The sequence below is a fragment of the Desmodus rotundus genome, chromosome 9 (assembly GCF_022682495.2).
Source record: "Desmodus rotundus isolate HL8 chromosome 9, HLdesRot8A.1, whole genome shotgun sequence".
Taxonomy (NCBI): Eukaryota; Metazoa; Chordata; class Mammalia; order Chiroptera; family Phyllostomidae; genus Desmodus; species Desmodus rotundus.
The window spans coordinates 103226756-103505764 of NC_071395.1; the positions used below are offsets into that span (position 1 = coordinate 103226756).

A 279009-nucleotide genomic window follows, 5' to 3' on the forward strand; every position below is an offset into this window, starting at 1 on the left:
AGCTGTCCCAAGAGATGCTCACAGCTCAGTGGCGGCTGGAAAGAGGACTACGCTGCAATTTATTCATTTTTTTATTGATGAGCATTTATGTTATTTCCAGTTTCGGGTAACTTAGGCTATCCATGAGAATTCTTGTGCAATTTTATGGATATATGTCTTCATTTCTCTTTGGACATACTTAAGAATGGAATTGCTGGATCATAGGCTAAATTGATTTGTAACCTTGCTAAAAACTGCCAAACACTTCTCCAACATGGTCCTACCACTTGACACTCCCACCAGCAGCATATGAGAGTCCCGTTTTTTTCCCACCTTCACCAACGCTTGGTATTGTTAGTCCTTTTTAGCCCTTCCAGTGGATGTGAAATAGCATCTCCTTGTGGTTTCATTTATTTATTTCTTACCCTCACCTGAGGACATTTTTTCATTGCTTTTAGAGAGAGAGGAAGGGAAAGAGGGAGAGAGAGGAACATTGACCCGAGAAAGAAACATCGACTGATTGCCTTCTGTATGCACCCGGACGGGGGATGGAAACCGCAACCTAAGTATTTGCCTAAACTGGGAATTCATCCAGCAATCCTTCAGTTATGGGACTAGATACGGTTCTTTATGGTTTTAATTTGCATTTCCCTGATGATTACAGATGTTGAGCATTGTCACAGGTTGGGTTCCTTTGGAAGCCAACTCCGAGAAGGAGATTAGTTGGCAGGAGGTTTTCTAGTGAGTGAGCTTTGGCTCTACACCTGTAAAAGCAGAGAGACCGAACCACATTGGGCACAGGCAGAAGTTAAATTATGATACAGTCTCAAAGGCCTCAGCTCACTCTACAAAGAGCACTGAAACTGGGATGGTCATTTAAAGAAAAAGGAAATCTGCCCTGGCTGGTGTGGCTCAGTGGATTGAGCGCCGGCTTGCAAACTGGAGGGTCTGTAGGTTCGATTCCCCGTCAAAGCACATACCTGGGTTGTAGGTTAGGTCCCTAGTTGGGGTTGTGTGAGAGGCAACTGACTGATGTTTCTTTCCCTCTCTTTCTCCTTCCCTTTCCCTCTTTCTCAAAATAAATACAATCTTTTTTAAATAATAAATTTTGTTAAAAAGGAAATCTTCACTCTCTCAAGATGAAACCAAAGGATGATTACATTAATAAGATAGCGAATCTGCTCAAAACACTCTCTTCTCCTTTCTCAATAGTCAATGCTTCACACACAGGACAATTATTTGAAGCTTCTCTCCCAACTAGCCCCCTTTCTCCTGTTTCCTCCCTTCCTTCCTTTGCCCATCATCTCTTCTTCCCCCCGCCAAATATTCTGATAAAATTCTCACATTCCTGTAAATATCTGTCTTTTTCCATGCAAATTAAATCAAAGCTGCATTTCATTTTCTCCAGGACCCAGTGCCCTCATTTTATTGATTTAGCAGCAAAACATTCTTCTTGCTTGTGGAAGAGAGAAACATTGTGAAAACTCATACTTACTCTATTTCCTCCCATCATATCAAGAACTAACTTTAGACAGATAGATAGCTCTTTCCCACCCCCTACATTTGACTGTTTCCATAGGTTGAATATCTAAAAGTAAAATTCTGGATCAAAGCTGGACATTTTCAAAGGTTCTTAATACATATTGACAAACTGACCTCCAGAAATGTACCAATTTACAATTTACACCCATTTTAGTGATATATGAAGATACCTGCTTTCACACCCTCCAGCATTACTAGTTTCGTTTTCTTTTCATCTTGATTTGGTAGGTAAAAGTGTTACCTCCTTGCTATTTATTTTCCATTTCTTTGATTTCTCATTAGGAAGAATTTTTTTTTCACTGTGGCCATATTTATTGCTTTGGTGAACTGGTGTACACTTTACACTAAGCATTCTTTCCCTTATTCCCCCAAGTACTACATGGAATAGATGTATTATTTTCACTTTGGAAAACTGAGAAATGCGTGGGTTAAATGACCCTGAGGTCATTTAACCCTGGGTTCTGGATCTCAGCGCCAGAACCCAGGTCGGTCTGACTCAGAACAGGCACTCTCTCCCTGTTCAACACTTGGTCTTCCCAAGATCTTGTTCTGTGAACTCCGGGGCTGATGTAATGTAACCCAAAGAATGGAACAAGACAAGGAGGAATAGAGCTTGAGTTTCTGTTTAGCTCATCCCTAACAGGTGGTGCTTAACATGGCCCACTAAAGAGCAGATGACTTTCCATCTCCTGTTTCATTTAAATATTAAGAACTATTAAAAGACATTTTCTCTTGATGATCCTCAGAATTTCCTGACTTTCCAATAGTGCCACCCAAATCCTTTATCTATCTCTAGAAACTTTAGGTGTTGGAGTAAAGTATATAAATGTCAAATTACTATGACATATACCTGAAGCTAAAGTAATATTGTATGTCTACTATAATAGAAAAATACATTTTAAAGGGAAAAATAGATGTATTAGATAATCTTTTTAAAATAATTTTAAAAATATTTTATTTTATTTATTTCTCCAGAGATGGAAAGGGATGGAGAAAGAGAGGGAAACATCAATGTGTGGTTGCCTCTCGCATGCCCCCCACTGGGGACCTGGACTGCAACCCAGGCATGTGCCCTGACTGGGTATTGAACTAGTGACCCTTTGGGTTGCAGGCTAGTGCTCAATCCACTGAACCACACCAGCCAGGGCTGTTTTCAGATTTTATGGCTACTTATAGTTCATCAGTGGATTTTTGTCCTTGCTTTTTCTTTCTCTTCATGTTATATGTATTCCTTATTTTTCATTTTTTGTTTCTTTTTAAAAAATATATATTATTGATTATGATATTACAGTTGTCCTATTTTACCCCCTTTATTCCCCTACACCCTGCACACCCCCTCCCACCTGCATTCCCCTCCTTTAGTTCATGTCCATAGGTCATACATGTAAGTTCTTTGGCTTCTACATTTCCTATGCTATTCTCAACCTCCCCCTATTTTCTACCTACCATTTACGCTACTTATTCTACCTTTTCTCCCTCCTTTCCCCTCCCACTCCCCCAGTGATAACCCTCCATGTGATCTCCATTTCCGTAGTTCTGTTCCTGTTCTAGTTGTTTGCTTAGTTTGTTTTTGTTTTTGTTTTAGGTGTGGTTGTTAATAACTGTGAGTTTGTTGTCATTTTACTGTTCATATTTTTTATCTTCTTTTTCTTAGATAAGTTCCTTTAACATTTCATACGATAAGGGCTTGGTGATCCTGAGCTCCATTAACTTGACCTTATCTGAGAAGCACTTTATCTGCCCTTCCATTCTAAATGATAGCTTTACTGGATAGATTCATCCTGGATGGAGGTCCTTGCCTTTCATGACTTTGAATACTTCTTTCTAGCCCCTTCTTGCCTGCAAGGTTTCTTTTGAGAAATCAGCTGATAGTCTTAAGGGAACTCCTTTGTGGGTAACTGTCTCCTTTTCTCTTGCTGTTTTTAGGATTCTCTCCTTATCTTTAATCTTGGCTAATGTAATTATGATGTGCCTTTGTGTGTTCTTTCTTGGGTCCAACTATTTTGGGACTCTCTGGGCGTCCCAGACTTCGTGGAAGTCTATTTCCTTTGCCAGATTAAGGAAGTTCTCCTTCATTATATTTTCAAAGAAGTTTTCAATTTCTTCCTCTTCTTCTCCTTCTGGCACCCCTATGATTTGAATGTTGGAACACTTAAAGATGTCCTGGAGGTTCCTAAGCCTCTCCTCATTTTTTTGAATTCTTGTTTCTTCATTCTGTTCTGGTTGAGTGTTTCTTTCTTCTTTCTGGTCCAAACCGTTGATTTGAGTCCCGGTTTCCTTCCCATCACTGTTGGTTCCCTATACATTTTCCTTTATTTCACTTAGCATAGCCTTCATTTTTTCCTCTAATTTGTGACCATATTCAACCAATTCTGTGAGCTTCCTGATTACCAGTGTTTTGAACTCTGCATTTGATAGGATGGCTATCTCTTCATCACTTAGTTGTATTTTTTCTGGAGCTTTGATCTGTTCTTTCATTTGGGCCATTTTTTTGTGTGTCTCAGCATGCCAGTTACACAGTAAGGGGCGGAGCCTTAGGTTTTCACCAGGGCGGGGCAACCCACATCTTTGCTGCGTTGTGACGCTGTCTGTGGGGGAGGGTCTGAGAGGGAACAATGGTGTTTGCTCCACTCTCTGCCAGCTTTTAGTCACTCCCTCTGCTACCCACAAGCAAATTGGGCACTTCTGGTGCTGATTCCCGGGTGGGTGGGCTTGTGTACATTCTAGGACCCTCTGGGTCTCTTCAGCGACCTCTCTGGTAAGGCTGGGAGTTTCTCCTGCCACCACCTCAACCCCCACAGATGTTTTCAGTCAGAAGTTTGGAGGCTTTATTTCCCCACGCTGGAACTCTGGGGGGTGTGATCTGTCTTGCTCCCCAGTTGTTCCTCCTGGTTTATCCGCATGCGAATATGGGACCGCCAGTCCTCCAGCCACCTCCTTGCCGTGAGTCCTCTCCACCTGGCTGCCCGTCTCTGCCCCTCCTACCGGTCTGGATGAAATGTTCCTTCTTTATCTCCTTGGTTGTAGGACTTCCATACAGTTTGATTTTCTGTCAGCTCTGGTTGTTTTTTGTTTTTAAATTTGTTGTTGTCCTTCTTTTGGTTGTGCAAGGAGGCACAGTGAGTCTACCTACACCTCCATCTTGGCCGGAAGTGTGTATTTCTTATTAAGCATGCTCCTCATTAGAACTGGCCCATGTTTTAATGATTTAGCTTTTTTTAAATTATATTTGTCCCAATTTTTACCCCTTTGCCACCTTCCACCCAGCACCCCCCACTCCCTCAGAAAATTCCCACAGCATTGTTCATGTACATGGGTCATGGTATAAGTTCTTTGGCTATTCCATTTCATCTACTGTACTTTACATACCCATGGCTATTTTGTAACTACCCATTTGTACTTCTTAATCTCCCCACCTCTTTATCTATTCTCTTACAAAGTAGAACCAAATGTTTAAGTGGAATCTATTGAGGACCAGAAGTTGTAGAACAGTTAAGTTCTATTTTTGGCCCTTCTATGTTTGTCAATGTCCAGAATTTCTGTCCCCATTAAGAGGAGGAAGTTACTGAAGAGAGGCCCTGGCCCTGACTGCATAGCTCAGTTAGATAGAGCATAGTCCCACTACACCAAATTTGCAGGTTCAATCCCTGGTCAGGCACATACAAGAATCAACCAATGAATGCATAAATAAGTAGAACAACAAACTGATGTTTCTCCCTTTTCTCCTTCTCCTTCTTTTTCTCTTTTTCCTTCTCCTCTTTCTCCTCCTCCTCCTCCTCCTCTCTCTCTCCCTCTCACTCTAAAAAAAGTAAAATAAAATAAAAGAGAGAGGCCCCTTAGTGACCCTTCGCATCCAGTCTAAAACGTGTATCAGCCATGGCCTTTTTACTTTTCCGGAACAGTCTGAGAAATTATTAAAGACAATAAAATACATCTCTACAAAGCACTATTTCCTGAGCCATTAAATGTATATATTCCTTTCTTTTCTTTCTCACAATATTGAGAGATAAGAATTTATGATTCCCAGAGCACAAATGAAGAAGTGGATGTACAGATAGGTTGTGAATTTCCAAAGCTCACAGTAAGTCGAACCAGATCTGAAGCCAGAAACTGGGTCTCTCTGCTGGCCAAGTCTGTTGTCCATGGCTTTTTATCCTGTAAGAAGCTGTCTGGTTAATGTAGAGGATGTGGCTTGCTTACTCATTGCTCTTGGAAAATGAACATCTATCTTCCTCTTTTCCTTCCTCCCTACCTCCTACCTCCAAAACACATACACACACACACACTAATAACCTCACTTTATTAAACCAGCAAGAGAAAAAAGAAACCCGTAACAGCTGCCATCTGGAATGGCTCAGGTGATAGCCAGCCACCTAGAAGCAGGGAAAAATGGCTGTGGTCACTGGTGATTTCAGTGATTTCTTTCCCACCACCAGCTGTCATCACAATTTCCAGAAAAGCTGCCAAGAAAAAGCAGTAATTAGCATTTCACAGAACCCTCTCCTCACGCATTGCTATGAATCTTGGGACATTTTCTGACTGCTTTTGGCCCACATACCCTCCTCCCTCCACCATTTTAGATAAGGAGGCAAGGTATTTGACCTCACCTGCATGCAGTTGAAGAACTCAGTACTCCTGAAGGTGCATCGCTTCTGCCAGAAACCCTTACTAAGACTGAGTTATTACTCCTTTCCCTAATCTGGGTTGTTTCCTTCAAATCCTAACCCCTAGGAATAAACGTCTTATTCCTACTCTCCTTTCCCCCTTTTCCCTCTTCAGCTCTCTCATTCGGAACAGTACACTCAGACCTCTAGCTCCTGAGGCACTTATCACACTGTAGGTAACTGGCCATTGAAGTGCTTATCTTCACTTCTCAGGAATGTGACTTCTGTGTGTTCTACTCTAACCCAGCACGAAGCCTGGTCCATTGTTGAGTCTCAGTAAACCTTTGTTGAATAGAACTCGCCTAAATTGGCCTCAGGCACCTTCTAAATTTCAGTGTACTGAGTTCCAGGGAAAGTAAGACTGAATAAACCAACTGCTCCCTTCCTGTCTGGGGAGACCCACTCAAAGACCAGAACAGGGAGGCCACAGCTCTGCAGATGCTCCCCTCTGCCTATGATCCTGCCCCACACTTTCTCCTCTGCTACAGACTAAGGAAGGCAGTCCTCAAACTTGTTCCCTCCGACACTTTTGTAGAGGCACAGCTGCTAATAGAACAGGCTGTGGACTAGGTAGGGATCAGGGTAGAGGCCAGAGCCTGAATTATATTGTAGAAATCACTAAGAAAGTGAGGTTAGAATTTGGTAGGGACCGAGCTATTGTACTAGACTCATCTCCCAAGAGAGGCCTCTGTCTGTAGGAGGGGCTTAAAAGTGAAGTCTCTACCTGCTCTCTAGGTTCAAATAGTATTTGTACAATTTTTAAACTGTGTAACCTTGGACAAGCTACTTAATCTATACTTCAATTTCCTCACCCATGAAGTAAGGATAATAATGGTACCTGTGTCATAAGGTTGTTGAAGGGTGAAGTAGGTTATTACACATCAGTGCTCAGTGTTGTTATTACTAAGGAGAATGGCTCTGGATGGCAGAAAGTTTACTATGTTGAGGTTTCTATGTTTAAATGCAAGGCTGAGGCAGAATTAAGGAGTAGGGTCTGGAGAGAGCAGAATTTCTTTCTGCTCGTATAAACGAGTGCAAAGAATTTGGAGTTTACAATGGGGGAACAATCAGAGAAGAGAGTAAAGAAGAGAAATAGGGAAAAGGGAAGAAATTAAAAGTAATTTCAAATTTACGATAGTATAATAGCAAGATATCTTTTAAGAGCAGGTATATTTAGCCCTGGCTGGTGTGGCTCAGTGGATTGAGCGCCGGCCTGTGAACCAAAGTGTCGCTGGTTCAATTCCCATTCAGGGCACATGCCTGTGTTGCAGGCCAGGCCCTCAGTATGGGGTGTGGGAGAGGCAACCACACATTGCTGTTTCTCTCCCTCTCTTTCTCCCTCCCTTCCCCTCTCTAAAAAAATTTAAAAAATAAAAAAATAAAATAAAACACACTTGAAAAAAAAAGAGCAGGTATATTTAATTTGAAATTGTTTGTGTTGCTGAGATCTAAACCACCACAAAGGTAAACTACCTTTGAGAGCAATTTGGCACTATCAAAGTTAAAATGCACATATTTTTGACCCTTCAATTCTATTTCCAGGAATTTATCCTACCTCAGTACTTGCAAACTGACTCATGGGCTCTTTGTAAAACCAGAAGTTTGGGAACCACCTAAATGTCCATCCGCATAGTACGTCTATGCAGTGGAATACTATGTGATCATTAAAAAAATTTGAGGCAAGGTTCTACATATCATAGCCCAGCTAAAAGAAAGAGTTGTATCTTATGCCCAGGGGGAGCACCAAGAGCCAATAGGAGACGCTATGTCAAAGTCCAAGCCAGAGTCTAAACACCTGGAAGAATTTAGAGACATCATATTTGGAGTGGCTGGTGGGGGTAAGGGGGGATGGGAATCACAAAGCCTCTCACGGGGTTGCTTGGAGGGAAGATCAGCGCCATAGCAGGTGAGGAAATAGCAAGGGAGAGAGGTTTTGATAATTCCTTTAAAAACAGCTGGTATTTGTAGGTCCTATACAGAAATCTGCAGTTGTGTGGTCCCTGGGTGGGTCTGGTTTGCTTATTGGGCCAGGGGCAGATTGGAGAAAGGTAGTAATGGAGCAGGTCTATGGGACTAGGAAAATGGGGCTGGGAGCTGTGGGAGGGTATTCACAGTAATGTAGATTTTTAACTAGCTTTTCAACTGAGCTCAAAGAATATTGATTATCAGACTAATATCGACAAAGAAAGGGGCCTTGCTGTTTTACTAAATATTTTTTAATCAATAACTTAGATCAGTGATTTTTAACCTTTTTTACCTCATGGCACACATAAACTAATTACTAAAATTTTGTGGCACACTAAAAAAATATTATTTTTTTGCTGAGCTGACAAAAGAGTACATATAATTTTGATTTATTCACACTGGACAGCTATTGTTGTGTTGGCTCTTGTCATTTTTTTATTTGACAAGCTATGGGAAAAGAGGCCAGTGCTCGTGACTAAACAGACAGGTATTACATGTTTTAAAAATTCTACAGCACACCAGTTGAAAATTGCTGACTTAGATGATGATCTAGCTGGGAAAGATAATTAATAGAATGGATGATAGAAGCAAGATTTAAAATCATCTTGACAGATTAGAACACAGTGCCAAAATCAACAAGAAATTTGACAGGGATAAGGTAAAGACCTACATTTAGGTTTTAAAACATCAGTTGTACAGGAAGGAGTGGGACTGGCTTGACAGCACTTGACGTGAAAAAGGCTTTGGTCTCACTAAATCCAGTGCAGTCGCAGTTTCGTGACAACACACAATGTCAGATCGGGAGAGAGAATAGCCTCGCCGCATTGTGAACTGACCAGTTCTGGCCGCCCCATGTGACAGAAGACATTGATGAACTAGTGTACACCCAGCGAGAGATCAGGTTGGAAAAACATCCAGGTGTGGAAGAATGGGTCAAGTTTAGAGATGTTAAATATGGGGATGAGAAGACTAAGGTGGATAAATAATAGCTGTCCTCAAATAGCTGGTTTTGACAAGCATGAGGCTAACACTATGAAATTGCCAATATTCAACCATTTTGATCTCTAAAATGGCAATTTTATTTGGTTTAGCCTAGTAGAAGAGGATATAGACTCTTGTAATGCTGCAGAAGACAACCGAGAATCATTGGGTGAAAGAGGGAAGCGAAGATTACATCAGTATAGGAAGGAGTTTGTCATAATCGGATGCTCTAGAGCAGACTGGGCTGCCTTACGAAGTTCTAGGTTCCTTGTCACTGAGAGAGCCGAGGCAGAGCTGGGTGACAGTCTGTTGAGGATATTTAGAATTTTCCGCATTCAGTGGGAGACTGTTTATGATCCAGCCTGAGTCCCCAACCTCTCCAGCCGAACCCCACAATACAGAGACAACACATTAGAATTCTGCAAATGCGTTGACTTCCTGTGCTGCTTACATTGCTGAGTGTTTGTGCACATCAACCCTAGAATTTCACGTCTCCTTACTATGCACCCTGCAAATTCCTACTCATCTCTCCAGTATAGGCCCATCTGAATTCCCCAAATGGTCTGTCATACTCTCCTTTGCACCTTGTACCTCGTGCTTACTTCTGTAGCAGCACTTAATATTCTTTTGTAATTTTTTGTGGACTCATCTCTTTCCCACTAAATGCAAGCTGCTTGTGGGTCATAAATACATCTTTTCCATCTTTAAAATGTATTACATATGCATTTAAATCAAATACCAATGAATTAATCAAAACTAATGACCTTACTATGTGTGATACACATTGATATTTTCTGTTCTATTTTGTTCACTTTAAAAAACGTAAGTCATACCCTGGCCGGATAGCTCAGTTGGTTGGAGCATCATCCCAATATGCCAAGGTTGCTAGTTTGATCCCTGGTCAGGGCACATACAAGAATCAACCAATGCATGCATAGGTTGGTGGAACAACGGACCTATGTTTCCCTCTCTCTCTCTCTCACATCAGTCAATTTAAAAAATATAATAGAAGTTATGATCTGGGTTCCAAAATTAATGTAGGTTTCCAGCCTTATTCTTGGGGGAAAAAAACACCAACACTGAACTGCATGGTGAAGAGCAGGGATTTGAATGGAACGTATAAGAACCTGATGGAAGCTGTGGGACCTCTTGCCAGAAATAGGCATGTGTGCACTAAATCGACATTCAATTTCAGAGGCTCCCTGTACCCACTGAAGTCCTTCTGTACATCATGGCTATGAGAAAGTTCCTGCTAACTCCTGTTTTTCTGAGAAGCGTTTTGCAGTAGTATAGGAACCACTAAGAGCCATCCGTAGAGAAAACACAAAATTGGAAGGGAGGTACGTAAAGAACAAAGAATAGAGGGAAAATCCTGAGGTGTGGCAGGAAGGACAGTGAAGCACTTGCAAAAGACAAAGGAATGGGGAGCAAAGTAAATCCTGGCTAAGGGTTAGGAGGAAGGAAAGGTGTAGGGCTCCTGGGCCAGGATATTAGGATTGCTCGTCTGATATTCTTTTCAAATTATGGAGCTTGGTGTTCCAGTCCTGTAGCTTTCATCTCTCCTCCCTACGGCTCACTTTCCCTTCCTCCCCTTTAGGCAGCTTTTATGGAAACTCTGAAACTCTTTTTCTCTTTTCTTCCAGATGGGGAGCTCTGGCAGGAAAAAAAAAAAAAAAAAAGTTCTGGCCTGTGTGCAATGACGCGGTTCTCTCTGCCAAGGGATAAAGTTAAAATCTGCTTTCCTGGAAACCAGCTAATGTCTTTAGGAAGCATGACCCTAATTAGGGAGAGATTGGGGCCTTTGAATAGAGGAGGGATAGGAACATAATTTTTAGCATCCACTGGTATAGTAACTCACAAGGATAGAATATGAACACCAACAAATGATTTAAAAATGCAATCTCCTGTTTCTGAAATCTAACCTCAGGATCGCACACTACTACATAGGTCTTCCTCGAATCTCAGATAACTCCAAAGTCTTTTCAACAACATGTCAAGGAGGCAATAAACACATACCTTACATTTCCACAGGACACAGAGTGAAAGGGACATAAGCATAATACAATTGGCTTCCTATTGACCCTCAGGAATTTAGGGGTTTTAAGAATTGTATAAAGTCCAGAAAGCCCAGAACATTATTATAGTCCATAATTAACATGGCCGAGCGAAAGAGAATGGAATTTGGGGTGGGGTTGGAAACCTGAGTTATGTGCCTGGATAGGCCCTGACTCACTGTGTGATAATGGCCAGTCACTTCCTGGCTCAGCGTTCCAGTCCCAGACCCCCTCTCCCCAGCCCCTTCCTCTGCCCGAGTAAAAGAATATAATTTTTTTTCTTTCTTGACAAAGTTAACCCTGATTGTTTCTATAAATCACTGTGGAAAATAGCCAGTCTCCTGAGTGTAGCAATGTGAGATGATTTCGTTCATTTTATAACCAATGTCCTGGGTGGTACCTAAAACCATGAGGACTATATAAACATATTCGTTGTTGGAAGCCTCAGACAGGGAGGAAATACATAGGTGGTCCACTTTTCTCTTCTCTTTTGTCTCTTCCTTCTGGGATGACACTGTCGTGTTGCTACCAAAGGTAACACCCAACTAGGTCAGGGAATGAATCAGGGCTCAAGGACTCGATACCAACCTCTCCCACTCCTGCCAGGAAACCTCTTGGGGTGAGACAAGATGAGAACGAGCGAGTGGAGGGGCGGGCCTCACAGCTGCTTGCCTGGGGCCTCTGGCTTGCAGTTTCACCCTCGTTTGCCCTGCAGCTGTACTGCGTCCGTCCGCTGACAAGCAAGCCCTGACACGCTCTCCCTCTCCCCTGCTGAACTTCTGCTCAGTCCCAAAACAGATGGCACATTCCACCCCAGAAGTGACTGTAGGAAAGATGAGAGGAAAAGGGAAGAATTGAACCAGGTGGAGAAGTGTCGCTTCAGAAAACACAGGGCAAAATACAGAGATGTTTTGTCTAGGAGGCGAGTAGGAAGTAGAAACTAAATTCCCTTCTGAGTAACCAGGGTAAGTAAAGAACAGAAAAGCACCGTGACCGAGCTGACACAGATGACAGAACAGGGTTGAGGGCTAAGGGTGAGGAGGACCAAAGCACTAGCTGGAAACCTGAAAGACCAAAGGACGAAATGGCAAAAGTCACCTTTCTTGTTTGGAGGTCCTCAGCTCTTCCAAATCCATCCCTCTCTCATCAACACCATTCCCAGTTTGTGGCAATTCTTAGAACTCCCTTTCAGGGGAAGACAGACAGACAGACAAACAAACAAACAGCTTTAGGCACCTGAAGTCTTTCAGAAAGCCTCCCAGAAACATGTTTCCATATATGATTTCACTAGGTGTTCTTCCCCACAGCCCTATGAGGTAAGTTTTATTATCCCCATTTCACAGAGGGGTTCACTGACACTTAGAGGATTTAAGTGATTTGTTCATAGAGTTTGGAAGTAGTGGGGTCTGTATTAATTGCCAGAGTCTCCATAGGTTTCACTCTATCAAGCTGCCTTGGATTTGAAGTCAAATCAAATCAAAATGATGTCAAAACAATAGAGATTTCTTAAGCCATCCAGGGAGCAGTAAGGAGCAGGCCAAGTAAAGAGCAATGAACAGCAATCTCTAAATCTCTAAAGGCAGGTATTTAAAAATGCTGGAATTGTCGGGTTTGCATAGGCCTCCCTGCATTTTGAGATCCCAGTGCAGCCTTGGTACCCTCTAGTGGAAGTTTTCTGCATTCACACAGCTTCCCTTCCACCCCAAAGAGCTCCGGGGCATCCCGAAAGAATGGTCAGCTGGAAGGTACCTGTTTCTGTGTCAGGGTCCACAGCAGGTAGACAAAAGAATACAGACTAGAGTGAAGGTGTGCTCAACGCTTGATTCACAAGGGCCCCCAAAGGGAGTCCTTTTCAGTGTATTATAAATGGGCTCAGGCCTTTGTGCATTATTAATAAGAGCTCAATACACGCTGCAGGGGACTGTGGGCTTTTAGGGCTCTAGAGAGTGACTTTTTTTTTTCAAGGAGAAAATTAGTGATCAGGGATGTGAAGTGACTTATCTTAAGGCAGGATAAGCCAACGTCAGCAATGGTGGTACTAGAACCCCTGTCTCCTGCCTTCAAACCCAGAGCCCTTTCCACTGTATTTTAGTTTTCTATTGGTTGGTAGATTGAATTTAGACAAAATGCACAGTGGTGCGCATATAAGGACATGAGGTTGTAGTGTATAATTGGGAAGTTGTTTTTGCCTTCATCTGCCCAGAATTTATACACTTTTCAATCTTTCATTCAACACATTTATAGAGTCCCTCATTCCCAAACATTACTCTAAAAATTGCTTTTACATATGAGAACAGGCCCCCAGGCTCCTGAACCTCCAGTCTACAGCCCTCCTCGCATTCCTGGAGCTTCTTCCCCATTCCCCAGTGCTAGGGTGTCAGATTTCTGTGTCTCCCTCCCCCTGCAGAAGTAATCTCCTGGAACGGAAGTGGGTTAGAAACAGATTACTCTGATCTAGGGGCTTTGCTCTCTCCTCTGTAAATTTGGTGCTTGTGGGAGGGGGTGGGGGGGCTGGCAGGGAGTCACAAATAGCCTGAAATTCCCTTTTAGGATTATCGCTTGGTTTAGCCATCTGGGGTGAAAGTGGAGGAAGAAGAGGCGAAGGATTAATTCTAGACTCAGTTTGAAGGGTGGGTGGCACAGACTTCTTTTCTGGCTGAGCTGGAATGAGCAATATCTCTTCCTAAACATACCTTTAGAGATAAGGAGTCTAAGGGAGGCAGAAAATGGTAAAGGAAGAGGTCTTTGTCCTCAGCAGCAGGAATGAGTGGGAGGACAGATGAGAAAGAGGAGACAGCCATGCCCTACAGAAATAAGAAATCACTTTTGGGTTTGAAAACAAACCTGCCTTTAGGTGGTCTTAGTTTTCACGGAGGTGAGAACTTCTCCCAATGGGGAGGACAGCTAACATACAGGGCTTCCTGTGGATTTCTAGTTCATATCTGGGTTAGGAGCTCTCTTGCTTTAGGGACACTGCACTGGGGTGGACTCTGGGGGCAGGAATGTTATCTCTGTGCAGCACCTAGAGCAGTTACCCTAATCAGGACTCTGTTAGGCTCTGTATATGATCTCCAGGGTCATGGAAAGCAGTGGCCACAGCTGACCAGAGAGGGAACACGTATTAATTCATTTAATGAGTTAATAACAATTCTTTGAGTTAGATACTTATTTACCCCTTTGTATAGGTGAGGAAAAGAGGTGGAGCTAAGATATAAACTTAGGCACTATAGCATTCTTAACCATTATGTGAGAGTCATAGATAGCCAACTCTTGAAGTGACAAAAAAGCTCTGCTAACATTGTTAACTAACACTGTCTTGGGAACATTTCTTGGAAGTCAGAATTGTTGGTTTCTTCTATGTCACCTTATCTGGGGAAATTCACTTCTGCTCTTCATGTTCTCAAGGGAAGGAAGTACGACATAAATACATGGCAAAACTATTACTTGCATTGTAATCAGATTTTTTCAATCCTGCAGAAGGAGTTTCCTTCTTTAAATCAACTGTGCTTATCCTAGAATGTAGGTTACCAGGCAGAACTTCAGGAATTTCTATCTTAGATTCTGTCACCTGCCACTGGGAGGAAGAATAAATGCAAGTACATGCTCCCGCTGCTCACGGGATATCCCATTCTCTTCAGCTCCGTTTAGAAATTTCAATAGGGCAACAGGGGTTTTTAGGAATTCCCTGCATTCAGAGAAATAAGAAGTCAACTTTGCCCTCTGCTTCATCATATTTTATCTGGGATCCTATTCGTCTTTTAAAAAATTTTAGAAAGATTTCAGTCTTATTTATTTTTAGAAAGAGGGGAAGGGCCCTGGCCCTGGCTGGTGTGGCTCAGTGGATTGAGCACCGGCCTGTGAACCGAAGGGTCGCTGGTTCGATTCCCAGTCTAGGGCACATGCCTGTGTTGCGGGCCAGGTCCCCAGTGTGGGGAGCTTGAGAGGCAGCCACACATTGATGGTTTTCTCCCTCTTCCTTCCTTCCCCTCTCTAAAAATAAATAAAATTTAAAAAAAAAAGAGAGAGGAGAAGAGGAGAAGGGAGGGAGAAAGAGAAACATCAATTGGATGTCCCCAACTGGGGACCTGGCCCACAACCTAGACATGTGCATTCACCAGAAATCAAACCAGTGACCTTTGGACCTTTTGATTCACAGGCCGGCGCTCAGTCCACTGAGCCACATCAGCCAGGACTGGGATTCTATGCATTTATTGAATAAATAAATACTTATCATCTACTATGTGCAAGACTGTCCTTTGTGAGGCTAAGGGCCTAATCACTTTATTCCTACCTCTAATTGCGCAATGAGTTCCCTTCTCTTGCTTTTCCTGAAATGTAAATTACTAGGGTTGTAGAATTAAGAAACATCCTGTGGTGTCACTTTCCCAGAAGACAGCTCCCAATTTTCCACGGAGTTAGTGAGGTAGGAAGATAATATGAATTTTCCAAAAGAGCAACTAATAAAAAAGAGCCCATTTATAACTCATCTCAGAACGAATTACATGAGGCACTGGCTGGGTAGGTCAGTTAGGGCATCATCCTGATACTCTTAACGTTATAGGTTTGATCCCCAGTCAGGGCACCTACAAGAATCAACAATGAATGCATAAATAAGTGCATTCATTTTCTCCTCTCTTTTTTTCCTCCCCGCCCCCGTCTAAAATAAAGTCTATTTAAAAAAAATAATGGATTAAATGATATTGATACCCTTTATTATTTCATCTAGGCTAATATGAAACAAAATTTCACTCCCCGAGAATCTTATCAGAGGGCAGGCAAAGGATGACCTGGGATGTGTTGGCTACCATGTATGGCCAACATTAAACTCAACAGTGGACAATCCCAGATAGACTACATCAATGTTCTGTATTAATCAATAACCACTCAGTGGAGTGGGTTTTTTTCACTTTGGTAGGGAGACTAGTAAAAAAAAAAAAAATCATGGTTCATTTCCTGGGGACAGGAGTCTGTTAAGAAGTAACTACATAATTCTCATTGAAATACTTAGTAATATATATTCTTTAATTAACGCATACAATGGCACCTAATTTCATGTCACTATTCCCGTGCAATGCCATAGGTTTCATGCTGTATCTAGGACTGGTAGGGGAATTCTTACCCCTGAAGAATTTGCAGTATAGTTGAGACGCCAAGAATTAAGACAATGCATGTGATCCCCAGACCCAAAAGTAATCTCTTTCCTTTGATAGTCCCTAGCATTTTACCTGGTACTTTGCAGCAATTCTTTTCCAACCGGTAAGCTCTTATATGTACGTACCATAGCTCCTAACTCATTGCAGAATACTGTAGGTAAGTGCTCAATAAATTCTAATCATCAGAATAAGATAAGAACCTATGGGTAAGTGTGGAAAGTGTGTGCCATTTGGGAATGATTTGCAGCACTGGATTTTCCAGGATAATCTCAATCATGTATCTTTTAACAACTGAATACGCAGCAGTGCAGCGTAGTAGTTAGCGCGCATGGGTTCTGGAATTAGACTGCTGGGACATGAATTCCAATTCTGCCAGGTATCAGCCATCTGACCGTAACTAAAATTTGTAATTTCTCTGCAACCTAACCCAAATGTAAAAGGAGAATATTACTCTTGTTTGTGGTGAGAAGCAATTTAATTAATATACGCAAATGCTTTGAAAATTGCCTGGAACCCGGTAAACATTCCTTAGTGTAAAATATTGTTTGTTAATACTAGTCCTGTGCTTCTTTCCCAATTGACAAATAATGACTAATAAATGTAGTAGTTATCATGTTTGTTCAATAAACATAGTACTCATTAATTCCCTTTATTTGAAATTAAGAAAAAATTTTCTTCACAGTACAGACTGGGAAAACTAGGAATCAAGTTTAAAGTGACAGAGCAAATTAAGGTCAGACATAGAAGGAGACACTATTCGTTATCGCCCTTTCTGGGATCAAAGTAGTCATTGAAAAAAAAAAACCACTTGTCTCAGAAGAGCCGCACCTTTTCTTGACTCTCCGGAAAAAGGTGCAGCAACGCCCCAATCAGAGAAGTGCAGCAACTCCTGGGCGCCTGAAAGCAGTATGCGCAGGCGTAGCTCCGCGCTCCAGCGTTCGGTTGGCGCGTGACAGCCGTGTGTTCCACCCTACCCCCAACACCGTTTTAGTGCGCACGCGCAACGGTACTCCCCCCCCCCCCCCCCCCCGCGCACGTGCGCGTTCCCGCTTCGCCGGAGGGCGCGCGCCCTGGAAAATTCTGCACGGAGCAAGCCCCACCCTATGTGCTTTCTTGCATTCCCCAGGCTCTTCATGCTTAGTCCCTGTCCCAGCAGCCTTTGAGTGAACAAAATGGCAGCCCCCATGCCGCGGGGGTTATTTTGCTTATCCAGGGTTTTAGGATGGTGGTCTCAGCAGGTGGGTAGGAACCAGGCGAGTAGGACTGTAGGGGCTAGAGGGAGACAGAGTAAAGGGAAACAGTCCCTTTGCAGTTGGTGTTGGTGAGCTTGGATGATACAAGTCATACCAAAGCTAGGGGAGAGTTTAAGGTAAATGGGATCCAGCTACTGAACAAACTGGCCGAGTAGTGAAAGCCTGGGTAGGACCGTGAGGGCGAGCAAGTTCCCGGGGACTAAGTTTGTCCTGTTTCGTCTGGGTGTGTTGGGCAGGAAGGTTTTAAAGGGGAAAGACGTAATGGTTTGGAAGATGGGCTCGCTTCCCATTGATTGTAAATAATCCTAAATGAAACAGTGGCTGGAAAGGAGGGAATCTAGTACTGACATTGTAGCTGCGTGAGCAAACCTCGTCGTCAGAGAGAAAAGAGACCTGGCGTTTAGAGAGCTTATTAATCAGTTGGGAGCTAGAACGAGTGAAGTTTACAGTGAAGATGCCAATAGAATGAGCGGAATGTAATCTCAGTAAAAACAGATGCCAAGAAGGCTTTTCTTAGGCTTTAATAAGAGCATTCTCCTCATTTCAGTATTGGGTTGGAGTTTTATGTTCCCCATTACACTGACGGTTCTTTTGAAAGCAGAAGCCTTGTTTTAATCAGTATCCCTAGAAGTTGCCCAGTACTATGGGTAGTACTAAAGGAAAGCCTTTAGCGAATGTTCAGTGGAGTTAGTAAATGTTGCTTACTAGCTTCTACTAAGAAACACCCGTAAGTGTTAAGGTAGTGGTGCATTTCCCACCCCTCCACCCCACCCCCGCCTTTTGTGGTTTTATAATTGTTCCTAAGTCATTCTCTGGATGTGCTTTTTCTACCTTTGTTTAGAGTTTGTTCCAGACCTCATTTTTTCCAGGTTACCTATATCGTAATATTTCCTGCCTTCCAGCCACTTCTGGTGACTCAGTCCATAGCTGTAGTTCCAGTGAGAACTAAAAGACGTTTCACACCTCCTGCTTATGAACCGAAATACAAATCAGAAAAGGAGTTTATACAGCATGCGCGGAGAGCAGGAGTGGTCATTCCTCCGGAACGTTTGGAGCGTCCCATACATTTGGCCTGTACAGGTGAGGCATGGTATTTCTGAGACCTTAATTCAGTCTCCTGTCAGAGATACTCTGGAAAGGGGAATGACTGGAAAACGATTGACAGTATTTAACTACAAAAATCAGTTGACTCTCTATAATGATTTACTTTGTATACATTGTATTTCATGAGGTCATCTTTGATCTTGTTTTCACACTATTCCTTAAAGGCAAAAGTGAAATTTCCCCATTTTGTACAAGAAGAAACTGAGGCTCTGAGAGAAGTCTTAAATTATCTTACTCTATTTTTTTCCCATGTAACACGATTCCCTCTACATGGAAGTTTAATCATTAACCTACTTTATCTAGGATCCTTCCCAATTTTACATGACCTCAAGATGACTTTTTCTCAGTCTTGCAATGCTTTCATAGTTTTCTCCTTTTCTCATTACAGCTGGTATCTTTGACGCCTATGTTCCTCCAGAGGGTGATGCTCGTATGTCATCTATTTCAAAGGAAGGACTGGCACAGAAAACTGAGCGACTGAAGAAGAATGTGGCATCACAATTGTCGTAGGTGTCTGAGACAACTGGGAGTCAATATTAGGATAAAAATTTCTTGTTACTATTTTATTCCAGAGAGACCATCTTGGGTTAATTGGATTGGATATAACTCTCTTGACAACTTGACAGTATTTTCTTTGTCTGTAATGAAGTCTGTAGTAAATGTGGAATGATATGGGCATTCTGATTCTTAGCATCTCAGCATTTATTGGTTGGTAGTTGACCCTGAAGTTTGTAGGACTTTTTGATCACCTATTTTAAAATTTAAAGTAATGTTAAAAGAAAGCATATGTAAGAAGCATATATTAGAATTTAAATTTCAGAGAGTCAGAAAAGCCAGAAAAGAACAAGAATACAGACCTGTTCTTGGGAGCTAACTGGGCCTTAGGTAAGGAGCAAAAGCAAAAACCTGAGGCCCTCTTTTAGTTGAAAGGACAGAAATGTGTAGTATTTGTCATTCTAAGGTTCTTTAGGGTCATTTATAGATTTCTTTGCACAAGTATATTGAGTTGGTGTTAATTCTTCATGTGGCCATAATTTATTTCTCTAAACACAGATCTTACCACATTTCCTGCTTAAAATTCTTCTCTGCTTCCTTATTGAAGAATAAAGTCCAAATTTCTTCAGTGGTGTTCCAGGCTTGTTATAACCTGCCTCTTGTCTTCTCTCCATCATCATCTCCTCATTCCATTTTTTTCGTCCTAAACTTCAGCATGTTCAAACTAATTGCCAATTCCTTGATAGTATTGTGGTATGCCTCTGTGTCTTTGCATCTCTTTTTTGATATTTAAAAAAACTATTGATTTTTTTTTTTTAGAGAGAGGAAGGGGGAGAGACTGTGAGAAAGAGAGAGAGAGAAACATCAATTTGCTGTTCCACTTATTTATGCACTCATTGGTTGATTCTTGTATGCGCCCTGACCACAGGTTAATGTAAGCTGTGAGTTACAGAATTGAATGAAGTCTTTAAAAATTATTCTTTTGCTTAATTTTACAGAATACGGAAAATAAAAGCATATGACGCTAATTTTAAAGTAAAGGACTTCCCTGAAAAAGCTAAGGATATCTTCATTGAAGCTCACCTTTGTCTAAACAAGTAAGTGCACTCACTCCCTGTCTTAAACCCATTATGTTCGCATTTGGTAGTAGAACTTCCTATGTGGGAAATAATTGGGCCCTGTAGCTGTCTTTGACCGCTTAAATATCTGTAGCTTAAATATCTCCCTGCTCCTGGGGGTTTTCACTATTTGGTCTGGTTCATCTCCACCTACAAGTGTTGGGAGACCCTGCTGAACAGCTGCTGTTTTCACCCCACCTGATCCCTAATTCTTCCTGACCCTTTTTGTGTGTTTGTATTGTGTATGTACATTTCCCTTTCCTTAGTTATTTGGTATAAGTTTCTTTCGAAAATTTTAAAGAAGATTTTATCTGCTTTTAGAGAGAGGGGAAGGGAGGGAGAAAGAGAAGGAAACATCTATCAGCTGCCTTTCCACACCCCCAGCCAGAGACCTTGTTCGCAACCCAGTCATGTACCCTGACCAGAAATTGAACCAGCGACCTTTTGGTTTGCAGGCTGGTGCTGAAGCCACTGAGCCGCACAAGTCAGGGCTCTTTTGAAAATTTTTAACGCTTTCTTGATTCAACTAAGGAAAAGTCAAGGCTGTTAGGGAGAAGAAAACCACTCAAGGGCCTGGAATAATTTTAAGTACCAGTCCTTGGACTATTGCTGACATTCTTGAGCTCTGGTTGCTATGGCTAGGCTTCAGGTAGGACCCCAAATCTGTACTCTACAATCCATTAATTGTTTGAATTGCTTTATGAATTATGAAATAGTTCAAACATATAAAAAAAGTAGCATTCATGTTAATAGATGTTTACATTTTATTATATTTGCTTCAGAATCTCTAGTTGGGAGAGGGGGCAGGGATAAAACATTATAGATATAGCTGAAGTCTCATCTCCTCATTCTTTTTCTTCTAGGTAACCAATATTTTATGCATAATTCCATGTATATTTTATTTTTATACTTTTCACTAAGTGTACATGTGTAAATAATGAAAATTTTACATGAATGATATCATTGTATATATCTTTTTGAAACCTACTATTTTATTGTTCAACATTGTTTTTTATATATTTGATATTTTTCTACCACATTATTTTGTGTGTTCTATTTGCCACGATTTTTCTTTACTGCTTTTTCTCTTTTCATTTATTAGATTGATATAATTTCCTTCTTCCTTTTTTATTCCTCCCCCTCCACTTGTTTGGAAGTATTACATTCTATTTCTATTCTTTTAGAAGTTATTGTTAAAACGTTTAATGTGTATTCTTCTTTTATTTTTATTTTTTTAATTGATTTTACAGAGGGAGAGAAACATTGATTTGTTGTTCCACTTATTTATGCATTCATTGGCTGATTCTTGTGTGTGCCCTGACTAGGGAATCCAGCCTGCAACTTTGGCATATTGGCATAAAGCTCCAACCAACTGAGCTACCTGCTCTGGGCATGTATTCTTGACTTAATATTATAAGAACCTTAGAGCCCTGGCTGGTGTAGCTCAGTGGATTGAACACGGGCTGCAAACCCAAGAGTGGACAGTTCGATTCCCACTCAGGGCACATGCCTGGGTTGTGGGCCAGGTTCCCAGTAGGGGGCGCGTGAGAGGCAACCACACATTGATGTTTCCTCTCCCTCTCTTTCTCCTTCCCCTCTCTTTAAAAATAAATAAATAAAGTCTTGGGGGCGGGGGGAAAGAACCTTAGAACACTTTAATTCCAATTACCACCTCATTCATCTTCTATGTTATTGTCATCTAGCTTTTTAGTTCTGCATTTAAAAAATTTCATCTTTATTTGTTTTGGGTTTTTTTTTTTTTTCATTTCATTTTTAAAGGATGCTTTCTTTGGGTCAAGAGTCCCAGGTTGGTAGTTGTTTTCTGTCAGCATTTTGAAGATGTCATTTTTTGGCTTCTGTTGTTACTATTGAAAAGTTAGCTATTTTTTCTTGTTGCTTTTTTGAAGTTAAAGTTTCTTTTTTTCTCTGTCTTTTAAGTTTTTTTTCTCTGCCTTTAGTATTCAGCAGTTTACTGTGATGTACCTGTGTATGTATTTATGTGGGTGTTTTTATCCTGCTCTGGGTTTCTGTTGCTTCTTAAATCTTTGGTGCATTTTTTGTTAGCGTTGGAAAATACTTAGAACATCTTTTCAAATGTTGCCTCTGTTCGACTTTCTTGTCTCCTTTTGTGCCTCTGAATACATATCTGTTAGATCTTTTCACTGTGTGCCAAATGTGTCTTAGGCGTTTTTCTGTATTTCCCAATCTCCATGCCATCCTCCCCCTTCAGTCTGGATATTTTCTGATCTTCCTATCCCCTTTTCAGTCATATCTAATACTCTGTTAAACCTAGCTATTGAATTTCTTAGTTTTATACTTGCTTTCGGTTTTCACTTTAAGGGGTTTTTTAAAGTGTATTTTATTGATTAAGCTGTTACAGTTGTCCCAATTTTTTTTCTTTTTGCCCCCCTCTGCCCAGTATCCCCCTTCCCTCCAGCAATCCAGACCCTTAGTTCATGTCCATGGGTCATGCATATAAGTTCTTTGACTTCTCCATTTCCTATATTATTCTTAACATCTGCCTGTCTATTTTGCTTCTTAATCCCTGTATCTTTTCCCCCCATTCTTCCCCTTTCCCTTCCCCACTGATAGCCCTCCATGTTTGTTGTCATTTTACTGTTCATAGTTTTGATCTTCTTTTTCTTAAATAAGTCCCCTTAACATTTCATATAATAAGGGCTTGGTGCTGATGAACTCTTTTAGCTTTACCTGGTCTGGGAAGCACTTTATCTGTCCTTCCATTCTAAATGATAGCTTTGCTGGACAGAGTAATCTAGGTTGTAGGTCCCTGCTTTTCATCACTTTGAGTATTTCTTGCCAGTCCCTTCTTGCCTGCAAAGTTTCTTTTGAGAAATCAGCTGATAGTCTTATTGGAAGTCCTTTGTAGATAACTCTCTTCTTTTCTCTTACTTCTTTTAAGATTCTCTCTATCTTTAACTTTTGGCATTTTAATTATGATGTGTTTTGGTGTGGTCCTCTTTGGGTCAACTTCTTTGCGACTGTCTGTGCTTCCTGGACTTGTATGTCTATTTGCTTCACCAAATTAAAGAGGTTTTCTTTCATTATTTTTTCAGATAAGTTTTTAATTTATCTTGCTTTTCCTCTCCTCCTTCTGGCATCCCTATGATTTGAATGTTGGCACATTTGGAGATGTCCCAGAGTCTTCTTATTGTGTCCTCATTTTTTTGAATTCTTGTTTCTTCATTCTGTACTGGTTGGCTGTTTATTTCTTCCTTGTGTTCCAAATTGATGATTTGAACCCTGGCTTCCTTCCCTTCACTGTTGGTTCCCTGTGGATTTTTCTTAATATCACTAAGTGTAGCCTTCATTTCTTCCCTTATGCATTTGCCACACTCAGTGAGTTCTCTGAGCATCCTTATCACCAGTGTTTTGAACTCTGCATCTGATAGATGGCTATCTCTGTTTGGTTTAGTTTTTTTTCTGGAGTTTTGTTCTGTTCTTTCATTTGGGCCATATTCCTTTGTCCCCTCAATTTGGCAGCCTCCTGTGTTTGTTTCTGTGTATTAGGTAGAGCTGCTTTGACTCCCGGTCTTGGCGTACCTGTTATGTTGTAAGGGACAGAGCCTTACGTATTTGCAGGGTGGGGCAACCCGCTTCACTGCTTTGTGGTGCTGTATATGGGGGGAGGGGTCAGAGAGGGAACAATGCCATTTACTGGCATCTCAACCCATTTCCAGTCACTTCCCCCACTTCCCAAGTGCCAGTGGAGCGCTTCTAGCTGCTGCCCTGGTGCTGAATCCCAGAGTGGGTGAGTTTGTATATTTTAGGACCATGCAGGTCCTTTAAACGGACTCTCCTGAGAGACCAGCAGTTTCTTCTGCTGCCCTAACCCCCACTGGTTTTTACAGACAAAAGTTATGAGGCTTTATTTACCTGGCACTGGAACCCTGGGCTGTGAGGTGTGGCCCGGGGCTGAGATGACTCGCTCCCTAGGTGTCCCTCCTGGTTTTTATCTGCCACACATGAATGTAGGACCGCCCATTCTGGGACATCGCCACCACCACACTGTGTCCTCTCTGCCCTGGCTCCCTGTCTCTGCCCCTCCTACTGTTCTGGATGACTATTTCTTCTTTAAATCCTTAGTTGTCAGACTTGCATACAGTTTGATTTTCTGGCAGTTCTGGTTGTTTTTTGTTTTGAGGTTACTTGTGATCCTTCTTATGGTTGTGTGAGGAGGTGAAGCATGTCTACCTACTCCTCCATCTTGGCTGGAAGTCCACTTTTAGAATTTTATTTTTGTGTGTGTGTCAGGTTCTTTGCTAAATTCTCCATTCTGTCATCTGATTACTTGGACATACTAATTACACTTATTTTAAAGTCTGTGTCTGGTCTGGCCCAGTGTCTCAGTTGGTTGGAGCATCATCTCAATACCCTAAGGTTGCAGGTTTGATCCCCTGTCAATCAACCAATGAATGTATAAATAAGTGGGACAGCAAAAATCAGCACCTCTCCCTCTCTCTCTGTCCTCTCTCCCTCTCCCCACCTCCTTCTCTCTCCCCCTCCTCTCTCTTTCTAAAAATCAGTTAAAATATTTTTTAAAGTTAAAAATTTTTTAATCCAAAATTTTAGTTTATTGGAATGGTTCTCTATTCATCATTCTTCCAGACAAGTTTTGTGTGTGTATCTGCCAGATACCCAGGGATATCATTGGCTAGGTATCAGTTTTATGTTAATTTCTTAGCTTAGGAATTCTCTCATCATACTGGTACCATAAATTCTGTATCCACATTTGCGTATAATGTGGGCTCAGGGCTCTAATTTTTCAGTTTTCTTTTGTTGTTTTATTTTATTTTTCTCACTTAGAGCCCCAGTCAGAGAGAAGCTTTATCTCTAGATTAGTGGGCTGTTTTTCTAGTCTCCCTTTCCTGCAGGTGCAGGACCTTTTGTGGTCATAGCTTTATTCTGCGATTTGAGTTCCAACTCTCAGAGGGTTCAAGGTCTTAGGAAGAGCCCAGCTCCTGGACATCAGATCCTATTTCTGGATCCCTTTGTCATCCCTCATGCTTGTTGTTGTAGCAGGTTTTAGTTTCCTCCCCGTTTCTGGCATCTAGGGATTTACCTTTCTTTCTGGTGAACTAGGATAGCATATTTCAAAGTGTGTGTGTGTGTGTCTGTGTATATTACATTCTATCCAATATTTCTAGATATGTGTAGTGGGAGTAGTTTTGCATTAGCTCTGTCCATTGCGTTGCCAAAAGTAGATGTCTTCTTTTTATTTTTCAGTGTAAATTATATTGCAGAATAGTAAGAGAGCTCATAGGAAAGGGATTTTATTTCTCCTGAGGATTTCAGGCCAGCAGAGTGAGGAGAAAAAGTGCATTTAGAGGTGCCAGGCATGGTGGCCATGGCGGCAGTCCCCACGACTCATCTAGTCTAGGCCAGAGCTACAGTGGAAGAAGTGAGTCGGGATCTTTTCTGTTAGGAACACAGGTGAAAGGGAAGCAGATAGAACTAACCCCTTACCTGTTCTAGGATTAGAGATAAGAATTTTGAAAGGGACAAAGACTTCAACTGCCTAGGAATTATTAAACTGTGGGGAAAAGTCATGAATGTGTGATGCGGACACCGGCCCACAGTGTCCGCAGTGCTGTGGCTGAGACGACACAAATTTACACGGACTGCCGAGTCCTGTGGAGGAAAAGGGACTGCATAGCCACTCTCTTAAGAGGAGAGCACACTGGCCCTTGCCTTGACAGGCTTTTATTGGCTTAATTTGCATAGGAATACAGGGCATGCGTGGAAAGCTCATCAATCATTGTCAGGCAGAAATGACCAAATAATAGATAACATTCAAAATATGAGGGCTTATTTAGAGTCAGGGTCAGATGGCTAAAGGACCATAAAACTTTGGGGAAACAAGCTCATTTCAGGCTTGGACCCTTATCATTTAAATTGAGGTTATTAGCAAAGTAGGTTTCGTAGGAATTTATGCATTCTTTCTTAGGCCTGATCACCCTCTGGAACCCACCCTTTCCAGCACAGGACCACACCTACCTCTGGCATTGCTTCAGGCTTAAGTCAGGGAGGGGAAGTAAGGCAGCCAAGAGATTAGGAGACTCCTTGCAGACAGAATGAGGACTCAGGCTATGTCAAAGCCGAGGGGTGAGGGTCCATCACCCCCTTTTTTCTATAGCCCCTCAAGTCCTTCCCCGAAGGCCCCTTGTCGACAATGCCTGTCTTAGGTTGTCCCTCCTTTGAGGAATCTTACCCGTCATTGGCTAACCAGTCATCCGTCCGGGGCCAAGCAGGGTGAAGTGAAAGGGGGCAGAGGCAGTGCCCCTACCAGGAAGACAAGCTTTGTCTCCTAAATAGCTTAGGGTCCCAAGCCACAAGGGGACACTTAGGTCAGCCTTAGCCACAGGGGATTACAGTCTCTGAAACCAGGCAGGGCGGTTCCCAACAAATGTGTGTGTGCTCTTAGGGTAATTTGAAATTCCTCAGGTAGGAATCTCCTAAAACCATGTGTATAGAGGGGCTGGGGCTTATTCATCTGTTTTCTCACTCTTACTGCCTGGGATCAGCATGACTGGCTCACTGTGGCGGTAACAAAGATGGGCAGCGGGGAGGGGAGGACAGAAAAGACAGGTGATTATCTTGATTAGGTTCAAAGATGACAGTGTTGCCCAGGCTGGTGTGGTTTAGTGGACTGAGTGCCGGCCTGCAAACCAAAGGGCCACAGGTTCGATTCCCAGTCAGGGCACATGCCTGGGTTGTGGGCCAGGTCCCTGGTAGGGGACATGCAAGAGGCAATCACATACTGTTGTTTCTCTCCCTCTCTTTCTCCCTCTCTCCCCTCTGTCTAAACATAATTAAATAAAATCTTAAAAGAAAAAAAAAAGATGATAGTGTAGGTAAGATACAAGGCCAAGCCAGTTGATACTGGTGATGTGTTTGAGGTAAGGAGAAAAGATGAGCTTTTGATTGTTCTTTATGTTGGATTTTTTTTTCCCTGTTGCATCTTAGAGCAAAAACCAGTCTCTATGTCCCAGTAAGGGTCTCTTGCCCATCTTTAGGATGTATAATAATTTTAGAGAAATTTCTTTCTGCTCCTGAGATTCAAACCTAACTTTGCTCTGCTATGAAGCTCATGATTTTCTGGTAAATCATGTTATTCATCTTTGTGTCAGCATATTACTTGGCTTATGTCGATAGTAGTAGTGAAGCCCTGGCCGGTGTGCCTCAGTGGTTTGAGTGCTGGCCTGCGAACCAAAGGGTCACTGGTTTGATTCCCCACTGGGGCACATGCCTGGGTTGCGGGGTCAGGTCCCTGATTGGGGGTGTGTGAGAAGCAACTGTTTCTCTCTCACACAATATTTCCCTCCCTCTCAGTCTCCTTCCCTTCCCCCGTCTCTAAAAATAAATAACATCTTTTAAATTAAAAAAAAAATAGTAGGAGTGAAAAAAATACTTGTAAAAATGAATTATTTTCCATTTTCCAAATCATTTTCAATTTTCATACAGGGCATCTTTAAAAACAGGAGTCAATTATATATATATCTTTCTTTTTCAGCTCAAACTATGACCGACTTCATACCTTGGCAACTGAAAACTGTTTTCCGGTAGGTTCTCACCCTTAGAATTGTGGGATGCTGAATGGGCATATTGTAGACATCTCCTTTGGTTTTCTTAAGAAGGATCAGTTTTGAAAGTGTAGGAAGTTTAAAGCAAAAGCTGAAGTTCCATGGTTTTTGCCTGAATGATAATGACTTGGCATGGATGCTGCCAAGGGCCATGCAGATGAGGAAAGAGGAGGTCCCTCAGCAAGCAGTGCTGTGACCTCAGGTACGGACCCTGAAGTCAGGGCATGGGCCCCACTGGGCCAGCCCGCACTTGCCTGCACTGTAATAGAGGATTTAACAAGAACTCCCGAGCCTCACATTGTATGGTAACAGGTGCTGGGGACTTTGGGAGACCCTCCAGGAGGGGGACTTTGTGATTTAAGAATAAGAATTTCAGTTTCTGTCAGTTCAGCCTTTATCTCCATAGCGGTGGGGATAGCTAACCTTGTCTTAGTAGTTTAGCCTTTATATCCCTATAAAATCCCAACCTTCCCTGCTAAAAGGTTGGGGAGGGGGCAACATATATGTGGTCGGCAAAAATACATGTAATAATTACCAGGGTATGAAGATGTATGGGAGGGGTAGGGGGGTGTATTATTAGGTAAGTTGGCGGTTTAGGGCGTGATTTTCATTGGTTTGGAGAAGAGTTCCTGAGGAGGTAGGTTGGTCTTGGGTTGTGATTTAAATGAAAGAGAGTTGTCGTGAGGTGGGCTGGAGCAATAGCTTAATCAAAACTTAGGACGGTGAAAAAGTTGTCACAAGAAAGCGTTTGGTGGGAAATACTGCATTTTGGCTTTAGTACTGTAAGGAGTGAGCAGGTGTGGAAGGAAGCACCAGCTTCTCTAAAGGGAAGAAACTCAGTAGAACTTGTTTTCTTCTACTCTCAGGACATGGTCTGGGACCTCCAATATAAGACCGTCCGCTGGAGCTTCGTAGAATCTTTAGAGCCACCCCAGGTGGTTCAGGTTCGCTGTTCAAGTATACTGAACCAGGGCAACGTGTACGGCCAGGTCACCGTCCGCATGCACACCCGTCAGGTAGAGGCACCGGTCTGCTTTCCTCCCAGCTTTTCGTCACTCTCAGCTTGGGCACCTATCTCTGGAATTCTGGCTACAGCTGCCCAGGACTGTGGGTCCACCGTGGTCCTCCTTCCCCTGTGACTACTCCCTTCCCCACTGCTAGAAGTCAGCTCTACTAAGACGGGTGCAAGCATGTTCTTTCGCACCCTTCCTGGTATTGACTTCCTCCTTCCTCCTGTCCCTAATTACGTCCCCCCCCCCCCCCCCCCCCCGCAAAAAAACACCTCTAAGAGTAAAGTATCAGTAGTTGATCAGTTAGTCTAGATTCGGAATTCAGAGATGATTTGTTTCTACCCATTAAAATGTTTGTTATGGTTATTTTAAAAATGTTTGTGTGCAAAAAAACAAAAAGTGGCCCTGGCTCCGTTGATTGGAGCGTCATCCTGTACAACAACAAAAAGGTTGCGGGTTTGATCCCCGGTCAGCGCACATACCTAGGTCACAGGTTCAGTCCCCAGATGGGGCGTGTACAGGAAGCAACTGAGCGATGATTCTCTTTCTCTCCCTCCCTCCCTCTCCTTCCTCTCTCTCTAAAATCAGTAAACCTGTCCTTGGGTGCAGATTAAAAAAACAAAACACACAGAAACAAACCTCTGTGAACTAACAGGCCAGACACGCTCTCATCCTTGCAGACTTTGGCCATCTATGACCGGTTTGGCAGACTGATGTATGGGCAAGAAGATGTGCCCAAGGATGTCCTGGAGTATGTTGTTTTTGAAAAGCACCTGACAAACCCCTATGGGAGCTGGAGAATGCATGGCAAGGTCGTCCCTCCATGGGCACCCCCTAAACAGCCCATCCTCAAGGTAAGGCAGCTTGTCCGGTTTAAGAGAGCTGAGGCCCACCCTGGCTGGTGTGGCTCAATGGGTTGGGCATTACCCTGCAAACTGAGAGGTCCCCAGTTTGATTCCTGGTCAGGGCACATGCCTGGGTTACAGGCCAGGTCCCAGGTTGGGTTGTGGGCCTGCGAGAGGCAACTGATCGATGTTTCTCTCATTCATTGACATTTCTCTGCCTCTCTTCCTTCCTTCCCCTCTCTCTAAAATATAAATAAATAAAATCTAAAAAAGAGAAAGCTGTGGCCCTATTAGTGGCATCTGAAGCCAGTCCTGTTGGGAGCCACCTAGTGGAGAGAGGTGGTGGTGCAGCATCAGGGAAGGGGAATCCTCCTGTTAGGGTTGGGCATGAAGGCCAGGGTGGTCTTTTCTGCCTGAGCCATGGGCCTGGATGAAAGGTAACTCAGCTTCCTGTTCTTTCAGACGGTGATGATCCCTGGCCCCCAGCTGAAACCGGGGGAAGACTATGAAGAGCTGCAAGGCGAGGCCCATAAGCCTCTGCTAGCCTGATGGCATGTGATTCCTGGGGTGAAGTGTGTGTGATGAGGGGCTGGGATCTGTGAAGTCACACATCTCCATCATGCTCTAGAAAGAACTACCTTTGTTCTCTCTCTTGCTTAGGTCTTTCCAGCAGTCTCATTCTCGATAACCAGCTGAGGGCGAGGCCCAGGTGGGTGGCTGCTATGCACAGCCTTGGACCCACTTACTCTTTTTTAAGTTTTATATCTACCTTCTGGGTCTAGATGAAAGACACTTTGTTTCAGAGAATGTCTGACACCTGTCTTTCCCGTAGCAGGGACTGTCAGGAACAACTAGTCGAATTTTCTTATCACAGGACAGACATCAGAGTTTGAAATAAAACAGTCTCAGTGTTTGGGATCAGTTGTGGTGGGTTCTGTCCATATTCCCCAGTTCAAGTTAGAAGTAGACCAGCCTTCAAATGGCGGAAATGGAAGACAGGCTTAACTGTGAGCGATGTGACTTCCAGGAAATGCAGACTTGGGAAAAATAGTATTTATGAGAGATGGTATAATTTAAGGGGGTCTTTTGTCATACACTGACTTACTGAATCGTCATTTGTATTTCATAGAAGACTGTAAATACAAAGAAACAATTTATCCCCCAGCCTTTGGATTGTGTTCTTAATTATCAGCTGCATCCCAGGGTGATCCTAGGAAGCGTGGGGGAAGGAAGGGGCCGTGGAAAAGTTCATACATTTGGGTGATCCATCTGTAAGACTTGATTCCCTGACTTCTAGCACCTTTTAGAGATGGCGGCCATTCAGCCCAACACTGGAAAGGCAAAGGTTCCAGAATATGGACCTGTGTAGAGTGATATAGCCCAGCCCCTCTTTGTTCTTTGGGTCCAGCTAGGCTAACAGGAGGAGGAAGTGGAACCTCACAGGCCCATATGGCCTGGGTCGTCGGAGGTAATGACAAGGGAAATCACTCTACCCTGGCAGCAAGCTTGGCTTATAGTACTGTTGCTTTTGTAAGCCCAGTGTGGCCTTCCCTTAGAAAATAGGACCTTAATTCTCATACTTTCTACTTTTCAAGCCTGGAATTTCGTTTAAGGAGTCTGTAAGTCTGTAAGTTAAGTGAAAGATTAATCTGTTCTGACCCTGTGCTGAACGAAGAGTCCGAAGAAACTGGCATCAGGTGGAGACTAAGCTGACTCCTCAGTCTCTCTAAAGCTGCCATCCCAGCAAAGCAGCGAGCAGACCGGCCTCTCTGGGAAAATGGCTGTATTTACAGCGGCTGCTGAGCGCTGACTGTGGAAACGAGGGGTGTATGCTCAGGAGAGAGGCAGCACTGGTGGGCCATCCAAAGCAGCCACTCTCATCATGCTGCTTAGTTTCAACCCCTTTGGCTTAAAATGTACCTCATTTACAGCCCAAGTGAAGTTGGGTCATACCTTATTTCAGTGAGTGCTGGATTAAGGCAAAATAAGATGGGACGAGCTTCGAGTAGGACCCACAGCCGTAAAGAGGGAAGGTGGGTAATCCAGGCTGGGCGGGGAAGCAGAGAAAGAAAGTGCACTTACTGGACAAGTGATACATTGATTTCTCTGAGTATGTGGACACAGTGCTTTAAATAAGCTGTTTGGCCCCACTCCCTCAGATCTGTCTCCTGGTTCTCTAGATAGTCCTAAATAGCAGCTAAGCAATAGCTGCTGCCAGGGAGCCAGAGGATAAGTGCAGTTTTCGTTTCTCCGGGGGGTCAAATCCAGCTGAGTGGAAGGCCCACACATAAAGGACAGGCTAGAAGGCCCAGGCAAGAGATCATCTGCAGTGCCAGCCACCCAGCCGAGGTCCTGAAGGCCACAGTGCTTTACCTTGGGCTTTAGAGCAGGCATTGCTTTTCTTCCTGTTCATGTTTAAAAGCATTGAAAGAAAGAAAATCACCATAATGAATGTGCTAGAACCAACTGCAAAGAGAAAGCATTCTTTATCCCCCGCCCCACCAAGGTTTATTTCACAGCACTGGGTATAGGGACAACATTTTTGTTCTCAGCTAGACCAGACCCGATGGGATTGTTCCAAGGTGCCAGTTAGCAAAATTTGCATTGGCTCGGAAGCTGTGGGGTTAACCAGCCAGCGCCCAGGGCAACAACACACTTCAGGCACTTCTCTGAAAGGCCAGGGCGAGGGACCTAGGTAAGTGGACAGGCCTAAGTATGGAACAAGGGTATCTAGTCCCTGAAAAAGCAGGTTACTGCATTCCTTTTCCTCCTTTTTGGGAATGGAACACGCACTACTTTTTCTGTGATGTGCTGAATCTGCCCGCAGTGTTCACCCACAGACTCATTTCTTCCCCACTGGGTGTTTGGTCTGGTTTGGCCTTTTCCTCCTCAAATGGCATCAGCGGCTGTCCGGTTAGCAGGTGGGTTTACTGCTATCTTTAGTGCCCCTGCCCAGGTGTGCCATGTTTAGCCTGCTTGTCCCCACCCCCACTTACCCCCGCCAGTCCTGGGACTTCTTTGCCCAGTGTTTTTCTCCTTCATTTCCCTCTGGTGGTATCGTCTAATTTCAGCGCTCTGTTATCTAGGATTGCTGAAGTAGGGGTAGCCTGGACTGAACAGAATAGAGCCAAGCTAAGACCAAGAGAGAGCTCCCTAAGAAAGAGGCTTTGTGTTTCCGTGATGCCCTTTCCCCAGACCTCAGGCCTCTGCCCTACCCTGCAGCCTGCTCTTTCTGAGGGCGGTTACAGTGCTGGCTGTGAACGGGGCCTCCTTTCTTTCTCAGGCTTCTCCGGAAGGAGACCGATGTGGGCCTCTTGTTACTGAGCAGGTGATCTGGACCAGTTCTCGCACCAGGACCAGAGATTCCTACTGGCTCCAGTTGCATTGACAGCAGAGTGGGGTCTCTTTAATGATAGCACTGAAAGACTAGGAGGGGGAGAGTGAGCCAGTGAGATGAACTCCGGAGACTGGCAAAGACGGGGGCAGGAAGAAGGGGAGGTCATCTGAAAAAGCTAGCAAGAGGCAGGCTACTTAACCTGGGAGACGGGTGTCTGGAAGGGAGAGCTCGACCTTGGCCAGCATGGCAGGGCCTGGAGTGATTGCCTTTCCTTCTCTGCTCTGTCGCTGATACTGCTTTGGATGCCAGATGGTGGGGATGTGAGAGTGTGTGGTCGGCTCTGCTTCAGTAGTCAAGCAAGGCAGGTGGGGATCAATTAAGCAAAAACTGGAGATCCAAAGTCAAAATGACAAGATCTTTAAGGTGTTTCAGATACGACTTTTGAGCTATTTATTTTTTAAAGATTTTACTTATTTTTAGAGAGGGAAGAAATGAGGGAGAAAGAGGGAGAGAAACATCAGTCAGTTGCCTCACACACACCCCCAACAGGGGACCTGGCCCAAAACCCAGGCACATGCCCTGACTAGGAATTGAACTACCGACCTTTCAGTTCCCAGGCCAGCACTCAATCCACTGAGTCACCCCAGCCACACCTTTTGAGCCATTTATGTTTTTCCTTTTATTTATCTTTGAACTTGAATTAAGTGGCATAAGTCACATAAGCTTCCTCTGGTGACTATAACCTTCTGTTACCCTCAGTTCTTATGTAGCCATTGCCTTGCGTGATTTCATTTCTTAAAAAAAAAAAAGTTCTTTGTAGGTTGCAGGGAAAATAGGGTCTCCCTATAAGAAAATGTGGTCAGGGCACTGCTGAGCTCTCTTTGTCCCTAACTTGGCTTTTCAAGTGAGTGTCTAGACCCGGATGACTTGTGTTGAGTGCTCCAGCTGGACAGGAGGGCTCGTTAGAAGCAGAGGGCCTACGCTTTGTGCCCTACAGAAGGAAGGACTGGAAAGTGAAGAGAGCAGCTTCCTGTCGGGGATCGAACTGCACACTTCTTGTGTAATTTGTCTCTGTGTAAATTGACTGTTGGTCTTCCTGGAGACTGGAAGTGGCCAGGTGTCTTTGTTTCTAGGACTTGGAAAAGGCCTTGGCTGTTGAAAGCCAGCCACCTGATGTATGACCTCACCCCAGTTTAAACTGGGAATTGTTATTCCCAGTCCCAAGGATAGACAGTTGGAGGGGTGAGTTCTTCGTGTGGAGCTTTGGAAGCCACTTTTCCTTGGTCTTCAGTTAGGGAGGAAGAATTCTGAGCCTCAGCTTCTTGGAGACTTGGCCCTGGGGTTAAGCTGGTCCTTGGCCCAAGTCCTAAAGGTCCTTGGAATTCTTTGAAATCTTCCGGAGTAAAAGAACTGGTCGGCTTGCTCACCTTGGGGCAGGGGCTTTTGCTTTCTGGAAGGAAGCAACCCAGAGGTCTTTGGACCGAAAGGCATGGCGGGTTCTCAGGGTCACCAGGGAAAAATATTTTAGTCTGCGTTGCTGTCAAAGCCAGAAGGCCGGATTCCTCAGATGGGGCTCCAGTTCCCTCCCAAGGACAGATGTCTGCCATGGTGCCCTTTATTCTATTTCCTTCTGGATCTGTGACTTCCCACTGGCACAGCTCTGCTATCCTGCTCCCCGTACCACTCGCCCCATGGGGATTGACTGTGGCTTGGTCAGTATCCAGAGCATCTGGCTGGGGGAAGAGCCCCCCCAGACCCGTGTCTTCCTGGGGGCAGACGGTCCCCTGCTCCCCGCTGCCCTTTCCCGCTGCTTTTGAGAAGTGTTCTTCAGTTCCTCCACACCCAGCCTTTTGAAGGAGCAGCTCTCCCTGCCCTTGGGGCTTTCTCTCCACCTGTTCTGGGCCGCCTTCCTCCGCTCCTGCTTTACTCATCTCCCCAGGACAGATTTCCGCTCTCACGGCTGAGGGCACCTCTACTGCTTCCCACGGACACACTTCTGCTGCTCTGGCTTCCACATTGCCTGCTGCCTCCGAAGTGCCTTTGCGTCTGCCCAGAGCTTGTAGGCCTGGTTGTGGAGACAGACCCCCACTGTCCTGACCCTCCCAGGGACACACAGCCTCCTGTTTCCTGTCTACCCTCTCTGGCTTTTTTCGAACTGCCCCAACTTTGGGCTCTGGTTTGTCTGAGGCTTTCCCCTCGTCCCCTTTCCCGTTCTGTATTGACACTCCTTCAGAGATTCTTTCCGTCACCTCCCAGGGACAGACCTCCGCTTTGGCGCTGCTGTCAGGCTGATGGGCATCCCATGGGCACACCTCAGCGTGCCCGCCCCCAACGCTGACCAGTCTCTGAGAGCCAGCTTGCGGTTGGCTACGGCAGTGACTTCCGGGGTGGGAGGAAGAGACTGCCAGGGCCATGCTCTCCCATGGACAGGTAGACTGTAGCTCATTTTCTGCTTTTCCCCCATCTGCAGTAGGGCCTTCTGCTTCTGAAGATGGAGCTCTTTCTTGGGTTATTTGTTCTTGGAGGGAACCCATTTTGGGGTCTTGTATCAGGTCCCCTTTCCTTGCCACCTCATCATTGGCTTCCGAGGAATGCACCTCCACCACTTTGCTCCTCATGCTGCCGGACAAGCCTGAGATCTCGGAGGCCCGAGCACAGGGTCCCCTCAAGTCTTCTTCCCAAGGACAAACAGCTTCCTGCTGTTGACTCGGTTTTGTCTCTCCTTTTGATATGCCTTCTTCCAGGGAGGTGAGGCTCCCCCTTTCTGGAGTTTGCTCCCTCTTCCCTGCTGACTTGTGCCCCATCTCTTGTTCCAGTCCCTTCCCAGGAGCTCCTTCATTCACCTCCCAGGGACAGATCTTGGCCCTTTCACTAGCAGACACTTCCTCCACTTCCCAGGGACACACCTCAGCTGGCCTGCACCCCACGAGGTCCAGTTCCTGGAATCCAGCCTTTGGTCTGTCAGCATCCACAGTATCTGAGTGCTGAGCGTTGTCCCCTGGACCCACGTTCTCCCCAGGACAGGCCACCTCCCGCTCCCAGGCCGGCCTCCCTGGCTGCTTCAGAGCAGTAACAGCTATCCAGCCAGGTCCAGGGTCTGCAGAACCCTTTTCTGTAATGTTGGTCAATTTCCTAATGGCCTCACGTCCCCAAGCTCGTTCCTCCCCTGCTCCAGCACTCACCTCCCAGGGGCAGATCTCTGCCTTCTCAGCAGACAGTCTGTCCTCCACGTCCCATGGACAGATGGCAGCGATTTTGCTTCCCACCCCGCCTGGCACCTGGAGACTGGCCTTGGGTCTATCTGTGTCTAGAGGTTGCGGGGGGAAGCCACCAGGGTCCACACTCTCCCAAGAACAGACTACTTCCTGCTTTTGGAGCTGTCCCTCAGGCTTTTCCCAAGCTGCAACATCTTGGATTCCTGATGTTTCAGGCATTTCCTCCTTGTCCTTTTGAGGTTCTTCCCCTTTGGGCGCCTGTCGCAATATCCAGTCCTCTGTTCTTTCGTTTACCTCCCAGGGACTGATTTCTGCTTCAGCAGGTGTGGCTGCCTTTAACTCTGGCCTGAGGTCTTCCTGGGGACATTCCTGCGTGGCTCTGCTTCCTCCATTGCTGAGGAGTCGGCCACCAGCTCTGGGTGAGGAACTGTCCACACACAGGCTAGAGGGCCCATGGGCTGTGCCCTCCCAGGGACACACTGACACCTGCTGTGTGCTGGATGTCTGTACTGCTTTCCCAGTTTGCTCCCCCATCTCTCCGAAGAGCCCTTTCCTGGAGGCTTGCCCCTCTCCTTGGAGCGATTCTCCCCCTGTCCCCTGATGCAGCATTTCCTTCCTGACTACCTCAGCACCCAGCTCCCAGGGACAAACCTCTGCTTTCCTGAGGACGGGAGCCGCCTCTGCCCCCCACTGACACACCTCTGCAGGGCTCCCTGAGCCCTCGGGGGGTCCTGGGGCCTCAGTAGAGATTGCTAAGGGGCCACGGAAATCAGTGCTCTCCCATGAACACAGAGACTCCAAGTCTCTGCCAGGTTTCTGTTCTTTCCAGAAGGTTGCTTTCTCGGGGGTTTTCTGCTTTTCCTGGGGGAGTTTCTTCACTCCCTCCTGGGACAGTGTCTCATTCTCTCCTTCACTTGCCTCCCAGAGACAGAGCTCTGCCTTGGCGAAGTCAGGTGTACATGCTTCCAGGCTGGTGACTTTCTGCTGAGACTTCTCCACCTCTCTGACCTCCATACTGCCCCCTGCCTCCGACCTGCCCTTGGGTCGCTCACAGTCCTGAGGGGCTGACTGAGAGGACAGACCCCTGGGATCGGCATTTTCCCAGGGAGACACTACCTCCTGCCCCCTGACCAGCCTCTCTGGCTTTTTCTGAGCAATGGCAACCGCATATTTGGGCTCTGATTCTTCTGGGGCTTTCCCTCTCTCTCCTTGGGAGTCACCTGGATCTTGTTTTAATGCCCCCCTCCCGGGGCCTCCTTCACTCACCTCCCAGGGGCAGATTTCAGCCTTGTTACTGCCAGGCAGACACGCTTCTGATGTGGCAGCTTCCCAGGGGCGCACCTCTGCCACCCTGCAGTCAGCACTGCCCACAGGCTGGAGGCCAGCTTTGAGCCGTTCCTGCCTCCCTCCGGGGGCTTCTTTTGCTCGCTCAGCATTTTTGTCCCCAACTGTGCCCTGCCTAACTTGCCTCAGTGTGGCAGGCCCTGTTTTACCTGCCCTCTCAACATTCCCTTCCCCGTGACCCTGGGATGTCCTCCTGCCTCCGTCATCTTGTTCCCTGCTGCCCTCCTGGTGACAGGCACGGAGCATTCTGCTGGTGTGAGCGTTCTGCTGGTTCTGGAGGGACTCCTCATCTTCACAGGGGGCTAGGGCTGCCTGCTTACTCATCACCTTGCGCCCACCTGGCCTGGGAGATCTGGGGCGTGCACCCACTCCCTCTCCTGCAGCTCTGCCCTTCCCCTCAGGGCTCCCCTCCCCGCTCTCCTTTTCTCTGTGTGTGCTCCGAGAACGGGTCAAAGCTTTGATAGCCAGGCCCAGGCTGCGCACAGAGCCCTGCTGGACAGGGGTCTTGAGGCTGTGCGATTTAGAAAAGATCTTGGACCTGTCCTCATCCGCGTCCTCAGTTTCCCCCTGGAGACGCCTGTCCTCGGTGTCCATCCCTTCCTCCCCAGCATGCTTTTTCTCTACCGCCACAGAGAGGGCCCTCCAGAGCCTGGCTCGAGCCGGGGCAGGGGAGTGGCTGCCTCGCTCTGGCCCCGACGAGCCTTCTTGCGCCACATTTTCTTTCTTGACTGGCAGTTCTGCATTCTCCCAGGGGCAGATGAAGGTGAGAAAGCTGGGGCTTTGGGGGGTTACTGGGACTTGTGCTAGGGCAGGGACTGGGGCCAGAACCGGGGCCAAAGCTGGTATCGGAGTGGGAGACAGCATCCTTGGGTCCCCCAGGCAAGCCCCGGACAGGGCTTTGCTGGGTGTGGAGACCTGGTGCTGGATGGGTGGGTGAGGCAGCCTTCTCCCAGCCACCTCCTGAAGCCACCCAGAGGCACAGGAGCTATCTGAGCTGCTGCTCTTGGCAGGGGAAGGTGGGGCTGACAGAGGCGCTCCTCGTGCTCGCTCCAGCCTCCTGGCCGATGGCCTCTGAGCTGGGCTTGCCAAGGTTGCCTCTGCCTTCCTTCTCTCCTCTTGCTCCTTTGCCTGCCGATAGGTCTCCTCCAAGTAGGCCTGGCCGGCCACAAGCAGGGCCTTTTCACTGGAGCCAGCCATGACGCTGAGCGACTTCTGCAGGGACGCTGGCCGGGCGGTGGGGAGCCTCTCCCCCACTGTCAGGTTGTGGGCGCTGGCTGACCTAAAGCTCAGGGCAGGGGGCCCCTCCACTGACTCCCGGCTCTCTGCCCGGGAGACCCTCTTGGCCAGCTTCCTCCTCACTAGTGAGTCGAGGAGAGGGGGGTCCTGCTCCCTGCGGTGGCTGCGGTCATAGGTGCTGTGGGACTTGCGCAGAGCTGGCGGCCCCTCGGGCTCCTGGTGGCTGGAGCTAAGGAGCCTGCGGCGGGAGGAGCTGGGCAGGCTGCTGCGGCCGGGGCAGCCCGAGTCCCGGGAGTGCTGCCGGGCCAGGGCCTCCGGGAACTCAGCCAGGTACCTCACCAAGGAGCGGCCCAGGCCCTGGCGCCAGCTGCCCCGCTTCTTGGGCAGGTGGGGGTTGTTAGCAGCCATTTCCTTGGTCTTGTGGACCTCTAGCTGGGCATAGAGTTTCTTCAACTCATCCTGGGGGCCGGAAGGAGCAAGGAGAGCAGAGCTGACATTGGGATGAATGGGCTAGTCGCCACCCCCTGGCTGCACCATTTTCCCCTCAGCCCTTATTAAGGACATTTTCTCTGGGGGGGATCTATTTGCCACCAAACAGGGCCCCTTCCTTGCCTTTAACCCTCTCAGAATTCACCTGGTTCCCCCCTGGACCCACTCAGGGGGACACAGCATGTACTCCCCTCTCAGGCACTGTGGTCTGGTGGGCAGTCACCACCTTGGGGGACGGGAGACCTGAGTTCAAGGCCTCTGACCCATCGGGCCTCGAGGCTATTTTCTTCGCCTCCCTGAGCCTCTGCTTCTATAAAATAGCAGTGACTGGCTGCCTGGTGTTAGCTTTGTGAAGGGGATTGGATGAGATTGATGGGACTCGTAGGCATGACAAGTGCCACGTTCAAGTGTGACAGTGGGGCTTTGAAAGCCTTTCACACTTTGGATTTCTCCCAAGGGCCAGCACAGAGAGAGTGGACTGGGGTGGCGTGGCAGTGGGCTGCACACTCCCGGGGTCCCTGATGGACTGGGGTTTCGGTTCAGCCTACACCAGGGGCAGGAGGCAAGGCAGGCAGAGCTCAGAGGGTGTGGAGGGCACAGTGGAAATGAGAGGTGGGGGCCGTTGGGCACGGAAGGAACTGGGAGATGTAAACAAGTCAGATGTGGAGGTGGCGGGGAGGGGGAAAATGGCTTCCTGGGGTTTTCCCATGCCATGTGGTTGATAAAACAACAGGCTCAGACCGCCAGGGCCCCTTATTCCTGTCCACTGAGTCCTGAGCCCCTCATTAGGGTTCCCTTGACTGTAATGACTTCCCCGAGCAGAAAAATGAAGAGTACGGACACTCTCCTGGTGTAAGACTCAGGAAGGACTTTCTCTAAGACAGCCAGGTCCAGGGAAAGGGGGTCCTGGTATGGAAACCCTTGGCAGCCACTCAGTGCCTGCACTGCCCAGCCCCAACTGACACTAGAGTCTCCAACTGCCCCACGTGCTGGGCACTCGGGCTTCTTAGTCTGCCCCTTGTGATGCCCCTGCCTCATGGAGTAGGGGACACAGGGGATTAGAGCTCCACCTTTGGGGTCTTTTCACTTAGGTTATGTGTGGCCTTCTTTAACTAGAGGCAGGGAAGCAGCTCCGGGTGATAGAGATTGGAGGGAGGCCCGTCTCAGAGAGAGGGAAAGCTCGGAGCAGGGCAGCCTCAGGGCAGGGCAGCTGGGTTCCCAGTGAGTCCCTGAAAGCAGACACCAAAAGGAGGCAGAGGGCGGTACATACCCGGATGTCTCCGGGGTCCAGGCTGCGCTCGCTCCAAGCTGAGGCAGTGCTGCTGTCGAAGTAGGAGCCTGGGCGCTGCAGGTCCAGCTCATCCTCATACACCTCGTCCACCATCTCCTCTCGGGGAGGCACCCCCGTCTTCCAGAACTGGCCGTGGAAATGGGCATGATTGGGAAAAAGATTCTCCTTGCCTCCCTGTTCACGCTGCCTCCACCCGCCCCGTGGAATACATCGTTCCTTCATGAATCTTCATCCCCTCTCGGATTCAGAATTCCGGGGTCTAGAGACTTTCGCTCCCTCTCATCTTTCCTGATCTCTAGCTTAGAGACCAAGGGATCTCAGCCTCCTGCCCCTGCAACCCGTAGTCATGTTCTCAGCTCTCCACCGCTCTGTAACTGCTTCTGTGTTGATTTTCAGAGTCTGCCAATTTTAAAGCTGTAACAGGGACCCCTCCAGTCCTAGCTCTTACTTCACTTGCCCAGGGATTGGAGGCTTCCTCCCCCATCCTCCCCGAAGTGAGCTCTTTGCTAGGACCCCTGTGGATCAGAGCCTTCACACCTGCAGGGTGTCATCCTCACCCTGACCTGGAGAGGGCGCTGCTGTCGCAGCAGATCCACGGTGCCCCTGACGGGCTGGGCTTCTGCCTTACATCCAGCAGGGGGAAGACCTCACCTTAGGGATGAAGATCAGGGCCAGGGTGGCAGTGACTGTGCTGTGGGTGTGGAAGAAGAAGAGGAGGAGGGTCCAGTCTGGGTGCAGGGAGGGAACCAGCACAAACCTGAGAGTATGAGGGAGGGAGATTCTTATCTGTGGGTAGGAGTGGCCTCTTGCTCCCCACCAGTCTCACTTGTCCCAGCCCCAGCCCTGACCTCGGTGGAGGTGCCGGTGGGGTGGGGAGGACACTCTTCTTCTTTCCCTCTCTGGGATGTGGGTCCTACCTCAAGGCTCACATTAACACCCACCTCTGAGAAGCCCTCCCAGAATACTCCAGCTGGCCGCCTCTGGCTGCCTGTAGTACAGACTGGTGCCCCACAACTCTGTTACCAACCAAACTGGATGGATTCTGCCTCCACCACAGGGCCCACAGCAGGCAGGCTGCTGGGACAGCTGTGGTGTGAGGAGGGAGAAGGCAGAAAGCTGAGCAAGTGTGGGAGGGCGCTTCCTCTGCTTGGGTGTTGGGTGAGACATGGGGTGCAGGAAGGGTATGTAGGGTAGGGAGAGAGTGCAGGTCAGGGGCCTTCCTCACCTAGCAGTGTTGTAACGATGGCCCTGGGGAGGGGGTACCCTTGTCAGGGAGAAGCGAGGAGTTGTGGGTAGGTGGGCCTGTCCTCACCTGGCTGCATGGAAGGCAGCAGAGAGCATCAGCTCGTTGTGCAGGGCGATGCCCATATAGCGTGGTTCGTGGAAAGCTGAGGGCACAGCCCGGGTGGCATAGCAGAGGAAGCTGCCCCAGCACAGGAGCAGCATCTCGGCTGTGGGGAAGCAGGGAGGGGCACCACCTTAGCAGCCAGGCCCTCCCTTTCTCTCTGCAGCTGGGGGGAACCTGAGCCAGGGGTCCAGATCCAAGGTGGGAGGAGCAGGACCAGAGGACCCACAGAGGTGCAGGATCAGGGGCCAGAGTGAGACTAGGCTCAGTGAAAGCAACTCACCCACAACCATGATGTAGTCCCAGTGGTCATGGTGGCAGAGGTAGAAGTGGCGGCCCGTGGGAGTGTGGCCTCGGGTTACCAGGGGCGTGTGCAGGATGCCTCGCTCCAGGACCCCCACTGTCCACATGGCCAGGAAGCTCAGTACTAGCAGCAGAAGCAGCCCCAGACGCCGAAGCAGCTGCCCACTACTTAGGAGGGGGCCCCTCTGGGCCGTTCGAGACAGAAAGAGCTGGAGCACTCTACAAGGGTGTAGAAGGGGTGGGTGGAGAGAGAGGACCAAGGAGAGGGGGCCAGGGCCCTGTCCTCTGGCCATTGCTCCCCTAACCCCTACATACACCTGCCTTCCCACCCCTTCCATGCCTTGCTGCCTCCTTATGCCCAGGAAAGTGATGTGGAAGGAGGACTATTGTGATTATGGTGATGCGAGCAGGCTTTGGGGACACAGGAGTGGAACTGGTAAGAGTCTCACTGTGAAGAACTCCATTCCACCAATGAGCTGGGGTGGCCGGGAATGAGCAGCCCGAGAGCAAGGTCTGCTCCAGCCCTACCTATACAGCTTGAGTATAATGGTGCCGTAGACAATGGCAAAACCCAGCAGCCGAACCCAGCGGAGAGCAATGCAGCGGAATACACCGGGCTTGAAGTATAGGATGAAGACCTGGTGAGGAGAGGGGGAAATGGCTGTTTTCCACTGCACTCCCACTGCGTGCCAGGCCTATGCTCAGCACGTGGTTGATCCTCCTAACAGCCTTGCAATAGAAGCAGCATCACCTCCATTCCGCATAGCTTAAGCAGCTCAAGAATCAGGGAGACTAGGTACCCTGTCCCAAGTCACACAGCAGGTCACAGAGCCCTTTTAAGCCTGGACTCTGCTTCCAGAGCTCACTAGGCCAGCCTGCTACTCGTGGGTCTGAGTAGGGGCATCTGGAGGTCTCTGAATCCTCCCAAGAGGGCAGAGAGGAGAGAGCATTCTGGGGTTTGGAGGGTACCACGCTGGGACTGTGGGGACCCTGGGAGGTGGAGGTCAGCCTCTTGCCACAAACTCACAGGGAAGTAAAGCAGTAGGGATCCAAAAAGAATGGTTTCCAGCAGGACAATTCCAGATGCCCGGATCCTCTGCGAACCCAGGAACAAGAGGCAAGTAAGCAGGGCAGTCAGTGGGAGGACAGAGCCTGGACAGTGGTGTGGGAGGGTCTTAGGCCTGTTTTAGGGGTCACTCAGTGGCCCTGGGCTAAGACTTTACCCCATAACATTAGCTCCACCTTCCATCCATAGCCACGCCCTTATTCCCATCACAAGCTCTTAGTTTCCCTGGCACTAAGCCTGGCGAAGGCCCAGGTTTCAGACCCCAGCAGCCCCACCCCATTCTCCCCACAACCCTAGCCTGGGCCTTGCTGCAGACCTAGGCTCAGATCAGAAGCTGCTGGAGCCAGAAGGTACCTCACGCATTCCTCCAAGCTTTGGTTCAGACTGCTCCCTGTCTAGATACCCCCTTCTCTGCCCGATAACCATCCGGTTGTCCTTCAAGTCTGGTTCAAATGTCCCTCTCTCCAGAAAGTCTTCCCCATGCCAGCTCAGGCAGGACAACCGGGTCCTTTCTCTGAGCTGCCAAGGAAACTGACACATAACTCCATTAACTCCATCCAGCTGTCTTGCTGTGCTGTTACTTACATGTCTGCTTCCTCCATTCACCTGGGAGCTCCAGATTTGAATCAACATCCAATGCCTTCATTTTCCAGGTGAGGAAACAGGCCTAAGATGGTGAGGTCACTTGCCAAATGTCACATAGCATGTTAGATTAATAATCAAGGCCAGAACCCATTTCTCCCAAATTCTAGTCTTAGGGAGCCTCTGGTCTCCAGCTGATGCTAGGGATGCAGGCTGGGTAGGATGTGTGTGCAGAGAGAGATGTGGAGCCTTCCTTACCTTGCTCCGGCGGCAGTGGTAGGAAACCAGCATGCTCAGGAAGACGGACAACATGCAGCAGGCCTGGCCGGCCAACACTGCTGCCCTCAGCGCCAAGGCCTCCTCCACCAGGCACGGTGTGGCATCCCTACAGCTGGTGCAGCTCTCAGCACATGGCTGGCACCGGAGCAGCCGCCCAGAGCTGCCTTGTGGTGACACGAATTGCCCAGGAGGCTGGGTGGCACTGTCCTCTGACTCTATATAAAGAACAAGATGGGTGCCAGGAGAGGGGCATGGCTGGGGCACCCTGAGATGCTAGACTTGTCTCCCAGCAAGCAACTCACCCTCTCCCTGCCCTCTTTTGGTGGCTTCCTTTGGTCAGGAGGGGAGGGATGAAGACATGGGTACTCCCAAGGGGTGGCAGGGTAACGGGAATAGGTGACGCCAAGTCATCTCAAGGCTCATCACAAGGTCATCTTGCAGCAGACTGGCATGTCGTGGGCTCATCCTCAAACTAGATCCTGCCTGCCTCTTCTGCTTCTCTCAGCCTGGGAGGAAACTACCCAGTGTCTTGCCCCAGCCTGCCTTGCCCAGATACCCTCCTCCAACAAGCCCAGCCTATAAAACGCCTGCCTGGCCCTCACCGCAGTTACATACCCCCGGAGTGGCTTGCCCCATAGAAGCCTGGTCGGCAGCGGCAGAGGTAGCGGCCAAGGACAAAGCCCTGACTCTCTAGAGGTATGCACTGTGGGAACGACAAAAAACGGTGGATGTTTGTATGGGGCTTTCCCTCCCGGTAAGAGATGGAGGATCCATCTATCTACCTTTCTATCCATCACACCTGGGCCCACACTAGGGAACCTCACCAGAAACCCTCTCTGGTCCCTAGGGAAGCCTTTCCTCTATGGAAACCGCACTCTACCCCACACCCACACTGCCTCTCTTCTCAAAGAGACAGCCAAGCAAAGAGTATGGGGCTAGATCACCCTTTTGTTCAGACCAGCAGGGACAGGAGCCTCAGAGGTCCCATTTCCCAGTGCCCGGCTGTTGCTGGAACGAGGTACTGTGGGAGGTGCAAGTAGGAAGAGCTCTGAGCCCAACCACACCTGTGTACCTACATATTGCTTCAAAGGGTCCCGTCAGCCTCCCTCTCTGGCACACAGATTGAAAAGGCTCCCATAGAGGAGCAGCTTCCTCCGTCAGAGGCCATCTGGCTTTGGCACAGGACTGCTTTCCGCAGCCCTGATGCCAGGCTGATGCCAGGCTGGTAGAATGCAAAGGCCAGCTCTTTATTCCACCTCCGCCCATTAATGTTTACCCAGCAGGGGACAGAGCAGACCTCAGAGTCAGGTGAGGAAGATGAGCCCATGGATGAGGCCAGATCTGCTGTAGGGAGTGGCCAGGAATAGGCAGCATTAGGCAAAGGAAGGGGTAAACACTCAGAGATTCTGTATCCAGCTCGACTTTCACCAAGAAAGATTAAAGGGTGCTGCCTCTGGAATCATGGCCCAGCTTCCCCTCTTGCCCTGACCACTGGAACATGGTCTGCTCCTGCCACAGTCTGCACAACCAGACAAAAGCCTGCCCAGAGATGTGACTGTGGTTTGGGTTTAAAAGGAACTGGACACCGGGGTCCCTTCTCGGTCCCTGGGCTTAGAGCTCCAAACACATGTGCCCCGAAGCGCAGTAGATGCTCAAACTGGCCCCACCCCCCAGCAGGCTGCAGGGCGAGTCTTGGCCTCAGTTCAGCTCAGGAACAAGCAGCCAGTGTAACTGTGGAGCAGATTAGTGCACCGGCCTCCCAGTTCCCCAGTACTGGGCTTGCAGGATTACCAGCCATTGCTTCCATTATCCAGATTCTTCTGCATCCATGGCTTTGATTCCACTGGCATCTGGCCTAGGTTGCATCATCTATACCAGTCCCAGAGCTCTTCGAGCTCCAGCTTAGGTTAGATTCCTCCCACACCCCAACCAGCAATTCCACTTATTTTAGCAAACACCAACTGAGCATCTTTTGTGGGCCAGAAGGAGCCTGGAGCTCTGTTGACATGATATGACAATGTGGTCCAGGAGAAGGGAAGGAGATGATTAATAGAGGCTCAGGGGATGGTCCTGGAAAGGGATTTTGGAGCCCCCAGTACCAGGAGGGAAAGCAGACGGCGAGGCACACTGTTTCAAAGACATGAAAGTGGTTGTCTCAGGTGAAGGGTAGGGGGGGCGCACTGTAAGTATCCTCCCTTTTTAAAAGCCTGGAAGCACATTTTTATCTCATCACTAGAAACTCCCCTGAAGCCCTGAGAGGCTGGTGTGCCTTTGTCAACTGCTTCTGGGAGCTGGGCGGTGGCAGTGGTGGGAAAGGCGGAGTGAGGGAGGACCTACACGCTGCCCCCACCCCTCCCCTCATCCTTACCTGGGTGCTGTTGAGATCACACAGGTGCGTGTTAGCATACCAGCCTGGGCCGCTGGCACATTGATTGATGTCCACACTCTGAATGTCTACGTCCATCCGCACCTGCCCCCTAGGGCAGTGAATCAGCAGTTAGGGACACAGAGAAGGATGTCAAGGTGGACATGTGTCCTTGGGCCCCAGACTACAGACAATGCAAGCTCTGCAGACATTAGCACAGCAGCTGCAGTGTGTAGAGAGAGGGCACACGGGCATTCCATTTCTCCAGTGCTATTATCCCCCACTGTCTGTAGGCAACAATCCCTCTCCCTACAGGTTGTCCCCCGTCCTCCCGTCCCTCAGCTTTTCGACATCCTAGCATTTCCTGGAGTCTATAAATTGGTAGAGGAAGGGGACATGTCAAGACATGTGGGAGTGGGACTTTGATGATCTGTGTGAAGTGGATTTTCACACTTCCCCACTGCATGTATACACACTCACACTCACACATACACACACGGAGCTCAACTATTTAACTGCCCCTCACTCTGCCCAAACCAGGTCTGAATTTATTATAGCAAAGCAGATATGGAAGGGAGAAGCCCAGAGTTAGAGCTGCCTGGCCCAAGGGTTCCCAACCCCTGCTCTCAATGAGTGGGGAGAGAGCTGGCAGGGAGCCAGACTCCCTGCCAGCTAGCAGGGGACCCTGCTAGGGACAGTGAAGGGGGACACAGAGCTGGTAAAACAATGTTGATGGTTGAATGACTTGAAGTACCGTGCCCATGGGCTCCCTCCTTCCCACCAGGGTTCCCAATCACCTCTTCACTCTGACTGAGGGGGGTCAATTATTTGAGGGGTGTCACAGACTCCTGGGTCGGGATAGGCAAGACAGTGGAATCTACTTGATATAAGAATATAGCCATTGGGAGTGACCCTGGGGACCTGGCCAACTCCTGGACAGAAGGGGTAATGGTTTCAACCTTCCCCCCAAGAACTTCCCTTCTCTTGGAAAAGCCTCCTTTTACAGCTCCGCGTTGCTAGAAAGCAGCAGGTTTAGTTCCTGAAGTGCCCGCCTGGCTCCTCTAAGACGCCTGCTGTGAGGACTGTTTTTCATCCACACGAAGAAGCCCTCTCTCATGCCTCTTACACTCACTGGCCACCTAGGCTCAGGCCTAGGGGCCAACACCTACCCCCAGCTATACCCACACATTAGTGCACACACATGTGTGTACGACTGTGTGCGAATACATTGACATATACAGTCTGTAACTCACACCTGTCTGTGTCAACACATAGTTACAAATTCCCAGAGGTGACTACAAATACACACCCATGAAGGCAAATACATACATCTGGGTCCCCCAAACACACACGTGCATGCCAAATGGCCCATGCACAGCTGGGTGGACTTGGGCTCCCCACCCCAGTGAACCTACAAATGCACCAAATCCTGCACAAACCCACTTACCTGATCTCTGGGCTGAGGTCCGGCTTGAGTCCATAGAAGGTGGCCGAAAGTGTGATAAGCCAGCCGGGACGAAGCTGGCCCTCCTGACATTCCAGGAAGGGAGGAGACAGCCTCACATTCTGCATGTCCCCCAGATATCCATCTCCCCGTGGCCACTTGGGGCTTCCAAGGGTCCCTAGGTCATTGGTCAGCACCCGTTTCTGCAGGGTAGGAGTGTCCAGGGTCCCAGTTAGGCTCTCTTCCAACACCCTGTTTCCAGACAAGTCCTGAAGGATGGTCTCCTCCCCCATTCGGGTGGCCTGCAGGGCCAGCTGCAGGTGGCTGGCCCCTGGTGGAGGGTTAAAAGTCAGCAAAGCCCGGTATGCCCTTGGGTCCCCCTCGGCCACGCTGCGGACCAGAGCCTGGTACCACTCCACATCCTCCTCCACACTCGACTCACGGATGTCATTGGCTTGTAGCAGCATGTTGAGGAAATTGGCGGCCTGGGCAATGGCGCCTGCTGCCCTCCCTAGGATCAGGGGGACCCCTGGACTGGCTTCTGCCCCCTGAGCTTCATAGCGCGCACTGCAATTAGTCCCCAACAGATGTTGGGCATCTCCAGAGTAGAGAAAAGCCAGGGCTGCTTCAGCACCCTCTGGGGGCACCCATATGGGTACATATCCTGGCTTGACTTGGGAGGAAAGTGAGGGCAGAGGGTGGAAGGACCGAAGAGTCCCCAGAGCCCAGCCACAGAGGAGACAGCAGCCGAGCAGCCCCAACACTGGAGGGGACATAACCACTTTCCTGGTGCCTATCCTTGGGGCAGTTCTCAGGGAGCCTGGGATCCAGGCTGCCTGGGGATTTGGTGGCTCAGGAGAGCCCAGGTAGAGGCTGGCTGCAGCCTGGGACTGCCTGCCTGCCCAACTCCTTTCCTCGTGTCCTCTCTTCCTCTCTCCCTCTCTCTGCTTGTGCTGTGTCGCCTGTTTTTTCTTCTTTCTAAAATCATCAGCTGCCTTCTGGATGTAGGCATGAGGGCTCTCCCTCCTCTTCTCTCGGTGTGGCCCCCACCAAAAACCCTCTTAATCCCAGCACACCACTCTTTCCTCCCCCTATTATCCAGTATCTAGGCTCCCTCCTCCCCTTTTCCACCCTACATCTGTTCCAGAGAAAGAGATAGATGGGAGGGGAGAGAAAGGGCCCAGTCGTTCACTCTCTCCCTTCCTCTCTTTCTGCCTCCCTCTGCCCTTTGCTCCATTAGGAGAGATGGGCAAATCCAGGATGGGGCGTCATAGCAACCGCAGATGAGCCCCTGCTCCTCTCTCCACCCCTCTGCTCCACTCAGCCTCCTGGCAGCAATTGCAACGGGCATGAGAAAGGGCCAAGCTGCATCTCCTGGCAATCTGCTCTGGCTGCCTATAGCCCTGACACTATGCTGCTGAGCTGGGATTTGAGATTGGGGATGGTGAAGGTGGGAAGAGAGCTTCATTTAACCACAATCAGTCATTGTACAGACTGTGGCGGTTTATAAAGTGTTTCTCATGTGCATTATCTCCATACATCTTCCCCACAGCCACATATGGTGAATATCATCCCCATTTCACAAAAGCAGAGAGGCTCAGAGATTCACCCAAGGTCACCTAGGGGCTCACTTTGAGTTGAGACGCAAACTCAGAGCTCTGACTCCCCTACAGTGCTCCATCAAACCACGACTACCACCTGGTTATTCGTCCTCAGGGACCTTAATCAAGCCCATTAGAGAGGAGTGAGTCAAGCTCAGAGGTGAAGGGACTTCCCTAGGACCACACCAAGGCTTGCGACAATGCAAGCCTCCACCAGGTCTCCATCTCCAGGGGTCCCCCCTACTGCATCACAGAGTTGACAACCACAGCCAGTGTGGTGGGGGCAAAAGGGGGCAGGGAGGAGAGAGTGAACAAAGTTTTGCTTCCACTTCTTCCACCTTCATTTTGTCATTCTAAGTCCTGTCTTCTTCCTTTCTTCTTGAAAACCGTGCCTAACTTTTCTTGGTCTTCCTGGTTTTCTTATTGCTCACGCCATTCCCTTCATTGGACACAATAACTAAAGAGCTTAGAGTTACTCTGAGGCAGATTCCCTGGATCAGAAGGACATGGATTCTTGCAGGTAGCCACAGAGCAAAGCCTTCCTCTCCCTCCTTTTCCATCCCCTTTCCATCGCTGATGCACTCCGCACTCGGTCATCTGGCCCCAAATGCACATTTCCTTCTCTCTCTGCTCCCCGCAACCTCTGATGTCCCAGATCACTGAGTGTATGTAGGAAGGGACAGGTGGAGGTTGCTAAAAACTTCCTTTACTTTACAGGTGGCCTCGGCAAACAATTACGCTTTAGAACCCCAGGTGGGAGTGTAAGGGGTGGGAGAAAGAGATGAGCCTAAAGGACAAGCCTCCAGCAGACTCCCTAAGGTGTCAGAACTAGAAGTGCCTACAGCCCAGACCTTTTTCTAATAGAGAAGGAAACTGAAACTGAATGTCATCAGCAAAGGGACCTTCTCAAGGCCACAAGTCAGTGAGTGGGTACTGGGGTCGGACCTGCATCACAGCTCCATCGCTCTGTCCTTGGCCACTCTGACTCTGTGCTAACTAACCGAGAGAGGGACAGAGGGAGCAAGTGACCCATTCCTGGTTCCTGGTGTTATTAGTTACCATTAGTTCAGACCAACAAAACGCACTGGGTGAAGACGTAACAGTAAGTTGTTTGTTTTCCCCTCAAGAAGCTTTTCACACTAATGACAACTAACATTCGTATAATGTTTTAGCATTTACATGTAATCCCCACAACAGCCCGGTCAAGGGGGATTACTATTGACCTACTTTTTTTTTTTTTTTTTTTTTTACAAATGAAACACAGGTTCAAAGATGTTTAACGGTTTGATCTTGGTCATACCTCCAGGAATTGGCCTGATTAGCACTCAAATGAGAGAGCGAGCCCCAGTGGGACGGGGACTGAACCTGTCTCACTCATCGCTGCACCCCCGAAGCCTGGCCCACTGCCGAGTGACTTCAGTGACTGCGGGACTTGTTTAGATGACCCGAATTGTTCTTCACAAACTTTAAGAACTAGGATCCTACCACTGCAGGGACCACTTATACACTCTTCAGTGAAAAGGGTACGTGTACACACAAAACCTGCTCAACACACACCAATCCAACTCATACGAAGTTCTCTTTCCTTTGCCTGGATCTTAATTTTCAATGTTTTTTTTTCCAGGACCTGAGCCACAGGCATGGACATTTAAGGATGTGGAGAAAGGCAGCATTCCTTGCCCTGCCTCAGAAAGAGCCTGTGTGCATTCCCTTGTGCCTCTGTGTACTCTGGGCAGGTAGAGATACCCCCAAAGAGGGCAGGCATAGCCTCTCTCTCTGGGGCTAAGAAAATAGGTGGACAGCAGAGGGCGCTGCAGAACTACAGACCTTGCGTTACCCCTCCCTGTAATCTGTTCTGGAGCCAGTTTTTCTGACACAGCCAGAGATCTTAGGTGGTCTTCTTAGGCCTCAGGGGTTCTGTGGTCCCACAGAAATTTCTCCTTTTCTCCAGAAACCTCAGTGGCACCTGAGAGGTAGCTGAGGGAGAGAGGCTAAAGAATAAAATGTGTGATATCAGACAGAGCTGGTTTTGAATACCACTGCAACTTTTTGAACTGTGTGATGTTAGGTGAATAACTGAGCTTAATTAAGTTTCTTCACGGGCAACAAAGGATATTAATTCTGTTGTGCTGAATGAGATGAATTTGTATCAGGAGACTCTTAGAAGGTGTGAGGTTATTATCAAGAGCCTACTCTGTGCCCAGAAACAGTCCTGGGCCCTGGAGAGTCCATGATGGGCAGATGTGGCCCCTACCTTCATGGAGCTGACAGCTTAGTAATGAAGACAGACTTTAATCAAATAACCCCACAGATAGCTGACAAATAATATCTGTGCAATTAAGTGCAGCAAAGGAGTGGTCCTGGACCTCAGTGAGGAGGAAGTGCCCTGCCAGGGAGATCTATTTCCCTGAGGTAGTGAAGAATTCAATCTGAAGAGTGAGTAAGACTTTACTAAGAAAAAAAAAAAAAAAAAAAAAAAAAAAAAAAAGGTGGGGGGTGATGACGGGGGCGGGGAAGCCTTTGAGAAAAGGGAATAGCTCATGCAATGGCCATATATATGCAGGCTCGACACACGGCTAGTGGAACTGCAGGGGAGAGAGAACAAGAGGGCGTTGGGTGGGAGATGAGGTCAGAGAGAGGCAGGGTCAGATCACCAAAGACCCCAAAAGCCTCCTTAAGGAGTTTTATCTTTAGCCTAAGAGCAATGGGAAAAACAATGGGAAACCAAGAAGCATTGTAATCACTGGCCATGGACACATTTCCATATTAGAAAGGTCTTTCTGGCTGCAGAAGTCACAGCAGACCCTCAACCCTCTTAGCCTCAATGCAGCCTTGGGTACCAAAGTTGTAAGTTCTGCTGACTGCTCCTTCCTCCTTGTCTCTTGTATCCCTCACCACCTCACATGGGACCATTGCAAGGGTTTCCTAATTGGTATCCCTGCCTCCAGACCAACCTCCTCTACACAGCAAACTTGATCTTCTTTGATCTTCGCAACATGCCTGCAAGTAAGCAAAGCAGTAATCTTATCCCTATTTTGCCGATGAGAAAACTGTGGTGCTATGGAGCTGGCTCATACAGGCTTACGAGAGCCAATTATTAAACTTTCAAGAATTTTGCAAACTAGTTGTTAAATCATAGTCACTGCTAAAATTAAATTTTACAAATTTATAATGAAATAAATGATGTTAAAAACAAAGGTAATATTAAATAAATTCTGAAAACTCATCACTTCCTAATAATTTCACTATAATATTAGTTATCTATGCTCTTGGGGTCATTTATATTGTTGTATCTGCATGATAAACAACTACATAATGTATGCTACTGTTCATCTCTTTTTACCTCTGTGTTCAGTTTTAAAGCCAGGTTGGTAGAGTGAAATCAGCCATGATGGCAACATTTACACCATGGAAATCGGCAAACCATATAAACTTAGTGTTTTGTTGATTACCTAGACTTAAGAAAATGATGGAGAAAATGTTAATAATTCAGATTTAATTTTTTTTAGCTGACACAAAGGTAATTTATTAACAGAAAATAAGAATTTGAGGATTCCTGTTCACAGAGGGTGACCACGTGACGCCGCTTCCTGCTGGTGCTGCCGGAGGGGTGGGAGTGACATCCTCAATCCATCTGCTCTTCATTCCCGAGCTGGCAAGGGCTCTGAGAGCTGACTGGGCCCCCCGTCCAGGGGTCTTGGTCCTATTTCCTCCTGTGGCCCGAGTTTGATGTGGAGAGCGGTGGTGCCCAGCTCCTTGCACCTCTGGGCCATATCCCGGGCAGCCAACATGGCAGCGCATAGAAAGGACTCATCTCAGTCAGCCTTTACCTTCATCCCACCTGTCACACAGCAGATGGTTTCCTTGACAGAAAGGTGCCGTTTCTGCGCATCAACTCCAGACTCTGCCACCAGAAAGCTCGATTTAAATTTAATGTGTTATGTCTGTAGCCATTAGATTGTGAATAGAACAAACATTGCAGACATTTTCACTGTTTGAAAACTGTTTTTCAATTCAGCAAAGAAGTCACTCCCATAATTGACAGTTAAGACTTTTTTTAAAACTTCCCTCCTATATTGACATAGAGGGAAATATTAACCAACATTCATGTCACAATTACACTCCTTGGTCAACTGAAACCACAGGGTACCCATTCAAGAGCTTGGCAACAATCAATGAAAGCATTCTGTGAGAATGGATTGGTTACATGGAATTTGCCATAGTACATATTATCTTTTTTTCCGGTAAATTGTGTGCTATACATCTTTTACACTAGTAAATGTATTGTTATATTTATGCACCTGTATATACATACAGCCCCCCCTCTCCCCCCCCAGAGGGTCAGTTGTTCAACATTTATCAGCACACCTCTGAGCCTTAGAACACATTATTCATTATTCATGTGTCATTACATAAATATTTACTGGATGCTAGGGGTGATACAGGTTGTCAATGAAGAAATAACTCCCCCTCGGTCACACATCGCAAGCGGCATAGGCGGGACGAGAACCAGTTTCTCGCAAGATTAGCTGTTCTCTTCCAGGAGCAAACCTGGAGTCCCAGAGCTGCTCCACTTTACCGGGAGGGGTGGCTTCGGCCTGAGCACCCGGGAAGTGAAAAGCAAGGGTCAAGGCAGGGGACCAACCGCCAGGCGAGAAGCAGCTTCTGGCCAATAGCGCACCAAGCTGGCGCTACGTCACGCTCCTTGGAGGCCGGCTCAAGAACGCCCTGGGGAAGGGGGCGTGGCCTCAGCTTCCCGGAAGTGATGCCATCCGGGGGGCGGTCCTCCGCGGCGGCGGCGCGCGGCCTGCGCTCGCGCTGGGCTCCGCGCGCCCCCCGCCCCCTCTAGGAGGTAGAGGCCGCCGTGGCCGTTAGCGCTGTCGCTCCGGCGCCCGCGGCGGGCGGGGCTCCGGCGGGGCCCGGCTTAGTCCCCACCCCAGCCCGGCTCCCTGCCGCCCGCCCTCCCTCCCTCTCCCCGATGCAGGGGGCCGAGCTCCGGGATGGTGAGGCGGCAGCAGCGGCCGCTTCGTACCGCGTCTTGAGCCGCCTGCTCGGCTATGGAGAGGCGGCCCCCGAGCCAGGCCCGCCGCCACCGCCCCCGGGCCATGGCCCCCCGCCGCCACCCTTCCTTGCACGGCCCTGTACGCGGGGCTCCCGGCCACCGCAGCTGATGGTGTTCCGCAACGTGGGTCGGCCGCCGGAGGAGGAGGACGCGGAGGCGGCCCCGGAGCCGGGACCCTCGGAACTGCTATGTCCCCGGCACCGCTGTGCCCTGGACCCCAAGGCCCTGCCCCCGGGGTTGGCGCTTGATCGGACTTGGGGCCCGGCTGCTGGACTAGAGGCGCAGTTGGCAGCTCTAGGGCTCGGGCAGCCGGCGGGGCCGGGAGTCAAGACCGTTGGTGGGGGTTGCTGCCCGTGCCCCCCGCAGGCGCCCCCTCCGCAGCCTCAGCCGCCTGCTGCAGCCCCGCAGGCCGGGGAGGACCCCACGGAAACGAGCGACGCGCTGCTGGTCTTGGAGGGCTTGGAGTCGGAGGCCGAGAGCTTGGAGACTAACAGCTGCTCGGAAGAGGAGCTCAGCAGCCCGGGCCGCGGAGGAGGAGGCGGCCGGCTTCTGTTGCAGCCCCCAGGCCCTGAATTACCCCCGGTGCCCTTCCCGCTGCAGGACTTGGTCCCTCCAGGGCGCTTGAGTAGAGGGGAGCAGCAGCAGCCGCCGCCGCCCCCTCCCCCCCCTCCTCCTGGGCCCCTCCGGCCACTCGCGGGCCCTTCTCTGAAGGGCTCTCTCAAAATCCGCCTCAGTCGCCTCTTTCGCACGAAGAGCTCCAGCGGTGGTGGTTCCGGTGGCGGGTATGGGGCAGGCAAGAGGCCTTCCGGAGAGCTGGCTGCTTCAGCCGCGAGCCTGACCGCCGTGGGAGGCTCTGCCGGCCGGGAGCTGGACGCAGGGAGGTGAGACCCGCTGGGGGGCTGACGGACAAACTTCCCTTTTTTGCTTCACTTCCCTTTTATTCTAACAAGATCCTGACAATTCTGATGACATGGCCTTCATAAGGAGGCAAAGAATTGGGGCTAAAAGTGGTGACATCGTTCGTTAGGCCAGAGCTAATTATGGGAAACAGCTTTCACTCAGAGTTCATTCCCCTCGACACTTCTCGGCTGGTTAGCATCTCTCTAGTGCCGAGATGATTTGAAACCGTGACCCCACCCCTACCCTGGCCCAGCTCTTAAAGTTTTCCCAAGGTGTCTGTATACTGTTAACCTCCCCTTTGGCCTTTGGGACATTTGGGATCGAACGTCGGTGTTGCATTTTGACCACCTTGCTTATTACTCTTTCCGTGTGCCAGCACCCCACCCCCTTCACACTCATGCATACAAATGATGTGAGGAGTTGGAGGCCCACAGTCAACTGGGCATCTATCTCTATTGCAAGTTTTCGTGTTTCCCTGGTTGGTCTCCTAGATGTACTTGGTATCTCAAGCCTGTGGGCTGACTGCTGTCAGTGAGAATAGAAAATGGCTTTGCTATCAAGCCCATGTGAGAATTCTAAGTATGAGGTATAGGCATTGGTGCATGAGTTCTAGGCCAACCGATGAAACTTCCCAACTTAGACATTGAATTTTCTCCTGAACTTCTGAAGGGTGGACTGCTCGCTGACATCCAGTGTGAGATCTGTCTGTTGGTTTAGAAAGCTGTCAACTTTGGTGTCCGTGAAATGAGACTCACCTTGTGGTAACTGCCATCGTGGTTTGTGCCCTGAAGGGGTTAGGCGAGTAAACTGAGAACTTTGTGCACCAGAATCACTGGGCGAGCTCTGGGAAAAGGTCAGTGTGTCTTAGGGCCCAAGAATTTGAATTTTTAAAAAGCTCCCCGGTTGATCCTGAGGTATCAGCTGGACTGGGAACCACTCATCTCTCTGTGGGAACTTGGGCAGTCCAAAAGGACAGTGTGGGCCAGTTTGACTTTGCTGTCCTTTCTGAACAGCTGTGCCAGGGTCTCATCTTGGGGACCGCACCACAGCCGAACTCCCTAAAGAAGTCAGTAGGTTGGTGCATGTTACCCCCTTCGGGTAGACTTATGTTTCCGCACTTCCCTCCCAGAGAACTCATGCGAAGGTCTTGGAAAGTGTGCGGCTGCTGAAACAGCTTTTTTGTAGTAGGCTCTGCATTTGATGCTCCACTTAACCAGTATAGGTAAAATTTTCCTCATATGGGGGGCGGGCAAGATTGAAGCTGTGGGTAATGACATAGGATAGAGTGCTGATTTTCTTGTGGTTTGTCTTGCCTTTTTGTTCCATATTGACCAGGACCTGGTCTAAGATTTCAGACACGCCAAATATGAGGTGTGGCGTGAAATTAGCTGTTCCGTCTAATAGATTAGGAAGTAGAAAAGGCATATATAACGTTATACGGTTTTTTGCCTTTGGAAGCAGAATTTAATGGTCATTGGCTGCTCTGTCACCCACCTTCACACTAAGCACAATACAGATTTCTGCTGCAGAGCAAATTGGGCTGTAGCTCTGAAAAGCTTAGTTCAGGGCACTGGAGAATTACATTTTTTGGTCCAAGGGCTTTCTGTGATGGATTGGGGAAGAGCTAGGTATTTGCGTACGAACGTTCGGTTGACTGCTGTTAGGAGGCAGCATGTGGGACAGACTGAACATCTAATTCCATTTAGAACCCTAGCATCAGCTGTGGGATGCTGGCCAGTTCTGCCTTCTTCATGCTTCTCCCTTTTTATTCATCAGTAAAATGGGAGCGATTCTTGTCTTTTTCCTGACCTTGTAGGAATAGAGTGAAGACAAGAGAAACAGAGATGGAATATTTTGTGCTTTTGGAGAAGTAAAAAGATTGAACTGGTGATTTTTTTTATACTTAGGATTTGGTGCTGTTAGATTGGCTCGTTAGCTTTTACACAGCTTCCTATGTGCCAGTCTTGCTGGCAGCCTTGCAGCTGTGAGAAACTTGGTGAGTCTGGCCAGGGTGGTTGTGGTTTCTGTGGGTCTGCACTCGCTAAGTGTAGGCCCGCCCGGTTGGAAAGAAGGATGAGTTTGGAATTTTAGCTTGTTCCGTTGTTTTAATTAGCAGGACCTGGAAGCTGTGAGAAACCTTAGTCTCTTGCCAGAAGGTCTGTATGCCTTCCTCTTTATTGTTGGTTGGCGTCCCTGTACTCTTTGCTATCTAGTGCGGGGCTTTTACAGAAACCTCCGGGCATGATACTCTTCGCTCTTCTTAACATCTTTCCTGCAGCTATTGCTAGAAAGTTCCTCCTGCAATCATTTTATAAGACTTGACAGTTTCCATATTTTAACATTAAATAAAACTTTAGTTCCTTTCAGATGCTTTAGAGTGTGCTAAATGGATCTACCTGGATATTCTGAGTCTTAATTCTAGAATGAGTTGACTTACAGAACTCTTTTGAAGGGAAGGAAGAAATGGGCCCACCAGCTAATCAGGTTTCTGCTGTGAAGAACTGGGCTAGGCCTTTAACACATATGTTGGAATTCACAGAGCTGGGCTTGATGCCTGTGGGCTTCAGTGTAATATAGAATTGCTATTTCAGGAAAACCAGTAAAGTTCCCTTTTCTGTTTCACATATGTTGAGCTGATTGTCTTCCTTTATATTTGGTAAGAAATGGCATTTGATCTGACTTTTTTTGAATCATCACATAATACACACTTGGTTGGAAATGGGTACCTTGTTCATTTTTTAAGTTTTTATTTTTCCTGAGTTAACGTTTGAGGCTGTTACCTTGGATCTTCATAGTTGTGATGTGGAAAAATGGAGGTTAATTCTGTGGTGGTTTTCTATCTATTTGTTTGGGGGAAAAAAGATACAGTTCTGGAAAGAGGCAGCTGCCTTGGCATCAGTTTGAGATCCTGCTGTCATGGACAGACTTGGCAGAAATGAGAAACTCTTTTCTCTGTTTCCTTGGGTTTTCAGGTCCAAAGGGGTATTTTTAAGAAACAGTACGACATGCTGAGAGCAAAATGCTTTATGGTGCGGGGAGGAAGTCCTGACTGTACGTTTGAGCGTAAGGTCCGCACTCCGTTGATCTTTGCAACTGTTTTTCACGGGGTGGCTGCGCTTGGCAGCTCTCGTTTGGAATGAGCAGCCTGGTTTCAGAAATCTCCATCCATTTGAGCCTTGTGTCTTTGCTCCTGGATATTTTCCCTGCTAACATCATTCCTAACGCTTTAGACCTTGGACTGTACTGCTTGGCTTTTCCCTGGAAGTTTCCCTCATAGGTTCTTTAGTTGGTGTATGATGCAGTTTTGGATTTGACCTTGCTGCACAGATGTCTGTGTGTTGGAACTGAAATGAACACATGGTTTTTGTGCCTGTAGCACATGAGCAGACACTGGCTTATGACGTGTTGAAAATGGCACAGGCTGGCTGACTTGGCACTGTGTGCTTAGCAGGGGCAGAGGTAAAGTGTGGCTGTAAAGTCTGATAATTGGACATTCTTGTTTGGGAGTCACTTTTGAAAAGAGCATGTGTAAGTCTTCGGACACTAGTAGAAGAGATTAATGGACAAGAAAGGGAGGGCCTTACTATTTCATTGTTTATATTTTGGGTTTCAAGGAATTTGCAAAGTGGCTAATGATTAGATGAGTGTGTCCTCAGCCTATCTAGTCTAATGCTTTTAACTTTTACCCCACAGATCTGTTGCCATACAATTAGCAATTTGCAGAGTGGAAATGGACAGAGGCATTCTGTCTCTTTGTTACCGACAAGCAATGCACAGCTGACACAAAGGACTGCTTACCCTTCCGTGAAGACCTTTGCCTACGGTCTTCTGCCACCCCTGTCCTGTTCTGCCACCTGAGGCATAGCCTGCCAAATCCTACTCCACCCTATACCCTCTAAGTCTTTCTGCTTCCTAGCTTTTACGCAGCTTCCTAGGATGAACATGGCTTAACTTTGCACTCTAATGCTCATCGAAGTGACCTGGGGAGGAATAAAATAAGTGGGAGTGTGGTATAGAAAGGTTAGTTAAAAATGTTATCCATATTTTTCATGATGCTCTCCAAAAAACAGCACTTCCAGCTGAGAATGGGCTTCTGTCACTTTCACTGCTTCATACATACAAAAGGATGTGTACATAGTGTGTGCAACATAATAATAATCAGATGCGTACCCAGGTACACATCTCTGAGCTTAGCAAATAGAATGTTATGAGTTACCTTTGAAGACCCCTGTGTGTTGCTTCCTGATTACGTCTCCACAGCTACCATAACCACCATCCTCAATGTTATGTTAATCATTCCCTTGCTTTGTTTTTTACAGGCGGCTAGATTAGATTGGTCTTTTCGAGTGACTGCCATTAGAATGCTCTCAGGATCCTTGAGACAGAAACTGCTTTGGATTTTCAGTTAGCATCTCCCCAAAGAGAGGAGGAAGCACTCATTTATTATTAGCCTTTCAGCCTCTTAGACCTTCTCCCTCTCCAAGCTTCCTGCTCCGAGGCTCCCTTATTTGCCAGGGAAAAAATCCCAGGGCTCTTAAATGGCTCTGCCTGGATTTAGATTCGTATGTATTTCTTTTTCCAGATCCTAGAAACTATGATTTTCTTCTTCAAAATGCTGGGGGCGGGGGAGAAGATGAGGTGGAGTGAGAAGGCCTCTGCAAGCTGTGTGCGTTTGGGTACTGCCGTTCTTCAGTGCTTGGCACTGAAGAGATCCGTCCCCGGCATGGGCAGATGGCAGAGTAATGCAGCTTCCTTTGAAAAGCGGCAAACGGCCAAGTGGCTGAGGTGTGAACCCTCTGAAAGGCCAATGCTTTAGGTTTCTACTTGCTGAGTTTAATGTTGTACCCACAGTTATCAAATAAAAATTGGTTTGGAAGTTCTTCAGTCTTAAAGTTCATGTCCAGGGGAATTAACTTTCCATTTCAGCCCCCTGGAGTGTTGGAACTAGGCTGCAGACTGTCGTGAGCAACTTCCACAGAGGGACCATGCGTGCTTGTGTCTTGTCGTGATGCAGTGCCTCTCCCGTGGCTGCCGTCATTAGACTTCTTAAGCCTCAGCGTGCGGGAGGTTGCGGACGGAGAGTGAGACAGGCCAGGAGAGCAAACCCAGTATCTTGGCTCTTTCTAAGATCTTTACATAATGGTTTTGAAAATTTGTTTGAAGTGAGTTCTGAGAGTCTCAGATACATGTGTTAAAACATAAATGCAAAAAGATCTTCTAAAATCCAGTGATTCTAAACAGGATTTTCTTTGCTTCCCTCTCCCCCTCCACTGGTGCAGCTGAAGTTGCACTCAGTCCTTTGGGTGAGAGTAATTTGGGAAGGAGAGCCAGCTACAAGGCCCAGGGTCAGGCACTCACATCGGTTTATTGAGGAATGATTTATATACCACCTAAAACCCCCTTGTTTAAGGTGTCTAGGTCTATAAATTTTGATAAACATACATAATCATCATGACCTCTACCACAACCAGGATTCAGCACGTTTCTGCCTCCTCCGCAAGTCTTTCCCTTGTAGTCAATTCAGTCATCTTGAGATGGAATTTTTGAGCTCAGCACATTTTTAGCCTGAAAGTCTTCGTCACAGTCTTTAGATTTCTTTTATTTCTCTCTGAAAAGACATTTGAAATTGGTACAAAGCAAAGTTACCTTTTGTGTGTCTTTTCACAGGAGACCTGAGTTTTCTAGCTGGTTGCCTGGAGCAGCATCGAGGAGAAGCCATGGGGAGAGCTGTGTGACTGGCAGTTCAGAGAGGGGAAGGGGCCATCTTGTTCCCGTAGCAGGCGGAGGAGCCCCTGACCTGAGCGGGCACCTCGTTAGCTGATGGTTTAACCCACGGCTTGGGGACGTTTGTGCAGAAATCAGAGGTCTTAGTGGTTGAAGATTACATGTGTATCCTGTAGTGCTGGTCTCGAGTCCAAATATGTCCCCTTGGTTCCCTTTGGGACCTCCTCTTCCGAGGGGCAGGCCCAGAGGGAAAGCTGTTGCTCTGACATGTGGAAATCACTGTGCAGCTGACTTCCTTCCTCTAGAAATGGGCTTGCCGATTGCCACTCAAGGTGTTTTGCTCTTTGAACGTGCTGGGTGTGGAGCGATCCAGAGGGACTTCTCCTTGCTTTGCAGACTGGTGAATTCTGTAACCAGGCTTATTTAAGGAATTGCCTTAATTATTTTATTCTCCCCCTTTAAGTTTTAGGTTTTATCACCAAACTGTTGCTGACAGGGACTCAGGTTTGCCTCGTTTTTCAGTGCATCTGGAATTAAGTATTGTAGTGATTTAAACGCGTGCTTTCTCACCCCCTAGGAAACCCAGGTTGACAAGAACTCAAAGTGCCTTTTCTCCGGTCTCCTTCAGCCCCCTGTTCACAGGTAAGGGTGATCTCTCTCTTCTGATGTGTAAGAGCAGCAGTGTTCTGAGACTTGCCAGGGGGCACTCACAGGTGCACCTCAGAGGGAGCTCCGGGCACGTCTGCAGTTACTCTCTTCGCTCCATGCCTGCCGGGTTTGGGGGGAGGCTATTTTTATGGTGTGGAATGTGTTCTTGACTTCGGATGCTTTATAGTTTTGAGTAGTGACGGCGTGCTGGTAATTAGGTGGCCCTGGCAGTTATGCAGTGCTTAGTTCAGGGTCATCATGTATAAATTAAAAGGAGGAATTACAAATTTATAGGCTCACAGTGCATAGAGGACGTTCAGTTCCTGTCCCTGCTTCCTCGGGAGTTGATGCGTTATCTAATAAACATGACCCATGGTTGTCCGGTCTATTTTTAAAGACTTTGGGCAAAGGGGATTACATGAACTCTTGTCTTACCCATTTTAGGGGCTAGCAGTTCTTGCAGCTGTTTGAGTTCTTCATTGTATCTAATTTAAGTCTGTCTTGCAGCAAGGAGGAACACAAGTTACTAAAGTAGGACAGTGGTTGAATGTCGATGGGCTACTGCCTCCTCTTTAATGAGGAACTCTTTCAGAGACGAGATCTTTGGTTACGTCAGTCAGACGTGAAGCTCCCTTGTGAACGAGCTGTCTAAAAGAAGGTCATTAGCTCACAGCCCAAGTCTCAAAACTGGGTGGGTACTCGTTGGTTGTGGCTGAGAAGCCTCTAAAAAAAAAAATCCCAATTTCAAACTCTTTTGGTATTGTTTCCCTCAAAAAGATGGTTGCAAGAATTTTGATTAGGAAATAGACATTTCCAGAAGGTGTGAAGTGGGCTGGTGGGGCCCCGTTACTGCATAGGTGGCCCTGAGCCGTTGGAACCAGTGAGGCAGTGCCGGGGATGGGCAGGGCCTCCTTTCCACAGGTGGAGAAGGAGGTCTCTGTTCTTGGCCCAAGCCCAGAATTAAAGAATCTTATCCTCTAGCAGTATGTCTTTCTAGTTAATAATTGTTTCCTTTCTGAGGTAAGGAGCACCCGAATTTGTAGTGCTGGGCGTGGTGGTACCGTTTCAGACAGCCCTAGCCCTTTTGAATTGAGGGTTTTACGGGGGGGCTGCACCTACAGTCCAGGCCTCACTGGCCCTTCAGGAACCACACTCGTCTGGGTTCGTGGCGTCGGTCTGGGCTGCTGGGCTCTCAGTTACGAAACTGCCTGATGAGTCCAGTACATACCAGCTTTCTAGAACTTCCACTGATGACTTTGAGAAGAGCTTTTCTGCTTATCTTAATGAGTGTTCAAGAACTTTGTTAAAAAAAAAAAAAAAGTGTATTACATTCTGAAAGCCCAGCTCCTGACCTTTTAGAGACATTGGTTTCTATTTATAATAATAATAAAGTCTAGCTGAGGGGCTAATTCAGCCTCCTGAATAAAAGGTGTTGGAAATAACACCCTCCAATTAGAGAAATCCTGAGTTTTCACCTGTGGATCAGACCTTCCAAAACAAATCTATTTTAGGCTGTCAACTTTAATTAATAAAATTCCCTTCAACCTCAGGTGACTCGGTGGGGAGGGGGTAGATGAGGCTGGGTGGCAAGAAGGAGCGCCTGTGGCAGAGAACAGAACTGTGCCACAGGCTGGGAAGTAAAGAGAAGCCACTCGCCATTCCCCCCCCCCATCAAGTTCCCACGGAGAAGCTTCCTCTAAGCTCACCTGCCTTGGCTGACTGTGCAGGTAGTTAATTGTTAGGGTTGTGAATGCACCAAGGCAACCTCTGTAGCCTTAGCTATTAGGAGCTGGTTGATATCTGAAATGGGTTCTCTTGTGATTGAATGTTCTGAAAACTCGAGACGTTTAGGAAGAAGTTGGGCCTAACACTGGGACCTTTAGTTGCACTCAGTGTACCATGCAGTTCTTACATTTTTCTGGCACTTTTTGTTTTCCCTGTGTCCATGTGGGCTTGTCACAAGCTGCTTGCCTTGCCCCCTAAGGCAGAAACTGGTATACAAGTCTGGTTTCCATTTGAATGAAGAAGACCCCTTGGTCAAGGTTATATATTGTCAGTGGCAAAACCACAATTAGTTGACCTTTCCACTGTCAAGCCGTGTTTTCGTCCTAAAGAATCCTTGATCATTAACCGGGCAAAGAAATGGTAGAGTTTAAAATTGACTTCCTAGGTGTTTGAGGGTGATTCCAGCCCTGGGAGCATTAGATTTTGAGTGTTTTGAGAGCCATGGACCTCTAACTTGCTTTGCTTGCCTTTTGCTTCTCTTTGATCTGGCCTCCGCTTTGGGCAAGGTGCTCTATAACATGCTTGCTCCATGAATCCCTCAGGTGAAACAGTGTCGCTTGTGGATGTGGACATCTCTCAGCGGGGCCTGACCTCTCCACACCCTCCAACTCCCCCTCCTCCTCCAAGAAGAAGCCTCAGCCTCCTAGGTATAGTCTCCTCCCCTCTGCCTCCTTGCACTAGTGGGAGGGGGAGCTCTATGGACCTGTTGTTCTTTGCTAGGAGCCAGACACGCTCCTGGGTTTCTGATGGTGAACCTACTATTTCCTCCCCTTTCTCAGTACTCCCGTCACCTCCCTAAGCGGTTGAATAGGTCTCTGACCTGCATGCAGTTACAGCCTTTACTATCCGAGTGTTCATTAGATCTGTATTTATCTTGCCCTTAATCTACAGCTAGTGGGCTACTTTAGGAATATCCTTACTTCCCTGCTTTCAAGCAGAGGAAAGCAGATTGAGATGATTGTTGCCCTCTGTGCAAAAAGACAGGGTGAAGGTCAGGCCATCTTGCCCCAGAGGGCAGCCTGATGTCCCTTCTCCCTCTCCTCTGCTCCACCTTGCTCATTCTGTGCTCATATTTCTGAACCTCTTGCTTTTGTTCTCTCTTCTAGATGATATCAGTGGGACGCTGCCTACATCTGTCCTTGTGGCTCCGATGGGGTCTTCCCTGCAGTCTTTCCCCCTACCTCCGCCTCCTCCGCCCCATGCCCCAGGTTAGCTTAGCTTAGAGGCAAGACTCGCAAGAGTTGGGAGCACAAAGTAATAAACTTTTGAAGGATGGGAGAAATCTATTTATGGAAATAACAGAACTTAGGAGAAAGCTTAAATTTTATCCCCTTGGCTGGACCAGAACTCCTTGGAAATGAGGCCAAGAACTGATTTTTCTAACCCGTTTTATTTATGGAGTTGAATCTGATTTTTGTTAGAAGTAAAAGACTATTGAATTTTTTCGTCTTTTTGCAGCTGAGACTTTTTTAATCCTTGAGTAGACATCACTGAGGAAACTGCCTTAATTTCAGGATAGTGAGGAGGTTTAATGTGTTGCTGGTTTTCAAAGTTCTGTGGTTTTTCTAAACTTTTAGTACTGACTGCAGCCTTGTAAATAAGTACCAAGCATTTAGTAGCCCATACCTGCTTTGCCGGCCTCCAGTACCCAAGGAATAAAATGAATGAAATCGGCATTCTTTTCTACTTGCTTGGCAAAATCGTTACACTTCCTGGGCAAGTAAGCGAGTCACTATTTCCAAGGCTGCTTTACCGGCACTTCACCTCGAGGTGGGAGAAGTTGGAATCGCTCTAGGCTGGTGAAGGCCCTGAAGTAGTCACCTTAGTCAGGTTAGTGAGCAGCTCCCCACCCCTTCCTGGGGTTCAGTGCCCCCACCCATCCTTCACAGCTTACACAAGCCCACACAGCTTTTTGTTCCAGCCCATCCAGCTTTTCCCCACTGCTTTGGCTTCACCCTTTCCAGCTTAGCTTCTAATGCCTTGCCCCTCTTCAGTTAGCATCTTTGTTTTGCGGGGAGGGTGTGCTTGTGGTTGGGAGCATTGAGGGTAAACAAGTGACCACCACTCTCGCTCTGCAGATGCATTTCCCCGGATTGCCCCCATCCGAGCAGCTGAATCCCTGCACAGCCAGCCCCCCCAACACCTCCAGTGTCCCCTCTACCGGCCTGATGCCAGCAGCTTCGCAGCCAGCCTTCGAGAGTTAGAGAAGGTAGGTGGCACCTGAGCGCTGGAGGCTCACCTTCTCTCCCACCCCCTAGTTCTGTACCTGGCTCCCCTTTTATTAATTTTAGAGGAAGAATAGTTTCCTTGTCTCTGCATTTATAATGACAAAACAATATTCTACTGTTATCAGTCCCATAAATGATATTATAAAATTGAATCTTGGGTGGGGAGGGATTGAATGTGATAAGGAAGGGCTGTGGGGAAATGTTTGCACAGTCCAAGCTGATTGTGGCAGATGAACTGACCTAGGTCCCTCTTCTCTTCTTTGTAGGGCCTTGGCAATGGAATTGTAGACTTATTCTTCTGTAACTTTGGAGGGCTAAAGTGTAATGAACCTGATGTTTATTGCTGGTGGTTAAGACACTCTGACAGCTTTTCCCCATTGAAATGTTTTGGTGGTGAGGGGTTTTCCTGTGGTAAGATGGATTGTGTTGAACATTGACATTTCTGTTCTGTTAACCACTTGACCACTGTTTATCTTTGATAGTGTGGTTGGTATTGGGGACCAATGAACTGGGAAGATGCAGAGATGAAGCTGAAAGGGAAGCCAGACGGTTCTTTCCTGGTACGAGACAGCTCTGATCCTCGTTATATCCTGAGCCTGAGTTTTCGATCACAGGGAATCACCCACCATACTAGAATGGAGCACTACAGAGGTGAGAGGTGCTGGTGTTGGAAGGAAGCCTTTCTCTACCGTTGCTATTTGACTTTTTCGTAGGAAGACTTCGTAGGAATGGAAATGTGAATAAGGGGAAAAAGTCTCAGACTTAGTTGAATGCTAACATGAGCACTGGTCTCAGTCACTAGGAGAAAAGTTGGCAGAGGTAGGGAAGAGAGTGAGGGTTCCATTTAAAAGTTATTCTCAGCATCTTATTTCCCATATAGGAAGGCCTGAACAAGACTGCTGAAGAACAGAACAAAGCCAGTAAAACTCTGTAGAAGGAAGAAATAACCTAGACAAATTCTCCCAAGCTTTATTCATAATTAGCATCTAGAGATACTTTCTATTAAGTCATATACATGAAGAGGAGAAATTAGTGTTGATTCTGGACTGTTTTGTTCTGAGTTTCTTTGCCTGACAGTCACATTAGCTTTTCTGCCAGTCAGAAGGGTGATGATAATTCCTCTCTCGGTCAGCTTTGTCGTCTCTTAGGAAAACATTCATTAGAACTCAGAGGGTTTGTGGAATCGACGTGCTTCAGACTGTCTGCTGGCCCCGCAGGTGGTACCCCCTCCTCTGTGGTCACGTTGTGCTCAGTGCTGCCATGGTGTCTAGGACACGGCTAGTTAAACACACACTGCTGTCTGGGTTGACTTTGCAGCGGGGCATCCTCTACGTGACGTTACGTGACGTGGGCCAGACACTTGTGATGGTCCTTGGCGGTGGGGCTGGGTAATATATCATTTGTTGAAATACCTGCACATGCTATAAATTCTAAAAGTGTAGAGAACTTCGGGGAGTTTTGGGGACTTGCCTCTCCCATCTTCTCCACTCTTCTCACACGTGATCACCTTAAATGTGCTGTATTGGACATTCATCTCAAATGCTGTCCTGAGGCACCGTGTCTTTCCTGCTCTCAGCCATGCTCCGCTGAATGTATTCGGTTTGCTTCTCTCGTGAGGCAGGAAGTAGCTGTTAAGGTCAGTATAGCTTTGTCCATGGTTTCCTCTGCCCCCTCTTCCACCTTAGAGATCCATGAAGAGAAAGGAAATTCAGTCCAAAGACCTGGGAGTTAAATAACCGTAGGGTAGACTACTGCGTGTTTTCCTGCTGTTCCTAAGAGCAGAAATCAAACAAACAAACAATGGAAAGCAAAGCATTTCAGAGTGAAGTATTTTTATAAACCTATTAAAATGATAAATGACTAGGCGATGGGAATGATGAATAAGTGCTTGATCTCTAGGTTCTTGATAGGTGAGATGCCAGGAATGAGAGAGAGCTTTCAAATGGTTCTCCAGTTACTTTTTGTTCAAAGGGACTTTTCTTCCTTGAATAAGTGGAATTTTTAGTAGGAGCCTTGTGGGCCTTTCAGTTGCCCGTTTGCAATGGAGCATTTGTCTTCATCTCTTTAAGTGATACTGTAAGAGTAGCCGAGAGACCTGCAGTTCTCTTGAGTGATTCAGTATCCCCTTTGTGGGTGATTCTTTGGATTGAGACCTTTAGCTTGGGGAGTTTTTGAAGTCATGGGAATTCAGATTCCCTTTCACCTTTGGGATTCTGAAGTTTGGAGTGTGATCTTTGTAACATGTTGGGGTGTGGAATTTTAGAAGTTAAAGAAAAGACTTAGGGTTTTTTTTTTTTTGTGCCCAACATATACATGAATGGGTAATACCCACAAAACTCCTTGTTTTCCTTTGACTGTCCCATGAGTACTTGAAGACCTAGATCTTCTTGAAGGGGATGCTGTTTAAGCTTGCTTTGCTCCGTCAGTCTTTTAAAGATATTTTTCAGTTACAGAGGACATTCAGTATCAGTTTCAGGTGGATAGCATACTGATCACACATTTACATAACTTACCAAGTGACCCCGCATGTAAGTCTAGTCCCCACCTGCCACCATACATAGTATTACAGTATCTTTTACTGTATTCTCTGGACGGGACTGGACATCCCCGTGACTGCTGTGTTAACCACCAGTCTGTACTTCGTAATCCCTTTACCTTTTTCACCCAGCCTCCCCTCTGGTGACCAGCAGTCTGTTCTCTGTGTCTGTGAGTGTGTTTCTGTTTTGTTTATCTTGTTCTTTAGATTCCACGTATAAGTAAAATCATATGGGACTTGTCTTTGAGTTACTTCATTTGGCATAAAACGCTCTTGGTCCCTCTGTGTCATCACAGATGGTGACGTTTCCTTTTTGTGGCCGAGTAACATTCCATTGTGGACACGTGTCACACATGTTCATCCGCTTGTCTATTGAGGGGCACTTGGGCTGCTTCCATGTCTTGACTGTTGCAAATAACGCTGCAGTGAACATAAGGGTGCGTATACTCTTTCAAAATAGCGGTTTTGGTTTTTTGGGTATATAGCCAGAAGTAAAATCACTGGATCATAGGCAGTTCTAGTTTTAATTTTTTGAAGAGCCTCCGTACCATTTTCCATAGCGTCTGCACCAATCTGTATTTCCACCAACAGTGCGCAAGGGTTCCCTTTTCTCCGCATCCTTGCCCACACTTGTCGTTTGTTGATTTATTGATGATGGCCATTCTCACAGGTGTGAGGTGGTATCTCAGTGTGGTTTTAATTTGCATTTCCCTGATGATTGCTTACGTTGAGCATCTTTTCATATGTCTTTTGACCATCTATATTTCCTCTTTGGAGAAGTGTCTATTCAGGTCCTCTGTCCCCTTTTAATTGGATTGTTTGTTTTTTTGGTGTCGAGGTATATGAGTTCATCAATTTTGGATATTACTCCTTTATTAGATATATCATTGGTGGATATCTTCTCCCATTCAGTAGGTTGTCTTTGCATTTTGTTGGTTTCCTTTGCTGTGCCAAAACTTTTTAGCTTGAGGTAGTCCCATTTGTTTGTTTTTTCTTCTGTTTTCCTTGCCTGAGGAGATATATCAGAAAAAATATTGCTAAAGGAAATTCAGCAAAGTATTTTTATATCTTTTTTCTGATTTGAATTTATCATTTACTTTAACAAAAGCCTTGTAAGACCTAATTTATGTCCTATCAAAGGCAGTGTCTTTCTTTTCACTAATTATAAGACCAGCAGTAGCAGGTGAACCAGGAGGCCTCAGGGACCTTTGTCTGACCCACCTTCCCCTTGAAATCTTGCCATCCGAAAAGTGGGAATCATAAAAATGTGCAAACCAGCCTCTCAGATCATTTAAAAACGTTTTACAGTTTCACCTCTTCTCAATTTTCCGTGGCAGGAACGTTCAGCCTGTGGTGCCATCCCAAGTTCGAGGACCGCTGTCAGTCCGTGGTGGAGTTCATTAAGAGAGCCATCATGCATTCTAAGAATGGGAAATTTCTCTATTTCTTGAGATCCAGGGTTCCAGGTAAGGCTGTAGTTATTATAAAATTATTTAACTTACTTGGGTATGGCCCAGTCTAGTATCAAAATGCACCCCCCCTCGCCCCCCCAAAAAGGGCCACACTTACTTAAAGCCTTTTATCCTGGCTTTTATAGCAATCACTCTTTCTAGATAGAGCCCCGTGGCTAATCCCCTGCCCTTGTACATTAATCCCTGAACAAACTGAGAAGGGATCTCCACTTCTCTGACCACGAGAATGGGAACACTGATCCCTCCTCTGACGTCCAGGCATCATGTGAATATTTTTCACCCAGAGATGTCTCCTTGTCCCTGATCCAGGCGTCTTACACCTCCATGGGAGACAGAGGTGAGAATAATTATGTCATTTCCACAGAACCAGGGAAGGTGAAGAGAGTGTTCACTAGAAAGGCACTGGTAGGGTCAGGGACGCTGAAGTCATTGGCAGTGTGCTCTAGGTTTTGTCTGTGTCTTACCAGACTTTTTGTAAAGAGTAGACTGTATCCCTACCAGGGTTGAATACAAAACTTTTCTCCATGTGGGAGCACTGGGCAGGTCCCATCCTGGCTGTTGTGTTATACACAGTCTTCCTGCCTGCTGAGCAGGGAGGTATCTGTATAATAGCTACTGAAGGGGGCGTAGGGGTGGTTTGGAGGACCCTGCTTTAAAGTATAGGGAAAAGTAAAATGGAAAGCATATTATTTGAGGCATTTGTAAAATACAAATAGAACTTAAAATGAGAATGTCATGCTTTCCCATTGAATCAAATTAACATTTTTAAACAAACAAGGTGCCAAGAAATTGCTCTAAAAAGAAGTTGCAGGGAGCCTCAGGCAGAACATCAGTAACAGGATTGAGCCAGGTTATAGGAATATGTTTTATAATCTCGGTGATTTAAATAAGGCTTGACGGGTGCGAACTGTATTAATTCTCACCTCATTTAGTATTTGCCACAGTGCTGTCAACACAGCTGGGTCTAATGCAGTTGACTTGGTTAGAGGGAAAAGTTAGAACTCCTTTCTTACAGGAATTGACTCTGCTTAGCAATTTTTAAAGTTTGTAGCTTTGGGGGGTATTTATTTAACAAACATTTACTTTGTATCTCAGTATTGAAAATAAGCCACATTTCTGCCTTCAGAAAGCTCATAGCCTCAAAGGCAAAATAGGTAGGAAGATAAAGGTAATAGCACAGGTTAAGTCAGTACAAGGCATGGCAGCGACCAACAAGGGCAGCTAATGACCATGGGCGAGCCAGGGAAATCCTCTCAGAGGATCGTGGAGTCTGGGGCATGGATCTCCTTGTAGAGTATTGATTCATGGAGTCTTGGACCCCTCAAGTATATATAGCTCATTTCATTCCACAAATGTGCCCTGTCTGCAGAAATTTTAACTAAGATTCTTAACACTGTTAATGGCTAGAGATTGTAATAATCACTACTGTTTATTGAGTGCCTGCCATGTGCCAGCTACTTTGTCAGTTTCTTCATTTACATCTCTCTAGGTTCTTTAGCTAATAGGTTGGTCTATTGTTTATGGATAAGACTATTTCCATATTGCCAGTGAGTAAACTGAGGCTGATGCTGAAAAGTGAAGTTACTGTAATAGTCACTTAGCTGATGGTGCTGAAGCCGGGGTTCAGACCCAGGCCCAGCTGACTGCAGATCCTGTGCTTTGTTTACCACCAGTCTGTTGTGGGAGGAAGTAGCAGTAAGCAAATGGGAGCACTAGGGTTGGCAGAGACCGCATAAAGAAGACAGGGTTGTGTGTGTTAGTGGAAGGTGTCTTTCTGTGGTGAAGGCTGCAAGTAGGATATCTGTTTGCACTTAAAAGTGTAATCAAGTTGAGAAGGCAGGACAGTATTTGCCCTGGACCCTAAGTGACCTGTCTTTGAAGGAATGGGACAGAGAAGGCAAAGCCAGTGTTCTCCTTTACCATTGCTGGCCGCCATCCTTTGCTGGTCATACAGGTCTAGGCATTCCATGAGGGTGACTTACGAGAGGCAAGAATTGGTGTGGGGAGAGGTAGCATTTAGGTTGAGCTCTGCCATCCTGCATGAGGGATTTTAACTTAGTTGATTTGAAAAGGAGACTCTGTTTAGACTGGGATGATGATAACCGAATGCCCACACGGGGCCAGGTATTACTTCATTTATCCCATACAAAATCCTTGAAAGCATATCACAGCCTCGCTCTCTCTCTTAAGAAATTGGAAGACTGAGGTGCAGTTTGTTGCAGAGCTAGGAGTCAAAGTCAGGTTTTCTCTGGCTCAAATCTAGAGTTGGATACACTAGCAGGGCATCCAGACTCGTGTTAAAGGGACACCGGGGATGATAGGAATCCTAAAGCTAGGCCTACTGGGAAAGTTCTGGATGGTGACAAATAAGGAACAAAAGGAATTAATTAGAACAAATGGAATAATTAGCATCTGGGGGAGGGACCCTTGGTAAAAATGGCAGCACCCGAAGCTGGTTTCCCTTTACCTCTTGTTACCATAGTGTTGGAATATGGTCATAACACATTTGAGGTCACTGATTACATCTCATTCTGGCCCATTTCACAGTCCTCAACTGAGCCCCTAACATCAGGCAGTGGTCTCAAAAAGAGAATGTGATCGGCTTAGCAGTTAGTGAGCGTGTCCTTAGTTGGGAGAATCTTTACCGTCTGTGAAGTGCATGAAGATAAAATGCTTTGGTTTTTAATCACACTTCGAATTAACTCGGAGGAAACCAGTCACCTCCTTTTTTGTCGTCATTATTGAGATCACACTTGTTTGCGCAGTGATACGCCTTCCCTGTGCCCCAGGGTTTCTCAGTTGAGCACCATTGCCATTTTGGGCTGGATAATCCTGGTCTTCAGGGAATAGTTGGTGTGGCAGAAAGACCTATGTGTTCCTGTCTTCGACCTGGAAGAAATTTGTCACCTCTGCCCTGGTCCAAGTTGGGGGAAGGAAAAATAATGAAGTAGCTGGTAACTGGATTTGTGCCCAGCACCCCTGGCACGAGGACCAGAGGAAAGTTCCCGATGATCCCTGTTCACCTCCCCCTTTCCTTTTTAGCTATGCTGGTGTCTTGCCTTGGCTTTATTTCCATTTTAACCTCTTCTGTTAACAGGCTCTGGATGGGAGAGCTCCAGTTGTTTGCTGTATTTGGGGGCAAACAGTAAATGGTCAGGCTGACACCAGGGGACATCAGAGAATTAACAGGTTTCAAATTGCTATTTTTGAACCTGAGGCTGAAAGTAACACAGGAAAAGAGGCAACAATATATAGTCATTAAAATTCAAGTAGGCAAACAATCAGATAATTGTATGCTGCTTATTCTGACCTCTTTAGGCACAAGTCCTATAGTACTGCATCTTTGAGAATAAATAATTAGGTGCATAAATTACTTTTATCTCTGAAGCATCATGTTGAATTTAGCAATATTACAACCAATCCCCAAAAGCTTTCTGTTGGCCATAAGTTAACTCACTAAAGAATATTTTTAAAACATATGAGAGGGTAAATTCAAAGAGGCATTTGAACCCAAAATCATTTTTAAAGCCACTTGAGTTTTAAAAATGTGTATGTGTGTGTGTGTGTGTGTAAGTATGTAATGAAATTTTATGTGTGTGTGTATATATATATGTATGTATATTAGATTTTTTAAATTTATTTTCAGAAAGAGGGGAAGGGAGGGAGAAAGAGAGGGAGAGAAACATCAATGTATGGTTGCCTCTCATGTGTCCCCAACTGGGGACCTGGCCTGCAACCCAGGCGTGTGCCCTGACTGGGAATCGAACCGGTGACCCTTGGTGTTGCAGACTCTGCAGGACAGAGTCTGTGTGGTTTGTGGCTGCCGACGAGAACAAAGGCACAGACTACAGCGGTCCTATGGAGGAAAAGGGACGTTACAGATACTCTCTCAAGATGAGAGTCCTACGGCCGCTTCTGTCAAGGGGAGAGCGCCCCGACCCTTGCCTGGACAGGCTTTTATTGTTTCTCTCGGGTCTTACATCAAAGAAGGATTTATTATCTATTACATAGAATGTTGTTGTCTACGTTTTAGGTACAATCAAGGAAACGAAAATAACAATTGTAGAAGGGAAAGGTGGCGAGCTGATTACGCTCTCTGTCCTTGGGAAAGTTTATACAGGCTTTGGAAATTACCTTGAAGACAGGCAATAAACATCTACTGTTTCAGACCAGGGCCAGGGAGTTTTAGCAAGAGCAAGCCAAAACAGTCTGGTTGCATTTTCTGGGCCTGGTTCCCACGGGAAAACCGGTCCGAGGGTCTGGCTCCTGCCCGCCACTTCGCTCCTGTCGGTTTTCCGATGCAGGGCTGAGCCATTGTCGCCATTGCCAAACAGACCGGTTCCCTACACTTTGGTTCACAGGCCGACACTCAATCCACTGAGCCATACCAGCCAGGGCAGTTTAAATATATTTAAGAGAGAAATCCATGTTTGAATTCTTGTTTTTTTAATGATGTGTAAGGAGAGGGCTGATTACACAGGTGGAGTGAGACTGCAGTGCCCTTTTAGGCTTGAAAGGGCAGGAGCGGGCAGGAGAGGACTAGAGGATGGGAGAGCCGGCCAGGAGTCGAGGTGCGGTGAGTGTCCTGGAGGAGACCCCTGCGAGGTTCCCCGGGCTAAACTCTTCCTCAGACAGCCAGTGTTGGAGGCAGGACAGCCTTGCTGGGTCTGCGCCGTGAGCACGTTCTCTGAGCCCGGTGGGCCTCAGTTTCCTCATCTGTGAAATGGAGAATGGTAGTGGTATTTGTCTCAAAAGTATAGTTTTGAAGACTAAATGAACTAAATGTTTTTTAAGGTAAGCAAGCCTGTTTGCTTAGTAACATTATGATATGTATTTCGATTTTTTTTTTTAGATAGTCAGTTGTCAACCATCATAAAAAGGCTTTGGGAGGTACTCTGCAAGCTCTAGTTTTTTCTTCTCATGCCTTGAAACAAAATTTTAAAACTTTGAAATTAAACTTCAAAAATAATAGGTATTTTACTTTTCAGCAAATTGTGTCTCCAGGATTTCTTTTGCTAGGACAATGGCTGAGGAAAAAAAATTTTCAAAGATTTTGCAACTCAGATTCTTTCTGAGAGCAGTTTGCTTATTTACTTTCCATAGCCCCTTTGTGTACTGAAACCAGGGTACTCTTTGTTCCTTTGAACCTGTGTCAGGGTCCCTGCCATTCTGTGGGGGTTGGAATTTCCCAGCCCAGAGCCTGCTGCTGCTATCGATGAACCGGCGGGGCGTGGGGCTCCCACTGGGCCCGGCTGGCGTCGGCCCGCAGGCTCCTGTGCACTGAGCAGCCCTAATTCTGGCTTGCCACGCTACTGTAGTTGCTTCGCTTTCACTAGCATCATCCTCTTCTCTGTTCCTGTACCCAGTCTAAAATTTCAGAAGCAGGAAGGGTGGTTGGGGGTAAGAAGTAAGTGGCTAAACCTGATTGTCCTGGCTTCAAGTAAATGACAGGACTGTTAGGCCTGGAAACTTTGATCCCAACTGTTGCCTTCTCCTTACCAGCCTCTCAGTTGGAAGTTGGTGAGAACCCCTCCGAACAGCCTTTCCGCGTCCTCGCCTTCACCGTACTTCTACATGTGCTGAACAAGTATTCCCATTCTCAGCAGGGATGCCTTCTATTCTTACCCTTCCCTGAGGGCCCCAGGCCTGGGATTGGCTTCTAGACTCCCAGCTAAGTCTGTAGCTTGGCATTTTTCTTTGGACTGTTCTGAATAGCAAGGTTCTCAGCTGTTAAGAGTGATGTTAGACCCTGACTGGTGTGGCTCAGTGGGTTGGGTGTCCTGCAAACCTGACAACATTGCCAGTTTGATTCCCAGTTAGGGCACATGCCTGGGTTGCAGGCCAGATCCCCAGTTTGGGGTGGGGTGTGCAGAAAGGAAGCAGCCGACTTACGTTTCTCTCACACATCGAAGTTTCTCTCCCTGTCTTTCTCCCTCTCTGTCCCTCTTTCTAAAAAGAAATAAAATCTTTTTTTTTTTTTAAAGCGCAATGCCAGGGAGGCCCTTGGCCGGGAAGAATAGGTTCCCTTGAGTGAACTGCGGTAGTGCTGCATCTGCAGTTGGAAATCAGCAGTCCTTTGGGGAAAAGAGCTTTTGCACAGATCATGTGGATGAACTATAAAGAGGCCCCTTTCCTTTCCCTGGACTCTTCCTAAGGGAAATTGTAGTTAGCTACATTGTTCCCTCTGAATGTTTCTCTTGGTTTTCATTCTTGAAGGACTGCCACCAACTCCAGTCCAGCTGCTCTATCCAGTGTCCCGATTCAGCAACGTCAAATCCCTCCAGCACCTTTGCAGATTCCGAATCCGACAGCTCGTCCGGATAGACCACATCCCGGATCTCCCACTGCCTAAGTACGATGTGGTCTTTAAGGGGGGGGCAGGCAGGAGGGTTAGTTACAGGTGTCAGTGAGGCTTTCAAGCCAGTTGCACAGGCAGAGCCTGGCAGTGTTCACAGGCATCCGCCCTCCTTTCCCTTTTCCTGTGTCTTGGCACCTAACTCTACAGCTGTCACATTGCAGCCAGAAGGGAAGAAGGTGTGTGTGTGTCAGCCTCCCCTCTGCAGCCTCTATGAAGGATGGAGGGGAGGAGACAGACTATATAACAAGTGGGAAAATGGGAATTCTGTTAGGGTAGCAGAGTCTTTGGTGTAGTCTCAATTACATAGGGATTGAGAAGAAGGAAGATTGAACAGAGATGGTCTTTTATAATCTATGTAAATGACACTGTGTGTGTATCCCTCTTGCGTTTTTTACAGACCTCTGATCTCCTATATTCGAAAGTTCTACTACTATGATCCTCAGGAAGAGGTATACCTGTCTCTAAAGGAAGCGCAGCTCATTTCCAAACAGAAGCAAGAGGTGGAACCATCCACGTAGCGAGGGGCCCCTGCTGGTCACCACCAAGGGTATGAACTTTCTGCCTCTCTGTTCAGCCACGCCTCTTCCTGGGCAGCGTCATCATTCATGGGCCTTGTCCCCCCACCCCCGCCACCCCATGTGTATGCCCCTGACCCAAGCATCTGTCTATAGTTACCACATCTGATAATGGAGTCCCCAAGGGGCACCCCAGTTGGAGAAGAGCAGAGAGACAAGGGAGGCTTAAAGAATGTTTGTCAAGCAACGTGCAGGCTGACCCCTGAATATGACGATGGAGGAGGACGCGCTCATACAGTAGCTAAGTGTGCAGCCTCCTCTCATACTTCGGCTGATCCCTTGCTATTGCGCAAATGACATGCAAAGCCGGAAACCGAAGTGGAAGGAAACTTCATCAAAGGAAGCACAAACAGGCCTTAATTACAATAGGCTGGCACTTCAGTGAGAGCTCCACTGTGCCCTGTGGCTTGGAATGGGGGATGCGGAAAACAGCTCACTCTTCCCTGTAGAGTCCCATTTGGGCCGCTCTGAAGTCAGTTCAACAGAATACGTGAATTAACTAAGGAATTCATTTATCTAAGAGGCTATCCTCCCATTGCCACACTGAGTTCTACTTATATATTTTCCCATAAAATCTTGTGGAATACTGATTTGTGCAGGTGGATTTTAATTAGTCTTTTAAATTTCATTAATGTGAACACTGGAAAGTAGAGGCGAGTAAGGAACGGAATTGCCACAGAGTAGTGACTGGGAGTGTGGGTTGACGTGCAAGAGCTCACATTCTAGTGTGCGGGTGCAGTGGCGCCTGCCCCCATCCTTCCTTAGTGTGGAGTTTCCTTGTTAAGCCCTGGGTACTTCTCTTCTAACTTCTGTCCCCTAGTCCCAATCCCCATAAAAAACAGGGGAAAAAACCACAAGTGCAACCACCTTAGAGACGCTTCAGTGTCTCCACACTCTCTGCTCTCTCCCCGATGACAGTGACAGTTGGTGTATGTGTCCTGTGGGCGGCCTTGAGCCATGGCTAAGGTGAACCTACTGTGTGTCCCCCCTTGGCTCTGGAAGCCTTCAACCCTGTGTTGGGAGAAAGTACAGGAGGGGAGTGCGCTAATAAGGGTTAACTAAGGGAGAAGGAATGGAAAGGAGAGATCAGCAAATGGTAACTCTGGCAGGCTGCCGAGTTTTAATTTAAAGGATCCCGGCTTGGATGTACAGTATCTTAGATTTTCAATTATATGCAAGTTACATGCCCTCAGAAATGTCTCTTAAAACATCTAAAAGCCTGAATGTTTAGTAGCATTTCTCTGCTTGGTGGCTTTGTGGTTGAGATGAGGATGGGAAGGAGAAGAGAACGCAGGAGGCCCACCTACCTGACCACACCCTTGAGGAGTAATTAGGGCCCTTTGGTTAGAGCGCTGTTCCTGTGGGTGCTTGCCCTGGGGGGCAGGGGGGTGCACGTGGCCAGCCGTACATTCAGAGAAAGGCCCAGGATGGTGGAGGGTTCCAGACTTCCTCACGTGGGAATAAATGATTGACGTGAGCAGGGAAGTCTGAGGGTGGGAGGGGCTCGATGGCTCAGAGACAAATGTGACGGGTTTTCTGAGGAGGAGTGTGAACATATTCTGTGTGGGCCTGGGGGGTGGAACAGGGCCCACGGTGGGTGTGAGTTACAAGGGTTTAGATTTTAGTTCAGCTTTAGAAGAACCTTTCTAACAGAGAGGTCCAACAGCAGAATGGGTTTTCCACAGGAAGTGGTGAGTTCGCCATTCAGCAGATCATTTTAAGTTCATTCAGCAGATACGTGCCTATGTGTAGAGTATCGGCGTGAGCTGGGAACAGAGTGCTGAGTAGGTGGTCAAAGGCCCCGGTCCCACTGAGCCGGTCCCACAGGGAGAGGCAGACGGCGAACCCGTGAATAGGGCATAGGTTAGTTTCAGTTGCCTGTACGTGCTATGAGGGAAGTAAAACCAAGTGAGGTTTAGTGATCAGTGGTGGGATGCTTCTCAAGTTTAGATGGTCAGGAAAGGCTCCTGTGAGGAGGTGGTGACATTTCAGCCATCCAAGTAACAAGGAGTCAGCCATGAAAGAACCTGGGAGGAGAGCATTCTGGGTAAAGCTCCTCCAAGTGTAGAGGCCATGAGGTGGGAAGGAGCATGTTGTGGTCAGGGATAGGCCGGGCTTAGCCTCGTGTTGGCGAAGGATCACACTGAACTCCCAGGGCCTCTTCTTACTGTGGCACTGGCCTTGTTGCCTGTGTCAAAGAAGGAGCATCGTGCTGTGCTCACCCTCGCTCCTGGTGTAGACCCTAGGACCTGTTGGAAAAGGGAGGTAACACTTCTCAAGGGAAAGATCTTTAAAGGGAAAATTTGGTCGTTAAGACTTCTCGTTGATCAGACAGATTTTAACTTGGGAGTTCTGAGTGGACCACTTGGTCTGTTAGGGAATTTTGTGCCAGGGTGTTTGGGGTATAACAGCTTCAATCAGAAGGTAGAAGCTGCACAGGCCTTTGTGATTACGTGTCAACCCTCTTCAATAGCCAGAAGCTGCGGAGACCTACAGCTCCTTCTAGCCATGTTCTCAAGGGGTCACTCCAGGGGCTCAGCCCCTTTTTTAATCCCTAGAGCAGGTGGGCCTCAGGGAGGAGTGGGGCGGGGAGAATAGGTGGGAAGTTCAGGGCTAAGGGAAATGGAAAGAGAGGTGTTAGGCAGTGTGGCAGGGTACAGTTATTTTAGAACCTGTTTTTGGCATCCAGGTTGTAGGCTGCTGAGGCTTCCCGACAAAGGCTGTTGCTACAGTGTTTGTGGACGTGATTGGCCGCCAGACTCCATTCTCCTTTTGAGCTACACCCTAGAGGCTAGGCTGTCCTTTCACTCTATTCGGTTCCACTCTGTTGAGCCACTCTAATTTTTTTTCCCCTAGGCATTTGGTTGCCAAGCTCCGGTTTTAAAGAACCAGATGAAGGTACCATGAAAAGAGGAGTGAGAAAAAACAAGAGGAAATGGGAAGGGTTGGGGCCCTCTGCGCAAAGACTTGGGTTCCCCTGGCCACCCCGGGCTGGGAAGAAGCACACACCATCCTCTCTGAGTGGGGGCCCCACCTTTCCAACCCAGCACCTCTGGTGTCCTGAAACTGGGCGAGCTCCCAGAAAACTGGAAGAAGTCTCAACACTGTTCCTTTTTCACAAGCTTTGTTTTGAATATTTACATTTCTCGATGTGGAAAACTCGCAAAGGCAGCTGGGGTTTATGCCCACTGGATTGGAAGTGGTGCGAAGGGTGAGCAGGTCCAAAGGAGGTGATGGGCTGGGGAGTCGGGGGGGCGGGTGGGGCATCGCCAGTGCCGCGCTGGTCCAGCAGCTGGTGCCAAAGGCAGGGTGCAAGTTTCACCGTTGACCTTGAAGAAGGGAAGAGAAGGAGTCAGAAGTGCAAATCAAGTGAGAAGTTTCCGAGGGAGGAGAATCTGCTTCTCTTTAAGCATGGGTAGCTTCAGTAGGAGCAAGAAGGAAAGGAGGTGGGTGGCCTCAGATTGCTGGACAAAAACCGGCAGATGGCCTCTGCTGGGGGAAGCAGTGACTCCTCGCATCCTTTCCTTGTAAGACTTAGGAATCTGATTTCAGAATCACCTCTCCTAGAAGCTGGACTTACTTTGTTTTATTTAATTTTTAAGCTGTGTGACCTCAAGTTAGCCCCATTCTTTCCCCACCCTCAGCCTGTTACCCAGGGTAACTGTATGCTTCACTCTGGCCGTGGTGGCGTCATTCCTGTTGCTTCTGCCTGCTGTCAGGGCAGCTGTTTTTCCTGTCACCTGAGTAGTACAGGTCCTGTCGTGGGCTAGCGAAGTCAATGGCGTGTGCCCCCAGATTCTTAATGGCACACCGCACCTGTGACGTAGGAGTCAGTGTTACTTACCCCTGCGCGTGTGTCAGCTAGTGAGTGGGGGTGGGGCGGAAGGTGTGAAAGGAAGCTGCTGTGGCTGTGCTCCTCCCACAGAAAAGAAAGCTCTCTGGTGTCTCCGCCTTAACGGGGTGTCCCTAGATCGGAGAGGAGGAGAATTCCATCTTCTCCTTTTAAATTTGTCGCTGTCATCCCACTGTCGGAATGGCAGGCAGCAAGGGCTTCTTACTTTTCTTGTATGCTCTCTGGCAGCCCGGACATTTTCCTGAGTCGGGCCCTGTTTGCCCTCCTTTCACTGGCATTGTGTCGGATGCTGATTTCAGAGGCGCCTGTCTTGCAGATGGAAGTGAGGAGGAGGAAGGAAAACCCCAGTGCTTTTCAGTGGTCTTTAATTTTTTCTGAAGGAGGCCATTGTCAAATCATATAAGATTATGAGTTTGCTTTTCTGTAGAATTACTCTGGGGAAAGGTTTGCTATTAAGATGTGAAAATTGAGCTGTTTGGTCTTTATTACTCTTTTGCAGTAAGTGTCCCACTAGACCGCCTCTGCCCCTATGTTTATATCTGCCTCGTCTCGTAAGATAAATAATTCTGTCAGGCTGCGGTTTCCTGATGGTTTGGGGTGAGGCCTCGGTGTCTTGTTAATTTATAGGACAGTCTCATCAGGAAGCACTGGCCTTCTGCCTCGCGACCTGCATGGAGTGGCCAGTCTCCCTCCTTGCAGCTGAGCAGGGAGGACACTGGCGTTGTTGCTTGCCTCTGAAGAGATGGTCCACCAAGTGAGCTGTACACCATAAACGCAGCCCGCCCTGACGTGTCAGGAGGTACCTCTTCTGTTTTTGGCTTCCATGGAATGACAACCATTTCAGATTTTGATCCCAGAAATTGGCTTAACCTGTGAATCTTGCCTCTTGAGGGTGCAGATTGACTTGCCTCGTTGCTGAAAGCACCACCCCCACCCCGCCCCGCTGCAGTAGAGCCTGCAGCCTGGAATCCAGTGGGATCCTTGAGTGGCTGATGTGCTGCTACCTGGCATTTTTATTTTTTAACCATTTTTGCTACCCATATTTAAAAATATTTTTAGTGTATGTTTGCCTGGCTCTGGGGTAGATACCGTGGAAACACTAGAAGCAGAGGACATAGTGTCTGGCCTTCAGAAGCTTTTAGGTGACTGCCACACGTGAAGCAACTGGAGAAGGACTCAGTGTGGCAGAGAGCCGGGCCGTCTGTACAGAAATGCAGAGTGGGTGAGATCAGGGTGGACCAGATGGTGCAGGAAAGCTCTGAGGCGGGGAGGCTTTGGGTTGTAGCAGCGAGGGCAGAGCCATGAGTTGAGAAACACATGAACTAAAAGCTTGGAAGCAGGAATCTGCACGGTGTATACTTACAGCGCACACCCCCAAGTTAGAGCAGAAGCACTTAAGAATCCATTTTCAGTGCCGTGGCCTAGACTGAAACTTCTTAGTCAGTGGGCACATCTGAATGCTGAGGGCTTATGATGGTAAAGTGGAGTCCAAAGCCAAAAGTCAGCTTGGTTCTGCCCATGGCTGAGGACCTCACTCCTCTCAGTGCAGCCTGGGTGAGCGAGGCAGAGCCCCTGGGCCCCTGTGGCACCAGGTTTCCATGGGAAAAGTCCTACACTAGGGCACTAATCCGAACCCACTGAGGTGGCCCAGTTGCACCACTGTCCTCCTTGCATCTCCTGGGAAGGGTGGTGGCTACCTGTGTCCGTGATTTCTCTGTGCTTCAGTCATAGCCCAGGCAACAACCTAGTTTTCCTCAGCAGCGTGGGCTACAGGACAGAGTTGTGCAAGGGGAGACAGGCCCCTTAGGACATGTAGGGGAAGGGGCAGGGCGGAGGTGCCAGCCTGCTCACAGAAGAAGCGGAGCAAGAGCAGCTGGCCTGTGGTCAGCACTTCCTTCATCTCTCCTGGCTGGGCCCACCCTCTCCGTTGCCAGTTCTGTGCTGTGCTCATTGAGATGCAGTCTACATAGGGTACTTAGTCCTTTTGGATTGTGCTTTAAAGTCACACACTGGAAGGGGTTCTCACCCCTCACTGATTTCTGAGTTGTGGGCAGATGATGTCGGTGCGCTCAGTCCTTGCCTGTGTGCCCTCACTTGGTTATGGGTGATCTGCTGTAACCTCCTCCCGCAGGACGGCGTGAGCCACTGTGAGCTAGTGACAACTACTGCTACAGCTCGCCATTACTTGAAACTTGTGTAGGAGCACAGGAGTGAGGAGGGGAGGAGCTTCGGTATAGGGACTAGGTAAATAGGTGACAGCTGGGAGTTTGGGACCATTGGCGATGACCTTGGCTCCGTGGACAGCCTGTGCCTCGTTATAGTGAATGTACACTCACTGGAATGCGAGCCGAGTGTACCGCAGCCACCAGCCTCCCATGAAGACTAGCGTGCCGGGGAGCTTTCCGCCCGGTTGATAACGCCTCCGTCTCCTTTCCTCCTTTTCACTCAGTGGGTTGTGTAGGCCCCTTCTTAAAGTTGGAGATGATGTTGCGATTGCTGCAAGCCCCGCTACAGTGCACACCCACGGAGAACTGGGGAACAGGGAAGGTGGTTAGTGGTCCCAGATCTGGGTGTGAGACTGGAGTGCAGCTGGATGCCCTGGGGGGCCAGCCCATTCAGGCCTCAACCCAGAGCCCCAAGAAAAGCCTGTCCTGCTAAGGAGTCCTCAGGGCCCAGCAGCGTGTGGGGATGGGAGGAACTTTCACCGTAGGTTCCATCTGTCCTGGCCCTGCTGCTCCTGTGGCCGTGAGCCCTGGGGCAGGTGGGAGGCCCGGGTGCGGGATAGAGCGCTGTGGCTGCTGGAGGGCAGGTGGGAGTTGTGTGCGCTCTGTGCGTGTGTCTGCGTTTGCAGCAGTCTAGCGCCGGTTGGGGTGTTGAGAGCATCTGCACTGGGGGATACTTGCCATTTGTTTTCCACTTTTAAAAGAATGATATGCCCCCTGTCCCTAAGGGAGGAGCTGTTGAGTTAGACATTTTCCCTATGGGAATCCTCTTGGTTGTGTCTGTGGGAAAGGGGGGCGGATAAATGATTCTTATCTCTTTAATTGTCAACACAGCTGTTCTCACACCGAATTTGTGCTATTGCATACATGTAGCCATCTTTCTTTTCACTGCAGCAGTGTTTATCAGTAGTTCAAAATGATTTACTTACTCCTGGGGAGTAAAACCTTTTTTATTAAAAAAGAAAAAGAAAAAAAAAGAGAAGTGTGACCCCCCCCTTCCCCCCATGATCGCGATAGGATTATTGGGCCCCAAAGCTCAAGAAGGCAAAGTCAAGTCTGCCAGTCTCCATGTCTGTCCTGTTTTGACGCTGGAGCCTTCTTGCTCAGCACACAACGGCAGGAGGCCTTGAGGAGGTGCAGAGCAGAGCCTGGGAGGAGTGCGGTGGGCTGGACAGAGGAGACAGAGATGCTGGGGACTCAGGTGCTGCAGTTAGGAGAATAGGATAATTAATTGTATTTCAAATATTGGCTCTAATCTGCCAGGGAAAGATCTTTCTTTACATGCAGATTCACGTTGTCTTTGCCCTTTTCACCCCTTCCTGACCTTCCTGGTAGGTGCTGTCCAGTTTCTTCCTGTTTCCCTTCCTGTCCTTGCTGCCTCTTCTCCCATATCCCTTCACAGTCCCATCTACCTCCCGGAAAGCCAGTCCTGCATGCTGAGTCTGTGACATGCCTTCACACCCATTTCATCTCACTTAGAGGGTACCTGGAACTGCTCCCCCCGCCCCCATGCCAAGAGGCATCAAGAGGCAGGCGACCGTGGTGGGAAGACACGAATGTCTGGTTGCAGCTGGACTGCGATCGTAGTTGCTCCTGGTGACAGAGTGCAAGGCGAGCTTAGGACACTCTTGATTGGAACCCAGGATAATCGCAAACCGCACAGCTCTGCTCAGAACTGCGTCCTAAGCCCCCTGCCCAGCTCAGGTGGAGTGGGAAGGCTGGTCTGACTGTCCCTGGTGCTCCCTTGAACAGGGACCTGCCCCTCACAGTTAGGCCCAGAACCTCTTCCAAGGGACAGGCATAACCCAGGCGCCACTCTGGGCAGGCCGGGCACTGGAGCGCCCACGCTGGTGCTGCCTGTGGCACAGCCTCTGCTGTACATTTCTTGGTTGTTTTTAAGGAACACAAGGGGGGTGTCGCTCTGGGCTCGGGTGGTTGCCCAGAGGGGAGCCACACCCCCTGCAACCACTTATGCCCTTCAGGGGCCCCCGCCCCACCACCCCCAAGCCAAAGCGTGGCCTGGCTTTTATCTTCCCCATTTAGTTTTCCTCCTTTCCCCTCCCTTTTTGTGCTTAATTTATTAAAATAGTTACTGTATAATTTATTTTCATAAACTATAAGAAATTACTAAATGGTTAAAATAGACTTGCAGGCCAATCTTAAATGGGGTGGGAGGGCCGGAGGGTGGGGTGGGGAAAGATGTTTTGATATAAGCAAAACAAATGCACTTTGGGTGTGTTTTGGTATTTTTCTGGGGCTAGCGGGGTGGGTGTTGGGCTGTCCCTGTAGATTAGTTCCCGAGCGGGTGTCTGTATATATTGTACTAATAGGCATGTTCGACTCGTGCAAGGGGGCACTCGTAGCTGCCGCAGGTCCTGTTCGGAACCTACGTGCCATTCCCGGTTTTTGTAAGTGTCCGTGCGGGAGACCTTGGGCCCTTGTGTTTGTATCTCCTTTTTATGATCACCGTACTGACTCATGTCTTTTTGGGGAGGGGTGAAAAGAGATTTGAAATAAAAATGTTTAGAAATTAGTTCATGTTACCTAGTGTGTGTTTTCTGGTCCCCTCCCCCCATTTCGTATGACTCCTCACACCACACTCCCTAGGGTCAGGTGACCCACTCCTAGGCACTGGGGAACCCCTGTGTCCTGTGTTGTCAGCTAACCAGAGCACAGCCAGAGTCTGCTGGCTGTTGCCCAAAGCTGCCTTCCCCTTCTTTAGGAAGTGCGGGAGAATCCCAGAGAGCTTTCTGGGACCAAACTCCTGCACCTGTTTGCCTTGGTGAGCGGTGCTGTGGGGGTCTGCTTAGGGAGAGCTTATCTTGGAACATAGTCATCCGTGGTATTTGCCAAAGCTGGCAGTCCCGGCTTTCGTAAGTTCAACCTGCATCCCTCCGCCTTTCTAGCCCATTCCCTCTTGAGCTGTACTTTTGGAGAGAAAAAGGCCAAGTGTGTCTCTCTGACAACTGTGTGTACTTGGAGCCACTCACATACCCCCTCTTCACCTTGCCACCCAGTCCTTTACCATGTTCCCCGCTAAGAGGGCCAGTACACCACACTGGCACATTTTGGGGTTTTTTATTTTCACATTCTCTGCATCCTCAGTGTGGGGAGCATGCCGGGTAAAGTAAAACCAGAGTCCTCATGATGCAGGTACCGGCCTGCAGTGTCCGAGGCCTTGTGGCTGTGATGAGACAAATTCACACGGACTACTGAGTCCTGTGGAGGAAAAGGGACGGCACACCCACTCTCAAGAGGAGAGCGCCTGACCCTGGCCTTCACAGGCTTTTACTGCTTTTCTGGGCACATTACATTGAGGAAGGTCCTCATTTACTATGCACAGGTTCGCTTTAGGTGGTTACCTTTTACAGAAGACAAAGGAAAGGATGTTGCTAATTACATAAAAAAGGAAGGATACTTGCAAATGTAAAGAGAAAAGTGGTTGAACTGGTTACACTCCTTTGGAAGGTTTAGCATAGATTTTAGGAAGTTAAAGATACGCAGTAAACATTCGCTTCCTCAATTCAGGGTGAGGGAGTTTAGCAAAGAGCAAGTCTCAAAGCGGCCTAGGTACAATGCAGGCCTGATTCTCCACGGGAGAACCCATCCGTGGGCGTGGGCCCTGTGTGCCGGACCTCGCTTTCCACTGGCCTCTCTGAGTGGGAGCTGGGCCCATGCCATGCAGAAAGGTCTCCTGTATCCCCAGGAGTTCCATTTCCCGGGGACCCACTGGAAGTGCCTCCCGGAGGGAGTCTGGGAGTCCCCAGTCCCCAGTCAGCTCATTCACAAGTCCCAGGCCCTCCACAGGATGAAGCAGTTGTTTATCCGTATGACAGCATTAACTCCTGATTAAAGTTTTCTTCCCTTTTGCAAGCAAAGGTGCTCCAAGCTATACATTGTGAACAACATTACAAGGGAAAATGCTTAGCTCAGAATCAGCGATCGAAATGCTGTAATGACCACCAAGTGGCCTCAGTCTGTCAGCCGCAGGGGCACTCTGCTCAGGCTGGCAGTCACAAGGGTCAGCGTGCATCTCTTTGAAAGTAGGGCCCGAGGGTTTCATTACTTCAGACTGGCATCATGTTAGTGAGGGTTGGTTTGTGTGGAAAGATTGGTACTAGTCCCCTCTGACTTGGGTCATAAAGCCATGGAAGGAAAGGCATTCTTTTGGAGACAGTGAGCCCCAAATTAAACTACCACCTACCCGCCTCTTTACTTCCAAAACCTGAAACCACCCATGTCATCTCCTGTGTTCCCCGTTCAACCACCACTGTAATTCTCACAGAGGCTGCTCCATCTCTGCTCTTATCATGCACATACCTCACTTTCTTGAATTCTAGTATAAACACATGGCAGACAGCCCTGGCCAGGTGGCTCAGTTGGTTAGAGTTGTTCCCATACACCGACGTTGTGGGTTCAATCCCCAGTCAGGGAACATACAAGAATCAACCAATAAACACATAAATAGGTGGAACGGCAAATTGATATTTCTTCCTCTCTCTAAAAAAATAACATTTTAAAAAGCACTTGGCAGATAGTAATAATGCAAGGGATTCCCTTCCCCATTCCTTTGTGTGCCCCCCTGATGGAGGAGGAGATGAGACGGGGGAAGTGAATTTTGTCTCTCTTGGTTCCCTCCAGCCCCTCCTGGTGTGAGCATCTCGTGTATAAGGGTGTTCCAGTACTATTTGTGCTGCAGGGGATCTGAAGGCCAGCCACTCACCCGGTGCTCCGCCAAAGGCACGGAATTGATTCTAGTGCTGAAGAGGCGCTAGTGGGTTGCTCTCTCATGAGGCCCCTTCCCAAGAGACTTTCAGGAGGGATTTGGACTGCCATGTTCCACGCGCTGATTGCCACTGAAGCTGCGGTTTCACCGCGCACCTCTCCCCGATGGCCACGTCCTAGTTTAGGCAGTCCCCTTTCTTCATCTGGACAGCTTCCCAGCTGGTCTTCCTGTTTCCCCTCCAGTCCTTCCCAAGTAAAGATGTGCTCAGATCACTTCCTTAGCTTAGTATCTTCAGTGCCTTTCAACCTAGAACAGAAAATCTCGACTCTTCAGCTTGGCATTCAAGGCTGTTTCTCCTCCCCAGCCACACAAGCTGCACTCCGGCACGACGCCTGACCCCGAGTACTCAGATCACAACACCCCCTTCTCCTGCCACTCCACCGTCGTTAACGCCAGCCCCTCCGCCCGTCACCCTCTTTACTTGAGAATCTCCCACCCGTTTTTCAAGGTTCTGCTCCCAGGTCACCTCTGGAATCTTCACCTGTCACTCCCAGCCCAGCAGATGCCCTTTCCTCCACTAAGACATGTTAACGTGCCCGCCTGCTGGCTTGACTGCGGGGGACAGTGCCCACGTCCTGGTCAGCTCTCTCCCGGCCCCCAGGCCTGGCATAGTTGAACGGATGCACCAAGATGGTGGGTGAAGAAATGTGAGATCACCCCCTTTCCTGGGAGTGCTGCTTGGTTTCCTTGGTCTCTGATCAGCCAGCCTTGAACCTGGATTTTCACCTTTCACCCAGGACAACGTGATTGTATGCAGCAAGGGGTGGCCACTAGATGTCAGTCTGCAGAGTTTTTTCAAGGGATTGACGTCTTGGTGGTTGGATGGACCACGGACCACTTTCTCTTGGTGCCAGTGGCATCAGGGAGAATGGCAGCGCTGTCATTGTCCTTTGGGTGGAAGGTGCTGCTGGTATAGGACCAGGAAGCTCTGTCCAGTGACCAGAGGTTGCACCCAAACGCCACCCTTCTTCACATTCTGAGCTTCTCATCTCTTCTCATCCCTAGAGGGGGACCAAGGCCTGGCTTTCCCCCTGCCTGAGAAACTTGGCTTTGTTTCTGGGCCTTTTTTCTGTAGATCAAGGGGTGATGGGATAGGCAGGAGAATGGGAGAGGCCAGCGGGGTTTGTACCGGGAGAGAAAACTACGGGTGGGAAGGTAATGACTGTGCTTGGGGCGGGTTTGGAAGGCTTGGAGTGGGACAGGAGGTTCTAGCAGCAGCTGTCCTGTGTGAGGAATTGGTAGTTAATGAAGATTTTAGGGCCCTGGCCGCGTGGCTCAGTTGGTTGGAACCACGTATGAGAGGCAGCCAGTCGACATTTGTGTTTTACACTGATGTTTCTCTCCCTTTGTCTCTCAAAAAAAGAAAAGAAAAAGAAAGAAAGAAAGAAAAAAGAAAAGAAAAAGGAAAGAAAAACCAATGAAAACATGTCCTCAGGTGTGGATTAAAAAAAAATTTCTGGGACTTCCTCTGTGCATTGGGTGTTACCTCCTGGCACCCCTTCCCTGCAGCTGCCACCCTCCTCCTTGCCCTGGTGTTAGAGGAGAAAACTGCAACAGAGATTGATATCTTTTTTCTTCTGGATATGGGCATATGTCTTTTTTTCTTCAATTAACTAACTTTTTAATCCTCACTTGCCCTGACTGGGGACCAAACTCACAACCTAGGCATGTGCCCTGATGGGGAATCAAACCTGCATCCTTTCCGTTTATGGGATGACGCTCCAACCAACTGAGCCACACTGGCCAGGGCAGACATATGTCTTTGAATGGGGCACTATATGTAGAAGAGACTGCAGGCCCAGCTTTGGACAGTTAAACTCTTATTGCACCTGGAGAGTGGGCTCTGGGTCTCGTTCCTCTTCTGCTCTGGCCCCATCCCACAACCCAGCACTGGGCCAAACACCAAGAGATGTGCCCTTGTTTGCTGGATACAGTGAGGTAGGTCAAAGACAGAGGGTGGGGCGGGGAGTGCAGGGGAGGAAGGCCGTGGTAGGGGAGAGTCCCGTGGGTGGAATCACCTTTGGTCCTGAACTGGGGGGCAACCATTGGAATAGGAATCTGAAGTAGTACTGGTGAGGGGATGCCATGTAGAGTCTGGAAGAGAGGTAGCAGGGAGGGGTGCAGTGGTCTCAGCCAGGACAGGGGTTTTGTGAGCCTGAAGCACCTGAACAATCTTTTCAAACCTCGCACTCACCCCTAGACTAAGACACCCTCCTAGACTCTCAAGGACTGGGGTAAGGGTGGGAGTGGGAAGGATGGTGGACAAAACTCAGATGCATCTGATGCGTCCTTTGCTTCCTGCCCACCCTATACACACTGTTAACACTCCGAGGGAAGAAGACCCCACCCAGCATTTGCAGATTCAGGTTTGAGTGCTGGCTCCACCCCTTGCAAGTGGCGTGATCTTGGGCAATCTATTAATATTAATGCTTTCTCAGGTTGTCTCCTCTTGAAAGGAGGGAGAGCATTTTTATTTACCTCGTGTGTGAGTAAAACACCTGGCACCTGTTCCGCACTCATATTATCAGCCACGGGCACTTACTACTATTATCAGCAGCATTTTGAGGCAAAGAGCTGGGAGCTTTTTGCCTTCCCAGAGGCAGAGGAAAAATGAAAAGACTTCAAGCCTTTTCAGGCTGCAGATGGGTGGGCTGGAGGGAAGAGGGAGGGAGAAAGGAAGGGGAAAAAGGGAGGTGGCACGGGGCAGGGCTGCCGGTGACTGCGAACGGGTGGGGCTGGGTGAATTGTTGGGCTTTTCCTGCCACCTAGTGGTCTCCTCTGGATTAGGCCACCCCACTGTCCCCTCTGGTCTGGTGGTGATGGGGAGAGGCTGGTCTTAAAGGTTCCACAGTATTTCCAGTCCTCGTCTGCTGCCCCCATTCAATGCCCTATCCCTTTGGGGACCCTGGCCCATGATACATCCTCCACATGACCCTGGCATAGAGGGCAAGTCCCCTTTCTCCTGGTGGAGGGAAGCCTTTTTTCTCTTGGCTCCTAGGCAGACTGGGGAACTAAGGCAGACGCCCCAAGAGCTATTGGAGGCTACCTCAGGTCTACCCTCAACCCCAGTGGTTTGATGACTACTAATGGTATTCTTTTTTATTTTTAATCCTCATCGGAAGACATGCTTAATGATTTTAGAGAGAGGAGAAGGCAGGGAGATAGAAAGGGAGAGAAACATCAATGTGAGAGAGAAACATTGATCAGTGGCCTCTCATACGTAACCCACCTGGGGACTGAACCTACAACCTAGGCATGTGCCCTGCCTGGGAATCGAACCTGCAATTTCCGTTTAAGGGACGACACTTCAAGCAACTGAGCCACATCAACCAGCGCTTCTAATGATATTCTTGCCCCAGAGAGATGCCAGGGTCTCCTGGCACTGGGAGCCCAGACCTGCCTCAATGTCTGCCCTGGGTTTTATGTAATTCCATAAATACTTAATATCTTGCACAGGCGCTGGGTTAAGGTTGTCCTGAGCCTTCCCTTCGCATCTTCCCCAGAGGATTTTGTTCTTCATCTTCGGGATGAGAGGACAGAGAACTGCAGCCCAAGGTCTGGGGCTGAAGGGCCCAACTGGGGCCTCTGAGTCAACTCGGCGTCTGGGTCTCTCATTGTCTCCCTCCCCCGTGGGGTGTTGCCCTTCCCCCTGGGGCGCTGCCTGGAGTGATGTCCTGGTTGCATCATGTCTGACTCCAGCTGCGACTTTTCTTTTCGGGGAGGGGGTCTGGCCCCGGTCCTTCAGGAGTAGGCCAGGAGCCACATAAAGGAGCCACACTGGGGCTGGGAATTCAGGGTCAGGCATCCACAGGTCCCCAGTGTCTGCCACGCTGCCCACCACCCTCCCCACCCTGGGTGCCCACGTTTCCTCTAGGCCCCCAGCCGCACCAGACCAGGATTGCATCATTCTTGGCTTCGTGTGCAGAGCAGCAGGTGGAGGAGTGGGGCCTGCTGCCTGCCACCCTCCTTCCCCCTCCTCTCCTTCCACTCCCTCCTGGCTCATCCCCCTCCTTCCTCCTCTCTCAAGCCCATGGCACCCCAGGAATTGTCTGTCTTACCTCGAGGCTGTCAGCTCCCTTTCCACCTTCTCCTGCTCCCCAGGGAGCCCCAGAGGCTACAGGTTACAGAGGCAAAGGGAAGGAAGCCAGGGACTGGGATCAGCACCGGGCTAGAAACTGCCCTTCATCACCTCTGCTCCCCACTCAGCTGAAGGCAGGTGCCACCCTCAAAAGGGACGCCTGATTGTAGCCAGGGTATGGCCTCCATAATTGGGGGACAAGATCAGAAATTGTCACCCGCTAAACTAAAGATAATAATAATCGACACAAGATGTATTAATTCAGCTCTCTGTGGGAAGTACGTCTATTGAGTATGTACGTGTTTGGTCTGAGGACCAAGCACTTATTTCACACTCACACCTCATTCAATCTTTCATCAGCCCTGGCAGCCGGTGCCAGCATCTCCTCTGGTTATAGATGAGGAAGCTGGGGCTCAGAGAAGGGAGCACACCACACAGCTACTAGGTGGCAGACCTGCGATTTGAATCTTGGCTTGTCTCCCTCCGGCGTGACTCGAAGTTTCTCAAAGAGATGGTGGGAAATACAATGTTGACCAGACCTGGACATTTTTTTTTTACCCCCTAAAAGAAGGTTTTTGCCCAAAGATACTCCTCAAGAGACAAGACTGTCCGCCCTGGCTGGGTGGCTCAGTTGGATGGAATGTTGTCCCTGTGCACCGGGGGTTTGTGGGTTCCATCCCCCAGTGGGCACATACCTGGGTTTTGGGTTCGATCCCCAGTTGGGGCACATACTGGAGGGAGGCAACTAATTCCATCTATCCAATCGATGTTTCCCTCTCCCTCTCTCCTTGCCTCTCTCTCTCTCTCAAATCAGTCAAAACATATCCTCGGGTGAAGAAAAGAAATTTAAAGAGAGACAGAGAGCAAGAGAGACAAGACTGTCCTCTTTTAATCTTATGAAGGAAATAAGATACATATCACATGGCCTGGGCTGAGCCCTGCCTCCACCCCCTACTGCTGCCCCTCTGAGGTAATGCTGTTGCTGAAGGGTCTGGCCTCTGTGGGTGCAGAAAAGGAAAACAAAGAACAGGAGCTTGCGGGGGGTCCAGGCTGCCAGGGAAGGCCGGTGGGCTGCACGCGTAGACCCCACAGGCTGGGGCAGAGGCGGTGGGCAGTGCCGTCCCTTCCTCTCACAGGGGACGTTCCTGCCGTGCAGGGTGTGCTGAAAAAAAATAGCTCTGGGCTTTAGCAGTCCAGCCACCGTGACTTTGGCTGGCAGGAGTCTAGTCCTCGGGGCCAGCTCAACATCTTTGGGGACTGACCATTTTCAGCCTTGCGAAGCCCAGCTCCAGGCCTGAGGCCTGGCCAAGCAGCAGCTGCTTCAGAAGCCCAGCATGGGCAGCTGCTGCCACCTAGGCCACCTCCTTCTCCTTGTTTTCATTTCCCAGTGGCTGCTTCAGCTCCAAAAGAAAACCAGAGGGAAACCAACTGGGAAGAATGGAGCCTGCCTTCCACAACCACCATGGTCTGAGAGACATGCTTGCTGGCTGGCACTCTTCTGTCTCCTGTCTCTTTAGCCCAAGACAGACTCCGTCTGAAGGGACAAAGGGCCTCATTGACCCCATAGCCTTGTGACCCCACCCAAGTCTGCCCTCCCCTCCCCAGGCAGCCAGCAGGGCACTCACTCGGGTAGCAGACAGGGGCCATGAGGCCGCAGAGAGGGCATGGCGGGAAAGCCAAGAGAGGCTGCAGCCAGCTGGGCTGGGAAGACGGGGAGTGCAGGGGCAGCGCCCACCAGATCCCTGAGAGGAGGGGCAGCCAGGGGAGCAAGGCTGCCAGTCCTCCTGGCTGCAGTCCCAGGAGCAAAGCAGCAAATAAGGCGCAGGGCCTGAGCATGGGAGGGCTGGGAGAGTCCAACCTCAGCCCTAAATGGGGTTGCCCGGGAGCTCAGGGCCTCTCTGGCCTGCATTCCTGCCTTCCTGCCCCCAGCATGTCCCCCACACCCAGCCTATAAAGCCCCCTTTGTCCAGGCCCACTGAGGATCTTAACTCTCCCATCTCAGCTTCCTGCCCCCTGCCCCCTCACCCTCTGGTGCCTAACGAAGAGGCCAGGGTACAGCAAGTAGTGGCGAAACCCCCTTCATGCCAGCCTGGGCACTGACCTGGGGGGTTGGGCGGTCAGCCCCTGAACACTGATGCCCCCACCCCACTACCTGTCTCAGGGCAGAGTAATTCCCACCCCTGTCCACTTGGGACTCCACCCTCCAGCCCTGGGCAGCAGCCGGCCTCTCACATGCCTGCTCATGTGATGCCCCCCCCCACCCCAGTTTGGCCCTGCCCTGTCAGGGGCAGGGCAGAGGAGCAGTGGGCAGTCAGGAGCCAGGCCTGATGGGGGTGGGGGGTGAGCGGAGGAGACAGTCTTTTGCTACCTCCCTGGTCTTCAGTAGAGTGGGTGGCCCCATGGCCCACAAGTCAGCCTCTCAGATGGTATCTGGGGCTTCAGATGACCCTTCCCTAGTGGTGGACAGTCCAGCCATCCTCCTGCTTGGCACGTGCCTGGGGCATGCACACAGTGGGCGGCAGGAATCTCCACGCTGTTCCCCACACCCGGCCCAGAGCCTCACAACACATTTGAATAGAGGCTGGACCTTGGCCACAGAGAGTGGCCCGTCCCCACCAGGTCCTGTCTTTGCAGGGTCACAAAGTCTAGGCCCCTGCTCACCCAGGCGGAGGCCAAGCAGTGTTTTCTTGTGTGCCAGGCTCTGTGGGCATCTCCGGCCGGCTTGCAGGCAACCCCTGAGGTGGGGCATCAGCCTGGGAGACAGTGTTCTGGACCATGGGGTCAGCTCTGTCATCAAGCTGCTGTGTGACCTTGGGCAAGCCCCTCTGTGGCCCCTGTAAAATGAGGGTGGGGCCATCTAATGCTAATAAACCTCCAGAACGAGGAGAGGGGCTTCCCTTGGAAGGGGTCTTCTCTGGATTAACAGTGCCCACCAGGACAGACAGAAGAGAGGGTGCTGGCAGGGGGGAGCCCTTGAATGCGTGAGGAGTGTGTGTGCATTGTGTGTGCGTGATGGAGAGAGTGTATGTGCGCGTGTGTGCGCGCGGTGCCTCCACCCGCGTGTGTAGAGAACAGGGGAGGGAAGGGGGCGGGGCCTGCGGGGCTGGGCGGGGCGGGGGTCTGGGCTGCTGACACCAGGCGCTGCTTGGGCACGGTGGTGCTGCACGACTGTGGCGCATGGAGGGGCCACCCCCCCCAGCGCCCCCCGGGGCTGGCGTGGCGAAAACGGCATAGCTGGCAGTAGTATGGAGCAGGTCAGTGGGCGCGGGTGCGTGTCTGGGAGGGGAGGGCAGGGATTGGGGGCGTAGGAACAAGGTGCGGGTGGGTGCACAGCGAGAGACCGGGCGGGTCACCGCGGGAGGGGTTGGATCCCTGCGCGGGCGGGGCCGAGGCTCTGGAGGAGGAGTGGGGCTGGTTCAGTGTGTATACACACACGCACACACGCACACACGCGAGTATCTCCTACCACCGACACACAGGGAGATGTGTACGGAGGGAGCACACGCTGCCTCTCTCCTCACCCTACCCCCCTCCAGAAGGAGAGCACCCGCATTTAGAAGCCCCCCTCCCCACTCGATAAGGTCCCAAGCTCTGCTAGGATCCTAGGCCTAAGGGGGCTGCAGACTGTGCCGAGTGAAAGAGTGACGGACGGTGGGGGTGGCTCTCCCAGGCTATACAGTCACCAGGCTGACGGGACCACCCTAGTGGGACCCTAGGACACAACTGTCCCCTTTGCCCCCTACACATCAAGGGTTTCTCCCAGCCGGGCTCCCCCTCCTCTCCCAGTTTCAGCCGCAGCTGCTGACACCTTTACATGGCAATGAAAAGATGGGGTGGGCTGGGCAGCCTCTCCATACACCCCTCCAAATAGAGACTCGCACCCCAGCCAGGCTGAGGGGGGCTGTCTTCTTCACACAGGCTCCATCCGAACGGGCCAGGGGCAAGTGCTCCCTGAGGTCAGAGCTCTGCACCCTCTCCACAGAGCTCAGCAAATCCTGGGTGAGCGGGGCCAGTTTCCCTAGGTGTGGGAAGGGCTCTATCCTGACTTGCACCCCCCTTACTTGGAGAGGGGCAGCATCCTGGCCCCAGCCAGAGTGCGAGGCTGCTTCTGGGGCTGCCTGGCTCCCTTCCTCATCCTGACTTCATGCGAGGTCTTGGGGTGGGGCTGGAGTGGTGGGGTTTTCTCTTCCTGGGGGAACCTTTGAGTGCTGGGCTTGGCACACTCCCAGTTGCCTTGGGGCTGCTTTACCTGAAGCAGTGGCTTGGGGCTCTGAGCTCTGAAACCCCCTCCTCCAGATGGAGCCAGCACCCTGGGTTCCTGGGCTGCCTGTGATGGTGGTGAGGGGGGGTGGAGGGTGAGGAGTCAGGGCGGGCTCGGTGGAGTCGGGGGATGGGCTGATCCTTAGTTCTGGGGTCGGAGAGGGCCACTGGGAGGGTGGAGTGCTTGGGCATCTACTCTGTGCTCCGCGTGATGTTTGGGGAGGGACTGTGGGCTGGTCGTCTCCAGGCCTGTTTGGCATCTTGGTTGTTAATTTAAATGGCCAGTGGCAGCTCCCTGGAGCACCAGGCCTGGCAGGGGGAAGGGGACTCAATTCATCATTATCTGCTGTTGTTGTCATTACTGACTTTATCCTCAACTCCACTCTGAGAAAAAAAAAAAGAAGAAGAAGAAGAAGGGGAAGTACTAAATGCTGCTGAATTGCTCAATTTAAAATAGCTAATTTTATGCTATGTGAATTTCACCTCAATAAAATACAAAGAAGGGGCAGGGCTAAGGGCCCCCCACTACTGTCTGCCTACATCACCCTAAATGCGTCTTACTGGATGTGCAGCTTGGCCTGAGTTGCTCCCCCCAGCAGCCCCATGGTTGCCTCCATCAGCCCTCTGTGCTTCCAGGGGGTCAGCTGCTTCCTCTTTTCCAGAGGACAGAGCTTGTCTCCCGTTCTGGCATTATGGAAGGGAGGAGAGAGCAGGACGAAGGTTTAGGACATGGGCTCCTGCCCTGACCCCATTGAAGAGACACTTGGTGGCCGTGGACTTCTGTCCTCTCTCTGGGCTGCTGTGATCCCTGCCAGCTGTGATGCGTGGTGGCTTCCCAGGTCCTGTCTAGGTGTCCTAGGATACCTCTGCAGAGGAGCACAGCAGCCAGCCTGTCCCCTGGACTGTGAACACCTCCGCCCTGTGGGGACTCGTGATCAGCAGCACAAAGCACAAACGTGGGCCGTGGAGGTGCCCGGGCTGATGTCAGTGCCTTCAGGCAGCCCCAGCCCTGCCAGCCCCTTGGGTATCGCCAGCTTTCTGGATGCGCCGGAAGCATAGTGTGTGGGGGTGCTTCTGAAATCAGAGCTTCTTTCACGGCACCAGGGGAAGCTCCTATTTTAAGTTTCCCATGTGCTGAGCCCTCTCGTAAAGCAAAGAATCCTTTTATAGTGCAAGAACCACCCTGATGTGTCTGTTTGGTATGTGTGGATTTTGGCATGTGGGGTTTCCTTAAAGGGGAGCATGCCTGGAATCTCTCACAGGGGCTGGAATTGCCCGGTGGTGTGTGGGGTGGATGCGGGCTTGCCCCACTGTGGTCAGTGTCCTGCCCCTCTTTCCTCTCCATCTAACGCCCCTCACTCTGGCCCAGGGCTGGCGAAGGGCCAGACAGAGGCGAGGGGAGCAGCTGCGGGGGATTTCCAGAGCTTCCAGGGGGAGGTGGGAGCCACCCTTCCCCTCCTCCTTTCGCCCCTCCCCTCCGTCCCTGTCCCTTCTCTTCCCTTCCTCTACATCCCCCTCCTCTCTCTCCTCCTCGCTTCTTCCCTCCTTCCCCACTGGAGACAAGGAAGAGAGTGGAGCAGGTCAGTCTTGTGTGCAGGGCCTAGGTGTGGCTAGGCAGGGCCTGGGGGCCTGTGTAGAAAGCAGGCTTGCAGGTCAGTTGCTAGAAGAATGACAAAGACCTCACAAAGAACAATGGAATTTAGCATCTGGGAGCTGGAAGGGGCCACCTGGCCTGGCCTCTCCCAGGAGGGGTCATGCTTTGTAGAAAGAACAAGAGCTTAACATAGGCCTTCAGTAAGTAACTCCCGTCCCTGAGCCTGTTCTCTCCCTTATATGGTGGTGCCAACGATGCCTACCTGACAGTGTTGTCATGGGCGGTACCTGAAAGCGGGTCTGTAAAGAACATGGTGCATATTAGGAGCTCAACACATTTCAGTTCCTTTCCTCTCTATCATGGTTTTCTCAAGTGCTGGCTAGGCCATGTCACGCCCAAACAGCTCAGGCCACTGGGTCTTCAGCTGCCATAAAGCTGAAAGGCTGCAGGGCTGAGACCCCAGCCCAAAGCCATTTCTTCTCCCACAGGTCCCCCAAACATGGTTTCCCCGAGGGGCTGCCAGCTGGCAGTGGCAGCGCTGGGGCATCGGTCATCCACCCTCTGCCTTGATACCAGGCTTCTCTAGGCGTGGCTGGCTTGCCCTGCTGCCAGTCCAGAGAAGCCAAGGTCTCTCATGCCCTCCCCACGCCAGCTGTCCAGAGGTTGCTGAGCTGGGACCCCACCTGTTTGGCTGGTTTCCAGTGTCTCTCAGCCCCAACCTGGCCAGGGGTCTGTCTGAGGGATGTTCGAGTGGGAGCCGTCTTACCCAGATTCCTCAGGGGCCTGGAAACAAGGATGAGGGAGACTGGCATCATCCTGAGCGGGCTGTCGCCTCACCCTATGCCATTACAGATGCTCAGTGAGGTTTGCTCTGTGGGCTGCCTCGATCCTCTGCCAGAGCGTGGGCCCCACCCGCTGCCCGGCTCTCAGGCTTCAGGCCTCCTTCCTCTGCCACTTGCCAGTTGAGAGCCTTCATGGTCTAGGTCTAAGATGGTCTCCCACACCCCCACCTTCCTTCCCTCATTCCGGAGGCCCCTGCTTGCTTTGCTCGGCTTTTTGCTCGCACCACCATCGCCACCCTGCCCCAGCCAGCCTTTCCTGAGTGTGTTGCCCTTCCTGGAACAGGAGCTCGTTGCAGGCAGGCACATCCAGTGGTTCATCGAACTGTCCCCGCCACCCCACACAGCAGTTTGCATGTAGCTGGTGCTCAATAAATGTCTTTTGACTTGAATGAACTGGGCACTCACCTGCTTAGGAGATGAGAATTTGAGGGAGGGTGGGTTGTGTTGGGGGGACAAGCAGAGGACTTGGAGGCTGAGAGCCAGAGGCACAAGAAGTCAGATCTCTCCTCAGCATTCCCCTCCAGCCCTGTCCTCTTGCCCTCCTCCACCAGGGGGTGCTCTTTTACCTTCGGTGGAAGAGCCAAAGCAGTGGCCAGGTTTACGGCCACCTGTCCTACAACCAGTCTTCCCCCCATTGTTTTTCTTTCCAGCTCACAGCATGCTTTGAATACATGATCAAATCTGAGGCAGGCAGAAAAGGCCTTATTGTTCTCAGCTTACAGAGGGTGAAACTGAGGCTCTGAGAATGTTCTTTTCCTCAAAGACATTCAGCTACCAGGTGGGCAGGACGGGAACCAGAACCCAGGTCTTGGGACTCTCGGTTCAGTGCTCCCTGATGACACCAAACAACACCTTGCTGGCCTCTGGGCCAGGCTTGATCCTGACCCTGGATGGTCTGGTCTGAGGGCCCCTGGACCTTCCCCTAGGCCCCCTCCTGGCCTGACCTGGCCCTGGGAAAACAGGTCCTGTTTCTTCTACTCCACTCATCACTCCCTCAGGCTGTCTCTCCCTGTGCGCCTCCTCCTCAACCAAAAGGCCTGCTCACGTCTCCCCCACCCAGATGGAACCGTGCCTCACCCATGGCTCACCTGTGTGCCACCTCCTCGCTGTCCTTTCCTGCTAATTCTCTCCGCAGCTAGGATTTCACGACCTCACCCCCATGCTCTTCCTTGAAGCCCAGTCTGGACTCTGCCCCCACCCCACCCTGGGAGTGCCCTCCCTACCCAGTACGGTGCCACTTCCTCTGGCCACCAGCTTCCTCTCAGTCTTCCTGGCTCCCTCATCTGCCACTAATAGTGGGTGCTCCTTGGGTCCTGTCCCACATCTGGTCTCCTCTCTGCATTGTCTCTGGAGAATCTGAATCACACTCCTGGCCACCAATGACTCCAAAGCCATGTCTCTACCTCAGGCCTCCCTTCAGGGAAATGGACCCGGGGCTTAAGCTGATGATCACTACTCCACACAGCCTGAGAGTTAAGTCTGTGGACTCTGGGTTCAAGTCCTGAGTGGCCTTGGGTAAGATATTCAAGCTCTCTGGGCCTCAGTTTCCTTATCCACAAAATGAGGAGTGTACAATCTTATAGCCCTTTTGTAGGGCTGAATCGGACTGACACATACAAAACACTTAGCATGAGGTTATGTCCCCTCTCCCTGAGAACACTTGAGACAGAAACCTTGCAGTTGTTCGAGACTCTTCTATGTCCTTCCCCCAACACTCAGTTGGTCACCAAGTCCCAGGGACTGATATTTGTTGCTCCAAGCTTGGTTCAATGCCCCGCCCCCTGGAAGGCCCCGCCCCACCCCGCCCACTGCAGCATCGAACCGAACCACGGTGGTCATGGTACATCTCCTCTTACATCCCTGCTCCAAACCAGGGTAAACTCCAAGTGCCTCAGTTCCAGTCACTCCAGGGTCACATCTCCACCCGCGTTTCCTTCCTCATCCCTCCACGCTTCCTGTGCACATACACTCCGCCTGGCTCCAGCTGCTCCCACACCCCTAGTCTGCTCTCTCCGGCCGCTCTGCCTTTGTCCATGGTAGTCCTCCGCGGGGTGCTTTTTCTCCCCATTCCCCATCCTGCCCCATCCCATCCATGAAGCCCCCCAAATCTCAAGGCCACCTCCTTCTGGAAGCCTTCCTCTGCTTCTCCAGCCTTGTATAGCTCTTTTTCTGGAACCTCACACTAGAGTCAGGATTGGTGAGACCCCAGACCCTCCCAAGGGAAGGAGCTAGGCCTTATCTCTAGATCCCCAGGGGCCACCTCCACTTCCCCACCCCCTCACATATCAGGGTTCCCAATAAGCATTTGTGAATGAAGAAAGGTGACTGGGCTGGGAGGGGAGTTTAGATTCTCACCCTCTCCACCCTGTGTTGGGCTTTACTGCCTGAAACCCCAGAGAGAGAGTGTGCCAGGAAGGGAATAGATTCGGGGGTGGGTGGTGGGATGCAGGGCGTGAGATGAAGGGAGGCAGGAGATGGGGAGCCAGGATGGAGAGGAAGGACAGGAAGCAGAGGTTCTAGAGAAGATGGATGAGGGAGGGCAGGGACAGGATGGGGGTGCGGGTCAAGGTGCAGGAAGAGGTGGGAAGGGCAGGAGGGTGGGGGCAGAGCTCACTTTCTGGGAAGTGGGGGAGGTGAGTGCAGTGCATTGTGGAGGGAGGAATGGCCTGCCGGCCAGTGTGAGCTCATTTCCTCTCACCGCCTCCCGCAGTATCTGAGGGCATCAGGCTCTGGAAAAAGTGAGCCAGGGGTCCCCCAGGGGCCACCACCCTCCCTCCCTTCCCCGAGCCCCAGTTCAGTCTGGATCTCAGATGCTATGGCTTCCCCCTTACAGGGACAACCCATTTGAGCGGACGGGACCCCTGAGGCAGGGTGGCCACAAGCTTTGGGCCACTGGAGCTACAGGGCAGAGAGTGTCAGAAACAGGAACCTGGTTGAAGACTAAGCAAGAAAATGCAGCGTGACAGATAACAGTTAGACAGCAGGAAGGACTTCTCAGGAATGGGGTAATTTGGGTTGTGCAGGACCTTCATGAGGAGAGGTGGGGAAGGAAGAGGAGTCACTCACTGCCTATCATTATAAAAGTGTCGACTCCCATTGACTTCCAGGGGACTTAAAATAAATTAAATTAAGGTAAGATTTAAAAACAAGTCAGTATGTTCTTCCTCTGGTTCACAGGAGTAGGGATGGCCTAGTTGGTGTCTAAACCGCGCCCCCCCCACCCCTGCCCCCGCCCCGGGCCTGATTCCCTGTTTGTGACCTGAGGGGAAGGGGTGGAGGGCTTGGGCTCACCTGTTCTCAGGAGGCAGGGTGCTGATTGACAGGCCTCCTGGCCCCAGAGGGCATAGGTGATTCCTGAGTAGACAGAGTCAGCCTTCCTGCCTTCCTTGCCTGCCTTATCCAAATCACATTCCTATTTATCTGTGGCCTCTGCCTTCCTTTCTTCATAATCTATGAAACTTCAAGAAGGCATGAGAAAGAGGTAAGCATAGGCTGTAGGAAAGAGGAGGTAGGAAGGATATTAGTTAGATAGCAGAAAGAACTGCCCATCAGAAACGAAGGACTGAGGGACTGTCCCTTCCTGGATTGGCCGGAGGGGTCCTGCTTGGGGGCAGGAAATTGAGGAACTGGCTCGGGACCCCAGTAGCTCTTTTGGCCCAACTCCAAGTGAAGCAGGGAAGAGAGGTTATGGGCCGTCTGTGGCTGGGAGGCCTGAGGGGTCTCTGCTCCCTCTGCTGCCCACTGGGAAGAAGGTCTGTTCTGAGGCCTGTGGCAAGGGCTAGCTGGGCGGGAGTCTGAAAGCCTGGGGCCCCTGCCAGCCTGGTCTTCCGGCCTCCCTTCCCCTGCCTCTGTAAGGCCTGTGGGCTAAGACCCTGACTGGGCTGTGGGTGGGGGCTAGATGGAGGGGAGCCCCTGAAGGTCCCCCTCCTCCCGCACCCCTGACCACATGTCCTGATATCCCCATCTCTGCCTTTGCCTCAACTTCCATGAGTCTCTGAATGGGAAGCTCCCTAAGCTTTTTTCTGTCTTTCCCTCTCATCCATCCGGGTCTTTCGTCCCTTTCTCTGTCTCTATCTTGTCTCTGCCTCTCATGCTCTGTGTCTCTCCATCTCTGACTTGTCTGTCTGGCTGAGTTTCTCTTTGCTTCCCTTTTCCTTCCTGCCTCCCACCCTCCCTCTCTCTCCCTGCGATGGCTCTGGGTTGGGTGCCCTTGTCCACTTTCCTTGGCTCGCCCAGATCACCGTCTGTTTGGGCTGGTCCCCTGGAAGCTGACCTAGACTGTCTCCCTGAGACCAACTGTCGTCCCCAGGCTTTGTTCTGCCCTCTAGTTCTGCTGCCAGTGCAAACCCCTTCCTCAGCTCCCTTTACCAGTCTGGTACCCTAAGGAGAGGCGGTGCGTGCGCCCCGTCGGAGCTCACGGGGAGGAGCGAAGGAGCGGGCCCCGCCCCTCCCGGGTCCCTGCCCGCGCCCCCAACAGTGCCCGGGCCTCAGAGCCGCCGCTGCCACCCGATGAATGGAGTCGCCTTTTGCCTGGTCGGGATCCCGCCCCGCCCGGAGCCCCGGCCCCCCCAGGTGAGACGCTGGGCCAGGGGAGGGGGTGGGTCCAGGCACTGCCGGGGAGCTGGAGGTAGGGCGGGGGTCGCCGCGCCCCTATTCGTCAGGCACAACCTGGGGCGCACGATGCGAGCACCGCGGGCACGACTGCAAGGAATATAGGCTGTTGACAGGCCCGGGAGGGGGCCGGAGCGAGGGCTGACCCGGGCCGAGGAGAGGCAGGGAGGCAGGGGGCCGGGACTCGCAGGGCTGCCAGGGCAGGGGCACAGACCAGGGCGGCAGTGCCAGGACCCCGGCGGCCGGCCAACGGGGACGGAGGTCCGCGCCTTTTGTCCGGGTTTTTCAGGCGGGGCGCCTGCCGCCGTTTCCTCTGCCCGAGTTTTCGTTTTCCGTTGGCGAGGCCCCGGCACAGCTGGAGGGAGAGGGAGTGGGGGAGGAGGTTCCCGGAGCGAGATGTCCTTGACCACTGCGGCCGGCCGGACACCCCCCTCCCCGCGCCGCACTCGCCCCCTGCCGGGCCGGACCCGGCCGCGCGAGGAACTGCCTGGCGCGATTGCCCGCTCCCCTGGGTTTTGCAGAAGAGAAACAGGTTGGGGACCCCTGGTCCTGCGGGCGCGGCTGCTCCCTCTGTCCCCTCGGGCTAGCTGTGGGTGGGTCTGGTCGCAGGGTGCCAGGGGATTACTCAGCGCTAGGCTGCTTTGCTTGGGTTCTTTCATCTGCCAGCTGCTGAGGCTGGGGAGGGGCCAGCAGGGGCCTCTGGGCCCCATCGGGGCCAGCCCCCTACGAATGAGCCTGGCTGCCCAGTCCCGCTGGGGCACCCGAGCACACACTCCACCCCTTCCCAAGTTGAAGGGTTGAACATGGTCAAGCCAGTGGTTCCCTGAGCTTGGAAAAGAAATTCCCTGGGGGTCTAGATTGGGGTCAAGGTCAGGGCTGAGGCCTCGTTGGACAGGGCTGAAGGACTTAGGGATGCTCTTCCCCAGCCCTACCCCCAGAGCTGAAGCCGGACCTGGCACTTTGCAAACTTTGAGACTGGTGTGCTTCTCGGGAGCTGGCTGGATGTATGCTCAGTTCTCCCTCAGTCTGCATCTCTCTGTCCCCGACCCCCCTCTGCCTGTCAGCCACAGTGTTCCTAATTATAAACTTGAAATTCAGGATGGGCAGAGGGTGGGAGTGGAGGTCATTAAACCTGAATCCCTTGGACTCCCCACCCCCCACCCCACATCAACACACACATTTCAATCCCTCCAGCGTCTCCACCCCCGCCCCTACCCTGCGACCCAGCTGGGGGTGGATGGCTTGGATCCCTTGTAGTTCTCCCACTCTGCCGGGGCAACAGCTCCGTCCCCAAAGTGGCCACTCTCTGCGGTGCTGTGCTCATTGGCATGTGATTTGAATCTTGATTACATAACCAGTCATTTCGCCTCCAAACACAACTCAAAAGCCCCCACTTGCTCACAAGGTGGTCGAGCCCCACATGCAGGGAGCTAGGAATTCCCCATTCCTGCATCTGAGGCCCCCCAGTCACAAGATGAAAACTTTTCAGAAGGGAGCATTATTAGGAAGGTGTCTTTAGGACGCCATGGGGAATGGGGCAGGCTTTTTGAATGGGGCAAGTCGAGAGGAACTTGTCCTGGGGAATAGGCCTGTGGCCAGGCAGCCTGGATGGGGACTTCTGTGCCCCCTCCTCAGTCTGACCCTGAGCTCATGGGGGAGGGGAGCAGGAGGCCGGTGTGGCCCCCCAGAGGTGCAGCATTTTTGCTGCAGTGGGGGTGGCAGTGGGGGTGAGGGAGGATGCTGGCACCTAGTAGGGCCGTGCAGGAGTGGGCAGAGGTATTTATTGCTTCACCCTTCATTGCAGGGATACTTAGAAGGGTTTCATGATGTATATGGTTAAAAGGCAGAGTAGCCCTGGCTGGGTGGTTCAGTTGATTAGAGTGTCATCCCATGCACCAGATGGTCATGGGTTCGATTCCTGGTCAGAGCACACACCTAGATTTCAGGTTTGATCCCAGGTTGGGGCACGTGCAGGAGGCAATGGATCGATGTTTCTCTCTCTCTCTCTCTCTCTCTCTTTCTCTCTCTCTCCCTTCCTCTCTCTTTAAAATCAATACACATCCTTGGGTAAGGATTTAAAGAGAGAGAGAGAGAGACTACAAAAGAGGAGAATGGAATAAGTTACAATATGAGGGATTGCAGTTAGCTCTTTGGGAGAACTTCCTGGGAGAGGCTTGTGAGCTGCCCCATCCCAGGCTAGCCTGGAACACCATGCAGGGAAGTTTCCTCCAGTACAGTGGGTTAGGCAGTTTCCTGTGAAGTTGGATTCCAGTGCACAAATCCATAAGGGACGCAAATATAGTCAAATGAGCGTATACATTAGTGCCTACAAAAAAGTATTTTAAGAAGAGGGAGTTGCTTTAATAGTACAGTTGATAGCTAAGATGTAGATAGCAATTTCTCTGGGCCAGGATTTTTCTAAATTACCTCATTAACCCTCACAGCACAACCATGAAGTGGGTAGCATCGGTACCCCCATTTTATAGTCGAGGGCACGGAGGCATGGAGAGCTAATAGCTTGAACAAAGTCACATCACTAAGTGGCAGAGCCAGGGTAGGGTCCCAGCAACCCAGTTTGAGTCTGTATTCTCACCTTGCCATCCTTCTTCTCGGTACCTGCCTTGACCTGCCATCATTCCCACCTGAATCCGACTCCGTCTTGGACACAGCCCAAGATCAAGGCCAACGTCTCTAGATTGCAGCTTGGTTGCTTTTCTCTCAGTTGCGACAGGGATGGGGACAAGAGGCCTCAAGGTGGTAAGGCCTCAGGTGTCCATGGTTGGTGGGTGGGAGAATCAGCTCATTTACCCCTCGACCCGCCCCTCGGTCCCCATGCTAGCCTGTAACACTTGGCTGAGTCTCGGTTCATTGGTGTTTTCCTTCCAAAGGGGCATGAGCCCCGCTCTGTTGGCTGTAGAAGTTCAAAGGTGAGATATTGGCTTGGTCAAGGACTTGGACAAAGCCTGGTTTTAATTATCCTGCTCTGTTTCCCTCCCCAGAGAGAGCCATGAATAGGGCCTGTGGGAGCTGGCTCTGCCTTTCCCCTAGCACTCCACCCCCTTCAAACACCCGCCTTTAGATCTAGGCCCCCTGTTCCATGTGAAACTGTGCCAGCTCCTCAGCAGGGCAGTGCTAGCCAGTACCAGGCAGGCCTCAGTGGGACAGCAGGCTGGATTGGCCTTGGGACTGGACTTTAGGGCAAGTTTAAAGCCCTGTGGGGTGGAGCATATTCATCACCTGTCAGTGTGGGTCAGGACCAGAAGGCTCATCTTGTCCAACTCGCTATGCTACAGTGGGGAAACTGAGGTCAGAGAGTGTCCATGGTCAGTAGCCTGTGAGTGGTAGACATGAACCCAGGTGTTCTGACTGCCGGGCCCCTGGGCTGTGCCTTCCTAAGCATGGTCCTGTCCTTGGTGCCCCCCTCGGTGCAGAGTTCTGGGACTGGGCCCAGGAGGAAGAGGGAGGGCGGGGAGGAGCCAGGATGAGTGGACAATGTGTCCCGTTCATCTCTGTGTCCCCAGTGACCAGCACAGTGCCTGGCACAGAGTGATTCTCCATAAATGTTTGCGAAGTGCAGGCCAGGGAGCAGCCCCTCCCCTGGCTTCCCAGGGTGCACCAGCTCTGCCCCTGGCATTGTACGAGTCGGTCTACTCATCCCTGTTCCCTACCACACTGGCATCATTGGAGAACAAGAAAAATAGTAATAGCAAGTACTTCCAAAGTGCTCACCACTCTAGGTTGGTACATTATCATCATCCCGTTTGACAGACGAAGAAACTGGCACAAAAAGAATACATAGCTTCCCAAGGTCACACAGCTAGTGGCAGAGCTAAGGAGTTGACCTTGCTCTTAACTTCATTCCAGGCAGGCCCAGAGGTGTCGTATTTATCTTGGTATCCACAGAGCCTGGCGTGTAGCCCTGTTTGTTGACTGACAGTGTGTGGAAAAACCACAGATTCTATAATCTCACCCTGTGGAAGTAGCTGGGATTGGCGTCTTGGGAAGGCAGCCCAGAGGGGCTTTGCTGTGGTATCTGTGCCAGGAGTACCGGAGCCGAACCTAGCAAGGAAAGGAAAGCTCACCCATACCCCGTCACGACTGTTTTCCACCGCTTAATGGGGGCCACTGGCTACTGACTTCTCTCTTGCCCTCTCTCCCTTCCTTCTTCTCCTAGAGTTCCAAGGGGACAGTGCTGAGCAGTCGGCACGTCGGGGAAGACTACAGGTTGGATTAAAGAGGTCTATTCCTTTCTCATCTCTCTGGCCCTGAGGTGTTCAGCACAGTGCAGCCCCCTTGCTGGAAGATTCTGCATCTTTGAAGTGGGAGGGTGCAGGAGTATTTGGTTAGGGCCTGTCAGAGCTATCCATTCTCTCTCTCACAGGAAGGGTTACTGGATTTCTAGTCATCTCCAGTCCAAACCCTGAGATGCCCAGGGTCATCTCCTCCCTCAAACTGCCCCCCCCCCCCCCAAACTGCCTGTGTGCCCCCGGGCAAGTGACTACCTCCTCCTGACTCCCCCTGACTCCCCCTACTCCCCATGTGCCAGTTTGAATGGACACCATGAAGTGTCAGGCCACACTTCATGCACTGACAGAGCCTGGTGGGGAGCCAGACAGGAAAAAGAAGACTTTGCGTGGGAGTGGCGTCTGCCCTGGCACGGCCCCTCGGCACCTGGGGAGGTAGGTTGAGTGTCAGGGGCCTCGGCCTGCTGAGGTTCAAATTTCAGCCCTACCTTTCGTTCACTGTGTTACCTTGGCCAAATTACTTAATTGTTTTTGGCCTCAATTTGCTTAGCCCTGAAATAATCCCTCAAAATTGTTTTTGGATTAAATTGGATTAAATGAGGTAATACAGGTAAAGTGGCTGACATTCGGTGGTAATCTCAACTCTAGCAGCAACTGTTGTTAAACAAACCATAATCAGTGAATGGAAATGAGAACAATACACTTTGGGCTCGATAGAGAGAACCCTGCAGAGTTGGAGTAATATGAAGAGGAAATGAGCTGGCCCTGGAGGTGATGAGGTTCCCAATCAGAGGAGCTGAGCAAGCACAGGCTGGACTGGAGAGAATTCAGGCCTTGCGTGAGAGGCCGACACAGGAAACCTTAAGGGCTCTGCTGAGGGATCAGCCCGGTGTGCCAGGAAGTTAGAGGAGCAGGTGGACCTGGTTCCTGATCTCAGGGGTAGTGGGGGTGGGGGGAGGAGTAAGAAGTTGGCTGCTGTGGTTTAGGCTATACTGTGAGGCTCCTCCAAGAACAGGGAGTCCTGGGAGGCTGCCTGAAGGAGGCCTGGAAGGGTGGGTATGGTTCTGATGGGTGGGAGGCTCTTGCAGGCTTGGGAAGGACTTGGTGCTTAAGGGACACTGAGGCCCCGGGACGCTAGTCCTGAAGTCGTTCCCAAGGCAGCCTCCGTTCTGGCTGCCCAAGGCAGTGGGTGTATGGTGGTAGCTAGCGGTAATGGGGGAACTGGTAGCTCCCTGTCACCCCCACTCCCAGCCTCTCCTGGGGGAGGGGCCAGGGCTACTCCCAGTGGCAAAGAGCAGGGGCCTGTACGAGCGGAACTAGGGAAAGAAAGACTTCTTATGCCCAGTGCATTTGGGGGCGTCCGGGGGTCGGGGGAACAGTGGAGCCTTTGTCCCCAGTCGCCGGGAATCTGGCCGAGGAGCCAGCCCTGGGTCTGGCTGGGTTCTCACAGGCAGGTCCTCTTTGAAGTGACCCTTTCAAAGCTCAGCCTGTATCCCTGGGTGGAGAGACAGCTTGGGGCGGGGTGTCGGGATGACTGAGACCTGCAAGCCAAGGATGGAAGTAGATCCAGCGCCTCTGGGCGGGCAGGCTGGCAGGAGGTGTGTGGGCTGGAGGAATGTGGCCGGGTGGGGGGGCTCATGTAGGAGCCATGTGGGAGGAGGACAACCGCTCTGGGCTCTTGGTGTCCAAGTGGGGGTCAATGTAGGGAAGGGCAGAGTTCATTTTGGCCCCCTGCCTGGCGTCTATCATTCCCAGCTTGATTTCTGTCTGACTCTGGGCTCCTAAATCCACAGGTTCTTTCTCCTTTTTAATTTCCTCAAAGGGTGTGAGAGCTCCTTAGAGAGAATCCAGGGTGAATGTGGGCCTTAGAGTCCTCAGTAGGAGGGCCGGGTGGAGATCTGGGCCATCGGAGCTTTACCTGCCCCTGAGAACCCCCAAAAGGCTGAAACGTCAGACTAAAGTGGAGACCCCACCCTCTACCACAGAGCTTCCCCCCTCAGTGTGAAGGAAGATCTGTATTTTCTTCAAATGAGAGAGAGAGAGAGAGAGAGAGAGAGAGCGAGAGAGCGCGAGCCCAAGCGGGAACATCTTCGAAAGTTTCAGCTGGAGGGCTCTTAGAGGCCACCCCTCTGCCCCTGCCTGTCCATTTGACTGGTGAGGATACCGAGGCCTACAAAAAGGACAAGGACTAGGAGACAGAGGCAGAGGGCAAGGGAAAGGCCAAAGTGGGAGGAAGAGGCCAGATGGAAGCCAGGTGAGGAGGGAGCTCAGGTGCCGAGTTCCAATCAGAGGGAAGTGAAGAGCCCCTGGTCTCTTCCGCTGACCTGCTGGGATTCCATGAAAGGAGGAAGGTGGGGAATGGGTTTCTGTTGGAGTTTTTTGTTTACTTGTTTGTTTGTTTGTTTTTGGATTGAGCAGTGGACATGGTGCCTCAGGCAGCCCAGGTGAGATCCCGGCCCTGATGCTGTTTTCTAATTCATGCCCCCACATCCCGATCTCTTGGTGACATCATGACATTCTCTCTACTTGGGAAGATTCTTCTAAATCTCCCTTACCTGTCTGAGGGTGTGACCCTTGGTTCCTCTTTGAGAGCAGGGTGGGAGGGAGTTGAGAGCCTGAGGTTGTGTTGGGGGGCTGCGGGCGGTTCTGGTACTCACCTGTATCTTGCACTGGCATCTGCAGAGCTGAACCCTCATTAGCTCTAACGAAGCCTTGGAACCGTGCCCCACCTCTGCCCTGCAGCACCTGGTGGGAGTGAGGGGGCAGCTGAGATTGAGCCCAGAGCCCGGGAGCGGGGTGGGACGTCAGTATGAGGGGGGGAGTGGGAGTCAGGAAATGGGGGCCACGCAACAAGGCTGGGGCTACCGACGGGACTGAGAAAGAGGCCCACATCCCTCTTTCCTTCGCCACGAGGACTTTTCCTTGTCCGGTGGCCCCTAGGTGCTTAGGTCCTACGGTGCTAGGCAAAGTGTTATCTGAGACACTAGGGTGCTGAGGACATTCCCCAGCCAGCTTGCATAGAGTGCTGTCTTGCCCTCTCCCTAATTTCAGCCTGGGGCAGGAGAAGGACCTGACTCCAGAAACTGGAGCTTCCGTCCTGGGAAAATCAGGCAGCGGCCAGATCTCAATGCCAACTGGCCTTTGTTCATTTGGTGATCATTCCTGCGTGCCCTCTCATTTCCTGTGTTCCTGGCTCTCTCTGTGGCTCTTGCGACCTGGAGAAAAAAGCCACAATCCTGCCCTCAGTGGGTTTCTGGTCTATTTTTCCTACCGCCTACAGGCTCCACTAAGATTGTGTAACCACGGGTTCTGAGATTTGCAGCTACACTGCCTGCCAGTCCAGATCACCCCTTGACATCCTCTGCCAAAAATATTAAGATAAAAATGATCTGGCATAACTGGGGAGACAGACCTGAAGCAAACACTAGCGAGTGTCTTCACTGTGACATCATGTGAGTGTGAATGTGGTAACAGCGGTTTAAAGATGGAAACAGTGTTGCTGGGTAGAATCGCTATAGGCATTGGTTAAAAACTGGTTGGCAACATGATTCATCTCCTTTCTCTCATTTCCTGTTTCCAAACCTACCACTGAGGATTCTTTAAAAAAAAAAAAAGATTTTATTTATTTATTTTTTTAGAGAGAGGGAAAGGGAGGCAGAAAGAGAGGGAGAGAAACATAGATGTATGAGAGATACATCATTCTGATGCCCGCCGCCAGCTGGGGACCTGGCCCATGACCCAGGCATGTGCCCTGACTGGGAATCCAACCAGTGACCTTTCGGTTCACAGGCCAGTGCTCAGTCCACTGAGCCACACCAGCCAGGGCCATTGAAGATTCTTTAGTGAAACTTTCTTTGATGAATGTTCAAGGGACATAAGGAAGTGATTGTATATTTACTGACACAAAAACTGAGACCCTGAGAAGGTTAATAACTCCACCAAAGGCTGCCCAGCATCTGAGTTTAAATCTGGGTCTTCTGAATCCTAAGCCTATCCTGTGTCGCTGCTACCTTCCCTGATAAAGAAGAGCCTGGGAGAACACCCTCCCACCCTGGGAAGGCAGACACTGCCACCTGCCCCGAGCTGAGCCTTGAAATCCAGGTAGGGTCTACATAATGGAGGAGGATGCAGACGCACGATCGTGTTCTGCTTCTCCATGACTCTGCTGTGCGCAGGGTTCTTCTTGTGCCTGCCCAGAGTCTGGGTTTGCCCTTGAGTGGTATGGAATATCCCAGGGCTCCATCAACAAACACAGACTGAGCCCCTCCTTCTTCTAAAGATGCTCCAGCTCTGAGGAAAAGAAGCCTTCACTGAAGAGGTGAGGCCAGTCCAGGCTTGAAAGATGTCTGCTGGCCCTGGCTGGTGTGGCTCAGTGGATTGAGTGCTGACCTGAGAACCAAAGGGTCACTGGTTCGATTCCCAGTGAGGGCATGTGCCTGGGTTGCGGGCCAGGTCCCCAGTAGGGGGCACGTGAGAGGCAACCACACATTTGATGTTTCTCTCCCTCTCTTCCTCCTTCCCTAAAAAGGAAAGATGTCTGCTGCTGGGACAATAGAGGGGTAGTGGGCATGGAAGGGAGAGATGGACATTCCAGACCCAGCATGACTTGCTCCCGTAGATACTGTGAAGCCCTGGAAGGGTGTCTGGCAGTGGAGGCAGCAGACCAGATGATGAGGGCTGAAACTGGAGTCGGGGATGGAGAGGACAGGGTAGAGCCCCCTCCATCTTCCCCTTTCCAGAAACTTGCCACACTGTCTCCTCCGCTTCTCTGAAGAGCCTTCCCTGCCTTCGCTATTTTCTCAGACTCCTATTCATCCTTCAATACCCAGTCGAAATATCCTTCTCTGTAAAGCACGCCCCCACACAATGTCCTCAAACGTATGAGGACTTCCTCCTCTGCGCACTGGGCCTTAAGCCCCTTAAGCACAGAGACTTTGTCTTGTTCACTGTTCTGCCTCTAGCTTCTAGCCCAGGCCATCTTGACTGGGTGTTGTTGACCAATGAACTGCATGTTCCCACAGCACTTGGCACTGCTGTGTGAGAAGCACATAATAATGACAATGGGCGTATTGGTTGCAGCTAACATTTGTTGAGTGTTTCAGTCCCAGACGCTGCTGTGCTGAGCACTTTACACACTGTCTCCTTAATCTGCACAACGACCCCATGAGGAACACATTATCTCTGTTTCATAAATGCAGAAACAGAAGCTCAGAGAGGTTAATAATTAGTTCAAGGATGCACAGTTAGGAAGTGGGACCAAGTTGGGATTCAAAGCCCCAAATCCTCTCAATCCTGTTTCAGCACTTTTAAACACTATGCCTCTTTATTTGGTGCGTGTCTATCTCTTTATAAAGTCAGGGACTGTTTTGTTAATTTTAAAAAGTCCCTGTGGACTACCAAATTAAGATTTGTTAAGCATCTCCTGGGTTCCAGGCACTTAACACTGAGTCCTCTCGAGGATGCCATTCACAGCTCAGGAGACTGAAGCTTGGAAAGGGAAGAGACTTGACTTGGGTCCCACAGCCAAGGCTTAAACTTAGGGCTCTTTGACTCCTCTTTCCCAGTGTCACTGGGCCCAGCCCAGTTGCCAGGCACTCGGTGATACCCAGCCAATAGTCCTGGAATGAAAGAAAAAAGGGACTCTGAGGTTAACTAACTTGTTTGAGGGCACACAAAGGGCAGGACTGGGCTGGGACCTGGGTCTTTGGTTGCTAGCCCAGTGTGCTCCCCACTGTGGTCACTGATGAGGGGGGTCCAGAGGCAGGGCAGGGACGGGCCAGTGCAATTTCCCAAGTGCCCAACTTCAGACACTTGAGCTCTGAGCAGGAGAGGTTGACCTGGCTCTGGGGTGGGCAGGGACGGTGTCTGAAGGTCATAGCCTTGCAGGACCTTGAGAGAAGAGGGTGGGAGGCCTCCAGTGCACAGTATCAGTGGAATTTGAGTCACAGGGTGACTCCAGGCTTGGGAACCGCAGCCTCTAGGGATGCGGATGAAGATGAGGGAAGGGACCTTGCTCGGTGTTAATGACCGGTACTCAGTGACTGGCTGACTGCCTATTGGGCGCAAGTTCCCAGACCCGCAGAGGCCCGCCAATCAGATATGTCCGCTGCTCTCTATTTGCATGACCCCCCTTTGCTCCAGCCACTCAAGCTCTGCCCCCAAGGCTGCCTCTTCGGTCTCCGCCCCATTTCTGGCCCCCTGTGCAGGGCTGGCGTGGGAGGGCTGAGGTAGGGGGCTGCAAGGCTGGGAAGGGCTGACCTGGGCTGCCAGCCTGGCTGCACTATTCATAGCTCAGTGGCTGGCGTAGTTCGCATACTTGGCGTTTCTCACGTCTGGCTGGCCCAAAGCTGCCACCCCATTCACGCTCCTCCCTCCCTCCTCTCCTCTCCCCTTATCCTGTCCTTCCATTGCCTTCCCCTTCCTTACCTTTATCCTCTTAGCCAATCTTCTTGACACCTTGAGGTGGCAGAGCCCACAGGAGGAAACTGAGGCCGAGAGAAGGGGCGTGCCTTTGGGCCCGACCTCCACCAAGAAACTAGTAGTAAGGAGTCAGGTGATGCGGTGGCCAAGAGCCTGGGCTCTGCTCTGTCGGCAGACAGACCTGGGATTGAATCAGAGATGCCACTAGTTCTGGGACCCTAGCAAGTTCCTTAACTCGCAGTCCGGGAAGCTTTTCAGAAGCAGTCAAGCTGAGACCTGGAGGATAGGGGATCAGCTAAACGAAGATGAGGGAAGGAGAGAAAGTGTTACATTCCAGGGAGAGGGATCTGTGGATGTGGTGGGCCAGCCCTGAGTGGACAAGGGCTTGGCCAGCTAGAGTGAGGGGACAGAGGACACTGCAGAGGGGATTGAAGCAGTTTCCCTTTTCTCCCCACCTCTTACACCCTTATCCCAGCGCTGCCTGCCCCGCTTTCTGAATCTGGTTCCCATTGAGGAAAGGGTGGGATGCAAAAAGGTAAATTATCTGAAGCAACACCTACTCCAGGTAGACCTCCCCACCAAAGACTGTCCCTGAGGAGCATGTCATTCCTTCCAATTCAGAAATAGGATGCCCAGTACCTACCCTGTAACAGGAGTTGGGGATTTGACATCCAGCAAAGCAGAAGGTCCCTGCCTTCCAGAACTCATAGCCCTGGGGGGCGGGGGGAAGGAGGGATTTATTGGTGAAAATAATCTCGTAAATACATAGACACCAACTCATGAGTGCTGCAAGAGGGTGCAGAGGGACCTGACCTGGTCTGGGGCCCAGAGGAGGTATCTCTGGGGAAGTGACATTTTTTTCTGAGAACTATAGGGTGAGTAGGAGTTAATTAGGGTATGGGTTGGTAAGGTAGCGAGGGAGCTGGGGAAGAAGACCAGCATTCCAGAAGCAGCATGTGCAAAGGACCTGAGGCTGGAAGGGTGAAAGGGTGCCTGGTTCTCAAAGAAGCTAGAAAGAGGCCAGGGTAGCTGGAGCACAGAGGAAGGGAAGAGAGGTGGGTGTGGAGCCTGGAGGCATGTCCTACAGAGTCTGATGGTTATAATATTAAAACAATTGGCCTGGACGGTCAGGGGCCAGAAGAGTGATGGCAGCTTGGAGCCGAGGAGTGGCCATGGTGAATGGATAGACTTAGACATTTGGAAAACAGAGTTCACTCTCTATGGGTGGAATATAGGGCTGGGGCCATGACACCTCCCCTTTATCAGTCCCCAGAATGCTTTCCCAGTGACTTTGTCAGGCTGCCACCCCTAGCTTTGTTTTGTAGCTGGAGAAATAAGAAAACCCATGTGACCTTGAGGTCATGTAGCCAGAAAAGGGCTAGGGATGGTACCAGTGGCAAATGTGACCCTTTCTCCATATCAGCCTTCTTGATGTGGGGACAGTGATCTTTCTCCCTAGCCTACTACCCCCCACCCCTCAGTGCTTCTGTGAGTTAGCCCAGCACAGCACCAGACTGGGCGGTGGGGGAGGGGCCAAGGTGGCAGGTGTGTGTATGTGGGTCACAGGTATCCAAAGAGGCTGCTTGGCTCTTTTTTTTTTTTTTTTTAAGATTTTTTTCATTTATTTTTAGAGAGAGGGGAAGGGAAGGAGAAAGAGAGGGAGAGAAAGTGTGGTTGCCTCTCACGCACCCCCAACTGGGGACCTGGACTGCAACCCAGGCATGTGCCCTGACTGGGAATTGAACTGGCGACTGTTTGGTTCTCAGACCTGCTCATTGAGCCACACCAGCCAGGGCTGCGCTGCTCTTAAATGAGGTAATGCATGTGCAGCGTGCCTGCAGGTGGTAAGGGCTCAACAAATACTAACACGGGGCTAGGCTGATTGAGGAGGGGTAGGGTCTGGGGCCGAAGGCAGTGCCATCTGTCCTCTTCGGACCACAGAGCCCAGCCCAGAAACCATCTCAGTGCCCTCCTGGGCAGGAGCCAGGGGAGGTTGTTTGTCCCTGCAGAGCCACCATTCCCTCCACCCTTTCAGCTGCCTTGGGGGCATCACGGGCTGGATTAGGGAGAGCTTCAGCTCCTAGGTGGGGTGAAGGGATGACCTGGGCAGGTTGGGCAGGGCCTGGGTGAGGGGGCGGGTGGTTTCAGGGGTGGGGCTGAGAGCCTCTCTGCACAGGGAACCCCATGTGCCCTGGGGAAGACTTCCGGAATCTGCTGAGGCCTGCCCTGGGAGGAGATGTGGTCTCAGCTTGACTAGGACTGAGCTCTTCCTTGGAAAAAAAAAACCAGGGGGTATACCTATTGTTTTTGCCCAGGTGGTCAGACAACAGGGAGCACTTCATGGAGAGAGCCACTCCCAGAGTTCTCCCCCAGCCCCCGTCTCCTCTGAAATGAGCTTCCCAGTGTAGAGTCAAAGAATGGATATGATGACTTTGGAGAGGAGCCATTGTAGGCATCCTCCTGCCCCCAGGAATGACTGCCCTCAACATGATCTAAGAGGCTCTAGCCTCTCTCCAGTACTGCTAGACCCAAGGGAGAACCTTCCTGAGGCTCCATAGTCACTCTGTCCTTCTGCAGGGGACCCTGCTCCCTTGTAGGAGATGGGGAGGGGTAATCCTGGGGTGTGACTGGGGCCAGAGGGGCCTGGAGAATGCAGTGGGGAGAGGCAGGGTGGAGGGAATGAGGGCACCCTGCCCACTCCCGGCCATGAGAGCGATAGGTGTGCTAGATCTCGGCCAGCAGGGGGCTCTCCTGCACGTGGGACGTGCCTGCATCTCCCGACAAGACTGTGCATCCTTCAGCGTTTAGGCATGTTTTTCTTGGAGTGTGTGCACGGGAGAGCATGGGAGAATAGAACCTTGCCTCTGTGTGCACACCCTTGTATGTGTGTATGTTGTGGGTGTTTTGTAGGCTTGGAATAGACGTGTGTGTGTGCTGTGCAGGGTCAGCCCTCAGGAGGCAGGAACCCCACTCCTAGCCCAGTTTTTGCTGGAAAACTCTTCCAAGGTCCTGACGTGGTGGGACATGGCCTCCCCCGAGTTTGTGCCTCTATCAGTTCAGCCGCTGGTAGGTGGCAGGTCCTCACCACTGCCAAGGGCCTACTATATCAGGGTTCAGACTCCCCGGCAGCCTGAAAGCTCACCCTGTGCAGGGAGTACTGGGGCCCCCAAAGATGACAATAGGGGATCTGAGAAGGCACAGTGGAGAGAGGCGGGAGGGAAAGGTCTTCCAGGCAAGAGGTGCCCAGCTGTCCTGGATGATCTCTGTGGGCGGGCCTACCTCTGGGCCCCCACGGGGGACCTGCCTGTTCATTTGTTACATCTTCTTCCAACAACATTTTTTCCCACTTGAATTCTGATCTTGCCATTTTTTTTATTGCAGTAAAATATACATAACATAAAATGTACTGTTTCAAAACATTTTTTTAATCTTCACGTGAGGACATTTTTTCATTGATTTTAGAGAGAGAGAAAGGGAGAGAGAGAAACATTGATGCAAGAGAGAAGCATCAATTGGTTGCCTCCTGTATGCACCTGGACCAGGGATTGAACCCACAACCTTTCGGTTACAGGATGATACTCCAACCAAGTGAGCCTCACTGGCCAGGGCAAAATGTACTGTTGTTTAAGCGTTCAGTTCAGTGGCATTGAATACATTCATACAGTGGTGCAACCATCCCCACCGCCCATCTCCAAAATGTTTTCACCTTCCCAAGCCGAAACTCCATACCCATTAAACAACAACGTACATTTCTCAGCGCCCCAGCCCTGCTTTCACATCTTTCGGGTACAGAGCCAGCAGTGGAATTGCTATGTTTCATTTTGTGAGGACCCACCGTACTGTTTTTCATAGCAAGGGCATTATTTTTGCATTCCCACCAGCAATGCACAAGGGATCCAATTTCTCCACGTTCTCGCCATTCACAAATAATTATTGAGAGCTTACTATGTACCAAGCACTCTAGGAGCACAAATCTGTTTCTGAGACTTCAGTAGCTGTTATCCTTGTGAAGCTCTCAGTCTGATGGGGGAGACTCAGGTCATGCCCTTGAGCAGTCTCTGATCTGAGAGGAAAGACACAGGCCGTCACCTCAGGGAGGCCCTGGATTGATATGGGGAAAAAACAAACACACACACACACACACAAAAAGTGAACCTTGCTGTCAGAGAGCTCCCATTCTGATGGAGGAGGCTCAGGCCCTTCCTTTTGGGGAGTCCCAGACAGGCCCAGAGACCAGAAGGGGTACGTGGAGGGCACAGATTGAGACATCAAGGGGCTGCTGAGGGGAGTAAATCAGGGGGTTGGAGAGGGCTTGTGGTGGGCCCTGTCCCACAGGGCCTGCAGTTGCCTAGGCGATGGCCCTGCTGTTTACTTTGCGGCTGGCTCCAGACTCACCCTTTTCTGCAAGTGCTCATTTCCCACCATGAGGAAAGATGCTCATCTTTAGTCTCCCTTCCCCGAGGAGGGAATGGCTCTCCTGCTGGGAAAGGTCCTGCCAGCCTGGCACTTTTGCCAAGTCCCTTGCCTGCTAGGAGCAGGCCCCATCCCGGGGTCTCACGTTTCCCACCCCTTCCCTACTCCCAAAGAACCTACAAAACGAGGCTCTGGGCCTTTCCAAGTCCTGCTATGGAAGGGGGGCTCCTGAAGATTCCTCCCTGCTTGGGGGAAGTTGGGGCGTGCAGGAGCCTGTAGGGGGCTGACAGAGGGAGGTGGTGACTCCCATGCGAGTGGGTTTGTCTGGCTCTGTGCAAACCTCCCCAAGTGTCAACATGTGTCACCGTGTCTTTGTGTACACGTGGCTGAGTTGGTTGCATGTCTCATTGTGAGTGTGGCTGGGCGTGTGAAAGTGTGAAAATCCAAAAGATAATCAGAACAGCTTGCATTAACCTTGAGGGCATTATGTTAAGTGAAATAAGTCAGATGGAAAAAGACAAATACCATATGATCTCACTTGTATGTGGAATCCTAAAAGTCAAACAAACCACCCACCCAGACCAAAACCCCACCAAGCTCACAGAGGACGGATTGGTCATTGCCAGAGTGAGGGAGGGGGGTTTGAGGGGGCTGAGGGGGTGGCTGGGAGTTGGGTGGGGGGTGTTGGGGGCTTGGCCAAGTGTCAAAAGTTCCCAACTTCCAGTTCTAAAAGAAGTCACGGGGATATAGCATACAGTGTGGCGACTCTGGTTAATAACGCAGTATTGCATATTTGAAATTGCTAAGAGAGTAGATCTTAGAAATTTTCATCACAACAACAAAGGAATTCTGTAACTATGGCTGATGACAGACATTAACCAGATCGCTGCGATGTCCACTTCGCAGTGCACGCATCTTGAATCGTGTTGTACACCTGAAACTAACCTAATGTTGTATGTTAATTATACCTCAATAAAAGATTTTTTTGAAGGAAAAGAAAAAAGAACAACAACAACAACAACAAAAACCCTTACATTTATTGCATCCCTACTATGTGCCTGGGGCCTGCATTAAGGGCTTTCTTTAATTTACTTAATTCTTCCAACAACCAATGAGGTGGAAGTTAGTGCCATTCCCATTTACTGGTGAGACACCAAGGCTCAAAGAGATTAAGTGGCTAGGCTAGGTCTCACAGCCAGAAAGTGGTAGGGACTCCAGAGCCCGTGAGCTCACCCCTGGGCCACGCTGCCATGGAAGAACAAGAGGAGGGGTTTCTGTGCTACTCGGGACTACACTGGTCCCTCCTGGAGATAACACTGGGATTTCTGGTATTGCGAGTGTTTCCTCCTCCCCTCCCCCAGCCTTCCCTGGCTCTGGCCCTGTTTAAGGGTGGGAGGGGAGTGTCACAACCACCTCAACTCAGAGCAAGGTTGACCCTGGACAGGAAGGGGGGGAGGGGAAGCATGAGTCCGGAGCGACTCTTAAACCACACCCTGCCCACAGGACCATACCTAGCGCTGGGTCCCCATGCTCCCAGTGACTAGGGGTTATCTGCACATGGAGGGTGTTGGGGAAATGCAAGCTCGCCGGGCCGGCTCACCAGCTCAGCGTGTTGGGGCACGTCAGGACTGTACACAACTGGTGCTGGGAACCAGGCATCTGAATGGGGCAAAAGGGTGGAGGAGGACCGAGGGGGCAGCTGCCCTTGAATGAGGAGACTGGGGCAGGGGTCAGAGGCCCAGGCGTGGGCAGGCGAGATGCCTTGGGTACGGCATTGCCCGCATGCCTGGATGGACAGGGCTGGCGGTGCATGTGCTCTGTCTGGGGGGAGGCTGTGGGGTAGTATAGGTCTGCGTTTGGTGGTGTGCGAGGACGGGTGGAGTGCGGGCCCAGTTGAAGCTTCCTAAATGCCAGATCATTCTCTTGGGGTGGGGAGCCTAGTTCTTGTGGTTTGGGGCCTACTTTCTGGGAGGAAAGCCAGAAGAAGGAAAAGCAGGAGAGTTGACCCCAAGCCCCTCTCTCTCACTTCCTGAACCACTCGCCCTTCACAGGCATCAGCATTCCTCCCCTAGTCCCCAGACCCTCGGGCCCAGGACTTTCCTGTCCCTGGCTCCTGACTGTCAGGCTGGCCCCTGCAGCCTTCTGCTCTTGTAGCCAAGGACACCCTCTTGTTCAAGGGCTCTGGCCCCACCCTTAAACAAGATGTTCCCTCCCAGGGAGAAGAGGCCTGAACCCCTGATAAGGGCCCCCCTTGATATGTGAGCGTCTCCTTTTGCTCTGGGTGAAAGGAGCTGGCTCGGGCTTGAATCTGGAACTTGGAGACCCCTAAAGTTTTCGGGACCTGGAATGCTAATAGAACTCTAAGTGTCCTAAGGACGAGGTCTGCACCAGTCTTATTCTCGAAGGTACCCCAGGCCCTGGCACAATACCTGGCCCACAGCAGACACTCAAGACGTGGTTGTTGAAAGGATAAACGAGGAAAGTGGAAAAAGGATCTGTTTTAGGCTTTAGAAGCCTGGGATCTGGTCCCACCTTAGTAAAAGTGAGGCTTTGAACCAGTTACTTGGCCTCTTTGAGCCTCAGTTTCTGCATCTGAAAAATGGGTTTAAAAATAATCCCTGGACATCCAATTCTTAGGGTAAGGGCCCAATAAGATAAGGTGAAAGTGCTTTGAAGTAGTAAAGGATGATTACGTCGTTTGGAGAGAAGAAAACTGGATGGCCTCCCCTTGAGAGTGTAGCTCCACAGACCTGTCCCGAGAACCCCTGGAAGATAAGGCTGAATGGATTTTGCAAGCTGGTCAAACTAGAGGATGATGGGAGGGATTGCTCAGCTGGGTAATTCCTGATTTGGGGGGAGGAAGCTGGGGAGGGTGTAGGGAAGGAGGACTCACACTAGACAGGAAGGCTTGGAATAGAATCTCAGCTACGCCTGGTATTTCCCAGCCCTTGGCCCCCTCCCCCACTGCCCTCTGGGGCCCACCCCACATTCCTTTCCCAGAGGAAATGGGGGAGGGGGCTGAGAGGCTCCCAGGCCTGGAGGATCATTTATTCAAAGTATGTGCAACCTTGGGCCCTACTGTGTACACCCCTTCCTGATGTCCCTGTGGAAGCAGCTGGGGTTAAGGGGGAGGGGTGGGGAAGGGGTGGGTGTGTGTTGGACCAGGCTGTTACCTTCTTTGCTGGGCCTGCTGCCCCTGCCCAGTGAGAGGGCAGGAAATAGACATCATCCATGGCTCATCACTTCCCAGGTATGTGCATCCCTGGACGAAGAACCCCCAGGGGCTGATCCAGACGCACAGCAGCACCTGTTGGCCATGAGAGGCTCCCTGGGGCCTCATGAGTGGGGAGAGTCACTCCATTTCCTGAGAACCAGGGACTGGACTTCCAGCAAGAGGACAGGAAGTTAGGTATCTGGAAGGACTTACAGACTGCTTGCCGGGAGAGCAGGCCAGGCTCTGATTGAGGACATCCCCGTGGCCGTTGCCCTCCGCTTGGGGCCACAGAGTCTGACATGGCTGAGGACATCTTGGTGCTTCCGGTGGGAGGGGGCAGCCCTGAGTCTGCTTTTCTAGTGACTGAGGAACAGCGAAGGGTGCTGACGGAGACCATGAGTTCTGCTCCCTTGACCGCGGTCCTTTCCCGCTCTACTCCTGGGCCCTCCTGACTCAGCGCTGGTGGCAGCCTCCCTCTTCCCGTCTGGCTTCCGCCAGGGTGGGGGTGGGGGTCCAGCTCCTGCACAGGGGGCCCTGCAAGCAGCAAACAGGAAACAGGAGAACAAAACCGCTCCCTGGCCCCCACATGCCTCACCCTCACCCTTCCTCCTCCCTTCCTTCTCCCTCCCTCCCTCCTGCCCACCCCCAGGGTCCTCTATACTCCTCCCTCTGCTGCTAGGACCCCTCTCCTCTCTGGGCCCCTCCACATCACTCTCCTACCGGCCCACAGGGCTGTCCTTCCTCGGATGGGATGAGGGAGCCAACCCTTCTGCTCGGTTCTCCCTTTGGGTGGCTGCCAGCGAGGGCCCAGTGCTAGGATTCTGTCCCCCAAAACTCCTAGATCTGGGAGCAGGGTTTGGCTGGAGCTGCCTTCCCCAGCCCAACGCTAGCCTCCCTTCCCTATCTGCTGGCTAGAAGCTGGGAATAAGATCCAAGGTTGGAGTGAGGGGTTCTGGGCTTGGAGTCCCAGCGATGCCATAACAAGCTGGGTGCTCTTGGGCCTCAGTTTCCTAGTCTGACAACCGGGTCATAGCGGTGGCCCCAGGCCACGGCGAGGGGCCCTGCTGAGAAACACTGTGAACAGTCGGGTGGGATAGAAATGGTGGTGCTGAGGAGCACACACCTACCAGCCCAGACCTCCTCTGCCGGCCCCACCAGGAAGGGGCCTGGGGAGGGAGCGGGCGAGGAAGAGGGGGAGAGCAGGGTCTGCCATGCACTTGGGCTTCCTGCCTGCCTCATAGGCTGCGTGTGGGGCAGGGGCCAGCTTGGAACCCATTGTCAGCGTGGTGTTGGCCCCTCTGGGCAGAGTGAATGGGCGGCGGGTCCTGAGGAAAAGGGGCAGTCACACTTCCCCACTGTGATGGTGGGGGCTGCACCTGTAGCCCTAGGGCACCCCTGGTGTGGGTGTCAGAGCACTGGTTTCGGTGCCAGGCAGAGTGTGCACGCGTGGAGTGGGTGTGCTGGGTGGCATGTGCGTGTCGTCTGTCTGCCATCGTGGGGGTTGTGAGTCTCTCCGGGGGCATGTGTGGAGTGGGTGGGTGGTGATGTGGGGAGTGTCTGGTGGGCTTCTAGGCCATAGTGGGTATGCTTGTGCATGTGTCTCCATAGGACATGTGGACTGCATGGGAGGTGTCCAAAGTGCGTGCGTGTACGGCATGGAGTCCACACACAGTGTGCATGTGAGCGCAATAGTGTGCTGATGTGTGTGTGTCTGTGGGGTATGTGGAAGAGGGAGAGTTGTGAACAAGTGTGTGTGGCTGGGAGGGTGTGGTGTGTGGTGTAGGTGTGTACTGAGTGGGTAGGGTGTGTTTATGTGTAGGCATCCAAGTGAAGGACATGTGTACACATGTGAATGTGTGTTTCTCTGGGCGCAGGAAGCTGGGTGCAGTGTGTGCAGGCCGGGTAGGGTGTGAGTTTTTCTGTGGGTGGGAGGGTGAAGGGGCTCTGCACGTGTGTGCCTGTGCAAGGGCGCTGTGTGTGCGTGTGTGAGTGTGTGGGCTGGGGCGGCCCTGGAGAGGGGCCGCCCCGGAGGGGGAGGCGTCTGCTCCGCGCGACTCGCTGGCGTGTCCGGACTCCGCGCCTTCAGCGGAGTGGAGCGGGAGGCGCGGAGACGCTCCAGCCGTCCTGCCGTCCTCTGCGCGGGCCGGCCGTCCCTTCGGGGCCCCCGGGCCCCGGGCCCGTGGCTCTAGGGGGCGGGCGGGGACCCCTGGTGCCCGTCTGCCGCCAGGAGGGCCAAGGACGCCGCCCGCGGGGCGCCGAGGAGTGGCCGTGGTCCCCTGCGCTGCGCGCCCCGCTCCGGAAGCCAGGCCCTCGGTGGCGCAATGGGGCCGGGGGCCCCCACCTGCGGCGACGCTGGTGGGCAGCGCTATGTGGCGCTTGGAGCGCGCAGGGGCCAGGGGCTGGCGCTGGGAGCGCGCCGTCGGTGTAGACTGCAGCGCCCCGGAGCCACGCTGCCTCTGGCTGCCCTACCTCAGTCACAGCGACCGCCACGCGCCCGGGTCGCGGTGGGCCAGGGTGAGCGCTGAGGGAGTGGGGGCCAGGGGCAGGGGCCTGGGCAGGCCTCATGGGGAGGTGGGGACGCGGGTACCGGACCCTCACCTCCCCGGGATCTTTGAGCCGCGTGTGCCCTGCACTCTGGGGCCAGTGGCCCCGAGTGGGGAGTGAGTGAGGAGCTGGAGAACTGCCGGGGAGGGTGGTGGGATTGTGGCTGAGAGCTTTTCCGAGGGTGCTGGGTGACAAACCCTAGCATGGGTGAGGGCCTCCAGGGGACTCGAGCATACTAGCTCACAAGCAGCGAAGCCTGGAGGAGGCCAGGGCTGTTAGAGGGATGCTGGGGCATCTACAATCCTGGGGAATTTGGGCCGGCAGGGACCTTGAGCCAGAGGCAGGCAGGAGCACCCCTAAACGGAGTGGTGGGCACCACCCTGCCCTCCCTTTGGTAGTGGACAGGGGGCCCAGGACACACAAGGGTTTTCTAGTGGGCAAAGGAGACTGAGGTGGCAGAACGAGCCACAGCAGGTAGGGGGTGATATGCGGATGAGGATAGCAAACAGGGCAGGAATGGGGGGTGGGGACAGTGTTTCTGATGGCGGGGACCGACCGGGCTGGCAGGGCGTGAGTCACAGTGGGCACCCTGCCCGGCGTGAACGTTGTGCTCCCTGCAATGGCCTCTTTATGCTCCTGGGGGGAGGAGCAGGGTTCCGGGGTCTAGTTCCTTGTGTTGCCAGCTCACCGTGTGTCCAGTCGGGTCTGATTTGTGGCCCTGGGGCCGTCGCCCTTCTCCTAGAATCCGTTGGTATTTCTGGATGTCCCTTTCTTTCCTGCCATGAGGGTGGGAGCTTTTGGAAATAGATCTGGGCCAGGACAGCATTAATCAGGTGTGTCGCTGTGTCCCCTGAGCCTCTCCTTCTGCAGCCCCCCGTCTCCGTTCCGACCTCAGAGAGCAGAGATGGGGATGTGTGTGAGCTGCACCCCTTCTCAGTCTAACCACCTTTCTAGTTCTCGCTGATGGCTCCTTCTCCGGTTCTGCCTCTATCACCTTGTTCCCCGGCAAAAGAAGAGCAAGACCCAGCATTGTCCCCGGTGGGATGGAGGAGAGGAGAGGGGACAGGCATGTATAACAGCATAGAGAGATTGAGGGTAAAACCTAAGAGACTTCCTACAGTGGGGCACCAGGGCGGGCCACTGAGGGGGGCTGTGGTGTCCCCACTTCAGGCCAGAGTGTGGTGGCTGTGGCAGGGGGATCACCACACTGACATCCTCAAAAGCCTAGTGGGAAAGGGTGGGGGAAGGGGAACTGGAAAGAAGGAAAAGGGAGAGACTGAGATAAGGTTGGGGGCGCCAGCAGTGCCTGGGTGAGGAGGGGGCCTGAGAGGAAGGCACGCCTACCGCCCTGGGTTACAGGCAGGCCCCCTGGAGTGTGGCACCCCCCAGGCAGCTGGCAGCTCCAGGCAGGATGTGTGCTGGGGGAGGAGTGGGGTGCATGCGGGGACCTGTCTCAGCCACTTCTCGTCACTGGGGCAGCTGGTGGCTTAAACCTTAATCCCGGACACCAGCAAAACAATGGTCCCTGCAAACAGCCTCAGCTCGGAGCCTGGGCAGAGGGTGTGCAGGGGCGGCTGCCCACATTGGAGAGGAGCTGGGGCTTCTGGGAGGAGCGGGCAGAGGAGGATCTCCTGAGGCCCGCTCTTCTCCCTGATCAGTTCATTGTCAGGTCAGCAGAGATAGGAAATCCGAGAGATTTCAGCCCTCAGCAGAATTCCCAGAGAATTTTCTCTTCTGGACTCCTCGGACACCCCTGGGACTGCGGGTCAAAGTGGGAGAGTCCAGGCTGTTACCGCAGGTGGAAGGAACTGAGGGGCATCGCAGGGCCTTGGACCCCGTGCCAGAATCACAGCTAAGCCCTGCTGGACTGGGGGTCATGCCGCTTTTGCTTGAACCCTTGCAAGGACAGAGAGCCCACAGCTGCCTCCGGGCAGTCTGCCAGACCTACATGCCGGCGTGGTCACCTCAGCCCGGAGCTGTGCGTGCCTTCCCCGTATTGCCCACCCATCTGCATCCCCTGAAGCGAGCCGGTTGCCTCTGCCACATTCCCCTTTACTCTTTCCAACCAAACGCATGGAGAATTTCCCACCACAGCGCTGGGTGTAGGGCAGGCTTCCTTCCACCAGATGTGTGAGCAGGAGGCTGGATGGAGATATGATGGAACTTCTTGTATTGGTACATTTGACGGGCAAATTTGAGCTTTGTCCAGCTATTGGATGGGGAAGAAAGGGGGATTTAAGAGGAAAGGGGGAGCTCCTCACCCCAGAGACGGTAGTCTTCTTCCCTCTGCACCCAGCCTTGCCTTTCTTTCCAGTGCCAAGGAGGAATGAGGGGGTTGAGGGCTGTTTTGGGGGGAGAGGAAGGAGCTTCTTGTCCTCTGAGGGTTAGGTTAGGCTGCCCGAAGCGGGGGTTGGAGAGCCCCCGAGGGAGCCCTCCAGGCTTTACACTAGGCATGCTGCCCTGGGCTCCCATCTTCTCCAATCTGCCCTCTGCCTCCCCGTGAACACACCTCTCTGACACCCTCTCACTCACTTTCCCTCTCTGCGTCTGAGCCGGGAGCCTTCCCTCAGACACTGTCAATCCTCTTCTCCCTCATGCCCCAGAAACCGTCCTGTGTGTCCCCAAATTCTTGTCTTCAGACACCCTCTGCCATGCCATCCTGGGCAATCCCAAGTATCCCAGCAGGCCGGCAGGGGGGCAGCGAAGTGCCTCCCACCCCCACCCGGGTTCTTCCCTACTCACTGTGAGCCAGCCAGGCCTCTGGGCTGGGCTCCTGAGCCTCAGGAAGCCCCTTCAGTTGTCTGGGGTCCAGTCTGCTCCCTCGCAGCTCTTAGTCCCCCACTTGTTCCAGCTGCGGCTCCTGAAGGACGTGTGTGGGGCCAGTCTGTCCGTGCCTATGTATGTTTGTGTGTGTGTGAGCCTGATGGTGTGCAACTGTGTACCCATGTGTGCGTGTCCGCACAAGAGTGCATGTGTGTGTGCATTTTGTACATGAGTGTGCTTGTCTGGGTCTTGTGGTATGTTCTGTGTGCATGAGTGTGCATGGATGTGTCTGCATCTGCCTGCGCGAGCATCTGTGTGCGTGCGTGAGAGTGTGCAGCGGCAGGAGTGCGCTCACACAGCAGCAGGACCTGCGTGTCCAGTGCCCGGCACTCGGCAGGTGCTCGGTGAATGTTCGGTGAACTGGGCCGAGCCAGCACCTGGCTCACTGCATCGCGTTACTTCCTTGGAGGCAAAGGTGTCATGAGGGAATTGAGAAGAAAGAAAGAAGGAAGAAACTTTTGGGCTGATGAGGATGAGAGAGGAAGGGAGGGCTGAGGAGGAGGTCCAGGCAGAGGAGGGTCCGAGGACCCTGCCCAGTCCCTTTCAGGTCCTCTGTGCAGACTCAGGACCGTGGGCCACATGGCCACTCACCTGTCTCCCTGTGCTCCTACAGCTGCCACCGGGCCCGAGAGATGGGTGCTCTCCTGGGCGCCCCCTCCCCTGGCCGGGGACCCGGACGCTGCTGCTGCACAAAAGTCCCCAGGACGGCTTCGGCTTCACCCTGCGCCACTTCATTGTGTACCCACCCGAGTCCGCCGTGCACTGTAGCCTGAAGGTACGCCCAGGTCGCCCACAGCCCCTGCCCGTTCTCAGGACGACTCGACGGGGGAGAGGGGATTGCTTTGTACTGTCTCCTCCTAACAGTCCTTTTTCTGTGGCCGGGTCATTTTCATTGTCTCAGGTGAAGGCGGGGGTAGGGGGGCTGGTTCAGTACAGGAGACCTGGAGGTCGGGGAGCCAGGATGCCAGCTCACACTTCAGACTCACGGTCCCTGGAAGGGGAGCAACCTGCTCAGAGAGATGCAGTCCCGGGACCCCTTGTCCACTGGCCACTTCTGAGTGGGGTTTGTTGCTCCCTCTCAGCCTGAGCTCTCAGTGGGTCTGTCCTAACACACCCTGGGAACCCCTCCCAGAGCACCCAGGCCCATGCCGACCTCACTCTGGGGCTGGAAACAACCCTGGCTGGGGTGGAGGGGACCTGGCTTCTGGCCCTGGTACAGCTCCCAACTCCCCGTGGGTCCCTGGCCTTCATGTTTCCTTCTGTAACCCGTGGGCTCTTCTCTACTTGGCCCTTAAGGGCCCTTCCAGCCCGTATAAATGTCAAGTTCTCTGAGTCCAGGAACCAGGGCGGCTCAGCCCAACCCACAATCACCCTGGGAGGAAGGGGCCCTGAAAGTGAAGCAGTTATGCAGGAAGACATGGGGGGCCTAGGCAAGAACCAGGGCTCCCCAAGAAGACCCTGCTCCCTTCCCCAATTTTCCTAGCAGGGGAGGAGAAAGATTTATTTTGTATATATATATTTTAAGAGATTTTATTTATTTATTTTTAGACAGAGAGGAAGGGAGGGAGAAAGAGAGAGAGAGAGAAACATCAATGTTTCTCTCTTATATGCCCCTACCTGGGCACCTGGCCTGCAACCCAGGCATGTGCCCTGACTGGCAGTGGAACCAGCAACCCTTTGGTTTGCAGGCCGATGCTCAATCCACTGGGCCACACCAGCCAGGGAGAGAAAGATTTATTTTGGAGTCAATGAACCCATTTCTCCCCTTCCCCCAGGGCTGGCGCCAACCAGCCTGCACAGCTCTTGGGGTCTCTCCCTTGGAGAACTTGGTCCCACTTGCCAGAGAACCGAGGCATTGGATTTCACTGCCCTTGCTTGTGAACTTGCATGGCTCTTTGTGGACACATGTGCACGCATGGTGTGCTGGTCATGTACACACATGTGTGCATATCGGTGTCTATAAATACACACCACGTGTACATGGCTGGGCAACTCTCCTCGCCGTGTCTGAATCTGGGACGAGTGGGCTGCACACGCTATTCTCACTGGCTGCAGCTATGCTTCCGAATGTAAGTGGGGGCTGATGGTGTGTGGGAGGGGCACTGCCCTATCCCTTGATGCCCAACGACACGACCCCCTAATTCCCTGGAGCCTTCGGTCCTTTCTTCCCTCCTTTACCAGAACGCCCCTCCTTCCTGGCCCCTGCCAACTTCTCTCAGGGGTCCCTGCTGAGGGGTGACAAGGGCAAAAGCAGCCTGAGCGGCCTAGGCTGGGCAGCGGACCTGTCTCCGAGAGACCCAGCTCACAGGGGGCGCTGGCAGACTCCAGGGCAGAGGAAGCCAGGGACAGGCTCCATTCCCTTTCCAGAACCTGCCCAGGACTGGGAGCCTTCAGGGAGCTCAGCCATCTAAGTGCATCTGTCTGCCTCTGCCACCCGCTCCCTGCGCTGCCAGCTCCTATCAGTGGGCATGCACCCCATGTGGGAGGGCCAGGGCAGAGGGACTCTCCAGCAGCGCCCAGAGGCCTTCCTGTCCTGGCTGGTGTGCCAGAGTCTTGGCTTCCAGCCATGGCTCTGCTACTGAGTCTCTGAGTGGCCCTGGCAAGTCCTCTGTAGCATGGACGATCTGCGGAGAGGGTTAGACACGAGGACACCGAAGGTCAGGTCCTGCTCTAAAGTGCCACATCCTGTGGGCCCGTTTGGTCTCTCTGACCTTCTCCTTTCATTTCTGTTTTCCCCCCACATCCAGTGCCCTTCCCCCTCACCAGGGTGACCCCAGAGGCCTCCCTAATGGGTCCCCTTGACTCAGCTTCTTAGCCCTGCACCTCGATGCCTCTTCTCCAACTGTATTTTCACAACCACTCACTCCTACTCAAGAACCGTCACTGGCTCCCTCTCTCTCTCATTTCAAACTTGAATGCTTCAGTCTGACTTCTGTGGCTTGCTGGTGTTGACTTTCTTTCTTCTCCACCTCAGCGGATGCAGTCCTACATATCATTGCTTATTTCTGACACCAAGCGCCCGCACCCTCCACTCCCCTCACCCAGAAGGCCTTCTCCCAGCCTTCTAAAAGCCCCTCCCCCAGAGGGACACCACTCAGGCCTTCCCCTCCCATCCTCTAAGAACTGATAGCCGCTGTTTGCACTTGTCATGCCTGCTTATCTCTGTCTGTCTGGGTTCTCTCTCTCTGTGTTACTATGTTTGTTTCGGGCTCCCCAAGGGAAGGGGTCATGGGTCCCCCCACTGGATTGGGGGCTTTCAGACGGCTGTGGTGTTGATGTGGTAGGATCGGCATGAGAGAGAGCTCATGTCATTGGGAAATCCTGCCTGGGACTTGATGTCCCCAAAGACACCCCTCCTGCTATCTCCAGGCGCATGGCTATTTGGAGAAGATAAGGGGGTAGGCCGTTGGGTGAGGGAGATTAAAGGGGCCCGCCCAGGTGGAGCCGGGCCTCCCTCCGTGCTGCTGAGGCTGGACCGAGGGCCAACACCCATCTCTCTGTCCCCTGCAGGAGGAAGAGAATGGAGGCCGAGGAGGAGGTAAGGGGTGGCGAAGGGTGGGCCCCAGGGGCTGGGGCCGAGCTGGGATTCGTCCTCCAGCTTCTGTTTCTCTCCCTCTCCCCCAAGTCAGCCTGGATTTTGCTGTGCCCCTCAGCCTCGACTGCTGTTCCTGTCCTTGCCCTTCTCTGTGTGGCCACTCTGGACATCTGCTCACGCTCTGTCTACCTTCCCTTTCTTCCCTCACTTCGGTCTCCCTCTGGGCCTTTCCGTTTCACATTAGAGGTGGTTCCCCGGGGAGCAGATGGGTTTCTGAGACCTGGCCCGTGCCCTGGAGTTACTCCCAGCCTAGACTAAGGCACACACAGGGGCTGCAGGGCCTGGGGGCTGCGGGGGCGTGCAGCTGACCAAGGGCTATCCTCGTGGATATGAGTCTGCATCCCCTGGCTGCCGCCCTTGCTATTTCAAAGGATCCCTGACTTGCGCCCAGGCTCCCCAGAGTATTCGAGGCAGAACTCCTTGAACAGGCAGCCTTCTTCCTTCTCTGCTCCTGGGGTTTCTGCTGGGAAGCCACAGGGACACTGTCTTTCTGCGTCCTTATTACAGAGGCCTGTGGTGAGGGAGGAGCCAGCTGACTAGAACAGGCCCATTTCTCTGAGGGAGATGGTAGCAGAAGAGTATTGCTGGGTGTAGTGTGATGTCAGAGGTGTGGGAGTTGGGTGTCTGTGAGCTTCAGGGCCTTCCTGCAGCCTCCCTGGTCTGTGGGTGTGGACATTCTCTGCGTGTGGGAGTGTCTCTCCCTGCTGGTATACCTGCAACGCTTGATACAGCCTCTTTTATGTTACCCTTTCCTCTGCCTTGTGACTCGTGTGTGTGTGTCTGTCGCACCAGACAATGAGCTGCGAAGGGGAAGAACCATGCCTCTCTGCCCTTTTGAGTCTACTTCCTAACACAATGCTGGGCTGCGTAGGGAGCAGCTCTGCATCTGTGTAGGTTTTCTTGCTCCCGGGAGTGTGTCTTCCTGTCTGATCCTGTGCCCCTGTGCCCCTGTGAACATGTGGGGCTCTGTTTGTGTGTGTGTGAGTGTGGTTATTCTCTGAGTGTGTGTAGCTGTGCATGGGTGTGACCTTCAGCAGGGCCCCCCCAGCTAACCTGCTGATGCCCACCAGGACCCTCCCCCCGGCACCGCCTGGAGCCCATGGATACCATCTTTGTCAAGAATGTGAAGGATGAGGGCCCTGCCCACAGGGCGGGGCTTCGCACAGGTGAGCTGTCCCAGTTATCAAGCTCATTGCACCCCTCTGGGCCTCTTCTCCCTACCCTCTGGTTAGGATGGGATTCTTGGACCCAGGTGTTAGGGAGGCTGCTGTCACCTGCTATCATCCATTCTGGGTAACAGGGTTCTCAGGTGGGACCATTGATGTACCTTGGCCCGCTCACACTTGGCCCTGCCCCTTGTCCCCAGGAGATCGGCTGGTGAAGGTGAATGGGGAGAGCGTCATTGGGAAGACCTACTCCCAGGTCATAGCTCTGATCCAGAACAGGTGAGCGCCCCCTGCCTCCCTCTCCCATAATAGCTCCTGCCCAGTCACGGAGTCCCTGTGCACCCATCCCCTTGGCCCTGGGGGTGCCCTGGAGACCAGAATCCCTGTTCTCCCAGACCCTGTTGCCTCAGCCGGGCCTGACCCCCTGCCCTGTCTCTGTAGCGATGATACTCTGGAGCTCTCCATCATGCCCAGGGACGAAGACATCCTCCAGCTGGTGAGTCCTGCCCTGCACTCTGAGGTGGAGAACCCTGGAGCCTGGGGACAGGATGTAGCCTTCCCCCTGGGCCTCCCTCCTGTGTCTGCCCCTCTGGGAGGTAGAGAAGAGAGTTGGGGGGGGGGCAGCACCAGCCTGGCATTGCCCAATCAGGGATGCCGGGCCCAACCCTGGGCTGGGACTGGTTGTTGCTTCATTCAGGGCTGGTGTGTTGGGGGAGGGGAAGGCACCAGCCTTGGCAGACAGGATTCCTGCCAGGGAGTCTGGAAGGAGGGTGACCCAGCGGGCCCTGCCAGACTGGCACGTTCTTGTTGACTCCCGTGAGAACCCTGTTACCCACACCTTCTTGCAGCCCCAAGTGAGTGTGTCTCCTGTAGCTGTGTCCACACACACAGCACACCCCACCCTACTGTCCTATGCTCTAGTTCACACAACCCACCATTCCCTACTCCATACACAAGCAGAACACACCAGCCACGCAGCCACACAACATAACCCCTCGGCACTCTTTCACGTTGCACGCCCTACACTGCGGTACGTGACACACAGACACGTGACAGCAGGCACACGCGTGCCACACACACAACCTCTCCATGCTGCGCACAGGCGCCACTGCCGCACACACCCCTCAGATTGCACAAGGCACCAGAAACGTCGCACAGCCCTGCACTGCCCTCGGGGTCTCCATTCCCCACAGCGCAGCACACCTACCGTGCATCACACTGGTCCTTGAGCTTCTCGCTACCACACGTGAGCAGTCGCTGACGTCACAACAGGGGTGCCCCCAAACATCGCAGCTCCAGCCCAACCCAGGTGCCAGCACTCCCCAGCATCACAGTAACCAAACCTTACTCAATCACATCAGGCCCTGCAAACTCGCCTCCCCACACAGGCCCCTCAGCCCACCTGGCACTCAGCGTTGGGCACAGCAGATGCCGTGGACATTGCACGCGTCACACGTGTACTTGTTTACCCCACACGCTGTGCACACACACACACACACACACATGCACGCACCGTCTCTCTCTGTGCCCCCTCCCGGCCCTGACCCAGAGCCTGAGGTAGTTCTCTCTGTCCAGTGCCCAGTTCCCTGGTCTCATGGGTCACAACCAGGTGCCAGCTTACTCGCCCCCAAGGCCACTGCCCCCCAGGGGAGGCTGAGTGCCAGGCCCAGGAGGCCCCGAGAGCCACTGTGTTGGCTTCTGCCCTGGATGTGTTCTCATAATTACTGTAATCATAGTGCCCTGCTTGGCACCATGCCCCTCCGGGAACCTCCACCCCCTGACCTCAACTGTCCCCTTGCTCTTCCTGGCGAGAGGGAGGCAAGGATGAGGGTCCAGAGAGGTGCATGCCTCCCCCAAAGTCTCAAAGGCCCTGCCCATACACCCCCAGGCTGAGGCTGGGCAAGTTATGGGACAGGGTGACAGGGTAGGACCTAGGGCTTGTCCTCCCACCCCCTCTTCAGCTGGTGGGGGGCATGAAATGGGGAGGGAGGCGGCTTGGAACTCTGCTACCCAGGCTGGGGTGGGGGGCAGGCCCAGATGTCAGCATTTGGGGGCCTCCTCTGGCACCCCCATCCCTGCCGGCTAGAGGGTGGGGCCCAGGCATTCCTGTGGTTGGGAGCCAAGGCTGGAGGCCAATGGGGCTGAGGCAGCCGCTGACGCCACCGCCGACGCTGCTGCGAGGGCCCTCCACACCCATCCTTCCCTCCCTCCTCCTCCGGCCAGCCGAAAGAGCCGGTGGGGGCCAAAGGCAGCCGCAGGGAGGGCAGACTGGGGGTGGGGGGCAACGGAGGCCAGAGCTGCCGAGGTGGTCAGAGGGGTTAGCAGGGCGGGGGAGGGTGGAGGCCTGCGGGATGCTGCCGCCACTGGTGTGATTGCGGGAGCCCGGGGAGCCGGCAGGATGGCAGGAAGGAGAGGTATGTGCGTCCCTGGCCGGCTGTGTTGGCCCAAAGGGGGCTGAGTGTGCGGGGGTGTGGTTTAGCTCATTTTCATCACATGACGTATGTGCCGGGACTGGAGGTGCAGTTATTTGTGTGTGTGTCTCATTGTGTTTCACTATGTATGTGTGTGTCTCTGGGTGTGTATTTTCCTGTGTCTCCTGTGTGTGTGTGTGTGTGTGTGTGTGTTTGGTGTCACTCTCCCACCCTTTGGTACTTCACCCTGAGGTAGACCCCCAGGCACCCCATCAAGGGCCAGGCTAGGGCAGGGCCACAAGGCCGCTGTCCCCGGGGGCTGCCTCCTTTTTTGGCTGGCCCCGGCACCGGCCCTGTCACTCCTCAGCAATGCAGCGTCAGCCTCAGCTCCCAGAGCCAAATTCCAGGCCTCTGGTGGCAGAAGGTGGCCCAAGGCCCCTCAGCCAGTCTGGCCCCTCCTCCAACCTGACCCAGAGGGAGCAGGAGGTGAGTTAGTTCCTCCTCACAGGGGCCCAAGAGCCAGGCCCCCCTCTCTGCCCACCCCCCTCCCCATCCAGGCAATGGTGGGACAGCTGGGCATTCCAGCCTCCCCTTAGACACACCCCTTAGCCGGCTTCCTTCTGTCATCTGCCACCTTGACCTGTCTCTGGTGGGATTTCCCAGCTCCGCCTGAGGGGCTGTGGGCACTGTTGGACATAAGGAAGCAGGGCAGCAGCTGAGGCCAGCATTGGGGGAGGACCCCAGAAATCAGATGTTGAAATGTCTGTGGCTAAAGGCAGTCCTTGTCATAAGTCTTAGAGGAATCCTGGCTCTTTCTCCAGTATTTGTGTGTGTGTGTGTGTGTGTGTGTGTGTGTGTGTGTGTGTGTGTGTGAGAGAGAGAGAGAGAGAGAGAGAAAGAAAGAGAGAGGCTCTCGCAGGTCTCTTATTTGTGTCCCCTACCCCACCTTCTTTGGAGCATGCCCTCCTACTCCCACTACTCAGGACCCCCCTGCTTGGTCCTCTCCTTTCAACCCCCTTCTCTGTCATCCTGAACTCCCAAGGCAGCAGCCCCGCCATAGCTCTGCCCTGTGGGACCTGTCCAGCCCAGCTTACTTTCCTCTGTCCCCCGCCAGGCCTACTCCCAGGATGCCTACCTGAAGGGGAACGAGCCATATTCTGGAGAGGCCCGGAGCATCCCAGAGCCACCCCCAATCTGCTACCCTCGAAAGACCTATGCCCCGCCAGCCCGGGTCTCCACCTGGGCCACTATGGTGCCTGAGCCCCTCTCAGCACTGCCCAGTGACCCCCGGAGTCCTGCTGCCTGGAGTGACCCGGGAACCCGCATCCCATCTGCTGCCCGCGCCCATTTGGACAACTCTTCCTTGGGGATGAGCCAGCCCCGCCCCAGCCCTGGTGCCTTCCCCCGCCTTCCCTCAGAGCCCCGAACACCTCGTGCCTTCCCGGAGCCTGGCAGCCGGGCGCCCCCCAGCAGACTGGAGTGCCAGCAGGCCTTGTCACACTGGCTGTCGAACCAGGTACCCCGCAGGGCGGGGGAGAGACGGTGCCCTGCTATGCCCCCTCGGGCCCGCAGTGCCTCCCAGGACCGGTTGGAGGACATGACTACCCACCACCCATGGCCCTGCTCCACCTCCCAGGGTGCCTTGAGCCAGCTGGGCCAGGAGGGCTGGCACCGAGCTCGCTCAGACGACTACCTGAGCCGGGCCACCCACTCAGCTGAGGCACTGGGGCCGGGGACACTGGTGTCACCTCACTTCGAGCGCTGTGGCTGGGCTTCCCAGCATCCATCCACCCGCACTCCTGCCTGCCCATCCAGGGACCTGCCCGGACCCCAGGCCCCACCCCCGCCTGGTCTGCAGGGCCTGGACGACATGGGGTACATCGGGTATCGGAGCTACAGCCCATCATTCCAGCGCCGGACTGGCCTCCTGCATGCACTCTCCTACCGGGACTCATCCTTTGGGGGGCTTCCCACCTTCAACTTGGCCCAGTCCTCTGCACCGTTCCTACCAGAGGCCTCCGAACCACCCAGGGTTGTCCAGCCAGAACCCAGTTCCCGGGCTCTGGAGCCTCCCACCGAGGATCGTCGAGACGAGGTGGTCCTGAGGCAGAAGCCTCCGACAGGCCGCAAGGTCCAGCTGCCCCCTGCAAAACAGATGAACCGCGGGTTTGGTGACGAGTCCTCAGACCCAGAGACCACTGGGCGAGGGGAACGCCTGGGTAGGAAGATGGCCCCTTTGGCCACTACAGAAGACTCTCTGGCTTCTATCCCCTTCATTGGTGAGTGATGGTGCAGGAGGCTGCCTCGGGAGACCTGGTTGTGCCCTGTTGTACCCCATCCACCTGTCACCATGGGCAAAACTTCCGGTTGGGTGCTGATGGGATCAGACTGTTTCTCCATCCATCCATCCATCCATCTATCCATCCATCCATCCATTTTTCCTTCCTTCTTTTCCTTCTTCCTTCCTTCCTTTGTTCATTTCTTTCTCCCTTTGCATTTTTCCATCAGTCTTTTCATCCTTCTGTCCTCCCTTTGTTCCTTTCACTCTTTGTTCTTTCCATCTACTCTCCAACCTTCCATCCATCCGACAAGCATTTGTATCAGGCACAGTGCCAGGCTCTGTGCTCTCCTGGAGCATGTAGCCCAATAGAGGGATATGTGATCAGACAAGAGCAATCCAGTGGGATGGGTGTGTGACGGGCATACGGGGAGCTCTAGGAGACAGAGAAGGACCACATAGCCTAGACAGGGGCATGGGGTGGCCAAGGAGAGAACCTTGGAGAAAGGAGATTTTGGCTAAGCATTGAAGGGTGACAAGGAGCTAGCTAGGGGCAGAAAGTTCAGGGGGAGAGAGACTGGAATATGTAAGGACTGAAGCGTTAGGGACAGGATGTCCTTCCAGGTCATCAGAATGGGTCTGGAGGGGCTTGGCAGACGCTAGGGAGTGTGTGCTTGATCCTGAGAGCAGACGGAATACTGAAAGCTTGCTGCCTCTACAACAGAGGTTGGATAAGGGAAAGGCAAGAGAGTGGAGAAGCGGGTGATTCCCAGGTTTCTTGCCTCGCTGGAGGGTGATGCCTCACCTGCATTTGGGAAGGAGAGGGAGTGAAGCAGGAAAAGGTTTAGGCTTTGCTGAATATGAGGCACCTATGAGGGAGCGGGCTGGGCTGGGCTGGGCTGGGGCTGGGGACTTGGGAGAAAGACCCGATGAAAGGTCGTGGGGCTGGGGGCCAGGAGCAGAGAAATGGTCGCTGGAGCTGCCGGTGGGGAGCTCACTGTAGTGCAGCGATGGGAGGGAGGGAGGGAGAGGAGAACCGGCCTGGATGCCCGCAGCTGGCCCTCAGTCCTTCAGTGTGAGCGGGCAGGCACAGTCTCAGTAAGCTCCTAGTCCGACATGGAGGTAAAATCCTTACTTTCAAAGTACTCCCCATCTTGGGGGGACACAGCTCCTGCCCTCAAGGAGCCCCCAGCTAACGCAGGAGATTGTCTTTATCCTCAGAAGCTCCCAGTCTGGTGGGGGAGACACAGTCCCTGCTTGCAGGAGCCTGGTCTAAGAAGGCTGGCTGAACCCCTTGCCTGGTGCCCCTCGTGTGATGGGGGAGGCAGGGGCCAAGCCTCCATGACTAGTCTGGTTGGTGGGGCACCCTTGGCCATGGGCATGTTGCCAGCAGAACGCTGGAGAGTTGAGGGGCTTGGGGGATGTGGGCTGGGCCTGGAGCAAGTCTGGGGGTGGGGGACAAGCAGGCTCAGCTTTCTGCCACCTTCATCTACCACTCCCTCCATTCTCATAGATGAGCCCACCAGCCCCAGCATTGACTTACAAGCCAAGCATGTCCCTGCCTCCGCTGTGGTCTCCAGTGCCATGAACTCGGCTCCCGTCCTGGGCACCAGCCCATCCTCCCCAACCTTCACCTTTGCCCTCGGCCGCCATTACTCCCGGGACTGCAGTGAGTGCTCCCCACCCCCAGACCCCCGCCCCGCCCTTCCCTTTGCTGTCTGGCCCCCACTGTCTCTGTTGGGTCTGCTACCTGATGTCTGACCTCTTCTGGCTGGCTTCAGCTCCTTCTGGCCCTGCCCAGACTGGAGGGCTCAGGGGAAGCCCCTGGCCCACGGCCCCCACTGACCCTGTGGACCAATGTGGTGGTTTTGCAGGCAGTATCAAGGCCAGCCGCCGGCGCTCCTCCTACCTGTTGGCCATCACCACGGAACGCTCCAAGTCCTGCGACGACGGGCTCAATGCCTTCCGGGACGAGGGCAAGGCTCTTCGGTGAGGATGCAGTCAGGTCCATCACAACGGGCTTGACCAGGCCGTGGTGTGGCTCCCAGCCCTGGGGTCCTTCCTCTACATCACGGCAGTGAGCTTCCTCCCTAGAAGGCCTTTGAGCCTGGGGGATTGGAAAGGGTGGCGGTTCAGGTCCTAGTGCTGCTTTCCATGTTCCTCACTCTTGGTCCTTGCTCCCCAGGCGTCTGCCAAACCGAGTACCCAGCTTGCGGATGCTTCGAAGCTTCTTCACTGATGGGGTGAGTGGCGAGTGTGTTGGGGGGCGAGGGTGTCGGAGTGCTGAGCAGGGCCTTGGCGTGGGGTCCAGGCCTATGACCTCTGTCATCTGAAATGGGCTCCTTCGCTTCCTGCCCTCTCCTTTCTCCCTGCACCCACTCGCCCCCATGTCAGCCATGTGACCCACCTTCCTCCATGGGCTCTGTTGTCACTGACAGACACCATGCACCCTCCCAGCCAAGGCCTTTGCACCCGCTGCTCCCTGTCTGGAATGCTTCTTCCATGGCTCCCCGCCCTGACCGAAGGACTCGCTTTTTTCACTTCCATCAGGTGTTTTTAGGCCTTCCATGAAATTTCAGCCTCCACCCCTGACATTTTATGCCTCCCTTCACTGCTTTGTTTTTCTCCTGAACGTTCTTCGTGTTCTGTAATTCATGCATCCACCTCCCTCCCTGCCTGTCTCCCAGCTGGGACATAAGCTCCATGCGGATGGGACGGGGGTTTTATCTGGTTTGTGCGCTGCTTGATCTCTGTAGGTGCCTACACCATGGGACTGGGGAGGCACTTGGCCAGTGTTAGAGTGGTGTCTCCAGGGGCCAGGGCCATTGGAAAGGAGTGGAGGGACACAGGGTTGAGGGTGGTGAGGAAGCTAGAGTTTCTGGCCTCAGGACCTGGGGAAACCGCGGGTCAGCTCTGCAGTGGCCTTACCTCCTTGATTGTGGATGGACAGGAAGAGCCATCTTGATTTTAAACTCCCAATATCTTTAGTTTGTTTAACACCTTGATGATATTGTCACCTGGCCTACTCCTTCTAACTTCCTCTGCTAACTTAACATGTCACCTTGACATATCACCTCTGTGGCTGGAGTCCTGCTGAAACTATCACTTCCTCCGTTTAACTCTTTGTGGACATGGCTACCTGCTCTGCTAATTTAGTCTTTATTGATGTTCTGACTTCCTCTGTTTATTTAACTCGGTGTTTAGACAATCACTTCCTCTGTTTCCTTAATTCCTTCAAGTCTATAAAATTAAGCAAGGCTCTCAATTGGCTTTTCTGGCGAGGTGAGGCCGAGGTCTGCAGATCAGAGCCTTTCCTCCTTTCTGGCTTCCCCAGTACCTGTCTCATGACCTCAACCCAGAGGTCCAGGGAGGGCAAGCAAGGCCATGAGGCCACACAGCACAGCAGAGCTCAGCACAGGCATACGCCAGGCGCCTGTGGCTGTGAGGGCTCCGTGGGGTTCCTGAGACGCTGGCACTGTGGGAGCCACCTCAAGTTGCCCTCTGTGGTCTTGTTTCAGTCCTTGGACAGCTGGGGCACTTCCGAGGATGCTGACGCTGCTTCTAAGCGACACTCGACCTCTGACCTCTCGGACGCAACCTTCAGCAATATCAGGAGAGAAGGCTGGTTGTATTATAAGCAGGTCCTCACCAAGAAGGGGAAGGTAAGATGGCTGGTGGAATGAGGTGAAGGTGGATGGAAGCTGAATCCAGAAGAACTCTCCAGCTTCTTACCCTGCAGTGTCTGGAGCCAAAGAGAGCCAGCTGAGGCTGCAGCAGGATGGGGAGAAGTTAGATGCTAGGAAGAACTTCTGGGGGACCTAAAGCACACACGTGAAAAAGACGTCTGTTCTGTGCAATGGGTCTGATCAAGTTGTGCTTGGAATACTGACAAAACCAGCCCTTGGTTGGCAGGTCACCCCAAAAATGACTGCTAGGGTTCATGGAAAATGAGGGAGCAAGGCCAGGGTGATTCTCTTAGGGGGGCTGAGGCCCCCAAAGAAAGCAGAGGTCAGCCTTTTCAAAGCCAGAAAACATTTTAGTCTTTATCCTGAGAGCAACTGAAAGCCCTGGGGCCTGTTTCGTGTGGCTTCCTGGGGAGTGCATTAGAGCTAAAGCGGAGGCAAGAGGACCAGTTAAGAGCTGCCATAGAGATCAAGGTGAGAGATGAAGGGGGCTTGGACCTGGGGGTGGAGGGTCCGAAGGGGAGATGGTGGGGCCCCTGGGTGGTCTGGGCAACTGAACCTCTATTCCAGGCTGGCGCCCTGGCTGAGGTGGAGGGAGGAGAGGCAGCCCCCCGCTGTGCCTCTGAGCAGCGAAGGCAAAGCTGAGCAGAGCGGTTATCATAACCTGTACTTGCCTCTTGGCTGCAACATGAATTGCCAGGGAAGCTCGGGTGACGCACCTGCCCAGGACTCAGTTTCCTCATCTGCAAATGGAACTGATAATAATCCCTAGCTCACACGTCTGTTGTTGCAGATTGGATGAGATGGGTTTACTCGGTGCCTGGCACAGGGCAGCCGCTATTCCGCTTCCTGCTTTTACTTGAGTGTTCCAGCCTGCCTTCTAGGGGTCTTGGACCTGGAAAGAGCATAAGCTTTGAAGTCATACAGATTTGGAATTCCTGCCCAGCCACTTATCAAGCATAGGCTCTGGGCATAAGGTCTCTTAGCTTCTGAGCCCCCACCTTTCTGTTCTGTCGGATGGGGACGATGTCATTCTACTCCAGGGGCTGAGGGTGAAGTGAGATGGTCGTCCAGGCAGGGCTGGCTCCTCTGCGCCCTCACCCAGTCTGTGGGTGATGACTGAGGGCGTGGCCCGCCCTGATGCTCAGTTGAGGTTCTGGGGATTTCGTGATGAGGGAGCCAGGCCAGTCCTGCCCTGCTGGGGCTCCTGACGAGCAGAAATAGCTCGGTTGCATAACAGTTTCTAGTGCCGGACTGCTATGACGGCGGCACCCTGGGCAATGGCACCCAGTAGGTGAGCACAGCGTTGCCCTCCTGACGGCCTGGAGAAGGGTGGGGAGGGAGTGCTGGGTGGCTGGGAGCCAGGCCAAGAGGCAGGAGCCAAGGTGGGGTCTTGGGCGCCTGCACGGGGGGCTTTTTCACTCAGGAGGAGGGCTTTAAATGGGAGGAGTGTGGGCTCAGGAAGCAAGTGCTGCGCCTGGGACAGGAAGAAACAGTGCCCCTGCTGCTGTCCGGGTGCGCGAGGATGCAGGCGCTGACCAAGACTGTGGCACGGGGCTGAGGACAAGGGGCAACTTAGAAAGATTCAAGGGGAAGAAAGGCCTGGGCTTGCTGATGGCTGGAAGGTGAGGGAGGATGGGGGAGGCAACACTGGCCCCTGGGGTCTCTGCTTGGGCTATGAGGTGGTGGGTCCCCTGAGCCACTGGCCCCAGAGGGACAGGTATGGGGAAAGGAAGCCAAGAGGTTCCCTTGGGCCCTTGTGGAGCCCAAGGGTGGAGGTGTCCTGGGGACTGAGGTGCCGAGGGTGTGGCACTCAGGACGGAGGCCCCCCAGGGAGGGCACTTGTCCATCAGGGTGTGTGAGGGCACTGGAAGCCAGGGTGCAGGCTCATGGCAGGAGAGAGCCAGAGACAGACTGCACCTTGAAAGGAAGGGTGGGGGGATGGAGGCCAACAAGGAGAGCCAGCAAGATGGCAGGTAACCAAGAGGTATGACCTAGGAGGCTCAGGGAGGGGAACCAGGTGCCAACAAATCCTTTCAGCTCAACATTTGGGTCCCTTGGAGGGCCTTTGAGAACTGCTCCTCCTGCCCACCAGGTAGCCCATGCCCCAGCTCTGGGTGGCCCCTGGAAGCCCAGCCACACACAGTGTTTCTGGGGCAGGGAGAGGACCTGGTCCATTCCCACTCACTGATCAGGTCTGGTGGCCAGGGGCTTCCACTCCCACCTTGGCCAGAGTCCGATTTCACTTGCCCCCTCGGTGCCATGGCCTGGGAGTCAGGAGAGGGGTCCTCAAGTCAGCTTGGAGCCCTTGGTCTGATCGGGGTGCTGATTGCCAGCTAGATGCTATCTGTCCACACGCATCCAGCCTCTCCTGGGTGGCCCCCTCATCCCTCAGTCTCTTTCAGAGACATTGCCTATGCAAGAGGGGAGGGAAGGTGTGACATGTCCCTGCAGCCACAGACCCAGCACTTGAGCTGGATGCGACCTTGGAAACCAGCTAGTTCACCTCTTGTTTTAGCAGCAGGGAACACTGATGCCAAGTGAGGGGGCTTGACTTGCCCAAGGTCACCTACCTGGTTCAGTCTCAAAGGGGCACCCTTGTCACCACCTCACTCTGACATTAAAATTCTCCTGGAGGGCCCTGCTGTCTCCTGCCCGGGTCCCTAGGTCTTCAGCGATAGGCAGGCTCACCCCCGGACTTGCTGTGTTCACCCGGTTTGCTCTGAGGACAGAGGTGAGTGCTGAGTGCGGAGTAGCAAGTGGGCCACCAGCCAGAGGAAAGGAGCTCTCAGTCTGAGATGGAACCCCTGCCCTCAGGGTGCTCCCGGGTGACTCAGCCACTTGTGCAGTAAATGCTGATGAGCACTTACTGTGGCTCTAGGATCTGGGATGTGGGCTGAGAGGAGAGTTAAGCTTCCTGCCCTCAGGATCTTACCCTAAACAGGGAATTCCGTCACCCGCACCACCTGGGATGGCAGTAAGCACCCAGGGAATGGGATTGCCTTTAAGTCGGAGGGAGGGGTTCCCTAGAGGGGAAAAATAGTCAGAGAGGGCCTCACTGAGGAGCAGATGTTGGTGACATTTGAGCTCAGACCTGAAGGGCGAGAAGGGAGCAGCCACAGGAAGGGAGAGAAGGAGCTCCAGGCAGAAGGACCAGCTAGTGCAAAGGCCTCGAAAGGGTGGGCGTGGCTTGTTCTCTGCAGAAGGCCCTGTGGCTTGACACGGGAGGAAGGAGGGAGAGGAGATGGGTCTGGAGAGGGAGGACCAGATAACCACGTCCATAGATTTGATTCCAGGGTGGTGGGAACCCATGAGAGGTGCTAAGGAGGGGAGAGACGTGATCTCGGTTACATTTTAAAATCATGGCCACAGCTGCTGGGTGGAGAATGGACTGTAGGAGGCGAGAGTGGAGACTGGGCAGGTTTGTGTGTGTGGTTGTCCAGGCAGCAGGGGTTGATGGCATGGACAAGGTGGTAGCAGGTGACGTTTGGGAAGCTGAAACAACTTTCTGACAGGTTGGATATCAAAGTGAGGGAAAGGGAGGAGTCAAGGGCAAACTTCAGGTTTCTGGAGTCCCGGTGGATCAAGTGCTCCATACTGAGCTGAGCCTGTGGGCTGTGCCAGTAAAGATGCTGTATGGGGGCATGGGAGGTACGGAACTGGGTCTGCGGAGCCTGGGGTACCCTGGGCATCACCATGAGCAGACAGATGGTGCCATGGGGGGAGGCACACAGGAAGAGGGGAGCCCAGCACAAAGTTCTGCAGCTCCCATCCTTTAGGGCAGCGTCCCAACCTCCCCTCTACTGACACCCGGGACCAGACCATTCTGTGTGGTGGGGCGTCCAGAGCATCCTTAGCCTGCACCCACTAGATGCCACAGCACTTCCCCAGGGGTGACGACCAAAAATGTCCCCAGACAAATGTCCCCTGGGGGTGATTCACCGCTGCTGAGAACCACTGGTACAGTGGAGGTGACTAGTGGAGGAGACTTGAGAAGGAGCCAGTGGAATTAGGAGGGAAACCAGGGGCTGTGGGGTCCCAGATGCTGGGAGAAGGTTTGAAGAGGGTTTGAAGGCACACCCAAGGCTTCAGAGAGGCTACAGAAGGGGCACAGAAGGGCCAGGAAGTGGCTTCCTGGGAAGGGGTACTGTGTGGAGTTTCAAGTGTGAGGCAAAGAAACCAGGAGAGCAAGTGTGGTTGACACCCTGGGCCAGTTTTGCTGTGAAGGGGCGCGTGTGTGGACTAGGAACGGCTTTATCAGGATTTGGTGTGAGGTGGCTCCTGCTGGGCGGGGCCGATTGTCTTCCCAGGGCCCCTGGTGGTTCTCTGGGACATTGCCAAGGCGGTGAGTGTGGGTGCTGGTCTTTAAGGATGCTAGTCTTTAAACAGAAGGTTGTGGACTCTCTGTGGGGACTGAGAACGATGGGTAGGTGTGTCCAGGCAGGCAAGGGGCTGAAAGAGTTGGAAAACTGTGGGCAGGGGGCTGCCCCACGTTCCCGCTGGAGTGAAGCAGGGCACCTCCTGGTGGGCAACAAGGTGTCCACTGTCTACAGCTTCCTACAGCCCCCCTCCCTGCGCTCTGGGGCGGGGAGGCAGGCCTGGCCTCTCACACCCTCCTCCTCCTGTCTCTCCCCCCTCCTGCTCATGTTTCCCTGCAGAAAGTGGGCGGCGGCCTGCGCCAGTGGAAGCGGGTGTACGCCGTGCTGCGGGCGCGCTCCCTCTCGCTGAGCAAGGAGCGGCGGGAGCCCGGGCCGGCAGCGGCGGGGGCGGCGGCCGTCGCAGGTGAGGACGAGGCGGCGCCCGTCTGCATCGGCTCCTGCCTGGTGGACATCTCCTACAGCGAGACCAAGAGGAGGCACGTGTTCCGGCTGACCACCGCTGACTTCTGTGAATATCTCTTTCAGGCTGAGGACCGGGATGACATGCTGGGCTGGATCAGAGCTATCCGAGAGCACAGCAGGGCCGAGGGCGAGGTGAGGGCCCGGCCCAGCCCCCACCAGGCCAGGGAGGCCAGGGCGGACCCGGGGCCACCTCTCACCTGCCGCAGGCCTCCTTGCGTCACTCTGAGCCTCAGTCCCCTCTTTGGTAAAACGGGTTAGCAACTGTACCCACCTAGAGTTTGGTGTGGAGAGAAAATACACAGTGTCTCACAGAGTACCTGGCATCTTTGTGTGCCCTGACTGGCAGTAACAGAAGTAACCATGGGAATGATAGCAATTTATTATTATTATTATTATTATTATTAATTATTTTACGATTGAAGGCTCTGGCACAGCGAGGTCAGCTCCAGGCCAACCTCAGCGCTGGCCGCAGGCTCGGTGGTGTGTGTGTGAGTTTCCTATGGAGTGTGTTACAGCACGCAGCGCCCCTGTGCCAGAACTGGGGCTGGCCCTTCTGACAGGGCCGGCCTGTCTGCAGGGACATGAACACATTGACCTTGGGAGGAGGCCAAGCGGCGTGGCCTTTGGCAGCAGGCAGCAGGGATTGTGCCAAGGCGTTGGCAGGGACTTTGAGAGAATTTAAAAAATGGCTCCCCTTCCTAGGCGGCTGCACACCAGGGGCCTGAGCTAGGGTCTCCGCCTCGGCCGGCCCCTCCTTGGCCGAGTGCCTGCACAGAAGTGTCTCCATACACCTGCACAGAGTGTTGTGGGGGTCCTGGGCATGGGGGTGGTCTCTGCCAAGAGGATGGAGGGCCCCTGCTGGCCATGGGGAGAGGGCTGTTAGCGCAGCCTGTGGGCTGCAGACCCTCCGGATGAGGACGCACCCTCTCCCTGCGCCAGGTCTGCCCCCCCAGGACATCGTCTTTCCCACCGTAAGGAGGAAAGTACCTGGCATCTGGGTCCCTGCTCTCGCAGGCCTGGCTGGGCTGTCCCCAGCAGGGCATGGCCAGGGGTCCCAAGTCACCTTTGTTATCGTGATAACTGCTCCTCGTGGAGCACCTCTCCATGCCTAGGCAGGGCTGCGACGGGTGCTGGGTGCCTCCTTCTGCACCCGCACCCTGAGGTTGCTATATTCCCCTCCCATGTTACTGCTGAGGGGACTGAGGCCCAGAGCAGCTACGTGGATTACCCGAGGTCGCACGGCTGGTGGGCGGTTGCTCAGGAGTCCAGCCCTGGTCTTTCCTGCTCTAGGGTCTGTGCCCTCCAGCTGGCAGATGGAGGCGAGGGGAGACAGGGGCCAGGGATGAGTCCTGGCATGGGCTGGCTGCGGGCCTGACCACATCTACTCTCTCTTCCTCTTCCTCCAGGACCCCGGCTGTGCCAACCAAGCTCTGATCAGCAAGAAGCTTAATGATTACCGAAAAGTGAGGTGAGCACCACACTCATGGAGTGGAGCGGTCCTGGCTGTGGGGTGGGGGCAGGAGAGCACTCCTCCCAGCTCACCTCCAGGCCTGAGGGCAGCCTCTGAGTCGCCCTCTACTGGGGGTAGGGAGGGTGGCAGTCCCCAGAAGGGCACGAAGGGTTCACCTCAGGGGTAGAAGGGAGACCCAAAGTGGCGGGAGGCCGGGGCAGGTAACATGCTGGGTCACCCAGATGAAGACCCCTTCTTTCCCCCTTTTTCTATGCAGCCATAGCTCTGGGCCCAAAGCTGACTCCTCCCCAAAAGGCTCTCGTGGCCTGGGGGGGCTCAAGTCTGAGTTCCTCAAACCAAGCGCAGCCCGTGGTGTCAGGACTCAGGACCAGCCTGCAGGGGGCAAGGGTAGGATGTGGCTGCTGAGGGGGTGGTGTGCATGCGGGTGGGAGGTGGCGGTCAGCTCTGTGGGTCTGCAAGGGAGCAGAGGGCTTGTGAGTGTGTGTGTGTGTGTGTGGTCGTGTGCCAGGGTCACAGCGGTGTGTGTATGCCTGTGAGGGCCTGGGGGTCTCAGGGTCTTGGGGCTGGAAGAGTCTGGAGCCTGATTTCCTTCTAAGACTTCCCTGCTAGATAGTCTCTGCTGTGTCCCTTCAGGGACAGAGGGCTCGTCCTCTCAGGAAGCAGCCTTTTCCATCTTCACACACTTTTGGCAGTTAGAAAGTTCTTCCTTTGGTTGTACAGAATCCTTGGCTCCTACCTCGTTGTGTTAGCCCTGGAGGCCACACAGGAGTCCTTACATAATTTGGAGACTCTCTTCTCCAGGATAAACATCCCTATCCCTTTGGCTTTCACGACCGGTATATAATTTTCCATCAGCCCTCAGCATCCCAATGGCTTCTCTGCAGAGTCCCAATAAGTCCAAACGTGTGTAAATATGGCGGGTGAATGTGGTTGCTGCCCTTCCCCGGGCTCAATTCATCCTGGCGTTTTCTGCCCCACCCCCACAGATGACAGTGGTGCCGCCCCCAAAAGTCCCTGGGGCATCAACATCATCAAGAAGAATAAGAAGGTAGCCCCCAGGGCATTTGGGGTCCGCTTGGAGGAGTGCCAGCCAGCCACAGAGAACCAGGTGGGTCTGTGCCACACTGCAGAGCGGGCACGGGAAGGGGGAGACAGAGCTGCAAGGGACTTTGGAAACAGCTGTCCCCCTCATCTTCCAGACGCAGCTGGGGAAGCCCAGACAGGGAGCAGCAGCACTGAGGCAGAGCCCAGAACCCCTGACCCCTGCTGGCCTCCCCACCTTCCCTGGTCCGCTGGTGGAGAAGGCTACGCTCACCCTCCCTGACACTCCGCCCCGCTGTTTCCCCAGCACGTCCCCCTGATTGTGGCCGCATGCTGTCGCATCGTGGAGGCTCGAGGGCTGGAGTCCACGGGCATTTACCGAGTGCCGGGCAACAACGCAGTGGTGTGCAGCCTGCAGGAGCAGCTTAACCGCGGGCCCAGTGACATCAACCTGCAGGACGAGGTGGGCGAGGTGGGGGGGAGGGGCCAAGCTGGTGTGCGCATGGCTATTGTGTTCATCGTACCCTGGGCACCAGGATGGGCAAGACGGGACTTGCCCTTGCAGGCCATGCCCTGGGGATGGGCATGGCCCAAGCTGAAACTGAACAAATGGTTGCGGTCAGGATGTAGGACGCCCTGAGACAGAGGCTCACTAGCAACAGGATTTTGTCCCTTGAGGATGAGTAGAGTTCCCTGAAAGCCAGAGACAGCCAGGTAAGGGCATTCCGGGCCGAGGAAACGGCCTTGGCAAAGGCGTGAACTCCGGTTCGCCACCAGTCAACATACTGTAACTCCTTTGAAAAGGGCCACGTAGTAAATATTTTGGGCTTTGTTACCTACAACCTCTGTCGCATACCTTTCTCCTCTTCTTTTTTCACAATCCTCTAAGAATGTAAAATCCATCCTTAGCCCAAGGACTCCGAAAACACTGGCCGCTGGGTGGGTCTGGCCTAAGGCCCACGGTGTGCAGACCGCCGGCTTAGAGGAAGGGAAGTGTATGGCGTTTTCTGGAGTGGCCTGCATTTGGGGGGCTGCAAGGTGGGGAGAGAAGAGGCTAGTCACAGGAGGCGAGACCAGCTCATGAATCGGTCAGCTACACTCCCCATTCCCAGTGGTTCTCAAACTGTGTTTTCCAGAATGTTGAATTTCCTTAGAGGTGCTCTGGGGGTCAGGGCTGGCTCAGGACCCCCGATCTGTGCTTGAACTAGGACAGCCCTGATGTATTTGATTTTTGTGAACAATTGGGTTTTCCGGTATGATTCTATTTGACAAAAGAGGCTCTGCTGAAAAAGAGGTTCTGGGAAACCATACATCTGGGCAGTGGAATCCCATGAGTCACACACCATGAAGCCTCCTGTGATACACGGCAGTCTTCCTGCCCTTGGGAGGGGAATGGGGAGACCACACAAGTGTGTGTGAGATCGTGGGCAGGAGAAAAGGCTGATCTCTCAACAAGGACCAGACTGCGCGACGAGGAAGGAGAGGATGCTGAGGGCTGGAGAGGATGCTGAGGGCTGCGGCAGATGGTAGGCTAAGTGTTTGAATATTTGCAGGATGAATGGGGCGGTGGCAGGTGGACAGGAAGGCGGTCCAGGCAGGGCATGACGGCATTTTCTAAAATCCCACAGAAGGGACTGAGTGTTGGGGCAGAGAATGGACCCTCCTCCCTTCCTGGGCTTCATAGTGGGGAGGGTGAGACCCCGGACAGGGGACAGAGGGCTTTGGATGGCTTTGCTGAAGCCTTTGACCTTGATCCAATGGACAATAGGAAGCCATCGATGGATCTTCAGCTGGGGAGGCATAAATGAGAGTAGGGTTTGAGAATGAGCAGTACTTAAGCTCACACCTCGTGGATATGAATGAGGAAGGCCCAGAGCAGAGCGTCCAGGGAGGAAATCACTAGCATATTGGAAGTGGACTCAGTGGTCACAGAAGAATAAGGAGGATGGATGAGTTGGCTGCATGAGAGGGAAGAGGAGGGACAAGAAGAGTCAAAAGTTTGAGTTGAGGGCTGGTAGTATCTGTTCCTGGGAAATAGGACAGGAGAGGGAGGCTGTGGCAGGCAGTGGCCCCATTGGATTTGGGGTGATGATGAGTCACCCATTAGGGTAGATGGCATAATCCAATACCAGACCGAGAGTGGACTGACTGTGGGCGTGGGCGGTGCTGGGGCTTGGAGGTGAGGTGATGGAGGGCGCTGCGGTCTGGGGAGAGGGTGGGCGCCAGGAGTGCAAAGGCCAGGCTGTGCGTGCGCAGAGGTAGAGGGAGCGCAGGTGCAGCAGGGGCTGAGGGGTCGATACTTGCTCACGTAGAAGGGGTCAAGAAACAAGGGCAAGGCCTGGGGTTTGGCAGCTGGGAAATGAGAAGGCTCACACATCAGAGCCAGGAGGTGACGGAGGGAGGTGGGCAGCTGCCGCACTGGGTAGGGGTGGGTATGCGCTGGAGGCCACTAGCAGGGCCGTAGCCAGGGGGAAGAGGGCCTAGCAGTAGTGGCGTGTTGGGTGTTTTGGGTGTGTGGTTTTGCTTTAGATGTCAGTGGTGGTATTTGTTGGTGGTGGGTGGGGTGGGGGGTGGTACAGTGCTGGAAGTTAAGCTTTGGGGGGGGGGTGAATCTAACTCCTCTTCAGGCTGTGGGAAGTTAGTACTTGTGGGGTGATTGGGCATTAAGCTGTGGATTCATTGTAGTGATTTTGTGTATTACTGTGCTGTGTGTCTTTGTGTAAATTGTCAAGTTGTGTGTCTCTGTTGTGTGTCTGTCTTGTTCTCTGCACGCGAGTTCCTCTGAGTTCTCATCAAGGTTGTTTTTCTAGCTTTTGTGCTGGGTGATGGTGCCCCCTGGTGGAAAGAAGGGGAAATGATCCTATTGTTCACATATTCAGCAACCCTTTATTTAGAGCAGGGTTTTCTCAACTGTGACACTTTGGAAAGAGTAATTCTTTGTTGTAGGAGGTTGTCCTGTTAATTGGAGGAGGTTTAACAACATCCTTGACCTCTGTCCTCCAGATGCCAGTGGCTGTGAAAAACAAAATGGTTCCAGAGGCCCATTGTCCCTGGGGGGGCAGAATCGCCCTGATTGAGAACTACTGACTTAGGCTTTTTAAGTGTCAGGAATAAGGAGAGAGGTGTCGAGGATGACTCTTTGCTCAGTGGAGAGCACTGGGAAGCAGGAGCTGGCCCTGAGTAGCATAAAGGAGGTCCAGTGGGCAGGTTCGTGAGGGGGTGGGTTTTGCTCACTTCTGACACTTCCAGGTCCCAGAGAAGGCACCTGGTACTTTCTGTGGGTGGGCAAATGTTGGAGCTCAGTGGGCTGGCTGGAGCAGGGAAGGACTGGGGCCAGGTGGGCAGGGGGCCAGGACCTAGCTGGGGACTCTGTTCTGCTGTCCCTGATGAGTCTTCTTAGCTCAGAGGTTCCTGGGCAGAGCTTGGTGTAAGTGGATCCCAGGAAGGGCCTGGGCTGGGCTGGGCTATAGGACTGGACTAGCATGGAGGCATGGGCACCCAGGCTGGACCGGGCTGGCCCTGGACCTGGGGACACAGGGGTTTTGGCACCTGGGCTGGGCCTCCCTGTGGCCTGACATCTTTGCACCCTCTCCAGCGCTGGCAAGACCTCAATGTGATCAGCAGCCTGCTCAAGTCCTTCTTCCGAAAGCTCCCTGAACCTCTTTTCACTGATGGTGAGTAGGGGGTAGAAGTGGAGGGTGGGAGGAGGAAGGACACCTGGCCACTTTTTAAATTGGGTGTGTTGGTTTTATTTAGGGTTTTTTTTAATACAAAGGAAACACATGCTTGTAAAACTCTTGGGTAGTACAGATACAAGTAAACACAAAGGTCCCTGCCATCCTCCTCCTCCGTCTCCCGGGGTTATACTAACATTCTCCGAGCGTTTCCTATGTGCCAAGCACTACTCCTCCCTACAACTCCAGGAGGTAGATACTGTGATCTTCACTTCACAGGTGGGGAAAGCAAGGCACAGACAGGTTAAAGGACCTGCCCAAGGTTTCACAGGTGGTCCCAGGTGGCTGGCTCCAGAGCCCAGCTTTGACGATTTGCGGAGCTGCTTGTCAGCAGCCTGTCCTGTTCCCTCCCAGACCCGCTGACACACACAACAGAGACACATGCTCAGTTGGTGCTGTGCTGGGGGATGTTTAACTTCTGGCTCTCTGGGGAAAAAGAGCCTTGACCCCTAGTGTTGTCTAATTTCCGTGTATAAATACTCCCACCATGGCAGACGGCAAGCTACTGAGACGCTGCCAGCAACGTGGAGCTGGGAGGAGACGAACACAGCCGGCTCACAGGAGCCGGTGTGAGCGGGGTGCTGCACGCCACAGGCTGGGTGGCTCTGAGCAAAAGGAGGCTTGTAATTTTGAAATTCATTCGTGTCAGTACAAAGAGCTCCACCTCATTCTTCTATTTATTTACTTATTTATTTATATTATTTGAGAAACAAAAGCCAAGATTCTTTTGCTCATTGCTTGCATTGGAAGGTCTCCTCGATGACATCCTTGGCCTGAGACTCTTCGCCATAGTCCTTAACCACCACACAACTGCAACCAGCCACTTTACAGGGTTTTCCCTTCCTGTCAATTCTCTAGAGGCCCAGCCGGTCGCTTTGTTTCTGGCTGTCCTCACCTTACTTTGGTTGCTTTGGGGCTCAGGGCCCCCACCAACTTGACACCCATCACAGTTGGATGTGAGCACACAAAGGTGGGCATGGTGCTTGTCTGAGGCTTTGGCAGCTTCGTGAATTCCGTGCACTAGCCCGTCGTGGGTGAGAGTGGTCTTCCTCACCTCTCGTAAACCAGTGTTAACGCCATGACACTTCCAGCAGCAATGCCTCCCTCGGTCGCGGTGCTGGGTTATGGGTGCGGCCGCATCTAGAATGCACCCGAGCCCCCGCACAACTCTATGTGCAGGGTGACAGGGAAAGAACCATTCTTCTTTTAGATAATTTTTTGCAAGATTTTACTTATTTATTTTTAGAGAGAGAGGAAAGGAAGGAGAAAGAGAGGGAGAGAAACATCAATGTGTGGTTGCTTCTCTCATGCCCCCTACTGGGGACCTGGCCCAAAACCCAGGCATGTGCCCTGACTTGGAATCCAACCAGCAACCCTTTGGTTCACAGATTGGCTCTCAGTCCACTGAGCCACACCAGCCAGGGCCCATTCTTCTTTGAAATCACCCACATAGCATTTTGCAGTATGCGCAGACTACGGTTTGTCTGATCGCTCCCCTATTGGTGCTCAGGCTGCCTTCACACTTCTGCTGTACGAAGCGTTGCAGTGACTTTCCTTGTTTGTGTCCCTGCACGTTTGGGTCAGTCCCCCCTTGAGGGCGATTTCTACATGTAGAATTGCTAGGTCAAAGTCCTGGTAAACATTTAAAAAAACAGTTTGTTATTTTTAATTACAGTTGAGTCCAAGATTATATTACTTTCTGCTGTGCAACATAGTGGTTAGACATCTATGGAACTTATGAAATGATCACCCTACTCAGCCTAGTACCCGTCCGATACCATCCCTAGTTTTACAATGTTATCGACTATGTTCCCCGTGCTATAACTTACATCCCCGTGCCTGCTTTTACAACTGGCAGTTTGCACATCTTAATCCCTTCCCTGGTAAACGTTTCCGAAAGCTAATGTCCAGCGGCACTCTGAGAAGCGGGCCCTAGCACACCCCTCCCCCATCCGCTTTGGATGTTATTAACATTTTAAACTTTTACTAATTGGATAGGGGACATGGCATCTCTTTATTGTTTTCATTTTCATTTCCCTCATTACTAGGGGGAGATTAACTCTCTTTTCATTTGTTTATTGGTCCTTTCTATTTCCCTTGTACTTGCCTGCTCAGACTACGTGCCCATTTTTCTGTTGGGCTGGGTTGTCTGTCTTTTCGCATACTGATTTGTAGGAGACAAGCTCTTATGTATTACAGATATTAATCCTTTGTTAGTTTTTGCAAATATTTGCTCTGGTCTGCCATTTGCCTTTGAACTTTCCAGCAGAGAAATTGAAAACAATTATTTTAAGTGTAGTCAAAGCTGTTAATCTTTCATGGATTCTGCCTCTCATGGTTAAGAAGGCTTTATGATTATGAAACCATTTTCTTATTTTTTCCAGCGTTTTAGTAACTTTTATATTTGACCCTGGAATGCGATTAAGTGTGTGTTATGTGAGCTAGATATGGATTTGTCCCCATCGAGATAGCTAATTGTCCCAGGGGCATTTATTGACGCCGCCATCCTTCCACGCCGATCTGAAGGGCCGCCCTGTCACACAGCACAGGCCCACGTGGCCTGTCCCCCTCCTTTCTGTCCCTGTCCTTGCTCAGCCTTCCCCACCAGTCCCACCGCTGTAGCCGTGCTGCCTCCATGTGTCTCAGTGTCTGCTAGGGCGAACCCTCCCTCGTCATTCTTCCTTTAAAACATACCGTCGGCCGTCCTTTACTCCTCCAAATGAGTCTTAGAACCAACTTACCACGTTCCGTTTTAAAAGTTCCCCATGGACTTCTGAAGGGAGTTGGGGGCATCCTGACCCAGGTGGGGCGTGGTGTGTGGAGACTGGAAGGCCCTTTCCTCTTTCCCAGTAACTTTCTCGTTTGACCTTGTGGTGTCCTTGTCCTGGAGACCCGTGTAAGGGACCCCTTTTCCAGTGTTCACATGCAGCTCAGGCCTCATTTCTTTCCACACATGCGCACCTTGGCCACCCCAGGTCAGGTGCGCACACACCTGAGTGCCCCTGGGGTGGGTTTGGTCACATGAGCGCAAGGCCACAGAGCCCTTCAAAACTGGAACAGCATAGGCCGCCTTGACCTTCAGCCCAGGAGTTTCTCAGCCTGAGGGTGGGAGCAGGGACTGCCTCCCACTTCCCTAAAGGTTCTTTGGTACGTTTCAGACAAATACAATGACTTCATCGAAGCCAATCGCATTGAAGACTCGAGGGAGCGAATGAAGACACTGCGGAAGCTGGTGAGGGAAGGGACACTGCTAGGCAGAAGGCAGGCTGGGTAGGGAGAGCCCCGCTATCCCTGGGGGCATAGAGTCCTGTGCCACCGGTCCCCCCTGTGACCTTGGGAAGCCCTCCTCCACTCCAGGCCTCAGCTTCTCCATCTCTACAACGGGGACAGTTAGAGGGCGGATTCCAGAGCCCCTTAGATATAGCAGTGGGAGCCCCTTTGGGGCGTGAGGGCCAGGGGAAGCCGTGACAGCCTGGCCGTGTGCCCCTCCTCTCTCCCGCCCAGATCCGGGACCTCCCGGGACACTACTATGAAACACTGAAATTCCTCGTGAGCCATCTGAAGACCATCGCTGACCACTCGGAGAAAAACAAGGTAGGTGGGGCCTCTGGCTCGGAGTGGGAGCGGCATGAAGGAAGCGTGCCTGGGTCCTCCTCAGAATGTTCTGAGCTCCTCTAGGTCAGACACTCTCAAGCCCTCTCGGCACACCCTCCTCCTGGCCAGTGTTTCTCCCTGGGAACCATCTCTTGCGTTTCTGAGGGTCTTCTAGGGGCCCAGAGCCACAGCTCCCCTGTGGCTACTAAAATCCATCCTCCAATTTAGCTGGAATTTCTTGCGCTGCATTTCCCAAATCAGACCTCTTACATCTTCTGGTTTTGCAGTGGGGAAAATGAGGGGAGCTCTAGGGTTTCTCCCAGTCCTGAAACACCCTTGGAACTTCCGGTGGCCCCAACCCCAGCACCTCCCATCACTAGCATAGCAGACACATGCAGGTCAGGCACTGCCCACAGCTGTCAGGCCTGGAGGTGAGTGGGGCTGAAATCTGGCTTCTGCTCTACTCACCAGGCACCTGCATGCCTATGCAAGGAAGTGTTCAACCCCTAGGCCAGGGACAGCTCAGGATGTGGTCAGGACAGGGGCCTCAGGGGCCCAGAGCGAGGGAGACCATGGGGACTGGAGTCAGGCTCACACGGTCATTAACACTGACCCTCCCCCCCACTGCCCAGATGGAGCCCCGGAACCTGGCCCTGGTCTTTGGGCCGACACTGGTGAGGACATCTGAGGACAACATGGCGGACATGGTGACTCACATGCCTGACCGATACAAGATCGTGGAGACGCTGATCCAGCATGTAAGTAGCTGCCCTGGCTGGGCGATGTCCCCCTGGACACCTCACTTCTGCTCGCCTGGGTGGGTGTACACAGGGAAGGGTGAGGCAGCTTAAGAAAATGCTGCTGGGATGGTGAATGCCCTTCAAGGCCGACCAGAAATGGATCCTAGAATCCCTGCTGTTCTGGGATTCCCCGAGTCCCCAGTGGGAGAGACTGGAGGCCTCCGAGTTTCCAAGATTTGTGTGAGAGTCAGAGAAAGGAGGAAGTCAGGGAGGTACTCCTGGGTTACAGGGCCGAGGCGTGAGTGCAGGGGCGCCTTCAGAAGCTGGCCCCCAGGAGAGGCGTCCTGGCAGAACCCCGCAGACAGGTGCAAGGGCAGAGCCTCGGCCCTAGGGGTCCCACTGAGAATTCAGGGAGGAAATGGTGATGCTCAGGGCAGGGTGGAAGCAGATGGGGCAGGAAAAGACATGGTCTGCGACCGGACCCTGCACTGTGTTCTGTGTATGGCGGGCTGGCCACCTCCCTTCTCTTGGCTGCTTGGAGGCGGCAGAGAGGCCTGTGTTTCTGAGGATTCTTATTGTCCATGAAGGAATGAGAACCAAGAGTGGCCAGCAGAGGGCGCAGGAGGCCTCTGTCTTCTGGAGCCAAACCCAGAGCGGCAGTGCCCCCTTCTGGGGGCTCAAGGATTTTTTTATTAATAATCTATTTCCAAATGTTGGTGTAGCCTGTGGCCCAGCCCACAGAGAACAGAACCAGACCCCCTCCTGCCAGGAGAAATAAGTTGGCAGCCAGTCAGAGGAAAGGAAGGGGCTTTAGCCTCCCCCACCTCATACAGACTTTAGGGAAGGGAAACTAGGTCATGTTACCCCCATTTTAAAGATGAGGAAGGGGGACCGAGCTCTACTTACCAGGCAAAAGGCAGACAGGGTTGGGAGAGCAAAGTGACGCGCTCAAGGTCACACAGCTAATAAATGGCAGCCCCAGGATTTTAACCTGGGTCTGTCTGACCAGAGCCTGTGCTTGCCCCCCACCTCTCAGGAAGGCAGATTCCTTGGTCTGTCCTAGAGCGGGGGAGGCTGGCCGGAGTCTGTGAAGTAGAGCCGTGGGGCCAACTTTGGTCATGCTGACTTGCCTTGCCTGTTTGCTTCTTTCCTTCACTGAGCAGTCGGAACTCTGAGCCATAGGAGGGAGCAGTGTGGTCTGCTCTCACCGTAAAAGTGGGATGACAAGCCCGGATGCCCATTCCAGAGCTGTCGGGGAGGCTGGGCCACCAGGCAGCGTCATGGATCCTGATGAGGCCTTGACCCGGGGAAGCGTGTTTCCCTTGGGAAAATTCAATTCTCCCACGAACAGGGAGGCCCCTGGAGCCTCCATGAGTGCGTGCTTGGGGGCGGGGCAGCAGCAGGGGCTTGAGGGAGGCTGGCCCCATGGAAAGAAACTCCAGGAGAAGGGCCTAGAAACTTGAGGCCTGTGGTCAGCTGGGGCATCAGAACCAACAGCTTGCAGGGAGACAGGAAGCCCAAAGTATGTCTACTTACTCTGCCCCAGAGCCCCAAGGGGAGTCCCCAGCCCACAGCGGCCCCTCCTCTGGGCAGGGTGGGGAGGTGGGCACATCTGCCTCCTTCATAGGTGCACCCCACACCAAGCCCAGTGCCTGGCACAGAGTGGGCTCTCAGTGTTTGCCGGATGGGTGGATGGGCTGCTACTGAGGTTAGGCCTGTCTGGGCTTTTCCACCCAGGGCCTCGTTCCTGGAAGCTGAGCTGATGGCCTCCAGTTTATGCCTGCTTGGCACTTGGACATGATCAGCCCCAGACTGTTGTTGGGGAATGAGCTGCCCCTTCTGCAGGCCTGTAGCCACCCAGCCCCCTCAGGTGCACAGGGCTCCGTCAGCCCAAGGCCGTATGGCTGGGGGTCCGTGTGGTCCTGGGTCCAGGCTGGGGTTGCCCCTGTGCAGAGCTGCTCTGGCTCTGAGGCCTGGCCAGTCAGAGGATGGTTGGAATTAGTGGGTGGCGTGACCTCCTGCTGGGAGTTCTAGCCTTGGCCATCACCTGGCTGTCCTGCCCTGCCGGGGACTACCGTCATCTGCGGGACGCTCGAGCCATAGGGCTGGAAGTGGCCTTAAGGCAGCAGACCCACCCTCACACTGCACAGAGGGTGGAAGCTGGGGTGCGAACAGCACGGCGACTTGCCCAGGGTCGCATAGCAAGTCGATGTCAGAGCAGAGATGAGCAAACCCAGGCGCGTGGCTCTCAGTGGCCAGTCACCAACCAGCTCATACGTGTTACTAAGCCAGCTGGGACTCAAAGACCTTGTCAGGGCATTTGTTCAGTTCCTCACTCAGCAAACACAGTGATACCTACTCTGTGTACACTGGCATTTTTCAACCTTGGCACCAGTGACCTTTGAGGCCAGGTCATTCCTCACTGTGGGTGGCTGCCCTGTGTGTCTTAGGGGGTTTAGCGGCGTCTCTGGCTAGGTGTCAGGGGCGTTCCTCCAGTTGGGACCATGGAAAACGTTTCCAGACTTTGCCACATGCCCCGTAGAGGGACCAAATGCCCCCGGTCGAGCACCGCTGGTGAATCAGGTGAGGGCACCGGCTGCGAAGCCAGCCTGCCTGAGGTCGAACCCTGGCTCTGCTCCATACGTTCAGTGTGGCCTCGGACAAGGTATTACTGTCTTTGCTCCTCAGTTTCCTCATCTGTAAAATGGAGACAATGATAATAGTACCTGCCTCTCAGGGTTACGGTGAGGGTGTCGTGAGTTAATATCTGTAAAGCACTTAAAATGGTGCCTGGCTGTTCGTGAGGGTTATGTGAAAGTTAGCTGTCACCATTGTCCTCGTTCCATGCCAGGGATGTGCAGAGACGTGGGGACACTGAGATGGATGGAGCTCACCCGGCTCTGAAGGGACGTCCCTTCTTCATGCCCTGGGCGTGCCCAGGGAAGCCCCCCGGAAGGAAGGCCCTGGGCGCAGGCCTGCGTTGGCAGTCAGGGAGTTCTTGAAAGGCCTTAAAAGTCCACGAGGCCTTTAGTCAGGCAGAGAAGGGAGAGAGCGTACTCTAGACAGAGGAACTGCGTGTGCAAAAGCAGGGTGGCACGCACGAGTGTGAGCGTGAGCTCCTCCAGAGAAACGTGGGCCGTCCGGAAGCTTCTGTAGACGTCTGTGTCCCCAGAGCATGTTCGGGTGCTCTCAACGCCAGGTCAAAGGCTGGCTTTTGTAGGGCTCCCTCTGGTCAGCCTCTCTCTTGGGACAGCACGTTTAATAATAACGGCTGTTCTTTTTAATAGCTTTTATATTTTTGCATATTTATAATAATTTACATATTATATTTAATAATAGCGATTTATTATGCACTAGCACTGTGTTTTGCATATGGTATTTCATTTTTTGGTGACTTTTCTAAAAATCGAGCTGTAATTGACATAAGTGAGCTTCAGGTCTAGGACGCAACGATTCGGTATTCACACGTAACGTGCAATGATCAGCAGGGTGGGTCCAGTCGACACCCCGCACCGGGCGTAGGTACACGTTCCTTTTCCTGTGATGAGAACTTTTACGGTCTAGTCTCTAAGCAGCTCGAGAGCACCCAATACGGTATTGTTACTGTAGCCACCGTGCCCGCGCCACACCCCCAGGACTCAGTTTACAACCGGAAGTTTGTTCCCTCTGACCACCCTCACCCATTCCACCTCTGCCCCCACGCCTTCACCCTTGGCTACCGGCAGCGTGTTCTCTGTATCTATGAGCTCAGGTTTTGGGTTTTTTTTAAATGATTTTTATCCTATATTTAAGTGCGATCATCCAGTATTTGTCTTTCTGTGACTTATTTCACTTGGCACGATGCTCTCTGACCTGTCCGCGTGGTCGCAGGCGGCAAGGCTTCCTTCTTCTTATGGCTGGACGAGACAGGGTCCGGCAGGAGTGTGGTGGGCAGGGTGATAATCTGGGTGTAATAATTTATAGTTCTAATTTGAACATTTCACCTAAAATTCATACGGTGTGCTCGAGTGTGCTATTGTTATGTTACAGAATTGTACGCTTATGACGGTGTAATAAAGGAGGGGCGTTATTTGTGCCGGACCCTGAGTTCTATTTCATTGTCTTCACCCACCCACCCGCCTACACACGCCTAGGCTATTGTGCGGAACGCCGCAGTGAACACGGGGGTGCGTGCATCTTTGTGAGTGAGTGTTTTTGTTTTCTTCAGTTACCCAGAAGTGGAATTGCTGGACCATATGGTAGTCCTATTTTTAATTGTTTGAGGAACCTCCATACGGTTTTCCATAGTGGTGGCCCCGATTTGCATTACCACCAACGATGCACAAGGGTTCCCTTTTCGCTACGTCCTCGCCAACATCTGTTCTTTCTTGGGTTTTTGGTCATAGCCACACAGTATTCCATTTTCGTTCTCACCACAGCTGTAGATGCAGACGCCGCTATTATTGCACCCATTTTACAGATGAAGTAAACAGTCTCAGAGAGGTCACTTGCCTGAGGTGACGTTGAGCCCCCAAGAGGGCTGACTCCAGGTCTTTCTGAAACTCTCTCCTTCTTCCCTCTCTCATCTCTCTCTTATTTTTCTTCTGTGCCTCTTGTTTGAGTACGTCAGATGCCTATGATTAGTAACTGAGGTTCCCGGCACATGCTAAATTGTTTTCCCCCTTTATTCCTCACCCCGCTCTGCCTCCCCCTCCTTCAGTGTTCACTCTCACTGGTTAATATGTGTCTTTCCAATCCACCTTCTATACTTATTTTTAAATAGATGCATATCCTTAATGGTACAGATCATCTAACTTTCAATCAGTGAGCTTAGCTCATTGTAAATTTTGTATTTCTAGGACTTATTCCTGTTATCCTAAATGTCATTTCTTTTCTTTTTCTATGTACCACAGTTTCATTTCATTTCATTATTATTATTTTTATTTATTTATTTATTTATTTTTATTTTAGAGAGAGGGGGCGGGGGAGGGAGAAAGAGAGAGAGAAAAACATTGACGTGAGAAACATCCATTGGTTGCCTTCCAAACACTCCTTGACCAGGGACCAAGCCTGCAACCCAGGCATGTGCCTTGACCAGGAATCGAACAGGCGACCTTTCAGTTTGCAGGATGATGCCCAACCAACTGAGCCACACTGGCCAGGGCCATTTCATTTCATTCATTTATTTTAGCCTATCTTACCTTGCTTTGGCTCTATTGATTTTTTTTTAACATGAAAATCGTACAATTTATAAAACCTATACTTATGTTCAATTGCCCATGCTTACGTTTCGTTGTCACTATCAATTTCTACAGCTTACTGGTATCTGTGTCTTCTTTCCACCACACCTAAAGCCAAGTGCCTCAGTGTCCTCTCACCTGTCCCTGCTTTCTCCCTCTGAGTTTGAGTTCCAGGTTGTCGTGGCTGCGCTTTGTGGGTGTGTATCATTCTTGGTTTGATAACGATGGACTTTTCCACTCTACTATCCATCCTTCTGGAAGCTCATTGCTCAGCGCTGGATTTCATTTCTTTACTCGCTCCTGTAGTCAGTTAAGAGAGCCAGAGTACTGTGTAGTAGTAGACAAGAGTCTAGTCTGTGTAGCACTGTCTGATGTTTTAAAGCAGCTTTATTTCACATTCCAGCTTTAATGAGAGTTTAACAGGGTATAAAATTCTAGATTCAAAATTCCCGCGTTTGTGGTCCAGCAATACGTTGAAGTCGTTACTTCCTTCTCTTGTTGTGTCTGTTGCCGCGGAAAGTTCTAGTTGTAGCTGGTGCTTGTTCATTTGTAAGCAGTCTGTTTTTGTTTTTTAGAAAACTTTTGGAGTTTTCAAGATTCTCAAATTTCACAACATATATTTAAAAGTGGAGTTTTTTACTTTAATTTCTATCCTGTTTGGCGTTCATGAGAAACCTCTTGCCTGCCTGCCCCTTGTCCTAATGCCCCTTTCCAGGCGCTTCCTTTTCTGGGCGGAGCGTGCCACCCCTGGTGTGAGTGGTGCCCGGGGCTGGCATGGGGTACACTCAGCTCTAGCGGCTGCTCCTCCCTCCCATACGGGGGCGCAATCTTTTCTCTCCTCAAGGGTTTCTCATTGCCCATGGGGTTGGGTTCCAGGGTCCATCAACCTCCGTCTGAGACCTCTCGGCAACTAGGCCAGCCTGGGCTTTGTCAGGAAGGGGGGGCCCTGGCCTCTCGGCACCCCTCCTCTTCCATTCCTTCCGGTGCCTGCGTGGTCCTCTGGACTGAGCTGGTTGGGAGCACATGCCTCCATGTCTCCCCTCGGCCCCTCCCCACACTGACTTCATCACTTCCTTTTGTCTCCTCTGCAGTCAGACTGGTTCTTCAGTGATGACGAGGACAAGGGAGAGCGAGTAAGTGGTGCCGAGGGCAGGGAGTGGGGTCTGGTCTGAGGTGGGCCCTCACCCCAAGTTGGGAGTGGGGGAGAAGCAAGACTTAAGCGGGGGAAGGTCCCTGTCCTCGTGGCACCCCCAGTCTGATGGAGGAAAGAGAGCCCCTCCCCTCAGGAGCCTCCAAGCTGACGGGGGACACACCCTTCACGAGTTCTCGGTCTGAGCGGGGAGACAGAGGCCTCCTCTAAGGCAGCGGAGCCCCGTAGCAAAGGCACACCCCGCCGTCCAGTCTCATGGGGAGGACATGGGTTTTAGGAAGGTGTGGCCTGCCGGCAGACACAGCTCCAGCCTTCAGCTGCAGGAGCAGCTGGGGACTTGGGAGTTCAATCAAGGAGTTGGGAAAGCACAAAAGATACATGGAGGACCCGCCCTCAAGAGTGCCCGACTGGTGGAGGCGACAGTCACTGCCCTGTGAGCCCCCCGGCTGAGGGAGGAGACATGCACCCTGTCTTCAGGGCCCCCCATTCTGCAGGCTCCACTGTCCAGCCGTCCGAGAGTGCGCTGGCTGACCCTCCCTCTGTTTGCAGACCCCTGTGGATGACAAGGAGCCTCAGTCAGTGCCCAACATTGAGTATCTCCTGCCCAACATTGGCAGGACAGTGCCCCCTGGCGACCCAGGTTCAGGTGAGCATAGGGTCCTGGGAAGGGGTGGGGGTATGGGTGGGCTCTGCATTCCCGAGGGTCCCAGATGCCAGGACGACGCCCAGCTTCCCTGCTCCTGCCCCAGTGGGGCCTTTCCCGGCCCCACCACTGAGAAGGGGCTGTGGCAGCACCTTCTCCCTCTCTGGGTGGGTCCAGCGTGCCTGTGCCCACGTTCCCATCTGCTCAGCTGCCCCCCCACCCCCCACCCCAGGGCTGGGTAGGAGCTTTGTTCGCCCTCCTGGTTTCTTTCCTGAGCTTTTTATTTCTCATAGGCTGTGTCCTTCTGGGCATGTTCCTCTTTTTAATTTTTCTTCCTTTTCTCCTTGCACCCCTCCAACCCTCCTCCCTCTCCTCCCTGTGCTCTCCCCACTTGCCCTGGACCCTGTTCCTTCTCTTCCCCTCCCCTCACCCTCCTCCAGCGGACCTGTTGGAGATTTAAAGGGTACAGTGTGGCGTCGCGTCCTCGGTCACTAACAGTGGCGGGTGATTATAAGAAGGCTGGGCAGGCGTGTGGGGCAAGTAGAGATGTCTGGGCTATGAGGACCTCACCCTGACATGCCAGCTACCCAAGACCGTTAACACCCCCCATCCCGTCGGAGAGCCCCTTCTCAGGAGGAAGGAGGCAACCGGCTAGGGCCAGATCCTGTCCCTGCTGCCGAGAAGGCTGGGCACCATGTGGCTGCCCTCCCGCAGATCCGCACCCCCCCGCAGATCCGCACCCCCCCGCAGCCTTCTCTCTGTGCCGAGCCGGCCAATTCTGGTTCTCCGGGCAGGGGGAGGCTTGTCTGGTAGCAGGACCCAGTGTTTCTGGGCACCAGTGACATCACTTTTCAGAAGCCTCTATAGCTGTAGCTCCCGCCTCATTCTCTTCAAGGACTGGCTCTTTCTGCTTCTGAAACCAGATCCCCTGGCCATTCAGCCTATGTCCAGGCCTCCGGCCTTCTCATAGCAGAGTAGCCCAGAGACCAAGAAATGCCCGGTCCCTTCTTGACTCAGGCCACTAACTCCTCCCAGCCCATGGGTGACCTACCCTTAGTATTTTAACTGGTCCCATCCCTGACAGAGGCATAGCACAGCACCCCTCGTGGCCAAGGCAGTCTGGGGAGGGGCCCGGAGGGCATGGGGCGGGGATGGCAGAGAGGAGCCCCCGTCTCTTCTAATCACCCGCTGCCGCCCCTGCCCTGTGGTGTGTCGCTGTGTGGTCAGCACGTCTGCTCTTCTCACCATGCGTGCGGGGCGGGCCGGGGCCAAGACATCTAACTTGCTTGCCCGCGAGTGTGGATTAACCGCACCTGCCCCCTGCCCCATCGGACCGGGAGGTCCTTGGATCCCCAGTTCTGGAGAAGACACTGCAGGGCTTGTTTCTGGTTCCTTCTCCACACCAGTGATGTGAAGGGAGTGGGACCCAAGTCCGAATGAGGTGATGATGATTTTACTCTCCTTCATAACTCTGGTTATAAACTAGGGCCTTGCCCCACAAGGGTGGACAGACCTCAAGTCTGGAGGTGGAACCTATTAAGACTCAAGTCCTCAGGCCACTCTACCTCCTGTGTCCACCTACTCCATGTCTGCCCCTGTATTCCATCGCTCATCACATGGTCCTCTCACGTCCTGAAAGTGGGGGGTGAGGGTAAATGTGGTAGGGCACCCCCTCTTTGTGCACTGTGGTCTCCATCTCTCCAGAGCATCTGTGATTTGCTGTGTCTCACTGTTGTGGTTTTGGGGACTGTATCCGATACTGGCCGTTTTATCTAGTGCCCAGAGTAACAGGGATAGGAGGGGGGAGAGGAACTAGGCCCCCCCCCCTAAAGCCCTCCTTGCCCTTATCTCTGGGCAAATGAGGGTTCAGTGGCTGGCTGCCTGATGTCACTTCCTGCCTCAAACGGAAGTGGTGATTGACATCATTCTCTGCCCCCTCCCTATCCCGTGGGAAATGACATTAGAGGCCCATGGTGCTCCCAAGGCCCAGGGAGATCTCGGGTGTCCGAACTCCCTGGCCTCTGAAGCCTTTGAGGGGAGGGGAATGTGTTCACAAGTCTCAGCCTGCTCTCGCCCCATCCAACTTTCATTTTTCTTTGTTCTCACCACCAGATTCCACCACCTGTAGTTCAACCAAGTCCAAGGTAAGTCCCAAGGCAATTCTGAAGGCTTTATCCCTATGTGAGCTAGCCCACTTCACTCGCTGGTCAAGGGAATTGGTAGAATTGCAATTGGACCCTGAGGAAAGTCGGTGGTTGTGAGGAAGGAGGGTAGGGAACACGGATGTCCAAGATAAACTGAGGAGTCGCTTGCCTTGGCAGTGAGGCATCTGGTGTAGTGAACGGTCTGGCTTGGGAGGCAGTGTTGCTCATTGGTTAGAAGCAAAGACAGCCCTGGATTTGAGTTCTGGCTCCACCACTTGGTAGCTTTGGGGCACTGGACAAGTTACTCAACCTTTCTGACCCTCAGCTTCCTCATCTGTAAATGATGGCCAATATTTATCCCCATAAATGGAGTGAGCAATAAATACATCCCATAGAACTATGTTCAGGGGCTTTGGAGAGCCCAAAGCAAGTAGAAGGAAGGAAATAATAAAGATAAGAGCAGAAATCAATGAAACTGAAAACAATTGAGAAAATCAATAAAAACCAAAGCTGGTTCTTTGAACTGGATCTCACAGCCAGCCTCTTGCCTGCTCCAGCCTGCTGCCCGCAGAGGCAGAACTGAGCGTGCCTGCCTGCGCAGGCGGGGGCGGGCGGGGGCTTGTCTCAGCGCAGGCTACTGTACAAAATACCGCAGACTGGGTGGCTTCAGCAACAGAACTTATTTTTCTCACAGTTCTGGAGGCTGGATCCAAGATCAAGGTGTTGGCATGGTCAGTGCCTGGTGAGAGCCTCTGTGGATGACCGCCTTCTCCCTGTGTCCTCAGATGGCACAGAGGGAGCAAGAGAGCTCTGTAGTGTCTTTTCTTGTAAGAGCACTGATGTCACCATAAGGTCCCCACCCTCATGGCCTCTTCTAAATCTAATCACAGTGGGGGTTAGGGCTTCAATATATGGATTTGAGGGACCGGGCACAATTCTGTCTATAGTGGTTGGTGAAATCATTTAAATGTTGCTGGTTAAACTGAGCTCATTTCTGTCTGCGTCTCTAAGCCTTGGCCAGGTCCCAGCGAGCCCACTGTGCCTGATGAATGTACTGGAAAGAAGGAAGCATGCTCTAGTCAGCACAGGTCCCCTTGTAACTTCTCCATAAAGCCTCTACCTGCATACCTGTGGTGATGGGGAGCTCACTCCATCACAAGACTTCTGTGGCAGGGAGCAAGTTCATTATACTGACCGGAATCTCGCCCTTTGTGCCATCCACCCACTGCACCTGTTAGCCCCCTGGTTTCCCATAGCTTCTCCCGCACTGGCCCCTTGACTTTATGTGAACCTACTGACCTCTGCATGCACTGGAAGTGACCATTCTGACCTATTACTTCTGTAACCAGTTGGGATGAGAAGGCCATTTGGTCAGATGGTCCTTAGAGCCTCTCGCAGCTCTCAGAGAGTGTGGCCAGGACAGAAGGCGGCACTAGCCTCCATGAGCCTCAGACGGATCACAGCAGTGCCACCATGTCGCAGAAGTCCAGGGGTGCCTTCTGGCGTCGTGCAGGGTGGGCAGCCACGACCTAGGGCCACATGCCTGTGAATCCTCAATTCCTGGCATGCTCTGGCTTCCTTAGCACTAACCAATGTGCGAGAGAGTGCATAGGATGCAGTGGCCACAGCAGGCAGCTCCGTGCCTCCATTCATCCTTAGCCTGTGGCTGAAACAGGAGGTGGCCTCTGAGGAGGTGTCCAAGGGCAGGTCATTCCAGCCCAGCAGGGGGACCAGTCCCAGCATCTGCCTCTACAAGGCTTCCTACATTGAAGGAACTCCACTCACCCGTTTGTTCATTCACTTAATGTTTCCTGAGCACTTACTATGTGCTAGGAGTCATGGATGCAAACACAAGCCACAGACTTTACTTGCTCTCAGAGAACTCAGAGTTTGATATAGATGATGTGGAAGCAAAGCTATTCTGATGTGAGAAGAACTAGTATAAATGTATCTTCAAGGGGCTATCGGAACAGAAGGAGCTGGTGTAAATGCATCTTCAAGGGGTGATGGGACAGAGAAGTGATTTACCAGCTCAGCCAAAGGAAGGGCTGCGAGGTTGCTGCCCAGAGGGTGCCACGTTTGAGCTGGGCCAGGTAGGAGGAGTAAGAACTCATCCAGCAAATAGGGTAGCTGTGGGGGGAGGGGGGAGGGGAACTAAGTCTGCCAGCGTTAAAGTGCAAGTCATATTGAGGGAAGGGTTGGTAGGTCAGCAATGCCAGAGGGAAGGCTGGTTTGGGTCGGGGTTAGGACAGGGAGAGCACTAGGCTGGGAAAGCTGGGAGTGGGTTGTGAAGGGCCCTGTGCCCCTGCTGTGGTGGGGGTGGGGTCTGGGAGAGTCCAGCCTTCCCTTAGAAGGATTGATAAGGATTGATTGCTCCAGAGGAGGAGGGACTGGGGTGCAGCAGGGGTGGAGGCAGGGAGTCCTATTAAGAGGAAAGACTTAGAAAAGTCAGTGAGAGCCTCAGTGGGTGATGAGGATGAGCTGGCTTTGGGAGTCATTTCAGGAGAATGGAGAGAAGGGGAGAGGGAGGGCTCAGAGGTCACTTTAAGGAGGTGGTTTGGGGCCAGGGTAGGGAGCATAATGTGGTTCCAGATAGGTGAGTTTCGGGTCCCTGCAGACACCGTGGTAGAGACCGATTCGAAGTTGGAAAGAGTTCTGGAGCTCAAACAGAGTTTGGTGTGAGATGAGGCAGCCCCGGGAGCAGGAATGTTCAGGAAGTGTTGTTTCCCAGGGAACAGAGAGCAAGAAGAGAGGGGGCTGAGAACAGAGCCCTGGAGACCCACTTCTTAAGGGGGAAGCGGAGGAAGAAGAGTCCCTCCCCATTGCTAGGGGTCAGAGGAGAGGCCAGAAAGGGAAGACTGAAAACCAGGTTGGAGGAGCAGTGATGGGCAGCGTCAGCTCTGCTGGGGGATCACAGAAGACCAAGACTAAAATACACCCTTGGGACTTCCATCCAAACTATCAGACTGAGCAGGGCTGTTGAGCCACTTTTGGCAGCAGAGCTGGCATTTGGATTGATCTGGGGTTGGGGATTGTCAGTGTTGGGCGCTGGGGGGATGCTGAAATGCATGGCAGTGGTGTGTGGTGGGAAAGGGATGTGAACTTGGGCGGGTTGCCCTGGAGGGGCCTGTACACATGGAGTAGGTGGAAAGGCAGGTTTCCCAGGTGGGAGTGGAGAGAGGGGGGAGGCGTGGAAGCTGTGGAGGTGGCAGAGGTGCTAGACCAGCCCTTGGCTCACAGGAGAGAGCTGAGAGTGTGGATTAAGACCAGAAGGGCTGCAGAAAACGCTGCAGGGTAGGGAGGAAGGCAGCAGGGTTAGTCTCTGGAGTGTATAGTGACACTCTAGCTGGGACAGCGGTCTGGGAAAAACGGTTTATGATGCTGGTGGGGGTGCTGGGGCTGGGCTTGGACCTGTTGAGACTCGGTGCCATAGTGTGGGGGTGTCAGGGTGGGAACGTGGAGGGCGCTCAGACCCTCCTGACTGGGGCTGGGTAAGTGGGCAGCGGCGGCACAAGTCTGGACGCCTCCTGAATACTGACCTGTCTCTGCCCAGGGCACGTGGGCCCCCAAGAAGGAGCCATACGCCCGGGAGATGCTGGCGATCTCCTTCATCTCAGCTGTCAACCGCAAGAGGAAGAAGCGGCGGGAGGCCCGGGGGCTGGGCAGCAGCACGGACGATGACTCTGAGCAGGAGGCACACAAGCCCGGGGCTGCGACCACGGTGCCCGGTTCCCAGGACCAGCCAGAGGGGCAGCTGCCTGGCGCCCCCGCCCCAGAAGCCTCCGGGCGCCTCAGTCCCCCGGCGCGGGAGGAGCGGCTGGCCGCGGACACGCGCTCCATCGTCTCTGGCTACTCCACGCTGTCCACTATGGACCGCAGTGTGTGCTCTGGCGCCGGTGGCAGGCGGGCGGGCGCTGGGGATGAGGCAGACGACGAGCGCAGCGAGCTGAGCCACGTGGAGACAGACACGGAGGGAGGCGCGGGGCCCGGGGGTCGCCTGGCGCGACGGCCCTCCTTCAGCTCACACCATCTGATACCCTGCGACACACTAGCACGGCGCCGCCTGGCCCGGAACCGCCCGGACAGCGAGGGCGCGGGCGCGGGGCGCGGTGGACCCCGCGCTGCGGAGCCCTCCGGCTCGGCCTCGTCCAGCAGCCAGGAGTCGCTGCGCCCCCCAGCGGCCGCGGCGGTGACAGCGCTGGGTGCGCGGCCCTCTCGTCTCGAGGCGCTGCGCCTGCGCCTGCGCGGCACCGCGGATGACATGCTGGCAGTACGGCTTCGTCGGCCGCTGTCACCCGAGACGCGGCGGCGCCGGAGCAGCTGGCGCCGCCACACTGTGGTGGTGCAGAGCCCTCTGACCGACCTCAACTTCAACGAGTGGAAGGAGCTGGGCGGAGGGTGTACTCCCGATCCCCCGGGCCCTCGGGCGCACAGTGACAACAAGGACTCTGGCCTCAGCAGCCTGGAGTCCACCAAGGCGCGGGCTCCATCTTCCACGGCCTCGCTGCCGCCTGCGCCCGGGGACTCCGGGGCCCTGCAGAGCCAGCCCCCGCGCCGCTTGGCCGCCTCCCGCCTCCATCAGTGTCTGTGACCAGCCCCTTTCCCTCCCCTCCCTGCGCCACTCGCCTCCCACTCAGAGTCCCTTGGGAAACAGGCATCTCCTCTAGCCTACACCCCCTCTTCTGTTGCCCCTGGTGCATCAGCTGCTGAGGCCATGTCTCCAGTTTATGTGCTGGAATTGATAGGGGGTGGGCAGAATGTGAATGGGAGGGAGGGGGCTGATGGTAAAGAGAGGGAAGAGGCTGCTGGGGGTCTGTGTCCCCTGGGTAGATGTCAGAGTGGGCCCTTCTGAGCCCTTCTGTGTCTGCACTTAAAGACCCCGTTGGCTATGGGGTGTGGACAGGGAACCCCCTATTCTCAGACTAAAGGAAAGACACTGCGTGATGCTGGTTCTTTACTTCCTTCCTCTGCCCCCACCCCCATTAGCACCTAGCTCCTGGCTAAGGGGTGTGGGGATTGCGTATTTACGTCTAGGGAGAGGAGGTAGAGTGGTGGTGTCCACGGAAGGGGGGTTGTGTACGCAAGTGTGTGTGGTCATTGTGCAAACGTGTTTCCCGTAGCAACTTCTGCCACCGCTACTTCCTTTGTCTCTCCACCCCCACGCCCACCACGGCTCCCTGCCTTTGGTGCACACTGGGATCCTCCCTTCCTGCCGATTTTCAGAGCCAGAGTGGGGGGAGGGGTTGGGGCCACTCCCCAGAGGCGGGGCTGAGACTTTCACCAGGTTCACTCCCCTACCAACAATCTTTTGGCAAACTCTAAATCAGGGGTTCCCAACCTTTTTGGCACAAAGGACCGGTTTCGTGGAAGAAAATTTTTCCACCAACCAGGTGGGGGGAGGGGCAGGGGAGGAGACAGGAGGCGGAACTCAAGTGGGTAACGCAAAGCTTCGCTAGCTTGCCAGCCGCTCACCTTCTGCTCTGCGGTCCTGTTCCTAACAGGCCAAGGACCGGTGCCAGTCCGCGGTCCAGGGGTTGGAGACCCCTGCTATAAATCATCCTTCCCTCCCCCTGTGCTTTGACCATGGGGAGCTGCCCATTCCCTAGATAGTTTGGGGAGGGTCCGGTGTCCCCGCCCCCTAACTAGACCTCCCTTGCCGCTCTCTTTGTTCTTCCAGCTGTGCTGGTTTCTTCCACAACTCAGGCACACCCCGCCCCCCACCCCCCACCCCCACCCCCGCAACACACACACACCTTCTGGCCTCGGTGGGTAAGGGGGGAGTAGTATAGCATCCTTGGTCTCGCCTCTCTCCCCGCCCCCTGCCCCGCCCCTCTCTCACACACACGGGGTCTGAGCTAGGCTGTTCCTTCAGAATGGGCAAGACCCAGCCCCTCTCCTCCCCCCATTGTAAATAGACCTCCTATCCCAGGCCTCCCACGTGGGGCTGTGAACCCTACTGCCACGTCTATCAGTCCTCTTGATTTATGCAAAGACTTGCTGTAAAGCAGATTTCTCCTCTTCTTTCCCCTCCCTTTTATTGTAAATATTGTCTCTAAATGTGTAACATATTATAAAGAATTTATAAGGATTTTAAAGATGTTTTGCTCATTTAAAGTGCTGTAACAGTGCTGCGAAAGCCTGGGCCGCACTTCAGCACGTCCCCTCCCACCGCGTCCTTGACACGCCTCCCTAGGCGACAACGAAGGTATCTTGCTTCTGAAGAGTCCTGTCTTAAAAGTGTAGTCTCTATCTTGGAAATAAATGGCCTTCCTTGAGGCACAAGTCAGATGTCTCACTTGTTCTGGAGGGAGAGAGGGCCAGAGCGGGACTGATACAGGGGAAGCGCGAGGTCTCTGGCTCACGAAAGGAGGGCAGCTGGGGCTGGACCGGGGGTGGGGGGGGGCGGCGGAGTGCAGGCAAAGCTCTACCTCCTGGTACTTTCGTAGGGGCCCTGTCCTGGGAGGCTGGTGTGAGCAGCCACATGGGCACAAGATCCAGGATGGGAGGGCAGGTGACCCTCATTGCACAGAAGGCTTTGCACCTGCTTTCTGTATTCCCACAGAGGCCAGGCAGGCCATTGGCACCTTCCTTCTCATTCCTGCCTGGACCTTCAGAATGGTCCAGAGGTGCTGGCCAGAAGACAGGGGGCGTGGGCGGAGACTGGGCCACTGATAGGACCCGTCCTAGCCCGTTGTCACCGTAGGCACTCTGGGTGCTGACAGTATCCCCAGAGGACATTACGGTTTTGCCTGTTGTCTTATTCACGTGCACAAATGTACGACACGGGGCGGCTTTACTTCTACGTCTTGGCGCTGTAGTTTCCCCTGCCAGCTTCCAGGCTGCCTTTGTGAGCCTCTAACCCATCTGCAGGAAAAGTAGGTGACAGTCACCAAAGAGAACCAAGGAGGGGCCCAGGAGCCGGGAGGAGAGTAGCTTGCTGAGTCCCCCTTCCTCCACCCGGGCCTCAAAGGTGGTTTTGTTCCGCAGATGCGCTAAGAGCTAGTGTCGCCGTGGGCGCACATCAGCCCCGGGGGCTTTCCAGGTAGTAAGTCAACCTTCCATCACTCTTGAGCTCCACACCATTGTCATCTCCATTTTACAGGTGAGGAGACTAAGGCACAGAGAGGTGGCATTACTGGTCCAGGGTCACCCAGTCACTAAGTGGTGGAGGCGGGATCAATCTAAGCCTGGAGAAGAGACACATGTGCCCAAGGGGCCACCTTCTGTAGGCCGTACTCGGCTTTGGATGAGAGAATGAATCAAAACCCTGTGCTCTCCTTCCACTCTCCTTCAAAAAGAAAGGAGAGATGAACATGTCTCCAGTAAAGAAAAACAGAGAATCTGCTGTTGGTAGACCTGCCCTTTAAGAAATACGAAAGAGAGTCGACAAGCTGAAATGAAAGTACACGAGGTGGTAACTTGAATCCACACAAAGAAAGAACACCAGTAAGAAGCACTGCATAGGAGTGTGAAAGACAGTGTAAGCGTTTTTATTTGTAATTCCTTTTTTTGTCTTTAAAAGACAACTGCATAAAGCAATAATTACAAGACCGTGTCGACAGGCTTACAGCGCATCGTGGCAAGATGTGCAGACAGCGCCGCACAGGGACAGAGGACGAGGGCCTCCCCAGGGGTCCCTTTCCTCCTATCCTTCAGGGTCCAACTCCGAGGCCAGCCTGGGGCCGGTCAGACCCTGACTGCTCACTCCGCCTTCCCCACCAGTAAAACAAAGGTAATCACACCTACAACCGTGTGGTAATCACACCTACAACCGTGTGGTGAGGACCAAACGCTCACTCAGTGCGTGGTAGTGACGAGTGTTGCAAGTGTCAACAAAGCTCTTTTGTTAGCTTTGAGTTGGGCGGCCACCAGGGGACCTGCCCTCCAATGCTGGGTCTGCGTTCACGCCTCACCCCGGCCCATCTCTTCTCCACAGTGTCCAGGGGTAACTTCTGAAATAGTATCAGAGCATGTCATTCTCTTACTCAAAGCCTTCCAAATGCTTCCCACAGCTCCACGAAACCCACCTTTCTTACTATATCAAGACCCCGCCATGACAGGGCTTCCGCCCACCAGTCTGAGCTCAGGGCATGTGCCCTTTCCCCCCATTGCTCTCCTTGGGTTTCATTCATTTTCTAGAGGCCACAGATTACTTCTCACTGAGGGCCCCTCAGCTTGGGACGCCCAGCCACCAGCTTCTACGTAGACACTTATTCTTAAGGTCTCCATTCCAACGTGGCTCCAGGGCCTGGTCACCCTCTCGGAGACGCTCTCCATTACTCACTGCAGTAGTCGCTGTAGGCCTCCTTTCCTGTGGCAGACTCAGGTGACTGTCATCGCCTCCCAGGGCAGAAGGGCTGGTGTTTGGGGTGAAGGTAGAGGAAACCCAATAATACCTCAGGCCTCAGCCAAGCAGGAGAATGCCTAGGAGGGCAGCCTCAAGAACCATGAGAACATGCTGGAACAATGACACAGCCTTCAGAATTCCAGGAAAACCTAAAGAGCCCCATCAGGACATCCGGCCCACTCAGTGGTGGGGCAGGCTCGACTCTGATGTGGTGACCTGGAAGGGTTCCGGCAGCTTGCCGGCTACAGGGTCAGGGCCCAGATCCCCACCCAATCAGAACCAAGGATAAATCTCCTCTCAAGGGTCTTTCGGTTTCAGAGGAGGCCATGGGGTAAGTGGAGCCAGGAGGCCTTGGAGGAGGAGAAAGCAGAAATGCAACGTGATCGGGGCTGGAACTACACCTGCAGACAAAACGTTCCAACCTGTGGGTTTTGACCCCTTGGAAGCTCATCAAGTCAGTTTAGTGGGTTGTGACTCACGTGTTTAGAATTTAAGATCGAAACCAGAGTGCGTTGTAACAGTGTTGTTTCACTAAATATATGGGTGTTTGTGTGCACATGTCGACATTGTTGAGATGAAAAATTTATTTTTTACCATGAGCTACAGTTAAAAAAAAAAAAAAAGGCTTGAAAGCTGCTGCTCCTGAAAGGATGGACAGACACCCCAAAGGGCCCCCCCACCCAAAGGGTGGGGGGCTGAGGCCCAACCCTGGGGACTCCTGGAAGTAATCAGACCCTACTTGGTTTTCGGGGGAAAGCACTGGGTTTTGGGCCAGGCAGAGCTGGCCTCCAATCCTGACTGCATCGTGCTAGTTGTAGGACTCCGAGCCACACACCCACGGTCTTGGGCTTTGTCACTCGCAGGTGTTAAGCAATGGCAGTAACGACCTCACTGACGGTGATGAGTCACCACAAGAGCTGGCACTCACAAGTTAGTGATGTTCCTCTCCAGCATCCTGATGATGTTGGTTTGCAGGGCCCTTGGGGACAGCAGCGGCCCCATGGGGGTTTCTGCCCCTCCGGCCCTGAGTCTTGCCTGCTAAGCTGCAGGGCAATTGGCTACCGAGGACCCCCATCCTCTGCCCCATCCATCCCAGCACCTTCCAAGGTGAAGCTGAGAAATAATGAGACAGCAGCCTATAGGAAAGAGATCCAGGAGAGGAAAAAGAAACAAGTTTTATTTAAGCCCCAAACACTCGGCTAGAAAAACCGAAAAGGAAAGAGAGCATGGAAGTGGGGAGAAGAAAAAGGACATTAAAAAAGAGACAGAGAAAACACAGCAACCCTTTTCCATTTAGAAATTGTCAAAGTACACTGACAGAGGTCACGGAATATCCACAGAAGCCATCACTGTACACCAACACGGGGCCCTACGGGGTGGACCGGGCGGGGTGTGGAGCCAGGGCTCGCCCGGGGGGGCCCTGCCTGGGACCCCTCTCAGAGCCTAAGGCTCCTGGGAAAATAGCATATTGTGGAAGGGGCAGGAGAGAAAGCCCCATGCGAGTTACACAGCACAGTGGGCGGGGGCTGGGAGGACCAGGTACAAGGGTCCCCCCAGACGATTCAGTTTTCTCTTGGTCAAGCACACACTGATGGGCAGAGCAGCGAGGCGCATGCAGCTGGGGAGGCATTGACGTGCTGTGGGCTTTGAGAGGGCCGTGGGGGTGGGGGCTTGGGAGGGCGGCCAGAGCGGGTGGTGCAGGGATGATGGAACACACCCAGAGGCACTTCCACACACCTGGGTCTACACGCATTTGCACACTCATGCGCAGGTCACATGCACCTCTACGTCCACACATATATGGCCCCCCCCACAAGTCTCTCGCAGCTACACATGACCGCATACACACATTCCATGCGTTCTCACACGCAAAGCTCTTCTCCATCAATGTGCAGGAGGGCACGCACTGATGCCCAAACAGGTTATATGCACTGACGTGCGCACACCTCCCTGAGCACGAGTGCGGGAGGTCACACCCATGCACACACATGCTTCTCCCCGCACGTGGGTAAGCAGACTCGTGCCAGTGCACACACATACACAGGCTGCACACAATTCCACACAAATGCCTCTCAACCCGTAATGTGCAGGAACCAAAGTAAAAAAAGTTCTGCAAATCCCACTGGGCTCCATGTGAGCAGGTGGGGTGGGCCCAGGGTTCCCTCCATCTGCCCCCTCGTGGATGGACACTCCCCCCACTTTCCTCTCCCCCCACAAAGGGACATTCAACTCAAGACAGTGACGGTGGGACACACACTCAGGTCACAGGGCTGAGGGCGGGAGCAAGTGACAGGAGCAAGCAGAGAGTAATGGAGTGGAGGGAGGAGGGGGCACCACTCCCCCCTCCCCTCCCAAGTCAGAGGGTCTCTGTACAGCCAAATCAAACCAGACCTTGTCACTGGACCACAGAAGCCAGGCCGATGTGCCCATCCTCCAGCCCCCCTCCCCCGCCAAAACAGCGGCCAGGGAGAGAGTGGTTTTCTTTTTTTTTTTTTTTTTAAATATTTATATATATTTATATTACGTATATTATATATATAATATGTAAATATATTTTTAAAACAATATAAAATGTTAAGACACTTCACTTAAATGTAAAGAGTTGCCTGCAATTAGAAGTAATTGCATCATTTATGAGGTCCTTTTTTTTTTTCTGTTTTCCAGGGTATTTTTTTTCAGGAGGGATTTTTTTTCCTCTTCTTTTGTTCTTTTTCAAAAAGGCTTACTTGCCTTTGTACAAAAATGATTCAAAGCTAGAAAACAAGGATGAACCAACAAAAACAAAACAAAAAAAAGAGAGAAATGAAGAAACACAACCCAATTTTCCCTCCCTCCCCCAACCCTCAACAGCTCCCCCAGGGTCCCCCCAAAGAGAAGACCTTCCCCCGGGGTCTAGGAGGTGCTGCCCCTTCCGTGGCTCCTTCTTTCTGTGCTTACTACGGGAGATTAATCCCAGCCCCCCTCCCCTGTGCTTACCCCACTTTGTGCTCCAAATAGGAACCCTGCTCCCTGGGGATCCCACCACCTTCCTCCTTCCCCACCCACAGAACCTCTCTGCTGGCCCCTCTGCCCTCTGGGGGGCCAGGGCTGAGAACCAAAATCGGTTTCTCCCCCCCATCTCAGGACCTGGCCACTAGCCGCGCTGTGCACAGCTCCCACAAGGCGGGTGTCCCAGGTGGGGGGCGTTGGCTGACCAGTCAGGCCTCAGGGACCCTCAAGGATCTCCCCAGAGATCACCAGCTCCCCATTAAAAACTGTGTCTTACCCCTTCCCTGAAAACCCTCATATCTCAAAAGAGGATGGTTGAAGGTCAAGTCACCCTGCCCCTGGGGTCAGAGCCGTCCTCACTGCCCCCCATCAACCTCCTCTGTATGCCCCCATTTCCCTTACAACTAGACCGTTCCCGCCCTCCAGGCCTCAAAATTTAATTACCCAGGCCCTTCATTCTCACCCGCCCCACCCCCATTAAATAAGTTAATGTCATTTAAAGTGCTAAATTAGGAAATGAAAAGTATCAAATACCCCTCCTCTAGGCTACCCTCTCCCAAGGCAGTGTCCCCAGGGTCAGGCTGTCCACAGCCAGTGGTCCAAAAGGGCCCCTTCCCCACCTCGGCGCAGGCCGGTGGCCCCTCATCACAGGAAGGGGGTCCCAAGGAAGCCGTCTCCCCTCCAAGACACAGACTCAATGGGCTCACAGACCCCCGAGGCCCTTCAACCTCTAAGGCCCCTTTCCAGCCCACAAATCTTAACTCCAGGCCCACCAGGGCATGGGTGGGAGGCAGCAAAGCAGCAGCCGCCTCTGGCGTGAGGTCCCGAGCTTGCAGCACAGGCGGGGCGCCTCCGGGGCCAGAGTCTGCCTGTGTCCTGTTTTCCAGTCCGACAGTGGGGTGGGCCCAATGTCCAGGTTTTCCTCCAGGAAGGTCTCCGAGGAAGGGGCAGGGGCATCTCGCTGCTCCAAGTCTCCGTGGCTCAGAGTTCATTTGGAGTGCTCTTGGGAAGTTGGGGGGAGGGGAGGTGGGAAAGGAGGGGGAGGGTACAGGGACTTCAGCATGGACTTGGACAGAAGAGTGGAGAAAGAGAAAAGGGAGGGAAGATGATAAGAAGTGGGCCATTTTGGAACAGGAAATCAAAGAAAGGTGGTGTGTTTTGGTTCTCAGTTTCACTGTTTTGCTTTTTTTTAAAAAAAGAGAAAGATGATTAAAAGTGAATCGTTAAAAAAAAAAAAAAACACCAACAGGGAATGAGTAGAGAGAGGTGAGAAGGGCCACACCTTGGCAACCCTTTGGAAGGTCTGGGGAATGGGGTGGGGATGGGGTGGAGGTGAAGGGAAGCGTTGGGAGATACATGGCAGGAGTCAGGGAGGGGTCCGGCTGGGATGCAGGTGTGAGGGGGCTTCTAGAAGGAGATGGAAGAATTCCTCGCCCCAAACGAAGTCAATACAGGGATAGAGGTTCTGGAGGCCGAGGGCTTTTCTGAGACTGGGCTTGAGGTCTCACTCGACCCACTCGTCTCTCTAGATGGTTTAGTGGCCTGGAAGAAAACAGCGGTCTGGGGTCAGAGAGAGGAAGGAAGGGCCTGCATGCTGGCCCCCAGCTGCAGCTTTAAAAAATGAAAAACCTGCACATATCCAAGAGAAGATTAACTGCAACAGGAAGAAACCAGAGGGGCATCTGAAGAGAGTGGCCCCCTTGAGACAGGGGAGGGGACCACAGCAGGGGCAGAGAGTTGGACCAAAGGGCCTGGGAACCAGGGTGGGAATGTGGGTCCGAGGTTACTGACAGGAAAGAGAGAAGGTGGGAGAGAGGCCAGAGAAGCACAAGGGAGACGCGCCAGGGCCAGCAGACAGGGAGATGGGGCATGGGGGAGAGGACAGGAGAGGAAGGAAGAAACGAAACATTAGCCGCCACAGAAGCCCATGCCTTCTGAGCAGGGAGGGAGTAGGTAGACCCTTAGTCCCCAGTGGCCAGCAGCCCTGGCAGGGTCCCTTCCCACCTCACTCAGCAGGAGGCCGACTCTAAGCAGAAGGTCTTGCTGCTGAGGAGTGAGCTTGTCTTCCCTGGGGAGCCCCTCTCTGCAGAACCTCCCCACCCCCACCCTGGAGGAAGAGGCACTGCATCGAGCCTCCCTCCCAGCTGTGTCCTGTGTCACCGTTTCTTCAGCTTCCAGCTGGGCCTCATGAGTAAGGGAGCTCACTCCCAGGTGACAAGCCTCGCGTGCACCAGGCAGCTCTGAGAGCCAGAAACAGTCCAGTCCCTTCCCGCCTCCAGTGACTCCCTCCCTGCAGGCCTGTATCGTTCCAGAGCCATCTGCCTCACCCCGAGGGATTGACAGGTCACGGATGCAGATTCCCGGGCCTGCTCCAGAATCCGCCTCTGGTGTGGGCTCAGGAGCCTGACTGTCAGGCAGGCATCCCGGTGGTCCTGCTGCGCGCTCAACGTTGAGACCCGCTGGGTTAGGGCTGCACAGACAGCTTTTCTCCCTGTCCCTCCTGGCCTTACTTAGCTACTAGTGCGATAACTGAACCATATTGATTTAAAAAAAAAAAAAAAGACAGAAAGGGCCCTGGCCAGGTGGCTCAGTTGGTTGGAGCACCATCCCATACACCAAAAAGTTGTGTGTTTGATTCCCCGTCAGGGTGCACAGGGGAGGCAACCGATCGATGTTTCTCTCTCACAGCAATGTCTGCCTCTCTGTATGTCTCTCTCTAAAAGTCGGTGAACATACTATTAGGTGAGGATTAAAAAATGAAACAAAACAAAACAAAACCCTGGCTGGTGTGGTGTAGCTCAGTGGATTGAGCGCCGACCTGCAAAGCAAAGGGTGGCTGGTTCGATTCCCCGGGGCACATGCCTGGGTTGTGGGGCCAGGTCCCCAGTAGGGGGCGCATGAGAGGCAACCACACATTGATGTTTCTCTCCCTCTCTTCCTCTCTCACTTTCTCCTCTCTCTAAAAGTAAATAAATAAAAACCTTAAAAAAAAAAAAAAAGACAGAAAGGAAGAGGACTGGAAAGAGAATACTGTGGCCCATCGCCAGAGGCCTCCTGCAGTTAGGTCTGGGCCGCGTCAGCTGGGTTCCCACGACCTACACGATCCGCCAGCTGCTGGGTCTGCTCCATCAGATGCTTTGCAGGGGCAAAGCCAGACCGTGGCCCCAGCAGCCTGACCGCTGACCGTGAGCCTGCCCTTGCTGCTGGTGAGCATTCCTTCTTCCCCACGTGCACAGAGACTGGCCTGGGGTTTGCTCACCACGCTGCAGCCTGGGTACAGTGCCCCCGTTAGGAAAATCAAGGCAAGTTCCCCGTGGGTCTTCTACCCCTCTCCTCTCCACTGCAGCCACGCGCTCCTTACTCAAAAGGGCTCCAGGGCTGTGTGCCAGGCATGGTCCCGCTCATCGGTCCCAGAACCTAGGCCCTGAGAAAACGCATTTAAAGGCAACCAAAAGCTCTCTTACTCCCTGTTGCTTACGGTAAGCTCCTGTCCTGCCCCTCCCCACCCACCCTTTCCTGTTTAAGGTTCTTTCTCCCAAAGCCAGGTGGGAGAGGCTCGGTCCTCCCCGTGTCCCCTCACATCTCACATCCCAGCTGTTTGATTCCCTCCCGGCTGTCCTCTTTGTTCTCAGCCCATCTCTAGTTAAAAGTTTTTTCTGTCCCTTCCCGTGAGCACTTGATAAAAGCCTCCGTCTATTTCGAGCTTTGGTCTTTAAAACACCTGCCCCCCCCCCCACTTGGGCCTCCACCTGACTCCTGCATTCGCTCAGGTGAGGAGCCCTCACCCAGGCGATGCCCCCCTCCTGCCACGGCCAGTGCAAGGCCTGCAAACATCAGCGCTGGGCAGAGTCCCCATAGATGCCCCTCCCCCCAGTGCCTTCTTCTTCACGGGGACCTCTTACGGTTGCTCCGTGAGCATCTGTTTGGTAAAATTCTCTCAGGCCATCTTCCCTCCCAGGAGCCTGCCTGGCCGCAGCAATGGCCAAAATACACTTTCCTGAAGCTGGGGGAGCCCCGTATCCGCCTGTGCCTGTGACCCTGCCCTGTGTTGCTCAGAACTCTCGGGTGACACAGCTGCTGGCTCTGAAGGTTCCTGCCACTGGCATTTCACCAGCCAGTCCTCTCCTGTTGCTCCTAACCCTGTCCGGAGAAGCAGAGCTCCGTCACCGCTGGGGCGGGGCAGAATCCTCGCAAACGTTCAGCTTTCAGCCCTGGGAGCCTGGAACCGTTAGCTGGGGCCCAGAGGACTGAGCCCAGCATCCTTCCTCTTCCTGTGGGTCAGAGGTTAACACTCCCTCTACGCCCTCAGCATGCTGACCTGTCCCTCCTTCTACGACACACAGATTTCCATGCAGGTGTAACCGTCCAGATGCAGCAGACCCTGCCGGTGCCTCCCCCAGGGCCGTTCCCAGGGCCACCTGCCCCTGGCCCATGAGCCCTTCTTCCTTGCCATCTGCCTGAACCGGGCACTGGACTGTCAGGAGAGACAGGGCTTCTCCCAGCCCTCGGTGGGTGGGTCCTGATAAGTCTATGGCTGAAGTCCCAGCTCTGCCACTTCCTCACCGAGTGACCCGAAGCAGGGTCCCTCTGGAGCCTTCCTGTCCTCACCAGCAAGGCAGGGAAAACAGTCCCTACAGCATCGGCGTCACATGAGACGATGCAGCACAGAGTATGAGGCCAGTGCCTGTGCCCAGGACGCGATGAACGGGAGCGGTTATTACTCATTGTTGCATCGCTGTGACCCATCAGGTCTGCTTTGTCTGTTTCCATCTGGTTCGGGCCTGACCCGTGGCAAATCCCTTCATCTATTCATTCACCTGCCCAATAACTGTTTACTGAGTGCCCAAGGGGGCCAGGCACTGCTGTAGGTGCTGGGGGATTAGCACCGACAAATCAGGTTAAGCACACATATTTTAAAATGCAAAGTTGTTATGAGGATTAAGTAAAACATGTAAACTTGGTACATGGAATGCGTACTGATTATTTTCTATCTGCCTCTCCAACCTGCCCCCTCATCCAAGTCCTGCCCTGCTCTGTGCCTCGGCCAGCTGACCCCCCACCCCACCCCCATGCCTTTGCTGACTAGCTTCTGGTTGGGTTTGGCCAATGAATGGGATTATGGCAGAGTGGACAGAGGGCGGGGTGAAGTTTCTTCCCTACCACCTCCCTCCTTGGTGTCAAGTTGCTGGCAGTAGCCCCGCCCTCCGTAACCATAGCTACCACTGCCCAGATCTCACTGGGCTCCCTAAACTCTGTGCCTCCCTGCCCCCCTCTCCCCAGGGAAGCCCAGTTTCCTGCTTTCACTAGTCCCTGGGCGCCTCAGCATCCCTGTGGTTTCCCCTGACTCTCTGGGTGGGCCCTTCATCACGGTCCCTCCATTTGAGCCACCCGAGGAGACCCAGGAGGGGCTCACCGACAGATCTCCCGGCGGCCACGCCACCCTCGGGTCCCAATCAGGCCTGTAGTACCAGGCACCGTTGCACCATCTCGGAACTCCCGTCCTTGGCCCCCAGTTTCTGTGTCTCTGGTCCTGGCACTTCTATTTCCCTCCCCCATCACTGTCAAGGACAGCTTGGAGCCCCAAGTGTTAGAACTACGTGACCTCTGCCCAGCCTCAGACAAACGTACAGTGTGACCAAGGACAGTGGTGACTCCTTCCCTTTGGAGGGTACTTGGTGGCTTTCAAAGTTCTCTCCCACACCCAGCGTTCTGTGACCTCAGAACCTGCTGTCGGGTTTTTGTCCCCGTGATACAGATGAGGAAGGAGTGTGCAGAGGGCAGAGGACTTGGACCAAGGTCACAAACTGACTGAGCATGGGGCAGTGTCCTGGCCCAGAGGACAGAAGGCCAGGTGACCCAGGGTGGCCGAGAGAGTTGAGGGGGTGGGGGCGGAGGGAGCCCGGCTGCCATGAAGTGTCCCGGGGAAGCGGGGGAGGACTTTCTATCTCCTTACCCGACAGGGCCCGTGGGCACAGCTTCCAAGCTGGGGGAGCGCTGTCACCACACCTGCATTTTACAAACACCCCTCCCACCCCACAGGGCTGGGAAATAGCCTGAAGGAGACAGAAGCCACAGGGAGAGCCTGCATTTAGGTAGCGGGCATGAGAATCCTTTCCCTGCCTCTATAAAAAATTTCCACACGGAATATGTATTGTTTATTACAAAGAAGATGCTTTTTTAAAGACAGGCCCTAGGAAAGTGAACGTGAAAGCCATAGCGAGACCCGCAGCGGAAGGGTAAGGAGAGAACCATGATGTCTACGCAGCAGATGAGGGGAGGGAGGAGGGGCCCCTGGAGATGCCCAAGCGTGGGTGGACACCTGCAAGTAGGTGACATTTCCTGAGGGGAAAGCAACTGGCAGGCCTGAGCTCAGAACAGAGACCTGGGCAGGGACAGATGGCCCCTGGTGCCCAAGGAGAGGTGCATGTGGTGTGAGGAGAAAGGAGGCCGAAGAGGAAGCTGGCATGAGGTGAAGAGGCAGACCGAGGACAACCGCCCAGACAGGGGGCTGGTCAGGAGGGAGGGGTGAGCACTGACAAAGGAGGAGTGGATATCAAGGATCAAGGAATGGTGGGTCGACCCAGCCCCGTGTGTGTGCTGCGGGGGGTTGGGGAGGGGAGTATGCTGCTCCTGCCGCAGAGAGGTGGGAGATACAGCTGGAGGCCACTGGAGACCTAGCAGAGCCCAGTGGGGAGGCTGCAGGGGAGGCAGAACGGGCTGAGGAGTGAATGGAGGAGAGGGCGTGGCGGCGACGGAGGTGACTGGTGGGCAGGAGAGAGGGAGATGTGCCCAGAGCCCTGTGCTGGGGAAGCCGAGAGTCAGGGCCAGAGATGGTGGATCGCAATGACATCGGGGGAGGGTCTGATGAAGGGGATGCAGCAGATGCGTTTGGGGGCGGGGGGTCAGTCTGGATTTGAATCCCGCCCCCAGGACCTGCCAGCTGTGTGATCTCACATAAAGCCTCAGTTTCCCCGTCTACCAAATGGGGATGATAAAGACCTCCCTCGGAGTGGCGGGTGTGGAATGAGATAACGTGTCTGGCACAAGTGAACACACCATGAACATCAGCTGCTGTTCTGGACACAAAGGAAGGACCAGCCTGGACAGGACGAGTGGAGCTCATCCAGGGTGGTGGCAGGAGAAAGAGCTAGGGAAGAAATCTGCAGGAGTATTGGGAGACCCACGAGGAAGACAGTGGGCCAGTGGGAAGCTGGTGAGGAGAGGCTGGTCAGGGGTTGGACGGAGTGGATGGCCCACCTCCGCTTGATTCTCCAGGGGACCAGGAGGGGGCAGGATCTGCGTGCCCAGGGCTGTCCCCGGCCATGGGAAGCCTTTGGGATCCCTGCGCCCCAGTCCTGGCCCTGATCCACTTTGCTCCACGCCCTGGGAAGTCCCTTTCCTTCCCTGAGCTGTCCCCTCGGCTGCAAAGGAGGCGGCTGGACTCACTCATTTCTAACCTCCCGCCTCTGAGTCTGGAACCTTCTTCATGGTACAGCACCTGGACATTTCACAGCCCTGACCCCCACCCCAGCGCCCAGAATGGGGGCCGGACATACAGGAGCTGCTGAGGAATATTCGCCGAACCAAACAAGTGCACTAAAGGTCACACAGCATCTAGGCCCAGGGGCCACCCTGCACCTCTGACCCAGCCACACGCGGACCGCAGGGCAGAAACATCCACGGTGAGGCGGTCAACTTCGTCCCCCGAGCCTGCTACTTAAATCTGAAAGGGGGTGAAGCGCTCCTGCTGCTCCTTCCCCATCTGGGGGTCAAAGTCTCTCTCTTCTCACCCGCCCCCATGGAATGTCAGCGGGAACACACAGAAACCCAACACGAGCCTGAAAAGCAGCTGCAAGTTGGTTTCCCCCTCAGCTGCAAGACAGCCTAGGAGCTAAGAGAGGAGCTGAAAGGACAGCGGAGCCCCAAAGAGCAGGCGGGACTGAGAGTGGAGAGAAGGAAGCAGTGGAGAGGACAGGAGTGGCAAAAGATGAAGAGGCATATAAATCCCCCTCCCACCCCCAGGGCAGGCCAGGCCTTGGAAGGGACCCAGTTATTGGGGCTGGTGGGAACGGAGTCTACTCATTCCCTCTCCTGCAGGAGCAGCTGGGGAGGGGCCTTGTGACGGGGAGGGACCTGGTTGAGGGAGCACCGGGCTTAGGGAGAGGAGGTGGGAGACTGCTCAAGGGGCTGGTGCGGCAGCCCCGGCAGGGAGGGTCTCCCTGAACAGCGGGCACAATGGCACTAGTGCAGGGTTGGGGGCGAGGGCTGGATGCGGCCAAGGTCCCGTTCCCCTGGGGCCCACCTTACCTGCTGCTGGGCCTGGATCCTCATGTACTCGGCCCTCTGCTTGCCGTGCTTGCCTTTGTCAGGGCTGCCTGGCTGGCCCTGGGCTGCCTTCAGCCTAGAGGCCCCTGGAGTCACCACCTTCATGGGTGGCACACTGCCACCGCCACTCTGCAGGAAGAGGAACAGGGTTGCAGTTGGAGGGAAATCACACAGGAGCCCTAGGCACTGGGTGGTGGGTGGGGGGCTGTCTCTGGGCTGGGACCTCTTCAGTGGGCCCTGGAGGCCTGCTCCTGGCTCCACGCCCCAGGCCAGGACTCAGGCCCACTCTCTGAGGCCAGGTTTAAGGTCTCCCTGAAGGAGAGGTAACAGGGACCCAGCTAGGTCCCTAACCACTGTGCTCCCAAGTGAGAACTCTTGGGTGAGTTCCTTAAATAGCCCGGAGGCAACTGGTGACCCCCAGGGGGAGCCACTTCTGAAGTAAAGGTCCCTAGTACCACCCCCACTCCCAGCAAGGGGCCGCATCCTGAGCCCAGGAGAGCATGCGTGAGATTGGAGGGAGGCTCTTTACAATGGCAGACGGAGCAGGATCGGCAGCCCCAGGCCCGATGGGAGGATGTGGGTAAAGTCTCCCTGGAGATGGACAGGTCTGGCCCCCTTGAACCACCCCAGGCACCAGCCTGCCCAGAAGGGCTCTGGGGATCCAGAGGTGCAGACAGAAAACACAGAGACAGAAAGAGTCAGACAGGAGAGGGGAGGAGAGGGGAGCATTGGGGTGGGAAAGGGGGAGAGAATTTTATTCGTCAGTTTACAGATACAGAGCAGGGGAGAAGTCCTGGTCCCTGCCAGGGCTGGGCAGGCTGATCCCTAGGGAGGCCAGCTTCCCAGCCTCCTAGGGCTCTGCCTGTGAAGCCCACTGGGTGCCAGGCTCCCAGGAGGGTGAGAGAAGGCCGGCGGGAAGAGGGGGTGTCGGTGCCTCTGCAGCCCCCAACTCCCTCCTGCTCTGAAGATGGAGAGACTGGAGCATGAAGGCAGGAGGGGAGGACAGGAGAGGAGGCAGCCACCTTGGGACTGGGGGGCGGGGGTGGGGGGCTGCCAGGGGGCCCCTCGGAGGGGGCCATGTCCATCTGGCTCAGGGTGGCTTCCAGCTCTCGAAGCGACTCTTCTAGGCTGTCCATCCGCTGGGTGGTGGCACCTGTCACTGCGCAGCCCGGGCCAACAGCAGGCTGGCCCTTATAGTTCCCACTGCAAGGCTGGGCATCGTGTCCAGAGTCCTTGGGGGTCTCCTCTGGGTGGGTCTTAGCAGTGGAAGGCTCCTGAGTCGTGTGTGGGGCTGGTCCCCGAGAACAGGCGACCCTGACCCTTCCCTCTTCTGGGCTGTAGCCCCTTGTCCCCAGACTCTTCAGAGGCGTCCCTTCCTTTTCAGGCATCAAACTGCTCCTGGGCCTGGAAGCCTCAGCCACTACCCCTGGCGGGGCCTGTGGGCCATCCCAGTCCCTCCCACTGCCAACCAGGGTCCGAGGTCTCGGGGTGGGGGTCATTCTGGGACTGGGTTCTTCGAGCCCGGCCTCTGGTGGGGACGGAGAGTTGGGGGCACACTCCGTCAAGATGATCTGGGGGACGCAGAAGGCCCTGGGGCCCGGGGCATCCTGCGGGGAGAAGAAAGATGAGGGAGAGCATGACCCCTGCAAACCAAACCACCTGAGCTGGGGTGGGGATTAGACAGTGGGTGAGCCCAGCCCCTTCCTTCCACAGACAGGGACACTGAGGCAGGGAAGGGGCCTGAGTTAACCCAGCAATAGAGGCAAAGCTGGAACTAGAGCTCATGCTTCTTTCCGCCACACCCTCCAGCCTCCCGCTTTCTGGCAGAGACACCGGTTTATCTGGAAGTGCAGATACACGCCGACTGCTCGCTGCCCATGCCGCACTCTGGGAGCAGGCCTCGCAGGCACTCCCATGGGCTTGCCCGCCTGTGCCATGGGGTACGAGGGGTGGGCGGAGAATTGAGTGAGCTCTTGTGGGCACGTGCTCAGAACAGTGCCTGGCGCATTGGAAGTGCCTGAGGAGTACCAGCTATTTGTTGAATTGAACTGAATAATGGAGGCCAGCAGCCCTGTGCGGTGGAGACCAGATGATGGTCTCTGGTCTCTGAGGGTTGGGCTCTCATCCTCATCACTCCTGGTCCCTCCAGGGACTCCTGGTCCCTCCACCCCCAACTTTCAGAACTTCCTCCAAGGGTTTCACAGCCTCAAGGGGAGGGGCTCGGCCAAAGCCCTCTGCTGCACACAGGCTCGGGCAGAGCTAGGGCTCCTGCTTCTGTGTGAACATCCCTCGCTGTGGCTTTGGTGGGGGCACAAAGAGATCCCCCCAAACTGCGTGAACCCTGGTCTAATTCCGAGCACTAGTTTTGCGCCACGCTCTGTCAGGTACATCTTCACCTTTAACCCTTACTGTAACCCATGGAACGGCTGCTACTCTCATCTCCACTTTATCAGTGAGGAGATCAAAGGTGAGGAAGGTCATGTGATTCATTCAAGGTCATTTACCTACAGCTAAGTTAGTGGCAGAGGCAGGATTTGAACCCAGGTAGTCTGACTTCAAGTCCAGTGCTCTTTCCACTAAAAGGAGCCATAGGGCGATTCGTGGGGGGCAGCAGTCCCCCAGCCTCCCTCCCAAGGCAACCCACCAGCCCTGCCACCTACTTACCTGAAGGTGACGGTGCAGACTGGGAAGGCAGAGGAGTGACCCATGCCTGCCCGACTCCACTGCCCGAAGACGCCTCAGGACGCAGAGGGTAGGCCAGGCCCGGAAGGCCAGCGGAGGGGCTTTGCCCACTGGGCCCCTTCAGGATCGGCACCCAGAGCCAGAAAGGGACAGGGGCTGGGTGCCAAAGGCACAGCCCGCTGGGGGCAGCCCTTCCATACTGCTCGTCCCCAGACGGCTCCTAGGACCTCTCTGTGCCCCGTCTCTGCCCAGCAGACAGCACTGTCTACCCATCTGGTGCCTGTCTGCTCCCCCTGGCCAGGAAGACAAAGCAACACCAGGCCTCAAGCCAGAACAGAAATCACGTGGTGGCCAGCACAGAGCCCACTGTGGGCCAAGAGGAAGCGGAAGGGTCAGGTGAGCCTGTGTGTGCATTGGCGCTACCCTCAGAGAGCAGGGGCCTCCTGTCCTGATGGGACTGAGCAGCAGGAAAGGTTCCCAGACCACACACCCCACAACCCCCCCACCTCACCCAAGGTCATCTTCCCCAAGCACAGCCCTCTGGGGGTGCGGACAGCAGCTCCACCCCAAGTTCCCAAGAAAGAGTGAAGAGGAAGTAAGTGCAGCAGGACAGCAGCAAGGACTGAAGTTAGAGAGAAGGAAGAACTTTCAATGCCAAAAGATACGGAACCAGCAGCCAAGGAAGGGTATGAGTTTCTTCCATTCCAAGCTCCCTGACCAAGGGGGCACGAAGGGGCCGTGGGTCAGAGGGAGGCTGTAGATGAACTCCCCCCCATGAGTCCTGGCCCGCAGTGCAAGGCGCAGATTCTAGTGGGAGAAACGGAGCCCCTGCCTGGCACAGGCAGCAGAGTAGGGAGGACCAGAGGTGGCAGAGCAGGGGGAATGGCAGGGACTAGGCAAGGGCCCAGGGCAAAGATTCTGAGTTGGACCTGAAGTCCTCTAGTGAGCCGGGTCCAGACCCCATCATGGACCCAGGCAAAACCCAGACTGCAGGCCAGGCCTAGACTCGGGTTGCAAATTGGAACAAAATGCCCAGGCCACCATGAGCCGACTCGGAATCAAGCCTGTAAGAAAAAGCAGACCCAAGGGATCATTGGATACCAGCCTGCTGACGTCTCAGGAACAGAAGGCAGGGTTACGTGCCTGTCCTTGAGCGGGGGAGGGGGTGATTCCACATGGGTGAGGCTGTGGCAGTGGCGGGGACCCAGGGATGTGACTGGCATTTTAGCAAGTTAGCGTGACAGGTGAAGACAGGAAGCTGTGGAGGCACAGGCAGAAAGAGAGCTGTGAGAGGTGGGGGCAGCCGGTTACCTTCCATGTGGGACCTGGGGCTGAGCCCCCAGGGGGCCCGGGGTCCTGGGGGGACAGCGAGGTAGGGATCGGCTGGCGGCGGGGCGTAGGGGGGAGGGAAGGCACTGAGCTTCTCTCAAACACCTGGGGAGCAGAAGGTGGGGGAAGGTTTGGAGGAGGGGTACAGGGAGGACAATAGGGGTGCTGGCCTACGGCTCAGGCACCCACAGGCAAGGGTGGCCTGGGCTGGCACTGGGATCCCAGCCTCACTTTGGTCCCTCGCAATGACCACTGGTCCCCCTGCCCTCTGCTCTGTCTCTCCTCCAGAAGCCCTGGAAGCCCAGTGTCTGCAGCCACTCGGGGGGCAGGGGCGGGCTGAGAGCACTGGAGTACGAGGGGCTTAGGGACGAGGGGGCCAAATGCTCAAAGAACTCTCAAGGATGGTGGTCTCAGCATGATGGTGTCTCAGGGCAGTTGGGGGTGGGACTCAAAGACTACAATCAAAAAACCTCAAACCCGCAAGGAGAGACTTCAGGACCCCTCCCCCATTTCACAGTGGAGGAAAAATGGAGGCAAGAAGGGTGGGGTTTGAACAGGCCAGTGCTCAGTGGGAAGCCCAAGAGGCCAACCACCTGTCCCAGTCCAGCCACCTCGTCCTGGGGCCCGCTTGGCAGGGAAAGGGAGCTGGGTTTGGCTGATGACTCGGGGGCCAGTTGCACCCCTGACCCACCTCCAGTTCTGCGATGATGCGGTCCTCATCGTCCTCATCCTTGATGGCAGAGGCCATGATGGGTGGTGTGGAGGCCGGGCGGGCCACCTCGGACACTGTCCGGCGCAGCTTCACTTGGGGTTTCTGCACCTCCAGCTCCTCAGACTCGGCCTTCTGCAAGGCCCAGGCCCCCGTCAAGACCAGGCTCTACCCCGCCTCCGCACCAGCTCACCTCCTGGGCTCCATGGGTTCCAGACCAACTCCCACCTGACCTAGCTCCTCATCCTTCCAGAATGGCCCCTTCCCACGGTGGAAGCCCAAGTCAGAAGCAGAGCCACCATTGGCCAGCCCCCTTCTTTCCTTCTACTTCCTCTGAGAAAGAGGACCACCCAGAGGATCTGCGGAGGTCACTTCAGGCATCCCCCTAATTCAACCTCCTCATTCCCTGCCCGAGGTGGGGGCGGTACCTTGATGAAAGTCGAGTCCTTCTTGCTGGTGACCACAACCTCTCCAGTGCGTGTGGTGGTCAGGCCGTGGGAAGAGGGGAAGCTCCGGCGGGGAGGAGGAGGTGGGGGTGACTTAGAGGGCTTCTCTGTGCGGTATCGGGGCACCGTCAGCTCATCTGCAGGCAGCCAAGGGGCTAGAGGTCAGGGAACCTGTAACCCTGGAGTCTGTGAGCCACATCTGACTCCAAGGGGGTAAACCTTGCTTCCTCTTCCAGGGAGGAGGGGTGGGGAAGGCTCAGGAGAAAGGTCCTAGGCTCCCTCCTTCTCTCTGACCTCCCCCTGCAATCCAGCCCCAAACCCTGCCGCCCCACCTCTTACAGCACTCTCGCCCCTCCCTACTCAAAGTGTGGGCCATGGCTCAGCAGCACTCTCAGCTCCTGGGGGCTTGTTAGGAATGCAGAAGCTCAGGCCCCGCTCAGAGCTGCTGGACCAGAAGCCAAATTTTGACACTAGTGTGGGTCTGCACCCTTTTTCCATCAAGAGAGAAAGTAAATATTGCAAGACTGTGACCCTGCCCGCCAGGCTCTCCCTTCCCCCAGTTCTGGCAGCTGGGGCTGTTTCCAGGGCAACCTGCAGAGAAGTCGCACAAACTTGACATTCCTCTGCCTTTCATCCTCAGTGGCTCCCCGTTACCCAGAACACACCCAAGCTCCTTTGCCTGGCACCCTGTGCACCTGCCAGTCTTTCGGCCTCGGCTCTGCTTACTACTGCCTTGCCTGGGCCCTGCGGGGCATCGCCGAACACCTACCTCCAGGCGTCTGCACCTGCTGTTTCCTCTCCCAGGGAAGCACCTACTCATTTTCAAGACTCCAGTGGTAAGTGCCCTTTGATGGGAAGCCCTTCCTGCCCTCCCGGGACCTCCTCTGAGATTATTCGACACCAGAGCTCACCCCCACACAGCATTTAACACCTCATCCGACCTCTGGTTTACACACTAGCTATGGCCTGGGACAGGTCACGTGACCACACTGAGCTCAGAGCCGCCATCCGTGAAATGGGAAGGACTACTGTGACTGCCTCCTAGGGTGGTTGTGAAATTATAAGAATTAATATATAGAAAGCATTCGGGGCAGTTCTGGTCACATTGATAAACACATATGTTAGTATTATTCCCTCATTAAAATTTAAGCTCCTTAAAAGCAAGCAGTGTCTTATTCCTTATTCCCAGCACCTAGTGCACAGTAGGTGCTTGGTAAATATGTGTGGCAGGAATGAATGAATGAATGAATGATGGTTGCCATTTCCGGTTCAGATTCCTGCCTGACCTGTGAGCTCACAGGCGGGGCGGGGTGGGGGGGCGGTGAGGGGTACAGGAACCATGTCTGTATTGACCAACGGTGCACCCCGGGGCAGCACAGCCTGGTTCAGGGCACGTGCTGGGTCCGAGATGCAGAAGGATGGCTCTCTGCCTGAACCTGCCCCTCCCCCTGTGTGGTCCCCGTAGCAGCAGTCAAGGCAGTGGGGAAAGGCCTTGACGGAGTCCAGCTCTAACCCAGCCTCTGGGTCTCCCTTCAGTGGCTGAGGGTCAGGCTGCTGATGTCCCAGCACCTCCCTTCTCCAGCAGCCTGACCACAAAGGTCCTCACTCGCACCTGCCCCCCCCATCAACCTGAAAGCTCCTGTAGATGGGGCACCTCCCCTCCTCTGGGCTCTCCACCCACCCCTACCATCCCCTGTACCTGAGCCCCTTCTTCCACTGGGCTCCGTTCGGGGGGCTGCCTTCTGGCCATGGGCGACTTTCGGGGGCTTGTGGTCAGGGGTGGGGGCCAGGCCTGGATGGGCCTTGCTCGCACAGTCCAGGTCCGGGATGGCCTTCAGTAGCTCCGCCTGTGTCTCCTCCAGCAGCCGATTGATGTCCTTGGCGCTATATTGGGTCAGGGCTGCCCGCTTCTCCTCCCAGTCCCTCTCGGCAGCCTTGAGAGGAGGGGGCAAGAGTCAGGACTACTGTGGCTACTCTATACCTGGACCTTTGGGGCCACAGCCCCTTCCCCCAGCCACACATGCAAGGGATGGTAAAGAAAGCCCCACATTTGGTCCAGCTCCCTGAGGACCTTTCGATTTCTTAAACATTACATGCTTTCTCCATGAGTCTGGAATGCCACCTTTTTATATATGGCTCTCTTGATACATAGTTAGACCTGTTTTTGGACATTTTCTTTGTTTCATTGACCATATAGTCTATTCTTACGCAAACACTGCATTGCCTCAAGCATTATAACTTTATAATATGCTTTTCTGTCTAGCAGGACAAATGCCACCCTTAATACGCTTCTCAGATTTCCTTTCCCCCAGGGAAAAGTAGCCGTGATGGCCGGCACTTCCAGCCTAGGATGGGGGTGAGAACGCGTGAGCTCAGCTGAGCCCCCCGTCCCGGGCCCAGTACCTCAACACACACAGCCTTGTCCACGCTTCTCTTGCCAGGCACGTCTAGGCCTTTGGTGGGGTTGCCCCCCTTGGGCGTAGAAGGGGCTCCCTCAGGTGGCCCACTCAGCTCATGGAGGTTTAACGGAGGGCTGGGGGGTGGCAATTCAAAGTCCAAGCTTTTGTTGAAGTCAGTCTCGGCTGTCACCTTTTTGGGGGACTGATTCAGGAGGTTGTTGGGGGGTGGCCACACGCCCTCATCCACTTGCCTGGGGTTGGAAGAGTTAAGAGCAGCCGTGAGACCAGCAGGGTGGCGGCCGCAAGGAAGGGAAGCCTGGCCCAAGGGAGGTGGGGTGGAAGGAGGGCTCTGGGACCTTGTAAGACAGAGCAAAGGCCTGGGGAGGAGTAGCTGCCCCCAGCATTAGGGACAGCCAAGCCTATAACAAGTCAGAGTTGAGGTGTAGCTCCAGTTGTCACACCAGTGACCTTTAGGGGAGTCAGGGTAAGGGGTCGGGCTGATCTATCAATCTGGGCCCAGCGTGTGACCCCATGGAAAACCAGAGGTCAGGGAAAGAATGACCTTCGGATCTGGGCCAGCATGTCTGTGACCCCACGGCAGCGCTTGAGTAGCCCGTCCAGGCGCTGTGGCTCCTCCTTCAGGAACTTCACAGCCTCCACCTCCACGCGCAGCACGACCCGCATCTTGCTCTGTAGGCCTGGAAAGTGAGCTGAGGGGACCACAAGCAGTGAGCTGAGCGGGGAGCAGCTCAGAGGCCTGGGAGAACGGGCTGCAGAAAGGGCAGCGCCTGGGGTGGTGGGGGGGGCAGCAGGGACTCCCACCTGGACCACATGCCACGTTCCCTGGCCCCAGGCTCACCCTTGAGCTCAGTCAGCGTCTCCCCAAGCTGTTTCAGCACCAGCGCCTTCTCCTCCAGCTCGGGCCCAGGCACCAGCCGGTGGTTGTGGGAGACATCCCTCTGGATCTTCTCCACCGACTTCTCCAGGTCACTGCAGCCACAGAGAGACCCTCTTAGCCCCTCCGGCCCCAGCCCAGCCCCCTGAAATTGGGCAGCTGGAAAGAAATCAGGTCACCATCAGATCAAACTTAAAAGCCATCCACCAGGCCACATGCCCAAGTGAAATGGGAAATGCCAAACCTCAGAGAGACTTCAGAAGAGCTCCCTCACAGGGGCCCTGGGTCCCCTTTTGAAGTTCTGACCTTTAGCCACATCAGCTCAAATCTCTGTCCCTATAACTTGCGTCTTCTGATTCTCCTTCTGCCAAAGGAGCCGCGGATAACTTGGCAGCCTTTCGGAGAGCTGAAGGCAGCAGCACGTGCCCCGGAGGGTTTCTCTTCTCGCAGGGCGACACCGCCGTGTCCACCTACCTTTTCTCAAATGGCCCGGACACTCAGCCTCTTTCTTTGAGGACAAAAGTGTTTTTGAATTTCAACAGGCTTTTGCTGTGCTTGTATCGTTTTTAAACCCCACATCTTTCTAAAATGTAAATCAGACCAAGTCACCCTGCACTGTGTTGAACCCTAGATGGATCCCATCATTCCGAGCATCAAACCCAAACCCTTCCAGGCAATCAAGAAGGGCAAGAGGGTGAGAGTTGAAAATTTGACTCAGGGGCAAACAGATCAGAATTCCAGCCCCAGCTCTGCCCATGCCCGCAGAGAGACCTTGGACACGTTACCTACTCTCGCCAGGCCTCAACCTCCTCATCCAAAATATGGGGGTGGTAAGAGTTCCTCCCTCCTGGGGCCACTGTGAAGGTTAAATAAGCTAATTTGTGCACAAATATGTGTACGTGTGACTCCCACTCGTCTTAAGGTCTCAGTGGGAACCTCCCCCTGCTCCCTACACTCGGGGTTGGGGTCTGCTTCCTGCCCCGCCAGCCCCTGGGGCCCCTCCTGTTTGCTGGACTGCGCAGCTCCAGGCAGGCAGGAGCCATGCCTTCCAGAGTCATCCCCGATGCTCAGCACCTGGCCGCGTGCCTGGAGCAGAATAGCTGTCTGGCAAATAATTGTCGAATGAATGATTGAGAGAGAAAGAAAGAGCCACTGATCTGGATGAGACCTCTAAAAAGGAAAATAGAAAACAAAAAGGAAGAAAGCAAGAACTGCTGCCCGGGTAGGTCATCTCAGCTCCATCCCCGAGTCACTGACGTCCCTGACCCCCATGCAGGACTTCCCACGCCCTCCTGTCAGGTCCCATCTGCTGGGTGTTGGCTGAGCTCTCCAGGCGGGAATGACTTCTGACGCTCAGTTCTACCATCCAACAGATTTGCTCCCCCTCAAAGCTCTGTGTCATCAGCAAATCCCATCAGCATGCCTTCTACGTCTTCATCCAACTAGCGGGTAAAAAGCCCAAGGAGAAAATCCTGTGACTCAGTACGACCAGCTTAAGAGCTACCACGTCCTGTACGTATCGTCTGCCAGGTGCCACATTCGGCCCCTCCCCTTCACGACTTTATTTCAGCGATTTTCAACCTTTTTCATCTCACGGCACCCATGAACTCATTACCAAAATTCTGCGGCACACCAAAACATATATTTTTTGCTGGTCTGACAAAAAATAGGTATAATTCTGATGCATTCGCACCAGATGGCTATCGTTGTGTTGGATGTTGTCATTTTTTTAATTTGACAATTTCAGGGAAAAAAGGTCAGTTTATTGCACATTTTAAAAATTCTTGTGGCACATCAACGTGCCTCTTGTGGGGCACCAGTTGAAATCGCTGCCCTAGTTAATCCTCACAACAAATTCTGTGAGTGAGAACCGTCACTACCTCCAGTCTGCGCACAGGCAGACAGCAGCTCAGACATCAGACTGCGTTTCTAGCCTCCCCGGCAGCTCGAAGTGGCCATTCAACCGAAGTTTAGCCAGTGGAAAATAAATGAAAGGGGTACATGCCGTTTCCAGGCCCGGCCCACACAAACCCTCCAGATAGGCTCTTCCACGCCCTTCTCCCCTTCCTGCTGGTTGAAAGGCAATGACCCTGTGGGTGATCTTGCACATACTGAAGATGGACGAACCTCCATTAGCCCAGGTCCCTGAATGACTACATGGAGGAGGGCCATTCCACTAACCCACCCAGTGCTGTTCCATGAGAAAGAAAGGTATGACTATTATTTTTGAACCATTATACAAGTTATTACAGCAGCAACCCTAAGTAACTCATTAGCCACCTTAACTAATACAACTGGCTTTGGCATTAAAAAAAAAAAAAAGAAAAGAAAAGAGCCCTGGCTGGTGTGGCTTGGTGGATTGAGCGCCAGCCTGGAAACCAAAGGGTCACTGGTTCGATTCCCAGTCTAAGGCACATGCCTGGGTTGCAGGCCAGGTCCCAGAGCGGGAGACATGAGAGGCAACCGCACACTGATGTTTCTCTCCCTCTGTTTCTCCCTCCCTTCCCCTCTCTAAAAATAAATAAAGTCTTGAAAAAAAAAAAGAAAAAAGAAGCTCGCCCTGGCCGGGTAGCTTTGGTCAGAGAGTCATCCCAATACGCCAAGGCTGCAGGTATGATCTGTGGTCAGGGCACATGCAAGAAGCAACCGATGAATGCAGAAATAAGCGGAACAACCAATCTCTGTTTCTCTCTCTCCAATCAATCAATCAATCAATCAATCAAATTTACAAAGAGACTTTAAAAAAAAAAAGAGGCTCAGCAATATTCACGTGGGAAAGAATAGCTCCAGTCTGCTTTGTGTGGCACCCGATTGGCTCAGGCGCACCGGCAGTTTTGTAAAATAGTCACACCCCCACACTGCTCTGAACAGGAAGAGACCCTCACGTAAAGGAGGATGCAGGTAGGCCTTTAGGAAAAGGCAACACTGCAACTCTCACAAACACTACCCCCCACCCCCCACAAACCTGAGGCTCAATTAGCACCTTGATTTTGGGGCCCTAACTTGGGCAGGCTCTGCACATGAGTCCCTGACCAGTCCACGTCTAGATACTGGGATCAGAAAATGTTCAGGCTTTGCAGACCCAGGTTTATTCCTGGAGGTGCCGAGAGGGGAGGGTTGGGACAGACCTGCTATATAATCTGCAGGGCCCCATGCAAAATGAACCCTAGTTAGAAAATTAAGAATTCCAAGACAGTGACAGCACAGCAGTAAACCAGGCCTGGGCCCTTATGAGCAAGGGTCCCGCGTTATTGTGCTGGTCACATGCTTACAAAGCCGGCCCTGGGTTAGGGCAAGTTAGGCTCCAGAGGCCAAAAGGTCTCAGTCAGCAGAGGCTGCCCCCAAGGGTAATGTCTACACAGAGATCAAGTGCTTGGCTATAAGTATAGCTGAGTGAGCCAAGTTGAATGAAGCATAGCATTGGCCTTAACTTCATGCAAGATGCCAGGGCAAGAAGTTGGGGCAGAGCAAATGTACAAGGGCAAGACAGGGCCTGTTGGGCCACCTAATGCCCGGGGAGGCGATGGGAGCTGAGCAGGGAGGGCCCTCATGGCCAAGCTGGAACCACTGCAGGGCTGGTGTGTAGCCCAGTCCAGGCCCCACCTCAAAAAGGCAGGAGCCCCCTGCAAAGTGGGTGGAAAATCCTGCCAGAAGCAATCTGTTGTGCCCCGAGCTCTCTCAAGTGAGCGCTCTAACACGGCAGGGGGGTTGAGTCTGTGTGTTCCTAGGGAACCAAAGGCCCCGAAAGCTGAGGACCAGACACTCTTATGACAAAAGCATAAACCCGTCCTTTCATTTCTCCTGCCTCAGTGTTTTTATACTTCCTTTTATTTTCCTTTAATGTCTCAATAAAGTCCCCTTTGAAAATTCCAACCCAGCTCCTATATGCTAAGTGAAAAGGGGCAAAGAGAGGACAGAAAGCTCAGGTAATAGAATTCCCCAGGTTGGGGGGATGACAGCTGCCAGTCTATTTGGAGATCTCACTGGAGTTGTCACTAAGTTTTCACACCTGGAGCGATGGAGTAGCTGCAGCCAGCTTTTCTCCAAGTGGGATGACCCCTTATTTCATCTCAGCGACGAGGCATCATGGGGATCTTTGCATATGCCCCACCACGCCATGTGGGCCCAAGGCTGAGGGGCAGGGGCACTTCTCAAGGAGCCCCTTGCAAGAGGTGCTATCAAATATGACTTGGTGAGGAAGCTGGGCTCCTCTGAGCAGCCTCTCCTGGCTCCCTGAGTCACTGGCCAGCTGAACTCAAGCCCTCTCTGGAAAGAACTGCAAAAATCTTAATACTGGACACAGACGAGGAAGCCGTAGCACAGAGAAGGGCAGAAGCTGCCCTGATCACACAGCCTCTCAGTGCTGGAGCTGGACCTCAGGTCCCTGTATCACTGAGAGAAAGGCCAGAGAAAGCAGCAGGGCCTCCGTCTCTGACAAGGGAAGGCTCCAGTTGGGGCGGGGGTGGGGGGTGTCCACACAGTGGACCAACAGCGAAAGGCAGCTTCTTCCTTGAAGGCAGCTTCTTCCTTCAGTGGTGCCAGACAATCGAATCTTGGCCAGACAGCTATTTGCTAAATTTGGTTCAAAGGACTATCTTCTGTTAACCCTTCCATGTCTAAGCATTTGGGTGTGGGGTGTTATCTATTCTTGATTCCTCCTGGAAAAGCTAGAGGTGTACTAGGACGGGAGGAGGGTTTTTCCTTGGCTATACCTGGTCTCAGAAATTAGGGAATTGGAGTGCTGCCAACCGTGGCTGGTCAGCACCAAGCTGACGAAGCTGGCAGCATTTGAATTCTCCACCTGAATACTCTACCGGAGGATCATTTTACACAGGTCACAGGCCAGAATGACAGCAGGCAGAGGGCAGAGTGAAATCAGGCAGCTGGCCACAGGAAAGTAAGGCTGCAAGCCACGGAGTCTCCAGACTGTGGGCCATTAGGAAGAAAGACCATAGCAAAAGCAGGCATCAGGCCAGAAAAAAAAAGAAATCAGGAACTGTGCCAGAGGGTCAAAGATTTGTGGGTCACAGAGAAATCAGGCCACACAGGAGAAGGAAGTCAGGCTTCAGAACAGACCAACGTCACCTGTGATTCAGAAAGACGCGAGGAGCTGCGCCTCACAGTGACACCAGGCTGCGCGCCACCCTGGCCGCACCCCCAGCCCCAGCCCCAGCCCTCCCTCCGCTGCGGAGCCCAGCCTCACTTGAGCTGCTGGGTAATGAGCTCCTCGTCGTTGAGGTAGCGCAGCCGCTCCTCCTCCACCAGGGTGCGCTGTCGCTGCAGCGGGTCCTCATGCCGCCGCGCCGCCTCCGACACGCGCATGCTCAGCTCCGCCTCCGTGCCCTTCAGGAGCGCGCGCAACGACTCCAGGTTTTGTAGCTGCCGAATGCAGATGGACCGATGGACCGGGGTGGGAGGGGATGGAGGCACGCATCAGGGGAAGGGACGGGAGGAGGCAGGCAGAGGACAGCCCAATGTCGGGCGTGCTCCACAGCAGATGCAGCTGCTCGGCTGTGGCCGTGAGCAGCAGCGAAAGGGTGGGATGGTGGGGGGCAGAAGCCAAGAGCTAAGTTCTGGGGAACAGAGGCAGGAGGAGAACGGCATGGGGATAGGGCAGGGAAGAGTGCTGAGTTGGCCCATGCAGAAGGTGCGGCTGCATGGCTGTGAAGTGAGCAGCAGCGAAGGGGTGGGATGGTGAGGGGGCGGAGGACAAGGTTACTGTACTGGGGAAGTAGGGAGGCAAGGAGAACGGGATATTTGGGGGACAAGTGGCCCTATGTAGGGCCCTGCCGACCATGCTGCTGCATAGCCATGGCTTCGATGGACTCAAGCCCTGGGGTTTGATCGAGTTTCCGTGGCTGGGACGGGAAGATCTACTTAATCTTCGAACCCAATTCTAAGGCCAAGTCGGGGCAATGGTGGGTGTGGGTGAGATCTTATCCGTTGCCCAGATGGCAACTCTCTGCCCCCCCTCCAGCCTGTCTCTGCTCATTAGTCTCACCTGACGGGCTCTAGGGCCCTCTGGAGGAGCGGGCACAGAGATGCCAGGCTCCTGACTGGGGGGACCATCTGCCAGGCGGGGCAGGGCTGGGGAGCTGACGGGATCTGGGGAAAGGGCTTCCGCCCAAGGGAGGGGAAAGGAATGCAGGGCTGGGAGAAACTGGGATTTCCCTGAGTACTGACAGGAGGAGGCGGCTCGGCGAGCTGAACGGGTTTCGGGGAGAGCGGTGAAGATTCAGGGAAAGGGAAGGAGGGCTCTGTGACGGGGACCCCAGCGAAGGGTACGGGCTTGGTGAAGGGGGCACAGAAAGTCAGAAAGGGGGCAGGAACTCGAAAGAGGGAAAGGGGAAAAAGCATCCGGAGAGGGGCCCAGTTTGGGGGTCAGAGGTCTGTTGAGCTAGTGGATGGGGCGGAGCTTGTGGGAATAAGTTTCAGTGCAAGTGGGTGGGTCCTGAGGGGGCGGGACAGGGGCGAGGTCCTGGAGGGAGCGGTACCTGGAGCTTCCGCAACTGCTGAAGCTGGCCGCGCAGGTCACTGGTGCTGTTCTGGAGGCCACGCAGGTGCAGCTGCATCTGCAGACGGCTGATGGCACTGGGCTGTCCCGCAGGGGTGCTACTGGCTGAGGGTGGGGGAGGGCCGGACACTGGGGTGGCCCCGCTACTTCGGCCACCTGACCCGCAGGCTGCAGAGGGACCACCAGGATGGGAGAAGAACAAATCATGAGCCTTGGAAGGGTTGGGGCAATGTCCCCCACATACAGTAGCGACAGAGGCACGGGACTCTGACTCCCTGCCCCAGATGGTAGGCAGTCCTTCTGTGGGAGCCAGGGCAAAGCCATCTTGGGCTGAGGTGACTACTCATTCATCCTTCCAAGCCCAGTGATACGGCTGTTGTTTAATCCCCACTTTACAGACTGGGAATCTGAGGCATGGGGAGTTTGAGCATCTGTGGAGGAGGAGGGAAAGGTCACTCACGTGCTGAGGGCGTGGCTGCTCCGTTGGAACCTTCGATCTTCTCACTGTGACACAAGGAAAGATGGCTGCCAGAGGGTCCATGAGTCTCCAGCCCCCTGATCTCAGGATGGAGACCCAGAGAAGGGAAGGCACCCACACCCAGAGTCACACTGGCAGAGCTGAGCCCGGGGCTCCCCCTGCCCACTTTCCCTTCCCCTTGCCCCAGCCACAGGCCCTGACTGGTGCTGGGAGAAGTGCTCACCTGGGGGTCTCAGGCTCCGAACCTCGTAGTAGGGCACTCTGCACCAGGCCTGTGAGGCTGGCAATCTGCTTCTCCATGGCCTCCATGCGCTCCCTGGGGAGGACGGTGGCTTTAAGCAAACCCTTCTCTAGGCATTGGATCCCTCCTGCCCAGCCCCCCATTACACAGACAATTAAAAGGGTCCCAACACCTAAGGATCAAGTCTACAGCTGTCCCCCCCCCCCCCCCGCGTGTAACATTGGTAAGCCTGTCTCCATCCAACAGGCACCCCTGCCCTCTGCAGCCTCACCCCTCACCACTGGCTCCCCACTGGGCTCCGCCCTTGCATCTCAGCACTACCACACATTTTCCTCTTGCCTGGTGTGCCCTCCTCCCTACCTCTTCTCTGAAGCCGTCCCGGAGTCCCCAGCAGCCTTGAGGGGTCCTTGTACACCCTCCCAGAGGAAGTACAGGGATTTTTTCATATGTCTCCCCCACTAAACAGGGCAGAACCAGGTTTGCCCAACTTGGTGTTGGCAGTGCCCAGTGCACTGCCCAGCACACAGGCCACAAAAGAGCTGTGTGAATGTCCGTCACTTCTTACCTCTTGGCAGCACTGCCTGAGGGCAGAGGGGGCAGGTCAGTGCCCTGGTCACCTCCTCCAGCCCTGCATCCTTAGGAAGGAGCTGAATGATGGGCAAGAGCTCCCCAAGTCAGAGGCTGCCTAAGTGAATGTGCCTCTCTCTCTCCCCATCCCTAAGTCTTACCAGCACCCCCGCCCCGGTGGACTTCAGCAGGCCCTGTGCTGGACAGCTCTCGGCTGCAAGTTCTGCCCCTGCGAGAAAGGCACTAAAGAGGTTCAGCCCGGGTCTTGGTTAGGGGAACAGGTTCAGGGAACTGGTGTAAACCCAGGTTTCCAGAGTCCTTGTCTGGGGACCTTTTGTCACCCCTAAGGTCTCGCAAACAAGTTAAATGTCATGTCCATCTCTCCACTGCCTTCCTTGCCACTTTCAAGATACCCTGGTGACGCCACTGGGCCCACTCTGGGGGTCCACGAAGCACTCCCGGGTCTGAGCGTCCAGGACACAACCACCCTGCCACAAATTCGGCGGCGCCCCCTCTCCACCCCACCCCCACGGCCCTGAGGCCTCGTGAGCGTCCCTCACCTGGTCTCTGTGTCCTTCGCTGGCACAGGTGGCCCGAACCCAACCAGCGGACGCTCCCCAGGCCCTGGGAAGAGCTCAGAAGGGGGGACTCCGGCCGTGGAGGAGCCCCCGGTGCTGCGGGTTTTGCCTCCGGGGCTCTCTGCGAAGACGGAGGAGCCCGAGTCCTTTCGGAAGGATTGGCGCACCGGCGAGCCGCGACTAGGCGGCCCGGAGTAGGGACTGTGAGGTGGCGGGGGGCCTCCGGGTGGCACTGCCACGTCGGCCAGCTTCTGCGGCGACGAGGGCGGCAGGCGGAAACCGTATCCGTCCCCGTAGAGAGGGCCGCCGCCCGCCGCCTTGTACAGGGAGTCCTCCAGGTCGGACTGCAGCGCGGCGGCCGAGTAGGTACTGAGCGAGCGCACCGAGCCGCGCTTGTAGAGGCCGCCCGCACCCGGGTAGGCGAACGGGTCTCCGGAGGCCGCGGCCAGGCTCAGGCGGCCCTCGTGGAGCAGCCCGTAGGGGTCGGCGTAGAGGCCCTCGCCCTTCACCAGCACCATGCCGCCCGCCTTGTTGGCCAGGTCCTCGTCCGGCTTCACGTCGCGCCGCTCCAGGATGGCGCTGGGGCTGGGGCTGACGCCCTGCGCGGCGGGGGTGCCTCCCAGCCGCTCGGCCGCGTGGTGCACCGGGCTGCCGGCGTAGGAGGGCGGGCGCCCCCCGGCGTAGGAGAGGCGCGAGCGCGACGGGGAGCCTGACGGCAGCCCGGACGGCAGCCCCGACGGCAGCCCCGGTGGCGGGGAGCTGGACGCCAGGTGCGGTGCGGGCGACAGGTTGTTGAGGCGCCGCGTGGGCGATGACTCCCTCGACGCGTAAACCATCTCTCTCTGTGCAGAAGACAGGCCCGGATCCCCATAGGGCTGGTCACAAGGAGGTCCCCTTGCTAGAGGAGCCAGCGTCCTCCCCCCCCCCCACCCCCCCGACACTTAGAAAGTCCCTTTTGTTCTCTGCCTTCCCTCGCTCCAGCTGTACCCTGAGCCCCTCTCCCATCAGGTCTCCAGATTGCAGGAAGAAGCGGCAGACGAAGAAGCCCAAAGGGGCAACCCGCAGCCTACCCTACAGTGACTGGCGAGGAAGCCCAGCAGGGAAGAGTGGCTCCCGGAAGAGTCGCCTGGAATATCTAGGGGTGTGTGGGAGAAATCCATGACCCCACCATTAATGGAGGCCCCTTCTGCTTCAGCCTCTGAGTTTTCTTCTCCGAAGTTGGGCCTGGTCCCTGATGACAAGTTACCGTGCTCCCGGACCCTACCTGCCCAGCCTCCCCAATGCCCTGGGCACGCCCGGCCATACCCGGAGATCCCCGTTGGTGAGGTGTGAGCCAGGGAAAGCGGCGTAAAGCGGCTCCTTCCTATAGATCTTGATAACACTGCGGTCCTGGATGTCCCTGGAGGGCGGGGTGGGGGTGGGGTTCAGAGAGTCACCATCTCCCTGCCCTGTGTTGAGCAGGGGCAGCTACTCCAGGCAGAGGGAAGAGGGGCAAGGAGCCCCAACCCCTAACTCCTTGCTCAGTGGATCTCGTGCCTCGGGCTACCTGCCCCCAACACACACACCCACAGCCTCCACCCCGTCCATTTCCTCGGCCCACAGCCAGTTTCGGGTTAGCTCAGGACTACCAGAACCAGCGCAGGTGGACGATTTAGAGGGAAGGGGGTGGGGCTGAGATGACCGAGGAAGGGGGCGGGGCGGTAGGGCGCCGGGGAGCAAAGAGGAAGGACCGGGGTTGGGTCAGGAGGGGGCTGGGGAATGGCCTGCATAATCAAGCCCCCCACGGAGGAGGAGTACACGAAAGCCCACTCATTCCATCCCCCCTCGGGGCCACGCCCACCGGACATCCTCCAGCTCATAGAAGACGTTGCGAGCCTCGTCTTTGATGAGGATGGCGGTGTTGGGCGACTTAAGCATGCCCATGGTGAGCTTCTGCGGGAACATGTGCGCGATGAGTGCGTGCAGCGTGTCCAGGCTGCTGACCTCGTGCGTGATGTGCACCCGCCGAGTTTCTTCCCCGAACTGCAGGAACAGCACCCCTGTGAAGGAGATGCTGTCATTGCCGCCGCCGCCGCTGCCGCCGCCACCACCACGACGACGGCGCTGCCGCTGGCCAGGAGAGCAAGTGGGGGCTTCCGTGGTCGCGCCGGTCCCGCAGAGGCAGGGTCTGAGCCCCGACGCTGCTCCAGAGTGCAGATGCACCCAGGCACTCCTCATGCTGCTGACCTCTGAAGCCACCTCCTTGACCCCAGGCAGGCTGGAGCCTGGGTGAGGAAATGGAACTGGGGGCGGGAGCAGGTGGGACAGAAACTGAGGAGGGAGTCCTTGATGAGGGGAGAGGGGTGGAAGAGATGATGGAGAGGTGAGCCGGGAGAGGGAAGGAGGAGGACTGGGAAGAGACACGGAGGAGGAAAAGGCTCTGGGGGGCAGGAGATTGCTGGGGGTGGGAGACGGGGAAGGGAGGCAGAGGCTTCCAGAAAGATGGTTGTAGAAGATGGAACGGTGAAGCGGATGAAGAGTATTACACGGCAAGCAGAGCAGGGGGAGGAGCCAGTGGCCGGGAGGAGGGTGGACAGGCTTGGGTACCTGGTGAGCGCAGCTTGGTCTGGCTGGCTGAACGGGAGAGGGGCAGGCTCTGTCGGAAGCGGTTCATCCTACTGAAGCCCAGAGGCAGCTCGGCCTCCGACATGGTCTCCAGCGACTCCGCTGAGGCGTAGGACAGCTTGGCCGCCTGGTCTGCCAGCCCCGGCTGGGTTCCCTGAGTGTGGCGTGAGCTGCGGGTCTGCAGAGGCAAGGCCGATGGAAGGAATGGAGCCGAGCCCTTCGCTCTGCCCACTCTGCCTGCTGCCCCATCCGGGCCCTGGGAACCCCCACTAGCCAGCGACAGACACACACACACAGGAGGGTCTCCTGGATTCCAGACTTGGCTGTGTGGCTGCAGGAGAGTTCCCACCTCTTGGGGCCTTGGCCTCCCTGGGATACCCAGCAGGTAAGGAGTGGGCAAAGGACTCAGGCACCCTGGGGAGGCAGACAAGAAACCATCTGAGCAGGAGCCATGGGCACACCTGCTATTTTAAGCTTCCAAAGAACAACAACATAAATTTGTCACTGAGGTGAGCAGCAGAATCGTTGAGCAAATTGGGGCATTAGTTCCAGACATTAATTAAGCAACAGATTGGTGAGCGGCGAATTTATCCTTCATGGAGTTCAGAGGGTTGGGTGGGGGCAGGAGGCAGGGCCCAGGGAAAAAGCCAAGAGAGCTAGGGACCCCAGGATCCCAGCTCTGGCGGTGTAGGGTGTGGGTCCTCACAGAGCTGGGTACAATGCCCTTGACTTAGGGTTAACCGGGAAAACCATCCCAAACCCCTCAAAGCCAGCTGGACCCCAGTTTCACATAGACAGCCTATTACATGCAATGCACATGCTAAGCCTGGTGTGATCCACACGTGCACATGGCCTTAACTGCTAGGCCTTAGCTCCTCCCTGCAAGGCACATGCCTCCACACAGCCAACCAGCTAGCCTCCCAAAACACCACCCTGGCACCCACCATGGCAGCCTCTTGTGCCAGACCTACAGCTGAGGGCGATATCTGGCTGGGGCTAGGCAAGGGTGTCACCCAGTGACCACTGCCCACCCCGGGGACAGTTTGAGTACTCTCTCCGTGGGGAAGGAGTCACCACAATTTCCACTGCACTTTAAGACCTACTTTTGGCTGAAGGCTAGGGCTGCCACTCAACCACAGCTCCCGCCATTCTGCCCTGGCCCCTCCCCCCAAACCTGGTTGTCGTCAGAAACTCATTTATTTAAGGGAGACAGATAATGAATCAGATCTACATCTTTCCATGTTATGTACATTGTATACATGTATAGGTTATATATACATACGTGTTACATACATATATTATCAGGAAAAACCATGTTGCCCAATTCTATTTTTCTATAAAGTTAATTGCCCATTTTAAACAGCAAATCACTCAAAACCATTAACATTGGTTATCTCGGGGTTGAGACAGCTTCTCTTTTTCACGAGTTTGCGTGCCAGCCTTGCGCAGGCGCCATGCTAACCTTCTCTGTATCGTTCCAATTTTAGTGCATGTGCTGCCGAAGCGAGCACTTTCTTTTACCTTGTGCGTTTTCCTGCTGGGCAAATTTTGCACAATCAGAATGTCACTTTTATCATTGTTAAAAAAAAACAACAGTAGAAGTACCTCTAAAAAGGAAACATTTATTCTCTTCCCAGGTCTCTCCTTCCCCAAATCCTGATTAACCCCTAATTAATATCCATCTTCCTATGAACTCAATTTAATGTGCCAATTGGATTAGCACTCTCGAAAAGAGAGAGCATCCTCCTCTGATGGGCGATGTGCCCAGCTGTCCCCAAAGTAGCCTCAAGGGCTCAGAGATGTGGAAGGACAGACTTGGGGACCTCAGGGGGTGTCCAGCCTCAAATGCAATGCCCTGGCAGTGGGTGGGCATGGGTCTTGGGAGGAGGGAGGTGGTGTAGGAACTGGGGGGCCAGGAGGACAGGAGGATGCCCGTACCCAGACTTTGGACTGCACAGCTCAGGTCTGGGCCGACCACCAATGCCAGACTGTGACCTCTCTCACCTCAGCCCTGAGGCAATGTGGGAAATCAGGTCTGGTCTGGTGGTGATGGGGTTGCCAAGCAACTAGAAGGTCAGCGGTTGCCAGGCTGATGTGGATGAGAGGCTACAGAGTTAAGGCAGAATGAGCAGCTAGCAGGGATGAAGAGCAGGAGGTGGCCACAGTGCCTGGGGGGCACAGGTGGGCTTCCAGTGAGAAAATGGAACAGCAGCCAGAATGAAGGGTGGCAGGGATCCTAGGGACTGCTGACTCCTGCAAAGGCAGGACGCTGGGGACTTTGCAGGATCCTAGGGACTCCTGCAAAGGCAGGACCCTGCACAGGGGGCCTGGGGGAAGAGATGCTCACATTCCCTGCCCCATGGCCCTGTCTCCATCCTGGCCACCTTTCTAGTCTCACAGCCTTCGGAGGAAACCCTCTTGAGAAGAGAGAAGGCCTGTTTTTAATTCTCTCCCTCCCTGGGGTGAGACAACAGGGCAGAGGAAAGCAAGACATGTAGGAGGACTTCCCGATTAGGAGGGAGATGGCGAGAAAGCAAAACAGTGATTCAGGCAGAGCTTCCCAAAGGTAGGAAAGGGGCTGCCAGGGGAAGCAGCAAGCACCTGTCCCTGGAGGCGTTCCAGGGAGCCGATGACTCCTGGTCTGAGATCAGACAGAGGGAACCTTGAGTGGGGCCACAGACTAGGCTCGGAGGTTCCCCAACACTCCATCGATTGGGGCAGAATCATTTGGGGGGCTTTCAAAGACACTTTCCAGGGCCCCACATTCCCTGAATCAGAATCTCTGGGGTGTAAGGCATGGGGTTCAAGATTCTGACAAGTCCCCAGGATGATTCTAGTTTGGGAATCAAGTCAGCGTCTGTGATTCTAGAGGCGGATGACGTGAGCTACCATGGAGGGCTCCCTATGACCCAGGCACGGTGCTTGGGACACGCAGCATCTCATTCCTTCTCTCTTTACAGCAGCTCCATGATGCAGATATTGTTGTGCCCTTCGACAGAGCAGAAACCGGGGCCCAGGGGCTTATGTAACTTGCTCCGGTCACCCAGCTAGTTAGTAGCAGACTGGAATTCACTGCCAGGTGGTGTGGCTCTCAAATTAAACCACTCCACTCTACTGCCGCCTCCAGAAAGTCATGCCCGATGCCACGATTCTCTGATGCAAGGACGCCTTCTCTCCGGGAGAACGCATGCGAACAAGATACTTGGTGCAAGACAACACTGGGGAGTCTGGGACGGATACCTCCCAACCCCGGTCGTGATGCTTGGGGCTTGAGGGGCCAGACACTGCAGGACACAAGCAGCAGTCTAACTTGGTTAAGCTCTGGGCGTGGGTGCTAAGGAAGATGGTGGAGGCACCCCCGGGTGCTCCCCCAGGGGTCTGTAGGATGCCCTTGAGGGGCACACAGCTCCTCGACTATAGATAGTCCAGACTCCCCAGAGGAGGCAGGAAGGCCCCCATCCCTGAGCTTAGCTTAGCCCTCCACCCAGGCAAGAGGTGTAGGGGTGCAGGGCTGTGAGTCTCTTGCCTGGCATTGACCAGCTCCCCATAGTGGAAAGTCAGAACAGGATGAGGGACCCATCACAGTCCCAAGACCTCCCTGGAAGATGAAGTTCCAGGATCTGAGTTCAGAGAACAGGGCCCTCAACAAGATTAGGGGACCCAGGCCCCCGCCTCAGAGCCAGCAGTTGTGGCCTGGGAAAGCCTGAGTATCCCCAACTTGGATCCCCAGCAGGGGTGGCCAGAACTCCCATGCTGGGTCCTCAAGCCCCCAGCAGGCAAACCCAGGCTCTCTCAAAGCAGCAGCCACAGCCTGCAGCCCCAAGGCCCTCCGCCCTCACCAGAGGGTCCCGTGCAGCCGCACGCCCCTGTGCAAAGCGTGTGCAGGGAGAGGTCGGGCAGGACAGCACATGCAGTTGTAACAGAAGCAGAAGCAGCGCGCACTGACCTTGAAACTCCAGTAGTTTGGCTGCTGCTGGAGACAAGAGAAGAGATGGTTATGAGGGGTTGGGTGGGGAGCGAAGGGGCAGGGGTGGATTAGAGACCTTTGGAGCTCATCACTAGGCCCCGGGACAGGGGCCCTCAGGGGCCCCCCACCCTCCCAGGAACAGGAAGGAAGCTCTGCCTGGTATATCCCGTAGTCTGCTGAGACCCAGGAGGGCCCTGAGCAGGCTCCAAGGGTAGGGGTGGGGAGATCCTCTCCAGATATTTACAAGCCACACATTCCAGTCACAGTAACTGTCCTCGGAAAGTTACAGGTGGGAAAAGGCGCCAATGATAGTGATACAGGGAACCCATGAGACTGTGGCAGAAATGAATCAGAGCTACATGGTCAGAGAAATGGCTTCTGGTTGTGGCAGGCCAGGAAAAACTTCCCGAAAGAGGTGGCATTTAAGCTAGCTCTTGAAAAATGAGCAGCTCAGATTGGGTAAAGGCAAGCTGAGCAGAGGGGAAAGCGTGGGCAAGTGCCCTGGGGCGGGCAAGCAGAGTGTGGGTAGCAGGAATAGTCAACTGTCCCATTTGCTGGGGTACAGGGCCTGGGAAGGTAGAGATTAGGCTGCAAAGAGGGGGCTGGGGCCTGAGGAGTGGGCTTAAGTGCTGAGCAAACTTCTATGGACTTAACATGTTGGATGAGCAGAAAATATGTGAGTGAAGCACAGTGGGGTTAGAACTGGACCCCAGGAGGGTTGATGGGGCAGGCAGTGGAAGAGGGAGGTCTGAGACCAAGGCCGGGGCAGGAAGGCCCGTTAACATGATAACTCGGGTTACAGAGAAAGGTGAACAGGGGTCAGCCACCTCGAAGCCCTGGGCAATGGGCGGGAGCCTCACGCAGGGCAGCAGAGGCGGTGGGGAGAGTGAGAGGGCAGGCAACACCCTGCGGCCAGAGAGAGGAGAGAGCAGGGCTCTTTGCACACCTAGAATGAGGGGAGGGGGCTCAGGTCCCTCCTCATCCACAGTGACCTGGGGGCACCTGGCCTCCCCTGGGGGCCAGAAAGCCCTTTCTGATTGCTGAGGACAGGAAGGAGTGGCCTGGGGGCCTGACTGACTCTTGGCAAAGATGAGGGCACCCTGCTGACTGGTGCCAGCCTCAGCAGGAAAACAAGAGGCAGCAGATGGCCTGGCCCTGGGGTGCCTGGCACCAGCAAACAAGATTCCCTAAGCCTCAGAGCCACTGGCAGAGGAGAGGGACACTGAGGGTCCCCAGTGGGAGAAGAACCCAACATCGGGGCGTCTTGGGCCAAGTGACCGCTTTAGTGACAAAGAGGAGTTGGACAGGGGCTGGAATGGAGGCTTTTTAGGGTGGGGGTGATGCCGGGCTAGGGCAGGGGTAGACTGGTTCACTCTCCAGGGCCACTCCTATCTACCCAGTCTGAGCTACAAGCCCCAACTCTCCCTCTGGCATTGGATCTCAGAGATGCAAAAAATAGTATTGTAACATGGCAGGCGGGGCAAGGGGACAGCAAAGTCTGTGCCCCAGCCAGTGCCTGGAACAATCTATGGACACATGCCACCCCCACGGGTACCAGGGGCACCCACAAATGCCAAGGGGGGGAAGCACGGGGCTGAAGTAGCAGGCTCTTGCCACGGCTGCCTGTGGCCTTGGGAAGGGGAGGGGCGGCGGAGGGAGTGGACACATGGGGGCCAGGCAGAGCTGGGCAGAGCAGAGCAGAGCCGGGCAGAGGGCTCTGGCAGGTTCGCGGTGAGTCTGCAGCGCTGTGGTGACGGACGGCTCTGCAGAGAAGGCTGCCGTCTCATTCATTGCCGCCATCACCCTGTGCACACTCGGGCCACCCACAGCCACTGCAAGGCGCCGAGCCCGTGCACTGACTCCTAGACATCCTTGATGAGGACATCACCACCAGCACACCCAAAGCAACAAAACACACCCACAAAAGGACACAAGCACTTCGAGAGAAGCTCTCCACGGTCAGAAACCACCCCAGAAACAAACACCCTTGGAGACGGGTGAAGATGGACCACCCCCACTCCTACACGGACACGCAACCCCCAGAGGACCCTGACTCGCTCACACACACCGCCACAGGCGCCACTCCAGGCAGAGACGCTGAGGCACTGGCCCCAGTCACATCCCGCAAATGTCCCCCAGAGAGTCATAGAAACACAGAGAGCCAAGGAGACCCACTCACACACACCACACACCAGATGCAGAAACACCCAACGCAGTAGACACATGTACAAAGAGAAGGTCTCGTCTCTCCTCTGCCCACTAGCTAGGTCAGGTGCCTCTGGCCACCTCAGCCATTGTCCCATGCCTATGATGTCCCAGACATCATGTGTCAGGTAGGTGCACTCCTGATTCAAAAGAGGCAGAAGATGCCCCACCCCCACCCAGCCCCCAAAGTCCACACATCCAATTCAGTCCATGCAGATGGCTGGGGCCCACTTCATGCTTCTGAGAGGGATTCAGGGATGGCGCCCGTCTACAGCCATCATGGCTATGCCCTCGTGGGCCTGCCTTGGGGTCCCAAGACTGGCACATCTACGGGGCAGTCAGACCTGCAAGGGAGGGGTTCCAAGCAGGGACCAGGGCAAAGGACTGGGTGGCATCAGTGCCACAGGAAAGGCCAGCCAAGTCCCACTAGAGGGTAGAGATGGGAGCGCCGCTTCATTTGTGCTTGGTGAACTTGGAGTGAGGCTGCAATCATAGCTCTGGGCTTTCAGGCACTGGCCTGGACAGCACTCTCAGTGAATCCTGACCACCCTCCTCTTTGGAAAGTGGGAAAATGACCCTATTGTATGTTGGACCCACCAGGAATGAGACAGTCTCCTGGCAACTCAGTGTCCTTTGAGGGGGGAAGCCTGGGAGAGGTCCATGGGGATGTTATCCACCCCATCTCTGCCTTTTTCTAGGGTGTTAAACCCATGGGACAGCCTTGAGTGACAGCAGAGGGCTCCTCCCTTGTTCACTAAGGTGGGGCTCTCCCCATCCAACCTCCAGCACCCTTTACCTCCTCGCCCCTCTCCTGGTAGTCTGCTCCTCCTGCCTGCCATGCCCACCACAGTGCCTGGTGCACAGCAGGCCCTCAACAAATATTTGACTAGGAATTAATGCCAAGAAAATGGGAGGAGGGGGATATCTCTGAATACCCTCATCCAGCACCATTCTCTCCATTTCCTGGCACCCAGCTCTGCTCAGCCTTCTGGGCCCTTTCCCTGAGAATTTCCCAGCACCAGCCAGCCCCGCCCCCTATGCCCCACTCCGCCCATCAAGGAGGGCAGAGGTGAGGAAGGGCCCAGGAGGGGTCTGGCTCCCCAGCCCAAGCCAAAACCTCCAGTACCTGGGTGAAGCTGCCTTGGTCCCTCTAGTCAGGAAGGGGTCTCCCCTTCCCATCAGACAGTGAGAAAGCAAAATAAAGGGTAACCACTATAGGGAAGAATCTTACAGGGGCCAGGGAAAATGTCAGATGTTCAAAGGGGGTAAGATGGAAGCCCTCCATCCACTCTCTAGCGGAAAGGCTTTCAGAAATGGGGGAGGGGAAGCTACTCGGAGACCCAAGAAAGTGAGGCCAGAGAGTCCTCAAACTCCCTGGAGAGAAGAGGAAACAGCCTTTTCCCTCTGGGGGGCTGGGGAGTTTACCCCCTCCCTCCTCCACCCTAGGGGCCTTTAGTGGGGTTCGCCCCCGCCCCTTCGCAGCTGATCCCTCTCAAGGCCGTTCCCTGAGAGGGTGAGGTTCTGCCCCCTGGGAATCTTACTCAGCTAGACAGCTGAGGTCCCGCCCCTTCCTGGGCAGATGCCCCCTTAGGCTAGGTCGGTACGTGACCCCTCTTGACCTGGAGCCCCTAGGACGCATCCTCCGGGGAGGTCGCACCCCTGCTACCTTAATACCGCGGCTCCTTGTTCACTAACGCACACACCCACCTCTCAACTCCTGTGAACGCGCGTCCACGTAAACACCCTCCCTCTTAGGCTGGAGCTACGTAACGCCATCCCGAGGCCGCCACCTCCCACCGCGAGGCACGGCACGTGCACGACTCTCCCCTAGGTGTGCTTCCTGGCGCTCTCACCTCCTACCCCTTCCCAGTGCGGTGTGTGTGTTGGGTGTGTGTGTTGGGGGAGGGGAGGTGCGGAACCTGAGCGGCACCGGGGGCGAGGACGCACCCCGGAAGGTCATGACTTTTCGAGGTTGGAGGAGGGGTCACCCACCGCATTTCGGGGTGGGGGCTCAGCCCACGCGGGAGACGGCGAACGCGGTGTGGGAGTGAAGGGGGCGTTTCTCAGGGATCTGGAACCGCAAAGGCCTGCGCACCCCCCACCCCTCGGAGCCGCTAAGCAGCCTTCGCATCTCTATGCCCCGGCTCCCCGCAGAGCCTGAGCCCGAGACCCTGACCCCGCAGCCGCTCCGCTCCCCCTTACCTGCGGCCACAGGTGTATCCCCCGAGCCCCAGGTCCCGAGCCAGGTAGGGGAGGGAGAGTGGCCCCTACTCCCACCCTCCCGGGCTCTCCCCTCCCCCGGCCACCTCCGCAGCCGCCGCCGCCGCTGCCGGTGCCCTTTGCTGCAATGCGAGAGCCGCCGCCGAGCGGGCCCGGGCCCCGGTCGCCTCGGTAACCACGACTCCACCTGGCGCGGCGCGGCGCGGCGCGCCGCCGTGCACATCCTCTCTCCGGCCCCCTCCCCCGGCGCGGCCCCGCGGGCGCAGCCCCGCCGAGGAGCGGCAGAGGCTACTGGCTGCGTCGCCGCGGTCACCCGATACGCCGGCCCTAAGCCCAGGACTCGGGTTGCAGAAGGAGGGAGGGAGGTTAGACAGCCTAGTGGAAGCGGGGGAGGGGCTGCGGTTTGGAATCTAGCCTCTGCTCCCTTCCCTCTCCAGGGTCCTCTCCAGGCCCCCATCTCCAAAGATCAGGAGTAGGGTGGGGGAAGGAGAGTGTCTTGTCCACTAACCCGCCACCGCGACAGCTCCCAGCCTCTACCCACCAGTCCGCTCTGCACCGTTGCCCTGTTCTGCCATGACTCAATTCCCAGCCAAGAGTGGGAGGCCTAGCACCCCTGTTTCCTTGATGGCTTCTGATCCTGCTGTGCTGTGTGACTCTGGCATTGGCTGAACGTCTCTGGTCCTGCACTTCGCAAAGAGGAGCCTCCTGCTCAGCCAGGGGCAATGGGAAGTGCTTGGTAAGCACTGAGTATCAAGTGATGACCCAATGCTGTGCACAGCCACTTTTCTCAGTAATTCCAAGGTTGCGAGGCGAGGGTCCCTTCAAACTCTCCTCCTTCCTCCATCAGAGCAGATGTGGGCAGGCCTCGAACCCCTAGTCAAGTCCAGCCTCACTCCTCTTCATCACCCCAACCACTCCACCCAGGGAGGCCTCTGCCGGCCCCAGGCACAGCACACCTGTCCCCTGCCTCCTCACCACCCCTGTTCCAGCCCCATTTTGGCCTTCCCATGCACTTGGCCACTCAGGACAAATCTATCCCACTTGCCATCCAGTCTTGGGGGCAGACACATCTTGTTCCCCAAAGTTCTGTCAAGATGGGGCGGAAAGCTGGGAAAGGAAGGGGCTGAACGCCCTGTGAGTGATGCCCAGCCACGCCAATCTGTTGCTAGGCTTGAGTTCAGTCAGCTAAAGCGTCGGTGCTCTGGAGACTTGTCCTCGCCTAGGCCGTCACATTTCTTTTTCTACTTCTTAAAAAAAAGTCAAGGCTTGCTGCCTCTCCCCAAGAGAAGCCAGGTGTGTGAGGAAGTGAAGCAGGCACCCACGCTAACCACTGGCTGCCCTGACCCTGCACCTCCTCAGCCTGCTGTAGCTGACCGCCAAGTCGAGGCCCCCTCGGGGCTGCCCTTCCTCCTTGTAACCCTGCCTCCCTGACCCCTCCTCCCCATTTGGGCCTCGGGTGTCTCTTTCTCTCCCATGGCAATTTCCTGGCCTGAGCTGGGAGCCCAAGCCCCGTCTAGGTGTGCCATTGTCTGAGATAAGCTCCATCTTCCCATCAGGGAAAATGAGGCTGGATGGGAAGCAGGAAACAACTTCAGAACAAATGGCCAGATGCCAACATCTTCTCAAAATTTTGAAAGTAAGCCTTGAACATAGCAGGAAGGGTGGGACAGAGACATCATGAAGAACTTCCTAGTGGTAAGACATCAGGGAAGGTTGGATCTGCTCAGAAATGGAAGGGTGGGGTGGGGAGAGGGGGATGAGATGGTCTACAGGGGGTGGAAATTAAGTTCAGGGCATAAGAGACTCCTGAAAACCAATAGGGTGAGGGTGAGGGAGGGACTCCTGTTTAAAGGAGAAAAGAACACGCACCAAAAAAATTTTTTTTAAAAACCTGAGTATTCCCTCTCAAAAAAGTCCTTCCCCCAAAGCCAAACCTTGCTACAGGTTTGGGGAGGGAGTGGTAGGAATTAGGCAACCAGGGGGGATGAAAATGGGATGCAAAATAAAAGTCCTGGATATCCCCCCTCCAAAAAAAATCCTCCCCAAAGCCAAACTCCGACAAGGGTTTGGGGTTGGGGTGGAGGTGGGTGACTCACCTGGGCCGGCTGGCCAGCCCCGGAGGGGGCGGAGTCGCCATGGAGGTGGGAGCAGAGGGAGCTGAGAAGGCACACGGGGTCCACGGTCCAGCCGCCAACCTGTGTGTGCGAAGCGGGGGACACCCCATTAGGGGGAGCGGGCAGGAGCCGCTGGGGGGCTGTGATGGGCAGGTAGGGGCATTCTTTCACACCTCCAAGGGACCGGCAACACCGGCTAGCCCCTTAGGGAGGCTGGGTCTCTAACTAGAGCCCTTGCTCTGTTTCTGCACATTTTTTCTCTTCTGTCAGTTTGGGGCTCCCTGAGCCCAGGGGAAAAGCTTCCCCATCAGATACTCCTAGGTCCTTTTCTTCATTTCTCTGCTGCTCCCCACTTCTCTCCTCCTTCAGTTCTTCATTACCCCCTCACTGAAGAAGTCCCTTCCTGCTTCACAGCGGTGAGAACCATCCGCAGGGTCCTCGCCCCAATGTGCCTCCTTCCCTCGCTGCACCGTCCTTCCCTGCCATCTCAGAAGACACGACCCTCTCCCACGGCAAGGCTACCCTACACCTAAGGCTCAAAGCCTTTCGATTCCTCCAGGACTTTTCCCCATGGCCCTCTCCCCCCCGCCCCGCATCTTCACAGACACGCATCCCCACTCATCCCATAAATATTTACTGAGCCAGCACTGCGCTTAGGCACGCAGCATTCCATGGCAAGAGCCCGCTGTGGGGCCTACCCATTTACACTCTACGGGAGGGAACCAGTGAGCCGATGAGTAAACAAATGAATTCGATAGTGAGTAGCTGTGCTTTGATTCATTTATTAAGTATTTACTGATGCCTACTCCACGCCAAAGAACATACCAGACACGGGTGAAGCCCTCAGACATGCCCTGGTCGTCTCTCCTGGCCCTGCGGCCCCTGTGGTCGCCGCCTTGGCCGTCTTCATCTGTTTCCGGCCAAACCTCCCCAGATAGGTCTGCAGCCGAGGCTCCTGTTCCCTCACCACCTCCAGTCTCCTCTGAAACTGGCCACTGCCTCGCCACACCCCAAGAAATGAGCCCTGGACCCCCTTGGACACATGGGTCCTGGCCAGTCCCAATTCCCTTTCTCTCCCAGCCCTCCTGACTTTTGAAGTGCAGGGGCCTCCCGCTGAGCCTTTCTCCTCTCCCTCAGATGCAGAGCTGTCCCTGGCCCCCTCCCCGACTGTCGTGGGCCCTCTGCCCTCGCAAACTCATTCTGCCTTGGTGGCCATGCTACGCGCCAGGTCCCTCTTCCACTCTGATTTGATGGTGCTCAACCCCTCTCTGAAGCTGTGGACCCTTTACACCCCTGAACTTACAAATGGTGTGTAACAGACACCCTGTGAATACCCTTCCCCTCCTCAAACTCCTCTCGCATGCTCCCATCTCCCACCCCCAAATTCCCTCCCAACTCTCTCATTTCTCCCCAAGGCACCAACGTCTCTCTGTCACCCAGGCAGGCTTTTCTGCCTTTGCCTCATAGCGCCAGGCAGCAAACAAGTCTTGTTCAGTCTTCCCTCCACCCCCACCCCCACCCCCAGGCTTTTCCCTTTGTCCTCCAGGACACACACTGTCCTCCTCCTCCTGCCTCTAGCCCCTCTTTTGTCCCCTCCTCTTCACCGTGGAAAACAACCACAGCCCTTCTAGCCACCACCACCTGGCCCCCCTTTCTAGTCTGCCCCCACTTTTCCAGTCTGCCTCCACACCCCCCGCCCACCCTGAGCCTTCTGAGCCAGCCAGGTGGACCTCTGTGCCATTCCCCAAGCAACCACGCTCAAGCCTGTGCTCCCCTCCCCTTCCCAACTCCTTCTAAAACAACATTCTCTCTCTTGATGCCTCAGCAGTCCTTTTCCATCCTTCTAAGCCTAGTTTAGGTACCTCCTCCTCCAGGAAGCTTTTCCTGACCAGGCCTGCCCATCTCATCTCTGCTACTCCAAACCCTCTCCCAACTGACTGGCCCCTCATATTTAAATTTAACCATCCTTTCATCCCATCTAGATCACAATTGCCCCCTCTTCCTCCTCCCAAGCCACAGCAAACAGAGGGATCCTTGAGAGTGGGAACCATGTCTCCTTCATCTCTCCCTTAACCCAGTCTCCCGATTGCTCCCAGGAGAACTCTGGAGCTGGGAAAAGGTAAAATCCAGACATAACAGGGTGTGACATCAGGGGGCAGATAAGGTACCAGAAATGAGTCAATGCATCCTTATTCTGTGCCTGGAGGATGGGGTAGGAACACTCTTCCCCTCCCCCAGCCACACCCAGCAGTACCTGGGAAGCAGAGACAGAGCGAGACAGGCATGGGAGCAGGGGCTGACACCCCGAGACTCAATTGAAAGGACGCTGATGGGATGTACCACCCTCCTTTTGGTCCCTTCTCCCAGGGCAGACAACACCTGAGTCTCAGCAGCCATCAGGGTACCCCTCACCAATGGGGGACTGTAAGCGGAAGGCTCGTTCCTAGAAAGAACTTTCCTACAGACAAGAAGGTCATCCTTGGATGGGGAGGTGCATCCAGGAACCCAAGGGTCGGGGAGAGGTAGACAAGGGAAGCGTCCCCCTGCCCCCAAAAAGCAGGAGACAAGACAGGCCCTGGACCAGAGGCAGGAGCCCCAAGTCCCCTTAAGCTTCACTGATGGCAGGAGAGAAACCAAGGCACAAGGGAGGTGGACTCTAGTTCAAAGTCACACAGAGGGTCTTCAGAAAACGACAGGGGAGGGGGAGGTGAAAGGTCCCGGGAGTTCAGGGCTCTGTCCTCGGGGGGTCTGAGGGCACATCTAATCCAGCCTACTGAGCCTCACAGGGCCACACCACAGAGGTGCCAACCCCAAGGTCTCAACTCTACCTCTGGATGGACCCTCAGGGTCAAAACAGTCAGTCCTTAAGATGCCCCTCTTCCTCCAAGGCAGCCTTCCTGCCCCTCTGCCCAGTCCAACAGCTTGAGTTAGAGGCTGGGCTCTCTCTGCCCAATCCCGTGCTCCAAATTCCAGGAGTGCAGACGGAGGTCTGGGGACTGAGACCCCATCCCCTCCCACCCCAGGCTCCAGAAAAGGCTAACCACCGACAACTGCCCAACTCTCCAGTTCTTCCCACTCTGCCCCAGACGCCCCTCAGAATCGTCAGAGTCGGAATGAGCCTGGGGGCAGGGGAGCATGGGGTCAGACCCCTCCCATGCCAGCCGGCCCGCCCGTTGCCTCCACCCCAGCCCCAGCCTGCAGCCGGCCCCCACTCACCTGCTCCCGCATCCTGTCCTGCTGACCGCGAAGGGCCAGGGCGTGCTGGGGGTACTTGCTCTTCAGGTGGTCCATGAAGGCATCGCGCTTGCGGTCGGCGTCCGCCTTCTGGAGCCCGCTGAGCGCCTCCAAGCTCTGGGCCGCGATCACCGTGTGCCGGCGCTCCGACGTGTGCACCAGCCCCACGTTAGAGAAGCGCCGGCCCCCGCCGCCCCCGCCGCCCCCGCCCCCCAGGGTCCGGTACTCTCGCGGGTACTCGGCATCATCTGCAGACAGCATGGGGGGGCTGCTCCGCTCCGGATCTGCGAGAGGCGAGAGGGGACATGGTGGGGTCACTGCGTGCCCGTCCTGGGGCTGCCCAACCCCATCGGGGTCACTGGGGGGAGGGGAGGGGCGGGCCGGGCCTGGGAATAGCAGAGAGGCGCTGGGGTGAGGCAGGTGATGCCCACCCCCACCTAGTGGACGGAAGGAGCAGAAGCGGGGCTGGGGTGGAAAGTGAGCCTAGAGCGGCGGAGGGCGGAGAGCGAGGGCAGCAGGGTCCAGCTCCTTGCGCTTCTGCGGGTGGGTTTGCAGGGATGTCTGCAGGTGAGGTGCTGTCCTTTGAGGCCAAAGAGGGTTTGGAAGCTGGGGTCCTGGACACCTTTCTAGCCAAACATCCCCTTCCTCCTTCTTAACGCTGGTTTGACTAAGTGAGGGAAGGGGAGTTTCCTTTTCAGATGCTTCCTAAAATCTGTAGCAAGGAGCCTGCACTGTCTCCCTCTCTCCAGAGCGTCCTGTAAGGAGAGGGGAACCCAGCCTCCTCTCAGACCGGCTTGCCCAGGACACTCTTGTTCTGAAGGCTGGGGATTGGCTTACAAAGGGCCAGGACTAGGATACATGGGGGGTGGGGTACGAAGTCAGAGGTCACAGTCAGGGCTTCCCAAGGAGATGGAGGCCCAGGGACTGGGGCATGGGACCCTTTTACCCCTCCCTTCCCAGAGACAGACAGATGGACGCACAGGAGAGACCGGGCACAGAGAGAACAGCGAGAGATGGACTTGGGACGAACTCAAAGGAGAAAAAAAGCAGACAGAACAGATCAAGCCTTCCTTCCGGGACCCTCCTGACCCCTCCCCTCCATTTTTGTGGTCTCCCCTCCCAACATATACACACAAGTTCGAGACCTATAAGGGACGCACAGGGGACAGAGGACAGTACAGAAGCGAAAAAAGAGAAGGCCGGGGGTTGAGGTCCCCACGCAGAACTCTGCATCGCTCCCTTCCCCACAGGCTCGCCGGGACTGAGCTCCCGCACTGCCCAGGCTGAGCCGTACTGTCCCCCCACCCTCCAGTCTCAGTGTTGACCTCCCCACCGCCCAGCAGGGGACAGTGGCTCTAGCGTGTTCCAGAGGGTGGCAGGAGTGGCTGAGGCTAACCTCAGCCATGTTCCTGAGCATCAAACAGATTACCCCCCCCCCCACAGCCCCAGCAGTCACCTCCACTGGGAGACAACCGCAGTTTTCCCGGCGCACCCCCAGCCCGACAATCCACCAGCCTCAAACAGCACCCACCACGTGCAGCCTAGGTCTGGGGGTGTCAGGTACTGCAGTAGACCCATGCACCCACACACAGGGGCTGACTCGCAGGGCCAACTGGGGCAAAAGAGGAGGAGGCTGAGATTCTGGGACCCAGCCAGGTTCCATCCAGCACAGCCCCTCGCCAGCCCCCTCTCCACACATCCACCAGTCACCTCCTGTCTACCTGAGCAGGAAAGTGGAAATGTAGCCACTTTTGAGGAAAAGCCACCCCTCGCCCCCCCCACACACCCCTCACTGGGCTATGGCTGAGGTGTGTAGATGTGGGGGGGCAGAGCCCAGGAGGGCCCAGCCTCTCCCTCCAGGACCAAGGGAAAAACTGCTTGTGTGCACACAGAATTCTGCAGCTGCCAAGGGTCCCTTGGTGGCCCCATTTCAGAGATGGGGCCACCAACGTCAGAGAAGTCCAGTGACATGTCCAAAGCCACAGTGAGTGGCAGAGGCCAGATCTGACCCCAATACCTATTAGGTTCTCCCCACCCCCTCCCACCACACTTTTCTGAAAGGTGACAATTGTTTATTGATGGAACACTGATGTCACCCCAACCCTGGCCCGCCACCCCGCACTAGGCACTCTTCCTCGTTTACTTGTTGCCTCCCCTGGCCCTGGGCCTGGGGTCTCTCCCTCCTTGTCCCACCAGGCATCTGTCCCTCTCACCACGGTCACCACCCTCTGTTGTGCTTCCAAAGTGAGGTCCAGAAGTACAGAGAACACTTTGGGAGAAGCGTTTTTTAATAGTTTAATAGTTATATCTTTATTTTCACAAGGATTAGAAAGGCCCGAACTCGTAGGTCCAACCACTGATTTCATGGATGTCATTCCTTGGGGTGGCAGAGAGATAAGGCTTCCTTTCAAATAAATTTATTTATTCACTCATTCTTTCATTCATTCATTCATTCAGAGAGAAGCAAAGGGAGGGAGAAAGAGAAGAGAAACATCGATCGGTTGCCTCTGCACCTCGACCGAGGCCCCAACCCACAACCTATACACGTGCCCTGACTTCGAATTGAACCGGCAATCTTTCACTTTGTGGGACAATGTCCAAACCAACTGAGCCACACCAGTCAGGGCTCAAGTAAATATAAGTAAGTTCAACGTGAGCTAACAAAACACAGACCCAGTTAATCCCATGAGAAGGCTCCCCGACAGAGACGAAATTCATGAAGCTGGCTCCCGACCGAGTGAGGCTGGGAACCCTGGGGCCATCTTCACGGGGACCCAGTAGCTACCCTTGAGGAGCTGTGGCCACGGAGCCGGGACACCCCGCAGCCTTCTCACTGCCCAGGCAGGGGCGGACTCTGCCCATGGCCTTGCTGCTGGAGCCCCAGCTCTAGAGCCTGGCTCAGCCCTGCCGAGCCAGAGGGACCTTGCCCTCACGCCAGACAGCCAGGCTTGTCGAGCCCTCCCAGAGCTCTGCACACACAGAGGTGCATCAATTGGGACAGGTCTCCAGGTCTCCTCGGCCCTCCCAGCGCTACCCTCCCTGTCAGCACTTCCTTCCCTGGCACCTGAGAGGGACCTCAGGGTGTCTGGGGTGGGACAAACTGTACCCGCCTGAGACAGTCAGGGACAGGTCCAGGGTCACCCAGGCTCTCCCAGGTTGACTCAAGGGGCCGAGGCCGGGCTGGCAGGGCGGGGTCCAGGCTACTAGAGCAGGCAGGGCAGAGGGGAAGCAGTCGTGGGGACAGGGGCTGTGTGTTCGCACGCAGCCCTGTTGGTGACTGCCGTCCTAAAACTGTCGCGTGGGCAGCAGTGGTGGAGAGGGGCTGCCGTGCAGGCCTGAGCAGAGAGTGAGCAAGGACGAGATACTCCCTGCCTCCTCCAGGTCAGGACTCGCCCCTCCGGTGCCCAGGCCTTGGTAGAGGGAAGGGTCAGGGACGAGACAGAAGCTGGGTTCCGGGGAGTGTCAGAGAGAGGGGAGGAGTCGGGGTACAACAGCTGTCTCAGGGGGCCGGGGGAGGAGGGACTTTGATTTGAAAAGCTTTAGAGTCTGTTTGAGAACCTTTCAGATCCTTGGCTTTATTTGACAAAGAGAAACTAGGCTGGTGAAGAGGTGAGGCCCCTGCATAACTCAGGGTCCTAGCTCCCTGCCCTGTGCATTTCCTCCTCTTTTCTGCAGGGCCACAGTGGCCTGGGAGGACAGGCCTGCACTTCTGGGTTAGGGGGCCACCCTGTCACCCCTAGGAGAAGGAGGCCCATGGGAGCTCCAGGGCTCAGGCGCGAATTTGTCTCGTTGCCACCGGTCAGAATGCTGCTAGGAAAAAAGCCAGGCCAGGGACACCCCGGGTGTGGAGTCAGCTCCTTCCCTGAGGGACCCTGGGTTAGCCGTTCATTTACTCATCCCGTCTGCCTACAATCCTCTCCCTCTGGAGCCTAAAGGCACTAGTCTGTACAATGGGAGTGTTAACCTAAACCCTGCCCCAGGGCACCGAGTGAGGAGCAGGCAAGACAATTTAGGGGAACGTACAGCGTTTTGAATTAAAGACATTCCTGGCACAGAGCTGTTGAGCCTTAGTAGGACAGTCTTCCCATTTCACTACCCCGGAGCATGCTCCAGCCACCCCCGAGTCCTCTCGGCCTCCCTGACCCTCCCTGGACTGAGCAGCCCAGTGGAAAGTCTGGGAGATTGATTCCAATCCAGCAAGCAGCCGGCTTGGGAATCACGGCCCTGGGCAGATGAATGCTTCCTGCTGAATGGCAGGGGGCAGTGAGGGAGCCACCTGGGCAGGGATCTGCTGGGGTGGGGGGCAAGGAGGCCTTGAGAGGGTAAGCAGGGCTCTACTGTGTCCTCCTGGGTTCTGCTGTGGCAGGGACAGAGGAATGAAGGACTTGGGCGGAGAGGCAGAGGCAGGGAGCTCTGAGGGAAGGGGAAGATTTGGGAGGCCCTGGAAGGGGAGCAGAGGTGGGGTACACTGGGGAAGGGGCAGACTGTTGAGACTGAAGGCCTCTGAGGGATGGGGGTAGGGGCAGCCTGAGAAATAAGTTGGGGCTGCGGATTGGCCCTCTCTCCAAGGACCCCCAGTATGCAAAGCCAACCATACATTTTTGAGTCAGAGATTCAAACTACAGGGAAGATGCCTGGGACTGGTGAAACCCAGCTCAGAATAAGGGGAAGGGAAGGGTGGGGAAGGGGCACTCTGGTCACCCTCAGCTCAGCCCTCCCAGCCTGGGCAGTGGGGAAGGGAACGTCACCAAGGCAAGGGCGACCGGGAGGAGGTGGGCTCCCCCTAGTGGCCAGCGACAGATAAAGGCACAGATGCTTAGGAAGAGGGCGACATTGTTATTTGTTCCACCAATTGCAAATTCCACGTTTATTTATGAGCCTGATTTATTTTTATCCTCCACTGCATTCTTTTACATGAGATCACTGTAACTCATGATGAGAATTAAGATTCCCTAAGTTTTAGTGACACCGTCTGGTAAGCCATCAAGCCCATCCCCACCTGGCATATTTACCCAGATGTCACCATTTACTCTGGCTGCCCATGGGCAATGTTCACACATGACATCATCTTCAAAGGAAGAGAGTGGGGAGAAGAGAGGGGGAGGGAGAGGGAAGAAGAGAGAGGGAGGACAGATAGGGAAGAGCGAAGCCACAAGCTACTGGAGAGAGAAAAGGATTCTGGGGCCCTGTTGTGAGGGCCCCAAGCAGCTCAGGACCTGGAGTTCAGGTCCTTGTCTCCCTCTCCCTGGAGACGGGGAGGCTGGTCAAGGTCCCTCCCTTGGGGAGCTCGAGAGGCCTCACAGGTGCGTCCCTACCTGGGCAGAGGTGGGGGCTAGGCACTAGCTCAGGAAGCCCACAGGGCCTGACTAGATCACAACAAGGCCGCAGGCAGAGCAGGGGGAGGGGTGTGTGGGGATTACGGGAGCGGGGAGGCCCGGCTCAGACCGCACAGTGCCTTGCCCAAGCACGCACACTTGCAGCTCAAGGCCCCCCCAGTCCCACTGTCTGCAGCCAAAGCCAGCGGAGCCCAGAGCACCCAGGAGGAGCCCGGAGGCGACTGCCACCATTGATTGTGCCTGACAACTTCATCCTGCCGGCACCTGCAACAAGTCATGACGTATACCTTCCTGGGAGGTCAGAGGCCAGAGTCCAAAGGTCCAGACTGGCAGAGATTCTGGGTACCTGGATCAGGTGAGGGGATCATCCCCTGCCTGACCCCCTGTGAAGGCATAGGTCTGTCTGCCTTTGGGTGCCCCGGTTCTGGGCTCCTTGCGTGCCCACACCCCTCCACCCGTTTGTCCTTGGAGCAGAAGCCCACTCAAGTCTGTTTTCTACGACTGTCTCTTCCGCCCCATACCACAGTAACCAAAGTCATTTTCCGGGCAATTGCCTTTCTGTAAACATTCCTGTGTAATATCCCCCCAAACTGCTAATGCCCAGCGCCCTGTTGAGCCTCCCTGTCGCTCCAACCAGAGCCGCAGAGGTAGGGGCGGACCGTGGGGGAGGGCAATCAGAGAGGAAGAGGCCGCTGGACTGAGAATTAGGGAAGGGCTTCATGTCCAGCTCCTGTCACAGAGGGGTGCCAGGGACCCCCACACCTGCCCCCCATGTTTGCACACTCCCCACCAACCCAGCACCACCTCCCCTGAATGTCAGCCACCTCAGGGGAGCCTGTGTGGGCTGGAAGGGAAGACAGAGGACGAGGAAGGGGGGACCCACGGCAGGGAGGCCTGGGAGGAAAGGGAGCTGACTTAAAAGCATGGAGGAGATGGTTAGACAATAAAGGTGACTTCCTGGTGACTGACAGCAGGGACACTGAGGAGGCAGGGGCAAGGCCAGGCAAGTTGTCATCACTGGGTCCCCAGGGAAGGCCAGCTCCCCTCCCTCCCTGAAGTGTGAGAGGGAGGGCAGAGAAGTGGGAAGAGGTCAGATGGAACCCATTTCCCCCCAAGAGGGACCACTACCTGGGCACTGCAGTGGTGGGGGGAAGGCAGGCGAGGCGAAAGGGTGTCAGAAGCAGGGTGAGCCTTGACTGGTGACACACGTGATGCCCCCTCCCCAGTGCCCAGCACTAATCTACGGCGCCAGGGTGGAGGGCCTGGGGCAGGCAGGTTCTCCTCGCAGTACAGCAAGGGAAACTGAGGACCAGGGAGGTTGAGTGATGAGGGAAGAGGAAGACTGGGACTATGGCCCACGACCCTCTTCCCCCCTGTGGCCAGGGGGCCCTGCTACCCCCCAGCCCCCAGGGAAGCTGGACATCTAGGCTCAGGTGGGCTGTGGGACCAGGACAGCAGAGCCCAGAAGGAGCCAGGGGGCAGGGGAGAGTGCAGGGCACTGCCAGTCACAGCTTCACGCAGGCAGAAAAATACAAACCAATTTGCACAGATTTAAAACCCACAGAAGGCCACTTAGTTGGTAAACGAGTTGGAATCTAATTAAAGGACGTTGTCAGGGCTGAGGGCGGGAGAGCTCACCTACCTTGGAGGAGCTGTTGCATGGCCTGTGGGGGTTGGGGGGGGGCGGGTGGTGCCGGGAAGAGGGCTGGGTCTCATGGGGCTTTCCCCAGGGAGAGAGAATTTGAGGGGGGCAGGTGTTGAGTGCCCTAGGGGAGAGGTGGACACTGTCCCAGCCAGATGCTGCCTCAGCCGGCACTTCCTTCTCACCCATCCCTAGGCTGACTCCTCCAGCTGATTCTGCCTGCTTGCTCAGAGGGGCCACCCCCAGGGCGGGGCCCATGCTTCCCCCATCAGACTAGGGCTCACCCAGGCAGAGCCTTGTCTCCCCACAGTGGAAGCAGTCGCTCAGGGCGGGGCCGGTGCCTCCTCCCTGAGGAGCCATAGGGTAGGCCCCTGTTCACCTCATCCGATTGGAAGTTCCCTCAGACGAGGGCATCTTTGATGACAGAGGTGCCACCCCAGCCAGACTGGGGTCTTGCAGGACAGACCTGAGAGAGGTGAGGAGACCCATAGGCCAGCTCAGGAGTGAGGCTTAGCCTCAGCACCATCTCTGCCAGAGGCCCTGGCTCTGCATGGCAGTGCAGTCCCTGCTGCCCCTGTCCCCCTACTCCCCAGTCTCCAGGAGACACAGCACAGTGGCCCTCTAACCCCTCAGCTCTCAAATCGGAGGCTGGGAAGAGTGATGTCTCAAGACTGTTCTGCTCGCCTCTCTCTCCATCTTGAACGCCATGCTCTGCTCTCCCTCCAGCTAAAAGTCTTTCACAGGAAGGACGCCCAGACACAGAGAGCAGACCTGACCGGGTCATACAGGAGCTGGAGGCAGAACCAGAAGAGAACCCAGGTGTCCCAGCACCCAGGGACAAGGATTTTTCCACCCACTAGGCCACTTCCCAGAAAGCAACTGTCAAGGGGCCCCTCTCTAGGCAGCAGGCCCCCGGAGGGCACAGCCTAACAACCTCCTTAGGAAGAGTCAGCAGTGAGGTGGAAAATGTGCCACAGACCGTTGGGCCCCAAAGAAGGAAGAGCTGTGGGTCACAGCCCAGCCACACCCCCATGTGCCCACCCCAGCCAGCAGGAAGCTCACCACTCAGAAATTAGGGTCCCTGTGTAGTGTCCTGACCCCCCTCCTTGCAAAATAGCCAACAAGCCTGCCCCTTGGCCAGAATTTCAGGTAGACAATTCCTCTTCTCCCTGCACCCCAGTCCCCCTACCCAGCAAGGCTATGGCATTCCAAAAATCACTGTATCGGGGGAGGTGAGAAAGCTCCTTTCAAACCTGCTCCGCCACTGACGAGTGTGTCTGTGTGTGTCGGGCCTCTCATTTGTTTTCGTTTTCGTTTTCATAGCTTGCAACACTCCGACAGCACAGGGGTCGTGCACCGCACAGAGGCGCCAGCCCAGGGAGTGGGGTGGGGCCAGTCCCTTCCTGACCTCCCCAACTGCCTGATTGCCTTCACTCAACTGTCATCAGAATGTTATCAGAGCCAGGGCTGTAGGGTTTTGATTTGTAGCTACTAATGAAGACCTGGCTAATTGGCGTCCCCGAGAAAGGAGGGGCAGAGATGCAGAGGGGACCCTGTCAGACTCCAAGGTCTGAAGCCTTTGCTGGGAAAGCTGGAAGTGGCTCTGGCACATGCCCCCACGGCGCCCCTGCATGGTATGGCTGACTCACGCATGGTACGTCCACCATCACGCTGGGGGGGGGGGTGCCCTGTCAGCGGCACACCCCCTTGGAGAGGCAGCAGAGAGGAACCCAGGCCTGGAGGAAGGAAAGGCGCAAACACAAGGGGTGGGGAGACAGGGAGGTAGGCGCCCGTCCGTCCTCCCAGCCCTGCCACCACTCCAAAGAGGCTGCCAGAGAGACTTCTCTCCCAAGGGGTGGTCCAACCTCAGGGTGCTAAGGCCAGGGCAGTGGGTGTGGGCAAGGGACCTTTACTGTGCCCCTAAAGCCTGCCCAAAGGGAGGCATCTGGTTCTCATGAGAGGAGACCCCAATCTGTTGGGAGTGAGGGGGAGAAGCCACACCCATCACCCCACCTCACCACAGGGAGGTTTGTCCAGTAATCACCCGGGGCCTGGGAAACGTCGGGCAGAAGCCTCAGCCCGGCCAGACCCCTTCGCAGCCTGCTCAGCGCCACCACCCCTCACAGGCTCAGGCTCTCTCGAGGAGGTCTTTTCTCTGCCGGCACCCAGGCAGCTCCCTCGGTCACCAGCATGATCGGAGTCCTGCTGCCCCCAGAGTCCAGGCACATGCTCAGTGGCTCATACTTCTGCTCGCTCACACTTCTATCGTCACACTTGGGCACTGTGGCGCGTACCCACGTGCCCAGCACAAGCTCGCCTACATACGCACAGTCACAGACTGCCTCACCTGCAGCCCCCACAGGCATCGACACGCAGAGGGGCACACCTGGGCCTGGGCAGGACTGGGGTTGCTGCACAGATGCCACCCTGACTCACCTCTCTGCCGTCTCAGATGCCACAAGGACCGACAAGGTGCCATGTGCACACACACACGTCACGTACAGTTAAGACCCCCTGACAGACTGCAGTGCATGTGGGAACCCTGTCAAGTGCCAGGTCGGCGCATCTCCAGCTCTCAGTACAAGACAGCAGGGACCCCACCTGCCCACCCTGAATCCAGCTGCACCCACTCAGGAAGGCGACTTCCTTGGCCCCTCTCCTGCTTTGTCAACGTCAGACTTCCCTTGCGGAAGTGCTTACATTCTGTCTTGAAACGGATGGATGCGCCTAGTGACCTCAAGGCCACTCCATTCTGGCCGATGTTCAACAACAAGGCAACGCCAAGGGCTGAGATGCTCCTCTCGGGCCTGGGCACCCAGCCCGAGACCTGCCTCTGCAGGTGCTCAGCCTCCTGACCAGGGCGGGGCCGGGGGCCTCTGACCTGCTTCCACCCACTGCTGCCGCAGGATGGAAGACAGGGCTCAGCCCTCTCTTATGTGAATTACTCTACTGCCCAGCAAGCCAACCAAGAACGTAGATGTCAAGATTAGTACCATGAGAGACTGGAGGAAGCAGGAGGAAGACAGCCTGGAGCTCGGAGAAGGCAGGAGACTCAGCGAGTTTTCTGCCAACCACCGGGTGCAGGCTGACCTGGGAAACCTGACCAGATACCAGGGGCACATCTCGGAAGTTCTCCCTGTTGTTGTCCAACCAGAACCTTCCCAGGATCCAGGAAGGCGGAGCACAGGCTGGGAGGCAGGGGAGCAATAAACAGTTTCCCCATCCATCTATCTGCAAAAGACCCGACCCACCCTCCCCCCACCCCAGTCATGGCAGTCTGTCTACAAGGGCTCCTCCAGCCAATATCACTCAATTCTCAGAGTCACCGTGGGTGGTTGTTCTCCCCCATTCTACAGGTGAGGAAGCGGAGGTTCAGGAAGGAGTGACTTGTCCAAAGTCAAAGTTGAGCCTGATCTCAATGGCAGGGGTCCTCAGCCCAGATCCTCCTTGTTTCCCTACACTCTGCTGCTCCTGAGGAAGATGCTGATTCTGCCTCCAAGGCATCCCTGAGTCTTCGTCCGAGTCATCAGGCCCGAGCCCCTTGCGTCTCTTTCATCTATCCAGCTCCCTGAGAAGGGAGCACTCCCTCGGCTCTCCTCCCCAGAGAAGATGGAGACCCTCCACCCCATCCTCTTCGAGGTCTGAAAGAGCCAGAGGGACTCTTCCCCAGGGCACTGCTGAGAAGCCAGAGGAGGGGCAGGGAGCAGAGCTGCCCCAGGGCCACCAAAGCCCAGGCAGGGACTGGGTGGCACAGTCCTGAAAGAACCTCTGGGGCACCTACCCTTCCCCAGCCCTCTTCTCACACCTGCGCTGCATGCAGAGTCTTCCCAGCCCCTGCCACAGGCTGTGCCGAGACAGGGGAACTACAAGTCCTCGCTGTTTCAGGGACGCCATGCCACCAGGGCTTGGGCACCTCCAAGAACAGAGACCCCATTACGTCCATCTTGTGGGGCTCCTCCTTCCTTATATCCAGAGTCTGTGTCCATGGCTCTCACAGGGACCCAGGGACACAACTTCTTCCTTTGGTGGAGGACAGAGGGACCTGAACCCAAATGCTCTTTCCTGCGCCAACACCTCGGTCATTCTCTGTGTGGCCTGGCTACTGCCCCTCCCCAGCCATCCGCACCGCCCTCCGTTGGGTGAGCTCCATGTTGTCACCACCCCTCTCGGCTGGTGGCCTTCAGAACTACTCCAATGGTTCAGATGAGGTCTGAGCAGCCCAAATGACTCCTTTCAGTTTCCATCCACCCCAGCCTTCCTCCTGCCCCCAGCATATCTGCCAGGGAAAAGAAATGCCCAGGGCACATGCAGCCCTCTCTGGGACCAGAACGTCCCTTCTCTGCCTCCTGCTCCTCACTCTCAGGCCTCCCCTGACCTCAGGCCTCAAGGCCAACTACATTCCTCCTGCCTGGGATGGGTGACTCTCCCGGCAAGGTCAGCTGAACCTGCCCGCTCCTTCCAGGCACTTCCATCTGCCCCCAGCGCCTGACCTTGCTTGGGTGATTGCTCTAGGTCTTAGCTTCTTCCCAACAACGATGTCCCTCACAGCCCCAGCGAGGCAGATCCAAGCTCTAGGCACCGAAGGGTGTGCCCAGGAGTCTGAGTGCGCAGGCTGCTTTGCTTGTAATTCTCCGGTTCGTGGCCTGAGGCCCTGGAGGCCCTGTCCAGCAGCCAGACATCTCAGGGGTATAGCCCAGCCACACTCTGAGGACTGGAAAACCACAGCCCACAAGATAATATCTGATGCATATTAACCACACAGTGCTTCCTCCCTGCCAGCCTACTTCCTTCTCCTGGTGCTGACCCTGCCCTGCAGCCACAGGGCCCCAGGCCTAGAATGAGAGGCTCCCCCACTCCTAGCAGCTCCCCTAACTGCGCCCTAACTGTGTGTCTGGATCCCATGCTTGCACAGTGGCTAATTCTGGCGTCTCATCAGGCAGTAATTACGGGGGATCAGCAATGCTGTTATCTCCGCCGCTCGGCACCTGTCACCACGCTGCCATCCCCAGGCTGCTGGGATGGATCGGAAGCTGAGGGAGGAGGGGTGCACTGGAGTGAGGGGTGCCGACTCCCTCCCTGCCTCTGTGGCCCTCATTTCCTTCAACCCTGCCTACCCACAAGGCATGCAATGCATGTCAGCTGCGAGGCCACCAGCCTCCCTGTTACCCAGGGTGGGCAAATGCATGTGTCATGTGTCACATGTACACACACCCATGGCCAAACAGAGCGGGAAGGACACAGCAAGCCAAGGCTCATATCTTGCCTTGGCCACTTCTCGTACAGGTGACCTTGAACAAATCATTTTACTTCTCTGGCCATCAGTTTCCTCAACAGCAAAATGGGAAAACCGGTGTCTGCTTTCGGAAGATGGGAAGAAATAAATATGTAAAGTATCTAGTGCAGTGCCTGGCACATGTACGATCGATCACATATTCACTCAGCAAACAATTAGTACATATACACTATGCGCTGGGCACTGTGAGGATGCCAAGATAAATTAATCACAGTTTAGCGAGAATCGCATGCAGGCCACATTGAGACACAAGCATCTTGTTTGGCTGGAGGCGTTTTGTTTTGTTCTCTTGTGGTTTTAGTGCCTTTAAGGAGCCCCTGTGCTCTTCTCCTCACTGCAGTCCCCGTGGTCCCCTATTGTCCTCCCCCCCTGCTTCCCCATGTCCTACACCTTAAGGCACCGAGCTTGCTGCCCCCAAGAGGAAAAGTGGACTGGTAGGCTGTCATGTCCAGAACCAATGGCCACGAGAGATTTGACCGTACGTGGGAGTTCAGAGGGGCCCATCGGAGGCGGCCGGGGAGGGGCGCTTCAGGGAGGCGCTGGCTAAGGGAGGGCAGGGCTGGGAGGTGACAGGAAGAGGTGCTCCTGGAAGAAGAATCACAGAAGCGAAGGCTCAGGGAGGGAAAGGCTCAGCCTATGGGAAGCTGATGGAGTCAAAGATGTCTCAGGGCGTCCCTCCTGGTGTTAGACCTCCAGGCCCCAGGCTTCAGCCCCTCCTGTTTCTCCAGAACCTTCCAGAGTGTTTTCCTAGGTGGTCTTATTGGCGGAGCTATGCTATACAACCACCTCCCCTTGTCTCACAACCAAGCAGCTGCCACAGCTAAGCCACTGAGTCACTGCCCTGTCCTCCTGGGTCTTTTTCCCCCAGGTGGGGTAGAACTCCGTTAGAACCAAAAGGAGGTCTGCAAACAGGAACTCTCTAACCTCCACTCCCCTCCCCACCCTGCCCCCACCCCTGAATCCCCCAGGGACGGAGCCAGGAATGGGGTTGGGGAGGAGGACAGCGATGGACCTCAGAGTTCGGCTTCAGCGGCCTGAACCACAGGGGAACCCTGCCCGCGCGAGCGAGGAAGTGAGGCAAAGGGCGCCCCTCTGCCCACAGTGTGGGGGGTGGAGACGCTGCCTAAGGACGCGGAGGGCTCAGAAGGCCAGACAGAAGGAGGGGGAGGGGCTGAGGCTGCCATCGTGGGGTATCTGTGTGACCTTGAGCGTGTTACCTATCCCCTCTGGCCTGGCTCCTCCCCTGAAGGGAGACAAGAGCATGGAGCTCACAGGACAGTTGTGAGGAGAACATGAATTAACACATAGACGGGGCTTAATGCAGCACACATGCCTCATACATTATGGGTCGTTACTATTTGCATTATTATCAGGGATGACTCCCCGCCCCCCCAACTCAGCAACAACTAAATGAGGCCCCTTTCCTTGCCAGCCCTCCGCCCCCAGCCCTTCTCTCTCAGAGCCCACAGAGGGAGCTCGGAGGTCTCTTCTAAGGCAGCCGAGTCAACATTAAGGCGCTGGCCCCACTGTGCCCACCTCCCTGACTCCTCCCCACCCCCACCCCAAGTATCACCCCAACAACCCCACACGGCGCTTTTCCAAGCCCACCCACACCTCACTCCACTCTGGGTTTAAAGCAGGATGGGGTTGCTCCCCCTCTTTATGGATGCAGAAAATAGGTCTTGAAAGGCATCGAGCTCCCTGCCTCTGCAAGTATTCCAGAAGGGGGTGAGTGAAAGAGGGGAGCATTCAGGCTCCCTGCCCCCCCAACCCGTTCTCTGCCCCTGAGCCCACTCCTCGGGACCTTTGCCATCTGTGTGGGGAAGGCAGAGGCAGCCTTCAAGACCAGGACAGGGCAGGGAGGAAGGACTGCAATCTCTGGTCACCCCTGCCTTCTCCTGGCAACAGCGGAGGGTGGGGGAGGGAAGGGAGCAGCGCTGTAGCTCTTTTAGGAAAACGGTAATTTTAATTAAGAGGCAGACAAACGAGCGCTCTGCATTTTGTCTCCGAGCTAAGTTATTAAAAAGCCATCCAGGCGGCGGCAGCCACAGTGGCAGCGAGAGCTGCCTCCCCAGGCTGCCTGCCCGGATTGGGGCCAGAGCATCCTTCAGGGAGCTGGAGGAGGGCTAGAGGACACGGAGGCCCAAGCAGCCAAGACCGGGATTCTGCAGCCCCTCCCGCAAGGTGGGGGCAGGGGCAGTACCCAGACAGTACCCAGGGGACAGTCTGCCCAAGCCCAGAACAGGGCAGGGGCAGGAGTGGGGACAGAAAGGGAACCAGCAGTTGGGCAGCCCCTACTGTGGTCCAGGCCCTGGACCAGCTACTGCTGTTCCTTTTCTCTTAACAACATGCTTGATAGGTGTTCTTGCACCATCTTGCCAGCAAGAACGTGGAGGCTCAGAAAGGGAAAGTGGTTTGTCCCAGGCTGCACAGCTAGAGAGCAGCGTAAATGAGCTGGGGAACCCAGGTCAGGCTGACTCTCAAGTCAGAACCCCAGGTTGCTGGTCCGGGGCACAGAAGTCAGGGTAGGTGCCCTGCCCATTTTTTCTCCCCCAGCCCGGGCTCCCTGAGGCCCTCTGAAGTGGCCTCAGCCCTGGCCCCACAATGCTTCCCATAGTCCCCAGGGTCACCAGGGACTTGGTGGGGGGCCTTGGTCACTGCTTGCTTGGAGGAGCACAGTACGAAAGGGGTGCCATTGGGCCAAGGGTCACTCTACCAGGACATAAAGTATGGAGCAGCTGCCAGCAGAGAGAGAAGCAGAGGACAGGGACAGCAATGGACACGGAGGCACGGCCCTGGGATGGGCAGGCATGCTACAGTCAGCTGGCCAGGCGCCAGCCCCAGGCCCCACAGCCAGCAAATGAGACAACCCCCTAAGCTCTACTGGTCCACCTGTCCCGGTCACTGTCGGACTCTGAGCCCAGCCCAGGGACCGGCACGGAGGAGGCATTCAATAAATCTTTTCTGAATGAGCGAGTGGATGCCTACATGAAGGAGTGGACAAACGGCTGAACAAATGAAATGAGATCTCAGGTTTGCAAGGGCCTATAAACAAAGCTGTACTGAGGTTGGATGTGGCCCCATCTTCTCCCATCCGCCACCTTCTTGCCACGGCTGAATCATGGACTTCTTTCCCCCCATGAGAAGGGTCCCCTCCCCCAAGGCCACCAGTCCCCTCAGCAGAAGGCTCCTGTCTCCTCCACCCTCCCCCGTTACATGGAAGCTCTGCCGCCAGCACACACGTACATGCACACGGCTTGCGCACGCACGCTAACTCACATGCACACCCATGCAGGCAGACACATTCTCTGCCAGGCCAGGTGCCCTCCCCAGAGTCAGGTCTCTGCCGTTCCCTCCCCTGGCAAAGGTCTGGGCCCACCAGGGACGGCCCCCTCCCCCATTTCTGGCCCTCTAGGCTGGGGAGGGGCATCTGGTTGAGGAGCAGTGGGAGTGGAATGGTGGGGGAGGCCTCCCTCCTGGCTTACCAACCTGGAGACTTTAAACAGAGGGAACAGAGTCCTGGAGGCTTCCCTCCCGCTGCACGCTGGAGCCCTGGGTAAGGGACAGGAAAGGAGGAAAGTCGTGAATGAATGCCCAGAGCTGGGGAAGAGGCATTGGAGAGAGGAAGGGGCTGGGGCAGGGCTCCCAAAGTGGGCTGGCCTGGGCAGGGGCCTTGGGCCATGGGGGAGGAGGGGACAGGGACAGCAAGGCAGAGCCTTAGGAGCTGTCCATTGGGCAGTCATTGGGGGCTCGGGGACAGGCAGGCTGGCCATGGGGTGTTGGAGGAAGAACAGGGACTGAAGGGGCAGAGACACTGGTGGGAGACAGACAGGAGGACAGACAGCAGGACAACACAGAGAACATGGGGTCCCCAGAATGAGGTCCCCAGGACAGACAGCCTATAAACCTGGTTCTCTTCCCAGAAACAGGGCAGACTCTTTCTTGGGGTGCCCGTACAAGATCCTAAATGACAGCACCTTGGAGGGCTCGTCTGCCTCCCAAACCTGTCACCCATTTCAGGAAGGTGGGTGAGTTCAGAGTCGGAGGGGACTGCCACCGTTGCTCTGCCCTCTTCCAGCCAAGAGCCCCCCCCCTCTACTCGGATCAGCTCCTACCGCCCAGGAAGGCCCCCTCCCCTGACTGCAGCAGAGGAAACAGACATTCCGCACCCAGCAAGCATCCACACACTCGCACTGGGGCAGGGGCCCTGCAGGGAAAGGGCGCCCCTGCCCCAAGTTGCCCACGGCCCTGCTTCTCACTCCTGCTCTGCACTCACCAGCCCTCAAACTGCCGTCCCTCAGCCGTCAGTCCTGGCTGCCTCCTCCACCCCCTCCCCCGGCCCGGCAGGGAAGCCCTTCTCACTGCGCTCTCTCCCCGGGGCTGCAATAGTCACCCTTTATGCGCAGTTTCATTTTCTGCAGTTTCGGTTACCCCTGGTCAACTGCAGTCCAAAAATATTCCGTGGAAAATTCCAGAAATACACAACTCATGAGTGTTAAATTGTGAGGCATCCTAGATTGCATGATGAAATCTCGCACCTTCCTGCTCCGTCCCACCTAAGACGTTGAATCATCCCTTTATCTAGTTTTTCGGGGGTCCCACCAGTTAGTGGCCGTCTGGCTCACTAGATCCGCTGCCACCGTGCCCCAGTGCTTGTGCTCAGGTGACCCTTATTTTACTTAACAATGACCCTACAGTCACTCTCATAGCTTTTATCACAGTATATTGTTCTATTTTATTATTAGTGATTATGGCTAATCTCTAACTGTAACTAATTATAAATGAAACTTTATCATAGGTATGTATAAGTGGGAAAAAAACGTAATATATGTAGGGTTGGTACTGTCTGAAGTCTCAGGCATCCACTGGGGATCTTGGAATGCATGCTCCATAGGGAGGGTGGGGGCTACATCCTGGGGCACGCAGCCTCAAGACCCTTCCTGCCTGGAGACACTGTGGCCCCGGCACCTCTCGGACACTGCCCTCACTGGGCTGGCTCAGAGCCATCCATACCCACATCACGTCTGGCTGCAAGTGCTCGCAGAGCCCCCTGCCAGTCTCACAGTTCCAGTTTTCTCACCGATTACCCACGACGCAGGCATCCCAGGGAGAGACAACTGTCGCATCCAGATGTTGGGACATTGGCTAGGAGGAGAAATCAGGGATGCTCACGGACATGCCTGGCCCAGGTGGCTTCCTGGGTGAGGCACTGGGTTGGGGGATGGGGCATGGACAGAGGGTCACAGGGTAGGGGGAGTGAGGACCCAGGAGGGCCAGCTTCCTTTCCACCACCAGCCTTAAGTGGCAGCTCCAGGGGTCCAGCCCCAGAGAGGCTGAGATCGAAAACCCAAATCTGGGTGTGAGAAAAGATGAAAGAGGTTTTCTCACGTAAGCCCCTTCCTCCAGGGAGAATGGTCTCCCATTCAATCATGCAATTGGCTAGAGAAGAGGATGATGAAGGCAAAGAAATGACTATTTATCGAAGGCTTATGATGTGCCAGGAACTCAGCCTGTATGACTCCATTGAACCCTGGTACCCACCCAGTGTGGAAACCGCTGTTACCAGTCCCAATTTACGGATGAGAACACTGAGCTTCAGAGAGACGAAGTATTTGCCTGAAATCACACAGCAGGTTAATGCCGGGATTCGAGCCCAGACCTGTCTGACTCCAGAACCTGAGTTCTTGACCAGCAAGCAAAACAGCATCCTATCTATTCTCCCTACTCTTGGCTATTTCCTAAGAGCCCTCACTTTCCCTCAGAGCCCTACCTTCCAACTTAGGAGGCTGGGACAAGAATGGGGGTTCATCAGCCCAGCCTGGCCACAGAGCAGGGACAGAGTAGGCAAGGACCAGCCCCGGAGAGCAGGCAGAGAGGCTAGGCAAGGCTGCAAGGGCTTCAGTGAGCCTCAGAATGCCTCCCAATGAGCTGGGATCGTTAATTCTTCCCCAATGAGGCAGATGTCAGTGCCTGGGGTGATGCTACAGATGCCTCCTGTGTCTGCAATTATCACACATCCTGGGGGGTTGTGGAACACTCCACTCCACCTCCTATGCTCTGTACAAACCTCTCTAGCTAGGCCCTCTCTGTGGGGTCTCTGGGCTTGCCCCAGCCATCCCCTTGTGTGCCCTTGGGTCCGGGTCTCTAGCATGCTCTGTGGCTGGGGTGAAAAAGAAGCCAGTGTCCAAGCATAAGGATATTTGCAGAGGTGTGGAGGACAGGCATCTGAAAACCCAACTGCTTCCCAGTCTTGCTCCACACCGGGACATGCAGGCAACTGGGCCAAGTGGCTGAGGCTACCAGGAACCAGGGAAAGGTTGTCCGGGAGATGAGCCACCAGCTGGAGGTGCCTCGGTGGATGAAAACATGGACTGGATTTTAATCCCTGGCTGGAATGGAATGTGGCAAGGTAGTTCTGCAGGAGTGGGAGGGAAAGGAGCTCAGGATTTACATGATAGCTGAACCCTATAGCCACTCCTTTATCTATCCTCCAGGCTGAGGGGACAGATTTGAACAAGGTATGCCTTTGGGACAGGAGAGCCTGTTGGTAAGGTGTGTGCACTCACATGCGTGGGCACGTGCCAGTATTCTCTTGGGCCAAATCTCCACTTTTCCTGGTTTCGCTGGAGCTGGGAAATATCCTTCCCTCTGTCTGTGAGGACAGGCATGCATTATCTCAGGGGAGAGGAGGTGGGCAGAGCCTATGGCAGCTGGAAGGGGCCTTAGAGATGCTCTAGTTCCACCCTCTCTTCTCACGTCAAGGACCTCGAAGACCAGAGGGGGCAGATAACGTGCCCCGGGTCACACAGCAGTAGAAGAGGTAGACAAGCTGACACCAGTGCAGTCCTTTCTCTTTACATTGTCCTTCACTTCTCTGTCCTTGAGTCAAAGAATGACTCCCCGGTCCCCCTTCCCCCCCAGCGGCTCTGAACCCCTCCATCATGGCCCCCTGAACTCTGCCGACCACAACAGCCACAAGTTAAACTGGACCTTCCAAGCTCCTCAGGCCATCTCACAGGCCAGCCAACCAGCTCCCTGCACCTAACCCACTCATGCTTATGCACACCTCTCACTGAGGTAAAAGATGCAGAGAACACCACCAGAGTTCCCCGCCCTGCAGCGGCCACCCTTCCCACAGCCACCCTTTGCACACCACCACCACCGGGAGGTTCTTCCTGTGTAACCTCTATCCCTTCTGCTGCAGCGTGGGCCTGCTTTCTCTCAAGCTGTCCTGTGCAAAGATGGGGGAGGGGGAGAAGAACAGGCTTCCCGGCCTCCAAACACTCGGTTTCCCCAGCAGCAGAGAGGGTGAGGGCAGGGTGTATCAGGACAGCTTGGCCCTGAGCCCAGCGTGTGTGTGGGGCAGGGGTGTGGTGGGGGATCGGCAGCCTGCGTGTGGTAGAAACCACTCTTCTGGGAATGGTCCTTCCTACTCCTCATCCCCTGTAAAATCCTAAATCTCAGAGTTCTTGAGTGTTTGTTATGTGTCAGGCAACGTGCTGGACATTTTCATCTATTATTTCACTTAATTTTCACGACAATTCCATGGCCAGAAACTAATCTTCCCCTGGGACAGTCCCTCCCTATGAATAAATCTAACCTTGATCCCTCTTGCTGCATTTCCTCAGGCCCAGTCTCCTTGGTGGTGGAGGGCATTTTTGCTCGCCTTCAGAAATTCCCGCCATTACTCAGTGGCCCCACAATATCTTCTCCAGGTGCCAACCTTTACCTTTACCTGTCTTGCCCCATGTGACGGGCATTATGGGAGTGAAGGGAACTGGGGCAGGACTAGGGGCTGGGATCAGAGCACTGGCCTGTGCCAGGGATAGACAGAGCACGTGCCAGGTGGTGGGTGTGGGGAGGCCCCAGGGGCAGTCCTCAGGAGATCAGTCTGGGCCAATGGAGGTGGGGCAGAACTGAGAGCAGTAGGTACTCCCTGGTGATGTCTGTGACCCTTGCACGGGGCATGGGACCTCACCTTTAGTGTGTTGACTAGGCAGGACCCAGAGATGGAAAGATCTAGTTCTCCTTCAGTGACCATCTCTCAGGTCCAAGTTCCAACCACACACACCCAGAGCCCTGGGGGCTGAGCAGAAGCGGGCAGAGGCGCAAGGCGGCAGGACATGCCCTGGCTGTGGGTGGGAGCTGAAGCCAGAGGAGGAACTGTTAAACCTACTCCAGCTCCTCGCGTCCTCAGGCCTCCTGGTGCAGGAAGGAGATGCCTAAGCCCCTCCGCTAGCTTCATGGGGTTCCACACCCCCTATGGTAGCCACGGGCGACGTTAGTGGATTCACACACCACTTGGCTTCCGTGTTTGGACCTTTTGGAGCAAAAGGGATGAGGGCAGGGGTCCCTGTCACTAGGGCTTTCCCCCCATCCTGCCTCCAGCATGGCTGGAACACAGGGAGGCTGGACTCACCTCTCCAGGGAATGCTCAGGCCTCAGCTTCCACCGTTGGGAGATTCACGCAGGGAAAGCGTGGGCCAATGGGCAAAGGGAATGGGAATGGTGGGTGGGACTCTGGTCCCTGTGGGTGGCACCCTCCCCCTTCAAGCAGACATCATTAATATATGCAAAGCATATGCAAATCATCCAGAAGAGAGACACAACATGGGTGGAATGTCAGAAGAGACCTTGGGGATGATCCAGCCCATACCTCCTCCTGTAACAGGTGAGGAAAAGAGGTCCCACTAGGAAGGGACTTGCTCAAGGTCATTTGGACATTTGGGCACCGAGGAAGGTCTTTTCTCAGTCCAGTGCTCTTTCCATAACTGTCTTGTCTTTCATATGGGGGGTTTCCAAGATGGCAAAGGGGGTACGGGGCCTAGATGGGGTTCCAGGAAGGCCTGTCAGAGTGCCCGCCTTCCTGCCTCTGAGCCTGGAGATGGTGTAGTGTGTGGGAGGGGAACAGTGGGCAGTGATGACTGGGGCAGTGGGCAGAGGGGCCAGAGGCCGGGGCATTGTTTTCCGGCAGTCCAGCAGCAGTGGAAGGCGGCAGAACTGGAGTGGCTGAAGCCCAATGTCAGGGCAAGGTGCCTGTGGTGGAGCGGGGAGAGGAGTGACACCCTGACTACACAGGCACATCCCTAAGTGCTCAGCAGCTCCCTTCCGCGGGGACTCTGATGACCATGGCACCTGACAGACCATAATAAACCCAGGCCCGTCCCTTCCTTGGCTGAGGCTGCCCTCCCCCCGGCACCCCCCCCAACTTGGCTTCTCCACCTTCCAGACAGTCCTAGAAAGCAGGACCTAGGCTGGGGGAGGAAGACAGACAGATGGGAGGGGGCAGACAGCAAGAGGCAAGAGGAGACTGAGGAGCAGAGGGGGAGACAAGGGCGAGAGAGCATGAAAGGCAGAGCAGGAGAAACAGGGGCAGAGGGAGGGGAGGTCACGAGGAAGGGAGTGGGGAGACTGAGGGGCACAGAAGGGTGCAGGGGAGGAGAGAGGGGAGGGCTCTCCGGAACTGAGGCACTGAAGGACAAAGCTGGAGCCTGGATGTGGGGCACAGGAACCCCACCGGGGCCTGGGGCTGTCTGGCAGGAGTTGGGGACCATGCCCTTGCCCCTCTGCCCACCTCCCCAGCGACTCCCCAGGCTGCCAGGAAATCAGTCCTCCCTCCTCTGCCTCCCATCCTCCCTCTTTACCTCCCTCCCACCACTCCTCCCCTCCTTTCCTCCCTCCCTCCCTCAGGGGCGAACAAACCAGCTTCCTAGCCAAATCCAAAGCCTTCATCTCCGCTTTTCAGAGCTGGGAATGAAAGAAGGGGAAGCAAGTGCAGCCCTCAAACCCGCTGACAGCCAGATTTTTATTATCTCTGCTCGAATGGGCCCTAGGAAGTCAACAAGGGAATCTTCAAAGAGCATCTCAGTGGCTCCCTGAAGCCTGCACCTGCGCTGCCCCGCCCACAGCAGGCAGCCAGGGCTTGAGGGGCACAGTGAGCCCCCCAACTCCCACCAAGCCCAGAGCCCAGATCTGAGGCTGCCAGGGGCTTCACCCTCAGCCCCCGTGCCTAGGCAGGGTCCCCTTAGCCAGGCCAGGCTCAGAGGCCAGACCCAGGGCCGCTGGGCCTCAGAGGCAGTCTCTGTCCCTCTCTGGGCCTCGAGGACACAAACGAAGGAAGAAATAGGATCTCCTTGCCAGGGCTTGGAGGAGATAAGTGCTTGGGATTCCTCGAAAGAAAAGCTTTTGTGGCAAGCCCTAGATTCTTCCCCCAGATCCTTCCCCTGAATTCTCTGCCTGCCCCTCCTGACTCCCCCTTGCCGAACCCCTCCCAACCACAGCTGCCCCTCTGTTCCTAAGCCTCGGGCCCACAGCTCAGGAAGATCCTCACACTTCAGCTCTGTCCATTCAGATCCTCAACCCCATCTGTCTTCTTTCCCCAAGACCTAACCTGGAGTGGGGGGTGGCCGGGGTGGGGGGGTCTAAAATAGACCTGGTACTTCAAAAAATCCTCTCCCTCCTAAACTTGGGTTTTGTCAGAGAAAGCCAGGGCTGGCATTGGGCAGATGGCAGCCGTGCCACCACCCCCACTCTGCCAGCTCTGACCACACCATTGAGATCAATGCCCAAAGCCAAAGAAGGAATCAATGGTTCTAATTAAACCCTTTTTCCAGGGTGGGTCCCTGGCCAGAGAGAGAGAGAGAGAGAGGAAGAGAGAAAGAGCACCTGAGAATCTGCATCCCAGCACCAGCCCCGTTCCCTGCACATCTTTAAGAAACCTTCAGCCCAGCGGGAATCAGGCCATGAAGACCCCAGAGTCCCCACATGAGGCAACAAGGCGAGCAGAAAGCCTGGGGTGGGGGCAGGTCTCACGCCCAGAGACCCTTCCCCTGAGAGCACCCCCTTACCGCTCAGCACCGCCTGAGGACCACAGTCACTTCTTCCAGATCCCCAGAGCACATGGGGCAGCCAGGTCTCCAGCCCAGCCCCGAGGGTTATCATGATAACCGGCCATCATGGTAAGGGCGGAAGAACCAGGGCTAGGGGGGCACTGGACAAAGACCCTCTTGTCCCCAAGGCGGGGTGGCAGGAAGCCAGAACGAAGCCTTTACACTCGCTGCCAGTGGTGCCTGGGTGCCAGGCAGTCTGGGTTGGAGTGATCTTATTCTCGGGACCCCCCTCCTTATGTGCCCCCCTAGCCCATGCCCTCACCCCCATCCCTTGCTTGTGCACCAGCCCATGAGCAAAATCTCTGCCTCAACAACTCTCAGCTCGCCTGGAGCCTTCTTCCCTGTGTGCGTGTTGGGCCCTGACCCTTGCCCACAGTGGCCCCAACACTGACCAGAAACAGCAAAGACCCTCACACGTAAACCACAGCTGCCCTCCACATCGTCCAAACGCACAGCCTCGCCAGAAACCTCCACCATCACAGCTGCCATCAGTAATGACAGAGCCAGTCTCATTATTTCGCAGTGACAGTCTCTACCAAATGCATCATCAATTCTTTAAGATCAACAAGAGACACAAAAGGGAGTGAGGGAAACTGAGGCACAGAGACAGCAAAGCAGCTGTCTCAAGGTCACCCAGACCAATATATCCAGAATTCCACCCCCACCAAAGGGCTCAAACCCCGAATCAAGAAACATTCAGACCCACCAGCCTGGAAGTCTGGTCGGCTACCCCCCATTCCCAGCCTTCATCTGTTTTCCAAAACAACAGTGCTCCAACATCTTCTGAAAGGCTTCATCCAGGAACCTCAGCTCAGGGGACCACTTCCCTTAAAGTTGGGGGCTGCAAGACCTGGTTGCATAGTATTTGGGGAGAGGAAAAGACAATCCAGGATCCCCTCCTTGCACAATCCCTGTTCCTGCTCACCTGGCTCCCTTCGGCCCCCAGGGTCCTTCGGTCCAGCCTCCTCCCTGGGAGATCGGGAGCTGCCCTCAGCTGTCCTCTCCCACCAGGCCAGGGCAAAGCGCCGGAGGCACTGCCAGGGCTGCATGGGGAAGGGTGGGGCGGGGGTGCTTGCACCAGTAGCCGCACACACCGCGCTGGGCTCTGCCAGCCGAGCTGCGGAGGCACCCGGCCGGCCCCCTCTGCTTCCACTAGCATCCTGCTGCCCCCACCGACAGGACTCAGAGCTGGTCCGGGAGCTTCTGACGTAGCAGGGGGGTGCGTGGGAGGAGGGAGGGAGCCAGGGGCGTCCCGTCTCCAGCCCCTCCCTCTGCCCATCAGCCTCCAGCAGTCCCTAACTCTTCACTAACCCTAGACGCTCTGCCCAGCTGGGGGCGCCCTTCCCTTGCCCTCTCCAGGGGGAGGGCTTAAGATCAAATAGCCCCTCCCCAACCCCTCCCTCTCGTGGCCCCTCCCTCCCCACCAGCTGAGCTGGGAGCGGGTCCCCAGTTTCTGCAACTGCTACCTAGGCTCCGAGGTCTCCAGGGCTGGGGCCTCGAGGTGATGGGGGTGTGGGGTGGGGAATACAGACTTGTATCCTGGCAACACAGCCAACCCCAGAATGCAGTCATCCTCTTCCTTCCCCGGGGGACTGGCTCAAAGCGCCTACCACCACCCCCCAAGTGCGTGCACCCCATTCTTGGACCTCTGGGAGAGACCTTTGATGTCCCCCCCACTTCTCCATCCCCTTCGCCTCCTCCTTCATCCTCCTCTTCCTCCGCCTCGGATGTTCCACTCCCCTCACCCACTGTCCTCACCATCCATCCACCTTCCTCTTCTTCCCACCCCTCCACACATACCCCTTCAAATTTTAAACCCTTGGGCCCGCTCCCCCGGCATTACTAGGCCCTCCCAACCCGGTCTCCAGCCTCGCCAATTCCTGAACCCCTCTCGGGTCCCGGCACTCCGCTCGCCAGTGTCCTTCTCCCAAGCTGGGCGCGCCGCGGTCCCCTACCCCCCATACACCTGCTCCCGGAGCATCCCTCGCCCCTCGGGCCGCCGCCTCCCGGACCCGGCCGCCGCCCCCGCCCCCGGCCGAGGGGAAAACACACAAAGAAAACAGAAATACCTTCCACTTAAGCATGGAGGCACATTAGGGAGGAGAGAGACAGGGACATGCCTTGGGACGGAGCGTTCCCCATCGGGCGGGGCGCGGGGGACGGGGGCCCCGGGCCGGCCGGCCTGGCGCTCGCCCTCTTGCTGCCTCGCGGGCTCCTTGCTCGGCCCCAGCCCCGGAGCGCGGTGCCAAGCGGGCAGGCCGGGGGCGCGGGCCCCGCCGGGGTGGACCAGCTGGGAGGGCGCCGGCGGCCGGGCGTGTGGGTGCGCGCGCGCGCGCGGGCGTGTCACCGAGTGTGAGAGAGCGAGTGTGTGTGTGTGTGTGTGTGTGTGTGTGTGAACGCGCGCGCGAACTGGCGCGGGTGTGTCACTGCGGACGGGAGCGCGCGCGGCGCGGGCACGGGCGTGTGGCCGGAACGTACAAAGGGCCGCCGAGGGTGGCTGGAGCTGCGAGGGGAGGGGGCGCGGTGCCTCGCGCCCAGGAGCAGCGCGATCCCGCGGCGAGCAACGGGGCCGGGGGAAGGGGCGCGCTCACGCTCCCCTCCTCTTTCCACCTGCTTCTCCCTCCCCAAGCTATCCTCTCGTCGCTCTAGAATCAAATACCCCAGGCCTGGAAACGGCCTCTGGGGAGGGGCTGCACCGCCAGGACTGGGGACTTCTCGGTCTCCAAGCCCCCGCGCGCCTTGGGATGGAGAAGCATTCGGGAAAGGACGAGACAGGGAGGCAAGGGGGGGCGGCGGGACTGGCGGGGGCACTCTTTAGCCAAGGTGACCTCCGAAAGCCACAGCCGCCCTATGCAGGCAAAGTCTGGACCCTGCTCGGCTTCTGCTCTCATACGTCCCCCACCCCCACCCATCCTTAGACACGGCTCAGTCACTGGGACCCGGTCCCCCGGCGCCCCCTGCTGGGCTGTCTCCTAGCCCCCAGCTCTGGTTGCGGCCCCTCCTGCAGGCATCTGCTGTAATATCATCTTTCAAGCCAGACCCCAAAAGGAGGGCGCTTCAGCTCCTGCCCCCTCTTACACTTTGCTTGGCGACGCCATTGCCACCACCACCTCAGCCTGCAGAGGCCAGCACTGTTGCACCCCCACTTTACTCCCACTCTCTCCGTTAGTCCCACAGTCACCTTACTCTTACCTTGGCCTGCCTGTGGAATCCACAGACTCCTCCAGCTGAGACCAGCACTGACCCCTTCTCCTGTCCTGGTTGCTTGTTCCCTCTGTCCCTCACGTTTTCTGTCCTGTTTCTTCTCTCCTAAGCTTCTCTTGGGGAGGGGGAGGTGGGCTAAGTCCCCTGCCCCTTTTCTTTAGTCTATATCCCCAAAGCCAGCTCAGATGAGCAAGGAAGGGGCACATTACATCTCTTCCCTATAGTCAGCCAGGCAGAGTGGCAGGCAGGCAGAGAGGCAGCAGAGGAGACCCCACCCCAAGAGGCCCAAATGACAAACCGGTTTCCCCACTTCCTGTTCTACCCAGTTGCAGGCTTATTCTAGGCTCTCCCACTTTCCTGCCCGCCCCCATGCCTGCCCCTGAGCCAGCCACATGCCTGGCTAGGGGCAAGTCCCTGATGCCCCTTAGAGATTAACCTCCAGCTGCAGTAATTTAGGTGGCAGGGCCAGTGCAAGAGAAAAACAGGGCCCTTCCCAGCTCCTGCCAGACAACTCAGGAGGGCAGCCAAGAGCGTTTCTTGGACACACCGGTTGGGCACACGACCCCAGCAGTCGGCACCCCTACTTCTCCCATCCTGGGCCAGCTGCCTCTCCTTCTGCCAACTGGACGGTGCCCATCTTTTGGCCTCTGAGAGCACAGTGGGAACTTGGCCAGCTCTCTGCCTGGCTGCCTGCCCAGGATGGGCATGGGAGGCAGCAGGCCCTGTGAGAGGGAGAGGTTGGCAAGGGGAGGGGTGGCTTCTCCTCAGCTGCATGGACACCACCTCCCAAGACTCTCAAAGCTCTGAAGTGGGCACTCACACTGCTGCTCCTCGACGTGGAAGCCTCCCGATCAACTACACAAGCCTCTGCCCCAGGTGCCCCCCATGAGACAAGATCTCTTCCCTCCCCTCCTTGGTGTGCGCTTAAGAGGATGGGAATCAGCAGATGCTTTACCCATATCCTCTAATTTAATCCTCTCAACAACCCTGCGGAAGTGGGCATTTTCAGCCCTGTTTCGGAGATAAGAGTTGAGGCTTAGAGAGGTGTAGCCAACCGAAGAGTAGCGAAGCTGAAATTCAAACCCAGATCCACCTGACTCCCAGGCTTCCAGCCTCTGCTCTGTCACCACCACTGGCTCCTCACCCTGCGGGCTGCCAGAAACAGGGACCAGCCTCTGGCAAACGTCTCCCAGGTGGATGGGAGAGAGGGGGCTCTGGAATGCGGCTGAGGTTAAGACAGACATTTATGTCAAAGTTCAGGAATTGAGCATTATCCTCCAGATGACAATTGGGAAGATGCTTGTCCTGTCACATGGGGCTTTTTCTCCCCTGACGCTAAATGCCAAGAAGCCACTTCCTCCGGGACTGAGGGGGAGAGACTCCATGGATCAGCCCTTAGAGATTAGAAACAGTTCCAAAGTGTCAGTGGAACAATGCATTCATCTTTCCCCACTCTGAGCTGACCTCCTGTACATGAGGTCCTCCGTCACAGTGAGGAGCTCAAATCCGATTCAGGTGATATTTTTTATTTATGTGCCTTACTTTGTAAAGACAACCCTTAACATTCCTGATCATCTGCAGAGCTCTGAGTTCATCTGACTCCCTTCTCTCTTTAACTCCTTTGTCCACACCCACCCAACCCAGGACAGTGGCCTCCAAGTGTCCCAAGTAGGGGTGAGAAAGGACACGAGTCCTGAACAGGAACAAAGACCCCAAGGCTCCAGTGGAGCCACAGGGCAGAGGGCCTGGCGCCATCACCACCCGCCCTGGGCCCCACTTGATCCTCTGCCCAACACCGCCCCCCCCCACTGGGAGGATAGGGCCTCCTCCCCGTCCCATCAGATCTCAGAAGCAGAGGCTCCCGGTGTAGGGAAAAGCCTGATCAGGGCAAGGGCAGCCCAGGTATGATTTTTCCAGCCGAGAGACGAAAATTGCTCCTGTAAGCTGGCATGGTGCCCAGCACAAACAATGTGCCAGCTGCCTCCACCTGAGATGCCTCAGGTGCCACCCCGCCCCCACTCTCATTGTGCAACAGGTAACTTCTCCCAGGCCCTCCTCCTCCCCTGTGTCTGCAGGCTTGCTCGCCATTGGGAGGGGGCAGCTGGCACTGCCCACCTTGCCCTTCTCAGTCATTCCACCCAGCCTCCTCACCTGCTGCTGGGGTCCTAAAGGAGTGAAGTGACATGGGGCACCCTCCAGGTAAGAACACGCAGCCTTGCCTCTCCTTCCCCAAGGTGTAGTTGGAAAAGGGGTTGCACCTGGGCAAACATCTGGGCAGGAAGAGGAGGACGGGGTCTGGGGTGGGCAGAGAGGGGCACATGGACCCCTAGGGAAAGGCACAAGGAAGAGGGTGGTGTAGGAATTATGTCTGGACACCCCAAAGTGCTCCCCCTGCCACCTTGGAGCCTGCCACCCTGCCAGCGGGGCTCTCGTCAGGCCAGCGTGTTTCAGGAGCCCCTTTCAGAGCAACCTGAGGGGACTGGGATGTGGCCCCGTTCTGGGGAAAGAGTGGCCAGGGCAGTGACCTTGCATCGGGAGCAGAAGTTGGTGTGTGGGGGGGGGGCGCTGCGCTGAGGAGGACTCCAGTGCCTCCCTTTGCTGCAGGCCTGCACTCTCTGCCCACAGCCTCGTCTCCTCCCCCTCCCACACCCTCTCCCACGCCACCGCCACCGCCACCGGAGAAAAGTAAACGGCAGTACTCCTTCTCTCCCAGTGGTCCCTCTCCTCCCCTGCTTGTCATCGTAATGAATGCTAATAATACTCAATAATTGATGCCCTCATTAGCACATCAAACTCACTCTGAAGAGTGGAGGGAATGTGGAAGGGGGCGGTTCTCTGGGGTCCTGTCTGTAGTCAGTCCCTCCAAAGAGACTCATCTGGGCGCTTCTGGCTGGGAGGGGCGCTGGCAGAGGCACTTGCAGGGAGAAGTCTGGATGCCACCGTCTGAGTGGGAATTTTCTGAGCGCAAGGCCCCGTCTTCCCTGTCATGTGACAAGTGAGGTCCCACGTCGCCCCCAAGACTGGGAGCACTGAGTAGCCCCAGGGCAGGGCAGTGGATTTTACACTAAAGAGAGAGTGGGAATCACCTACATGGCTGTTAAACCGGAGTTGTTGGGCCCACCCCCTAAGTTTCTCATGCTGTGAGTTTGAGGAGAGGCTTGAGAATTTGCATTTATAACAAAGTTCCAAGTGCTGCTGCTGCTGCTGCTCAGAAAGCACTTCCAGAACCCATGGGGCGGGGGCGTCTTCTCCTGCCTTCCCAGCTTAGGACGTTGCCTGCCGGTGGAGTTCCCTCAGCGCGGCACAGCAGGCCCGGCACAGCGAGTGCCCAGGAGAACTCTGGCACAAAAGGAGATGCCTCTCCTCGCCTCTCCTCGGACCGCCACCAAGGCCACTTCCTGCACCGGACGTGCCTGAGCGCCTGGACAACTCCTTCCTCCCCAGACCTTGACCGTTGACCCCTTCGGACAGAGAGGACCAGAACTGGATCTCCAGACTCCCAGCTGCTTGCCACCCTGCTGGGGTGATGCAGCTAGAAGCAGGTCTCCTCTCCTGGGAGGAGGGGGGGATGAAGGTGAGGGAGAGATTTTCCCACACCCCACCTCATTTAGGGGTGACCTACCAGGACCTCAGTGGGGAGTGGGGCTCATGGGTACAGTCGATGAACATGCAGGCAGCTCCCTACCCCCTTCCTTCCCACTCAGTCCCTTAGCATAATAATTGTTTCTGGTGAGTGAACTGTAGCCTTAATGCTCTGAGTGGGGGGTGGACGGGGATAAGGAGACTGGAGCAAATGTAGAGATGGGAGGGGCGGGGAGAGGAGGGCAGACAGAAATGGGAAGAAGAGAAGATAAGAGGTGGACGAAAGCACAGGAGAAAAGAAGAGAAGAGAGGAGGTAGGACAGAGGGGTGTGGGAAGGAAGGAAGGAGGGAGGGAGAGGCCCAGGGGAGGTGAAGATGAGGAGAGGGGACTGGAGCAGGGAGGAGCGGAAGGCAGTCCGTGTCTATCCCTGAGAGAATATATGGCGAGCCACTGGGGCCCAGGTGGACCACAAGCCCCACGCCTGCGGGACTCCATCCAGCTTGGCTCTGAGGCTCTAGATGTCACCGTCTGATCCATGTGCCCTGGAAAAAGGGAACACACACACACACACACACACACAGAGCCACTCCAGCCAGCAGGTGGGGGAGCAGAGCAGGCACCATCCTGGCCTGTTTGACCCGTGCAGGCACCTGCTCCCCATCTCCTCGCCTCCCAAGGTCACCTGCTCGGTAATGAAAGTGGGCGGACCTCCCCTCGTACACTGCTGGTAGGAGATGTGAAATGGTTCAGCAACTATGGGAAACAGTTTGGCAGTTCTCCAGAAAGTTCAACATAGACTTCAGCAGATGATGCATAAAGCGTCAGTGATGTATCCATACAACGCACTATCATCCATCCCCGTAAAGCAGTGAAGCGCTGGTACGTGCTTACCACGGATGGCCCTCAAAAACATCGCGTAAGTGAAAGGAGCCAGGCACACGGGGTCACGTACTGTATGGTTCCGTTTAGATGAACGATGCCAAATAAGTGAATCCATAAAGAATTGTCTGGGGGGAGGGGAAACGGGGAGCAGCCCCTGCATGCCTATGGGGTGTCCTTTCGGGGTGATGAAAATGTTTTGGAACTAGGTAGAGTTGGTGGTCGCACCACAGGGTGAACGCACTAACGGCCGCTGAGTTGTTCACTTTAATTCTACGGAAAGGGAATTTCACCCCAATTTTTAAAAGTAACAGTGAGTGCCGGTTTCGGCAGCACAGACGCTACCACCAAACAGGACCGAGAAGATTAGCATGGCCCCTGCGCAAGGATGACGTGCAAATCCGTAACGCATTCCATATTGTTTTAAAAATAAAAATATTAACCAATTAAAGGTAGTAAGACAGTAGAAGTTTTCCAGGGAGTTCGTCAAGTCAACCACAGATTTCAGAGCCCACCTTCTTTGGAACTGGGAGCTGGTTCCTACACGGGTCCTGGCCTTTCCTGACGCCCTGCGGCGGTGGGCATCTGCTCCGAAGACTGGGAAGATGTCCACAGACCCCCAGAATGCGGTTTTCCGGACCCGCGCTGCAGCCCTGCAGCCTCCTCCTCTGCCTGGCTTCCAGCGCAAGGGAGGCTCCCTTTCAGGTTTCTGCTTCCCGAGCAAGCAACAGATGTGTGTGCGCTCTGGGCTCTGGACCGAGGAGCTCACCTCTCCATCTCCAGCCAACACCCTGCAGTCTGCCCCAGGGGCAGGCCCTCCCCTCCCTGATCTGGCTCCAAACATAGTTTTTAAAAAGCCCTCTGATTTTCCTTCCCACAGATTATTTTTATCACCCCCTAAGTGGACTCTCGGCTCTCTGGAATCTCTTCCTTCCCACGATCTCCTCTCCACGTGCTAGGCCCTGGGCTGGCTCCCAGGGTGGATCAGACACGTCTGCTGCTCCCCACTGCTCTGAAGCCGCACGAGGCCCTTCCGCTCAGAGACCTTTGACGACTGCTCCCTACAAGAGCGGATATGTCCTTTGGGGACCCCGAATCCTTTGTGGTCCTGACAAAAACTTTGCACCCTCTCCCTAGACAAATGAATACACATGACCATCTACAAGGAATCTGTGGGCCCCCCTGACCTCTTCAGCTTATTCTAGGAACCCGAGGACGGGGCTCTTTAAACTGTGGAAAGTAAGTTTCCCCACCCCTGCTTCTGTCACCAGTCCGCCAGGTCCAGTCCCGGAAGCACCCCCCATTCCCAGATTCTTGGGTCTTTCAGGTTTGCCCCTGTGCCCACCAGCACTTTCTTCGTGTCCTGTTACCCAAACGGCAGCGTAAAGCACACCCCTCACAATATGAACTGGGGACCGTTCTGCCTCCGCACATAGAAAGGTCTCGTTGGTGGGTATTTAGGCTGTTTCCAGGGCGAGAGAGAGCCTGGTGGTTACTTCATTTCACACAATGTGAGCATATCCATAGAATAAATTCCTAGAAGTGAAATAGCTGGATAAAGGGCAGCTGCGTAAGTGTTTGAAATATGAACCATTCTTTCTGTTTTTGCCCTGATTAGTGAATCCATAGCAAACTATTTTTCCCTTTGGCCAATTATTTGCCTATGATGTGCCAGCTGGGGAAACTGAGGCAGAGGCTGCTCACCTGCCCCTGGAAAAATACAAAATTGGGTAAGGAACCTGACAGCAGAATAAACCCAGCTTCATCGATTAGAAAAACGCCCCAAAGATCCTGCCCGCCTTAGGAAACAGAGGGAAGGAGGGGTGTCTGGCCCAAAAAGGGAGAAACTAAAATAACGATCACCTCGTGTGTGAATAAGGAGACAAGCCGAGAACACCCAAAGGTTCCATGGCAGCAAGAGAGACTGAAGTTAGCTCCAAGAGTGAACTTCCTATTAGCATAGGAGGGATGATGAAGGCCTGGCACCAGGGAAGGACTGTGGGTGACTCCCTACTCAGAGATCATTAAAGTAGGATTAAAGGTGGAGGACCTGCCAAGCCCACTGGGAGCAGAGGACTGAAGCAGGTGACCATTTCGCCATGTAAGGGCACATCCTAGCCTAGGCAAAAAGACAGAGAACTGGATTAATAAGGCAGGGCCCAGAGCTTTACAGTCTTCAAAGTAATCCCATAATCAAGCTTTTGAGGAAGGCAAGCAAGGATTATGAGCAGCCCATTTTGCTGATGGAAAAACTGAAGCCCAGAGACGTTGAGAAAGTTGGCCAGGGCTTCACAGCTGAACCAGAACTTGATCCCAAGCCTTTAGTCCCCAAGTCCAGTGAGATGACCTCCAATGCCCTGCCTCGTGGGACTGGAACTTCCCAAGGCAGGACCTAGGTCTCCATCCTTGGTTCCACCACCAGCTTCCCCAGGCCCTCTGCACCCCACTGCTCCCCACCAGCACCCCATCCACAGCCCCAGAACAGGGCGGAGACTGCTGGGAGAGGCTGCAAATCCCTCTTCTGTCTAACAACTGAGCGGAAGGAGGAGGACGGAGGTGGGAACAGGTCCCAAACTCCCATCTCACTTGTCCTCGCCCGTCTCAGCCTCAGACTCTCTCGTGATAGGAAAGTAGGCCAGTTTGGAATATGTCACGGATATTTTCGACATCCCCATCTGCACTATAGCTCTGCACACCGCCACATGGGGTAGAGCCAGCGCCTCCCTGCCGAATGAGGGGCGCACCTGCTACCTCTGGGGCTCAGAGCCCAGACGGAGGCTGGAGACGCACAGGGGACCCTGGATGGCACTGGGCAAGTGTCCGGCAGCCTGGGCAAGGCAGGACCGGAGATCAGCAGTGTCTGCCCCCTTCCCAGAGGAGCAGGAGCAGAACAGCTATGACCTGTGGACACCATTCCAGCCTCCACTAACCTGGGATGGAACTCTCCAAGGAAAGAGCAGTTAGTCCTGTGGGGAAAAGGTCTGGAAAAGCTTTTTGGAAGAGGTGGCTGACACCTGAGTTGGGATTTGAATGGGAAGCAGGACTTTGCTGGGCAAAGAAGATGGGGGAGAGTGTTCTTAGCCCATGGACGTGCTTTGGGTACATAGCAACCAGTGTGCCGGGCAGGGTAGAGGGCTGGCAAGGGAAGGGCAGCAAGAGGACAGGGCAGGGTCAGGCTAGCACTGGAGAAGGAGCTGTCAATGGTGAACGCCCAGCTACGAAGCTGGGGGTGCAAGTGCCTATGGAGGCTAAGGGCCATGGCTCAGAAAGAACATGCAGCAGTGGGCAGGCAGAAGTTACTCTTGGTGGGGGGCAGGCAGGGGTGAGGGAGAGCCCTCTAGGAGCCACCAGCCTCCCTGACCACAACCTTTTCCGGTTTACTGGCCGGGGCCTCTCCTGGTTGGGGGAGGGTGGGCCAACAGGAGAAATGCTTTCATTGCAGAGGCGTTGGAGACTTGCCAGCTTGAGGGCCCGGGTCTGGGGTGGGGGTTGCATAGGAAGAGACTCTCCTGGAAGACTGGTAAAGGAGAAAACTGGACATTGTGTTTATTAAGCACTGACTAGGGGTATTTTGTATCAAGGCCTCACTTAGTCCTCACAAGCCCTAGAAGTGCTTGTCCCGACGTGGAAAGTGAAGTTTCAGTCCTAAAGGCGTAAAGGGAAGTGTGGGTCCCTTCCCTAAGGTCCCGCAGCTTATAAGACAGATAGGAATTCAGGCCCGTCTGTCCCAGAGCCCATCGCCTTCACCTCTCACCACCTCGCAGATAAGAGCCCAGACTCCAGTTCCAAAGAAACGACTCCCTAGCCTTCACCTTCTCTCACTGTCTCCACCCTGGACCAGGCCTCCAGGACCCCACACCAACCCACGAGACCACCAACCTCAGGTGAGAAAACGGAGGCTCGGAGAAGTGAAGGGACTTGCCCAAGGACACGAAGCTACTTCAGGATGGACGCAGGATTCAGACCACCTAATCACTCTGCTAATCCTTCCCTGAGCACTTAGCTTCCCCAGGTGGCCGAGAGTAAGGAGCTTGCTCCCTACAATGAGAGCTGGTTCTGCACCTGAGCTGATTCTACAGGCTGGCACTGTGCTTCCCGTGACCAAGGTGAAAGGGGGGCATAAGAGAAACAGCGTCACACTCAGCCACTTCAGTTAAAGCTCTGAGAGCGCGGTCCACTGGGTCCTCCAAGTCCTAGAGGGGCTGAAAATGGTGGACAAGGACCAAGATGGGAGCTGCCACAGCTCAGGGACAGAAAGATCTGGACAGGATCTCTAGACAGGTGGCAACTGCCAATGAGAAGCATTAGAACAAATGCTGGATTAATAAATTGCCTCATTCAGAGAGAGAGAGAGAGGACCAAGCTGGGGGATTTACCCTACCTAACTCCAAGACTATTAGAAAGCTACAGCAATCACGACGGAGTCTGTTGGCAAACCGACCGAGGGAAGAGAACAGACCGTCTATAAACAGACCCACACGTAGATAGTTGATTGATTTTCCACAAAGATGTAAAGTCAGTCTAGTGAGAAGAAGGTAGTCTTTTCAACAAATGCTCCGGGAACAAACAAACATCCAGATACATCACAACATAAAACACCGCACGCGGCACACAAAAATTAACTCGAGGTGGATCCTGGACCTAAACCTAAGTCCAAAATCATAAAGTTAAAGTACAAATACAGACTGAATCTAGAAATGGCCAAGAGGGACAGCCTCTTTGTTACTGACTTCAGCATTATGGATTTGTTTTCAGCAAACTGCATTTGTTACGTTAAATTAACATCTGAACACTGAAAAAAGAGAAGGAGTGTACACTGGATGATTTTCTCTGTCTATATGTATAATATCTATTAAAAATGCACACCTATGCAGAGTAAAAGACAACAACCCATCCTCGTTGCTCAGCGACGAGGGGAGGCAGTGGAGCAGGAGACGAGAAAGGACAGGAGGAGCCTATGGGCCAGTAGGCAGCTTCATTACCTGACACGGTGATGGTCGCATGCGTGTATTCATTCATATGAGGGAACTTTTCAGCTCGTACATTTTAAATGTATGTCAATTAATCAATAAAGCTCTACAACGGGAAACAAAAAGAAGCAATACTCAAATAAAACAAAAGTTACTCTGGAAAAAGAAATGAGATACAGATATTGGAAAAAGCAGCAAAGTCATCACTGCATGAAGATTATATTATCATCTACTTAGAAAAGTCAAAGATTCAACTGAAGCCTTATAGATCCTATCAGCAAGTTTAATAAAATGGCCAGTTAAGTAAAAATATAGATAAATCAATAGCTCTCTTTTTTAGCAACAAAATCCAATTTTAAAATGTTAGAAAAATATTATTTCATTCATACCGGCAATTGACGCCCTGAAACACATAGGAATAAATTTCACCTGGGGTATACAAGTAGGCCTGAATAAATGGAGGCACACATGCCATTTTACAGCAATGGAAGAATGTTTTGGTAAAGCCGTTAATCCTTTCCAAATTATGCTATAAATCCAACTCATTTAAAATTCCAATGGAATTCTTTAACTGAAACTAGAAAATTCTAAAATTCACCTGGAAGAGTAAATGAGTACCATATGGAAAAAATGTGTTTTTAAAATGTTTTTTTTTAATTTTAAAAGATTTAATGTATTTATTTTTAGAAAGAGGGGAAGGGAGGAAGAGAAAGAGAGAAACATCAATGTGTGGTTGCCTCCTGTGCACCCCCCACTGGTTACCAGCCACCACTCCGCAATCCAAGCATGTGCCCTGACCCGGAATCAAACCAGCGACCCTTTGGTTTGCAGGCTGGTACTCAATCCACTGAGTCACACCAGCCAGGGCAAAAAGAAAAGAAGAAGAAAAGTTTTAAAAATTAAAAACGACCTGGATGGAAATTGCTTGCGTTACCACTGATGCGTTCCATAAAGGAGTTGGTATTACAGTTAAGAATAAGATTTGTCTTCACACCTAGTCAGTACTTAACACACATTTGTAGGATGACCAAGTAAATGAGTACGCAAAGGTCAATAGAACAAATAGTCCAGAAGCACTCAAAAACCTTCCCATATAGTGAATATTGTAATATAAAGGCTTTTCATGTATTTCTATTGAATATGTTCTTGGTGTCCTTAAGCACAACAAAGTCCCAAATATGCCTCACACTGACCTAACCATTTCCCCCCACTCCAACCCCCTCTCCCCTACTCATGCTCCTCTTCCGTCTTCACGGTTCCACACAATCACCCAAAGAGGACAGGCGGTCATGCTGGATCCTTTTCTCCCCCTCACTCTCTCGTTCAGTTTTTCCTTTTAAGATATCTCTCATCTCCATCTCCCACCAAGTGGGACTTTAGCATATGATAAAAACATCGCTTCAAGCCCTGGCTGGGTAGTTCAGTAGGTTAGAGAGTCATAAAGTTTGTGGGTCTGATACCAGAGGTTCGATCCCCAGTCAGGGCACATACAAGAATCAGCCAATGAATGCAAACATAAGTGGAACAACAAATAGATGTCTCTCCCTCTTTTCTTTAAAAAAAAAATCAATAAATAAAAAGTTTTAAAAAATAGAAATTAAAAAACAATATTTCAAACTAACAAGGAAAGAAGACAGTGCTGGGATAAATGGCTATCTATCTATGGAAAAAAATTAAGTTAAATACATACATAAAAATACATTTCAGATAGATTAAATATCTAAGTATAGAGTTACACTAAAAAAGCACCAGAAAGAAATATGCCCCGGCTGGTGTGGCTCAGTGGATTGAGCATTGGCCTGTGAACCAAAGGGTCGCTGGTTTGATTCCCAGTTAGGGCACATGCCTGGGTTGTGGGCCAGGTCCCCAGTAGGGGGTACTCAAGAGGCAACCACACACTGATGTTTCTCTCCCTCTTTCTCCCTCCCTTCCCTTCTCTCTAAAAATAAATAAAATCTTTTTTTAAAAAAAGGAAATGAAATATACACAGATGTTTTTTATAATTTAGGATGATCTTTAGAAAATCATTAGACAATGCCAGTCTAACACCTTGGGAGCTGAGAAAGAAGGAAGGAGGCTTGGGCAGAAAGCGTCCCAGACTGAAGAGCACTTCTAAAGAGCTTTCAGATAGGCCGATGGAGAAAGCCCCCAAGTTAAAATTGCCCTTTAAAAGGTAACAGAGTCCCACACGGATGGGCCAGCACTAGTGCCCCAGCCACTCTCAGCCACTGGCGGCGGGCATCCCTGCAGAAACACGGCCTGAACACAAACACAAGGGAGGATTCAGAGGGGTGGCAGCGGGGGCTGTCCGTCCGCTGTGCTCCATGCGGCAGGCTTCCTGGAAGGAATCTGAGCAGCACATTTCACGGCCCCCAGAGTTCTTTAACCCAGGGGTCATCAGCAAACTGCAGCCTCCAGGCCAAATCCAACCTGCTGCCTGTTTTTGTAAACACAGTTTTGTTGGAACACAGCCACACCCTTTTATTTACTTGTTGTCTCTGGCAGCTTCTGCAGACAATGGCCAAGCTGCAGTTGCAACCATAGCTGCAGCCCGCAAAGCCTGAAATATTTTCTACTTGACACTTTATAGGAAAAGTGTGCCAATCCCTGCTCCAACCCACTGTGATCCGAGTGTGGATTATTGCCATAGCGAAACCTAGCCTCCCCTGGCTGCGATAGTGGTCGAAATTTGTCTTCTTTCCTCACCTCCCATTCCACAATCTACCTCGACCTGGTGCCACACCACCCCGCCCCCTCAACGCCATCCAAACTTCTCTTCCTAAAGCTGTGGCACAACTGTTTCAGTCCTTATGGGGTTTGACCTCTCAGCAGTATACACTGGTTACCCAGGTCCCCCTTCTTAAAACAAACTCTCCTCCCAGCTTCTACGACACTATACTTTCTTGGTTTTCCTGTTATTATTTCTCTAACCACTTTTTCTCAACCTCCTTGGCTCAACCCAACTATAAAATATTCCTCAGCTTTTTGTTCCAGGTCTGCTTCTATTCTTACTCCCTAACATTCCTATAGCTTTAATTATCACCATATTCTAGCAGTTTCCACATTAGTATCTCCAGGCCAAAAAGTACATTTGTTTTCTTCCATGAGATGGGCTCTAGTAGCTCTTCGTTCTCTTTAACTTCACTTGAAACAATTTTGTTAGATTGCATTGTGGCAGCTGTCATATAAGCGTGCATTTTTAAACACATCAAAACTGGTGAATCTTTGCATAGTCATTTTAATATTGAAGATGGAAGAAAATAAGCAACATTTTCCACACACTGTGCTTTATTATTTCAAGAAGGGTAAAAATGCAACTGAAACACAAAGAAAGATTCGCGCAGGGTGTGGAGAAGGTGCTGCCATCCCATGTCAAACGTGTCAAAAGTGGTTTGCGAAGTCTCGTGCCAGAGATTTCTCGCTGGACGATGCTCCACCGTCGGGTAGACCTATTGAAACGGACAGCGATCAAATTGAGACATTAATTGAGAACAATCAATATTCTGCCACGCGGGAGATAGCCAACATACTCAGAAGATCCAAACCAAGAGATGAAAATCATTTGCACTGGCGTAGTTATGTTAATTGCTTTGACGTTTGAGTTCCACATAAGTTAAGCGAAAAAAAACCCTTCTTGACTGTATTTCCATATGCGATTCTCTACTTAAACATAAGGAAAACATTCCGTTTTTAAAACCAAGTGTGACGGGCAATGAAAAGTGGTACTTACAATAATGTGGATCGGAAGAGAGCGTGGGGCAACTGAAATGACCTATTACCGACTACACCGACGGCCGGTCTTCATCCACAGAAGGTGATATTGTGTATAGAGTGGGGCTGGAAGGGAACCCTCTATTATAAGGTCCTTCCAGAAAACCAAATGATTAACTCCAAGTACTGCTCCCAGTTAGGCCAGCTGAAAGCAGCACTCGATGAAAAGCATCCACAATTAGTCAACAGAAAATGCATAATCTCCTATTAGGATAACATAAGACTGCATGTTTCTTTGATGACCAGGCAAAAACTGTCCCCTCAACCTGTTCCTTCAACCAAATCTTCACACTGCAATCAAAGACCTTCGCCAGTGGGAATATTGGAACAAACAGGAAGCAAATAGAATATGGTAGATTTAAACCTAACTATATTAGTATTTACATGAAATGTGAGTAGGCTAAAAGCTCCAGTTAGAAGAGAAAGATGTTAGACTCTATTAAATCCTCCAATGATATGCCGCTTACAAGAGACACACACTAAAGAGAATACAGAAAAGTTAAAATTAAAGGGTGAAAAAAGATACGGTGCAAGCACTAACCAAAATAAAGCTGGTGTAGCTCTATTAGACAATATAAACTTTATGTCAAAAAGTATTACTAAAAACAAAGAGGGACATTCTATGATGATATAAAGGTTAATCCAATAGGAAGACACAACAGTTCTAAGTTTATAGCCATTTAATAATACAACCTCAAAATATATATAAAGCAAAAACTGACAGAATTAAAGGAGAAATAGACATATCTCCAATCATAGTTGGATATTTTTAACACATCTCTTTCAATAACTGATAGAATAAGTGGCTTTTAAAAATCAGTGGAGAAATAGAGGATTTGAACAACATAATTAACCAATTTTCCTAATTGACAATTATAGAATACTGCTTTTTCAAAAAACATGAAGAAACCAGCAACCACAGAAGGGACATTCTTCTCAAGTATCAATTTTGACACTTCACAAAATTGACCATATGCTGGGCCATAAAACAAGTCTTAACAAACTTCAATTTAAATCATTAAAATCATGCACAGTGCGCTCTCTGGATTCATTGAACTGAGCTAGAAATCAGCAACTAAAAGGTAGCTTAAAATCCCCCAAATGTTTAGAAATTATATAATAAGCTTCTAAATAACTCAGGAGGCCAAAGAAGAAACCACAGCAAAAAGTCTGAAACATTTTGAACTGAATGATAACGGAATACAACTAAAACCATGCTTAAAGAGAAATTTATAGAAATAAATTCTTATATTGGAAAAGAAGAATGGATACAATTCTGTTATTTAAGCATCTATTTAACGAAACTTTCAAAAACAAAACAGCAATTAAACCTCTCCTCCCTGAAGAAGTAGAGGGAGGGAAATATTAAGGACATGAGTAGAAATCAACAAAATAAAAAATAAATATTCAATAATGTCAACACAGCCAAAAACTGGTTCTTTGGAAAGACTACTAAAAAAATGTTAAAAAAAAAAGAAAAGAAAAGAAAACTAGCAAGGGAAGATGAGAGAGAAAGTGAAGAAATAATTAATAGTAGGAATAAAAACGGAAACATTACTACAGACCTTACAGATGTTAAAAGAATAATAAGAGGATATTACAAATAACTTTATTTCAACATTTGGAAATCTACATAACATGGGCAATTCATTTAAAAAACACAACGTATCAAAAATGTCACAAGAATATCCTGACTTTTGAGGTAGATCTTTATGTGTTAAAGAAACTGAAGTCTTCATTTAAAATCTTCCTACGGAGAAAACTCCAGGCCTCGTTGGCTTCACTGGGGAATTCTTCCAAACAGTTAAGGAAGAAACCATCTTACACAAACTCAGAGAGTAGAGAAAAAAAGAGTATTTCCCAATGCATTTTATTAATAACCTTGATACCAAAACCTGACAAGAATATCACAAGAAAGAAAAGTTACAGCAAATATCTCATTTCTTCTGTTGTAAGTTAGACCGTGATAAAAATTTAGATATGAATAAATAGCACATCAATTATATATAAACTGTATGTTTTAAAGAATTAAAACAATCATTTGGTTTAAAAATTACAGCCAGAATTATACTTAATCATAAAACATTGAATGCTCTTCTCTTCTAAGTTTGAGAACAAGATAAGAAGTCCACAATGCACTGGTTTCAGCCAGTGCAATTAGACAAGAAAAGAATAGGAACATTGAAATGGAAAAGGCAAAACTGTAATCGTTTGAAAATGGCATGATTTCGTATGTAGAAAATACAATAGAATCTGCAGATAAAAATTAATAAGTAAAATTAGTGTGGTCTCTGGATACAAGATCAATATTCAAAATTAATTATTTTTCTATATATTAGCAATAAATGATTAGAAAATAAGGATTAACAAAAAGCACCACATGCAAGAACATAAAAAAATCAAATACCTAAGAACAAATAACCAAAGATGTGTAAAACTCCTACTCCGAAAACTAGAAACCCAGTCTGGGAGAAATTAAAGATGACCTAAATTTTTAAATTGTATTTCTATAAATAAATAAAGACAAATAAAGAGCAGTACCATATGAATGAATTAGGAGACTTAATATTGTTAAGTTGTCAATTCTCCTAATTTTTAATACATTGAGTGCAATATCAATCAAAGTTCTGGGAAGTTTCTTGTAGAAAACGACAAACTATTTCTAAAATTTACATGAAAATTCAAAGGAACTAGATTATCCAAGAAAACCTTGAAAAAAGAACAAAGGGTAAGACTCACACTCCCAGAGAGCAAGAATTTCCCGAAAGCTGTGTATATGTAACACATGTAAACCCTCCGCAGTCCGGGAGAGGCAGACAGACCGCTGGTGTGGAACGAGCCCAGAAACAGGCCTACTCGCGCACCATCACCTAATCTACGGTAAAGCTGCAATTCGGAGGGGAAATGATGGGGTAGAATAATTGGATATCCACGTGGAAAATAATGGAATCTTGGCTCCTACCTTAAACATACCCCAAAATTAATTTGAGATAGATCATAAACTTAAGTGTGAAAGATAAAAACAAAGCTTCTAGAAAAAGTCATGGAAGGATATTTTCATGGTCTTGGGGTAGAACAAGATTTCTGGATCCAGACACAATGAGCACTAAAGGCAAAGTAAAAGATTGATATATTTGATTCATTCAAATTAAAAACTTCTGTTCATCAAAATATGTCATGAAGTTGAAAAAGCAAATCATGGAATACATAAACAACTACTACTAACTAATAAAAATAGTCCAGAAATACAGTTTTTAAAAATATAAGCAAAAAGCTTGAACACGTTTTCCAAGAGGGTATCCAAATATCCAGCAAATACATTTGAAAAAGTGCTCAAATCACTAGGCGTCAGGAAAATGCAAATAACAACCACAATGAGACACAGATGCACATCTACAAGTATGACTAAAATTTTTAAAAGTGAAACTTTATGATGGGAGTGTAAATTGGTGTAGTCACCCTGAAAAACTTTGACGGTCTCTACGAAAGATAAAGAGAGCCTTCCTTTATGCTGTAGCAACTCCACTCCTAGGTACACACACAAGAAATACGAATGTTTACTTCATTGCAAAAAAATGATGTCCCACCAAAAACTGAAACAAACCAGATGTGCATCAATAGTAAAGTGGATACATTATTACGTGATAGTCATACAATGGAATTCTGTACAACAATGAAAATGAATGAAATACTCCTGCTGTAACAATATGGGTGAACCTCACAGACATAATGTTGAGTGAAAGAAACCAAATACAGAAGAATATGGACCATGTCATTCCATTAATATGAAATTTGATAATTAGTTTAAAAAAAAAGACAAAACAAATCTATAGTGATAAAGCCAGACGTGGTTGCCTGTGTGTTTCCATGGGGTGAGCTCCCGGGGACTAGAAATATTCTATATCTTAATCTGGGAGTGGGGAGTGGGCACACCATATAACCACGGAAAAATTCATCAAGCTGTAAGATTTGCGTACTTTACAGGATGTATGTTATACCTTCATTAAAAAGGGTTTTTTAATAATAAGGATGATATTAATTACTATATATGAATAAATCTGTCAATTTAGAAGTAGGGAGATTCTTGTAAAAGCACAACTTAACCAAAACTGACACAAGAGTAAATTAAAAATCTGACTAGTGCCATATCCATTAAGAAAATTGAATCAGTAATTGAAAGCCTATTTACAAAGAAAACTCCAGGCCCAGATGGCTTCACTAGTAAATTCTTCCAACTATTTAAGAATGAGATGCAAAACTCATACAATAAACTCTCCCCAGTTCATTGTATGAGGCCACTACAACATTGATGTTGAAATCGGGTAAGGATATTACAAAGAAAATTGTAAGTCAGTCTCTCTCATGTACAAAAAACGGAAACAATATAAACAAAGTATTAGCAAATCTAATGCAATAATATGTATTTAAAAAACATGACCACAAAATTGGGTTTATCCCAGGAACGCAAAATTGATTTAACATTAGAAAATCAAACAATGTTATTCATCTCTTTACCAGAATAAAGCACAAAGCCCATATGATACCTCAATAAATGCAGAAGAAGAATTTGAAAAAATTTGACACCAACTCCCAACTTTTAAAAAAGAAAACTCTTAGCAAAGTAGGAAGAGAAGAAAATTTCCTTAACTGAATAAATTCCAAAATATTGAAAGCTTTCCTCTGAGACAGAGAACAAGATAAGGATGTCTCAGTCACCACTATTTAACACTGTACTAGAAATTCTAGTCAATGTAATAAAGCAAGAAAAGTATATAGCAGTACAGGATTTAAAAAGGAAGACATAATCATCATTCACAGATAAAATAACTGTACATAGAAAAACTACAACATAAATATAGTTAATAGTTATATACAGTTAAAAGTTGTATATTATATAAATATTGTTAATAGTTTTGGTCAAATCTTCTACACTCTTACTGATTTTCTGTCCACCTCTTTTGTCACTTACTGAGAGAGAGGCATTAAAATCTCCGACTATACTTGTAAATATGTCTGTTTCTCCTTGCAGTTCTCAGTTTTTGCTTTATGTATTTTGATACTTTGTTATTAGGTGAATAGACCTTTAGAATTATGTCCTCTTTGAAATGACTCTTTATCATTATGAAATGGCCCTCTTTATCCTTTGTAATAATCTTCGCTCTGAAATCTATTTTGTCTGATACATATAGATAGATAGATAGATAGATATAGATATACATACTTTTATTTTCTGAGAGAGGGGAAGGAGAAAGAGAGGCAGAAAAACATTGATCAGTTGCCCCTCACACACACCCAGCCAGGGACCTGGCCTGCAACCTAGGCATATGCCTTAACCGGGAATCGAACCAATGACCTTTTGCAAACCACTGGGCCACACCAATCAGGGCTATTTTGTCTGATATTAATAGAGCCCTTTTGACCAGTGTTAGCATAACATAGCCTGTATTAATATAACCATTCCAGCACTCTTTTGATTTGTGTTAGCATGGTATATCTTCTTCCTTTTAACTACGTATGTCTTTATTCTGAGTGTGGACTTCCTGTTTGATTTAAGTCATCTCTGAGGTGGAGGCCCAGCCCTGATGACCTGAGCTCTGTGAGCGGCGAAGACCGGTGCATCCTAGGACTTTCTGGACAGCCCTCCCTTGGGGGGAGCTGGCACAGGACTGATGTTGCAGAAAATATTTTTGGTGATGTGACCAAGATCCAGGTTGGCAGCAGTTTAAGAACTATGCGAGACTGCTAGTGCTCGGCCTTGTTTTTCCTGCAGACCAGGTAAGAATCCTGCCAGGCAGCTGTTCTTACCCCCCAGGGGTGATCTGGACCCAGGGAATATCTGGGGACATTCTTGGTTGTTAGGACCAGGAGAGGGTACAGTTGGGATCTAGTGGGTCAAGAGCCCCAGACAGAACGATCCAGCCCGAAATGACAACGGGGCCAAGGTGAAGAAACGCTCCCAGGCCTGGCCCAGCAAAATGCGACTGCATCAGTCCATGAGAACGTGCAGACTTTAAATGGGCTTACATTTATTGCGGGTATTTTTATTTAAAGAAAAAGTAAATAGCTGATTTTTAAAGAGATAGAAAGTGGGCTTCTTGCAGACAGCATCTAGTTGGGTCTTCCCTTTTTATCTGCCTTTGTGTAAACATTTTTTATTGTTGACACTATCACAAACGTCCCCCATTTTCCCTGCCTTTCTTTACCCACCTCCACCCAGCTCCCACCCCCCTTCCCCCGGCCATCAGCACACTGTTGTCTGTGTCCATGGGTCATGCACACATGTTCTTTAGCTAATCCCTTCGCCTTCTTTTATCAAGACCCCCCACCCCCTACCCTTGCCCCGACATTTGTCAGTGTGTTCCATGTATCCCTGCCTCTGGTTCTATTTTGTCCATTAGTTTATTTTGTTCATTACATTCCACACATCTGCCTTTTCATGGGCTTGCCTAGACCATGTGTACTGACTGTGACCATTCATACGGTCGGGTGTAAATCTACCATCTGGTTGCACAACTGGAAGTCTGAAGACTTTCCCTGTCTACTCCTGCTCCGTCTTCTCTTTACTCTTCCCAAGCCTTACCCCCGATAAATCTCAGGCCCTCCTGCTTCACTAGGTGTGTGTTTTCCAGAGGACCGAACTGATGCAGGAGTTTCCTTCATTTGTCAGGTGATCCCTGCTCAGCCATCTGTATTTAAGGGAAAAGCCTTAAAAAGCTGACTGGAGGTTCCATAGGCACGAGTGAGGAGGCTTTTTTCATTGGTGGATTCTGCTTTTTAGTCATCGGGAGCAGAGCCAGCTGTTTCACTGGAAACCCTCCAAATGTTAGTTAGTACATGGAATTTTTTCTTTGGAGCCTCTCAGTTTCTCCAGGTAGGAAACTTCTGGTCTTCTGCCTGGAGTAAGTAGGAACCTTGTTTCTGCCTCTCTGTGCAGGACAATGGTGGAGGGGTCAACTACTCTTCCATGCCACGCCTCACCTGTGCCCCTCTGCCCCTCTGCCTCGCTCATGCCTCCAAATCCCTTTCCCTTTGTTATCGTCTGTCTTCCTCTGTCCTGGTAGCTAAGTCTCTACCCAGTCCACTTCCGATCTTCCAAAACATTGCCAAAATCCTTTAGCTGCTGAAATATCATTTCCTTTGTCCTTTTGGATTTATGCCTTTCTTCTTTCTTTACTAACATGTTAGCGGGATCTGAAAAGAAAAAGGAGATGCAATTCGTCACCATGAACAAGAAGCCCCCATCCCGACTTGCACTGACCCATGGCCAGCCTGGCTGCTTTGGGGCGAGCAGATTGTAGATGGGCAACAATCAGCGCAAGACAGTCCAGACGCCGCTGCCATAGCACAGGCGAGTGATGAGGGTGACTAGGACTGGGCTGGTGGCCGTGGAGATGACAAGAAATAGATAATGCAAGCCATATTTAGGCAATGGTTTTTAAATATGACCAAAATTCTTTGAGATTCCTCCCTTCAAAACATGGAACTTGATTTTCCTCCCCCCAAATGCAGGCTGGGCTTAGTGACTCATTTCGAAGGAATAGAATCCAACACAAATAACAGTGTGTGACTTTCAACGCAAGATCGGAAAAGGCATTGCAGCTCCCTCCTGGCTCCCCCCCCCTTCCCCCCCCCCCCCCCCCCCCCCCCCCCCCCCCGCTCTCAGATCTCTCACTCCAGGGGAAGCCAGCTGCCATACAATGAGGGCACTCAAGAGCTCTGTGATGTCCACCTGGCAAGGAATTCCGGCTTCCCGCCAACCATCAGCACTACCTTAACGGGCCCGTGAAAGAGGCCCCTTGGAAGCAGACCCTCCAGCCCAGGCCAGCCTTTTAGGTGGCGGCACCCTCACTGACATCTTGACTGCAACCTAATGAGAGACCCTGAGCCCAGTCGAGTCACTTCGGGATTGCTGACCCAAAGAAGAAGCATGAATTACCGAGATGATCAATGCTGGTTATTTCCAGACACTAAGTCTCAGGAGCAATATGTTACGCAGCAATGGATGACTAATACAGGGGGTGAGGGAGAGAGGAATCAAAGACTACTCTGGATTTTTGGCTGTAAGCGACTGGATAAATCACAGTACCACTTACTGCAGTAGGGAAGTCTGGGGGAGGAAAAGGGTTTGAAATCCCAAGGTTGATTTTGAGATGCCTTATAGATACCCACATAGAGAGAGATATCACATGGGTGTTGTTATAAGTCTCCCAGCTGGAGAAGTGGTGGCATGGGGCCAGCAGTGAAAGCCATGGACACCCAAGACAAAAAGATGAGGGGTCTAGGTACCAAGCCCTGGGGCTCCCCAAACTTTAGAGGTCAGACGGAGAAGGAATCAAACTAAGGAGTGGCCAGCAGGGTGGGAGGAAAACCAGAAGATAGTGGCAACTCCAAGGCCAGAAGAGAGCTTCAAGAGGGAAAAAGGGAGCAGCTGGCAGCAGGGCGAGAAGTTCAGGAGGGCAGGGCTGCCCAGCGACAGCTACTTCAGAGAAACCGCGCCCAACAGTGAGCTCCCAGTTACCATTTCTCGGGTGCTCACCAACTACCTGGCACTTTAATAGATTTTCTAGTTGAGTCATCACAGTAATTCCATGAGGTAAATATCATTACCCCCATTTCACAGATGAGGGGACTGAGGGACAGAGAGATTAAATAACTTGCTCAAGATTATGTAGCTTGTGGAATGGCAGAGGCCATGTTGAAACTCATGTGAGACACCAAAGGCCTTGACTTTGACCAGAAGGCATCAAAGGATGGGCAGAATGCAAGGGGCCTGCTTTTTTTTTTTTTTTTTTGGCATCTCCAAATGAATAGGTTTTCTAGATTTTGTGTGGGCCCTAGGGAAACTAACTAAGCTAACATGGGCCCAACAGGTGGGTGTTCCCCCAGAGACTAGCAAAGAAAGGGGAGAGAGGTAGAAGTGGAAAAGGCAGGGGAGGGGGAATCTGTGCCTTTGACTTTAAAGGAGCAACATGCAAATTATATTCAAAGGAGCATGCAAATGATGTGCCCATTGATTTGTGAATCAGCATCTGTTAGTTTTGGCCAACAGCTCAGGCACTGTTGGGTGGGCCCTCCTCAGCTTCCTCCCAGGGCTGCCCAGGGTCAGGATCCCTTGCTGTCTGCTAACTAAACTGGAGAAGTAGCAGGTGCCTCCCTGCAAGGCAGACCGGGCTCTGGACAGGAAGCAGGGTGCCGCCTACCATGTTCAGGTGAGTCATCTAGTCACACATCTGTCTGACAAATATTTGTCAAGTAACTAGAAGCAGATGAAGCAGACAAGTAGAAGACTCATTATTTCTAATTTCTGGGAACATATTTCAGTGGGGGAAATAAACAGACACAGTAAAGCCTGCGGTATCACCTAGAGTCTAGACCAAGGTTTCTCGGCCCCAGAGCTATTGACACTGTGCAGGGGGACTGTCCCGTGCGTTGTAGAGTGGTTAGCAGTGTCCATTAGATGCCGGGCACACCCCCTCCATTCTAATAACAACCAAATGTCCCCTGAGGTGGGGGTGAGGGGGCCAAAATCACCCCAGATGAGAACAAGCGGCGATAAGCTCCTTGGGCGAGTTGGCGCACTCGGTGAGCTCGGGGTTGATCTCCAGAACCTCGTGCTCTTCCACACTTCTGCAGTTTGACCATCGTGGGCGGCCGTTTTTCTGAAATTTCTCATGTAATTCCTTTCCACCTTCCCTTGACACACACCCCCACCCCAGGCCTCCACTCTGGGCACATGCTGTTACTCAGTTTTGCCCCCAGAGATTCTTGAGGAACAGTCAAGGTCACCCCCAAACTAAATGGCCCAGCCTTGAGCTCTTTGTTTGCTTGTGCGCTTTTTACATCATTCTAGCTCTTCTTCCCTTGTCATCGAGTTGTCATCTGCGGGACTGTCATTCACGCTCCTCTCTCTGCCCTTGCCCATTGCCTTTGATTGGCAGCTTCCAGGAGTTAAGAAACTAGATTTTGCAGATCAGGGTTTTTCTCACTCTGCTCTGCCAAGCACTGGGAGTCCTTCGGGGCCTTCAGGAGCCCCTGGGGGATGGCAGGAGGGGCGGGAGAGGCTTCCAAGAGGCAGGAGGAAGGAAGCAGGCATGTCTCCCTGGCCCCCAACATGGCTTCCACCAGAGCAGCTGGACTTTGCTCAGGTTTGTTTCTCTCTGCTTCGGCATGATAGCCTTTGGACGAACAGTTTCAAGGGTAAAAGGCATTTATAATTTGCTGACCTGGATGGTGGGGGTACATCGTGGAGAGCAGAGGGCTCCCCAACACCAACTCCTGAAATGTCTGTGCTGCACTGTGCAGCTTGGTGCTGTCAATCACAGCGGTCTGGAGGCCCTTTAAGCTTCATCCCTGCTCCTTATGGCTGGGTGGGTGCCAGGGATGCCCACAGGGAAGGGTCACTGTATGTGGGCTGACGAACAGACCCCAGAGGCAGGCCAGGTCCCCAGGCTTCTGACTCAGACCACACGCCTCTTCCTGGGAAGAAAAGGTAGTAAATCCCAGGACAGGAGGGCTGCCCCTCATCCATCCATACAGCAGGACAGAGAGTTATTGCCCTGAAGTGGCAGCAGAAAGAACTGGGACAAGACACCAGGAGGAACTTCCCAGTGTGGCTCCTGGGGAGGAGCAGCTGGGAGCTGCTGTGGAGCAGGCAGCGTTGGGGCGGGAGGGTTTCCCAGTGGCCGGCTGAGGGACAATCATACCACACTTCCCCCCACACCCGTTCCCGGCCTCTGCCCCTCACCAGGGTACAGGGCCGCGCGGATAAACCTCCAGGCCCTGAAACTTGGCAAACGGTGGGGAGCAGCGCCGGGGGCCATGCCCTGTCCTGCCATCTCTAAGAAGCCCTTTCTGTCGGAGCCTTGCCAGACAGCAGCATCATGTGTGGACGCCTTGTTCCCAAGGGACCTGGAGATGGAGCAGGCTCGCCCTTCTCCCTCTAACCTCCAGGCCCCACGGACCCCTCTGGACACAGGCACAATCGGGCATTTCATGCCTCCCAAGGGTCAGAATGAAAGGCCTGTGTCTGTCTGCACTCCCCTCCCCCACTTCCATCTTCACATTTTCCCATCTGCCCCTGAGCCAGAGCCTCATCCTTCCCCCGCTCCTGCCCCCCGAAGTTCTTTACAAATATCTGGGAACAGAAGAGAGTGCCTTCGATACTCAGTACTAAAGCCACTACCTCAGGTCTCCAGCCTGCCTGGGAGGGAGGGAAAAAGCTAATGATCCTCCCATGTCACTCACAGGAAACTGGAGAGCTCAATGACACCCCAAGGTCATAGAGCTCCAGCCAGACCCACCGTTCCGCCCATCTCCTCCCTCTCACTCTGTCCCCCTCCATGGTTTGCCCTGGGTGTGGGGTGACCCGCCACTTCCTCACTGTGCCAAGGGATTCTTCCCACTGGAAAATCCCCAACGCTGAAATGACCAAGACCTGGAGGAGCCACTGAATCGAACACACAAGTTCAAATCAGAGTTCACCTTCCTAACGGCTGTGTGTGTCCCAAGGAAGGGAGGCCCTCTGTGTAGGCTGGGGGTGCTGATCCCTGATATGTCCCCCGACCCCCACCCCAGTGCTAAAGCCAGACAAGCAGCCAGGAACTGGCGTCACCGTTCTCAGGTCCCACTGCCACCACCCCTGAGCAGCCATTCCGGGGCCTGACATTCTGTCAGATTCACACCACCTCCCCGGGGCCCCAGCCAGGAGCGCTTCCTGGGTAAAATATTAAACATGCAGATCTGAGACAGTGCCTTAACGAGCGACAGACTGCACGACCACAGCCTGGCAGAGGAGATGCACGCCGTCCGGGGGCGGGGAGGTGAGAAGTATATATAGATATAGACTTCGGATCTATCCTTCAACGTGTGTCTGAGGCAGAGAACAGCAGGGATGGAAAACTACCACAGCAGCCTTCCAGCTGGGGTGGCCTGCGGTCGGCAGGAGGCTGGGGGAGGGAGGGTCAGGAGGATCCCCAAAGCAGAGAGCTCAGAGTGGGGGATGACAAAGGCCCTTTGTGCTTGGACTCTGGGTGGAGGAGGCCAGAGGCTCAGGGCAGGGGACTGGGCGTTGGGTTGTGGAGGAGAAAGTTGGTTAGAGGCAAGACCTCAGGGATGAAGCAGAGAAAGGTGAGAGAGGAGGAGGCAGAGAGAGGCTGGGAGTCCCGGGGACAATGCTTCGACTGCCACGGGCGCTGGAGGATCTTGAACAGGCGCCCATATGGGCCTGGGTGGCATGGAGCTCTCGTGGCAATGGTGAGGGGTGGTTCCACCTTCACCCAGATTAACATTAGCTGACAAGGGCGTCGTTCAAACCTTAGCGCCCTGTGAATCGCAAGGGGCCTGCTAACAGTGCAGGGAGATCTGACTCAGGAGAGCCGCGGGAGGCCTGAGAGTCTGCATTTCTAGCGAGTCTCAGGCGAACGCCAGCGCTGCAGTCCAGCAGCCGTGGTCCGCCAGCAACATCGCGCTCACCTGGGCTCCACGGACACGGAACTCACAGGCGTCCCCAGGGGCCCAGGGTGCTGATGAAGATGGGTCAAGGAGTTAGAGCCATAGGGCCCCTCCCCGGGCCCACACTGACATGGAACTCCCAGCCCAGAGTGTGGGGCTCCCACAGGGCTGCAGACCGGCCGGAGCTCACAGGGCCTGGAACACCACGGAGGCGGGGAGCTCGACTTAGCTAGTACAGAGTCCGCAGTGCTTCAGAGAGTCACGGAGTCCACAAGGACTGAGAGCCCATTTTGACCTAGAGTGAGATAGAGCCCATGGTGGCCACGGGGGTCAGGACTGACTTGGAACCCACACAGGACTAAGGTGACACCCACTTTAGCCCAGGGTGACATGGAGTTCCCAGGACTTGGACTAATGTGGCACGCGATACAAGGCCCCTGACCTAAAGAAGGCCTGCAGCGAGGAGCCCAGACGCAGCAGAGGCTCCCCAAGGCCTCTCCAGGATTCCGAAGACAGGAAGGGAGGGGCGAGAGGAGGCTGCAGAGGGGAGGGCGGGAGCCAGGTGGCTGCCAGCTCCGAGGCTGTTTGCCGTGGGCTGAGTGGTGCTTGGCTGGGCCCTGGGTTGGAAGGTGTCTGAGAGAGGTGTGGCTGCTGCTGCAACAGCCCAGACGGAGGAGGAAGTGGGAAGCTGGAGGCAGGGCAGCTCGGGGCCCTGGCACCAAACTCACAGTCATGTGACCTTGGGCTGTGGAGGTAGCAGGAGGTGGGGTGAGCAGCCCAAACCCTGGGACCTTGAGCATTTTACTTAAATCCCTCTCAGCGGTTCCTCTGTTAAAACAGATACTTGATTGCACAGGTGGGCAATAGGGAAGGTTTTTGATAGTCAGTCTGAAGGCTGTAGGTGTAAAAGGTCGTCGTTTATGCTGCCTGTTGATGGCCATGCAGTGGGCAGAGAGGCGCCCTCACCCCTGCTTCCCAGCAGCCCATCCTGCTCCGCAGGGAGCCGCTCAGGGAAGGCCGCTGTCACCAGCCACCCCGCCCACGCCCCTCCTATTTCAGACTCTGGCTCTGGACTCCCAGAACGTCCCCCCAACCCGAGTCCTGCTGCCATCCTGGGTAGCCATGGGGTCCCAGCAACACAGGAAAGCTGGACAGCCTCCACCAAATACCCTCCCTCTCTCCCGGCTTTGCCTCACTCCTGCCACAGCAGCCGCTCTGCGCCCTCCCCACCACTTCACACCCTCACCTCACCCCTGGCTTCAGCTTGCTCCCCTGGACCCACGCTTCATGCCCTCACTCTCGTGGTCCTTGACTTCCCCTGCCCACAGGGCCCCCACCCCTGGGCCCCCCCACCTACCTGCCACACTCCTGGGCCCCAGCGGCTAAGCTCAGCTGGGAAAAGCCCCCAGGCCCAGGAGGTTTGCTGCCTCCACCAATTCCCGGCTTCCAGCTGCATATAGTTTAGCCTCCCAGGTCCCCTGAGCTCCTCCGTCCTACTCCTATGCCCAACTCTCTCCCTTCCCCCACTGCACCCTCACCTCGTCCCCCACTTCTCAGAGAACACGGAATCTCTCCAGAAAGCACGCCCAGCTCCCCCAGCTGCCAACCTGCCCGCCCCCCACTCTCCTGTCTCATGCGTGCATATGCGTGCACATGTGCGTGGGTCGGAGCAAGTTTGTGAACACACGTGTTCCCCCCGTCCACCTGGGTCCCCGCCCTGCCCCTCCACATAGGCCTCACTCCCTCACGCTTCCTTTTTCCACTGTACTCATCCTGAGTCCCCTTCTAGATCCTTCTCCACTCCTTTCCTTCACACCCAAGTTCCTCAAAAGAGATGCCCACATTGGCTGTATCTACTCCTTTACCTCCTGTTTCACCCCACCCCCCGAAAGGGGGGTCACTGGAGTCACCAATGACCTCCTAGCTGCCAAGGCCGTGGGACCCTCTTCATCCCTATTTCCTCCAATCTTTGTGCGACATCAACACTGCTCCCCACTTTATCTGTCTTCATGCGCTCTCCTCCCTTGGTGCTCCTCATAGTTGATAAGTTATACTAGTTAGGCTAATTTTTATTTTACTGTATTTTAATTTCATATTGTACTAGTTAGGCTAATAATTTTTGTTAAACTAATTAGTTACATTAGTTGGGTTATGCAGCAAAGTTGTATTAGATAAGCTAAATTCCTGTAACAAGAGATCCAAATATGACAGCGGCTTAAAGGATGTAAGGTTTCATCCCTGGCCAGTGGCTCAGTTGGTTGGAGCATCATCCGAACACCAAAAGGTTGTAGGTTTGATTCCCAGTTAGGGCACACGCCTAGGTTTCTGGTTCAATTCCCTGTCTGGGTTTATATGGGAGGGGTCGGCTCCTTGTGGGAGGCAACTGATGGATATTTCTCTCTCTCTTTCTCTCTCTCTCCCCACTCCTTCCTCTGTAAAATCAACACGCATGCAGAAGAGAAAAGAATGTAAGGTTTCATTCTTTCTCACGTCCCCAGTGAACATTCCAGGTCCGTGGTGAACTCTGCTTGCACACTCATTGGAAGGCCCTGGTCCCTCCCGTACTGCCGCTGCGCTGCCCCCTAGGGTATCTCCGTGATTTTAGCCTGCATCTGGGGCCGGCCATGCAGGGCTCCAGCTACAGGACGGGGAACAGGGAGTGTACTGTGGGTATGCTCAGGGTCTTAAGGCCAAGGCAGGAAAGGGCCCACCCCTCTTCTCCTGGGCATCCCACTAGGGGGAGTGAAAGCCCTTTGGCTTCCCTGACTGCGAGGGAAGCTGGGACGCAAGTCTACCTGGGCAGTCAGGGCAGCACAGACTTTGTTGTAAGACCAGCAATTGTCACCAGAGTGCCACAGGGTCTCTCCTACCTCCCGGCCATTCCTGTCACCTTGGTTACTGTCACTCAGAGCTCTATTCTTGGATCTCCTCTCACTCCCACACACATCCCCTGGCCATTCTTGTCCATTCATGTGCTGATGACTCCCAGCATTCAACTTCCAGCCTAGGTTGCCCGCAGGCAGCAGACTCTGAGCCAAAAGCTAGGATTCACGCCAGACTCCGAGGCTGGCAATTCTTTATAAAGGCCTCTCCTTTCCTCTCCCAGGGGCTCCCTGGTCCTTTCCCACAGAATCCAAACTGAGCTTCCAGCCCCACCCACCCCCCAGTACTTCCCACGGCGAAATGCAGGGATTCAAGACCCAGTTCTGAGTCCTCTTCTCGTCTTCCCTTTTAATACTTCCCCGAGTGCCACATCCGGCCTCCCAACCTCCATTCCCACGGACACCCAGGTAACTCACACGAGTGTATCTCTGGTTTTCCCTCTTCTCTGGGCATCAGACCCAAACATCCACTTGGACGCCTCAAAGGCACCTCAGATGGTATACTCCCGAGTCTGAACTCAAGATGCTCCCCACACAGAGTTCCCTGTCTCATTGTCAGCCCGGCATCTGAAGCCAGAGTTCCCAAGACTTACTCCTGTCCCCTCCTTCACACTCATCTCGCAGACCGAGCCCTCACCACACCTGGTCCTCTGTACCTGCAATCCACTTCACTCCATGGCTGCATCCCCACCTGCACCCACGCTCCCAACAAAGGCCACCAGCATCTTCTGCCTGGACTATGATGGTTGCCTCCTCGCTGATTTCCCCACGTCCGCCTTTGTCCCCAGTGTCCACACTGATGTCACTGTGATCCTCTCCAAAACCAAATCTGATTGTCACAGCCCTGCTTAAAACCAGTGCTGTCAGAACAAGAGGCCCTGCAAGATCTGGCCCTGCCCCTGCCCCTGACCACCCTCTCCCCACGACTCTAGGCTCCGGCCACGCTCAGCTCTTTGACGCACCTTGCTCCCTCCAGTGCCAGGCCTGGTATCCACACTGTCCCTTCTCCCTGGAACACTCTTGCCGCCTGTCTCCTTGTCGTTCCCTAGTCATCATTCCAAGCTATTCTCAAGCCCAGAGAAGCCTGTCTCTTCTGCTCTCCCTGCCTAGGTCAAATGCTCCTGGCCCAGGCCCCAGGCCCTTGCACTTCCTCCCAGCACCATTTCCGCTGCATGATTATCGATTACCATCATCCCCTCCCCCTACACACACACAATGCAAGCTCTAGAGGGCCAAGACCCTACCTGTTTTGCTCACCACTGTCTCTCAGTGCCTGCACAGAGCCCAGTGCATAGTAGGGACTCCATTAACATTTATTGAACAAATAATAAGTAAAGTTTATGGCCACCACGGTCTGACTGAGTCATGCCTTAGGAGCTCGCCATTGCCTTCAGAATAAACTCCTTATACTGATATACAAGACCCTTTGTGACCTGGCCTCTGTCTACCTCATTTCTTGTCACATGTGCCCCATGCTTCAGGCAATATGATCGGTTTAACAGGCCCACCCACTCAAGCCTCAGCCTTTGCTCTGCCCTCTCTGTCCTCAGTACCTCCCGGGCCTTCGTCACTCCATGAACTCCTGCCTACCCTTCAAGACTCAACTCAGGTATCTCCTCCTCTGGGAAGTCCTCCCTGACTGCCCCCCCTTGCTCCTCCCACACACCCCATGGTTGTCTCAGCCTCCTGATCTCCATCTCCACTTGTCATGCTGTCCTGTGGCCCTTTGCTCCCTTGTCTCTCTCCCTCACGAAGCTGTGAGCTTTGGGGAGAGAAGTATGGGGTTTTAGTCACGTCTCATCTCCAGCCCTCAGCCCGTGGTCCAGAACAGTTAACGTTCGAGTAACGTTAACTCTCTTCACTGCTCCTCCCCATTCCTTTAAAACTGTGCCACGCAGCTTCACACATAAAGCTGACAACTGGAAATGACCCAGCCATCAATCGACGGACTACGTAAATTGCCGATTATTCATAAAATGAAATACTACATGGTAATGAAACGAATAAACTACCGTTACCCTCGACAGTGTGATAAATCCACACCCATAAGGAGGAACAGAAGCAGCCAGACCCAGAAAAATAGCTTCTATTTCCGTGAAGGTCAGAAATAGGCAGAATGGACCTGTGGTGACAGAAGCCAGCTCAGCGGCCAGGTCAGAGGGAGTGAGCGGGAGTGAGCCTGCCGGGGGCTCCCAGAGGGCTGGCTGCCTAAGCCAGCATGGTGACCACACAGGCTGTGCCTGCATAAACATTAATCAAGCTGGACTTTCTGTGCACTTCAAAGTAGATAATGTCACCTCTATTTTTTTAATGCTATACTTCTTGTAATAAATCATCATGGGCCTTGGCTGGGTAGCTCAGCTGGTTGGAGCGTAGTCCTGTATCCCCTGAGTTTAGCTAGTAATAATGAAGCCCAGAGTGGGTAAACCACTCTGCTAGTTGCCCAGCACATCTGTGGCAAGTCCACACCCCAAGGAGAGGACTGCATGTCCTGCTTTTCCCAGGCAACTAGAGGCTCCTCTGGGGCAATTCTGTGTCTCTGGCACAGAGCTCCGTGACCCCCAAATATCTGGGGGCTACCTCCAGTTTGCAACGGATCGCTGCCGGGTTGGTGAAACGTGGTGGCAGGGTCGTCACTAAGAGCACAAACTCTGTGGCTGCTATTCTGTAGCTGCGCTGGCGGAACGTCTCTTGCCTCGGTTTCCTTATCTACAAATGGGGTTATAATAGCACCTTTTTCCTAATGTTGCTCTGAGGACTCGATGAGTAACTAGGCATAAAGCACTTAGAACAGCGCCTGGCTCCAACAGAGTGCCACGTAAGTGTTTACTGTGATAAATGCTACTAGGGGGAAATGCAGTCAGACGGATCGGAGTTAAACTCTGTTCCTCCACTGGCTGTGAGACCTCAGGCAAATCAATTAACTTCTCTGAACCTCCATTTTCTCATCTATTAAACAGAGACAATAATAATTATCTATTGTAATTAAGGCAAAATAATGCATGCAAAGCACCTGACTAAGTCCTTGTGTGCAAGGAGCATGGCTTACGCATCCCTCTCACCAAACCTAGCACTGGGAAATGCTCAATTGCTTGAAAGCATTAATTCCTTCCCGACCCACCCTTCGCCGGCCCAGCATCCTCCTTCTAGTGCTAGCAGACAGCATCATCTAGTGGACAGCTCTGGAACTGCATCTAGCCGAGGGCCGGCTGTGCAGCCCTTTAAATAGCCCTTTAAAATAAGCGCTCCGCGTTGCACAGGTGTTAGTTAGGGGCCCGCTCTGACAGGACACGGATCCAGGACCTAAATAAAATGGAGATATACAAGATGACTTGGAGGGATGCAAGAAAAAGTACAAACAATTATTATCAATACCCTAATTTTTTATCTTAAAGAAAATATAAACACCATATAGAAAGACTTGGAGCTCTGGACCGTGTCTTTTTGGGACGTTTTCACAATTTCAAGCGTGATTTTGAAGCAGCCATTTCATGTCAATGACTCAGTTATGGCCAAAGTGATGAAGTGAAAGCTTAGGTCAGAAAGGGGACCTTAGCTCCCCAGGCTCTCCACGAGGTGGGGGAGCAGGAGTGTTTGGCCCCAAAGCCCGTATTCTCCCACCACACTCCACTGCCCCTCCCCCAGAAGGAAGAGGTCCAGAGGGCTTCTCAAAGAGTAAAGAGGGTCTGGAGGCGGCATGATCACATCCAAGAGTGTAAATCAAAGAATACTTCATGGAAGAGATGGCATTTTAAATAGGTTTTGGAGACTGAAGGTAGAGAAAGGGGTGGGTGGCTGGAGAAGGAAGGGCATTCTAGTGTGACAGGCCACAAGGTGTATAGAGTGAAATAACAGGGACAGGCTGGACAGGAGAGTTAGGGCCAAGGCATAGAGGGCTCTAAATGACAGGCCAAGGAGGACCCCCTGAGTAAGGAGGTCATCTGATCTGAGGGGACCAAGAAAACAGAGACACAGAAACTGTGATAGTCCAGACTAGACTCCTGTGAGCTGCGCTGTGATGGAGAGGATACAGGAGATATTGGCAAGAAATACATCAAGAAGATGGTGAAGCAGGTATCGAGGGCCCCTCACGGGCACCCTGGGCCATAATGAGGACCAGTTTGTCTTCTACAACTTTAAGTGGCGCCCACTCTTCCACCTTCGACGCTGGGGCTGGCATTGCCCTCAATGACCACTTTTTCGAGCTCATTTCTTGGTATCTCTGACCCTCTGAAGAAGGGGAGGGACTCAGGGAGCCCTACCTTCTCATGCAACATGAATAAAGCTCACTGTACCCAGTCAGAGAGAGAGAGAAGCAGGGGGAGGTTCGGAAATAGATAGCAGTGGGTCAAATGGGAGAGAATTTGAGGTGCTGAGAATTCAAGGTGCTGAGTCTTGGGGAGAAAGGCAGAGCTGTCATCAGAACATAGGTGTGACCACATCAGTCCTGATGTGGGCAGGCAGTGGAGACATTCAGCTTGGTCCTCAGTAGGGAAAATACAAGTTGCCAGTATCACGTGGAGGTATGGGACCAAAGCTCGGGAGATGGGCTGGGCTGGAGGATGCGGAGGCAGGGAGAGTCATCTGGGAGTCACTTACCTATGCAAGTGCAAGCTGAAGATTTGAGAGTGGAAGACAAAAGGGATCACCAGGGGAGACATGAGGTCAGGGGGCAGACACCCCCTGGACATCATGGGCTCCCTTCTTATTAAAGCTTCCTAAGAACAGAGGAGGAAGGGGAGGCACAGGAGACAGGAGAGGGACCTTAGAGAAAACTGGGAGAACTTGGTGAGTGTACAGCAGTGTCGTACGTCATGGAGGCATCCAGGGGTCAGCACATGAAGAGATCCAGGGGTCAGAACAGCAGGGAGGCAACCACCAGATTTGTGGTTAGGGGTTGTCATGAGTGACCTTTGAAAACGTCGTTTCAGGGGGTAAAGTCAAACCAGAGAGATTTAGGAGGCAAGAGGCAGAGTGTGTGGGAGCACCTGAAGCTCCAAGGAGGGAGGTGGTGGCGAGCAGGGCTGGGTTGGCCCCAAGGCACCTTGGGGACAAAATTTTACTCTCAGGGTTGCGCAGGTGGCCCTGACAAAGAGGGACAGACATAGGCTCCAGAGCCATCAAGAGATAGAGGCCCACAGAGACCATCTGAGATGAACCCAGTGAGAGAACAGAGAGACCCAGACAGCAACTAACACCCTCAGTTTCCACATCCCGCAAAACACATTGTGATCAGTGGCAGAGCCTTGAACTTCAGGGGACATGAAGGATGGGAGAGGGACAGGTGGAAGGAAGGAATCACACGGACAAGCTGGGAACCGGGGCTAGGGACACCCGAACTGGAGCAGCCAGGAAGCCAGGGAGGGAGGGAGGGAGAGAGGGAGAGCTTCCCCACTTCCCGGTCGGTGAGTACTTGGGGGGAGGGGAGTCCCGGCATCCTTGGGGTCAGCCTGGGAAAAGCAAGGAATCCAACTCTACCCTTTCCCCCAGGCTGCTCCAATTCAGGGAGCCTTGTGGCCACAGCTGAGAGACGCAGCACCCCACACCAAACCCCGAGCAGGTTTTCTTCCAAAAAGTACGGGCAAGTGCCTCCCTTCCAGGACCCAGTTTCTGCAGTGGGCGGCACGGCGGAGCCCAGCAAGGTGTGTCCTGACTCCCCTGCAGACATGAGTGTGACCTTATTTGGAACAAGGGTCTTTGCAGATGTAACTAAATGAAGGATGTCAAAATGACGTCGAGCTGGATTATCCGGGTGGGCCCTACATCTAATGACAATACCCTTAAGATACAGGAGAGGGGAGGCCCTGTGAGGAGGAAGACAGAGACTGGAGCGAGGCAGCCACAGCGGGAGAAACGCCTGGGCTCTCCAAACGCTGGAAGAGGCGAGGGAGGAATTCTCCCCTGGAGCCTTCAGAGACTGCGGCCCTGCCAACAGCCTAATTTCGAACTTCTGGCCTCCAGACTGTGAAAGAATAAATTTCTACTGTTCGAAGCCACCAGGTCTGCTGCAGTTTGTTCCGGCAGTCCTGGGAAACTAATATAGTTCCCTGTTATGTTCCTAGGGATGCTTCCAGCCTCGCGATTCTCCAAATTAAACCTTTTCGGCAGGGAGGGGAGTTCCAGGTCTGGCCAAAAGGTGTGTTTTTTAACTCACAGCACCACCCCCTTTACAGGTTGAGGTTTATACTTTCACTTGAGTGAGGAGGAGGGAAGCCTAATTAGGGGCCCACCTCCCACTAGGCAGGGAAGGAGAGGCCGAAGGAGTATTTCATGGCCCACCACTTCTTCCTCCTTTACCCAAAGCTCACGCCATCCTGCCCAGGCTGGTTGAAGGGCCAAAGCTGACTCAGACCACCTTACTAAAAGCAAGGAGCTTTTTAAAAAACCAGACCTGGCCTTTCTGAATTCATCCTTGCGAACATCACCCCCTCTTCACAGCGATTCTCTCCCCACACCTCACATCTGTCTTCTTCCTCTGCCTTCCCCAGTCTTGGGGGGCAAGATAAGAGGGATACCCCGGAAGCTCAGGAATGGAAGGCACTCTCCCACCCTCCTCCCCTCCTCCCACGACACAGCTGGAGGGGGGAGGGGAGGTCAGCAGGGTTCATAAAGGCCAGATGTTGAGGAGAAAGAGAGCAGTGCCCACCCCACGCCCACCACTCCGCCCCGACCCTCACCCCCCAGAGGAAAAAAATTAAAAGACAC

At 53.3% G+C, this 279009-nt stretch overlaps 5 protein-coding genes, 2 non-coding genes and 1 pseudogene across 30 annotated transcripts; 4 read left to right on the top strand and 4 right to left on the bottom strand.

The window, feature by feature from the left end:
• Window positions 1–17418: 17418 nt before the first annotated feature.
• Window positions 17419–30945, top strand: MRPL45 (mitochondrial ribosomal protein L45). The gene is made up of 8 exons (XM_024573121.3): window positions 17419–17576; window positions 18494–18671; window positions 19084–19201; window positions 20189–20287; window positions 27840–27888; window positions 28776–28925; window positions 29600–29773; window positions 30227–30945. The coding sequence occupies exons 1-8, from the start codon at window positions 17511–17513 to the stop codon at window positions 30311–30313; spliced, it is 921 nt and encodes a 306-aa protein (XP_024428889.2). The 5' UTR covers window positions 17419–17510; the 3' UTR covers window positions 30314–30945.
• A 2608-nt stretch (window positions 30946–33553) lies between these two features.
• Window positions 33554–48908, bottom strand: GPR179 (G protein-coupled receptor 179). Of its 4 annotated transcripts, XM_053912046.1 has the most exons (12): window positions 48503–48537; window positions 48064–48263; window positions 46620–46728; window positions 44867–44954; window positions 44231–44466; window positions 43352–43420; window positions 42853–42962; window positions 42305–42543; window positions 41989–42127; window positions 41328–41433; window positions 40656–40802; window positions 33554–39355 (listed from the first exon to the last, which is right to left on the bottom strand). In XM_053912046.1, the coding sequence occupies exons 1-12, from the start codon at window positions 48509–48511 to the stop codon at window positions 34310–34312; spliced, it is 6498 nt and encodes a 2165-aa protein (XP_053768021.1). In that variant the 5' UTR covers window positions 48512–48537; the 3' UTR covers window positions 33554–34309. The 4 variants fall into 4 exon arrangements, with proteins under 4 accessions (XP_053768021.1, XP_053768020.1, XP_071075473.1 ...); XM_053912045.1 differs by having other exon boundaries at window positions 41328–41367; window positions 48064–48908; XM_071219372.1 differs by having other exon boundaries at window positions 48064–48908.
• A 5608-nt stretch (window positions 48909–54516) lies between these two features.
• On the top strand, window positions 54517–85557 carry SOCS7 (suppressor of cytokine signaling 7). Of its 3 annotated transcripts, XM_024573011.4 has the most exons (10): window positions 54517–55604; window positions 61925–61989; window positions 64323–64427; window positions 64887–64988; window positions 65859–65989; window positions 66491–66659; window positions 69882–70010; window positions 76233–76368; window positions 76772–76921; window positions 79806–85557. In XM_024573011.4, exons 1-9 carry the CDS (start codon window positions 54640–54642, stop codon window positions 76890–76892), a joined length of 1923 nt encoding a protein of 640 aa, XP_024428779.2. In that variant the 5' UTR covers window positions 54517–54639; the 3' UTR covers window positions 76893–76921; window positions 79806–85557. The 3 variants fall into 3 exon arrangements, with proteins under 3 accessions (XP_024428779.2, XP_053766678.1, XP_053766679.1); XM_053910703.2 differs by lacking the exon at window positions 64887–64988; XM_053910704.2 differs by lacking the exons at window positions 64323–64427; window positions 64887–64988.
• Window positions 85558–95043: 9486 nt separating this feature from the next.
• Window positions 95044–170686, top strand: ARHGAP23 (Rho GTPase activating protein 23). Of its 7 annotated transcripts, none has more exons than XM_053911009.2 (24): window positions 95044–95142; window positions 127467–127628; window positions 130364–130391; window positions 131519–131614; window positions 131815–131893; window positions 132056–132110; window positions 135140–136304; window positions 137817–137972; window positions 138178–138292; window positions 138489–138546; window positions 139822–139965; window positions 144645–144959; window positions 146234–146295; window positions 146555–146685; window positions 147285–147406; window positions 147647–147802; window positions 150935–151013; window positions 154232–154305; window positions 154578–154667; window positions 155300–155425; window positions 161718–161759; window positions 162326–162422; window positions 164532–164563; window positions 168117–170686. In XM_053911009.2, exons 1-24 carry the CDS (start codon window positions 95134–95136, stop codon window positions 169152–169154), a joined length of 4431 nt encoding a protein of 1476 aa, XP_053766984.1. In that variant the 5' UTR covers window positions 95044–95133; the 3' UTR covers window positions 169155–170686. The 7 variants fall into 7 exon arrangements, with proteins under 7 accessions (XP_053766984.1, XP_053766983.1, XP_053766986.1 ...); XM_053911008.2 differs by lacking the exon at window positions 95044–95142 and adding an exon at window positions 103066–103156; XM_053911011.2 differs by lacking the exon at window positions 95044–95142 and adding an exon at window positions 123351–123388.
• LOC112316446 (small ribosomal subunit protein eS12 pseudogene) lies at window positions 151805–152940 on the bottom strand (annotated as a pseudogene).
• A 3134-nt stretch (window positions 170687–173820) lies between the features above and the next one.
• SRCIN1 (SRC kinase signaling inhibitor 1) lies at window positions 173821–242899 on the bottom strand. Of its 13 annotated transcripts, none has more exons than XM_053911289.2 (23): window positions 241491–241865; window positions 233166–233228; window positions 217388–217689; window positions 214154–214252; window positions 207612–207635; window positions 203648–203843; window positions 202902–203100; window positions 202367–202460; window positions 201044–201903; window positions 199899–199991; window positions 199658–199701; window positions 199178–199365; window positions 197887–198062; window positions 192648–192778; window positions 192351–192498; window positions 191793–192039; window positions 191089–191323; window positions 189372–189526; window positions 188926–189078; window positions 188217–188339; window positions 185246–185830; window positions 184206–184352; window positions 173821–177440 (listed from the first exon to the last, which is right to left on the bottom strand). In XM_053911289.2, the coding sequence occupies exons 1-23, from the start codon at window positions 241612–241614 to the stop codon at window positions 177306–177308; spliced, it is 4521 nt and encodes a 1506-aa protein (XP_053767264.1). In that variant the 5' UTR covers window positions 241615–241865; the 3' UTR covers window positions 173821–177305. The 13 variants fall into 13 exon arrangements, 12 of the variants coding, with proteins under 12 accessions (XP_053767264.1, XP_053767263.1, XP_053767266.1 ...); XM_053911288.2 differs by having other exon boundaries at window positions 207612–207638; XM_053911291.1 differs by lacking the exon at window positions 233166–233228 and having other exon boundaries at window positions 207612–207638.
• On the bottom strand, window positions 205070–205176 carry LOC112316608 (U6 spliceosomal RNA). The gene has a single exon (XR_002976012.2). It is a non-coding gene; the product is annotated as a U6 spliceosomal RNA (small nuclear RNA).
• A 5649-nt stretch (window positions 242900–248548) lies between the features above and the next one.
• On the top strand, window positions 248549–248654 carry LOC112316611 (U6 spliceosomal RNA). Its single transcript, XR_002976014.2, has one exon. It is a non-coding gene; the product is annotated as a U6 spliceosomal RNA (small nuclear RNA).
• The last annotated feature ends 30355 nt before the right edge of the window (window positions 248655–279009 follow it).

What these genes read in the sequence shown, in the direction of transcription:
- GPR179 (XM_071219372.1), bottom strand. Translation starts at nt 48,836, where the DNA reads ATGTCCCCTCCAGTGTTGGGGCTGCTCGGCTGCTGTCTCCTCTGTGGC. An exon ending in GTGATCTCAACAGCACCCAG is followed by an intron (nt 44,955 to 46,619) that starts GTAAGGATGAGG and finishes TCGTTCCCACAG; the next exon opens with TGCATACCTCTAGAGAGTCA. An exon ending in GCTGCCTTCCATGCAGCCAG is followed by an intron (nt 41,434 to 41,988) that starts GTGAGGACAGGC and finishes TCATACTCTCAG; the next exon opens with GTTTGTGCTGGTTCCCTCCC.
- SOCS7 (XM_024573011.4), top strand. Translation starts at nt 54,640, where the DNA reads ATGCAGGGGGCCGAGCTCCGGGATGGTGAGGCGGCAGCAGCGGCCGCT. An exon ending in TCCTCCGCCCCATGCCCCAG is followed by an intron (nt 64,989 to 65,858) that starts GTTAGCTTAGCT and finishes CTCGCTCTGCAG; the next exon opens with ATGCATTTCCCCGGATTGCC. An exon ending in GCCTTCGAGAGTTAGAGAAG is followed by an intron (nt 65,990 to 66,490) that starts GTAGGTGGCACC and finishes TATCTTTGATAG; the next exon opens with TGTGGTTGGTATTGGGGACC.
- ARHGAP23 (XM_053911007.2), top strand. Translation starts at nt 123,854, where the DNA reads ATGTGGCGCTTGGAGCGCGCAGGGGCCAGGGGCTGGCGCTGGGAGCGC. An exon ending in ACGAAGACATCCTCCAGCTG is followed by an intron (nt 132,111 to 135,139) that starts GTGAGTCCTGCC and finishes GTCCCCCGCCAG; the next exon opens with GCCTACTCCCAGGATGCCTA. An exon ending in ACGAGGACAAGGGAGAGCGA is followed by an intron (nt 161,760 to 162,325) that starts GTAAGTGGTGCC and finishes CTCTGTTTGCAG; the next exon opens with ACCCCTGTGGATGACAAGGA.
- SRCIN1 (XM_053911288.2), bottom strand. Translation starts at nt 241,614, where the DNA reads ATGCAGCCCTGGCAGTGCCTCCGGCGCTTTGCCCTGGCCTGGTGGGAG. An exon ending in ACAAGGCTGTGTGTGTTGAG is followed by an intron (nt 191,324 to 191,792) that starts GTACTGGGCCCG and finishes CCTCCTCTCAAG; the next exon opens with GCTGCCGAGAGGGACTGGGA. An exon ending in CCCCAGGTCCCACATGGAAG is followed by an intron (nt 185,831 to 188,216) that starts GTAACCGGCTGC and finishes TTCTCCCCGCAG; the next exon opens with GATGCCCCGGGCCCCAGGGC.
- MRPL45 (XM_024573121.3), top strand. Translation starts at nt 17,511, where the DNA reads ATGGCAGCCCCCATGCCGCGGGGGTTATTTTGCTTATCCAGGGTTTTA. An exon ending in TCCGCATGCACACCCGTCAG is followed by an intron (nt 28,926 to 29,599) that starts GTAGAGGCACCG and finishes TCATCCTTGCAG; the next exon opens with ACTTTGGCCATCTATGACCG. An exon ending in CTAAACAGCCCATCCTCAAG is followed by an intron (nt 29,774 to 30,226) that starts GTAAGGCAGCTT and finishes CTGTTCTTTCAG; the next exon opens with ACGGTGATGATCCCTGGCCC.